The sequence below is a fragment of the Sminthopsis crassicaudata genome, chromosome 2 (genome assembly GCF_048593235.1).
Source record: "Sminthopsis crassicaudata isolate SCR6 chromosome 2, ASM4859323v1, whole genome shotgun sequence".
Taxonomy (NCBI): Eukaryota; Metazoa; Chordata; class Mammalia; order Dasyuromorphia; family Dasyuridae; genus Sminthopsis; species Sminthopsis crassicaudata.
This window is the reverse complement of record NC_133618.1, coordinates 80444430-80691844: the sequence shown is the minus strand read 5'-3', so window position 1 is coordinate 80691844 and position 247415 is coordinate 80444430. Positions and strand designations below refer to the sequence as shown.

Below are 247415 nucleotides of genomic sequence, written 5' to 3'. Positions count from 1 at the left end.
CAAAATCACACTATTAGCTCCCTTGATAACTAAGAGAATAACTAAGCTTCATTAATTTTGCATTTTCATGAGAAAAATCAAGCCAAGAGTTTGAACTCATCAGGTAAGAAACTTTTTTCCTCATATTACTCTTAGTCTGGTCTACAGAGATTTTACTTCTCCTGCCATGAGTTAAGTATGGAGGAGAAAAACAACTGAGTTAACCATGAAATGATCATCTGAAACTTAAGAACATAAAGTCCAGGTATAATGAGAACCAATGGAACTGCTATACATGAAGAAGATTCTTTCTTATACTATATTTTACTTCAAAAAATTTTACTATTATAAGTAGAAGTAAGTTAGATTCTAGGAAATGAGAAAATGTGGGTTAGTCTATTAAAAAGACTATTAAATATTTAACTGTCAAAAGTAGGAGGAAACATGAAATGTTCATATGAGTGTCCTAGGAAAGAAAGGGGAGTTAGAGAGGAGGAAATTGGCTCAAAATGGGGCCTGCAAAGAAAATCTAGGCTAGGGAAGAGTAGCTCAAAGTCCTGTCTGGAGCCAGAACACATATTACCAAGAATGAAGGAAATAGGCTTTCAGAGTCTTAGCTATGTCAGTCCCCTGAGCTCAACTGTTCTGGAGTTTGATTGTATAATGTTTCATTTGCAATTTCATTAAGTAAATGTATTCTAAACTATGTGTGAGTGAATCATCCTTTGAAGTCACACAGTTTGGACATATTAGGATTTCAGTGGACCAAGTGTAGATACAAGCCAAATAACCTAGAGATTATTGCCTAGAGAACATACTGAAGGGAGTAGAAAATTAAGTGCTTACCATGTGCCAAGCATGAAGAATGGAACAGAGGCAGGAATAAGTAAAGTGTGTTTGGTGAATAGTGAGTAGACCCGCTGGGTTATGGTGCATAGTCCATTTATCATACAAAACAAATTGTCTCCTTTTGGTTTCATTTTTCTTCTGGGAATTCAAAAGTCTTTAGAAAATGGTCACTTCACAAAGGACTGAATTTATGCTTAGGTATGTGGTTCAGGGCATCTTGTATAATTAAGTACATGCAACTGGAATTTTTAACTAATTGATTGTTCTCACTGAAGCAAAGCATAATCTTTTCCTCCCCTGTAGTACAGTTCTTCCTAGCTGTTCTTAACAGTTTCCTTTTGAGGAGAGAACAAAATAGGTTCATTCTTGTGAGTGGATCTGATTCTGTTTTCTTCTCTCTTTGTTTCTTTTTTCCTTCCTTTATTTCTCTTTCTCCCTCCGTCTCCTTCCCTTCCTCCTTTCTTCCCTCTCCTTTTCTCTCCCTTTCCCTTCCTCCCTCTTTCTTCCCCCCTCTTTCTGTGTGTATATATATATATATAGATAGATAGATAAAAATATATGTATATCTATTTCTATAGCTAGATATGTTGTTTCTTTTCCTTCTCCCGTATCTACTCTTGATTGAAAATGTCCTTAAAAACAACAAAAAAGAAAAACAAAAGAAAACATGTCAATCAAATTCCTAGAGGAACTATTGGAAAACTTTTCCTTTCCCAATTGTCTTCTTTTTTCCTCCCACCCTCACAGGCACAAATACAGAGCACAGTTTGATTGGGCTTTTCCCAATCAAGTTTAAAATTGACCTCAAGTACATACTCTCCTCCTGAACCTCCATCTTCCTCATGGAAACTTAATTTTTACAGCACAAATATGATAATTACAGAAATATGTATAGAAGAATTGCACGTGTTTTACATGTATTGGATTACTTGCCATCTAGGGAGAAGGAGGGGGAAGGGGGGAATTTGGAATACGTGGTAAATATTGAAAAATTATCCATGCATATGTTTTGAAAATAAAAAGCTTTAATTAATAAAAAGAAGAAAAATTTTGGGATAAAATTTTATAGAACATTTTTCAAACTAAGTTCTGTATTACATAGATTCAGAATGTTAAAGCTGGAAGGATTCTTGGAAATTGAGACCTGGAGAGTCTGAAGTAATTTGCATAAGCAAACACAGATAGTTATGGTAAATTTAAGACTAAAACCCAGGTTTTGTTTTTCAGACATTTTTCCCTCTTTGTGATCCCATTTGGGGTTTTCTTGGCATGGATTTTGCCATTCTATTATCCAGTTTACAGATGAGGTAAGTGAGTCAAACAGAATTAAATGATTTCCACAAAATCACATAGCTAATAAGTGTCTGAAGTTGGATTTGAACTTATAAAGATGAGTCTTTGTGACTCCAGATCCAGCATTATATACAATGTGCCACCTAGATGGACAAGAGTTCAGGCTTGCTTAATGCCAGACATAATATTTTACAATCCATTTCTTAGCTTAAAAGTATTCTTTCCCTTTAATTCCTAGAAGTTTTGAGTAGAAGGAAGATAATAATAGGCTAGAAAAGAGTGATTTCCTTATACTAATGAAATCAAATGTTGAAATAAAACGACAAATATATATATATGCATATATTTGTCGTTTTATTTCAACATTTGATTTTATATATATATATATGTATACATATGTATATATATGCATGCATATACCTTCTTTTTTCAAGAGGGTATGCACTTTCTTTTCTTGACCCTAGTGGACTGAACTGGCAAGAAGATGTAAAGAAGAGTATAAGGAAAATTGCTCCTTAATAATTAGAGTTATTCAACAATTAATTGAATTTAATAGTTCCACAGCTAGGTGGATAGAGTGCTAGACCTGAAGTCAAGAAGACCTGATTCAAATCCAGGTTCAGATATTTGCCCTGGGCAAGACATTTTACCACACTAACCTGTTTCCTCAACTATGGGAATAATAAAAATAAATAAATAATAAAATACCTCCCATGGTTGTTGTGAGGATCAAATGAAATGTTTGTTGAGTTGTTTTTCAGTAATGTCCGACTCTTCATGGCCACATTTTATTGTTTTCTTGGCAAAGATACTAGAGCTATTTGTCATTCCCTTCTTCAACTCATTTTACAAATTAGAAGATTGAGGAAAACAGGTATGAATGACTTGTCCAGAATCAAACAGCTAGTAAATATCTGAGGCTGGATTTGAAGTCTTCCTGACTCCAAGATTCTATCTACTAGCAGCTTAGCCTAGCACATAGTAAGTTCTATATAATTGCTTGCTTGTTTCTTTGCTTCTTTCCTTTCTCCTCTTCCTCTTTCCTTCCTTCAGAGGAAAGGCATTCCCCTTTACTAGAAGTGATTAGCAAAAGTTGGATAACCACCTATGAGAGATATCATAGACATGATTCTTATCCAGGTATTGTAGATGACTTCTAAGGTTCCCTTCAATTCTGAGATATTATGAAATATATTTTGAATAGTTTTTACCCTAAAAAAATTTTTAACCCTAGATGTAAAGTTGATTCTACAAAGGAAAAAATTAATTTTAAATTCTTCTAAAATGACTGTAAACTCTTTGAGAACTAGAATTGTTTCATTTTTGTCCTTGTATGTCTAGTATTTATCATAGAACTTGATTCTTGGTAAATGCTTATTTACTTGCTTGAGGTAGAGCATATGATCTGAAGCTCTCCCAACCCCTAATAACAGTGGCAGGTCAGATCTCCAGAAAACAGCAAAAACAAACCTTTTAGGGTTAGATTTGTTTTCTAAGTTACATCATAAAAGCCTCCACAAATGTATTCCCATAATTACCTATTGATTTTAATTACTAAGCCAGATAATTTTTAGTAAATTATATTTGCTAAAATGGAATAGTCAGATAGTTAGTTGACAGAAAACATTTTCCAAATCTATGACATAATATCTCACCAGTACATATAGCATCCAGAGGAAGGTGAGTTTAAATCCAGAGAGCACATTTGATAATTTACCACTAAAACAAAACAAAACAAAACAAAACAAAGCAAAAAGCAGACATATAAAAACCATTCTTTGAATGTCCTGCCCCAAAAGACCTCAACCATTGGCCAACCTTTAAATCTCAAATGACAATTTATTTTCATTTTCAAGACATTTTTATTTTGTCAGAAATAGACTTTATTCAGTGTCAGGAGCTCTATCACTTATCTTTTTAGTGTAGTCTGAGGAACTGAGAGGTAAAGTTCCTTGCCCAGAGTCAAACATTCATTATGGCTCAGGTACAGAGATTGACCCCAGATCTTTAGGGTTTCAAGGCTGGCTCCCAGTCTACTACAAGATGCTACTTCTCACTTTTGCTAATAAATAAAGCAAGACAAAAAATTAAAATTCAATCATCTTTAGTTTTAAGCAAGAAGTCTTCATATTCATACTGATTATAAAGAATTAGGCAAAAGTGTTGACAAATGGGTAGCAACAGGGATCCAAAAAATCAAAATAGTTGCATTATTGGTTGCTATGTTCTAGTCATTGATTCATATAGCATCACTTGACTCTTCCATCTCCAAATCAAAGTTTTACAATTTGGCTTGGTCATGTAATCAGAAATCCTAAGACCAAAAACATGCTATTTTATATGATATACTGGAAATCTCAAAAAGGAAAGTGTCCAATATGAATTATTTCTCTTTCCAGAGAACATAATAACCTTGAATAACTTAGAAATGGTGAATTGGGTAATCAGATCTAGTCATAGCAGTACTGATCTGGCTATTCCTCTCCAAAGAAAGCAAAAGATGGCTGGCATCTCTGGCTTCCCAATATCAAAAAGTCCAAATTCATTACTTTTCACTGACTATGACTAAGCAATATCTAAACAAATCCACAAGGGCTGACTCCTCCTCACTGAATTTCTCAAATAAAAGTTTGGTCTCTGCTTGGGAGAGCGCTTGCCTGGAATTTGCCCAGCCTGTGTAGATGCAAACTTAATGGAAATATTAGTATGCCAAGGAAAAAAAATTCAGATACTTTCCCCTAATATAGAATCCTATCTTAATTAGAGAGACTTGCTAATTGTTTCTACTCTAGTATTAAAAAGATTTTATTTAGCGGCTCTTGCTATTTAAAAATTAGGCATTGATGCATAAATACAAAATCCTCATGATAAAATCAACTTCATATGAAAGTAATTTTTAAATACATATTCATTACTTTTTTTGTTTCAATAGCACAGAGAGAGGTAAGCTGGTGTGGTAGATAGAGAAAAGGCTTTGAAGCCAAAAAGAATTGGCTATCTCTGACATATACTCAACATTATTAAATGTCTACTATATGCAGGGCATTGTGCTCATATCAACATCTGCTCTACAATTTATATTGAGTCTTGCTTTGAACATTGAGAGATTAAATAACTTGCCTGGAATCACAAATTAGTCAGTAAACAAGCATTTAAGTATTTTTTTAAAATTATGTTGACTGACTTTGTATGTTCTAAGCAGAACTTTAAGATTATAAGCTGTAAAGTACATATGCATACAGTAGACATTGAATAAATGTTGATTGATTGACAGATATACAAAAACATTTAGAGTAGATGTTTTTGTTGTAACAAACAACATGAAACTAAAGGTATGCCCATCAGCTGGGCTGAACAAAATTATGGTAATAAAATGTAAAAGAACAGACATGTAGGTGGTGGATTAGATAAGAACATTGAACTTGGAATTAAATATTTATTAGCTGTGTGACTCTGGGTAAGTCACTTCACCCTGTTTGACTTTTCTCAATTATAAAATGAGCTGTAGAAGGAAAGGCAAATCACTCTAGTATCTTTGCCAAGGAAAGCCCAAATTGGATCACAAAGAGTTAAATATGATTGGAAAATTACCAAACAATAATAAAATGTAAAGGATGTCCATCTTGCAATGGATATTAACAAAAATAATATCCCTCTCTAGGTTCTACTCTGCACTTTCTATATCATGCCTCAATTCTTATTCTTGGTGTCTTTTTGCTTGCTTCCTAGCTTTTCAGTTTCCTTTTTATGCAGTGTCTTTCCCCATCAGAATGCAAGCTCCATGAAGGCAAGAAATGACTGTCTATCTACCTGTATTTGAATTCCTAATGTACAGCAAAGTGCCTAGCATATAGTGAATGTTTAATAAATGAGATAGCATCAGTCTTTTGGAATCATGAATGGTTGTATTGAAAAGTCTTTTTATTTAAAAATATTCATTCTGTCTTTGAAATCTGAATTCTCATAGAAAATGTTTGGTTGATGAAGTTAAAGAGAACTAACTCTCTGTCCCCTATGTGACCCTGTCACTAGGAGGGAATTTAACTGCAAGCCAGAAAGGGCTTAGCCATTCTTCATTAACTGTAATTATCAACACGCTCTTGCATTGTTAACGGCAACCTTGAAGCCAGCAAAGAGAGTAATTAGTCAAGCTAAATCCTGCCAACTAAACCACCAAAGGCAAAGGCAAATATACTTCTCTCTCCCTCTCTCTCCCCCCTCCCCCCCCCCCCTCTCTCTCTCTCTCTCTCTCTCTCTTCTCTCTCTCTCTCTCTCTCTCTCTCTCTCTCTCTCTCTCTCTCCCTATCTCTCTCTCTCTCCTCTCTCCTCCTCTCTCTCTTTCTCTCTCTCCCTCCTTCTCTCCCTCTCTCTCTTCTCTCTCTCTCCCTCCTTCTCTCTCTCTCTCTCTCTCTCTCTCTCTCTCTCTCTCTCTCTCTCTCTCTCTCCCTCTCTCTCTCTCTCCCTCTCTCTCTCTCTCACACTCTCTCTCCCTCCCTCTCTCTCTCACTCTCTCTCTTCCTCTCTCTCTCTCTCTCTCCCTCTCTCTCCCTTTATCTCTCTCCCTCTCTCCCTCTCTCTCCCTGCCCCCCTTCTCTCTCTCTCTCTCCCTCTCTCTCTCCCTCCCTCTCTCTCTCACTCTCTCTCTTCCTCTCTCTCTCTCTCTCCCTCTCTCTCCCTGCCCCCCCCTCTCTCTCTCTCTCTCTCACACACACACACACACACACACACACACACACACACACACACACACACCCTCCCTCCCTTTCCTGGCCCTTCTGGATTGTCAAAGATAAGCCACTTGGAAAGAAAAGGCTTTTCTAGCATCTGAGACCCTTCAACTCCCTTTTTCCTTCCCTCCTCCTGGCTCTTGAATCAATTTGTGTCATGTAGGAGGAAGATTAATATTGCAGCTGATGGTGTTGTCTTGCACTTAACGTGGTCAAGACAGACTGCTGTTCCCCAAGGAGTCAAGTTCATAACAGGAAATATGACAAGCATTTTATATTCCTGACACATTGCTACTATTATGAGTGCCATCTTCTGTATTAGGCAGGATGGGAAGAAATGGATATATTAGTATTGCTCCACAAGATCCCTCATTTAAAGCTCTGAAATGACTTGGCCCATGACTCTAAGGGCCAAGGACACCAGCTGGGCATAGAAAATGAATCCTGTAATAAAACTGAACATACCTCCCTTTCAGATCGGCATATGTCTAGGAACAAGCCAGTTCTTTGGCTCTGGATGAGTGTAATCATCACCTTGCACAGACTGGAGAAAAAGTAAGTTTCTCCCCCTTTCAGATCAGCACATGTCTGTGAACAGGCCAGTTCTTTGGCTCTGGATGAGTCCAATCACCACCTTGTATAGACTGGGGAAAAAGTAAGCTTTTCTCCTTAAAGTGTTTGCTAACTATTTGGTCTTTGGGTCTCTCCATCATCACCATCATTTAGTAGCAGTAGAAGTTGCAGTCTATGAAAAAACAATGGCAACTTGGAGAGGATCTCCTTCCTTCTCTGCCCTTAGCTTGTTATAGAACCTCTATCTACTATGGTGTCCTGAACTGTACAATGGAGGGGGCATGGTGGAAGGGAAATGGAGTTTATCCTCATCTACCTCACAGAAATAGGCAACCAAACATATGCATAAAGCTGTACTCCTTGGAATTTTCCCACTACTTCTAGCCCTAGAACACTGGACTTGTGGAGAAGCAAAGGTAGAAGTAAGTTTGAAGTATTATGGGACATTAGATGCAGGGACAGAACAAAGAGAAGAAAGCATTCTCCTGCATTGATGCAGGAAATTGTCCAGAAAGTTCCCATTTTGGTGAATGATCCATCAGTGATCCAATTTAAGTTTCCACAGCAGCAGTCCACCAAGAAACTGAAAGTAGTGAAGTAATAGAGCTTCCTGACAAGCAGAATCCAACAAATTAGGCATTGGTTGATCTACTACAGAATCTAAAGTCGTTCTGGCTTAGTTCCCTATGAACAAATATGAAACATGAGTCAGTGCTTCCCTTCTCAAGATGGAATCTTCCATGTTTCTAAATTCTGTTTTGACTGTAAGAGACAACTTTTTCCAAATGATATAATTTTCTAAAATCTATTAGTTTGTACTAGCAAGGCCAAGCATGCAAGGAGAAGGGCAATAATGTCTTCCAGGGAATGTTGCTTAATTCTGCAGATCTGAGTATATTTAAAAGTAATGAAAGGGCTAAAAGGTTTCAACATCCACCACATAGTATATAGTTTTGAAAAAATACATATCCCCTCAGATATGGTGGGTGCCTAAGATCATGCAAGTTACCAAACCATGATAACCTATTAATTAGATATGTTTCTGATATGGGAGAGCATCCAGAGAAATAAAGGGCTATTATATCCTTGTTGAATGTTCTTGTTATGTTAGAGCAAAGTAATCCCCTTTGTTAAATGTTCAGTGTCTCAATGAAATCAAAGAAGTAGGCTCCAACAAACTATATGGTAGGGTACTGAAATAATTTGAAATGCAATGGCAAAGTCAAATGCAATTGGAAAAAATGGGAAAAAAAAAAAAACAAAGGCAAAAACATCTAAGTGAAGAAAACTGTAAGACTTGAAATGGAGTAAAATGTTATTCCAATTTTTAAAATGAGAAAGATGTATCTTTAAGCTATCGGTCAATGAGTGTGATTTCAGTTCCTCAGGAAATTAGTGATCACTATGAATAAACAAGTATGTCTAACTAAATTTCTTTTCTTTTCTTAACAAGGTTCCCAGACCACAAATCAGGTGAATTTATTTCAGAAATGAATATTATAAAGTTTTTTCAAAATATCCTTGTTGGCAAAATGGAAAGATAATAGTTAGCTGGTAGTACAGTGGAACAGATTCAAACTTGATTAGACTTGTTTAAATGACCTTTCCTTTTAATAATCATTCATGAGTTAATATCAGCTTGGAGGAAGACCTCTAGTAAGATGCCCCAGGGATCTTTGTTTAAAATATCTATCTATGACTTAGCAGAAGTCACAGAAGGCCTAGTTATAGGATATTCATTGTTTTGTGACATAGTTCTAGAAATGAGAGGCAGTATTATATAGTGGATAGAGTCAAGTTCAAGCTGAGTCACCCTCGATCACAATTGCCCTCTCAATGCTCTTAGGCAACTCTATTTAGACTGTAAATTGCAGAATATGTTCCAGCCTTTTTTGGTTGAGGGCTTTACATACTTTTTTCTTTTTTTTTTTTTTTTAACAACAAAACAAAGGTCCTAAAATGTCAGCTACTGCAATAAAACAAGAAAAGAAAATTGAGGAAATAAAGATAGGCAAAGCAGAAACATAATTATTTCATTTTGTAGATGACATGGAGGTTTTCTTTATTTAGATTCAACTAAAACTTAAAAACATCATTTTAAAGAAGCAGATGTGAAATAAGTCCACAAAACCATCAGACTTTATTTACTAACAAAAAACAACTGAATGAGAATAAAAATTCAATTCAATTCAAAATAATTGCTGAATAAATAAAAAATCTGGGAGTTCAGATACCAAGGGATTATATAAATACAATTACAAAACTCTCTTAATAAAAATATAGATTGTAAACTAGAGAGATTAATTGGTGATGGCTGGGTCATGCCAGTATTATAAAAATTACAATACTATCTAAATTAATTTACTTATTCAGTGCAATAGCAATCAACCTCAAAGGATTATTTTACAGAACTGGAAAAATTAATAACAAAATTCACCTGTAGGAACAAAAGGTCAAGATTGTCAAGGGAAATAATGAAAAAGGCAGGGGAGGAGGTGAGGAAGAAGACCTATCAGTACCAGATCTCAAACTATACTGCAAAGCAATAATTACCCAAACTCTTTGGTTCTGATTAAAAAAGAGAAACTGGAACAGATTAGATTCAGAAGCAATAAAATATAATAGCATAGTATTTGATAAACCCAAGGACTTCAACTACTAGGGTAAAAACTACTTAACAAAAAGATTCTGGGAAAATTCCAAAGCTATGTGACACAATATATTCTATTAATGCAGCCCATAATTTAAATATCTAGAGGATTTCACTAAAAGGAATCAGTCCTTGACTTGGATTCTGTATTGGATAACCTCTATGAAAATAGCAAACATTTTTAGTGAATATTTATCTTCGTGTTTTATGCCTCATCTGATATTAATGATCAGGTGGTTATCAAAGTTATTTTTGTTATTATGCCTTTTCAAGAAATCCTGTATAATTATAATATATGCATGGGAGATGCCTTGTTGAAAGATAACTTTTAAAATAATATTATGCTCTACAAAATAAAATCATATTTATATATGCAAGATAGATATACATATATATATGCATGCATATAAAATTAGTCAACAAGCACAATAGGATGTTGTAATCTCTACAACTTTCAATCAATTGTGTGATGGTAAAGATGGGGATCTACTTCATCTACACTTAAGAAAGTCTGCCTGTTCTGTGATGAGATGATCAGAGATACTCACATGGCATAGGACAGGGAAAGAGAATTGAATTTGGAGACAGGAATATCTGAATTCAAATACAGCCTCAGACATTCAAAAGCTATGTGACACAGGGCCAATCACTAATTTCTATCTGATTCAGTTTTCTAGTTGGTAAAAGGGGATAATAATAGCACTCACTTTCCAAGGTGATTGTGAGGATGAAATAAGATATTTGTAAAGCACTTAGAATAGTGTTTGACACATAGTAGGTATTTAATAAATGCTTGTTTCCTTTCTTTTCTTTTACTTTCCAGGGTTGTTTTAAGATTAAAATGAAATAATATTTATAAAACAGTTTGTAAATGTTAAAGTGCTACATAAGTTCTAGCCATCATTCTCATCCTCTTCCTCCTCCTCTTTGTCATCATCACGTATTCTCTTGATGCAAGTATAGCTTATTTGTATAGAAAATTATATATATATATGGGAAATTAGTTATAGTTATTATCCTTTTTAAGTAATAATAATGTCCAAGATTTTATGTCTTTAGATGCCTTGCCAATCAAAGCTTTTCAACCCTCAATAAATTTCAGTGCAATGTAAGAAAAATCTGCCTAATTTCTATTTCTAAAATGGCTTCTTATTCTGAGATGCTATGATCATGTTGAAACTATGTACCTTGTATTTATGAGCTACCTAAAGAACAATGCAATTAATCGAAGTTGAGGGAAAGAAAGCAACTTATGATTCACATTTATAAAGCATTTTAAGGCATCTACATGGCACAATGGATAGAAGATTGGGACTCAAGTAAGGAAGTCCTGAGTTCAGATTTTTCCTCAGAGACTTACTAGCTCTCTGGCTTTTCATAAGCCACTTAGCCTCGATTTACTTTAATTTACTCAAATATAAAATGAGGATAATATTTATCTATCTACCAGAGATAGTATGAAGATTAAATGAGATATTATTTATAAAGTTCTTAGGGTAGCACCTGCCTGTACTAATGTTAATAGGTACTACATAAATGTTATTATAAATTGAGATAATCAATTTAAGGCTTACAAAATACTACTCTTATATCTCTATTAGTCTAAGTATTTTCTCTCCATTTTATAGATAAAGACACCAAAGCTCAGTAATGTTATTTGGTTTGTCCATGGTCATAGGGCTAAGAAGCATCACAGCAAAAAAGGACTTTGTTGAACCCAGATGTTTTGACCTCTAGGCATCCAGATCTACCCTATGTTAGCTGATTGTTACAAATATTGGGATAAAGTAATAAAAATAATGAATCAGAAATCAGGAGATATGAGTTCTAACCCAAATTCTGTACCTAACTTTCTCAGGTGACTTTGATCAAAGTCACTTAACATCTGCGATCCTCTATTTCTCCAACTGTAGAATAAGAGGGGTTGGACTAAGTTGCTTTCAGCTTTAAAATTTGGTGATGTTATTAAATCTGCAACTGTGACATATGAAAAATGTATTTGGAAAGAAATTTCGCCCTGGCCCAAAATGTTCACATTCTGGAGACCTGCTGTTGATTGGATGTGCCATACTCTTGCCAACTTTTCTGAAATGGCTTAGCCCAAGCTGCTTCGGCTGGTGCTGGCTTTCTAATAAATGTAACATTCCTCATAATGCCAACCCAGCTGTGTTGGATTCAATTTATGTAAAACAATAAATGTAAAACCCATTAAACCAAACCAGGCACAAAGTATTTTAAGACAATGTGCACTGCTTAAACTAGATGCATTTTAGGGGAAGCAAGAACCCTGCCCTCAAAATCAAAAAGGGAAATTATTCCTTCTCTGGCAGAAACATAATTCCCCTTTAGTCTTTCTTTTATTCACTCCCCCCTTCTTAACAAACTGTTCTTCACTCAGCTGTCAAACTGATCTTCTTAAAGCATAAGTCTGTCACCCACACCCTCTTCCCTTTAATCAAATTCAATGGCTCCCTATTGTCTTTGGGAGCATATATTAAATCTTCTGTTGAACTTTTAAAGCTCTCCATAACCCGGCTCCTTCCTCCCTTTCCAGTCTTCTTATATTTTACATCTCACCATTCTCTCTGTGATACAAGGTCATTAACCTCCTTATTGTTCTTCCAACAAGATGCCCCATCTTCCTACTTTAGGCAGCCCTTGTCTGAAATGCCTCCTGTTTCCTAGTTTCCCTGACTTTCTTCAAGTTCTAGTTAAAATTCCATGTTCTGGAAGAAGCCTTTCCTGATCCCTCTTAATTCTAGTACTTTCTCCCTACTGATGATCTTCAATTTATCATATCTATAGTTTGTCATCATTGTTTATATAATTTATCATGTCTATAGTTTGTCATCTCCTCCAATAGACTATGAACTTTTAAACTAATGTCTTTCTTTATATCTTTGGCACTTAGCACAGTGCCTGGGACATAATAGCTACTTTATAAATAATAATTGGCTTACAATCTATAATAACATATATATGATAAGTCTTCATGATGATACTCCAAAAGTCAGGCAAGGAATTGTGTTTATGTTCCATTCTACGTTTATGGGACAGTATTGATCTAAATTAAAGTCGAAATGTTGTCCCTTATGTCCTCTACTGTAGCCTCCATCAAATGGTCATTTGTCTTTTATGGACATCCAGGGCTGCCTCCATAAATAATCCTAAACTGATTGACTCCTTCCCCCTTCACCAAAACTTCCACCCCTTCCATGCCTTAATCACAGCTAAGGAGAAAAGCAATAAGAATCTAACCAACTAAATCATAATCAATCAATCAATCAACAAGCATTGACTAAGAGCTTACTGTAGTAAATGCCTAATACTACTAGGTTCCTGGATACAAAGTAGAAAAGTGAAACAGTCCAAAATCTAAAGGGGCTTACATTTTTATCAAGGAGAAAACATGTATAGGTAGGTATTATTATTAAATTCATTTTACAGTTGAGAAAATTGAGACAGAAGCAAGCAGCTTGCCTAAAAGCACATAACTAGTAAAGTGTCTGAAGCCAAATGAGAACTCAAAACTTTCTAACTCCAAGACCACCTGACTTTATCCACTGTGCTACCTGAGCAGGTTAGTGATAGCAAGCCTCTGTGTTAGGGACAGATAGTCTAACAAAATAGTTTTATTTGTAACTGGAAGATTACTGAGATTTGAATCCTGGCTATGCTACTAGCTACAGTGTAGGACTGGACAAGTTCTTTAATCTCTCTAGGTCTCAGTTTACTCATCTTTATAATAAAGGAGTTTGGACTAAATAATCTCTAGAGTTCCTCTTTATCTGTATTGTAGGAATGCAGATCTCAAAATAAAAGGGACCTCAAAAATCATCTAGTATAGTCCCTCTTTATAACAGATGAGAAACCTGAGGTCCATAGAAGATAAATGTTAGCTCAATGTCAAGCAAGTATTAAGCTTCAAGTATGAATTTGAATCCAAGTTCTTTGACTTCAAGAACCATGTTTTTTCATTGTATCAAATCCTGTCATCCTAAAGCCTGGCTCTGAATTTACTTGTTATTTGATCTTGGACAAATCTTGGATTTGTCTGCCAAATGAGAATGGTTATTACTTGTGGAAGTCACAAGATAATGTATATAAATTCAATTGAATAAAATATTAATTTATGGTTAACTATAGTGTACAGACTGTAGCTAATATCTAGAGAAAATTACAAAGTTGAGATAAAACATAGTACCTATCCTTGTACAACATACAATCCAGAATGGAAGGTGTGGAACATGCACAAATAATAAGAATCTGTCTTTTGCATCACTTTGTAATGACTATGAGGACAGAAACTTTAGAATTCCAATGAAGGCTCCTGTATGCTTAGAGACTGAACAATTAAATATAAGAAGTCTAGCACTGGACAAGTTACTCTGTCTTCCCTGGATTTTTAATAACGGTTTTTTTAAAAATTATATTAGGAACCAACTGAGACATAAGTGAGATTAGAACTGTGATACTTGTGGAGAACAGAAATTCTGTACTTCCTGGTAGTCAGTTGTACACTAAATCTCATTAATTTCTTTTCTAAAATAATCTATTTCTACCTGAGTCTATTTATAACTGAAGATCTGTAGTCACAAGACCAAGACCTGAGCTGTCTGGGGGAGTATGTCCTTTGATGATTAATCATTTCAGGTGAAAACTGGAGACCAAAGGGAATTAAATCAAAGAAAAGTGTAACATTTCTGCAGAAAAATCATCTATGCAATCAAGTGCCTCAAATGGGTAGGGTGAGCCTAGGTTACATAGAGTAGGTGGACTCCTGTGTGTTCTGATTTTAGCAGTGTGTTGATATGTCCTCAAAATCTCAAAATCCCACAGCCAACTTGACACTCAACCTTTTATTCTTTTTTCATATGAACCGTCCACTCCAACCAATTGGTTTATTCACTTTCTCATTTCTAACTCTCTATTGAATTATCCTATTCCATATAACAGTTCTAAAGCTTCACTTCTCTCCTCATACCTCCTGCAGTTCCTTTCACATTTTCTCAGTAGAAGACCTTGACTTTAGTAGAGCTAATTGAGTCAGTTCATGATAAATCCTCTCTTTTTCCCTAATCCATTCCTCCAAATCTTTCAAAATCATCCGTCACTCTCCCCTCATTTGCTCCAGTCTATGAAGAATAAATGGTCCTTCTCTTCATTAAGGAAAATGCTTCTTTTTTATCTTTGATGCCATCCCTTCCTGTTTTCTTCTGTAAACTCTCCTCTCCATCACCCTCTTATCCCCTTTCTAATCATCATTCTCCCTTTATGCTGGTTCCTTCTCTTCTACTAATTAACATGTCCAGGACTCCCCCTCCTTAAAATACAAAACATCAACAACAAACTTTCACTTGGCCTTAAGTTATCATCCTATGTCACTGTCTTATCTCACTATTGCAATACTTACTAAATGGGCTTCTACGTTCCAGTTTTTTCTTTCTTTAATCCATCTTCTTCACATCTGCCAAAATAACCTTCCTAAAACATGTCTGATACGTCATATCCCCCCTGCTCAAGAACTTCCAATGGCTCCCTTTGCTTCTAGGATAAAATACAAATTCCCTTTTATGTACTATACTTTATTCAAATTAGCAACTTGCTATATATACTCCAGGTTTATCATATCCCCACCCCATGCCTTTTCATTGATCATCTGTCATGTCTCTGCCACCATCCCTTAGAAATTCTAGCTTTCTTCAATTCTTAAGTATATTCTCCTAAGGAAAACCATTCCTGGTCCCCTAAATTCACATTTTCTCCTCCTCAAATTATCATGTAGGGGGCAGCTAGGTGGCGCAGTGGATAGAGCACCAGACCTGAATTCAGGAGGACCCAAGTTCAAATCTGGTCTCAGACACTTAACACTTCTTAGCTGTGTGACCCTGGACAAGTCACTTAACCCCAGCCTCGGGGGGGGGGGGGGAATTATCATATATATTTATATACTTATCTGTTTATATGTCATATCGCTTCAGTTAGTCAACATGTATTAAGCACTTACTATAGGTTAACTATTGAGGATACAAATATAAACCAAAAGAAAAATAGTTCCTGGCTTCAGAAAGGTTACATTGTAATGTGGAAAGACAACACAAAGAAGGAAGCTAATATGTGTGAGGAGAGTGTGAGGAAAAGACCTACATGGGGAAGATTCACAAGCAGAGTCTAGAAAGAAATGTACTATGTCCAGTTGGGACCCCATCCCCAAATAGAGGGCTCAGAAGGAACTCACTAATAGGAAAAGGTAGACAAAGAGGTAAGAGGATGTTGCAGGGTGAGAAGGCCACAAATTTTGAGGAAAATTCTAGTGAATTCTGGTAGCTTAGTCTGAAAAAAAAAGTCAGGAGAGGAATGAAAGTCTTTTGCCTGGAAGAATTTAATAATGAGAAAACACTGACACTCCTAGAGGGCAAGAATTGTTTTCCTTTTGGAAACCCAATGCAGTTCTTTGTATCCAGTAGGTACTTAATAAATTCTTGTTGTATTGTATTAAATTCATGTCTGCAGAAACACTTCAATATTGTGACGGAAAAGGAACTGTCAGAACAGAGAGTAGGTGAGTTGTGGAGTGGGTGAGTGAGTGAATATAAAAGTGCTAATTCTATTTAAATGTAATAGCATTGCATTATAACAAAGCTTTTTAAACTCTGAGTCATAACCTATTACAGGGTTGCATAACTGAATGTGGGGGTTGCAAAATATTTGTCAACAGTAAAAGATATTAGATATTCTGCCAAGATTTAATTCTTTATGTAAAAATAAACAAGCAAATCCTCTTTAGCATGCAAATTTTCTTTCATCTTTAATATATATAATAAAGTATAAAGATAAATATATATCCATATCAAAGAATTGCTTTAAAATAAATTTCTCCATAATTTATTATCAGTAAATTTTTGTCTGTATACCTATTTTATATGCCTATATACCTGGGGTCATGTAAAATCTTTTCAGACAAAAAGGGGTCATGAATGGGAAAAGTCTAAGAAGCTGTGGATTATAATACAAGTGTCAAGAGATGTACATGACTTTTTCCTTATAGAGTTTATACATTAGAGTACCAAATTATGTCAGTATATACCTGGATCATATCATTTGACTTACAATATGACTTTTTCTGTGTCTTAGGGTTGAGTTAGAGTACTAGAGTTGGAGGCAGAAAGATTTAAATTCAAATCTTCTCTTATAAACCTCATATCTGTGTGACCCTAGGTAAATTATTTAACCTTGATTACCTCAGTACACTCATCTATAAAATAACATCATAAAACTGTTACACAAAATAATATCTATTCCTCATCATCATTATGATGTTCAAATGAGATAATATATGTAAAAATCATAAAGTTCTATGTAAGTGCTGTTATTATTATTTAACAAAGTACTGAATAATATGGTTTTATTGAATCCTTATTCAACCTTTCTAGTGAATTTAGTAATAACCACCATGAACTTATAACTAGAGATAAAGCTGATGGACTATGAAGAAAGAATGAGACAGTACCAAATCAAACATGACATTTGCTAACCACCTGGAAGGAATTGAAAAGGGGGATTCCATTTGGGATTCATTACTTTTTCCCATGTCTTTGCATGATAAAGACTTGAATAAGTCTTTCCTCAAAGTAGAACAAAATTTAGATAAAATCAATCATGTTCTTTTATTCTGTCTTTCAAGATAAAATAGGATAAATATATGATAAATTTAAATTTTTAATTAAATTATAATTGTTCTAAATTATAAAAATAAAAATATTATATAGAATAGGTTAAAATCTTCATGCGATTCCTTCTGCTTAGAATGTGTGTCTTCCTTTGCCCTGATCCTAATTCCAAATCAAAAATGATCCATTCTTCTTTAAGGAACAGCTCACATGACACTTCCTTCACAAAGACTGACTAGATTTCTTTGATCATATAGTTCAATTCAGCACTCGCCTGAAAATTCTCTCTATATTATCCCCAATAGGTATCTAACTTTTTCTATGAAGACTTTTGATGAGATTTTATGAGAAAATGAGAAAAACTAAGGAAGAAACTTCTATCTCTAAGGTCTGAACTTTTGTAGTAATCAATTACACCATTAATATCACTGAAAGACTAAGGAGAAAGAGCAATATAGGTGTTTATATATATAATTTTGCTTTTATTATTATGTAAATTTTTTGATGTTGGGGATAATGACTAGATGGCATTTTTTACTCCCAAGTACATTAAACATAATAAACACATGATAAGTATATGTTGAATAAGTGAATATTTTCATTGAAAGCTGTCCAAAAACTAAGTACCTGAAATATATTTCCTTGGTAGGAGCTGATTGATTTATGATTTATACATTACTTAAAAATAATTTATTACACATCTACTATAATCAAAGCACTCAGCTTCATCATCCACAGAGGAAGTGAATATGTCACATGAAAATCAATATTTGGGAATATTTAGCTTGGAGAATACTTAGTGGGAAATATCAACTATCATCAACTATATTGAAGGAATTGTCACATGGAATAAGGATTAGATTTATTCAGCTTGGCCAATGGGGAAGAACTAGGAAAAATGGAGAGAAATTTTAGTCCAATGTAGGTTTAAAAAAAAATCAAACCATCAGAACTCTCTGAAAGTGAAATGGGCTACTTTTTTTTTTGGGGGGGGTAGCAGATAATCAATGTTAAATGACTTGCTGAAGGTCACACAGTTACAAAGTATCTGAGACCAGATATGAACTTAGGTCTTCCTGCTTCATGATGGATTCCCTACCCAATGCATGACTTATCTGGCCCTAAATGAGCTACTTCTTAAGATAGAAGTTTCTTTCTCAGTCTTCCTCATCTTTCTTCAAAACTTCTTCATCAGAAGTTGCCAAGTGAAAATTAAATTGTTACTTGTTGGAGAGGAAATTTTTAGGCAAATACTGTATTGGACTATATGATCTCTAAGGTGTTTTTAAATTCTGAAATGGAATAATTCTCTGAATTCAATTTCCAAGTCCACCAGTAGGATTACCTAATCAAGTACCCATCTCCCATAACACCATTTCCCTCCCCCAAGTTTATGTAACAGGAATGTCCCATCAAACCTTTGGTCATTCTAAATGGCATGGTGGAAATACAGAAGAATTAAATCAACCCAAATCTAAACTTGTACCATTTCTTCCACTTTGTAAATTGGAATAAGTCACTGAGGAGAGCCTTGGTTTCCTTATCCATAAAGCAATGATAGTAAAGCTTACAGGATATACTTAATAAGGTTGTTCTAAAGACTCAAGGGAGCTACAGAACAAATGCTGCCAGTTTTCAGCTTTTCCTAACCACCACAGGAAATATAGCACATAGTCATTGCTATTAATACAGAATAGAGAAACATGATGAATGAAAGTTAAAATTTCCTCACTATTATATCACTCAGTTCAGAAGGAATCCTGGAAATATTTGCCTATTTAGGAGTGGGTATTCAAGAAGGACTAATTCCTCTGGTATGAGGACTTGCCAGCCTTTTTGAGGGCTGCTTATCCACCTTTAGTGGCTACCTTTCACCCGACTCTCACCTGTAACATTGCAGCAGCCACCCCCAAGTAAGCTATCTCCACAGACCCAATAAACCAGATTGAGGGTAACTAATGTATCTCAAACCCACTGGTGATTTGGGGGGGTCTTTCCCAAGTGTATGAAGACTTTCCCTGGCAGAATGAGTCGATGAAAATGATTTGTTGGAACAGTGATAAGGCTTAGTCAAATATCAAAGGTGCCAAGATCACCCACTGCATCCTGGGCCATCATGGGTCACCCTGACTTTTACCTTCCCACTGGACTTCAATGACTCTGAATGAGGCTGATGACTTTATACAACTCTGCCTCATTAAAATCTTAATTTGCTCATGAATCAAGACATCACCCTATGTTGTTACTGGTCTTTGAAACAAAGGACAAACAACATAAGACTCAAGAATTAAAATTAACAGCCAATATATGTCAAAGGTTGGATTTGAAAACAAGGTTTTCCTGGCTTCAAACCCAGGTCCCTATTCACTTCTATTCTACACTGGTTCTCATTTAATTTAAGATATATTTAAATTCCTACAGTACCAGATACAGGCAATGGAATTTGTTATAGGTTCCAAATTAACGTATATCTTTGATTGATTACAAATTTGACAGCTGTATTATACTTACTGACGATGTCCTGTTTATTGTATAGTCTGTAAAATATTTACATACTTAAAAAATTCTCTCTATAGCAATTATATTCTATAGTCAGAATACTCATGATGCAAATTACACTATAGTGTAATGAAATGGAAAACTACTGCAGGGAAAATACAGTAGGAAAAAAAATCATTAAAGAGCTTCTTCAGTTTGAGAGCAGGCAAAGCTAGTTACAACTGAAACTCTTAGTTAACTAATAAGATAAGGATGATCTTCAGTGTTCAGGATGGATAGCCTTAGGACCAGGTGAGTGCAGGCCTGATATTGCACTTAATTAAGGTTGGAATCAATGTCTCTAAGCTCCCTTCTTTTTGGTGCTGTTATTTTCTTGACTCTGTGATGAATTTCACAGCAGAGATAAAGCTGTCTCCGTAGCACTGAAGTCATCAATCAGATTGCATCCATGAAGTACAAGGAGACAGACATGACAAATGCTTGCTCCCAAATAACTCTGAGTTGACACAGGGATATATCTAACTCTACCTAAGCTATAGGGCCAAGATTATTGTTCATATATAGACTGTGCACTCAATGCACTGTTTAAATGAAAATATTATTCTGTAATCAAAAGGTATATTTGTCATTCAATACAAATTTCAGGGTATAAATAAATAGCTACTCATTCATAAGAAGCTAAGAAGTAAAAGCAAACCCCCCCCAAAAAAATCCTTATATTCTAGTCTTGGGAGATAATTAAATTCTGCAGATGAGTGTATTTAGCTTCTCCTCTGAGCAAATCCCTTGTTATCTACAAAACTAAAAAACAACATAATTTCCACCTTCTGAATGTTATGTTATGAATGTTATGTTGAGACATAGTTCTCAGCCAGGTAGGGCAATAGATAAGAGTACCTCACCTGAAGGCAAGAGGACCTGAGTTCAAATCTTACCTCAGACATTTACTAGATCAAGTACAACACTGGGCAAATTACTTAAACCTTCATCTGTCTCAATTTCTTCCTCGGTAAAATGGGGACAATAATAGCACCCATCTTCCAGAGATATATTAAGGAGTGAATGAAATATCTGTTAAATTGCTCATCACTGTACCTAGTAGCATTTAATAAATGCTCATTTCCTTCCTTCTTTCTATCCTTCCTTCCTTTCTCATCTACTTTGACCCTTCTGCACCATGTGGTACTGCTGACCTTCCTCTTTCTTGATACTTCTTTCTCCTCCTAAAATTTATGATGCTTCTCTCCAAAGTCTTCACATATGAGACAACTGGACAGAAAAAGAGATGGAAGGCAGAGAAGTGATCAGAATAGAAGGAAAGGGACACAGAGGCTGAGGCAAAAAGAAAGAAAGGTAGACAGCCATGATAGGGATGGATAATGTTAGGATCAGGACAACTTAAATCCGTCCTCATCTTTGATAGATATCATCTGTGTAATTTTGAGCCAATCATTAAATCTCTTTGTCTATCCTCCTCCCATATCTCCAAGCTCCAATATGATAAATTACAGAGGGGTTGCTGATCTGCAATAATTAGAGGTAGTTTTCTCACTGGGAGCTCCCGACACCAGTGAAATCCCAGGACTAAGTAACAACAACAAAAAAGCTAAGTGTGTATGTGTGTGTACACACGTGTCCATGGGCACAGTCATAAAGATTTATGTGAGGGAAACAGGAGATTGAAAACAGGACTAGTCACTCCTTACTCCTCAAGAGACAGGATTATCTTGCTATATTTAAATCTATTTTTTTCCTTGAATATAGTTTGCCTAGGGGAAATAATTTTTAGGTTCAAACTGAACTCCTAAATGCTATCCCTTAATGTGAAAGGAGTTTCCCAAGCTATTTATCCCTTCTCTTTTTGTCCCATTAGTCTTTTATTCCCTATCAGAATTTGCTAGTTTTGCTCAGTGTATTCTTCTCCCTCTCAGGTTAGGACTGCTTAATTTAATTTAAATGTAATAGAAGATTCTAATCACTGACCCCCATTTTCAGCTGACTTTCTTGTACCTTCTCAAATCTCTTTTTCACCTCAAAAGATAGACAATGTAGTTTCTAACACATCAATGTACTCTAGACCCAGGGGAAAGAATTATACTGCTAGAGGCAAGCAGATAAGTGTGTTCTTAATACTATTAAGAAGGACATGACCAAAGGGCAGTTAGATAGAGCAGTGGATAGAGCACCAGCCCTGAAATCAGTAGGACCTAAATTCAAATCTGACTTCACACACTTAATACTTCCTAGCAGTGTGACCCAAGGCAAGTCACTTAACCCCAATTGCTTTAGCACAAAAAAAAAAAAAAAGAAGGAGATGACCAAACAAAATTCTGGACCACTAAAATGCTTAAAATTCAATTTTATTTTTAAGAAAAATGGTGAGCATGGAATTACATTCCCATGCAGTATTCTCTCTTTCCCTTTTCCATCTAAAATTTCTATGTATTCTTTAATAACCTTTTAACATTTAACATTTTTTAACATAAAGCATCAGAATGTGACAATGTAGGAACAAATAAAGACCAAAAGATATAAAACTAAATCCAAAAGATTGTACCTTTCTCCTTATAAATGGAGTTAGAAGAAATACAATACATTCCAACCATGCCTGTCTGTATGACCTATAAATGGGTCTATAAACAACCTTCATTTTTGTAGTTGCACAATCTAGATATTCTTACTATTGCCAGTGCTACCAGTCAGATGTCAAGGGTTGAACTGTGTTACAGGGAATTGAAATAAAATATTAGATGCATGTAATTTTTATAAAATTTTATAGCTAGTGTAAAAATTACGAAAAGCATTTTTCTTCAAATTTACAGTAGTGTTACCTAAATCTTGTCTGTGGTTCCAAGAAACTGCAGCATGTGTAGCAGCCACACATCAGTAAACTGTATTGGTATATGGGCTAAACCAGGCTGAGAATAATCAATAGGTCTCAAATCTGTTAGTAAATTGGGGAGCATATTTTCCATGTCTTACAGTTAATCAGTGACAGTTACATTAGATAAGAAAAATAAATTTCCCTTGTCTTATCATCATAATTTGGATAAATCATATGCTCCAGCTGCCTCTCACATAATAATTGATTGTGGCTGTAAAAATAAATATTTACATATATGTTTTATGTGTATTTAGTAAGAGCATTTAATGCAAAATATCTCCCAACACTCCCAACACTCTACCACATAGAGTAGATTCTAATTTAGAATACAATGATAATGAGAATATACATAAATAACACATATACACATATGTATTCCGGGTTACATGTAGTGTCAGGTCTTCAGAGGTGAGGGTCTCATTTGAAAAGTCTGAATGGAACAGTATAATTATTTCACAGTCCTTTCTGATAGTCCATAAACATGATAACCCCCCCAAAAAATTAGATACTTCAGAGAAGTTCTCACAAGATCTTAAAACATTGACAATGGGATGGAAAACTATTTTGCTAGAACTTTAAAAAAAAATAAGGTGGATGAGATGGGATTTTCTAACAGGAAATAGATTTAATTATCCTATCAAACTTTTATGGAAATAAACTTAATATGAGGTTTCCCCCTTAGACAATGTAAAATCACAATGTAGCCCCTTGAATTGTGAAAGTTTAGTTTCTTTATCAACAGATGATGATGTCTTAAGGAATTCCCTAAAATTTGTGCATTTTATTTGGTTACCATTATTTTCTCCACTTTTAAGGGTGAGGGTGGCATCTTGTGGCACAAAACTATGTTGCTTTAGTAAAGCTGTTTCTTTTTCTTCTATGGACAATCATTTTAGGCAGATGAAAATATTCTTGTTCTGAATGGAAATGTATTAACTTTTCCTTAAAAAAGAAAAGAATGTGTGTGTGTGTGTGTGTGTGTGTGTGTGTGTGTGTGTGTGTGTGTGCATTTCCCTAAAGAACAAATTGACTTCAGGGGATAGAGAAAAATGATTGGACAAAGATTTCTCCAAAAGCTTTTGTTAGCCAAACCATGCTAATAGTATATTTCCAGCACAACAGCCATCATGACTCTTACGGCTTGCTCACTAGTGTGGGCCTTTCTTTTCATATTTCTGGAGATTTTCTCTCCAAACTGGTGCTGTTGTAAGTACAAAATATTAATTTTAAGGCTATTCTGTTTAATTGTTTTTGTAATGGACAATAGCAACTGAAGTCTCTCTTAAATGTTTAGAACAAGGAGCAGAAAGAAGGTAAAAGGAGGAGGAGGAGGGGTGTAGAATAAAATTATTTCCTTGGACATAAAAGAAATGGATTTGAACAGAAGGCATTTACTTGATATGGAATCTAGCCAAGATGCTGGAGTTCTAATGGGTTTTATTGAATCAGAATGTTATTGTTAGGTATGGGGAGGGAAGGGGGGTTCAAACAGAATGTTACATATGTGGGTAGTACTTTCTTTGTGTTTGAAAGTGGCAGATAAGACTACAATGTGACTTCATGTGATACAGAATAATGTCTAGGGTATAACCAAGTCACCTGGTTCTGGGGGTATAATACAAGTACAAAGATAATATACTTGGCTTGATCATGATTGAATTCACTAAGAATTATTAATTTTGTTGATGGACTATTCCCATACCAATAAAGATTGCAATCAATCTGTAACCAAATAGCTAAATCTTAGAAAGTTGCCTAAAGCTGAGATGTAGGTGGTATGATTATGTCCATTTTACAGATGAGGAAACTGAGGCAAATGAAAGTTAAGTATCTTGTCTACAATCATCACTAGTAAGTGTCGGAGACCAGGACTTGATAAGAAAATATAGCCAGGGCCTAAGCAAGGCCAGATCTTACAAATTTTCAGAGTGGCAGAAATCTACCATTTCAACCTTTTTGAATCTCTTCACTTTAAGCACTCCCTCTCCAAACTGCTAGGAAGCCAACACTTTCATGACACCCTCTGGCTCTCCAATATCCCACTTTATCATCATATTTTATCAAGTCTGGCATTCACTAAACTTTCATTCCTTCTGCTCGCTGTGAATCCATCAAAGATGTTACTCTTCTGTCTCAGCAAGGCAAACAGTTAAATTAATTGCCTTTAAGCTGTAAATAACTTATTTTCATCCTCCACCTTCCCAGGAGCAGAAAGGGGCCATTAAAAAGGAAAAAAAAAACTTAAACAGCCCTGATTAGTCTAACTGGGACAAGAATGTTCCTTAATACAAATATTCAGCTTATTCTGTCTACTCTAAGGTCAACCCTGAAGGGAGAGAGGAAAGTGAAGGAAAAGAGAATTTGCGAATTCTAGTCCTCTTTTTTTAAGATGTGGAGAGCAAAGAGAAGAATGAGCTGATATAAGTTCTCCACAAGACTCTTGGATATTCTCTCCCTTTCTTATTTACAATAGGCTGCATAGTCAATCCTGCTTTTCAGGAGAGAATATCTACAGAAGATGTATTCTATATTTAAGAGCTTTACCTAAGTTATTCTATATCTAAAAAATTCTTTTTCCCACAGAGCATCCCTTTAGCTTTTTCCCAAAAAAAGGAGTCATCCTCAACTTCAAATTCCCTGGGCCCTCAAGTTTTCTTAGACTCATGACCATACTTTATATAATATACCTTATCTCCCTTCCCATCTCATGTAAACCCATGACAACACCACAATTCCATATCTTCTCTCTCAGAACCCAGACCTGCTGTAGAAGTCAAGAAGCTCAATTTTCTTTGGTCCCCTTAAATTGCATTTCTAAGAGTATTCAGAAGGGCTTCATAAATTTGAGCCTTATTTCTTGCCTTCTTCCTATTTCTAGATGACTTCAGAAATTCCTAGTGCAACCATATAAATAATAGTAATTATAGTCATTTAATTAATTTACTTATCAATTATGCCTGATTTGAGTAAAAAGCAATAATAATTATATATATGACCTTTCCATCCAGACTGCCTCTTAAGTATGCTTGTAAAATTTCTCCCTTCTTTGGCTCATTATTCCAACTCAGATAGTCACTGGTCCTCCTCAAGAAAGTAGGACAAATAACACTCCAGAAACTTCAGGATCTTATATATCCCCTTATAGTGTATACACCAAGTCCCCTTACCAGTATTCAGGTTCACAAGAATAAGAAGCAGTTTATTTGTATGTTAAGGTAAATAAGAATGCAAATGAAAGTCCATAGGAAATAATATTGTATAACAGTCAGCAACCTCCCTTCTAGTTACCAGTATAGCCATAGTTATGGCTTTTATAAGAGTTCCCAAGAGTAGTTCCATTATATGCCTTGTTCTTCACAACTCCTCTGGCTCCTTCTGCCATTCTTATAGATATTGCCACTCATTGAGTCCATCATCACCAATTTTCACTATTCTGTCTTTCTCTGTCTATGCTTCCTATTGTTTATCTCAGCAATTAATATATGGCTGTTGTTTGTTTTCCCACACTTATCCCTTTGTACTTCTTTTTCTGACCTGCCAATATTTCCTGTAGTTCTTCTCAAGTTCCAGAAGATGGTGGTCATTCCCTTTTCCAGGCAATCAGCTCTCCTCTTTACCTATAATGTAAATTAAAACACAATTCTATTTCTGTACTCTTTCTTTTGTATCTCTGTTCCCTCAGCTCCTGGATTGACTCATAGATGTCTCTAGGATCTAGAAAAACAACATTTCATTGAGCCCTACAAATAGGTCTTACTCCCTTTCTATCTCATGTAGACCCATGACAACATCACAATTCCATCTTCTCTCTCAGAATCCAGAAAGCACACTTTCCACCCACACTGGTCTCTCCCACCAATGTCTAGAGGCTCAAGATAGCATTCCACTCCCTTAATTGTATTTCAATTTACCACAATTTCCTCTGGGGAAATTGGTCAGCAGTATTCATATGATTCAGTACAATTTCCAGAAATGTCAAGAGGAAGTGGGGGGGAGGGGAGAAAACAAGTGTTCTGGGAGGGGAAAATTATATGTCGCTACTACACTTAAATCTCTTTCCCCCCAAGTTTTCACCTTAGTATTATCTTTTATTCCTCATCTTTCCTTAACCCACCATTCATATATCCAATGGGTTGCCAAATCTAATTGGTTCTACTTCCTTATTTCTCACTCTCTGTCTTCATGTCTCTGACATTGCCACCATCATCAGTGGCAGGTCAGTCCCTATCATCCCAATTACAATAGCATACTAATTAGCTTCCCTCCCTCAAATCTCTCCTTCATTCCAATTAGTTCCCCACACATTTGCAAAGTAATTTTCCTAAAGCAAAGCTCTGACCAGGTCAATTCCCTTACTCAATAAACTCCAATGGCTTCGTATTGACTCTAGGACAAAGGATTATGTCCTATTCAAATCATCCTTTTAAAATTTCTAGTGTTGATTATTTTATGATATACAAAATTTTTCATTAGAAATACAGTACATAAATATAAATTTACAAATAAATAAATGGACACATAGAGCAGCTAGGTAATGAAATGGATAGAATATTGGCCCTATAGTCAGGAAGCTCTGAGTTCAAATCCAGCCCCAAATACTTACAAGCCATGTGACCCTGGGCAAGTCACTTATATTTGCCTCAGCTCCTTATCTATAAAATGAACTGAAGTAGGAAATGGTAAACCACACCAGTGTATCTTTGCCAAGACATATGGGGTCATGGAGAGTTTGAGATGACTGAAATGACTCAAAAAACAATAAAATTTATATATAATAAAGTTGTATATTCAAAAGAAATTTTACTATGGAGTGAACAATCAAAAACAGTTTGGAAACCACTGATATAAGCAGTGGGGAACCCCTGAAAGTCTTTTTGAGTAGGGGAGTATTATAAGTCACCTCTTTTTCCACTTCCTGATTTTCCTGACTTCCTTCACATCTCTGCTAAAATACTTCCCTGATTCTACTTGATTCTAATGCCTACTCTTTGTCGTTTATTGCAACTTGATCCTGCATATAATTTGCTGGTGTATAATTATTTGCATATTTCCCCCTCCTCCTATCTGTGAACTTCTTGATAGTAGGTACTAGTTTTAGTTGTGGTAGTAGTGGCTTCTAGGGTAGGGAATGTCCTCCTTTCCTGTAGGAGTGGCACATGAGCCTTAGCACAGTGCTGGGAATTTTATAGGTGCTGATTTGTGGGGCTTAGGAGTTTCACTCACTACTAGGATTATGGAACCCTTTAAATACTTGATCAATCAGCAAGTGCTAAGGAGGAATGAGAAGGATGAAAAGAATTCTTGTAATTTCTTCCTAATGCCTAGTACTATAATAAATGAACATTTGATAAATTTCTGCTAAATGAAATCAGGTGTAAAAAATAATCCACTTGACAACTCTATAATGTTTGCCCTGTCCACCCATGCCCTTCTAACTATTCTAAAGAGAAAAATCCAGTCTACCTATTAATAAGGTATTTTCTATTCAAATTACCACTCAGTTTTAAGATTATTCAAGACTGTTCAGTCACTTTCCACTCTTTGTGACTCCATTGGGATTTTCTTGGCAGACACTAGAATATTTGACATTTCCTTCTTCAACTCATTTTACAGAAAAAGAAACTGAGGCAAATAGGATTAAAGAACTTGCCCAGACTGAATCAGCTAGTAAGTGTCTAAAGCCAGATTTGAACTCAGGAAGAAAGTCTTTCTGGATCCAGTTTCTGAATCCAATCCAATTTCAGAATCCAGAAAGAATGTTCTTTCCTGTCTCTGTAGAATTTGACTTCTTTGAAGGGAAGAATGGTTTTATGAGGATGGCTAGAATATTAGGGATTTTTTTTGGTTTGTTGTTGGGGTTTTTTTGTCTTTGTCTTTATATTTCTGGCATGCTTGTTGAATTTGAATTAGATTGGATTGAATTTCTTGTTAATGAGTATTTATTAAACTCCTACTATGAACTAGTTATTGTTTTAAGTTCTGGAGAAATGAATAAAGGCAAAAACAGTCCCTGATTTCAAGTTGCTCACAATATAATACAGGTAGGAGATAGAGAGTGGGAAGTGGTAAGCAATATGAAAAGATCCCATGTATGAGCAAGTTACATACAGAATAAAGTAAAAATCACTTTAGAGGAAAGGCTGTAGTAGTAATGGTGACAAGGAACATCATGTACAAAGTAGAATTTTTAAAATAGTACTATTGATATGACTGTAAAAGGAGAAAAACCAGTGCCCAGTTGGCCTATAATGGTTATTCTGTTAATATCCGTGTATTTATGGCATTTTTTTCCAAGAGCCTTCTTATGGACTTTCACGTTTTGATCCTCACCTGTCAGAGTAATTAGAACTTCAAGATCTTCTTTAAACTCTCTCTTTGAGACCTCCTCCACTTGTCTTTGTCTCTTTGTCTACATCCCATCACTTTCTATACAGCTTCCTCTTTTTGCTCTATTTCCTGTCATGTTGAACTCATGTTGAACACTGTCGCTGTCCATATCCTGTTGACCTCAAAGCTATCTCTCCTGGAGCAAAACTACCATATTTCCTTTTCTTAGTCTAAGCTAATCTTTACTTTGTAATTTTTGTGCTTTACCTTTTGTTCATCCTTAACCACTTTTATTAATTTTTCTTTGCTTTTTTCCTGAAATCCATATTCTTTATTTTCCTGCATCTTTTCTTTGGCCTCTACCTTACCATTCTATAACCACTCCAATGTCTTCCTTTTATCCCTACAAGCAAATGACACTGGTTCTTTTTTTTTCATGCCTTCTTTTATGCTGGATCCTTGAAGATGACTCAACTATAACTGTCTCCCTTTCATTATAACATGTTTTCAGCACATATAAGTATGTGCTTCTTCACTACAAAATTTACATAGGTATCTTTTTAAAGAATTCACTACTATTCTTTATTATTCACACCCAAAACATTTCTCCTCACTCATAAAATAATTTTAAAAGATTATGTGGAGTTGATTTTCTAGAACAAGAGGGAGTGCAATATCAAAGTCCTAACAAAGGCTTACAAAACTTATGCATACCACAGAACCAGATTAAAATGTAATTGGACAATAAATAAAAATGCAATACAACACTGATAATGTTAATTAATGGTTTTTTCTGTCAATATACCAACTTTCCATAGAGATCCATTTCTATTTCTGTTTGATACAACTAGTGAACTGAATGCCAAATTGCCTTTGGAGTCAAAAAGACCTAAATTCAAAACCTTCCTCCAGCAAATAGTAACTACATGACTATATGCAGCCATATAACCTCTTAAGATCCCAAGAAACTGCCTGACTATAATTTATAATATTGAATCTGCATTAGTGGAGGAAATTCCTCATAATAAAGAAATCACTGTGGAATAATCCTCTCATTCCTTTGACATAATTCTACTACATATCTATTTTCCAATCCCCAAAACCAAATCTATCTACAGCTTTTATTGAAAATGCATTATATCATTGAATTGCGCACCATGTGTCTTCTAACTATTATCTTCAATATAGAAGAAAATTTTTAGTTTCTATCCTTAATTTGAGAATGAAAGTCATCTAGCCTTCTAGGGTACATGTCTTGTTTCCTCCTGCTTTAGTCTTCAAAGCAAAACCAATTTTCCTGCTGCTATAATACTTACATTAAATTGTGTAACTTAGGAATTTTAATGACTGCAAATGTGTCCCTTGGGCTCATCCCAATTGAATTTATAGCAGAGGATGAAAAGAAGTTAGTCACATATTATTTTTGTTTATTTTGTTTTGCCAAAGAGCCAGCTTAGCTCATTTACAGAAACTCATCATTTCAGGGTAATGAAATTTTAGTCACAATGACTCTTGAAAACCATCTACTAAGTTTTAGAGGAATTGCAATCTCCATAGATAGCAGGGGAGCTTATGTTGACTAAGTCACTGATGTATCAAATGTCTGTAAGAACTTAGCTCAAATGGCTGTTTTGAAGATCAAATTAAATTCATCTAAGTGAGATAGCTAGGAAAATGACTAAAATCATATGGAGTGAAGGAATAGAAAAGTTACCTACAAAGGACATGTTATACCAATTCATCCAGACAGACTTTATTAAGTACCTGTTACCCAACTCATTGAGTTAGGTTATAAAGAAAAGAAATAGAACAGTTTCTTGGCCTTAGAAAGTTTAGAGCTTGATGGGGAAGATAACATCTACACAAATGACTGTAATAAAAATAGATAGGGGCATAGAAGAATTATAGATAAGTATTTTAAAAGATCCAAGTAGGAAAAAAAAAGCCATTCATCCTAAAAAGTGTCATTCTCACCTCCTCCAAAGAAATGGTAAATATTATAGGTGAACTGTGAATAAGAACTTTGAGAAGTGGGAAGAGAGAAAAAAAATAGTCACTCTCAAGGGCCTAAAATTGACAGCTTCCACACTGAATACTCAGTTTGATTGACTAGCTCCAGACTAGCTCCAAACTAGCTAGCGCTTTTCTGTGTAACTTCATCTTTAACCCTATATAAGCTTATTCTCTGCGTGGCATCTCCCACCTCCCTATAATCCTTTCTCTTTAATTAAGGACTTATTCATTTCTAGTTTACTTTCAATTGATTGAGTCAATCAAGGTGTTCATGCTTCAGTTATTAATCAGCATATTGTGGACCACACATATACACCCTAAATACAGTACCATGATATTTTTGCTCCATATGGAAATTAAAATTGTAGCTAAATAAAACAGAAAGACAGGAATTAGCAAAGTGAATTTCATTGTACGCTCAAAGGCAGCAAGAATCATTTCCAGGATATTTTTTGAAATGCTCCCTATCAGCACCTATAAATCAAACCATTGCAAATATAGTTTCAGCCTATGCATTCAAGCATATTGTATGAAATAAGTAGTAAAATTCTATGAAGACCTTAGTATGGCTTAGTATGCTAAGCCAAACAACCCTGGATGCTTGCTAATTTCAATGTGAAGGAAGTCATAGGGAAGAATAATTAGAAAAAATATCAGAATGCATGGCTCAGAGCCAAAATTTCTTTTAAAAGATTAAAAGTTTGAATAATCCAATGAAGCAAATTGAAATTTCTTTACTAACTTGTTACTGCAAATACTATAGTTATCATTTGCTGTTGTGGCTATAGCTTCTTTCCCTTAAGGAAAAAGAGGAAGTATCATGGACCTTTTATGACACTGCTCTGACCAGCACCTGAAGGCTAATCAACACATTTTTTAGCTTCTTTGTAAATTAAGAATTTTGCTGTTATTCAAATACTTATTCAAATATTTTTCTAAACTCATTTACAACTTCTATCTATCCACAGAAACATTCAACCTCCCCTTACACTACCATACAACTGTCCTGATTATATTACCATAATAATTGCTTCTAATTGTTGCAAGTAATCAACAACTTATTCTATTTTTAAAATAATCTTTGAACTCTATATTTTAGAATGTAAATTAAAATATTAAAACAAATAGAATTATACAAAATAGCATATTTTCATTTTTTACATAATTATGATTTTTTTAATTTGTCAATATAATACCTAATGAAAGGCATATTTCTGTAAATTTCCTAATGAATGTAAAAAATAATAAAAAATTCCAGGATGGTTCAAAAGCAAAATAAAACTTAAAAAGAGAAGTTGAAAATTAAAATATCAGAAATTTGAGCTACTTCAGAATGGAAATAAACTCTTAAAGAAATTAAAACACAACAGATCAGGAAATATCAAATAAATGAAGAATCTTTATAAACAAAAAAAATCAATGAGAGCAGGATGGACATTCCTGACTCACAAAAATGCTGAAGTGGGAAAAAATCTAGAAGAAAAGAAGCAAATGGCAACAATATTTAAAAATACATAAATTCCAAAAAACAAGACAAAGTCACAAAGAGTGGGGAGGGGGGGAAGAGCTATGTGCATAGACAGACTTAGAATCAGAGGTCTCTCAAAATAATCAACAAATTAAAAAATAAAAACAAAACTTGAATTCCATGATGTAAGAAATAACACGAGGAAAAATGTTTAAGAATTTCTAGATACAGAAAATAAAGCATCAATCAAGGAAAGCCACAACAAAAAAATTCTCCTTTCAAATTCCAACATATGGTTGTTGAATGTATGTTACCATTGTGGAATGTATAAATATGTAGTGGTTGAATCAGTTGGTTGACAAACATTAATTTATTACCTATTATGAAACAAGCTCACTTGCTTTCCAAAAAGAGTAAAAGATAGGCTCATGATAATGCAATTACTTCTTGCAGGAAAACACATCACCATCATCAGTGCCTATGGTCCCACTATGACAAATCCTGATGAGGTCAAAGAAAAATTTTATAAAGACCTGGAGACCCTTATCAATTTGCCAAAATATACAAGATTATAAATCTGGGTAACTTTAACGCCAGAATTGGTTTAGACTATGAGACATGCCAAGGCATTCTCAGGAGGAATGGAGTTGGAAACAGCAACAGCAATGGTCATTTACTTTTGAAGACTTGTGCATCTCATGACCTCCTCATCATTAACACTATTTTCTTTACTTAAATGCAATTAAACTTCATGGATGCACCCTCATAACAAACATTGGCATTTAATAGACTATGTGATTATAAGAAGAAGAGACAGAGGATGTGAGTAGTGCAAAGTGCTGGACTGATCACAGACTTATCCTGTCCAAGCTGAATATTCCCATTCAATAAAAGTGGTAACTACTAGAAGAATTAATGTCAACAGATCAGAGCGCTTCTCTGAGAGTTCTGCCAACTGGGAAAGTAAATTGAGCTAATACACAGTTGGCAACAATAGCGCAGAAAAAGAGTGTGAAGCTTTCAGAGATTTGTCATACAGCATTGCATTTGCTCATCTGAGTCAGAACACTGGCAAATATCAAGACTGGTTTAATGAAAATGATGGAGAAATTGAGAAGCTGATGAAAGAAAAATGAGAACTCCACAGGCTGCCCCAGCAGAATAGTTCATCCATCTCTAAGGTAGTATTCAATTCTATTAAAAGTAAAATAAAATCAAAATTCAGAAAGATGCAGGATTCTTGGCTCAGTAAAAAGGGAGATGAGATTCAGCTTTATGTTGACAATAACAATCCAAAGAGGTTTTATGATGCACTAAAGACTATTTATGGGCCAAAAACTTACAATGTATCTCAACTACTCAGTGCTGATGGTGCCACACTTATTAGTGATAAAAACATGGTCCTGGAGTGACAGGATAAACACTTCCATAGTGTTTTCAACAGACTGTCATCAACGCTGAAGCTATTGATTGCTCATCTGAAGTGATCAATCATTCCTAGCGGAACTTCCACCTTTTTGGAGGTTTTGAATGCCATTAGGATACTTTCATGTAGTAAAGCACCAGGTGTTGATTCTATTCTATTCTATTGAGATATACAAGGTGGAGGGTCCATTGCTCATACAAAAGCTGACTAAATTTTCCAGATTTTATGGCAATAAGAAGTTATGCCCCAAAAGTTCAAGGCTGCCTCCATTGTCTATCTTTATAAAGATAAAAGGAATAGATTGTCCTGTGATAATCACAGAGGGATCTCTCTTAGTCAATGCTGACAAAAGTCTTGCCTGAGTCCTCTTTAATAGGCTGACCCTATACCTAGAAAAAAGTCATTACCTGAGAGCTAATGTGGCTGCAGAAGGGATCAAGGAATTCTGTCAATCATGAGGGCTTATAGAAAATTATGTCAAAATTCAGTTGCCCAGAGAAGTTCATCAGTATAGTACATCTATCTCATGATGGTATACTTGCCTGGGTTCTGGACAATGATGGGCAGTGCTCTTGAGCTTTCCCATCACTAATGGAGTGAAACAAGGCTGTGTGCTTGCTCCCATGCTTTTGAGCATGATGTTTTCAGCCATATTGTCAAACGCCTTCAATGAGGACGAACACAGAATCAGTCAGCTACCGCACTGATGGTAAATGCTTCAACCTGAAAAGGCTACAAGACAAACTCAAGGGGAGGGAGTGCTGCTTCATGCTTTTTAGTTTTCTGCTGATGACGCACTCATTGCATCCTCCAAAGCTGAGATGCAACACAATATTGATTGAATATTTCTGCTTGTGCTACTTTTGGCCTAAGAGTTAACACCAAGAAAACACAGGTGCTTCATCAGTCAGCACCACATCACCCATGTGTGGACCCATCAGTTACAGCAAATGGTGAAGTTTAAAAAGTTCACTTACTTTATCAGTCTGCTTTCCAGGGATGTCCACCTTCATAATGAGATTGACACTCACACACATTACCCGAGCTAACTCAGTATTTGAGAGGCTCTGAAGGAAAGTGTAGAAAAGAGAGGTGGAACCTGTGAAACCTGGACGGTATACCAGCACCATGCCAGGAAATGGAATCGCTTACATTTGAATTGTCTTAGGAAGATTCTGAAGATCATCTGGCAGGATAAGGTAGGAGACACTGAAGTCCTTTCTCAAACTAAACTATTAAGTATTCCAGCTCTAATGCAGAGAACATTCAGTTGGACTGGCCACATTGTTTGAAATGTCAAATGTATGCTTGCCAAAACAATTATTTTATAGAGAACTTACACAGGGCAAGCGTTCACAAAATGGTCAGAAAAAAAAGTGATACAAGGACACTCTCAAGATCTCTCTTAAAAACTTTGTAATCTATTGTATGACATGGGAGGCATTGATACAGGACCATGGAACACAGCATGGTGTGCCCTCATCAGAGAAGGTGCTGGACTCCATGAGCAAAGCAGAACTGAATTAGCCCAAAGGAAAGGAAAAATGCACAAATTTAGAGAAGCCCCCAAATATTCCTATGAACTATTTGTGTCTGAACTATGGCAGAGCATTCTGAGCTCATATTGGTCTGATCAGCCCTAGTCAGACACACTATAACTCGATTCTAGTAAAGTGATATCAATTTGGTCCTGCTTGAAAATTAAGGACAACAGCATATGTACTAGGCTCTGTGCTTAAACTGGAATAGAAAGAAAGGCACAAGATTTATCTACTCTTAAAATATTTACAGGATAACATAGAGAAAAACATGCAAAGGCCTATGTAAAAATACAAAATATATAGGAAAAAAAATGTTAACCAATGTAGGGAAAGCACTAGATTTAAGGGAGATCAGGAAATATTTCCTAAGGGCAAGAAGAAAATTCTGATCTACATGATTATAAGAAAATGTATAAGATAATGCAATCAAATTTTTAAAGAAAAATTAATCCATATACTACACAAATTATTCTGAAAAATTTAAGGGAAAATGTTTTAATATCTTACAATGAAAATATACTCCTAAGAGAGATAAGGATTAAAAAGAGAAAGAATTTTAGACTAATATCAAATGAATATTTATTCTTTATCATTAAATTGGAGTTATACTAGGAATGCAAAGATGGATCAACATGAGAAAAACTAGTAACATAATTAAAAATGAAAATGTGAGACTATGTGATTATATCTTATGCTTCAACCTGAAAAGGCTACAAGACAAACTCAAGGGGAGGGAGTGTTGATGCATGCTTTTATTTTCTGCTTATGACACACTCAGTGCATCCTCCAAAGCTGAGATGCAACACAATATTGATTTAATATCTCTGCTTGTGCTACTTTTGGCCTAAGAGTTAACACTAAGAAAACACAGGTGCTCCATCAGTCAGCACCACATCACCCATGTGTGGACCTGTCAGTTACAGCAAATGGTGAAGTTTAGAAAGTTCATTTACTTTTGCAGTAATTCAGAATGAGATTGACACACACACACACACACATTACCCATTACCCGAGTTAACTCAGTATTTGAGAGACTCTGAAGAAAAATGTGGAGAAGAGAGGTATTAGATATATTCATCCATAGATATAGAAAAAGTCTTTGACAATATACAATACTGAGTTCAGGGATTTGATTGTTCAATTTCTTCTTTGATTCCTGTTTCCCAAGAATTTTTGTGTATTCTCTACTGATCCTCTTCTTACATTGTGACTACTCTCTCTATTACCTAGCATAGAAACAGTTTTCTCTCTGAACATTTCTTTTCAATTTCTATTCTTTCCTATCAGACTTGTAGGATTCTAGACATATTTCTACCAGACCATCAGGTTAAGAAGATGGGTTAAGACATTATGACTATAGTGGCCACTTGCACCATCACTTTCTCTTTGTGTGAATCAGAAAATTATGTGGAATTTTTTTTTATTCCGAACTTAAATAAAATAGATATTTCCATAGTACAGTGCAGTAATAAAAATAATTGCATATGAAACTGCAAATTTATTGTATACACCTTACTATTCCTTTTAAATAAATAATAAAACTATCATGTAACTTTTCTTTTTATTCTTCCCTTCCCCATCCCTGCCCTATAGATGGTTATCATTAAATACAAATATGTGTGTGCATATACACACACATAAACACATATGTAAAATTATTCTATACATATTTTTATTCATCAATTCCTTCTCTGAATGCAGATAGCATCTTCCTCATAGATCCTCTGTAGTGAATTTGGGTATTTATAATAATCAAAATGACTTAATTGTTCAAAATTCTTCTTAAAACAATATTGCTGTTACTATATACAACATTCTCTTCTTTCTGCTCATTTCACTCTTCATTACTTCATGTAAGTATATCTGCTTATCATTTCTTACAGCAAACTAGTACTCCATCACAATTATACCACAATTTGTTCAGTCATTCTCCAGTTGACAGGCATCCTCACAGCTTACAGTTCTTTGCTGCTTCAAAGAACATGGCTCTAAATATTTTAGAACATATATGTTCTTTTCCTTTTTTATCTAATTATCTCTGGGAAAAAATCTAATGATGATATTGCTGGGTCAAAGGGTATAGACAGTTTGTAACTCTTGGGCTGTAATTCTAGACTGCTCTCCAAAATGATTGGATAAGTTCACATTTCTACCAACAGTGATTAATGACCCAATTTTTCTACATCCCTATTAACATTTGTCACTTTTTCCTTCTATCATGTTAGCCAATCTGAGAAATTTAAATCATGTAAATATAAATATAAATAGATATACTCACATACATATACACATATGCATATAAATTCATTTATGTATGTGCATATATATGTGTGTATATAACAAGAGATAGCTTCAGTACTATAATTGTGCAAAAACTGCAATTTTTCCAAAGCAAAAGGAAATGTTTTTATTTGTTTACTTTTAATAACCTGTAAGCAAGTGAGCTAGATTTTAATTCCTGGCAAAAAATCCAACACAGATGTAATGAGAGGAAGAGGAAGTTGCTAATGAGATCTCAGTCCCTGAAATGTGTTCATATATTTTCTACCTGTTTCTAATCCAAACATATGGATTTTGGTTTTGCTAATATAATTTCAGTCATGAATGGCTGGGAGTTTGGTGCTGCATGATGATGAAAAGTTTTCTAGCAGACCATGGAAATTGAAGAACCAGTGATTCAAAAGATGAGGAGGCATAAATGAATTGCAGGCAAAAGGGACAGCTCATCTATCCACTTTCTTTTCTTGGTAGCATCACCTGAAGAGCTCTGCTATAGGGAAGGGTGATTATTCTTTCTTCTACCTGACTCCACTCTGTATCTACGATCATCTGTTTATTCTGTGCTTAGTCTTTTCTGTTTATAGGTGAAAATATTCCTAGGTGGGAGTGTCCAAGTAACCCATTAAGTCTGGGAGAGCCAAAGGTTATATCAGAAGCTTCGCCGTTAATCAGGGTCAGTGGAAAAGCCCATTAAAGCCAGTAAGAATGTGATCAATGTAAGGAACTGGAACCTGAGTGGATGCTTATCACTTAAGGAATGGCTAAATAACTCGTGGCATATTTATGTAATGAAATATTATTGTTCTATAAGAAACGATCAGCAGGATGATTTCAGAAAAGCTTGGAAAAACTTACATGAACTGATGCTAAATGAAATGAGCAGAACCAGGAGATCTTTGTACACAATAACAATAAGATTTATGTGATGATCAACCCTGATGGACCTGACTCTTTTCAACAATGAGATGATTCAAACAAATTCCAAAAGACATGGTGGAGAGAGCCAACTGCATCCAAAGAGACTGTGGGGAATAAATGTGAATCACAACATAGTATTTTCACATTTACCGTTATTGTTTGCTTGTTTTTTTCTTTCTATTTTTTTTTCCTTTTTGATCTATATTTTCTTGTGCAGCATCATAAATATGGAAATATATAGAGAAGAACTGCACATGTTTAACATATATTGGATTACTTGCTGTCTAGGAGAGAGTGGGAGTAAGAAGGAATTTATAACAATTTAGAACACAAGGTTTTGCAAGGGAGAATGTTGAAAATTATCTTTGCATGTATTTTGAAAATAAGAAACTATTATTAAAAAAATAACATGGCCAATGAAAGAAAAGGCTCTGAACTCATAATAGTCATTGCTGTTTGGCAGACAAGGAGACATTCTTTCCCCTACTTCATTCTTAGAACTAAATAAAATTAGTTCTGCCTTGCTCATAGTCACAAAGTAAAGGTGATTGGAAGTAAGTGGATTGTCCCTTTTGTATGTACATTCAATGCTGGTTCTGAGTTATCAGTCTGCCACAATAAATTAGGTTTTTTTTTGTTTTGTTTGTTTTGTTTTTATCTCTAAACACTATCAATCTTTTTGCCATTCATGACCAGAATTAGGCTTACCAAAGCTTCTATATATCTATTTTAAAAGTCTAAATTTGAGGCAGAAAATAAATGTACATGCTATGTGGTCTGGATTCTCGGTTGCTGGTTTCCCCATTATACTTCTAATTGGTTCTAGTGAACATGTCTAACACCATCATGTATTATTTACAAGATAACAAAGAATTTCTTAGCCTGGCATTTAAATCCATCACAATCTAACTCAAAGCTATCTCTCCAACCTTATTTCATATTAAGCTCCTTCATGAAGTCTATATTCCATACAAATTGTACAACTGGCTTTTCCCAGAATTCAATATGCTGTCTCTGACTTCTATCATGTCTAGAATGACCTCTCCCCTCATTTCCACCTTCTAATCTTTCTATTCCTCAAAAATTTTGCTTTTACACTTTATGACAATTTCTTTGATTTTCTCTGAAAGTGATCTCTAGGCCTAGGTATGGCTAGATCTCTTCTTTTCCATCATTTCCTACTTTGTATTTCTGTTATCCAGGTATATGCTATATTCCCCCACTCCACTTGAAAAAGAGTAAATTTTTCATGGCAAAGACTATTTCTTTTGTCTTTTTGTTTCCAATGCAACGCCTTGTACATTCTAGGAACTTAATAAATGATTTGAATTGAAATTTAGGTGTTTCCATTTAGAACACCCTCCCAGCAGGGGATCAGAAACTACGTGACAGTAAAATTCACCTTCATAGCAATTTAAGCAGGAATAGCTTAGTCGAGAGGGTCCCAATTCATGCATTATGAACACCTAAGACAATAGATTTTATTTAATTCAGCTCTAGTGATCAGTATAATGTATTTGTAGTATTGAAAATTGTAGTCTTCAACTGCTCAGAATGTAATTTAGAATATGGAAATGGAAAATGGTGCTGGGAGCATATGGTTCTTCCTTAATACAAAATCCTACTGTGTAGTGATGGGATATTTTGATATGAACATAAGGCCATTTACCAGCAGGATTCAGCAATACTAAAGGCTGTCTTCAAGACTTCCATTCTACTTGAATAGAGTCATGTGTGATTTCAAAAACAGGAAAGTAATTTACAATATAAATATATACTTATTCTTATATGTATGTAGATATGTAGGTAAATGTGCATATGTGCATTGTGTGTATTGTGTATCTGTATATACACATTCTTTACATTCTCTAATATATAAATGCTATATCACTGGGACTTTATTTTTTTGTATAATTAATTACTTAGGTTGGAGTTATGAATGCTAAATTCAGAATCTAAAATGAATCCCTATTCTGTCACTGAGTAATTTATATATCTTATAGAAAAGACACAACCACCCTTAGCTTCATTTTTTTTCATTTAGGAAATGAAATTTTCCCTGCTAATCTCATAAAGTTATTGTGAGAAGAGTTTTTATATATAAAGTATTATAATGCTATATTATTATCTGAAGTGATGCCTTTTCATTTGATTCTTTCAGTGTTGGTTTATTTACTTAGTTTTCAAGTTCTTGAGTACCCAAAGAATAGGCAAAAAATTTAGATCTCTATAATGAATCAAACGAGTTTTTAAGCAAAGCTTGTTCAGTCTTATTGCTTTTGTCATAAATGTATTCTTGCCTAACTCTGTCTCGAAATATGTTTTAAATTTGAGTTTTGAAAGGGCTCCAGTTATAAAAAGGCCTGAATCATTTTATATATATATATATATATATATATATATATATATATATATATATGTATATATATATATATGTATGTGTGTATACATATATATGTTTGTGTTTAAATAAAAAATTATTGATAAACCACATTATAGAAAATTCAACAAGGATTTACCAAAGACCTATTCATTATATGCAAGCCATCATCCTGCTTTTGGGGACTATAAAGAGCTTAAATCTAATATAGTTTTCCGTAGGCCTCAGTCCTACACATGTGACATCTAGTCCAAATTTTACCTGAAAAGGGTTTAATTTTACAAGAATTCTGACAAAGAATCATCCAATCATTACTTGACTTGGGACAATTCAAACTAAAAATTGATTGTCTTCTCTACCCCATACCCATTGCTACCAATAAAAACAAACAAACAAAAAAAAAAAAAAAACACTTCTTTTTTAAACTCCCCATTTCTGCCAAAGGTACCCTCATCCTTAATCACTAAAGTTATCCAGATTCCTGAGTTAACAACTGAAGTCAAATTCAACTCTTTACATTCTTTTACCCATGTAATTAGCTGCCGAGTCTTATCAAATCTACTACTTTTCTAATGGTCATTCTTTTCCCTCGACTCACATAGCTGCAGTTCCAGTCAAGGACTTAACTTTTGTTTGCTTAATTGCAAGACTCCCAAGTTCAAGTCTCTTCCACACAGGTGCAAAGTGACATTCCTAAGGCATAGGTGTTACTCCTCTGCTCAAAAAATTGCTCCTATTGCCTCTATGATGAAATACAACTATCTCTGTCTTTTTAAAAACTCTCTATAACCTAATTCCAACCTATCTTTCCAGCTCTATGTAATATTCCCTTTCACAAAATATTTGGTAGATCTGACAACAGACTTCTCAAATCTCACAGACTATATCCCAATTTCCACATCCATGCCTTTGAAAAACTTTCAAAATTCACAGTTTCTTTACTTCTGTCTCTTAGAATCTTCAGTTTCCTTTATAAAATAGTCCATGATGTACACAGTGGCACAGTATGCAGACTGAACCTGGAGTCAGGAAGATGAATTCAAATACAACCTCAAACACTTATTAGTTGTATAACATGGGCAAGTCATTTAAACTCTCTTTACCTCAGTTTCTTTAACTAAAATGTGGAGCACAATAGCATCTATCTTTCAGGATTGTTGTGAATGTCAAATAAGATAATATTTGTAAAGTGACCAACAAAGTGACTAGAACACTTAATTGAAGGCACTTAATTATTCCCTTCACCCTAAAGAGCCATCTCTTTATGAGGTCTTTTTTTTTTAATGTCTCCTAATCTTCCTAATGTTAGAGCTTCTTTCTCCCCTCACAAAAAAAATGCCTTGTATGCACACACACACACACACACACACACACACACACACAGTATAAATATAGAGGCAAATAAATGTCTCCCTTGATAGAAGGTAAGCTTCTTGAGGTCAAGCATTATTTCATTTTTGTGTTTGTATCTCCAGAAACTACTTAAATACCTGGCTGGCACATGGTAGCATCAATGCTTACTAGTTGGTTGATTGGAATTTTAAGTTAGGTAGGAGAAATCTGTGAAATATAGAAAGTGAAGAGTCTTTCCTATACAAGAAGCCAAGACGTACTCAAATATTTGCCAAAGTCTGAAATTTGGGATATGTCAAATTACAGGAGAAAGACTTTGTTGACTCCAACTCACCTTTTCAGGATAAGTATGCAGTTCATGCATTCTCCTTAACCAACAAACTGCTAATCTTTGGGTCTTTAAAAAAAGGCTACTTCCAATCCCTGAAATGTTCTCTTTGGAGAATATTGCTCTAAAAACAAGAGTAAGATTCTTTGCTTCTTGGAATTCCTCTCTTCCTTCAGAGTTCAGCTCAAACAATACTTTAAACATGAGACCTCCCCTAATCTCTTCAGGTACTTATGCTCCCCAGAAATTACATTAAGTATACTTTGTAACAGAGAGAGGGTAATATGGAATAGCCACTCTATTTAGAAACCCTGCACGTCTCACTTAGACATTGTGGACACATATTTTCCCTTTGGGTTAGCTCCTTCCTTCCCACCTACAGCAGGTTTAAGTTCTCAGAGAAATAAACCCTATCTCCCCATCCCCAATGTGGTTACAGTCAAACTTTCTCATGGATAGACCTTATTAAAGGAAAATACATTTACCTTACTCATTACTCACTGAAACTGTTCACACACAAATCATGCATTATCGTATATCTTTAATAAGGGACTTTCAATATTTATATTTTTGCTTCCTTTTTAGCTGCCCAAATCCTATCTGAAAACCATTTTTCATCCACATATATCAACAATTTTATTAAACCAAATTTATTTTCCTGCTCTGTAACGAGCTGTCGTCTCTAGAAGCTGCCGGATCACTCTCTGGGAAGAGATCTGCTGTGTCTACTCAAATCTCTCCGACAGATTCTTCTTCTGTAAAATGAACATCCATAAAAGCAGCAATAAATTACATCCTTTAATAGTTTATTTAAATCATCTCTTTTTCCCAAAAGTAATTCTTCTGCCCATTTCAAATAAAGTACTCCATATGAAAAAAAATTTTAAAGGGACTGTGACTATATATATTTACACACATACACATATATGTGTATGCTCTAATTGTTCCCCATTGCCTCTAGAATGATACTATATATATATATATATACACATATATATATGCACATATATATATACACATATTTGTGTATGTGTACATATATATATATATATATATAAATATAATATGAATAATATATATATATATGTTATATTTACCCATATATGTACATATTGTTTTACCCAAAAGAATGTAAGTTTCTCTCCAACCATTCTGGAGAGCAATCTGGAATTATGCCCAAAAAGTTATCAAAATGTGCATACCCTTTGACCCAGCAGTGCTACTACTGGGCTTATATCCCAAGGAAATACTAAAGATGGGAAAGGGACCTGTATGTGCCAAAATCTTTGTGGCAGCCCTTTTTGTAGTGGCTAGAAACTGGAAAATAAATAGATGTCCATCAATTGGAGAATGGTTGGGTAAATTATGGTATATGAATGTTATGGAATATTATTGTTCTGTAAGAAATGATCAGCAGGAGGAATACAGAGAGGCTTGGAGGGACTTAAATGAACTGATGCTGAGTGAAATGAGCAGAACTAGGAGATCATTATACACTTCAACAATGATACTGTATGAGGATGTATTCTGATGGAAGTGGATATCTTCAACATAGAGAAGAGCTAATCCAATTCCAATTGATCAATGATGGACAGAATCAGCTACACTCAGAAAAGGAACACTGAGAAATGAGTGTAAACTGTGAGCATTGTTTTTGTTTTGTTTTGTTTTGTTTTGTTTCTCTTCCCAGATTATTTTTACCTTGCGAATACAATCCTTCCTTTGCAACAACAACAACAACAAAATTCGGTTCTGCACATATATGTTGTACCTAGGATATACTATAAGATATTTAATATGTATGGGAATGCCTGTCATCTAGGGGAGGGGGTGGAGGGAAGGAGGGGAAAAACTCGGAACAGAAGGGAGTACAAGGGATAATGTTGTAAAAAAAAATTTACCTATGCATATGTACAGTCAAAGAAAATGTTATAATTATAAAAATTAATAAAAAACAAAATAAAAAAAGAATGTAAGTTTCTCATAAGCAATGACTATTTTATTTTTATCTGTATCTCCTTTGCCAATCATACTTCTTAGAATACAGCAAATCACATAATTAATATATTAATTAATGGACAAATATTCATTGATTATGTAAGAGCAGGTTTCTATTAGACTCTAGCTGAGGGGCAGCTAGGTGGCGCAGTGGATAGAGCACCAGCCTTGAATTCAGGAGAACCAGAGTTCAAATCTGATTTCAGACACTTAACACATTCTAGCTGTGTGACCCTGGGCAAGTCACTTAACCTCAGCCTCAGGGATGGGGGGAATATATGTGTGTGTGTGTGTGTGTGTGTGTGTGTGTGTGTGTATGTGTATGTATGTATGTATATATATATGTATGTATGGGTGTATATATATATATATGTAATAAAAACTCTAGCTGAGCTGAAGGTTGAAAGTGTCAAGGTTAGAGACACTGAGGAAACATTCTGTGTTTCAGAAAAGGCCTGAAGTTTTATAAATTTGACCGCATATGAAAAATAAACTTGCCAAAAGATCAGAGTGCCTTCATATCTTTTTCCCTAGTCACTCATCTGCATAAGACCTCAGCAAGAATCTGGGAAATGTAACTAGCTGTTCACCATAAGTAAGAGTGAGGTCCCTCACAGAGGACGACATGTTCTGAACTACTAAGAATTGTTAAATAAGAAAGGACAAACTTTTCCCTTCTATCTAGAGGTGACAAAAGTCAGACTCTAAGGGAGTTGAAGAGGAGAGGTTTCTGCCAATCCTAGATAAAGGTCAGACAGTGCTAGAAATGGACGCCAGTCAAGACAGAATCTAAAGAGGTTGTGATGATTGTAGCTGCCAATCCATGAGTGAGACCAGAGGGACTAATAGATAAGTCCATTGGAGACACCATACTCTATGGACAGACAAACTAACAAACCCAGTTTGCTGTGTCCAGCAGACAGGTATTCAATTGGCCTAGGCAAGGAAGATGCTGCAGTGTGCAAGGAGCAAGCTCACCAGTAGAAACTATGCTCTCCAGAAAACTGGACCAGTTTAGCAAAAGATCCATTACTACAGCCTGTACCCTGACCCCAGTAACTTTTATGAAGACTTTGCAGACAAAGATAGGACTTTGGTGTCCTGCTCTAATACAGTTATGTTATCTCAGCTATGCATATCCTCTAAAAAATGTCCCAATACTATACTCTTTTCACTGATTGTATTTCTGGGAGAAAGAGGCTCAGTTGTTTGTTTGTTTCGGGGAAGGAGAAACCTGTTTTTTAATTATTGTTTTTTCTATGGCATTTAAATAACTTCTTTTCTAATGAGTAAATTGAATTGACTGGCTAAATGTAATGTGAATAGTTGCCAATATATCCAATATATGTAGTGGGCATTTAATATATACTTGCTGATAGATCATGTGATTCCCACATGAGAGTGCAGTATATGCTCCATTCAGTTATAGATGCCTATAAAGTCAAGATCAAATGCATTGACAAAAAGAAAGCCAGAACTTATTGTTCACCAGAGAGGAGAACAATTGCATAAGATCATTTCATTTTTCTTACCTTTGTCCAAAATCATTATTTCGAGCAAGCAATTTGTAAATGGTCCCTTTGGTTGCTGGAAACTAATATAATTTCATTTCTCAAAAGCAAATTCTTACTCTCTTGTAATTTGAAAATAGACATATTGCTCAGTTTTAATAAAATTCTGAAAGTGACTGATTTGCAACATTTAGAAACTGCTTCTACCACTTTGAAATTGAAATTGAAAGTTGGGATGTCTTTTCATCCTTAAAACTGAATTAAAACATGATGGGTAAATTTTCAAGTGTTAAAACCATAAGATGAGTTTCATAGGGAGTAGCTACACATATTAATTCTTGAACAGTTACCAAAGAGATCCACAAGGATTCACAACCACAAGAAAAACTTAAACAAAGGCACAAATCACTTAATAAAAATCACACCTAGGTTGTTAATTAAGTGCTCTTGGTATCACTGAAAATATCATTAAGAGACAATGAACCATGGGGTCATTTAATGAGTGCATGGTAATATTTTAGCTTGAGAACTAAAAGATAATTCCTAATATACTGTATTAAACTATGTGGATGAATCTTAAAAAGACAGCATTTAAGGATGATAAATAATACATTGAATTTATGTAATTACTTGAAAAGTCTAACAGCAGTGTTGAAAAAAATAGCAAACACTGATATTTTACCTAACTCTTCTACACAGGATACAGCATCTCACTATAGGAGCAAGGTATAATAGAAAGAACATTGTCTTTCATGTTGTCTGGGTTCAAATTCTGACTCCTTGTGCAAGCAAGTCATTTTGTCTCCCTGAATCCCTGAACCTCAGTTTCCCCATCTGTAAAATGAGGGAATTGAATTAAATAGTTTCTGAAGTTCCCAAAGTAGATTCTATGGACGACTCATTCCTCAAAAATAAACATACTCCTACTCCACTATATACTTCCTACCCCAGTGATTATGAATCCTCTCAAGTATTGACATGAAAACCCCCTTACCTAAACCTACCGCCTGCTACTTTACTCCCATCCACATCAATCCTACTTACCCAGGTTTCTGCTCAAGACCTGACCATCCCTTCTTTTATTCCTTCTGCAATGGCTGTAGAGTAAACAAATGAAATAGTCTAAGCATGAGGTGATAAGGGCTTACACCAGGATGGTAACTATGAGAGACATAGGGGAGAAGTAGGGAACTGGTCAGCACAGTGGACAGAGTGCTGAAGTTGGAGTCAAGAAAACCTTAGTTCAAATTTAGCTGTTTGATTCTGAAAAAGTCACTTAACTGTTTGACTCAATTTTCTTATCCATAAAAGGGGAATGGTAATAACATCTTTCTCCTAGAATTGAGATAATATTTGTAAATGCTCTGCAGATATGTAAATACTAGTGATGATCATGATCGTGATGATTGTGGTGAAGATGGTGGTGATGATGATGGTGATGGTGATGACAGAAATAACAAGACTTGGCAACAAAAATAAATATATTGTATGAATAGGAGTGAAGAGTTGGGGATGACAATGAGTTTGTCAACCTGGGTGATTGTGAGGTGGTGACAAAGTTGAAAAGAAGGGAGAGCTTGGAGGGAAAGAAAATACACTGTTTTGGATATATTGTTTGAGACATCTATAGACACACATTGTGAGATGTCCAATAGACCATTGGTTATTTGAGAATGGACTTCAGGAGAGAGGTTAGGGTTAAATATAGAGATCTGGGAATTATCTACATGAAGATAATCATAAAACCCATAAGAGAAAAGAGATCACCAATCAAGGGAGTATAGAGGTAGAAGAAGGTCAAGGACAGAAGTTGGGGAATAACACAGGAAAGAACACAGAGGATCAATCAGACAATTAGGAGGAAAACCAGAACATAACAATGAATTAAAAACATTTTTGGGGTGTGGGTGTTGGTGATATCTTTTGATCTGTGCCTAAATTGGATTTTAAGTGAAGCAGAGTTGCACAAAGTCATCAGCCTCACTCTCTCTCTTCCAGAGCCATCACTGTCCAGAGGCAGGTTGGAGTCAAGACAATTGGTGAATACTCAAGATGCAGCAGATGCCTTGGTATCCTCCATGTCTCCCCAAGTTCTAAGCACTTCACAGCACCTGCCTTCATGGCTGTTGGAACAAACTGTCTTCATCTGCCCATTGGGGTAGACACCCCTCAAAGCACCATAGAATTTGAGGTCCTTTGGTTACCCTTAAAATGGTGTCCACCTGGTCCACCTAACTCTCACCTGTGGCTCCAAGAAGCTCATTTTCAGCAAATGGACTTTAAAAACCTAGAGAAGAGAAAATATCCAGAAGAGAATGATTAATTGTTTCCAAGGTTGCATAGAGTTCAAGAAGAATGAGGACCGAGGAAAAATCCATTCTATTTGGCAATTGAGAGGTCATTAACTATGGGACAGAAGTGACTTCCTCACCCTCCATGTCTGTTTCCCATTGGGAGAATTCCACCTCACCATAGAAATTTATAATTAATGATGGCATGAGAAAGCAACTCTTAGTTGCTGGTGCTACGATTTAATGTTAACTGGAGAAATAATCTGTTAGTGAGAAGTTTTCTTAAATGGTGCAAAGTTGGACCTGTAGGAGAAAGAAATAAGAAGCTGTATGAATTTTCAGTGAGGAAAAAAATCTGTTTATATGCAATATGAACCTCAGATAAATGAAAAAATAAGAAATAAATCTGTAAAGACATAGAAAATAGCAAAACTGAAGCATCTTTTAAAAAAAAAATGCTGAGTGCAAAAAGCAGTTTCTTTAATCAAAATGAACAAAAAAAAGTGAGTATGCTACTTTAGCCAAAGTGATGCAGCACTATCCAAACAGGCATGAAACTTTAAAGAAACTAGATGCTTGGAAGGGAAGAATTACTTCATCTTTCTCATAAAAAAGGAATGTTGAAGATAAGCTGGAATTAAGAAAAAAGCAGTTTCAAAGAATTAGTACTATCCTCAAAAAACTTCAGCAAGCACTAGAAAATGATGAAAAACACTCAGTTTACAGGCTCTGGAAATAGTATAAAGACCAAATAATGGGTACACTGAAGTCTCACAATACCAAAGACATCTAAATATTTGTTTTACTTAGCTAAATTCTTGATACATAAAGTCAGTTATTTCCCTAAAATTGAAAAATTATGGATAATGGATTTTTGTTAAAAAATATTTTTCAAATATGCAACCAGTTTTATTTTAGTGAAGTTTGCTTTTATAAAGTTGTTTTTTATTATTATCATTCTTAGACTTTAAAATGTATGACATGTTTCTAAAATGTTTTTATTTGATTTTTTCAGGCATATTTTGTAATTGTTAAATGATTAAAATTTAAATCGTTCTCATAAGTTGAATTTTACATTAAAGAATTTCTAAACTGTGTGAAATATATATATAAATGAAATATCTGTGTGTGATACAAATGAAAGTGGGATATGATATCCCAAAATCCATAGTTTTAGGCTATAATAATTTCAGAAGTATAAATCGGTACAGACTTACCAAAATTTTTACTTAGTTATTTTGTTAATTTTGAATAATAAATGTTCTACTTTTAAGATGACATTTCCTTAGGTAAGTAGATTAGTAAAGGAGATCTGTTACTTAGCCCTCAGTTATCTGATCTATCTCCATTGGTTTTTTTTTGTTTGTTTGTTTGTTTGTTTTTGTTTTTGTTTTGTTTTTTTTTTCAGTGGGATAACATCAAATCAAATCAAAACATTCTTCTTTAAATGATTTTAAGGCTAGAATTACAAATGGCATCTTTCGAGTAACAGAATAAAAACTGTAAAGGGCTAGAACTGAGCAAATGCACTTGGATAATGGAGCACGTGAGACTAATTGCCAATTGGACAATTCTCTAATAACATGTTTGAAGGATGACCCTCCCCAACTATTCTGTGCTGGCTGGATTGGTGGGACAAAGAAGGGGAAGTGATTTGTGTGGGTGGAGTAGGAGGAGGAAATTGAGGCATTCTCCTGGTGGTGGGGAGAGAGGAAGATGGTGTGGAGATTGCTAGATCTAATCTCCTGACGGGGACCCCAAAAGACCAAGAATAAAGATTTTTGGTGTCCTGACACCAGCTGATTTTTGGGAAGACAGAGTTCCAGCATTTGGTGTCGAATGTGGGCCAGGCATCCTACTTCCACTGAAGTCCTCCAGTGACCAGGAAATTAGGTGAGTGTTCTAAAAGACAAATAAGGAACTTACCTTGTTAAGGGCTAAACCAGCAACCTCTTATACCTGAAATTGGGTAGATGTTAGCTAAAGACATTCCCTCAATCTCAGCCTACTCAGCCCCAGCCCCAGCTCCAGCCCCAGCCTCAGCTCCAACCCCAGCTCCAGCCCCACCCAGGAGTGGTGCTATAGAGAGTATAATTAAGATAATTGAGGAGCAGAGTTTACTTGTAACCTGGGTACAGATTGATAAACTCTTGGGCACATTAAATGCACATCCCCTTGGTTCTTAGAGGAAGAAAAACTAAATGTAGATAACTGGAAGCTAGTGGGACTTCAACTGAAAGAATTTCACACAAAAAAAAATGGGCCTCGTTCAATTTCCACAGAGGTATTTTATATATACAACGTAGTTCAATTAGACTTAAACTATCAAGCAAGTTATAGGAGAAGGAAAAGTTTTAAAAATGAATAGAGGAGGGGGGCGGAGCCAAGATGGTGGAGAAGATACACACGAATCTGTAAACTCCCTTCTTCCCTCATTACCAATTAGTTAAATCAGCTTCAAAAATAACGCTGGACTGATAGAAATCACAAGGACTGGAAGCACGACTTACTAGCTGAAGAGAATCTGGAGTTTCAACAGAAAAGGTCGGTTCCCAGGGGAGGAAGAAAAAAGGCCAGCACAGACAGGGTTAGGTGCTAGCACACTGCGCCAATCGAGCTGGGGAGAACTCTGCGATCAGAGAAGCCACTGAGATAGAAGAATCTGGCACAGGCTGTTAGCTCTTCTCTGCTTATAAAACAGCAGTTCAGAAGAGAAATCAAGGCACTTTAAAATATAAAGCCAGATACTAGAACCACCCCAATCTGGAAATGACCTAACAGATCTCAGCAAGGCTGTACAGCCCCTTTCTGCTGCCCAGGGCTTTACCTTGGGGTAGTTAAGATCTTGAACAGCAAGGACACAGCCCAAGACAACATCTAATTCACATAGTGCCTGGCTTGGCTGGAGGCTGTGGAACTCATCCCTGGAAGTCCCAGAGAAGCAGAACCTTTGAAATAGGGACTGTGGTTTCTAGGCAGACACTTCCAGTTTGAGTGCAGGGGCTTTTCACATCAGCTGCTGATATCCACGCCCCACGGGATGCATTGGCTGGGCTTTGTGTTGCCTTTACTATTCAGTCTTAAACCTCAGGGAAGTCTCTAGGACACACAGCAGGGTCCTTCACTGTGCAACCCTCACAGCGCAGTCGTACTAATCACCTCTGAGGCACTTCCAGGGAGGGGGAGGGGAACTCTCTCCCAGAGCTATATCTTAGATCAGGAACAGGGGCCGCAGCATCCATCCAGTCTGGTAGGAAGCTGGTAAATAAATAAATAAATAAACTTCTTACCCCAAGGACAGAGCCCAAAAGATTTTTTAACCATGAGTAAAAAGCTAAAGAGAACCATTGATTCCTTCTACACAGAGAAAAAGTGGGTATCCAAACTGGAGGAAGTTAATAGCAGAGAGTCAGCAGATAACAGCCTAAAGGGGAATGATACCTGCCCCCCATCATATAACTCTCTCCTAGAAGAGACTATTAAAAAGTTAAGAGAGTTTGAAGAAAAATGGGGAAAAGAAAGAGAAGCTATGATAGAGAATAACAATGTCCTGAAATTTGAGTTGGAAAAAATAAAGAATTCACAGGAGATGCAGGGAACCAAAATTTGTGAATTAGAAAAGGTTAAAAAATCACAGGAAAGTAGGATTTCTGAATTGGAAAAGATAAAAAAGTCTCAACAAAGTAGGATTTCTGAATTGGAAAAGATAAAAAAGTCTCAACAAAGTAGGATTTCTGAATTGGAAAAGATAAAAAAGTCTCAACAAAGTAGGATTTCTGAATTGGAAAAAGAAAATAATTCTCTAGAAAAAAATTAGGGAAATGGAAAAAAATTCAATAGAGCAAAATAATTCATTTAAAAACTCAATTGGGCATATACAAAAAGAACTAAAAAATGTGAATGAAGAAAATAACTCATTAAAAATCAGGACGGAACAAATAGAAATGAATGATTCATTGAGAACCCAAGAATCAGTCAAACAAAAAAAAAGAAAAGAAAAGCTGGAGAATAACGTCAAATACTTACTGGGAAAATCTATAGACCTGGAAAATAGATCTAGGAGAGATAATCTGAGGATCATTAGACTTCCCAAAAACTATGACCAAAAAAAGAGCCTAGATTCATCAAAGAGAACTGTCCAGGAAACAGAAGGGAAAATAGGCGCTGAAAGAATTCATTGAACACCTTCTGAAAAAAGACCCTAAAAAAAGAACTCCATGGAATATTGTCGCTAAGCTGCAGAATTATCACACAAAAAGAAAAAAATTGCAAGCAGCTAGAAAAAAGCAATTCAAATATCAAGAGGCCACAATAAGGGTCACTCAAAATCTGGCTGCCTCCACATTAAAAGATCGAAGGGCCTGAAACCTGATATTCCAAAAGGCAAAATATCAAGGATTGCAACCAAGAATAAACTACCCAGCTAAGTTTAGCATTTTCTTCCATGGAAGAAGATGGTTATTCAATGAAACAGAGGAATTCCATTTGTTTCTAAGAAAAAAACCAGACTTAAATAAAAAAATTGATCTACATCCACAAGACTGAAGAGAAACAGAAAAAGGTAAAAAGAACTCTTGAGAACTGTATCTCTGTTGTGGATATATAAAAAGTCTGCATGGATAATTTGATTTTACTGATATAAAAAAAGGGGGGAGTAGCAAAGGGAAGGGGGTAGTATCACAAAAAGGGGAAGGAGTGATAAAAAGAGGGAAACTACATCCCAGGAAGAGGCATAGAAAACATACCATACCTGAGGGAATTTAGAGAGGGGGAGAAACATTGTGTGAATCTTACTCTCAGCAGAAGAGGTTCAAAGAGTAAATAATTGACATATTTGTTTTTCAGAGAATTCTCTCTCACCTCATTAAAAGGGTGGAGAAGAAAAGGGAAAAGGAAAAGGGGAATAAGGGAAGGGACTTGGAAGGAGGGGGGAGGGATACTAAAAAAGGGAGGGCTGCGTGTCACAAGTGGGGTCTATAAATTAAATATTGGGGAAGGGGTTCAGGGGGGTCAAGGGAAAAAGCATAATCTGGGGATATGATGGCAGGAAATACAGAATTAGTAATTTTAACTGTAAATGTGAATGGGATGACCTCTCCCATCAAACGGAGATGGATAGCAGACTGGATCAAAAGTCAGAACCCTACAATATGTTGTTTACAGGAAACACACTTAAAGCAGGGAGATACATACAAAGTAAAGGTAAAAGGTTGGAGCAGAATCTATTATGCTTCAGGTAAAGCCAAAAAAGCAGGGGTAGCCATCCTTATCTCAGATCAAGCAAAAGCAGAAGTTGATCTAATTAAAAGAGATAAGGAAGGAAACTATATCCTGCTAAAAGGTAGCATAAACAATGAAGCCATATCAATACTAAACATATATGCACCAAGTGGTATAGCATCTAACTTTCTAAAGGAAAAGTTAAGAGAACTGCAAGAAGAAATAGACAGTAAAACTATAATAGTGGGAGATCTCAACCTTGCACTCTCAGATTTAGACAAATCAAACCACAAAACAAATAAGAAAGAAATTTAAAAAGTAAATAGAACATTAGAAAAACTAGGTATGATAGACCTTTGGAGAAAACTGAATGGCGATAGAAAGGAATATACTTTCTTCTCAGCAGTTCATGGATCCTATACAAAAATTGACCATATATTAGGACATAAAGATCTCAAAATTAAATGCAGGAAGGCAGAAATAATAAATGCCTTCTTCTCAGATCACAATGCAATAAAAGCTACATTCAGTAAGAAGTTAGGGGTAAATAGACCAAAAAGTAATTGGAAACTAAATAATCTCATCTTAAAGAATGACTGGATGAAACAGCAAATTATAGAAACAATTAATAATTTCACCCAAGATAATGACAACGATGAGACATCATACCAAAATTTGTGGGATGCAGCTCAAGCGGTAATAAGGGGAAATTTTATATCTTTAGAGGCTTATTTGAAGAAAGTAGAGAAAGAGAAGATTAACAAATTGGGTCTGCAATTTAAAAAGCTAGAAAAAGACCAAATTAAAAACCCCCAACCAAAAATCAAACTTGAAATACAAAAATTAAAAGGAAAAATCAATAATATTGAAGTAAAAAAAAAACTATTGAATTAATAAATAAAACCAAGAATTGGTTTTATGAAAAAGCCAATAAAATAGATAAACCTCTGGTAAATCTAATCAGAAAAAGGAAAGAGGAAAATCAAATTGTTAGTCTTACAAATGAAAAGGGGGAATCTTTCCACCAATGAAGAGGAAATTAGAGAAATAATAAGGAGTTACTTTGCCCAACTTTATGCCAATAAATTTGATAACTTAAATGAAATGGATGACTTCCTCCAAAAATATAGGCTTACCAAATTCCTTTTATGACACAGACATGGTACTGATACCTAAGCCAGGTAGATCAAAAACTGAGAAAGAAAATTATAGACCAATTTCCTTAATGAATATTGATGCTAAAATCTTAAATAAGATATTAGCAAAAAGACTTCAGAAAATAATCCCCAGGATAATACACTATGATCAAGTAGAATTTATATCAGGAATGTAGGGCTGGTTTAATATTAGGAAAACTATTAATATAATTGACCATATTAATAATCAAATTAATAAAAACCATATGATCATCTCAATAGATGCAGAAAAAGCATTTGATAAAATCCAACATCCATTCCTACTAAAAACTCTTGAGAGTATAGGAATAAATGGACTATTCCTTAGAATAATCAGGAGCATATATTTACGACCGTCAGTAAGCATAATATGCAATAGAAATAAACTGCAACCTTTCCCAGTAAGATCAGGAGTGAAACAAGGTTGCCTACTATCACCATTACTATTCAATATAGTACTAGAAATGCTAGCCTCGTCAATAAGAGCCAAGAAAGAGATTTAAGGAATTAGAGTAGGAAATGAGGAAATCAAACTATCACTCTTTGCAGATGACATGATGGTATACTTAGAGAACCCCAAAGACTCTACTAAAAAGCTATTAGAAATAATTCAGAATTTTAGCAAAGTTGCAGGATACAAAATAAATCCACATAAATCCTCAGCATTTTTATATATCGCCAACAAAATGCAACAGCAAGAGATACAAAGAGAAATTCCATTCCAAACAAATGTTGAGAGTATAAAGTATTTGGGAATCCATCTACCAAAGAATAGTCAGGAATTGTATGAGAAAAATTACGAAACACTTGCCACAAAAATAAAGTCAGATTTAAATCATTGGAAAGACATTCAGTGCTCTTGGATAGGCCGAGCGAATATAATAAAGATGACAATACTCCCCAAACTAATCTATTTATTTAGTGCTATACCAATCAGACTCCCAAGAAACTATTTTAATGATCTAGAAAAAATAACAACAAAATTCATATGGAAGAATAAAAGGTCAAGAATTGCAAGGGAACTAATGAAAAAAAAAATCAGAGGAAGGTGGTCTAAGTGTACCAGATTTAAAGCTAAATTATATAGCAGCAGTCACCAAAACCATTTGGTATTGGCTAAGAAATAGACCAGTCGATCAATGGAACAGATTAGGTACAAAGGACCTGCATATACGTCTAAACATTTTGCACACTTTTGTGCACAGTATAAGATTTTACATACCACCGACCCTTTAATCCTCAAGGGCAAGCAATAGTAGAGAGAAGAAACAGAGATATTAAGACACTCCTCCAAAAACAAAAGAAAGGGGGAGCCACGAGTAACCCTAGAGAACTTCTAAATTTAGTTCTCTATACCATTAATTTTTTAATTTTTGACAAAGATGCACTGGCTCCGGCAGACAGGTTTTATAACCCACCAGAAGGGCAGTGTCCAGTGCAAGCAGCTCCACTGTCTTTAGATAATCTCCAGGTGATGTGGAGAGACCCAGAAAGTGGTGAATGGAAGGGACCAGATAAATTAACTGCGTTGGGGAGAGGGCTTGCTTGTATCTCCACAGATGGAGAAGGAATCATATGGGTGCCAATGAGTTGTATTCGCCTTGTCCATTGGAGAGAGACGGAGCAGACCCTTGAAACAAAGGAGAAGACCCAAGAAACATTGGGTGGTTCCGTTGCTGATTGAACCTGGCAGTTATGGCATTTGACTCATGGACATCAAACATTGTTGGACTTGAAAATCCTCAGGAATCATTGGATTCTCTGAGACATGATAAGACTATTGTAGAACTTGAAAGCCCTCAGGAATAATTGGATTCTCTGAGACATCATAAGACTGTTGCAGGTCTTTAAAACCTGTCGGGATCATTGGATTCTCTAACATATAAAAAGACTGATGCGGGCTTCAAAAACTTGTGGGGATTATTGGATTCCCTAACATGTGAAGCAATGGACAATAGATTGGTTTTGGACTATCTCTTGGTTGCTGAAGAAGGTGTATGTGTGACTTATGTTTACATACCCTCCTTCTAGGACTTCTGGAAACCTTTTAAAAAACTGTGTTGATTTATATTGTTTGTTATATCACTACTTGCATGTACAGTTCATGTTTGTTACACCTCATTGAGCCTGCACTGACTGTGGGGAGAGTCATCACTAATAGCTTCTGCATTATTGCCATGTGCTTGTGTAATAACTCCATGGTGATGGTTTGTGCATACTTGTCTCTAATAAGACCCTTCAACCCAGAAACCTGCTAGCAATCCCCACTTCCCTTTGGTGCTTTTCATCTTCCTTCCTGAGATGTCAGGGAGGGCATGATTATCTCCTTTTTAGTGCTTTCATCTCCCTTCCTGAGTAGTCAGGGATGGCGTGTGTTCTAAAACAAAAGAAAGAGGGAGATGTAAAGGGCTAGAACTAAGCAAATGCACTTGGATAATGGAGCACATGAAACTAATTGCCTATTGGACAATTCTCTAATAACATCTTTGAAGGATGACCCTCCCCAACTATTCTGTGCTGGCTTGATTGGTAGGACAAAGAAGGGGAAGTGACTTGTGTGGGTGGAGTAGGAGGAGGAAATTGAGTCATTCTCCTGGCGGTGGGGAGAGAGGAAGGTGGTATGGAGTATGGAGATTGCTAGATCTAATCTCCTGACAGGGACCCCAAAAGACCAAGAATAAAGATTTTTGGTGATCCTGACTCCGGCTGATTTCTGGGAAGACAGAGTTCCAGCAAAAAAATTGATGGAAATCTTATAAATTTCAAAAATAGACTACAATAATGTATAGCACAATAGTTATGTTGAATTTTGACAAAAAACCTCAACATTTTTAAATGGAAATAATTCATCCTTCAAATGTTGCTTTTTGTAAGTTTAGAATCACTTCCAAAGTTTTTTTTTAAATATGTATTTCCATATTTATTATACTACACAAGAAAAATCAGATCAAAAACAAAAGGCAAAAATACTTTGTTGTGATCCATATACAGTTTTCATAATCCTCTTTATGGAAGATGCAAATGGCTCTCTCCATCCTAAGTCTATTGACTTATTAAGTCTATTGACTTCCAAAGTTATTAAAGCTTAAAACTGCACTAAAACTTTTAGGACACCCTGTATATACATATATACTCTTGTTAGATAGAACACCTAGTGAATGAATGGGTTTCCATTCTCTTCTTTGGACACCTTCAACTTAGCAGATGTGTCTTTAGAGTTGTCTGAGACAATAAATTGGTGATTTGCTCAAGCTCATACGGCTCCTGTTAAAGAGGATTTTAACCCACTTTCAGTCTATAAGACCACATCTCTATTCACTACACCATGCTGCTTTTACTAATAGAAAAATATATGAGCAAACAATGATTTATTTTCACCTAGGTAAGTGAATTGCTCACTTTTCAGCAAATGAAGATTTAGCAAAATTTATCAACTTATCAAAAAAAAAGAAAGATGGAGACAGAGAGATGAAGACATAGAGAGGGATGAATTATTGGTAACTTTAGAGAGAGTGTTTTCCAGTAAATTGTGAAGTTAGAAGTCAGATTTCAGAGAGTTTACTACTAAACAAGAATAGAAGAAGTAAAGGTATCTAATGCAGACAGCTTTCACAAGGAGATTAGCAAAAAAGAAGAGACAATAGATAAGACAGTAGACAAGTGGATGGTTGAATCGTGGAATTTTTACAGAGATGGAGGATACATGAGTGTATATATGTGCATCAAGGAAACAAATAGAAGAAAGAAAGTGATTGAAGAGGAAGAGAGGGGGTGATAGAAGAGAAACTCTAATGGGAAGATCAAGCTATTGTGGATTTGAAATCATATGAAAGCATTTCCAATCTTGATGAAAAGGCAGAAGTAAGAAGGGAGATTCAGAGAAAGCTAATCATAAACTATATGTTTGAAAGCAGACCTGTGTCCCTGAGATGTTTGGAGCTTCTGGGAGCCATCTTTCCACATTGCTTTTTGAGAGCCCTTCTTCCTTATCCCCAGAGATGGTAGCCTTGAAGAAGGGAATTATATAGTTTAGTGGAGAGATTCAGAAATTCATGGTGTTCTTTCAGAAAGAATGGTGTTTCAAAAACTGACAATTTTCAACCATTCTTCAGTGTTTCCGGCTGGCTCTTACAAATTACTTTAGAAACTTATTTTGATATCAGAGAAAAATGTTTAGTAAAAGGTATCATGAGGCAGTACATAAGAGCTTCCAATAATTATTTGTCTTATAAAATCAAGTTAATAAATATGTACTGAGAAATTACTATGTAGGGAGGAGATGGAGCCAAGATGGGGTGAAGGCACACACTTCTTTCTGATTTTCCCCTGCGACCTGCAACTAATTAGCAAATTCAGTCTCAGAGTTAGATCTGGACTGGCAGAATCAATGAATATTGGGAGTGCAGCAAACTACCAGCAAAAGGTAATTTCAAAAATCCCCAGAAAAGGTTTGTTTTGGTCAGGCATAGAGGAAAGTGGCCAGTTGCAGGAAGGCAGAGCATAGATTCAGCACGGTGCACTGTGCAGACCCAGGCGGTGTGGTTTCCCAGGGTGATGCAGATTCAGCATAGTGGAGAAGCTGTGGGAAGGAATCTGCATCAGTGTTAGCAACTCTGCCCTAGTTGCAAGCCAGTAGATCAGCAGAGAAGTTATAAAACATCCAATACTAACACAAAAGATCAACAGTGAACCCCCAAACGCCAGAATCTCATGGGACCAGGCCATGCCCACCCAGCTCCAGAGTGACTCAATGTGATCCCAGCACAGCCGAGGCCACTTTGCTGTTGCCTGTAGAAAAAGCTTGAAAAACCTCCCTGACCCTAAAAACAAATCCTAACTTTTAAAATAAATAAATAAATAAAAAGGCAAAGAGAACTCTAACTATAGATGATTTCTGTGGTGAAAGAGAAGAACAGATTTGAAACCCTGAGGAGACTAAAGATAGACTGTCTCCAGATAAAGCTCCAAAAAGTGATAACCTGATGCCCATCACACAAGGTTCTCCTAGAAGAAATTAAAAAGGATCTTAAAAGAGAGCTAGAAGAAAAATGGGGAAAGGAAAGGAAAATTTTGCAAGAAAATTTGGAAAAGGCATATAACTCATTAAAAGATAATTTGACAAAATGGAAAAAGAAAACAACTCCTTGAAAAACAGAATTTGTGAAATGGAAAAGGTAAATAACTCCTTAAAAAACATAATTTGAAAAAAAAAATTAAAAGAAATTAAAATTAAAATTAAAAATAAATAAATAAAAAATAAAAAACAGAATTTGTTAAATGGAAAAAAATTCCAAAGAACAAAACAACTCATTTAAAAACTCAATTATGGACAAATACAAAAAGAATTTTTAAAAAAAGCAAATGAAGAACAGAATGATTTCAGAAAGACCTGGAGAGACTTACATGAACTGATGCTGAGTGAAATGAGCAGGACCAGGAGACCATTGTATACTTCAACAACAATACTATATGATGATCAATTCTAATGGATGAGGCCATCTTCAACAATGAGGTGAACCAAATCAGTTTCAATTCAGCAGTAATGAACTGAACCAGCTACACCCAGCAAAAGAACTCTGGGAGATAACTATGAACCATTACATGGAATTCCCAATCCCTCTAATTTTGTCCACCTGCATTATGGATTTCTTTCACAGGCTAATTGTACTATTTCAAAGTCCAATTCTTTTAGTATAGCAAAACAATTATTTGGTCATGTATACATATATTTTATTTAATTTATACTTTAATATATTTAACATGTATTGGTCAACCTGCCATCTGGGCGGGCAGAAGGAGGGGAAAAATTAGAACAAAAGATTTGTCAATTGTCAATGTTGTAAAATTACCCATGCATATATCTGGTAAATAAAAACTATTAAATAAAAAAAAAGGAAATTAAGAAAATTCACTAAAAATCAGAACTGAACAAATGGAAATGAATGACTCAATGACACATCAAGAATCAGTCAAGCAAAACCAAAATAATGAAAAAAATAGAAAAATGTAAAATACCTACTTGTGAAAATAACTGACCTGGAAAATAGATCTAGGAGAGACAATCTAAGTATTATTGGAATCCCTGAAAAAAAAATGATGAAAAAAAAGATCACAGACACTATTTTTAGGAAAATCATCAAAGAGAATTGCTCTGATGTCATAGAATCAGAAGATAAAATAGCCATTGAAAGAATTCACCAAACACCTCCTAAATGAGACCCCAAAATTAAAACACCAAGGCATATTGTGGCTAAATTTCAGAACTATCAGACCAAGAAAAAATATTACAAGCAGCCAGAAAAACAAACAAACAAACAAACAAACAAACAAAAAAACAAAACAAAAAAAACAAAAAAAACCAATTCAAATACCAAGAAACCACAATAAGGATTATGCAGGATCTAGCAGCTTCCACATTAAAGGATAAAAGGCCCTGGAATCTGATATGCCAAAAGGCAAAGGAACATAGAATATAGGCAAGAATAATAATCTACCCAGCCAAACAGAGCATTTTCTTTAGGGGAAGAAGATGGGCATTCAATGAAACAGGTGAATTCTATTTATTTCTGATGGAAAAGACCAGAGCTAAACAAAAATGTGACCTCCAAATATAGTATTCAAGAGAAGCATAAAAAGGTAAAAAGAACTCGTCAGAACTGTATTGCTGTTATGGGCATATATAAGAAGTGCATGTATAATTTGATTTTATGTTTAGGGGCAATGAAGCACTGCTCTCTTTTTGAGATGTGCCCCGGAGTCTGTACACCACATCAGCTGGTAGGGCAGGCCCAAGAGGTAAAAAAGGGCTTGGCCTTTGAGGCAGAAGGTTATGTCTGGCAGGAGATAAAGGAACTACTATACGTTTCTTGAGATGGCAAAAAGCATGACTTTTGCTAGATCTCCTGGGATGCAGCACTAACTCCAGAAGCCTCCCAGCTGGGACTCTGTCTATGCAATTCTGAGTGGGCTGGGCATGGGCAATACCAGAAGAAAGGCAGCATAAATAGATAGGCCTGAGCAGAATTTGCCCTCTTGCACTCTTAGTTCCTGCTACCCACATTGAGAGGATGACTGAATAAAGACAGAATGTTTGCACCTCCTGGTCAGTCTGTCTCTGTGTGATCTGAGTTGGAACCTGAAGGCAAGTGAGCTGGCCAAGTCATAGCCACTGAAGGGTGACCAGGTAGAGTAGCCTTAAGGGATGCTACAATTTTACTGTTATAATATAAAAAAGAATTAGAGCTGGAGATTGTACCAGGAAAAGGAAAAAGTGGAGGTAAAAAGAGAGAACTACATCTCATGAAGAGGCAAAGGAAACCTATTATATTTGAGGGAAAGAAAGGAGGGGGATGAACATTGTGTGAATCTCACTCTCATCAGATTTGGCTCAAAGAGAAAATATTAGACATATTTGGTTTTACAGAGAAATTTCTCTTGCCTCATTGAAAAGTGAGGGGGAGAAACATGAAAAGGAAAGGGGTAAAGTAAATAGAAGGGAATACAGAAATAGGGGAAAGGTATGAGAAAAGGGGAGATTCTATAAAGGGGAGAAATTCTAAAGGGGGAAGGCTGCTTGAGGTAAGTGGTTCCCATAAGTTAAATACTGGGGAAGGGGATAAGTGGGAAAGGAAAGAGAAAAGTATAATTTGGGATAAATAAGATGATGGGGAATATAGTTTTAGTAGTTTTAATGTTAATATGAATGGGATGAACTCTTCCATAAAACGGAGGCAGATAGCAGATTGGATTAAAAGCCAAAATGCTACAATATGTTGTTTACAGGAAACACACTTGAAGTAGGGTGATACATAGAGAGTGAAGGTAAAAGGCTGGAGCAGAATCTATTGTGCTTCAAATGAAGTAAAAAAACAAAACAAACAAAAAAAAAAGCAGGGGTAGCCATCCTGATCTCAGATCAAGTAAAAGCAACAACACTAAGTATATATGCACTAAGTGATGTAGCATGAAAATTCCTAAAGGAGAAGTTAAAAGAACTGCAAGAAAAAGAGACAACAAACTATAATAGTGAGAAATATCAACCTTGCTCTCTCAAAACTAGATAAATCAAACCACAAAATAAATAAGAAAGAAGTTAAAGACATAAATAGAATACTAGAAAAGGTAGGTATTATAAGTCTTTGGAGAAAATTGAATGGGGACAAAAAGGAGTACACTTTCTTCTCATCAGTTCATTGAACCTATACAAAAATTGACCATATATTATCAAAATCAAATGCAGAAAGGCAGAAACAGCAAATGCAGATTTTCAGATCACAATGCAATAAATATTAAATTTAATAAAAGACCAGGGGTCTTCTTTTTTAAATCTAATATTATATAAACTATTTGAAAAAATAGGGAATGAAGAACTCCTACCAAATTATTTTTATGACATAGACATGGTACTGGTACTTAAAACAGGTAGGATAAAAACAGAGAAAGAAAATTATGACCAATTTCCCTAATGAATATTGATGCAAAAATCTTAAATAAAATATTAGCAAAGAGATTACAGAAAATCATCCCCAGAATAATACACCACAACCAAGTAGAATTTATACCAGGAATGCAGGGCTATAAATAGTTCAATTTCAATATTAGGAAATTTCCTATTTTACTAATTTTTCCAAATTTCCAATATTTCATAATTTCAATATTAGGAAAACTATTAGCATAATTGACTATATCAATAACCAAATTAATAAAAACCATATGATTATCTCAATAGATGCAGAAAAAGCATTTGATAAAATCCAATACCCATTCCTATTAAAAATACTAGAGAGTATAGGAATAAATGGACTTTTCCTTAAAATATTCAATACTATCTATTTAAAACCATCAGTAAGCATCATATGTAATGGGGATAAACTGGAACCATTTCCAATAAGATCAGGGGTGAAACAAGGTTGCCCACTATCATCATTACTATTCAATATTGTATTAGAAATGCTAGCTTTGGCAATAAGAGATAAAAAGAGATTAAAGGAATTGTAGTAGGTAATGAAGAAAGCAAATGGGGATATACTTAAAGAACCTCAGAGAATCAAATAAAAAGCTATTAGAAATAATCCATAGCTTTAGCAAAGTTGTAGGATGTAAAATAAATCCACATAAATCATCAGCATTCTTATACAACACTAACAAAATCCAAGAGTAAGAGATACAAAGAGAAATTCCATTTAAAATAACTGTTGATACAATACTATATGATGATCAATTCTGTTGGACAAGGCCCTTTCCAACAATGAGATGAGTCAAATCAGTTCCAAGAGAGGAGTAAGGAACTGAACCAGCTACACCCAGTGAAAGAACTCTGGGAGTTGACGATGAACCACTACATAGAATTCCCAATCCCTATATTTTTGTCTGCCTACATTTTTGACTTCTTTCACAGGCTAATTGTACACTATTTCAAAGTCTGATTCTTTTTGTACAGCAAAATAACTGTTTGGACATATATGCATATATTGTATTTAACTTATACTTTCACATATTTAACATGTATTCATTAACCTGCCATCTGGGGGAAAGGGTGGGGGGAAGGAGGGGAAAAGTTGAAACAAAAGGTTTTGCAATTGTCAATGCTGAATGCATAAAAATTTTCTAAAAATAAAAATAAATAACTAAAATAAAATAACTGTTGATATAAAATATTTGGGAATTTATCTACTAAGGGAAAGTTAGGAACTATATAAGCAAAATTACAAAATACCTTCCACACAAATAAAGTCAGATCTAAACAATTGGAAAAATATGAAGTGCTCTTGTATAGGTTGAGTGAATATAATAAAGATGATAATAATTCCTAAACTAATCTATTTATTTAGTGCTATACCATCAAACTCCCAAGAAACCATTTTACTGATCTAGAAAAATTAACAAGAAAATTCATCTGGAAGAACAAAAGGTCAAAATTTCAAGGGAACTAATGAAATATAAAAAATCAAATGAAGGTGGCCTAATTGTACCAGATCTAAAACTATATTATAAAGCAGCGGTCATCAAAACCATTTGGTACTGGCTAAGAAATAGACTAGTTGATCAGTGGAATAGGTTAGGTTCACAGGACAAAATAGTCAATAACTATAGCAATCTAGTATTTGACAAACCCAAAGACCCCATCTTTTGGGATAAGAATCCACTATTTGACATGAACTGCTGGGAAAATTGGAAACTAGTATGGCAGAAACTAGGCATGGACCCACACTTAACACACTCTATCAAGATAAGGTCAAAATGGGTTAATGATCTAGACATAAAGAATGATATTATAAACAAAAAGAAGAATATAGAATAGTTTACCTCTCAGACCTGTGGGGGAGAAAGAAATTTGTGACCAAAGGAGAACTAGAAATCATTATTGATCACAAAATAGATAATTTTTATTGTATTAAGTTAAAAAGTTTTTGAACAAACACAACTAATGCAGATAAGATTAGAAGGGAAGCAATAAACTGAGAAAACATTTTTACATTCAAAAGTTCTGATAAAGGCCTCATTTCTAAAATATATAATTGACTCAAATTCAAGCCATTCTCCAATTGATAAATGATCAAAGGATATGAACAGATAATTTTCAGATGAAGAAATTGAAGCTATTTCTAGTCTTATGAAAATATGCTCCAAGTCACTATTGATTGGAAAAAATACAAATTAAGGCATCTCTGAGATTACCACTACACACTTGTCAGATTGGCTAAGATGACAGGAAAAGATAATGACTAATGTTGGAGGGGATATGGCTAGAAACTAGAAACTGAGTGGATGCCCATCAGGTGGAGAATGGCTGAATAAATTATGGTATATGAATATTATAGAATATTATTGTTCAATAAGAAATGACCAGCAGGATGATTTCAGAAAGGCCTGGTGAGACTTACATGAACTGATGCTAAGTGAAATGAGCAGAACCGGCAGATCATTCTACACAGCAACAACAAAACTATACGATGATCAATTCTGATGTACGTGGCTCTCTTCAACAATGAGATGATTCCAAACCAGTTCTAATTGTTCAATGATGAAGAGAGCCATCTATGGGAATTGAGTGTGGACCACAATAAAACATTTTCACTCTTTCTGATATTGTTTCTTTGCATTTTTGTTGCCTTTGGGTTTTGTTTTTCTTTCTAGGTCAGATTTTTCTTGTGCAGCAAGATAACTATAAATATGCATACATATATTGCATCTAAAATATATTTTAACATAATTAACATGTATTGGACTACCTGCCATCTAGGGGATGGGGTGAGGGGAAGGAGGGGAAAATTTGGAACAGAAGATTTTGCAAGGCTCAGTGTTGAAAAATTACCCATGAACGTTTTGCAAATAAAAAGCTATGATTAAAAAAGAAATCCTAAAAAAAGAAGAAATTACTATGTGAAAGGCATGTTACCTGGTACTAAGGGGTTATAGAAAAATATGAGTCATGGTCTCTGATCTCAAGGAACTCACATTTCAGTTAAAGAGCTTAGTAGTTGTATCATACATGTAAAGGGTTTTTTATAACTAATAAATTAAGACAAATAGATCTGGTATATGGGAATCTCTGTAGATAATAAAGAAATTAATACCTATTGATCTAGTCCAATATAGAATGACACATATATTTGCATGTGGTCACATAAGATTCTCTTCATTTTTTTTTATTTAATAAGTATCTGCTAATAAATGCTTACTTAACTGAATTGAATTTTATGTCAGCATCATTTTTAAAAGGAAAAAAGATGAAACTTAGGAAAGCCAAGGAATCTGTATTTGTAGGGACCTCTGAAATTATTTGCAGGAGCAAATATACTCTCTTACTTTATTAATAGGAAAAGCAGGAGATGTCAGTAAAAATAATGGAGAGATAATTATCTGCTAATTACTTGAATGGTACAAATTTTGCTCATCAAATAGAAATTTTTGTAAGTTCAATATGTTCTTTAAGGTTACAGGCAAAGGGATGAATGCAAGTATGAATGCATATGACACATATAAAAGTATCTTATAGGTGAGGAGAGCACTGAACTATAATACATTTTTCAACCTCAATTTGGGAGCAATCTCTTATGCAGAATCATAGGACTGGAACAAAGCTTGTAGAGTCATTCACTCTATCTTTTTGTGTCAATCATGACTACACTTGGACCATCCCAGACAAATAAAAATTCATACTATTTTAAAGGCTTCCAGAGGAAAATTTCTCAATTCCTCTCATTAAGTTTCACATTTCACAATTTAATATTACTTCACTATAGAATAATTCTTCTTAAATCTAATCTAAATCCCTCATAATAGAGTTTCAGTTTATTTTTGCTATACTGGCAGTGATTTCTAATTTACATGGGCTAATGGTAAAAGTTCTGTTATGCTTTTATCCTAATCTTACCACTCAAAGACTTAGTTCCATAAATCAATAATCTTATCTACATGAATACTCCTTCTACCATACAAATCATATCTGATATATGCCTGTTTTGAAAGACTTAACAGGAGGATGAATTTGAATGGTAATGAAGTTGGTGAAAAGGAATCTTTCTCTTGCTCTGTGTGGGCTGACAGGTCTGGGTCATGTGTAGATTCAGGATTTACTGGGCTGGAGTAAACTCCTTGACTCTGAATACAAATCAATGACAATGAAATTCAATTTTAAACTTTGAAATGAAATACATTTTCAGGAGGAACTTGACAGTAACAATAAGTCAATAAGATTGGTCGAGTCAACTGCGTACAGAACTAGAAGATCAAGGACGCAGTATGATATATGGGAAGGCACTGCATTTAAAATTCATCCTAGACTTGAATCCCAGCTCTACCCTTAATACCAGTGTAATTTGGAGGAAACCACTAACATCTATGGGCATGTTTTCTCATTTGTAAAGTGACAGAAGAAGACTAGATAAACTTAAAAGTCTTTTCTACACTATAATCCTAAAAATTATGCCCATGAAACTTGAATTTGTTTTCTCAAACCCTTTAAACCCTTCTGGCCATGTCTAGTAGTTGCAGAATAACTAAATTGCAGTTTTAAGAAACCATTCATTTTAATTTTCATTACTAAAAGTGATTGTAGTGATTAAATTAAGTCTATAGAAACATGGAATTATTAAAGACTACCTGTTGACAGGGTTGAATTGATCTTCTCTCTTACTATTCTTTTCAACCATGTAGGCATAGCCTAGAAAATTTTTTTAAAAAATCAATATTGCCATAAATGATTGATAGTCTACAATTAGGAATTTTTGTTATTGAGTAGTTTCAGTCATGTCCAATTTGCTGTGACCCCATTTGGGGTTTTCTTGAATCATTTTATTCATATCTAACTCTCCAAGACCCCATTCGGGGTTTTCTTAGCATATATATTGGAGTGATTTGCCTTCTTTGCCTCATTTTGACATGAGGAATTACAGAAAAAAAAGGATTAAATGACTTACCCTTTGAACTCAGGAAGATGTCTTCATTATTTTAGACTGCCACTCTATCCAGTGTGTCATCCAGTTGTGTCATATGTATGTTATATAAAACAACAAATATCCATAAAATCTATTTAGCAGAGAAGATAATGAGAAAGAGGAGGCAGTTTTGTTTTTCCTCTGTGTTCTAAGGAGAGAATTAGATTGAAAATCCTAATCCTGATGGTTCCCTTCCATTTAATTTTGACACCTTATTATAATCATTGAAACAAGTATTCTACTGTAATGAATGTAATGATACAATAGTAAGCAAAAGATTTGGTATAAAAAATTACCTAGTCTTTTAAGCATCTATATTAGGTTATTTTTATAATCATATAAGACATATTTTCATATTACTCACAGTTGTGAAAAAAAAAGACCAAAAGGGGAAAAAAAACATGAAGAAAAAAGTGGAAAAAAGTGTGTTTTGATCTGCTGTGAGGGTTCATCAGTTCTTTATCTGGATGTAAATAGAAATTTCCATCATGAATCCTTTGTAATTGTTTTAGATAATTGCATTGCTAAGAAGAGATAAGTCATAGTTGATCGTCATACAATGTTGCTATTAATGTGTACATTGTTTTCTTGGTTCTGCTCATTTCACTGCATCAATTTCTACATCTTTCCAGATTTTTTTTTCTAAATTCTGCCTGCTCAACATGTCTTATTGCACAATAGGATTTCATAACATTATATACTACAACTTATTCAGCCATTTCCCACTTGATAAGAACCCCCTCATTTTTCAATATTTTGCCATTGTAAAAGAGCTGCAATTATTATTTTTGTACATGTATGTCTTTTTACCTTATTTATGATCTCTTTGTGATATAAAACTAGTGGCAGCATTATTGGATTAAAGGGTATCATAGTTTGGTTGCCCTTTTAACATAGTTACAGATTGCTCTCCAGAATTGTAGGATCAGTCCACAACTCCACCAACAATTCACTACTGGGACAATTTTCCCACATTCTCTCCAACATTTATCATCTTCCTTTATTATTTTAGCCAATTTGATAGATTGAGATGGTATCTTAGAATTGTTTTAATTTGTATTTCTCTAATTAAAAGTGATTTAGAGAACTTTCTCATGTGACTATAAATAACTGATTTCTTCCTCTGAAAACTGACTGTTCATATCCTTTGGCCATTTGTCTATTGGAGATCTACATTAAATTCTTAATTAAAAAGTTGTTTCTCTTAGAATTGAAGCTAAAAAGATTTTAAGAATTGGTCATCCTTTTATAGAAAAGAAAATTAGGATAAAAAAAAAAGAAAAACGTTGATTTTTATCATGTTGATGACAAAGTTGCAGTTGGAACAAACCTAAATCCAGAACTCTTTGCCTTGTAGCATAGTCACCTAGGGATAGCCTAGAGCTTCTTATATGTGAGGGGGAAACCATGGACATTTGAGGTAGCAATGAACATCCAGGCTAAGACCAAACTACATCTTTGTTCAGGATTCACCCAAAATTTCACATGGGGCTAATTATGAATCAATAGCGCCAAAATCTAAAGGTAAAAATGAAGACAGATTCATAGATACACTCAAAGACCTAGAGTTAAGAGGAAAAATAGGATCAGGATTACAATTTTAGGGGTCAATGTGCCACTATAATAAAATCAAAGGGAGGGAAAGGATTAAGATTATTTCCAGAGGCCAACATTCTGTATTCTGTTATCCATAATATTGACTCCTAATCTTTGGATCAAATTCCCTGGACTACATTTTCAAAAAAGACTGTACATAAACCACAATGTGGGAACATTGCTGAGCACAGATTTTGATTAAGTGAGAATGTTCTATAATGTGTGAGGCTTAAAAAGTGCTTCAAAATATTTCATAGGCAAACGGGGATGTGGGCAGCAATGAAGATGAGAGTAGAAGAAAGGGCAGTGGATAGAGCACCATCCCTGAAGTCAGGAAGATCCAAGTTCAAATTTGATACTTAATACTTCCTAGCTATATGACCCTAGGGCAATCACTTAACCCCAATTACCTCAGCAAAAAACAAACAAACAAATAAATAAATAAATAAATGTATATATGTAAATATACATACATACATTTTCTATTTAACCCAATTGCAAACTATTAAGTGTTTACTTTGTAATTGGTACAGCAAGTCCTTTTTTTTTTTTTTGAGAAGGCTCTTTTGCATGCATTCTGGGGTCCTCTCTGCAAAATATGAAGATCTTCCACAATTATTATTTTTGCAGAATTCTTTTAATCTTAGTGTGCTTTAGAGAGCAATTTGATCACTTTGCCAACTTAACCTATTCTAATAATTACTATAAGCAGACAAATTTATACAAACAAGCTATATATAGGACAAGTAGGAAATAATAAGAGAGGGAATTGATGAAATTAAGAGGCATAGGGGAAGGTTTTCTGTACAAAGTGAACTTTTTGTTAAATTTTCATGGAAGCAAGGGAGGTCAATATTCATGCCCAGTAAGGAGAGGGTTCCAGATATAGTGGACAGCCAGAGAAAATGTCCAGAGTGAGATCTGGAGTTTCTTCTTTCTGGGACATCCAGGAGACCAATATCACTGGATCAAAGGGTTGGGGAATAAATTATTGGTTAATTGTTGTTCTTCCTGAAGAGGACCAAAATGACATCAGAATGTTGGGGTTAGAGTACAATGTATCCAACTGCGTTGCTCAAACCATAACAAAATAGATAAAATAATAAATATATATATATATATATATATATATATATATATATATATATATATATATATATATATTATCGCAAAGCCTGTACCATGCTATGAAAGTATTCCTTGAAGCAAGATTTCTTTTTTTAATGATGTTTCAAAGCAAAAAAGGCTAAAGTTTCTTTTTTATTAAGCTTCAGAGTAGGAAAAAGCCGAGTTGTTATAGAATCATGCACAGTATCTAAAAGAGATTAAATGATTATACCCATTCATAGCCTCTATGGTTAAAAATATATTTGTCATTGATAGAGAAAGAATTCACAAACCAATTATTATTCTTTCACTAGTAACAGGATGAGAATCAATGCCAAAACTGCAGGTGTCTCCAAAACTACTGGATATTTCTTGGACTTTCCTTTTCATATTTTCACAGATTTAGAACTAGAAGGGAGCTCATAGGTCCTCTATTCCAATACCCTTATTTTATAAATGAAGAAATTGAGTCCAAAAAGGACGACTAGACTAGGGTCACATGGTAAATGGAAGAACTGATATTTTATTGATCAGTCTCAATTGATGTTCATATAATGGCTCTTCTAGGATGGATATATTAAATGTCACCTGACTCAACATTCCCCTGACAAATTTCCAAACAAATTCATAAGCTTCTACAACTTCTCAGGTTAAATTGTAATGCCATCCCCAGATTTAGAACGTTCATTCTAGTAATGAAAAGATTTCATTTTGTGAATTTCCTTGAGTTTTATAGCAATCCTTTTCAACACATTTTCTAAATTGTAATCAGATTCCTACAAGGTCATTGTGTGGTGATCAATGGAGTGGCCAATTATTATTTTAGCACACTGATGAGGAAGAAGGATTTTTTCTTCTTGGAGTAGAGATAGTAGTTTATGAATGAAAACAAAGTATGTGTTATCAGACATGGTAAATTGTTCTTCTTAACTTCACTTTTTTGTTGCAAGAGTGAATTCTAGTGGAGAAGGAGGCACTAAGAAGTTACAGTAATATAAAAAAGAACATAAAATATTTTTAAAGTTTTAGAGATTACAGCAATATATCCCCCCAAATGATTGATGATTAATAAATTGTTTTAATATGAAAGATACAAGCATGTTTTTATATTAAGGAAATTATTATCAAAATTAATCATTTTAATCACACAACAAAAAGTATATTAATGAAGAAAATACCTTCAATAACATATCATTTATGAAGACAAAACTAAAACATAGAAATGGAAGAATGCCATCATTTTGGATTTGAGTTTAGTGGGAATAATGCCATGTAGGAACTGAGCTAAGCTATTAATTAATTAATTAATTAAGCTATTAATAATGCCCTTTTCCTCCCCAGAGACTAAGTAGCATATGGGCTAATACTCCTGAGATATTAAGGGAAATGATTCTATATTTATTCCTTCTATAACTCTGAATTAGTATTCCTCTAAAAAAGCTCATTTGACTATTAAATGGATCCAGTGGGGGATTTATTCAATAGCAGTGACAAGAAACAACACCACCAACCCTCTTAGAGTAGTGGAGGAGCCTGGGTGAAGAGTGAAATATAACATACCTGGACCTCAGATACACAGGACTGGAGAAAAACTGTTATATAAAGAAATAAATTAGAAAAGTAACAGTAAAAGCTCACTCTCTGAAAAATACATATATTATTAGTGAGAAGAGCAGACACATGCTGAGAAAATATGTGAGTACCCATACATCTGAAATATACAATGTTCCAAAAGATCTTAGAGCAATTTTAGGCCTTAATAGCTTACTACCCAGAATACAAAAAAGTGAAAACATGGAGTTATGAAAACTCAGAGGGGCACAAATATAGGTATGTATGCATCAATGTTGTAAAGATAATTAGCTCCTCCTTTTGATATTGCAGGTTCTGTTACTGGTAGGCAGGTTTCTCATTCCTTGTCTGTATTACATGATTAGATATTCCCCCCATTGGTATTATGGTTGTTGCTAGCTGTTGCTCTGCAGCATATTGCTTTTCAGTTAAAGATTTGCAATAGATCAAAATAAACACAAGATGCACAAATTTATTGATATTTCCCTCCGAAATGGTCATACAAGCTATTTGTGCCCAACTGCTGTAGAATATTCTGAGCTCGTATTAATATGACCAGGAATCACAGCTGTATATTGACTCTAATATAGTGAACTCATTTCGGTCCTTTCTGAGAACCCTAGGACAAGTAAGAGTAAAAACAGCAACATGGGAAATTTTGCTAAAAGACAGATTAAACAAAGGTCTCTTGTTTTGACATTCAATGACCTCTGCCTGAAGCCCTCCATTTAAATTACTTATAGTGAAGAGTCATCCCCTTTTCCAAATTAACTTTGGCTAGTGAAAATCAAGAAAATAATATATGTTCAGGGAGGAAAAGTGAGAAAAAGCCTAATTGGAAGGGGTACATTAAGAAATTCTGTTTTTTTATCTAACCAATTAAACCAAAATTCTTCAATTAATGGTTATTTTTTAAGAAATCTGATTTTAAGATATCTCCTTTTAGCAGTGTGTCCAACTGACTATTTGTCTTTAACAAAGCAAAAAAAAGGTAAGAAATATTCATAGGAAAACTTTTCCTGATAATTTAATTTAATAACATTAGTAATCTTCCTCTATGCAAATTTACTAATTTGTTTATGTTTATTCTCTCCTTGAGAGAAAGAATAGACAGACATAAAAACAGATAAAGACATAGACATAGATTCAAATATAGACAAAGATGAAGATATAGAGTGATACAGATTTTTTTCTTCTTGTTAGTCTTCAGTCTCTAGAGGCTAACCCCAGATGAATAAAAAGTCTAACTTAAAATCAGAAAAACATGATTTCAAGATGGATCTCTAAAAACTATTTTCTGTGTGATTATGGGAAAGTCACAACATCTCAGTCAGAAAAGGGGCCAATCTTCACTATAAAAGGAGTTTCTTTACTGAAAGCAATGGGTTCAATGAACCTATACAACAAATCTAAAGAACCAAAAAAAAAAAAAAAAAACCGATCACTTGCTGATGATAGGCACTTAATAAATATTTATTTGAGTTTAAGTTATTTAGAGGGAGCCATGCTAGCCTTCTCTTTTATAGGCTAAACAACTTCAAATTCTTTGATTTTTTTCCTCCTAAAACCTATTTTTCATTAAAAACCAATTTTGTTTGCTTTTTACTATACTGTCAAAAATGTTTCAAAACACTAAATTGCATCTAATATCCTAATAAATTCTGAATATCAAGTATCTTCATTCATTAAAATAAAAAGAAATAAATATTAAATACTCACGATGCATAGCATTAGGCCAAATGAAAAATTTAGATAAGACAAATGAATTAGTCAATAAACACTTATTAAGCACCTGTGAGTTGAGTGAGTGTGAACCAAATTTACAACAGATTTGTTTGATATATTTGCAATAAAGTTATCCCAAAGATAGTTTAAATTAGAAACTAATGTTAGTCTTCCAAAAGTTTAAAACTAAAAGTTCTTGACAATTCTTGCCACTTTTCTTTCCTATAGTTATGGACCTAAAGGTTCAGAGTAATTTAGAAAACTTCATAATGTGACTATCTGGCTCTGTTTTATTTACCATCATGCATGGTTCATTGACAGTAATAGGTGAGCCCAGTGACAAGAAATGTGTCAATATATTGTCTAAACTAAACTCATGTCTATTCCTTTTTGTAGGTGCTTCCCTCAAGTACCAACATCCTTTCATGTCCCATCTCAATACCCCTTGGCCAATGGAATTCTCCTCACTTCGGGTTCCTAGGATCATACTTCTATGCAAAAGCTAATCTTCTATACATTTAGTGTTTATTCTTTATATGATTCTTTAGATGAAGCTTCCCTATAAACAGGCAGTTCTCAGGCAATTACAAGATACTGGTTAAATATTGTTTTATTTGATGTATTTCAGAATTGTGTTAGTACCAGCTTGTACTAACTAATTAAAATTGATTTTAAATTTTCAGGATGAACATTTATACCTTAGAAATCAGCAAATGCTACAAATCAAGAGTTGATTTGTCATTTTGTTGATTACCTAGATTTAAGAAAGTGATGAGAAAAATATTAATAATGCAGTTTAAACTTGAAAGTTTGTTGTGTGCATATGTGATTTTTTTGAGAGTGAATTGTTCAACATTTACCAGCATATTACTGTACATTTCTCCTGAAAATCTTCTATAGGACTCCTATTGCCTGAGTTGCACATAATCCAAACCCAAAAGTGATAAGCAAAAGAAAGAGCTTCATCAATTAGCTTTTAATATAGGACCCCAAGACTGAGAACTCTAGACCTCATGGCAATAAATACTCCTACCTACTATTAGAAATTGGGGCATATCATATTATTTATAAGAGATATATGTGCTTTAATTTTGTAGTTGATAATTCAGAAAATCCACTTTATTATAGTTATCAGAGAAATTAGGTAATTGATGAATATAAAGCTGAGAAATGTAGAATATTCATTTATTTTGAACCAAGAGGATATTGTTTTATAATTCAAGATGGGCAAACTAACCTCCCTGATACAAAGAGAGGAACAAATTTTTGCCAAGGTCCTTAATATGTTTAAAACATTTTTAAAGATCAAATTTCATAGTCTTTTAAAGATAACTGGCTATAAATAAACTTAGTATCATAATAACAGGACCAGAAATAGTGTTGTGCTGGTGTTTAACAATCATATCTCCCCCTGAAAAAAAAGTTATACGTATGATATACTTCTGAGTTCAGTATACATCCTTATTCCATCACTTTTTCAATTCTAGATAATCAATAAAATAATAAATCAAGTTCTGCTTTGTAGCATTTGCCAGTTTTCATGGTGTAAATGCTGATACTGAAAATTTAATAATCCATTCACACCAATACATCCCTGAAGATTATAGAATTAGATAGAAAAAGATTATTCAGTCCAACTTTCTGATCTATCAATAAACCTAAATTCAAATCTCTTCTGCTAGGAGAAGTCATTATAGAAAAGGGGCTACTTTTCTTCATCAACATTAACAATAACTAGTAAACAATTGTCACCAATAGGCAAGTAAGCACAGGAGTCCTGGCAGTTCTACATAGACTACCACTTCTTCCATCCTAGTGGTCACAGCCATCATCCAGAGCAGCAAGTGCTGTAAAAGGTCCTGTCATCCCCACAAAATGTCTACCCACACTACATAGAGGATAGGGAATTCAGCCTAGCTAACTTCCAGGGAAGTCAAACCAGTACCACCATCTTGACCATCATTTTTCCTCACATCATGATGGAAACAGCCAAACTTAAGAATTTTGAGAACGTCCAGCTCAATACTTTTAGTCCTGTCTCTGGGGAACAAAAACCTTAGAGATGCAGCCTGACAACTGTTCCCCAAACTGCTGTAAAGTTATTAAATAATCTGCAAAGAAAATTCTAGCCACCTAAATCCCTGGCACTGTCAAATGATTCGAAATCAGAAACTGATTATGATTATTTCACTAAAGAAGAGGCATTAACATCTGCTTTGCTCTTCCACCCCAAGGACCACAGAACTTTTCCATCTGACTTCAATCAATAGTAAACACCTACTTTGTGTCAGGCACTGTGCTAAGGAAGTTGCAGCCAAAACATTACACATGTGTTATCTCCTATGTTAGAATGAGATCTCTAAGACCAGGAACTGTCTTCTTTTTCTTTATATCTCTGAACGTTAGCCTAGTGCTTTACATATAGTAAATACTTAACAAATGCTTCATTCATTCATTCTTTCATTCACTCATTCATTCTAATTTGGTCTTACATACTTACTAGGTAAGCAACTGGGATAAGTCATATAACTTCTGTCTTTCTCCATTTTGCTCATCTATAAAATCTAATTAATAAAAGTACCTGTTCCCACAGGTGTTAGGAGGATAAATTAGGTAACGTTTGTGAAGTACTTCATAAATCTTAAAACACCATATAAATGCTATTGTTATTACAATCAGTAATTGAAACACGGGGAGGTTAAGGGAATGGACCAAAGTCAATACCTCAGGTAGGATTTAAACTCAGATTCTTTGGATACCAGGACAGAGGCCTTTCCACTCCACTCCATTGATTCCTATCATGTTGGATTGATAAACAGTGCCAAAATCTACTTTATGAGTAAGGGAAACAAGCTGAGGGGGCGGGGCGGTAGGAGAGTTTGCTCAGTAGCATTATTTTGACTAGCAAAAAATTATCACTTTTCAAAGTAATACATTGGGGCAGCTAAATGGAACAGTGGATAGAGCAACAGCCTTGAACTCAGGAGAACCTGAGTTCAAATCTGACCTCATACACTTAACACTTCCTAGTTGTGTGACCCTGGGCAAGTCACTTAACCCCAATTGCCTCAGGGAAAAAAAAAAAGAAAAGAAAGAAATAATATGTTGAAGAAAACACTAAAAAAAACACTAAATAAAAACATTTATTTTATCCAGTGGGCCAATCTTATTTTTCCATTGTTATCAAGTAAAAATAATTACAATAAACTCTCAAGATTGTATTCCACTGAATGTATTCACAGGATATATAAATATACATATATATATATATATATATATATATGTGTGTGTGTGTGTGTGTGTGTGTGTGTGTGTGTATGTGCATATATATGCTTTTGTTAAAATGAAATCTTGATTGATTTTTTATGTGTTAATATCTTTTCATTTGCTCAATATTGAAGCAGCTATAATCTTATCACATTTCAGAATGATTTTGAGTACCTACAAATAATGCATGGCCCATTTGAATTGTTTTATTGAAGAGATAAATATTATAAGTGATGAAAGTCTACTGAAAAAGCAAGAAAAAAGAAAAATTAGAAAATATCAATACGATATCCTAGGCCAATTTCAGGAATTTTAAACACAAGAGCCTCTAAATGAATGCTCATATAATCATAACTGCAAATGCAAAAAACAAAGCAAAACAAAACAAAACAAAACAAAAAAAAAAACCCAGAATATTTTTTTAAAATCTAGTTGTAGAATATACTAAAGATGAATATAATTATAACCTGAAAATTGTCTTATTTAATTTAAAGCAATGTAAAGCATTCAAGAAAGAAAAGAAAATTACAAATTCATTATAGAAAATTACTTCCATGTTCTCTGCTAGTTAAGAAATTTAAAAATTTAACTGCTACAGAGATAGTCAATAAACTAATATTTAAACAAATAAAATACATTGACTAGCCCAGTGTTTTAAGATGAGGCAGCACATTATGGAGAAAAAACAGTACTAATAAGTATACATGGGTTTGGAGTCACATCATTGCCACTTCTCTCCCTCTTTGACTGGAGCTATTTTGTTCACTTTAGCTATGCTCACCCTGTAAGGATGAGATCCCCTCAGAGTGGATATATCACATTGCTACAACTCACTGTCCAAGTCCTAGGATAAGCCTGAAGTTCTAGGATAAGCCTCAGATGAGGGAGCTATATATCCACTACTCACAACTAACTCCTGAGCCGCCACTGGAATGCTTCCTATTCAACTAAATCAGTCAAAATTAAGCCATCAACTCACTTTATATAACTTTTATTGTTTTTAAATAACAAGCATTTATTTTCCCTCTTATGTCCTCTCAATTAAAAAAAAACTTATAACAAATATGTATGGTCAGACAAAATAAATATCCATAGCAGCCATGTCCAAAAATGTATTTCATTTAATATATGTCAGAAATAGGCTTCATCCATCCTTTGGAATCATCATTGGTCATTGCATTAATCAAAATTCTTAAGTCTTTGTTTTTTGGTTATCATTACTCTCTAAACTGTTTTTCTGGTTCTTTACTTTTCATCAGTTCATCTAAGTTTTCCAAGATTTATCTGAAATTATCCATTGTGTCAATTTTGTGCAATTAGTGCAATAATATTAACTCAATCCCAAAAAATTTACTAAAAAAGAAATCAAAAGTAAGATTAATCATAATAGATCACCCATAAACATGGTTTATATCATCCCACCAATGCATATAGTGTCTTTAGAGAAAAGTAGGCAAAAATTAAGGAGGCTTATGATTAGGAAAATCCTACACACTTGTCTAAAGACTTTTATGTCCTTGATATGCTAAAGAAATAGTCTATTCAAATCCTCATCTTTTAGATAGAGCTACTCTTCTGGGACTCTGCTTTTCTACCAGTGAAGTCATTTTTCTGCAGATTAACAGTCTTGGACCAATGAAGCTGTTAAGTTCTTTTAGTGAAAGTAGAGACTCTAAGCCTAGAGTCTGCAGAGCTATTCCAAGATGCTCCTATGAATGGACTTTGAAGGAGCATAAGCTCTTTCATCAAAACAGTGGCCCGAAGTCTTGCATCTGTGGAGCTATACAGCTCTATTCACTGGGCTTTCCTGTCTCAGATCATAGACAGCAATCACACTCATCTACTAGTTTTCCAGGGAATGCCTTCTTTCACATTCCCAAGCCATCTTCATCTACTGAAATCTTATCTACTTTCCAAAAACTATATCAATTATCCATTAAACTTTTTGACACCCACAAGAAGGCATGAGTCATCTTCCTTAGTGTCCAAAGTATTTTTTTCAGAATAGTGGAAACTTTTATTTACTTTGAAACAGGCTCAGTTGCCATTACTGATAACTACTTGGAATCTTGGGTAGATTAGACCCTTTGTGACTTAGAAACTTTAAACCAAAATTATAAAGAATTTCCTAATTGGCTACAGAGATAGAATTCAGTGGATATGTCTCCCCAATTCCCTCTCATATATTTTTTGGATTATTTTGAGCTGGTTCCAAAAGGTACTATCACTATGTCCTACCTAGCCTTCATGAAAGCTGTACAAACACATGACTCAGTTTATTTGTGTTTGTTCTTTTCCGATTTTAACCAAACAAATATCCCATAATGGACATGATTAGGGCATATGGTGGCCTTCTGTGTCACCACAAGTCTAGAAATCTGAGGTGGTAAAAGTAGCAGGAGCTGGGGGCAGGGAAGCATTGAGTGGAGAGACTCACCCAGAATGTACAAGAATGGCAGAAATGCATCTAAGTAAAAATATTCAGGGATCATGACCTTTGATGCATCAGGAAAATAGGCCAGTGGAATAAAAATCAAACTTAACTATCTGATCAGAGAATGCTGAGGTAAATGGCCAAGAAGAAGCCTTTCAAAGTGTTTTGTGTCTCAATGTATATTCTTTTATACTTTTTTATACATACACACATACATACAATACAAGAATAAATGTCCTGTTGTTTACCTGATTCATATTGTACATCATAGTATCTCTTACTTTCTTCTTTGGAGAGACCCAGAGATGATTTTTACTGTAGCTAGCATTATTCTCTGCACAAGAAGATTGGTTATTGAGCTGAGGAATGTGAGAATGGGGAACTTACTCTTTCAAAGCAAAAGTCATACTTCCTCAAGAATGAACACAATCCTCAAACTACAATGGTCAAATACTAATAGGATAGAGTGAGTGCCTAAACCTGCAAGGGTTCTCAAATTAGGGCCTGCCAGCCAGATGCTGCCGCTGTGGCCTGCCAGGTTATGCTAAATGGGCTGAGGGGCGGAGACAGAGTATGAGTTTTTGTTTTTACTGTAGTCCAGCTCTCCCACAATCTGAGGGACAGTGAACTGGTCCCCTATTTAAAAAGTTTGAGGACCACTGCAGGAACCAGTTTTATTTTCTATTAGAACAAGACTCATGAAATTTATTTTATTCTGTTTCATATTACAATTATATATAATTGTATCGTATAATTATACAATTATCTACCCTATAAGACTAAAAAGCCCTTAAGCTCAGAAACTAAGACACATAATAAAAATAACAAAAAGAAGAAGGCTATATGAACCATATGCTATATGAAAGGGACAATGCTAGGTCCTAGAGATAAAAGAGAAAACAAAAAAAATTATCCCTACCCTCAAAGAACTTACATTCCACTGAAAATAGAACACAGATAAGAAAAATGCAAGATAATCTCTAAGCATCTCAACAACTAGGAGAATGGGAAAGATTTAGTGTAGAAAGTGACTGACTCATGAAGTAAGTTAAAGATTTAAAGAAGTAGACTTGGGATTAAAGTAATCTGAAAACATAGGAGATAACCCAAACAAAGGCATAAAGACACATCATAATTGGAACTCTGAGGTTGAGGGAACAAAAAGGAAGTTACTTGCCAGAATGAAGTGTTTATAAAGATGGCAATATGAAATAAGTTTAGGAAAGGAGGCAGAAGCCAGATGGTAAATACCAAACTGATGAGCACATATTTTAAACTAGTGGCAATAGGAAGATATTTTAGAATTATTTTTTTTATGGTGTGCTTTTAAAAAGAATTAATGTTTTGTTTTTCCCAATTACATGTAAACAATTTTCTAAATGTTCACTTCTTAAAATGTTGAGTTTTAGATTCTTCTTCTCCCCCTCAGCCCTCCCCGAGAAGGCAAACAGTTTGATATACATTATACACATGTATACATGTGTAGCCATGAAAAATATATTTACATATTGGTACTAAAAATTGTTGAGCAGAAGTTGAGTGTAAACACATGCCTCAGTGTTCATAACAGTTCATAACAGAAAAGGAATCTCAAGAATGCAATTCACTTTAAAATTAGATCATATTTGCACTTTAGGAAAATAATTTTCATAATTCTGTGGATGATTGAAAGGGGTAGGGAGTAGGAAGACAATTATGAGGTTACTACAATAAATTAAAGAAGATGAGAGCCTGAACTAATGCACATAGAGGGAGAAGGGGCAGATAAAAGAAATGGTGTGGAGTTAAAATTGACAAATCTTGGGAATACCTGAGGAGGAAAAAGGAAGGATAAACCTGATGATACTGAAGGAGCAGACCTGGCTGTTTAGAAGGACAGTAGGGTCCTTCATAAAAATAGTGAAATTTGGAGGATAGTACTTAGGAGTGTTATAAACACAATGAGATGGGTCTAAGAACCCCAAAATAACAATAAATTTCCAGATGAGTGAAAGAGTACTAATTAATTCCTGTAGGAAGCAGGCATATCCTTACGGTGGAGGAGCATGCTCATACAAAAGCAAGAGCATGCTTTTAACCAAACCCCACCTATATCCCACCCAGTCTCCTCTCAATCATTCCTGATTGGTCAATATACTGCTAAAAAATATTTCCCTCTCTCTTCAAGTCCTCCTAAATATGTTCCCCCTCCCTTGTTGTTTACCCCATATTCAAAGATGGCAGAAAAATCCTCCTATGGGGGTGTTGGTTAATATACAATTAAGAATAATCATTTCCCATTTGTCTTTGCTAGTTTGAGCCAGATCAGGTTTTGTAATAAGACTGTGGTTGAAAAAGATACATTGACCCATTTTTGATAGGTTGGGTCCACCTATTAAGAAATTTTGTTAATTATTATCATAATTCTTAGAATTATAGCTCTCTCTAGAAAATAAACTAGTTTTTTTACCCTATTCTGAAATCCATCTATCACAAGAGGGAAGATAAAAAAGATTGTTTGGGACATGCTAAATTTGTGAATGATTTAGAGATATCCAGATAGAGATTACTAATAGGTAGTTAGTAATGTGAAGCTGGAGCTCCAAGATATTTGGGAATATAAGAATATATACATACATATGCACATATATATATACACACATATACATATGCAAGTGTTTAACATGTATTACACCCATATATATGTTTGAAAATCCTTTGCATAGTGATAATTGATTTGCATAGTGATAATTGAATCATGGGAGCTGATGTGATCAGTAGGAAAAAAATGTACAGAGAAAGAAGAGGGCCCAGGAAAGAACTTTGAGGGAATATCCAGAATTCAGAAGTGACAAATGTATGATGATCCAGAGTGACCAAAAGAAGTGGTCAATCATATAGGAGGAAAATCAGAAGTGGGCAAGAAAGGAGATAGCATCCAGGAAGAAAAAGGGGACAAGTAAGTGTCCAAAGCCACAAAGAAGTCAAAAAGGATGTGGACTGAATAAAGGAATCTGTTTTTTTTTTTTAAAAAAAAGATTTTTATTTTTCAAAACATATTAGCCCTTGCAACATTAGCCCTTGCAAAACCTTGTGTTCCAGTTTTCTCCTCCTTCTCCCATCCTTCTCCCCTAGATGGAAAGTAGTCTAATATATGTTTAAAAATGATAGAAATATATGTTAAATCCAATATATGCATACATAATTATAAAATTATCTTGCTGAACAAGAAAAATCAAATTAAACCAGAAAAGAAAATGGTGAAGGAAGCAAAATGCAAGCAAACAACAACAAAAAGAGTGAAAATGTTATATTGTGAACTACACTCAGTTCCCACAGTCCTCTCTCTGGGTGTAGATGGCTCTTTTTATTACCAGACCATTGGAACTGGTCTGAATCATCTCATTGTTGAAGAGAGCCATGTCCATCAGCATTGATCATTGTATAATATTGATGTTTCTATGTACAATGATGTCCTGGTTCTGCTCATTTCACTTAGCATCAGTTCATGTCTCTCCAAGCCTCTCTGAAATCTTTCTGCTTATCATTTCCTATAGAACAGTAATATAAGGAATCTGTTTTAATAATAATTTCTCATCATACTGCTGAGCACACAGGAAACTTGGTAAGCATTCATTGAACTGAATTTGTATTCAAAGTTGGTCTTGTGATTGCTATAGGTACAAATTGGTTGAACAGAGCCACGTGTCTGTCAACGCTGTTGTAGAGAGAGGCAGCCAAGAGCAACGAGCAATTCTGATTCTTAATTTCACAGTCTGTATAATTCCTTTGTTCTGCTGTGTTCGAACGATGGATTTGTTTGTCTGCTTTCCCGGATGCCCAGCAGTCTATAACAATGTCACATCATTTGTTTAGGCTCCCTGCAGTATTCCCTTATTCTGGAAGCAGTGTGGTTTAAGTGAAATGAACAGAGAATTGAGATTCATGTTAGCGAGACTCTGAGGAAATGTTCTTCTTTAACATATATATTCCAAAAGGCTTCTAAGCTTGGAAGATATTGGAATTTGGCATGTATTGTATCCAAAAACTCTCACTTTTAAAGATACTTCTTTGAAAACAGAAGTGTAAATTTACTAACTGTACAGAAAATAGCCAAAAGAGGTAAGGATTTTGGTAGTAAACACATGGGTCTTCTGACCAGGTGTTCACTCCAGGAACCAACAAGTCAGGGCATCAAGTCAGGGCATTATGTGAGTAGGTATAATAAAGGCTTTTAAGATTATACGTGGCTGTTCTTGAGCGTGCTGCTGGTTATTAAACTATAGATTCAAGAGATAGTGGCCAGAGAACTTTGAAGGCCTCAGAGGAGGCGAGCCGGGTAGAGTTGACACTGCAAAGGTCAGTGGTCAAAGGTACTCTGTTGGGCCTAAGACAGACTAGTAATTGTAACTGCCAGGTGTGCATGTTACAATATATTGCTCATATTGCTTTTGAATAAAATGCAAATCATTATTCATCACATTAAGAATGAACTCAGGGGCAGCTAGGTGGTGCAGTGGCTATAGTACCAGCCCTGAAGTCAGCAGGACCTGAGTTCAAATCCAGCCTCATTTAACACTTCCTAGCTGTGTGACCCTGGGCAAGTCACTTAATCCCAGTTGCCTCAGCAAAAAAAAAAAAAAAAAAAAGAACTCAATCAGGTAACTATTGGGATGAAAGGGGATCCTAAAAACATTGGGATCAGTGCCTCAAAAGAATTTGCAAGCTTAGCCTCATCCCCAAGTCAAGGGGCAAAGTTTATTATAATTTTAACACAAATTAAAGTGCACAAATTCCAAAAGAATCAGTCATGGATATTCTAATTTTATGGCTTGCAGGTTGAGTTATGGAGTTCTCTGTTTCTGAAGCAGATGTGATGCTCATAGTTCTCTGAGCAGAATTTACGGGGGGGGGGGGGGGGGGGAAGGGGCTTCCTTCCAAAGGTTTTTTTTAGTCCTGAAACATCACTAGGTCAAGTAGCTGACATCTAATTTTGTTCTGTACTAGCATTAATTTTAAATACCTCTTTATTGCTACTCATTTGTTTCAATAGTCCCATTATCACTGACCAACAGGCTGTTATCTACAGCTAGCAATATTTGTGTGCTTAGCATCTTAGTCAGGATAGCCTAGGGGAAGAAATATAATTTCTAACCATATCACTTTCAAGGCCAAGTAGTCTTGGGATTATTGCTACATCCTTAACTATTTGGCATCAGAAACCTAGCTTTGGCCACTTCTAATATGAAATCACACAGATACTCCCATCAGGCAGAAAATGCAGATACACAAAAGCAAGGTGAATAGTATTAAAGTTCAATGGGGAAAATAATAATTGTCAATAACAAATGATAATAAAAGCACTTTATATGACACACTGAAGGTTTAAAAACATTTTACAAATATTAGCACATTTAATTTTCACTTGGATCAACTTGAGAGGTAGATACCATTAGTATTCCCATTTTTACAGATGAAAGAACTGAGGAAACTCCAAACAAATCACTTAACCTCAATCTACTTCAGTTTCCGCAATTATAAAATGGAGATAATAATAGCATCTACCTCTCAGGTTTGTTGTGAGGATTAACTGAGACAACATTTGTAAAGTGCTTTGCATGCTTTAAAACAATATATAAATGGGGACTTCTGGGGGGAGAGCCAAGATGGCAGAGATGACACATGTCTCTTTCTGACCATCTCTACAACCCTCAAACTAATTAACAAATCTAGCCTCTGAATTTGCTCTGGACTGGCAGAACCCACAAATATTGGGAGTACAATAAATTACCAGCAGAAGATAATTTCAAAGATTACCAGGAAAGGTCTGTTTCAATTGGAACAAGAGGGAGGCAGCCAAGCACAAACACCAGTACAGTTCCCACCTGTCAGAGAATCTATGGAGAGGAAACAGACCAGAAAAGGCCTGTTTAAATTGGAAATGGGAAGAAGGCAGCCAAGCACAAGGCTGAGCACAAACACCAGTACAAAGAGCATAGAGGCTCAGAGTAGTGCAGTCTCCACCTGGCAGAGAAGCTATGGGGAAGAAACAGACCAGAAAAGGTCTGTTTCATTCTGAAACAGGAAGGAGGCAGTGAAGCTTAAGCTTCTGTGTACAAAAGTCAGCACAGACAGTGAAGACTCCACCAGCAGTATGGACTCCACATGGCAGAGAATCTATAGGGAGGAGTCTACAGGAATCTACAGCAGTATTGGCCACTCTGCCCTGGTTGCATGCTAGTAGATCAGCAAAGATGTTATAAAACATCCAACATGTATATATAAAAGAACAATAGTGAACCCCAAAACACCAGAATCTCACAATACCTGGCAATGCCCATCCAGCACTGGGAGTGAATCAGCACCGACCCAGCAGCAGCTGCAACTGCTTGAAAAGCCTCCCCCACCCTAAAAGCAGATCTTAACATTAAAAAATGAGTAAAAAAGTAAAGAGAACTCAAACAATTGACAGCTTTTATGGCGAAAGAGAAGAACAGATTTCAAACCCTAAAGAGACTAAAGGCAGATTGTCTCCAGATAGAGCCCCAAAAGGTGATATAACTTGGTCCCCATCACACAAGGATCTCCTAGAAGAAATTAGAAAGGATCTTAAAACAGAGCTAGAAGAAAAATGGGGAAAGGAAAGGAAAACTTTGCAAAGGCATATAATTCATTAAAAGATAGATTTAATAAATTGGAAAAAGAAAGCAACTCCCAGAAAAACAGAATTTGTGAAACAAAAGAAGAAAATAACTCCTTAATAAACAGAATTTGTGAAATGGAAAAAGAAAATAACTACTTTAAAAACAGAATTTGTGAAATGGAAAAAAAAACTTCCATAGAACAAAACAATTCATTTAAAAATTCAATTAGATAAATATAAAAAGAAGTAAAAAAAAGTAAATGAAGAAAATAATTCACTAAAATTAAGAACTGAACAAATGGAAATGAATGACTCCATGAGACATCAAGAATCAATCAAGCAAAACCAAAAAAACTGAAAAAAAATAGAAAAAAAATGTAAAATACTTGGTAAAACAACTGATCTGGAAAATAGATCTGGGAGAGACAATATAAGTATTATTGGACTCCCTGAAAGACATGATGAAAAAAAGAGCATAGACACTATTTTTCAGAAAATCATCAAAGAGAACTGCCTGGATATCAGAATAGAATCAGAATCAGAAGGTTAAATGACCACCAAAAAATTCACCAAAAACCTCCTGAAAGAAATCCCAAAATTAAAGCTCCAAGTAATATTTCAGAACTATCACACCAAGGAAAAAATATTACAAGTGGCCAGAAAGAAACAATTCAAATACCAAGGAGCCACAATAAGGATTATTTGGGACCTAGCAGCTTCTACATTAAATGATAAAAAGGCCTGGAATCTAATATTCCAAAAGGCAAAGAAACTTAAAATGCAGCCAAGAACAAACTACTCCACTAAACTGAGCGTTTTCTTGCTGAGAAGAAGATGAACATTCAATGAAACTGATGAATTCCATTCATTTTTGACGAAAAGACCAGAGCTAAACAAAAAAATGTGGCCTCCAAATACAGGATTCAAGAGAAGCATAAAAAGGTAAAAAGAAAAAAAAAAAAAAAACTCTTGAGAATTGTATTTCTGTTATGGGTATACATAGAGAGTACATGTATAATCTGATTTTGCTATTATAATGTAAAAAAGAAACTAGAAGTAGAAAGGATATTGTAACAGAAAAAAAGGGGATAGTAAAGATAAAATGAGGGAAATTACATCTCATGAAGAGGCAAAGGAAACACATTATAATTGAGGGGAAGAAGCAAGGATGATGAATATTGTGTGAATCTTACTTCCATGAGATTTGGCCCAAAGAAAGAATATTAGATATATTTGGTTTCAGCAAGAAACATCTCTCATCTTATGGAAAAGAGAGAAGGGAAAGGGGAAAGGGGAAGCAGTAAGCTAAATAGAAGGGAAAAGAGAAATAATAGGGGGAAGTTATAAGAAAGGGGGAGAGTCTCTAAAGGAGGAGGACTACATGCGGCAAGTAGTGCTGATAAGTAAAATACTGGGAAGGAGGGAAAGAGGAAAAGGAAAGATAAAAGTATAATTTGGGGTTAATAACATGGCAGGAAATACAGAATTAGTCATTTTAACAGTAAATGTGAATAGGTGAACTCTCTCATAAAACATAAGCAGATAGTAGACTGGATTAAAAGCCACAATCCTATAATATGTTGTTTACAAGGAACACATTTAAAGCTAAGTGATACATACAGAGTAAAGGTAAAAAGCTGGAGCAGAATCTACTATGCTTCAGATGAAGTAAAAAAAAAAAAAAAAGCAGAGGTAGCCATTCTGATCTCAGATCAAGCAAAAGCAAAAATTGATCTAATTAAAAGAGATAAGGAAGGTCACTATATCTTGCTAAAGGGTCACATAGATAATGAAGCAATATCAATATTAAACATATATACACTAAGTGGTATAGCATCTAAATTCCTAAAGGAGAAGGTAAGAGAGCTGCAAGAAGAGACAGAAAAACTATAATAGTGGGAGATCTCAACCTTGCACTCTCAGATATAGATAAATCAAACCACAAAATAAATAAGAAAGGAGTTAAAGAGGTAAATAGAATACTAGAAAAACTAGATAGGATAGATCTTTGGGAAAAATTGAATGGAAACAGAAAGGAGTACATTTTCTTCTCGGCAGTTCATGGAACCTATACAAAAATTGACCATATATTAGGACATAAAGACCTCAAAATCAAATGCAGAAAAGCAGAAATAATAAATGTATGTTTTTTTAGATCACAATACAAAAAAAAAAAATTACATGTAATAAAGGGCCAGGGGAAAGTAGACCAAAAAAAAAAAAATTGCAAACTAAATAATCTCATCCTAAAGAACGATTGGGTGAAACAGCAAATCATAGACACAATCAATAATTTTATCCAAGAGAATGGCAATAATGAAACAACATAGCAAAATCTGTGGGATACAACCAAAGTGGTAATAAGGGGAAATTTTATTTCTCTAGAGGCTTACTTGAATCTAAAAAAAGAACAAATGTTAAAAACCCCAATCAAATACCAAACTTGAAATTCTAAAAATAAAAGGAGAGATCAATAAAATTGAAAGTAAAAAACTATTGAATTAATAAATAAAACTAAGGGTTGGTTTTATAAAAAAAACAACAACAAAACAGATAAACCATTAGTTAATTTGATTAGAAAAATGAAATAGGATAATTGAATTATTAGTCTCAAAAATGAAAAGGAAAAACTATTCACCAATGAAGAGGAAACTAGAGCAATTATTAGGAGCTGCTTTACCCAACTTTATGCTAACAAATTTGACAATCTAAGTGAAAAGGGGGAATATCTACAAAAATATAGATTGCCCAAATTAACAGAGAAGGAAATAGATTGCTTAAATAGTCCCATTTTAGAAAAAGAAATAGAACAAGCTATTAGTCAACTCCCTAAGAAAAAAATCCCTAGGACCAGATGGATTTACATGTTTATTCTACCAAACATTTAAAGAGCAATTAACTCCAATACTATATAAACTATCTGAAAAAATAATGAATGAAGGAATCCTACCAAATTCCTTTTATGATATAGACATAGTACTGATACCTAAATGAGGTAGGATGAAAACAGAAGAAGAAAATTATAATTTCCCTAATAAATATTGATGCAAAAATCTTGAATAAAATATTAGCAAAGAGATTACAGGAAATCATTCCCAGGATAATACACCACGACCAAGTAGTATTTACACCAGGAATGCAGGGCTTATTCAATATTAGGAAAACTATTAGCATAATTGACTATATCAATAACCAAATTAAGAAAAAAACATATTCTTATACATCACTAACAAAATCCAACAGCAAGAGATACAAAGAGAAATTCCAATTAAAATAACTGTCGATAGTATAAAATATTTGGGAATTTATCTGCCAAGGGAAAGTCAGGGATTATATAAGCGAAACTACAAAACACTTTCCACACAAATAAAGTCAAATCTCAGCAAATGGAAAAAATATCAAGTGCTTGTGAATAAGTTGAGTATGGCAGAAATTAGGCATGGACCCACATTTAACACCAAAATAAAATCAAAATGGGTCCATGATTTAGGCATAAAGAACGATTATAAATAAATTAAACGAACATAGGATAGTTTACCTCTCAGACTTGTGGAGGAGGAAGGAATTTGTGACCAAAAAAAGAACTAGAGATCATTATTGATCACAAAATTTTGATTATGTCAAGTTTAAAAGTTTTTGTACAAACAAAACTAATGCAGACAAGATTAGAAGGGAAGCAATAAATTGGGAAAACTTTTTTTTTTTTGAATCTTAATAGTTTTTATTTACCAGATACATGCATGGGTAATTTTACAACATTGACAATTGCCAAACCTTTTGTTCTAATTTTCCCCTCTCCCCCCAGATGGCAGATTGGCCAATACATGTTAAATATGTTAAAGTATAAATTAAATACAACAGATGTATACATGTCCAAACAGTTGGTTTGCTGTACAAAAAAGAATCGGAGTTTAAAATAGTGTACAATTAGCCTGTGAAGGAAATCCAAAATGCAGGCGGACAAAAATAGAGGGATTGGGAATTCTATGTAGTTGTTCATAGTCATCTCTCAGAGTTCTTTCACTGGGTGTACCTGGTTCAGTTCATTACTTCTCTATTGGAACTGATTTGATTCATCTCATTGTTGAAAATGGCCACATCCATCAGAATTGATCCTCATATAGTATTGTTGTTGAAGTATACAACAATCTCCTAGTCCTGCTCATTTCACTCAGCATCAGTTCATGTAAGTCTCCCCAGGCTTTTCTGAAATCACCCTGTTGGTCATTTCTTACAGAACAATAATATTCCATAACATTCATATACCACAATTTATCCAGCCATTCTCCAATTGATGGGCATCCATTCAATTCCAGTTTCTAGCCACTACAAAAAGGGCTGCCACAAACATTCTTGCACATACAGGTCCCTTTTCCTTCTTTAAGATCTCTTTGGGATATAAGGCCAGGTAACACTGCTGGGTCAAAGGGTATGCACAGTTTGATCACTCTTTGAGCATAATTCCAAATTGCTCTCCAGAATGGCTGGATGTATTCACAATTCCACCAACAATGTATTAGTGTCCCTGTTTTCCCACATCCCCTCCAACATTGAGCATTATCTAGCCAATCTGACAGGTGTGTAGTGGTATCTCAGAGTTGTCTTAATTTGCATTTCTCTGATTAATAATGACTTGGAGCATCTTTTCATATGTCTAGAAATAGTTTCAATTTCTTCATCTAAGAATTCTCTGTTCATATCCATTGACCGTTTATCAATTGGAGAATGGCTTGATTTCTTATAAATTAAAGTCAATTCTCTATATATTTTGGAAATAAGGCCTTTATGAGAATCTTTCCCTTTTATAGTCAAACTATTTGAATTGAACAATTTTCAGATGATGAAATTGAAACTATTTCTATTCATATGAAAGAGTGCTCCAAATCACTATTGATCAGAAAAATGCAAATTAAGGCATCTCTGAGATATCACTACACATCTGTCAGATTAGCTAAAATGACAGGGAAAAATAATGACGAATGTTGGAGGGGATTCGGGGAAACTGGGACACTGATTCATTGTAGGTGGCATGTGAAGGAATCCAACCATTCTGGAGAGCAATCTGGAACTATGCTCAAAGAGTTATCAAACTACATACCCTTTGATCCAGCAGTGTTACTACTGATCTTATATCCCAAAGAAATATTAAAGAATGGAAAGGGACCTACATGTTCAAAAATGTTTGTGGCAGCCCTTTTTATAGTGGCTAGAAACTGGAATTGAATGGATGCCCATCAATTGGAGAATGGCTGGATAAATTGTGGTATATGAATGTTATGGAATATTATTGTTCTGTAAGAAATGACCAGCAGAATAAATACAGAGAAGCTTGGAGAGATTTACATGAACTGATGTTAAGTGAAATGAGCAGAATCAGGAGATTGTTGTATACTTCAACAACAATACTATATGAGGATCAATTCTGATGGAAGTATATGTCTTCAGCAATGAGAAGATCCAATTCCGTTCCAATTGATCAGTGATGAACAGAACCAGCTGCACCCAGATAAAGAACTTTGGGAAATGAATGTGGACTACTTGCATTTTTGTTTTTCTTACCAGGTTATTTTTACTTTCTAAATTTGATTTTTCTTATGCAATAGGAGAACTGTATAAATATGTACACATATATTATATTTAAGATATACTTTAACATGTTTAACATGTATGAGACTGCCATCTAGGGGAGGGGGTGGAGGGAAGGAAGGGAAAAATTGGAACAGAAGTGATTGCAAAGGACAATGTTGAAAAATTACCCATGAATATGTTCTGTCAATAAATAGCTATAATAAAAGAAATAAAATTTTTTAATAAAAAACAACATATAAATGTTCTTATTGACACAGCAGTGTCAATATGGCACTTTGAATCACACAGAGCTTTAGGTTGATTACAGCTGAAAAGGCAACTGTAACCAACTTATACAGGATGCAGTAGGCAAGAGATCTGAAAACATAGAAGAGAATATCTGCCTGCTTAGGGGAACTTATGTTTTTTCCAGTGACAGGACTTGGGGAGCCACATAGCTTATATCTTATGGTGGGAGAAAGTCCTTGGACTATCAAGTTTTTGCCAAAAGGAAAGAAACTTAATTGGATATATTCACCACTTACTCAAATAGGATGGAGAGCTAGAGATCAGAGATTAGCAATTTAGCTGCCTGGGAGCAAAGTTAATGCCAGATGCTGTCTTGCTTGTATAGACCATGATAAATCAGAAGGGAAAAAGAGAACTCTGAATTCCTTCTGATATTACCATGAAGCTGAATCCACAGGTTGGGAATGAAGATAGAATGCAAGGTAAATTTGTAAGTGAAAAAGTTCTGTTTAGTTTGTTTATCTTTGACTCCTCAGGTCTGGAACAAGGAATCTAAACTTCAGGGATTTTGCCTTTCCTAATACTTCAGGATTGGCACAGGAACTGGTTTTGTCATAGGAAAAATGCATCCTTTTCATTGACGTATTACTAATCTTCTGATTAAATTATTACAAAAGGTATTGAGAAGCAATGTAGAAAGTGAATAGAAAGTTGCCCTTCAGTCAGTGAAATTCTTTTTCTGATATATTAGGGCAGTATGAACCTAACTAAGCAAGTAACTAATCTTTCAGGACTCTAGAAAATTCTCTAACACCTTTCAGCCACACAACAGTTGAGTATCTGTATTAATCGTTTTCTCATCATAAGTTCCCTATGTTGATGAAATCACATATCTGGAACAAGAAAAAAAAAGTCTTCTAAGTGACCTTCCATGACATGAATTATGGACCAGATGAAGAGGAGTTTTTCTAAGCAGTTTTGAGGCTCAAGCCATAGTGTTCAATTAGATGATGCAAAACCTAGACTAATGCAAGTGTCGACACTACTCATAAAGGAGGAAAGCAGAGGGCTGAATGGCAGCCAGCTAAATTTCAAGATTCTGAAAGAAGCACAGAGAATTTGGCAGATAGTCCATAGTATCTTTTAGTATTGAGTGGTATGTATAATAAATGATGCTGGGTGACAGCCACATCCCCAGGTCCTGACAGCTGCCTAAGATCAGGCACTAGTATGAGTACCTTCCATCTCTCACATGGATATGAGCTACCATTGTTCTTTCCCTTTCTTCTATGAATAATGGGAAAGGGTTTTTTTGTTTTGGTTTTTTTTTTTTATCTTTCTTGCTTGCTCCCTGAAATCAACAAATAAGTCTTCTTTAGGTTTTAAAAGAAGTTTTACTGCTAACACAACATGGAAACATACAAGTTCAAAACAAGAAGTTACAAAAAGATAACTTTTAAAAGCTAACACTGGTATTCTATGTCAAAATAAGGAAACCTGGCACTAGCCTGGTTCTAAGCCCCAAATAGTATAGCCCCTTCCTTTTCCTTTCAGAAGTTAATCTCACATCCTCCTACTTTACCAAGAAAATCCAGGCCACACATTTTGGGCTCTTTCATCTCCACTATATACCTCAAAACTTCTGCACCTCTTCTTCAATCTTTTCTTTCTTTGCTATAAGTTTCAGAAAATCAATAGTCTTTCTCCTTGCCAAGGCTAATTCTTCTGTCTCCTTTGTCCTATCCCTTCCAGTCTCCTTTGGAACTTTGACCAATCAATCATCCTCTCTCCTTCTTTCATCTTGAATTTCTCCCTAGCTACTGGCGTTTTTCCCTGCTGCCTACAAACTTGCACAGATATGATGCATAGTAACAACTTAGCATTTATACAGCACTATGTGCGAAGAACTGTACTAAGCACTTTACAAATATTATTTATTTTGATCCCCACAATCTTATAAAATAGATAGATTTCTCCCATTCTTAGCAAACATTCCCCTGATTGTTTTCAATTCTACCATCCTATACCTCTTCTTCTTTTCATGGCGAAAATCCTAGTTATGTATGTTACATGTCCTCCTGGCAGTTATAATTACTAGTCTGTCCTAGACCCAACAGAGTATCTTCGACCACTGACCTTTGCAGTGTATGTATGTTTATATAATCACTGGATTTGTGGTCAAGCTGTCACTTATCACCGGGTGTCTTTTAACATTTATGGGACTCAGTTTCTCCAATTGTAAAATTGGAGGTGGAGTTGACTAATTGACCTTTATGACCTCTCCTGAATTCTAGTCAGGGGAACCTTTACGGTTCACATCTCAAATGAAACATATAAAATTTAACTCATACTCTACTTTTCAATAACTTCCTGGGACACACTCTGCCAAATTGCAGTGTTTTTACCCTCAAAACTAACATTCATGGGCTTCGGCACAAAACGTGATTTTTCTTCTGTATCTATGCTCCCAGAATCCTTCTCTTCCTTCCAGGCTCGGCTCGGGCGCCCTCCTACCCTTTTACCCAAGTTCTGCCCAATTAAAAGTGCCCTCAATCTTTCTGTAGCTCGCGGTCTGGTTATTTCTTTTGCCTTTTCAAGCCTTACTTTGCATTAAGCCAACGTTCATTCCTCTTTCTCCCCACCCCATAGTAGAATGTAATCTGTTTGCGAGTAAGGATTTTAGAGCGCAGCACAATGTTTTCTGTATATTTAGTGTTTATTTCATTTTACTATGAATTGAAAATACTTGGGTTCCCTCCTCTCCTCCCAATGTTCCCGGCCTCTCCTCCCTCCCCTTTCTTCCGGCGCGCGCTCAGAGCACCACGTGATCCGGCAGCGACGGGATCGCGCGGCTCTGCCCTTCTCTCTCTTTCTCTCCCCCTCCCTTCCCGAGCGCCCGGACTGTGCTTCTGCGGGGAGTCATGGCGGCCCTGGAGCCCGAGGAGAGGCCTCCAGCCCCGGGAGAACCCCCGTCACCGCTTCAGACTGGGGCTCGTTATTTCTGCACTGTCGGCCGGGGCCTGGAGCCCTTCCTCACGCGAGAAGTTCAAGCCCGCCTGGCAGCGACTGAGGTGAGTTCCCTCCTTCCCCAGCACTCCAGTCGGCTACCTGGTGCAACCCCGCCCCGTTGTAGGAAGTCTGCGCAGGGGGCGGGGCCTCGGTGCATGAGCCGGAACTCCTCCCCTTCTTGGTCTGAACCTCAGGCCGCTTTCTATTGGTTCCCTCTTGACAACCCAAAGCGTACCAGCATCCTAGCAACCTGGGATGGGGAGGGAGGAGCTCCTGCGGAGCACGTGTGTCGAGCTCTGTACCAAGTGCGGATTACACCTAGGCTAAGAGAGCCCCTGCCCTCAAGGAACTTGATGTCGTTTTGGACCTCTTTAAAGACAACAGCCATGTGCCAAGCGTTCTGCCAAATGCTGAGGAGAGGCAAAAGATAATCCGCCTCCGAGAGATTACAATCTCATGGGGGAAAAGATATAAAAACGATATTTACATAAAGCAAGCAGGATGAATAAGTAATTAACAGAGCTCTAGAATGAAGTGTCCAGTTATTGGATAAGAACGATGTCCTTGGATAGAAAGTTACATGTTGAGAGTAGGGAAGATAGAAGGCGGCCGCACTATTATGGACTTTAAAGGCAGAGGTGTAGACAATAAAAAAACTTGTCAGAGCTGGTTACAGAAACAGCTTCCAAAAACACTTTAGCAAATACCAAAAGGTCTACATGGTTAAATGTAACCTTCATATAGGAACTATGTTGCTGTTCCTTTAAAAGCTAGGCATTTATATGTGTAACTACCTAGCCCTTAAGAAACTCCTCTTTTGAGAATCCATAAGAGGGAAGATCTTTCTGGAATCCGTGAGTAACGGCTAAGATCAGAACTCCATGATAAAAAGTGATTTGTGTTTCTGCAATTTAAACTTGTACTAGAAAGATAACCATCATTCAGTGGCATTGATGAAAGCCTCATGAGACTGGTACATAGGTGTTTGGCCACTGAATTATAAGAGGCATTAGGGAAAATTTTAGAGGGTTCAAAGAAATGTAGCAAAAATGATAAAAGAATAAAAATGTTAAAGTACTTGCAATTATTTAACCTGAGAATGTTATGTATTGACTTAGCCTAGGAGTACATAAAGGATTATTAAAAGAAAGAAACATTATTTTCTCTCATTTGTTCATTTAATATTTATTGAGCATTAATGCTATGTAAGGTACCAAGTTTAAACTCTGGAAAAATACTAGAAAACCAACGATCTGTCATTGGGATAGTTCAGTCAGGCTGATTATTCAAATTTTTCTGTGATCAATGTCTGGAAAATCTAAAGGATTAGATGCTTTTTCTTTTCTTTCTAAAGTTGACGAATTTCAGCATAAAGCCACAATGAAGGAAAAAAGTGTTTTTGAATTTTCAGCACCGAGTTGTACTGAAATAAATACATCAGTCCTGTTTCTTAGCACCCAGGTCATCTAACAGTTAGGAAAAGGTTATTTTTAATAGCATTTTATTTTGTCCAATTACATGCAAAGACAATTTTTAATATTTGTTAAAATAAGAAATTTAAGTTCCAAATTTTCTTCTTTCCTCTTTATCTTTCCTCCCTAAGATGATAAGGAGTCGTGTAAAACATATTTCCATATTAAACCTCTTTAGATCAAATTGTGCCTTTTAATTTATGAAATTTTGAAAGCACGACTTCCCTTGTATTTAATTAAAATTAAGTTAAGATGAGACAACTTGGAGAAATAGAGATCTTTGCCTTACAATTTAGATTCTGCTTCTGACTCATACTAAGTTTGTGACCTTGAGCAAGCCATGTAACTCCTTATTCCTTCTGTCTAAAACATTAAGTGAAAAACATGCTTTCACTTCTGTATTTGTGGAGTCAGTTTCCTCACCAGGAGCTCACTTACTTAGGAAGTCACAAGACCTGACCATGGATTTGGTGTCTGGTACTTCAGGTGGTGCTTTTTTGACTTGGATCTCCATTTAATTTTCTGCTTTGGTCTTGAATCTGTGATTTTCAGGATAAAAGCAAACATGCCAGCTGCTTCAAAGTGTTAGCACTTGGATAATAGCATTGTTGTATCATCTTTGAAAGTGCTAGACATAAAAGCAGCTTGGCTTGGGCTTTAGTGGTTATTGGCTGCATTCCCAAATAGAGGAAAAACAAATTCTATCTATATAAATAAGTTTTCAAGCAGCAAATATTAGGATGAAAATACACAAAGCTGGCACCTTTTCCTTAAGTTTTGTGACTAAAAATAAATGATCAGTTAAAGTAAGCTTTAAGCTTAGCAGCTGGTTTCTGTAGCCATCCATGCAATCCTCCTTACTATTTGATTTAAAGCTCTTTCAGCTGCAAAAAAAAAAAAAAAAAAAAAAAAAAAAAAAGGAAGAGGGTGAGACCTTAAACCTGATGATGTACTCATCATTTCTGAGTCTGCCCTCATATTGGAACCTTACACTGTGTCTTCTACACAAATCCTTTGAGAGACTGTAGGGACTTCTGTACTGATGTAGTGAGAAATGCTTTCAGGCAGCTGCTAGGCCTGTTGTCAGGATAAGTTCAAATCCCACCTCAGGCACTTACTAGCTATGTGATCCTGGACAAGTCACTTATTCTTTGTCTGCCTTAGCTTCCTCAGTTGTCAGAAGCCAATAACATCAACCTCCCAAGATGGTTTGAAAATCAAATGAGAAAATATTTGTAAATATTCATGACTTGGATTCAGGAACCCTGAGTTTAAAATTTGTTCCATACAATAGTTGTGTGATCTTGGACAAGTCACTCGTAACCACTGCCAGTCTCAGTTTCCTCATATTTAAATGAAGGTATCATTAGGAGATTCAAGAGAAGTATGTAAAATTCTTTACAAATCTTGAAGTGGTATATAAATGCTAAAATGATGATTTCTTTTAAAATAAATAAAAGTTTCAGAATTTTATGTTATTAAACATATTAACTAGTGAAGTAGCTGTTTTATGGAATCAGTAAATCTTTAATCAGCTTATTTCCAGTAAAATATTTAATATGGCCCTTCTGAATATTTTTAAGTTGGCTGTGTATGACATGGGTTAACTTGCATAGCGCTTCAAAGTTTGCAAAGCATTTAATGTCTCTTTTCTCATGTGATCTTTCTCTCTGACTATAGGTCTGGTATGCTACTGAATAAGATACTGAATCTTTTTGTCATGTCTTCAATAGTGTGTGTGTGTGTGTGTGTGTGTGTGTGTGTGTGTGTGTGTGTGTGTGTGTGTGTTGGGACCCTGGGCAAGTCACTTTATCCATTTGCCTCAGTTCCTCCTCAGTAAAATGAGCTGGAGAAGGAAATGGCAAATCACTCCAGTATCTTTGCCAAAAATACCCCTTATGGGGTAATGATGAAAAATGACTAAATAACAATAACATCACCTTTCAAGGTTGTTGTGAGGATAAGATGAAATATTTGTAAATCACTTTGCAAACTTCAAAGCACTATGTAAATGCTGTCTATTTTACTCTGTCTCAAATTCTGAAAGCCTCAGTTTTTTTAATATTTAAAATGGGGATAATAACATTGGCACTACTTATTTGACAGTCTTATTGCCAAGAAAGTGGTTTATAAAGCTTTAGACACTACATAAAAGTGAATGAATTATTTTTATCTCTTGAAATTTATTATTTATTATTTAAATATCTGTCAGTGATACTTATCATAAATTCTATATGTGTATATATTTAAGAAAAAAAGCAAAATTTCAAGTACTAGAGTAATAGCAACTGTATTTTTCTTTTTCATTAGGTTGAGTATATTTCAGGGAAGGTTTTTTTCACTACCAATTCCAGCTTAACAATGTTGAAGCAACTAAAATCTGCAGAAAGACTATTCTTGCTGCTTAAAAGGCAATCTCCCCTTATCATTTCTTCTGGAAGTAAAGGTATGAAATAATTTAGACTTTTATCAAATAATATCTACTGTACTTGAGGATTTTTGTTTTAAAACAACACCTTATCTCAAATTTGTAACTCATCTGATTTGTGATCCCTAACTTTTGTTATTTATTTTTCATATTGTGGGGATAATATGGCCTGTGAGGCCATTTATTATAGCAGATCTACTCCTGTACATCCATCTTCTCCTTTACTCCATCCAGGCCCCTGGGAATTGGGCCTGGGATTGAGAATCAGGAGCCTCAGGAGCTTATTCCCTTCTCTAAAGGTCTTGTTGGGTGTATTGTTGAGAGGTTCCTTGGGCAAGTATGACTTAATTCAGGGTAACTCTGAAATTCCAACTTTTAGATTCTCTGACTCTGTGACCTTTTCAAACATGATTGGGAGGTGGAGAATAAAGTGAGGAGCTGTCCCTATTATAATCATTAGAGTCATTCCCCATATAACCCAGTCACTTTGGTCACTGAGATTTATAATCAAATTTCTTTTATGGAAGAGGTGGTCAAAAACCTCAGTATCAGGCAAGGGGTTAAGTCTCCATCCCCACTTCAAAGAATATAGGCAATAATGTTTTCCTCACTGTTCTGTTGTAATTACTACATTTTTTTCCCTAAGTTACGGATCAGGAGGGTCCATCTAGTTGCCCCAAGTTTTCTAACTGATATAGGACAGGTGACTAGCAGGAGGAACAAAAGGTCACAAGGGCTATTTAGTCTAGACCTCTGCAATAAGAGCACATATGGTGCTAAGAGAAAGGAAATTTCATTTTGGGCTTTTGACACTAGTGACTTAAGTTTGAGAGTATAGTTTTTTCCCAGATTATGAAATCACTGAATATCTGAATTCATAAGAGCTTTGGAGTCCATCTAGTACAATTTATACTTCAGTAAAGAGTTCCCTCTACAACATTAACTAACAACACATCTCTCTCCTTTCCTTGAAGACTTCTATTCAGAAAGGAAGCCTTTCCACTTCACAGTAGCTTTGATTATTGGTAACTTTTTCTTTCAAAAAAAAAAATTCATTTAAAGACTACATTCTTCTCTTTCAAGTTCTACTCAAAGTTCTTGGCATTTCTCTCTAGAACAAAACTGATACAATTCTGATTCTTCCTTTAGCTTAAAACCTTTTGATCCATCCATAGACATTTACAAAAAACTTCTATGTTTTACACAGTATGCTAGGCCCGAAGAATACAAAAGCCAAGATGAAATTGTCACTACCCTCAAGAATATTATATTCTGTAAGGGAGGCAGCATTAAGCACACTACTTCTCACATAGTAAATTCTTACTAAATATAAATATTACTAAATACATATGTGTATGAAATCTACAAAAAACAACAGCATAATTGGTGGGAGAAGCATTAGCAACTGAGGGAGAAGAGGAAAGGCTTACCACGGGAAGTGGCAGGGGAACTTAAGTTTGAGGGAAACAAATTAGGGTGTTTGAGAGGCAAAGACAAGTGGGGAGAGGATTCCAGGCCCAAGGATCCATTTAGTGTTCTAAGTACTGGGATGGGAAATGGAGTGCAACATGAGAAGAGCAGCAAGAAGGTCAGAGGACAGGATGAAGAATAAAAATCATACCAGACGAATTTAATTGCCTTTGTAGTTCATCAGCATAATATTGAATAGACAAATGAAGGAGCAATCAGCTTGTAATGGACCTTTAAGTGACAAACAGAATTTGCATTTGATTTTGGAAGAAATAGGAAGCTGTTGGAATTCACTGAAAGTCAGTCAATCAACGATTACTAAGAGTCCGCTGTATGCCAGGCATTGGGTGGAATGACACGATAAGACCTATGCTTTGTGAATATTACTTTGGAAATTTTATGGATGACAAATTTTAAGAGAGAAAATTCTTGTGCAAGTAGATGTGGTAAAAAGCTCCTGATGTAGTCTAGGCAAGAGGGTGATAAAGTGCTTGGAAACATCTATCATTCCCAAAGACTACTTTAAAAAAAAAAAAACATATTCTATTCATTACCTACCTCATTTTGGAGAGGGTTATTACTAGTTTAGAAACTGTGGGTGTGGGTGTTTTGGGTATAGCACTGTCTTGAAAGTTATTTGCTAAGATATAGAGCTCTTATACCCTTCATCAGAGAAATAAAAGCCAAAAGAATCACAAATTCTTGAAATAGTAAAACATTCTATTTTTAAATGCTTAATACAAAATATATTTCTAGAGATAGTTTGTTAATAAATAAAATGTCAAATATTTTTTCTGTCTTTAAGATTCATGAATTCACTTATATGGGTATATTAATCATGATTTGAATATCTATAAATTTTAACCTAATTATTGTGACTTTGCATCTTTTCTTTGTACTATGTTGTCTCTCTGCCCTCAAAGATTGACCTGTGAACAGTTCATCCCATATTATGAAATTGTAATCATTCATATTAAAATCTGACATCCTCTAAAACAATGGTTCTCAAAATTTTAGTCATGGAACCCCTTTATACTCTTAAAATTGGAGGGACCCCCCCAAAAATTTTTGTTCATGTAGATTTTATCTATCAGCGTTTATTAAGATGTCTTTGTGTAATTATAATAATCACCTTACTGAGTCCATGACAGGATCTTGGGAACCACCAAGGCTTCCTGTATGCTATTTTCAGAACCACTGTTTTAAAAGTACATATGTATGGTCACTTGAGTCGAATTAGATATATCTTAAAGATAATTGTATTTTACACTTTAAAACTGGTGGTGCCATGGTGAAATAAAAAGAACACTGGATTTGGAGTAAAGTCTTTTTACTTTAGATTCTTGACTCGATCCCCTCTGTGACCTCCTGGAGCTCTCTGAGTCTTAGTTCCTTCAACTGTAAAATGAAGTGAATGGATTAGATGAAGCCCCAAGGGTCCTTCCAGCTCTAAATCCTATTAACATAATGCCTAGAACAGTCCCATTAAACCCAGCTGAGCAAATTTTAATTGATGAATGAAATAACTGAATAAAATGCAAGACAGTAAACTTCAGTTATCTGGTACCCAGAAGTCTGACAGCTGAAGCATGACTGTGGAGCCCTTAGATAGTGAAGTCAGATATTGAAGCATACTGAGCCATCCTCAGGCATCCTGACTTTTGTTTTGTCACTGGCCTTTAATGACTCAGGAAGAAAGAGGCTGACTTTGAGCAACTCTGCCTCACTTAAATCCCCTTTGCCACATCCTGTGATGTCATTGGTTCTCTGTGAAAACAAAGGAGGAACAATACTCAGAAGACTGGTGCTCTCAATGCCATAGTGATCTGAAGGTAAATGGATAGCCACAAGCTAGTACTTGCAAAATACAACTTGACTATTTAAATGCAGGATCCTCAAAATACTTAAAATCATATAATTTCTCCTCTAAACCCCCTCTCTAAAATTGAAACAAGAAAACTAAAAGTGGGGTCAAGCCAAGAGGAAGTTGAAGTGGTTATATTGCTGAATGGAATAAGAAAAAAAAATTGAATGTCACATTTTTAGAATCAAAGGATACTAAAAAATGAGTTTTTTAATTAAAGATATGAGAAAATTACTTCAAAGACTTTTTACTCAGTAATTAATTGTGCATAATTTTATATTATGTCTATTCTCTAATTTCTAATTATATCACACACTTTATCACACTTGATCCTCAAAACAACTGTGTGAGAGAAATAATGCATGATTATCATCCCTATATTGCAATTAAGGTACCTGAGACCCAGAAAGTAAGTAGCTTACTCATGCATAGAATTAGTAAATTTACTTGACTATATTAAGAATGATTCAAATGACGAGAAATAAAGCTATAAAGAAAGATGTACAAGTAAATAAGTTTTGGAGAACTTCAGTGTATTATTTTCAAAACCAAATAATTGGATCCTCTATCCTTCCCCTAGAAGGGACCTTAGAGATCATCTAATGTAATCTCCCTCTTTTTACAGATAAAGAAACTGAAATCTGATCCAACGTCATAAGGTATAAGATGGTAATGCTGAGATGTTAAGTTGGGTCTTTTCCTTCCAATTCTACTTTATTTCCATTATACCATACTCCCTCCACTGGATCACAATGATTACTCTAAATCATAAATAAAAACTGACATTAGGTTTTATATCCAGATAACCAACTGGCAGAGGGTGATACCTGTACATTCTCATCTCGAACCTTGCATCTGAAGATGTCTTCCAGGCCATGGGCTAACTCCACCTGCCAGGAATGTCTTCCTTGCCTCCTCAAATGCTATTATTCCTGCAAAAAAGGGCAGCAGAATCCAGAGCTCTGTGAGGTCTGCACTAGCTGTGTGGTCCCCAGACCCACTTTTCCCTCACTACCACAAATTCCCATGCAAGCACTTTCTTCTGGGAGTGCTGAGGCTTCCGTTTTTCACATGTCATATACCCTTTTTCACTCCTCTGGTTCATTAACTGACTGATCCATGTTCTCTTTTTTCTCTCTTGTCCTTCTCTCCTCCACCCACTCAAATACTTCTCTAAATCTGCTCACATACATATCCAGCCTCCACGTTAGGGCTTGATGATCAGCATTAAAAGAAAGAATTGACTTTAAACAGTTTCAGAAGAGATAATTAACATTTGCTGACCCTGGAAGGAAAATTGTATCCTCTCTGCATAGTTATTTGTCTTCCCTCAGGATTATTAAATTTAACACTAGTTTATGAATAGTTCCAATTGCAAAGTTTGTTTAGAAATTCTTAGCATATTTTCCCAAAGAAACATCATTCTAACTGGTTAGATTTTCTAGCCTATTATTAATCTGTAATAATAGTCTATACTTATATGATACTTTAAAATTTACAAAATCACTTTATACTTGACCTCATTGGCTTTTCACACACGCAACATGTAGAGAGTATGTTATTGGCCATTTTACAGATAAAGTAGATACCTAGAGGTTGTACATCCCCAAAGTCAGTCCAACCTCCTTACTCATTATTCTACCAACATTCTTTATGTTTAATCCTTCAAGGCCTGAGTTTTGAATCTGGCAGGATGACTAGGATTAAGGCCTAGAACTATAAGAACATCACTAATATGGAAATTTGCTTATGCATATTTGATACAAGGTTTTTATTTTGTTTTGTGTTTTGTTTCTTTTTTTGAGGAAGATGTGGAAAAGAAGAGATTGGAGGTAAAAAAAAAAAAAAAAAAATAAGTGCTTCTTAATTGAAAGAAAAAAAATTAAACCCAGAGTTTATGTTAAGAAAAAGTACTAGCTAGCCAGGGTTCTGATATTCTTGTGAATAGTTAGCTCCAATTCAAAGTCAGAGAAATTTGAGCTAACAAAAAGGCCTAAATTAAAAAGTTTAGACCCTTGAAACAGTAACCTTTACTTATCTAGAACTTATCTAAGAAAAAAAGCTTCAATACAAAATTGCTGGTACACAATTTTAACAAGGGAAAATTCTTCTAGCATTTACAAAAGACTGCATATATTGATTTGCCTGTGCAGAACTCATCAGCATCTCTTTTTAAAAACAAATATCTTCTCTGTGAAACTTAGGACCATTCTGGATAAGAGTGGGAATCTTTTGTTAACACTAAATGTAAGTTATCTTGGATAGAGAACTATCCAACATGGTAAAGTGAGCATTTTTGCCCAGCTCTTCTAACACATTCCTCCAACAACTTTTAAAAGCTGATCAAATCAAATTTTGAGTGGGAAAACCAATAAAAGGCACAATGTGTCATTTTTCTAGCCCAGGGGAATTTAAGAAGATAGAAAGAGATCTTAGACAATGGAATGGGACATGGCAGAAGTGGTATGAGTTGTGATCTACCTGGTTAAAGATCAGAATGCAAACCAAAGTATAGACTAAGATTCTCCATGTACTCACAGCACCTTGGAAAAACTTATAAGCCTCATGACCTAAGTGAAAGCAACAGGCCATAAAATTCAAGAGATTGGGCCACACATCTCCCCTAACCCAGAGTTAAGGAGAGCCCAACTCTAATATAAGGTCCAGGGTCTAGAAATAAACTGGAGAAAGCAACAACAACCAAAAAAATAATAATAATAACCTGTCCATAAAAATTTATTGTGGTGAGAAATTCAGGTGAAGACAATGACTCGAAACTATTTACAAGCAAAGCTTCAAACAAAAATGCAAATTGGACACAAGCCTAATAAGAATTCCTAGAAGGTAAAGACAATTATTTTGTGGTTCATTGATTTTACTTTTATCCAACCATTTAGGACATCATTTAGGGTTTTCTTGGCAAAGACACTGGAGTAGCTTGCCATTTCTTTATCCAACTTATTTTACAAATGAGGAAACTGAGGCAAAAATGATTAATTGATTTACTTAAGGTCACACATATCAAAGTTCAGATTTGAATTCCAGGTTGGGCTCTCTATCCAAAATATGACCTACATTCCCCAAAAGAAAAAAAATTTTAAAGAAGAAAAATGAAGCAACTTTTAAAATATCAAATAAGCATGATAGGAAAAAAATTGGGAAAAGAAATGATAGTATTATAAGAAAATTATGAAAATAGAATTAACAGCTTGGCAAAAGTTGTTTAAAATTTTGTAAAATTGGTATTAGTTTTTTGGGGTGTTTTTTTTTTTTTGACTTAAAAAAAGAATTGGCCAAATGATCTTTCTAAAATGCACAAAAGCTCACTGAAGCTCACGCTTTTAAAATTTGAATTGGTGATAAATGTTCAAAGGATATGAACAATTTTCATATAAAAGGATATGAAGAAATTAAAACCATTTCTAATCATATGAAAAAGTGCTCCAAATCACTGTTGATCAGAGAAATACAAATTAAGACAACTCTGAGATACCACTACGCACCTCTCAGATTGGCTAAAATGACAGGAAAAGATGATGAATATTGGAAGGGATGTGGGAAAACTGGGGCACTGATAACATTGTTGGTGGAACTGTAAACAGATCTAGCTATTTTGGAGAGCAGTTTGGAACTATGCAAAAAAAGTTATCAAACTGGGCATACCCTTTGACCCAGCAATGTTTCTACTGGGCATATATTCCCAAAGAGATCTTAAAGGAGGGAAAGGGATCCACATATGCAAAAATGTTTGTGGCAGCCCTCTTTGTAGTGGTTAGAAACTAGAAATTGAGAGGATGCCCATCAGTTGGAGAATGAATAAATTATGGTATATGAATGTTATGGAATACTATTGTTCTATAAAAAAAACGGCCAGGAGGGTGATTTCAGAGAGGCCTGGAGAGACATGAAGTGATGCTAAGGGAAATGAGAACCAGGAGATCATTATACACAGTAACAACAGTATTATAGGATGATCACTTCTGATGAATAGGACTCTTTCCAACAATGAGATGATTGATGCCAGTTGCCATAATCTTGGAATGAAGAGATCTATCTACACCCAGAGAGAGGACTGATTGTGGATTACAACATAACATTCTCACTCTTTGTTATTTACTTGCATTTTGTTTTCTTACTCATTTTTTTCTTTTTTGATCTGATTTTTTTTCGTGTAGCAAGAGAAATGTATAAATATGTTATATGTATTAGATTTAACATATTTTAACATGTATAATATATATTGGATATAGGGGAGAGGGTAGGGAGAAGGAAGGGAAAATCTGAAACACAAGGCTATGCAAGGGTCAATGTTGCAAACTTATCCATGCATGTGTTTTGAAAATAAAAAGCTTTAACAAATAATAAATAAAAATTTGAATTGATCAAATGGAAGCTAATGACTATGAGATATCAATAAAAACAAAAACAAAAATAAAAAATCAAAAGCCTGAAAAAAATAGAAGAAATATGAATATGAAATATCTCATAGGAAAAACAACTGATATGGAAAGTAGATCTTGAGGAGAACATTTAAGACTATTGGACTAGCTGAAAACCAGGATAGAAAAAAAATTAAGACATCATATTTCAAGAAATTATCAAAGAAAATTGCTCTGAAATTTTAGATCCAGATAGTAAAATAGAAACTGAAGGAACCCACCAATCATGTTCTGAAAAATATCCCAGAATGAAAATTCCCAAGAGCATTATAGCCAAATTCCAGAGCACCAAAATTAAGGGAAAAACAATACTTCAAGCAGCCAGAAAGAAACAATTCAAATGTCATGGAGTCACAGTCAGTTTAATAAAGATTTAACAGTTTCCACATTAAAGAAGCAGAAAACTTAGAATATGGTATTTCAGAAGGCAGAAGAACTAGGATTACAATAAGAATAACCTACCCAGAAAAACTGATTATAATCCTGGGGAGTTGGGGAGAGGGAATGGATATTTAATGAAGAAAAGAACTTTTAAGCATTCCTGAGGAAGAGACCAATACTGAATAGAAAAAATGAAATCCATACACAATTCTCAAGAGAAATATAAAAAGGGAAACATTTATGAAAAATCATAAAGGATTTAATAAAGTTATAAACTATTTACATTTCCATAAGAAGAGGAAAATTTATCATCATTAGGGTAGTTATAAAGTGGCTACTTACACAGAGGGCATGGATATAAGTCTATTATATTGAGAAAACCCAGAAAAGTAGAAAGTTGTGAAAGAGAGGTATACTAGGAATAAGACAAAGAGAGGAAGAATAGCGAAAATTTTCTGATGTTAAAAAAAACATAAGAATTTTTACAAAGGAGGAGAAATGTAATCTCACTCTCATCTGAATTAATCTTAACCTCACAGAGAAATAGAAAGGGAAAGAGAAAAGAAAGGGGGGTGATAATAAGAACAAAGTAATAAGAGGGGAATGACTGGAAGTAAAATAGACTTTTGAGGAGGGATCAGAGTAAAAAAAAGAGGTATATAAACAAAAGAAAATAAAATGGAGAGAAACACAGCATTCATCACTGTGTCTATAAGTGAGATGAAGTAACCCATAAAATGGGAAAGAATAGCAAAATGCATTGGAAACCAGAATCCAACCTATTGCTTACCACACTCAAAACAGAAAAAAAAAAAAATCAATTTAAGGCACTGGAGCAGAATATATTATGGTATGAAATAAAAAAGGTAGTATTATCAATCATAGTCTCAGGCAAAGAAAGCAGAAAAACCTAATTAAAGATAATCAGGAAAACATTTTTTCTAAAAGATAGATTGGACAATGAATTAAGTTCAATACTGAACATATATAAAATAGTATCATAGCATCAGAATGCTTGAAGGAAAAGTTAAAATGGAAGATAGGAAATAGAGGAAATAGTAAAACTATGCTAGTGAGTGATCTCTAGACCCTCATTCCCTAGATAAAGCTATAATCATAAAATAATAAGCTGAGATGAATAGAATTTTAGAAAAGTTGACATGATATAACTCTGGGGAATATTTAATGGGAATAGAAAGAATTATAACTTTTTTCTCTGTCATTCATGGCACCTTCACAAAAACTGACCATGTTATTATTAGAGCATAAAAACTGGATAAACTGGAAAGTAGTATAGCAGAAATTACGCATAGAATATCTCAAGATAAGCTTCAAATGGGTACATGATTTAAACATAAAGAGTGATATTATAAGCAAATTAGAGGAGCATGGAAAATATTACCTGTTAGACTATGCATAGGTGTATGACCAAGAGATAGATAATTTCATGATAAATAAAATGGGTAATTTTGATTACATAAAATTAAAAAGGGCTTTTTGCATAAATAGAATCAATACAGCCAGAATTAGGGAATAGGAGAGCAGAAAATAGGAAAATACAACAAATTTCTAATAGAATTTCAAATTCTCAAATATGTAGAAAACCAAGCCAAATTTAATTATTTTTTTAAATAGCCATTTTTAATTGATAACTGATCAAGAGATAAGAATAAGTAGTTTTCAGAAGAAAGATCAAAATCATCAATGATAATATGAAAAATGCTCTAAATCACTAATAATTACAAAAATGAAAATTAAAATAACTTTGAGGTACTATCTCACATTCATCAGATTGGCTACAGTGACAAAAAAAAAAAAACAAAAAAACAGATACTAGAGGGGATGTGGGAAAATAATGTATCAATGTTGCAGCTGTGAACTAGTCCAACAATTCTGGAGAATAATTTTTAACTATAAAAGGGCTATAGGCTATAAAACTATCCTTTGACCCAGAAATATTGCTACCAGGTTTATACCCCAAGGAGATTAAAATTAAAAAAAAAAAAAAAAAAAAGAAAAGAAAGAAAAAAGAGCTGTGTGTATGGATTTATAGCAGCTCTTTTGTGATGGCAAAGAATTAGAAACTAAAGGAATACCCATCAAATGGAGAATGACTGAACAAATTTTGGTAGGTGAATGTGATGGAGAATACTAACTATTGTGCTATTTATAAAAACAGTGAATAGATAGTTCCATAAAAACCTGAGCCTATTGCAAAGTGAAGTGTGTTGAACCAACAGAACAATCTACACAGTAATAGCAAATTGTGACAATAATCAACTATGACTTATTCACACTAATCAATACAATGATCCACCAAAATTACAAAGGACTTCTGATATAGAATGCTATCCACTTCCAAATAGACTCTGAATGCAGATTGAAACATTCTTTTTTTAAAAATTCAGATGATGGCTTTGCAGAAATATGTTTTGCATGACTTTGTGCAAAATGGGTTCCTTCCCAGTGGGTGAGAGAGGAGGTAAAAAGAGGGAGAGAATTTGGAACTGAAAATAATTTTTTTACAAGAATAAGTTATCCTCATATTTAACATGTATTGGTCAACCTGCCATCTGGGGGAAGGGGTAGAGGGAAGGAGGGGAACAATTGGAACTAAAGGTTTGGCAATTGTCAATGCTATAAAATTACCCATGCATATATCTGGTAAATAAAAACTATAATAAAAAAAAAGATTAAGTTATCCTTCTGATGTGTTATGGCACTATCAACATTTTCAGTTTTACAATGTTCTCTGGATTTTTCTCTGTACTTTTATAAAAGCCTTCACTCTCTTTATTAGATTGTTTTAAGTGAACAATTCTTAATGTAACCATAGAGTTCCTAAACTCATTTATTATTCTTAAAATAGTTTGATATAATCTGCTTATAGTGTGGAATCTAAATATTTGAATTTTCAAAAAATGTTATCCTTTTTGTGTCATACAGAATCTAATTCATTATGAGTGATCTAATTTCAAAGAATCAATTAACCTAAGTTGCACATCCTAGAAGACAGTTTAGATTCAGATTCTAGCATCTATTGATCTTGATCCTGTATTGCATCTTAATAGTGTAATTTAAATCCCAGAGAACAATAAAATGGTTAGCCATGTCAGTAGTATTGGCTTCAAGAAATTGATTTATTAATATTTTATGCTGTCTTTAATGTGTGAATATAAGTTAAAATAAGACATTTGTATTTATTTAGGAAAAACACTTAATGAAATTCAAAGACTTATAACTGGGGATCCCATGTGTTGGATACATGCTGTTTCAATTTGGAAAAGTGTTCTTGAACTGGAAGAAAAACTTACATCTGAAGTATCTAAACCCCCCAAAAGAAAGACAGAAGAAAATGAAAATATCATTACTAAGAAATTTAAAATAGAACAAACACTCACGATACCAGGAGATACAGAATGTCAGCTGGAAAAGCAAAAAAATGACTCTTTACAAGAGCAAAAAGATCTAATAACTGAAAAAGAAAATATTCAAGAAGAAAAGTCAAAATATGATGGGGAAAAGAAAGTTGAACATCACCAGGACAAACTTACTTTCAGAGTTTCTTGTCGGTGTAGTGGAACAATTGGAAAAATATTTACTACAGAGGTAGGTATTCCTTTTCTTCCTTATTCCTTCCCCCAAAAGCTTCCTTTTTGAAGAAAAATTAAATTATGAAGTTTGAATGAATGAAAAGTAGCATTTATTAAGCATTTTCTATGAGCCAAGTACTGTACCAAATTCTGAGAGACAAATACAAAAGAGAAGATAGCGCCTGCCCTCAAAGAGCTCATCCTCCAATAGGGGGGAAAAAATCCCTAAAATACTGAGTAGAATGGTAGAAGTATAGATTTTTCCCCCCCTGAGGATGGGGTTGAGTGACTTGCCCAGGGTCATACAGCTAGGAAGTATTAAGTGTCTGAGACCAGATTTGAACTTGGGTCCTCCTGAATTCAGGGCTGGTGCTCTATCCACTGCGCCACCCCCAGAAATATAGATTGATTTACCTATTAAACTAGGATTAATTGTGATTGCAGGCATGTGGATTATGGAATGTAGGGAGGAGAAGGATATAAGAAAGGCAATTTGTCAGGTGATGGAAGCATGGCTGAGCTGTCCTGATCTGATAGAATGAGCCACATGAAGCACTCAGCTGTCAGTCTAGAAGTCTCCCAGTTCTCAAGGATCTTAGTTCACAAATGAAAGGATTGAGTCTTTTGAGGCATTGTGTCCCATCTGTTTGAAAGGCCAGGGAGGAAATAGCTGAATAAAAGTGTTAGACCTTCTGTTTCCTCAGAAACAGGACCAAGATCTCTGGCAGACAGACACCATTTCAGATTGTATTGAACAACTATTAATAGCACAGGCATCTTAAAGTCTAACTGACTTCCACCTGCTGAGTGGATTTTCCCCTAGGAGTATCTTCTGAACTACTTTCCTAGCAATTCTTCTCCTTTAGCTTCCTCCCCAATCCAAACCTCCATTCTAATAATCTTCTTCCTCTTTTCAATAAAATGCCCACTCTTAATTACTATTAACAATTTTCTGCTGAAAAGTTGTATTATTTATACAAGACAAATTATTTCTACAATAATTTAGCTGCTAGATAAAGCACTGAATTTAGAGGCAAAATAATCTGAATTCAAATGCTACCTCAGATACTTCCTTGCCGTTTGGATCTGAGGCAAGTAAGTCACTTAAGTTCTCACAACTTCAGTTTCTTCATCTCTAAAATGGGTTAATAACACAATTGTGATGAGGATATAATGAGGTATAACATGAAAAATATTTTGCAAACTTATAAAATGCTACTTATTGTTGTATTATTACATTGATGACAGGAAAAGCACTTTGCATCATCTTTTAAATGAACTAGTTTCCTCCCATTAATGTGATTCTTTAAAGGCCTTTTGGACATTTTTCTCAGTTGTTGTAATTAGGATGGAATATATACACTGGAGTTTGTGTTGTCAGAACCTGAAGCCACCTGGTCAATAATGCTCTGCTGCCTGGGCCTTAAAACTAAATGATGTGGCCAATGTTAACTATTTGCTATCTAATAAGACTACTGATAAGACACAAAACAGTGTCCTTCTCCATACCTTGGCTCCTTAAAAGTGTCATAGTTTGGAACCTTAGGAGGCAACCAGATAACGTTGTACATTTATAACCATGAAACTGGACACATGGCAGCACCAATCCAGGATTTCAACTCCATTCATAAGAGACACAAATGACTGGAGCTGAACCAGGCATGTGGCTGACTCCCATCAATTTTTTAGACATCCAGAGTTATCAGATTGGCTGTCCTGTGATTTAGTTTTTCATGTATTCAGAATCAAACTCAGTACAGAAAAGACCAGAAATTTAGAATTAGAAGGAGCCTTGGAGATCACCTTGTTTAACCCTCTCGTTTCCAGATGAAAAAAAAAAAAAAATGTGACCCCAAGAGCTTCAAAGATCTTCCCTAGGACCTGAAGGTGGAGAACAGCCAACCTGGGATTGGAACCCAGGTTCTCTGATTCCAGTATAGCTCTCATTGTAGCCCTGCATGCCGCCACCACCATTCTTTCCCCAGGAAAATCACCATTCCTTTTTGTATTCTGTAGTGGAAAGAGGAAGAGATTTGGAAACAGAATTCCATTTCTATGACTTCCTGGGCAATTTTGGCCTTTTAGGATCTATTCATGCCCCAGCCTCTTAACATATCAATTGAGGAAGGTAGATATGACCTCCAGGTCATTTACAACTGAGAATCATAAAATCTCTGATCTATGAAAATTTTTTTCTGTGAATGGTGCTGCCTTGTGTACACAACTTTCTACCAAGTCAAAAGACAAAGCTATTACATCAAAATTAAAGCTTTGTAAGGGTCTGTATTTCGGTGCTGGTTAAAGGAAGTATCCCTTTTAAAATCATTTTTTGAAGGAATTGTAAAAGCTGCAGATGAATTCATCAAATGATCAAGTTGTTAGGTAGACAAAATAATTTTGATTATGGCTTGTTAGATATAGCACTTGCATTGAGTACCTGAGTGTGTGTGTTTCTGTGTTAATGCAACTCTTATAGGAAATGTTTTGGCATTATGTTTTCATCTCATATTCCAACCTTTCTTATACATCCCATTAGTTTTTGACTATATCTTTAAGCTAAAATCTTCATTCTTAATAGTTTAATCTTTTCCTTAACTGTTACTTTTCCAGGAGGTGGGAAGAGTAATTGGAATTGCTCTTATAAAAGAGTTTGGTTGGAAAGCAGATTTAAGAAACCCCAGTTTAGAGGTAATGAACATTTTTAAAAAAATATTAATACATTTAAAACTTTATTTTTAAACTGACACTGTTGAGTAGTGTATAATTTTATTTTCTCTATTTTAGGATTTTTTTTTTTAAGAGCATAGCTATGCAGAAGCAGAAAGTTGTTTTCATTAGTAATAGAGAATGTGGTTAACTTTGGTGGTTTGCATTGTAAAAAGTTTCTCAACAAAATATAGACTTAATCTGTTTGTTCACAGTGACAAAATAGAGTCCATTTGGAGTATTCACCACCCCCAATAGGCATTAAGAAAAGTTACCTATAAGAAAACCCTTTTATTATTGTTCTGACAGCATCAAATAAAATGGCCACAGTTAGGTAACTTTATAATGTTTCATTAATCCAAAGAGTTATTTACTTGACACGCCCAGTTAAAAATGAAGTGATGTCTCACCCAACTGAAAACATGTTCTTTGTATCAAGCCAGGGTGTAGGCTATTGGTTATAGAAAGAAGAATCCTGTTTGGTCACATTTGGAAGGGAGGAGCGAAAGGAGTAGAAAGATGAGTAAATTATCCACATCATATCTGAAATAGAGCATAAACAGAGTATGATAAGAATAGGTTAAGGATAAAAGGAAGCTGATTGATTAAAAAAATAAAAAAAAATAAAAAAAAAAAAAGTTGTACCCATTGAGTTTCAAATAGATTGTTGATTATCCAGCAGGTATGGAGAAACCTCAGAAAGTTCTGAGGACTACATGAGCCTGTGGCAGGCACTGAGGAGCTATTTTAGCCCATAGCCTTGCAGGACCTCTTATTTAAGATTGTACACCTGAGTTTTGCAGAGAACTCCTCCAAGTAGATCATTCCTGAGTCCCCAAGTACCCCAAATTCATTCACTAAACATTTGTTGAGTCTTGGGAATGCATATAACTTCACACTATGTATATAACTTACATATTCTAATCATATCACTCTCTTACTAAATTACCTTCAGTGGTTCTATATTACTTAACAAGAGAAATAGTTGCTGCTGAACCTAGTACTGAAAATGCTCTATATGGAATCTTACTGCCTTCCTAGCTTTATCTAATACAATTCACCTTCACATACTCTATTCCAACAAAACAAAATGAATCTCCATTCCTTTTGTTTTTACTTTATTTTCTTCTGTCTCGATGCTTTTACTTCTGCTATTTCCATCCTTTCAACTTTCTGGAATGGACTTTATACTAGCTATTTCAGCTGTAAAGCTGTCCCTAATCCAGTTTACAGTGATTGAACATTTGCCTATATCTCTATTTTGTACATAACAACTACATTACATTGGAAAATGAAAACTTTCTGTGTGTATCCTCTATTCAATTAAAATGTGAGCTTCTTGAGAACCAGATCCATTTGTCTTTATGTTCCAGGTACCTACCTAGCTTTCAATAGGCACCTATTAAATATTTGTCATATTGAATTGTTCCCATCTACACTAATATATAAATTTCTAACAGCTTTAACTTTTTACCTATAAAATAGATATATAATTTAACAGAAACTTTTGCTTAAAGGAAAAAAAAAAACTGTGAATAAGATGTTTTCATTATACCATATAGCCCTAAATATCTGAGACTTTCCTCTTAAAATATAGGTCTCATGCACACAAAGCTAAACATTCAGGTTGCTATTCAGAAGCCCTAAGAGTGAAGTTCTGTTTTTTAATCTTATTTCTGTGTTTGCTCTTTCAGATATTTGTACATCTAAATGACACTTACTCCGTGGTGGGGATTCCTATTTTCAGGTAGATCCTTATATTTTTATGCTTCAGGATTTTCTAAGTTCAGCATCTTTTTAAAGTTAATAACTCCATGTACTTTGTAGCAAAGGAGACTAATTTGATATTAGATGATATTGAGGTTTGATATTTGTGCTTTGTATGCCTTTAAAATACTCTGGGAATATATAGTTATTATTGTCTGTTATTTTAGAGCATAAAAATTTGGACAGTAGAACTATGAATTACATTGATGACATTGACAAATTATATATAATGTCTAAAGTATTTTATATTATTATTAATTTGGAAAATTGTAAACTCAAGCTGAATTAGAAAAGCATATGTGCATAAGAGTTTACTTATAGAGATAGCAAGTTTTTATTAAAAATTGACTATACAATGTAGTTGTTGGGGCCATTAGCACTTATTGCCAAATCTTATGCATTATAATTTTTTGGAAAGATGTGGAGAAAAATTCCAATTCTTTAGAAAATCTAAATATAATTTTTCTTTGTTATACAGTAGAATACTGCCATGTTCGTATAAATGTAAATAAAGATAATAATAATTCCAACTGCAGTTATGGAAAATTATTCAAATTATTTATATTGTATTGTACATGACACCACTAGAGTAAAAAAGTCAGGAGTGGATATAAGTAGTTGTGTTCCATCTCTGAAAAGTATGAGGAGGCTGATGGCTTCAGCAGCAGCTGCAGAATCAGGCTTTCTTTAAGAGTGAACAACTTTTCTGTTACTGGGCAATTATAGAATGTGTCCAGAGAAACTGGGATCAGTATTGTAGAATATTTTTACCGTGCCTCCAACTGCTACTCCATGATTCAACTTTTGCATTAAAGAGTTATAAAGAATATGAGATATTGTTGCAGAAATATGTAGTGAGAATTTTTATTTCACGGGTACCATATAGAACAGTCTTCTAATATCAAAGATGCATTTTTAAATTTTGCTTCTTCCCACACTTAGCTATATGCTTTGACTGCCAAAAGAATCTCTGCAGTCTTCAGCCACATTAATAAAAGCATAATGTTTGGAACCAGAAAGGTGGTCATCTATGTGTATTTGTCAGATTATTACCTGGAGCACTGGATTCCATTGGAAGCACCACTTTTTAGGATATTAATAGGGTACATTTTTTCCAAAGAACTGAGACCAGAATAATAAAGATATTCCTAAATCAAGTCACATGCAGATTGATAACTGGGGAGAGAACTTGGAAGACTGTTATGGCTGCATTCAGTATATCTAAGGAGTGTCATATAGCAGAAGGGATAAGATGTATATGGCAGCAGTGAGAGAAATAAGACCACGAGGACAGAAGTTCCCAGGAGGCCCAGTGCTTAGAAGAATTTCCAAAATGTAGAACTTTTAAGAAATTAACTGGGTACTAAGTTTCTTTTAACCCAACAAGATCAAGTAGAAGCCAAATGATGTCTTTCTGAATATGTTATAGAAAGGGGACTTCTGAGGTCCCTTCTGTCTTTATGTTTCTTTTCAATACAATAACTACATGAAATCCAATATTCTCAAACTCACATTTCATGTTTGTCTCAATTTATAAGAGCCTGTCCATTTTGACCACTGCTCTCTAAATCTTTGCTTCTCTTCACAAAGCTTTGTTCATTCACATTTGATCAGAAAAACTAGGCCACAGGATAGACCTCAGGTCAGGGTACAGTTTGAGACTGGGGATCTAATTCAGGCTCCTTCCTGGCGGATGAAGTCTGTCTACAGTATCTACAGCAAATAGTCATTCAGCGCTCCCAGATATTTTTAATTCAGTCAAGTCACATGGCTTCACTGGTCTTAATATAGGCCTCATGTTTTTCCCCCAAAGCAAACTTATAGAAAACCAGACAGAAATTTACACTGATGCTCCCTTTGTGTTTTTGTCTCCCTGTCCCTGTCGGAAAGATCTGAATTTGAATTCAGCTTCAAGCATCACTAACTGTGTGACCTTGGGTAAGGTACTTAACCTCTGTTTGCCTGATCTACTAGAGAAGGAAACAGTGTATTGGCCCAAGATTTTTGCCAAGAAATTTCTCCTTCCCTTCCCCTCCTGCAAAAAAAAAAAAAAAAAAAGGGGGGGGGTGTTAAAGAGTCAGACACAACTGAACAATAACAACAACAAATCTTTTCAAAAACATTCCTTACTTCAGTGAGGTCCTCTGCATTTGCCAACAGTAGTACCTGCTTCTTGCCAGCACTCCTTCCCTTGGGCCCACTTTGAGCAGTTTCAAGACTCCTTTGCCCTTCACTAATTTTATATTTTTTCTAGTAAGTATATGATTTTTATTCACTAACCTTATATGTGTTTTATTTGCTGCTGTATATATTTTTCTCTAAAATATTTCATTTTGGGTATTAGTACCCATGTTCAATTATAGCTTATATTTAAATCAATAAAGTATATTATCAGCATCAATGTTGTAACAACTCATTTAAAAGAGAAAAGAGATAGCACACTTTGTTAAAACATGCAACTCCCAGGGATGACCATTTTCTTTTATAAAAGTTCCCAGTTACTAACCATGGGCAGATATCCAACTCACTGGTCTATAGTTTATGTAATCCAATTTCTTCCCTTTTTTGAATCCTAACCTTAAGAAAAGCTTGGAGCAAATTGTATCCTAGTGTCTGTAGTTACAGAATTATCTTTTTCTTCCAATGAAAAATTAATGAACATTATAATAAATCCTTCCCAAAACAATCTTGCACAAATTGTTGAAATAGTGAGGATTATTTTTTCACATCAAGTCAACAAAGTTATTGTAAAGTGAAGTACAAGAATGAATTAAAACTGACAAGCAAGTAGTTTTGGTCATTCATCTTAGTGATACAAAAATATAGCTCAGTTTTTAAATGCTGATAATTCAGCCGACACTGATGACAGTGAGAAGAGAAAATGATGCTTTTTCTAGGCAGTGAGTTTCATTTGGGCAATTACTGCATAGCCCTGGGTTCGTGAATTTGTTTTGCAGAAATCCATGTTATACCTTAAAGCTGTAGGGTTCCATAGCCTTCATTTGTCTTTATGAGAAAAATGTAAACAACTTGTTGCACCCAGCACTTTAAAAGAAAAAAGAAAAAAAATCAAGTTTCAAAGCAACTCCTAGTGTTCAGTGCTCATTCAGCCAGATGTTTCAGTTCTTCTGAGAACAGGAAGTATCATATTGTCATAATTATCGCACTGAGTTATCCAGAAAAGGTCAAATTAGGTGCAGCATATGCTCTATAGGAAGACAGGAAAATGTATAACTCTAGAAGGATTTCCTCCAAAAAATTTAAAATTTTAAGAATAGAGTTTATTGAAAGAAAAAATGTCTTAGATTTGTGCAGGACTTTGTAAAACTTTGTGAGGTAATGTAATATCACATTCAGTATTATATGTAGCAACATTATTACTTTATCACTCTCTTTATAAAGTATTTTATAGCTTGCTAGCACAGTTTATAGGAGACTGGACTCCGAATTAGGAAGGCCTGAGTTTAAATTCTGCCTCAGACTTCATTTTAAAATTATAATTATGATAATAATAATAATAGCTAACTCTGTGGTTAGACATTTTATACCTAGCAGCATTCTAAAATTCATTATTAAAGGAGTATTAGTGAAAATCTAGAAAAGGAGACAGTGACTAAAGAGAGCCAGAATGACTTTGTCAAGAATAAGTCAAGCAAGAAACAAGCATTTTTAAAAACATGCTATATACCAGGCACCATGCTAAGCCCTCAAAACAAAAATGAACCCATCACTGCCCTCCAGAAGCTTACATTCTATCAGTAGAATGACGTGAACATATAGAAATACATCCAAAATAAATAAAGGTGAAGACCAAGTTTCCTGGGGGATCAGGAAAGTCTCCATTGAGAAAGCAACACTTAAAACTAAGCTTTGAAGGAAATTAGGGAGTCTATGAGGTTCAGAGATGAAGAGGGAGAACATCAGCAGCAGGGGGAACATCCAGTAGCAAAGACATGAGGTTGAGGGAGAGAATGATAAGAGTTTAGAACTGTCAAAGAAGGCCAGGGGACTGTGTCTTAGAGGGTAGAACTCTGGGGAAAAGGTAGATGGATGGAAGAGAGATGACAGTGCAACTGGTCAAACCGAACTAGTCAAATGGCTGACCCCAAATAGTGACCCTCAGGTAGTTAGCCTTTAGGAGAGACTTTGTAGGAGACACAATAAATGACTGGCTTCAAGGCTTTGTAGAGCTGCCCCTTGCAAGAGGGGCAAGTCTAAATTGTGTGCTCAGGCCTAAAGGCTAGTGGAGGAATTGTGGGTTGAATTTTCAGAGGCAAAATCAGGTTTGATAGAAGAAAAGACTTTCTTCATGCTCATCAATCTCAGGAGGAGTGGGGGTCTTCCTTGCAGGGGTAAGGTAGGAGAACTCTGTTGGGAGTCAGAAGTCTGATTCAAATTCCAGCTCTTAACCTAAGTCTATGATTTTCTGAGCCTCATTGGAGATCTTGAAAGTCATTGAGATCTTTAGAAGTGGCCTCAATATTATATGAACAGGGGAATGAACTTATCTGCAGAAAAGGCATGTGAACATTCAGGGCTCAGTGGCTAGTAAGTGGCTATTTTGGAACAAAAAACCAGGAATACCAATTCCTAGTTTAATATTCCTTTACTCTTCTATTTTGCCTATCTCATTAATTCCAGTTGGCTAGAAAACTCAGCTATCTAGAATGCTTCAAGACTAATTCTTCCATGTAACAAATGTATGTATATTATAAAACTAGTAACAGCATACTGTCTTAAACAGTATTTTATTATATGTCTGAACATATGAGAACACATTACTTTTCCTTACTTCACATTTTCATTAATGTGTATTCATTTGGCACCTAATCTTGTTAACCCTGTGACCAAATTTTTGGTAGGCTTCCTTTGGCAAGCAGAGCTTACATCAAGGTGGCCGGACTTCGTTCGACTATAGCTTGGACCATGGCATCTCTTGCTGAAATCAATGTAAGGAAAAACGTCATCGTTGTAAATTTGCTTTTGATTTGAAAATTAAAAATTTCAAAAGTGGACACAAAAAATATACTTAATGGGGAAATAAAATTCACCACGTTGGTTCTCATCTCTGTCCCCTAGGTAAGAAGTATTTTAAGTCGTAAATTTTAGCAAACTCACTCAGAATATTCATTCCTGGAATCGGCAAAAGTAAAGATAATTTCAGACTTTCTCATATCATCTAATATTTATCAAAAACATGAATATTTAGTATCTGAAATCCTATATTCTGTTCCTCTAATTTCCTGGCATAAAAAGAAATATTCTCTTTTCACTAACCAGTCCTAGATTATTTCCTTCCCTCTTTCATTTTTTCCTTCATCTCTTTGTGCTGCTGAATACCTTCAGAGAAGGCACTCTATGGTGCTGACTGGGTCCACTACATTTTCTTACCCAGCCCCACTGGGCCTTCTTACTTGATTAATTCATTTAACTACTTACTTGATTAATTCATTTAATTTGCCTTAGTTTCCCCAAACATAACCTCATTTGATCCTCACAACAACCCTGCAAGGGAGATGCTCTGATTATCCCTATTTTACAACTGAGAAAACTGAGGCAGGCAGACTTTAAGCCACTTGCACAGGATCAGACAGCTAGAAAGTATCTGAGACAGGACTTGAATTCAGGTCCTCCTATCTCCAGGCTCAGCACTCTATCCATCGCACTGCCTTGTTGCCTCCTAGAACTCTCTGTAGTCTAGCTTTAGGTGATATATGGACTTATTTCACTTTATTGCCCACATGCGTGCACACACAGAAATGTCCATGTGAGCTCCATTCCACTCAGAATGGTCCACTGGCTATGGTGCACAACAGCCCATCTCCTCTGCACTTTTGCACAGATTATTCCCTGTGGTTGAAATGTCCTCTTTTCTTACTTCTACCACTAGAGTCTGTGGCTCCCTTCAAAGCTTAGGGGAATGCCCCTTACCCATCTGAGGCCTTTCCTGGTTCCTCTCATTGGTAGTGCTTTTCCCCAAAGTTAATTTCTATCTGCACTGTATCTGTCTGTGTACTGCCACAGGAGTTATAAACGTGGGTATTTCTCTGCCATGACTGTCATCCATTAATCAGCTTTTCTTTCTGCAGACTGGTGCAGTCGTTTTGGATCCAATGTGTGGACTTGGAACGATTCTGTTGGAAGCTGCCAAAGAATGGCCTGTAAGTTCTAAAGCTAAGCAGGGTTTTGACTAGAAAAGGCCACAGAAAAGTTAAGTGATTGGCTCAACTTCACATAGCATGTGTGTTAAAGAAAGGACTCAAACATAGGCCTGACTAACTCTCAGACCAGCTCTCTGTCCATTACAGGGACATTTACATGAATACAATTCTATGTAACCAGTCCTCAATTAGGTATAGGTAAATTCTTCATTTTTAAAAAAAATTTAGAATAAGGTCATTTAGTCTAACACCTTCACTGTAAAGAAGAGGAAGCTTATCACCAAAGAGCTTCACTGGACTTCCCGAGGTGACACATAATTCTTCGCAGAAGTGCAAGAATTGAATCCAGCTCTACTCACTCCACACTTGTAGCTCATAGCCATAACATTGTCATTCTTAAGATATTTCGCCTTCCCTACAGAGAAAATACAAACTAAAATGAATATTATCTACAAATAAACTAATAAAAAATTAGATAAATTTGCTGTAGAAAAATGATTACATGCCACATTATTTTAAGCTTATGTTATGTATATGTTACTTTCCAATTCTGCTTTGGTTGTTTTGCATATATATAACTTGTCTCTAATTCAATTATGGGTCTCAGGCAGGTACTGTATTTTACTTCTCTTATACTTTTTATGGAACCTATTACAGTGCAATAACAGGTAATGAGTTCTTATGGAAGCAAGGCATAAATATAATGCATTAAATGATTAAATTATCTGTTTCTTTTACTATTTTAGAAAAATGTACAAATGCTTCAAAAATTCATTTTAGCAAACCTTTGCTAAGCACTTAGTGAAAAGTACTATTATTCTAGATTGTGTGTGTGTGTGTGTGTGTGTGTGTGTGTGTGTGTATACGTGTATGTGTTCCTTACTTCAAGGAGTTTATAATATTATAGGAAAATATGCTTACATCAGTAATAGTAGCATCAGTGCACTTTTTTTTTTCCACATGACAATACTTGAAGATAACGATCATATTTGAAATGGCCATTATGTACAAGAGCTATGCTAGGCAATGGAGGCACAAAAGAAAAAAGAAATGACTCCTGCTATCTGCTAACTTACATTCTAGAAGGGGAAGTAATGTGCCCCAAAATAACTGCAAAATTATTTAAAGAAAAGACAGTAGCACCTGGGGAATGAGGAAAGATCATATGCAGGAAATGATGTCAGAATTGAGTTTTGAAAGAAAGTAAATATTCTAAGAGGTAAAGTGAAGAAGGTGTATGCCCTAGTCACAGGGGACAGTTGGTGAAAAGGTAAATTGGAACCAGGTTATAAAGGGCTTTAATACCCAGTAGTGGAATTCATGTTTGGTTTTAAAAGTAATAAGGAGCCACTAGAGCTTAGTGAGCAGGCAAGTAACATGGTCACACCTGTGCTTTAAGAATATCACTTTGGCAATTGAGTGGAAGATGGATTGAGTTGTCTTATCAAGGTCAAACTTTGGTTGATGTAGCCAGTAGTATTATAGCATTATCTCATAGCTTTTCACCTTCCTGGTCCACCTCCTGTTAACTCTTTGTAGCTTTTCAATGTCCTTCCTAAAATATGGTGCCCAAACTGAACACAGTACCCCAAATGAGGTCTGACTAGATGAGAACACAGAAAGCATCTTGCCACAGTCCTAGTTTTTTAGTTTGTTTGAATATATTATCCATATTGTAGTCTTTTATTGTAACTACTGATAAATCCTATTCAATTCTATTTGTGGCTCCAGCATATTTTAATTGTTTGAGATATACATATGTGTGCGTATGTATGTACTTTTTTAAAATCTACCTCACTGACCCCAAGTGAAGAATGCCTGATTTTGTCTAGCCTTTTTTTTTTTTCTTAATGAAAAAATAAGCCCCAAAGAGGGAAGATCACTGGGCCAAAGTTACCCAGGTAGTAAGTGGCAGAGTGAGAAATGGATCTCAGGCCCCCTGACTTCATAGAAGTTTCCCCAAAACAATTCCCCTTCACCAAAATCTTCCACCCTTTTTTCAGACATGTTACTTTTTGATTCATTTTTACATTTTTAGACTTTGACATTGGTGCACAGTTTGGTATATATACCTATCCTAGCCTTATGTCATGTGCAAATTTGATAAGCATTATCTCATTGGCTTTCCCCAAATGATTGATAAGGATACCTTAAGCCCTCCAGAAACCCCTTTCACTAGAGCCTCTTCTAAGGCTGACTATTTATGACTGGTCTTCAGGTCTGGTCATTCAATCAGTTCTGAATCTCCTTTAATTGTACCAGTCTACTGCCAAGTCTGCTATCATCCTGTCCACAAGAACAGATTGAGAGATTTTGTCTGACAATTTACTAAGTCTAGGTAGATTGTTATCTGTAGCAGTAGTTTCAAATTCAAATAGAATCAGGACCCCTAACCCCTGCATGAAGATCCCTACAGCCCCATATTGACTTATAAAACCACATAATAACATGACCTTTGTTCCACTGTATTATTTTTATTTTGTAATGTTCTTGGTTCCGTTTTCTTGGGGTCTCTGGGAAGCAGCTTTGTTTCAGCAAAAGTGTTAAATTCCAGATTCTTTATTATCTCCTTCCTGAGGCTGGGCAGCTTTCTGGAGAGCCTTTCAGACTAGCCTTGGTCTCAGTGGAGGAATGTAGGAGGAGAGCCTGCCATCAAAGGTGAAAATGAATTTCTCTCTCCTTCCCTCTGAGAGCTTAAGCTTCTGCCTCCAGTTCTCTTGTCTTCTCTGCCTCTGCCTCTGAATGAATGTAGATGAAGCTCCCAGCTTATATGCTTTACAATGAGTATAAACCAATCATTATATCACTAGGAAACCATTATTTGTTGTAAGATTAAATCAATGATACTGAACTTAGAGAACTATTAAGCACTGTGCTAAACTAGACAACCATTGTCTCGTCAATTCCACTTAGCTAATACCTTCTAAGAATCCTTGTTTCAAGTTCAGAGTTCTGGCCATAACATCATTTAGTTAAATATTTCCCAACTACATTTTAATCTGGTTTAGACCTCCCACTACATTTTTGATGTATCATTCTAACAACCCTATTAAAAAAGAAAAGAAAATTATTGTGGCATACTGTGTTCTTGAAGGTGCCATGATACCCTTTGTGACTTGATTTCCCTTTCTGTCAGATATCCTATTTGACCAATGGAGTTTTTATAATATATTGTTAACTGTACCATTAACACATCATAATGAATTTTTTTTTTTTGCATTAACATCAGGGTTTTTTTTTGAAGCATCCTAAATATTGCTAAACATAGATTTTGCTCTTTTGTCATTTAAGAAAATGGAAATAGACTTACTTAGATAAGCAGAATATTTCATAATTTTACTTATTCTTCAAAATCTGTTTTTCTTCATAGAATGCCTATTATTTGGGTGCTGATGTAAGTGACTCACAGTTACTGGGTGCTTCTGACAATCTGAAATCTGCTAGTCTCATGGACAGAATAGAATTGCTTAAGTTCTCTGTAACAGGTAAGCTATTCCAAATGCAAATGTAATGAGAATTATGACATAGCTAAGTGCATTTTTGGTGTCAGGATATTATAAAGCAAAATTGATTTTCTATATGTAATTCAAAAAGCATATTTCTTAGGGATTCAAAAGCATTGTATTAGTGGAATTTATGCTTAGTTCACCTCAGTGATTGTAGTGATTAAGAGAAAAGAGATTATAATATTCTTCAGGTGATTAATTCTTGGGAAGTGTCATTCAAATAATCAGCAATTTTTCCTACATATTCATTCAGAAGAGTAATCTAAGGCCCCTTAAATATGGCCAAGCCTGTTTGAAAATACATTGAATGAATTTTAAAATTTTCTTAAAATCACATATCACTTAGAATAGATTTTAAAAAGAAAACAAAAGAACAATTTAATATCTTCCAATAAATTTATTTTTATAATAGTAGCTTTTTATTTTTCAAAATACGTGCAAAGATAGTTTTTAACATTCATCCTTGCGAAACCTTGTGTTCCAAATTTTTCGCCCTCTCTCCCCATATTCTTCCTCCCTTAAATGGCAAGTAATAAACATGTGTAACTCTTCTAAACATATTTCCACATTTATCATACTGCATGAGAGAAATCAGATCAAAAGGGGGGAAAAATGAGAAAGAAAAACACAAGCAAGCAAACAATAACAAAAAAAGGTGAAAATCCTATGTTATAATCCATATTCAATCTCCACAGTCCTCTCTCTGGATGCAGATGGCTCTCTCCATCACAAGTCTGCATCATCTGCATCATTTCATTGTTGAAAAGAGTCACATCTATCACAGTTGATCATCACATAATCTTCTTGTTGCTGTGTATAATATTCTTTTGGTTTTACCCACTTCACTCAGCATCAGTTCATGTAAGTCTCTCTAGACTTTTCTGAAATTATCCTGCTGATCATTTTTTTACAGAATAATAATATTCCATTACATTCACAAATATAACCTATTCAGCCATTCTCCAGTTGATGGGCCGCTACTCAGTTTCCAGTTCCTTGCCACTTACAAAAAGGGTTGCTACAAACATTTTTGCACATGTGAGCTCTTTCCCCTTTTTTTTAATAATCTCTTTATAATACAGAACCAGTAGAGACATTGCTGGATCAAAGGGTATGCAGTTTGATAGTCCTTTGAGCATAGTTCCAAATTGCTCTCTAGAGTGATTGGTTCAGTTCACAACTTTTTCTGTCATTAGCCAATTTGAGAGGTATGAATTGGTACCTCAGAGTTGTCTTAATTTGCATTTCTCTAATCAGTAGTGATTTAGAGCAATTTTTTTCCTATGACTAAAAATGACTTTAATTTCTTCATCTGAAAATTGACTGTCTTGTATCCTTAAACATTTATCAATTGGAGAATGGCTTGTATTCTTATAAATTTGAGTCAATTCTCTGTATATTTTGGAAATGAAGCCTTTATCAGAAACATTATATGTAAAAGTTTTTTTCCAGTTTTCTGCTTCCCTTGTAATCTTGCCTGCGTTGGATTTTTGGTATAAAAACTTTTTAAATTTAATATAATCAAAATTATCCATTTTGTATTTCATAATGTTTTCTAGTTCTTCTTTGGTCCTTCCAATAACTTTAGCACATTTTGTGTATTTAATCTTTTTTTCCCTCTCTTGATAGTTCTATGGTAAAAATAAATTACCAAAGCAGTTGCATATTCAAGTTTATCAGTAAAAAAGTAACTTAGAGTAACAGAACTAGAGATGAGGTCTTACAGAATCTTTGTGTTGGAAGAGCCCATAGAGTTCATCTAAATCAGCCTCACACCTCAGGTCAAATTCTGTTAAGCAATATCCCTGACTGGTTTTTTTTCAGCCTCAGCTGAAACACTTCCAGTAATGAAGAATTTACTACCTCACCCTTCTCTTTTGATCATTTTAATCAGTGACTTGAATAAAGCCATAGATCATATGCATGCTTATTAATTTTATGGATGACACAAAGCAAAGAGAGATTGCTAATACACTAGCTGATGAAATCATGATCCAAAAACATTGTGAAAGACTGGAAGGTAAAAACAAAATTTAATAGATATGAATGCAAAGTTCTGTGCTTGAATTTCTAAAAATCACCTATAAAAATACAAGATGGGAAGAGAATAGTTTGGAAAATAATTTATGTAAAAAAATAATAGGGCTTTTAGTGGTTCGCAAGCTCAGTATGAATCATTGTGATGTGACAACCAAACAAATGATAATTTTATAGTGGTAGAGTAATTTTCCCTGGTCAAACTACATTGTAGGTATTTTGTCCAGTGCGGGACAAAACATTTTTAAAAAGGAAATTGATGGACTGGACCCCATGGGGAGGCAGATTCTTGGGACTCTGAGGGGACTCAGAAATAGGCAATACAGAGATTTAGTTTAGGTATGTTAATTTGAGAATCATTTAAGAGAGAAGAAAAGATTTTAAAAGGACATGATAACTGTCTTTAAATACTTGAAGGATCTCCATGTAGAAAAATGATTAAGCTTTCTCTATCAAACCCCAGTAAAATGAACTAACACCACTAAATGTAAATTACAGGGAAATGGATTGTGATGCAGTATAAGTAAAAATGTCTTAACAGTTAAAGACAGCCAGATATTATGTTGGGCCTGGAATCAGAGAGAAGTGATTTCATATCCTGCCTCAAATAATTATTAGCTATGTAACTGAGGGCAAGACACTTAAACTCAGCCCCAATTTCTTCATCTGGAAAATGTGAATACTAGTAGCATCACCTACTTCCCATGGTTGTTGTGAGGATAAAATGAATTAATACTATTTAAATGGTTTGAAAACCTTAAAATGCTATATAAATACTTATTGTTATTACTGTTATTATTATTGTTATTACTCTTTTAAGAGCTGTCAAAAATGGAATGGGATTCCTCCAGCATTAGTGAATTTTCCATAATTAGAGGTCTTTCAAACAAAAAAGCCAAACAACTTCTCAGGCACCTTTTAGACAAAATTCCTGCTTTGAATAAGGATCAAATGAAATGACTTGAGGAGGCTTCACATTGTTCTCTGATCCACAAAACAATCTTTTTCATTTATGAACACCTTAGACTGTTGGGTTTTGGTTGTTAGTGTGTTTAAGCTTTTGTCCTCCAGATGGGGCTGTCCAGCACACAGGTAGTGACATGAGACTATGATTTCTGTTCATTGACTTTTGCCCTCCTTTCTCTGAATCTACAAAACAAAGTGGCACAAAATACACAGGAATGAGAATTGCAGTATATTGGCACAGAAATACATTCATGATTGATCTCCTCAACATAAATAGATCTTCTCTGTCTACTAGATCTACATAGTCTACAGCTTTCTTACCTTGCATTTTCTGTGGCTGAATCCCATATCTACAATTCCCTCCCTCACCTCCTCTAAGAAATACAAGAAATACAACTTGTACTAACACTAGTGGGAAAAGTGAAAACTACAAAAGTAATTTTTTTTAAAAGTCAACTACAGCAAAAATGAATGTTTCACCTTTGTTTTTCAATCCTTAGCACAGAGCAAGTACTTGTCACAAGATTGTTTGAGGTCCTTGCCTGCTACTCCCCAAATAAGCCAACATAGACTACAGATAGGACAAGTCAACTACAGGTTATGCATTCACATATGTATCATCAGTAGGTACTACATTTGTGTCTTACAGTTCTGGAGATGACTGTGTGAATGTATTTTCTCCTGAACTACACAACCTAGAGAGAGAGTAGCAAAAGAGTCATGTAGACATGAGAAGGTATATATTAAAACAGAAAGAGGAAACTTGAATTATTACTGAGGAAAAAATGTGTCCCTGTTAGCAGAGCCATTTATAGTAGGCAGAAAGAACTGTACCTTCTTAGTCAATAAGTATTTGTTAAGGGCCTGTTACATTTTGGGCCTTATTAGGTAAAGAAAAGAAATTACTTCTTTGAACTATTGAAATCCTCTGATTTTTTTTTGTTGTTGTTGTTGTTATCTTTTTGGAAGGTATTGAAGGAGACATTTGTGTCAAAGAGGCATCACACAGGAAGAAAAATAACAAATGCAGGACAAAATAGGAGTCACTTATGTTCTCCCAGAATTCTGCTGCTTGATAAGTCCTAATTGAGTGATCAAAGGAGCTAGATCTGCCTTCAACTTTATGTAGTATCTTAGATGATTTGATGTCTACTGTTTTTAGGAAAATATGAAACGAACTGAAGACAGTTTAGTAGATATATATATATATATATATATATATATATATATATAGAGAGAGAGAGAGAGAGAGAGAGAGAGAAAGAAGAGAGAGAGAGAGAGAAAGAAAGAAAGAAAGAAAGAAAGAAAGAAAGAAAGAAAGAAAGAAAGAAAGAAAGAAAGAAAGAAAGAAAGAAAGAAACATAGAAAGATAGAAAGAAAGAAAGAATTTGGCACTTGAAGTTGACACCCCAGTTACTAATGAATTAGTCATAGAAAAATTTGATTTTTTTTTCCTCCAAGATACAATAAGGTTTCAAAATTTACAATTCTTTTCTATCACTGAAATATCTATTCATCATGAAAAGGAGGAGAAGGCTTTTACTGATATATTTCTTGATGTTTAACGGATTAAAGATATAATTTTTTCGTAGTTTCTAAGCTCTAATAGAGTGATTAGGGCTTACCTATATTGGGGGTTAAATAAGTAAACAGGAAAACAGGTGGGGTTTTGGTGGCTTGGATTGGCTTCAAGTTTAACCTCCTCTGTCAAGGAAAGCCTCTTGGGAGAGGATAAAACCCAAACCCCTGAGACTTCCTGGCATGTGGAAAGCCCTTGATGAAGAGCTTTACTAAAGAAATTTATGTACTTGAAATTTTGAGAACTAGAAAGGGCATTGAAGGTAGATTTAACAGATCTGGGACCTCTGGTCCAGAGACCTGAAACTACTTTTTCTGAATCTCTCCCTAATGTCCCTCTTCCAGCTCTAAAAATCCTAAATATGCAAATTCCTTAGTAAATTTCTGCATGTCACCTTGACAATCTTATCTCACAATACTTCCCTTTACATAATCTATATTGCAACCAATCGAGTATACTTACTCAGTTTATTCATTAACTAGAAAGATAGACAACATTAATTTAGGCTTAGGATCTATAAACTATTAAATTTCTTTTTAAAAATCAAATGATCCTTCTTCCTTTCACATCTATAGAATATTTCAGTGATATAAAAAAATAAATTTGCAAACATTGCATATTGGAAGGGGAAAAATCAGGTGTCATCATTTAAACTTAAAGATTAACTCTAGTCTTAGTGTCAATTTCAGATTCTAAATAGCTGTTGTCTCCCAGCCACATTCCAGAAAAAGAGCGAGGTGACACAGTGATAGCACTGGACTTGGAGTTAGAGCTGAGTCCCAATCTTGCCTCAAACACTAACTAAAGAGATTTGTAAAACTTAAAATGCTATGTAAATGCTAGTAATCATTCCAAATATCAGGCCTTGATTTTTTGGTTTTTGGTTTTTGGTTTTTTCTGTTCCTCATACCTTAACTTCCTTGTCTTATTCTCTCCTTTCTCATTTCTACCTTTTGAAATTTTACCTGTCATCCTTTATGGCCCAGATCAGTTGTTACTGACAACTGTTTTCTCTTTTTTCTTTACCAGCTCATTGAGCTGGGTTAATTAATGGGTTTGTTCCCCATGGGTCTGTCCTTAGCTGTCTTATCTCTTCTCTCATTATACTCTCATTTGCTAGTTTATTCCCATCACAATAAATTGCTGCTTCTCTGCAGATGGCTTCCAAAGCTCAATCCTTTACCCTGACTTCTTAGACTTCCAGACCTGCATCTCTGGCAGTTCACTCCATTCATGTGGGTATTCCTTTGGCCCATCAAAAGCAGGGCATCTCAAGTGAAACTCATTATCTTTCCCACTCAATCTGCTCTTCCCACTGATTTTACTATTTCTGTCTATTACACCATTATTCACTCAGCCTTCTATGTTATAAACCTTAGTTTATCTTTGACTATTTCATTTTTCATACCTTTTTTTGGCACTAGAAAGCAGGCTAGGAATAATCAATGATTCAGTCAACAAACAAATCCCCATTAAGTGCCTAATATGTTCCTAGCAATCTGCTTTTTGCTGGTGATAGAAGTATAGAGAATGAAACAATTGTTATTCTGAAGGAGCTTACATTCTATATTGTAGTAGCAAAGAAATGGAAGTACCCATCAAATGGGAAACAGCCAAACAAGTTACGATATATGAAAATAATAGCATACCATTTGTGTTACAAGAAATGATGAAGGAATAGTTTTAGAAGAGTTGTTATAAACTCTTGCAGAGTAAATAGCACCAGGAAAAGAATTTATATAATGATAACAATATTATAAAGACAAGAATCTTTGAAAGACTCATGCACTAATCAACTCTCAGATCAAGCACTATTCCAGAGGCTTTATAATAAAACTTAATAACTTCCCATTTTTCTCTTTAGTAGTTGGCTGAATAGAATGGACTGGATTAGTGAGAGAATTGAGACAGAGAAAACAATTAATTAGAAGACCATTAGCAATAGCAGTGAAAAGAAGTTGCAATAAGGCAAAACTCATTATAAAAGATAAGAAATTTACCAGTACATATCTTAAAAATGTCTTGGGAGGTAATTGCTTCCCTCCTCTTTTGGTAGAGATCTTCCAGAGATGATCTCTAATGTCCCTTCAGTTCTGAGATTCTGTCATTCTGTTAGCACCATAAAACCTCCCCTGAATCTCCCTCCCCCATCCATTTTTTTTCCTTCATTTAAACTCTAGAATCATTTTCTGCCTCTTCATCCCTTATATTCTGTTTGTGTTAAAATATTTCCACTTGTACATATCTTATTTTCTTAATTAGAGTGTAAGCTTTTGAAGATTCTAAGCCTTTTCTGTCTTCATCACATTCTGCACCTGATAGTGCTTCAAATATACTTGTTGAATTTTGAGTATTGAATGAATGAAGGTGAGCCCAGACATTCATCAGAAGCCTTAATCTCCAAAAGTTAGCTAGCCTCCTCATTTGAGAGAGAGACAAAAATGAAGTGCCTTTCCCCACACCCCATGTATCATGGTTCCGAAATGTAAATGTTTTTCCTATCTCTGAATCATCCTGAAGTCATGGGAAGGAGAAGACATTTTTTACTTATTTGTTTGACACTTAACAGTTTATAGATCCTGTTGTTTCCCAGCAGTTTTATGCACTCAGCTTATGCTTCTTACTTATCTACAAGTTTATATATTGGACTGTGTTTCTGTTCAAAGATTGTATCTCCTTAACTACAGGCAAACTTTGTATTATCCAGAACAGGTGATTTATGACCTCACAATCAAAACACTTTCTATTTTGAAAGATTTCTTTATGCTCTGCATTTTATGGGTTCAGGTACTCAGAGATTTAAGCAGTTGTTGAATAAAGTAATAACCTTATTCACTTCTATCTTAAGATAAACATTGATACCTAAGCACCAGTCCTTAAACTCATTATTTTTCCTTTTACTCAAATTTCTGACTTGGGCATCTAGAATCTTAAGTAGGACATAGAAACAGGTTTAAATTCTCCTCTCTTATTCACTTTTGTTGAGTTGAATAGAATGAGATGGAAGAGTCATCAAGATTCTGTTTAGAGACAAGCTATACTCATCTGGGAAGGTGAGCTCAAAGTTGGACTATTGTAGAATGGGAAAGATAATACAATAGAAACCTAGTGTTCATGCTTTAAAAGCTAATACAGCATGTTTTAGAATTCTTTCTCTGTGGAACCTTTTACCTTGTTGAACCAAAATCACAAAGTCTAAGTTGGAAAGAGTTTCAGAGACCATCTAGTTCAACCTGAATTTTACCAAGAATCCCCACAGTGAGGAGGAACTCAGTATCTCATGACATTTCATCCATTTTTTAATCATTCTGATTGTGAGAAAAGTTTTTTTTTTTTTCCCCAAGCTGAAATCTGTCCCTCAGACTTTTTCCATTGACTTCTAGATCTGCCCTCTAAGGCCAAATAGGACCAATGTAATCCATCTTCCACGTGAAAACCCTTCAAATATTTCACTGATCAATCAGTCAGAAAGAAGTTATTAAGTACAGTGGTACCTCAGCACGTATCTGCTTCAAAACTCATGGAATTCACTTATTTGATGCATTTCAAAGAGAAAAAAGTGCTCCAGCACTTGTAGTCACACTTAATTGTTGTCTTGGTGGAACAGTAGTGGCCCATATTCGGAGGAGGCAGTGGCAGTGGTAGTGGGAGGCACAGGATCATAGCTTCTGCCTCCCCATCCAGGGACAACCCCCCCCCAAAGGAATCTTAGACAAAGTGATTGGGGAAGGGTATAAAGGTCTAAGTTCCTCTTAGAAAGTGAATTGATTTAAGAAGGGAAGAGCCAGGAGGGGCAGGGCTAGGCTGCCTTGTTTCTCCAAAGCTGGAAGCCCCATGTGCCCCTTTCGGGAATTAGGTGAGGAGGAATAGTTAGGCTGCAGACTGGAGATGTCTTCTTTATGGAAAAACTTCATTGGATACTGGTTATTTTTGTACTTGTGCCTTCTGGAACTAGTTAATGCTGAGTACCAAGATATCACTCACTGTGCTACAATCATCAAGTATTATATTAGACTTTGGGGATTAAAAGGTAAACAATAATCATCCCTTTAAGTGAAATGCTATAGAATTTTACCAGTAATTAAAATCAGGGTTACTGGCCCATATTTTGTATACACTCTTTCTAAGAAAATTAAAATATTTGCTATTTTCCAATCTTGTGGTATTTGTTTTTTGTAATCTTTCAGAGATCACTGGCAACAGCTCAACAATCATAATTTTACTTATTATTTTTTAATAGGACCCAGTCATTGAATTCATCCTACACAGCAAGGAATTCTCTTAATTATCTCAGTTATAACCTTCCCATTACTCATATTTGTTTGTCCTTTCTAGGCATTCGCCTTGACAGAGAAAACAAAAACAAAATTATAATTGAGTAGCATCTTCTTGCTCATTCATCCATTGTCATCATTTTATCCTTCCCAAACAACAGTCTTAGCCTTTCTTTTATTGTCTTTTCTTCCCTAATATAGCTTAAAAACAAAACAAAAACTATTTAATGCCCTAAGCTTTCCCCCTCAGTCTTAATTCATTCTAAACTTTGGCACTTCTCATATTATATTTTTTCATTTTGTTATCTTATTTTGTTGATCCTTTCTATTTTTATATTATGTTATGTTATGCCTAGTAGTAAATGCAATATTCTAGAGTTAGGAAAGGAGGAAGAAATATGTCTTTACTCTCCCCTATCTCATATATTCCAAAATGACATAATTGCCCTTCCCTCTCTGCCCACAATTCATATAATTTCTATCAGAAACTATATAAATATCATATTCAGTAATCATTTTTCTTTGATGATTCTGGAATCACTTAAGAATCTTTCCCTTCTACAATGTCATAAACACCAATTTTCATTGCATAAGGTTCAGGAGGAAAAAAATCTATTCTTTGAAGTTTTCATTTTATTTTTGCTTGAATTCTAAATAAACAATTGTGTCTAATAATTTAATTCTTTTTATTTTTTCAGAATTGCCATTACTTTCTGAAAGTGTTGATGTTATTATTTCCGATGTTCCATTTGGGAAAAAATTTAAACTAGGAAAAGACATAAAAAGCATTCTTCATGAAATGGAAAGGCAAGTATAATGTAGAGACATTGTTTAGACTTCATGATTATTTTAATATATACCACTTAATGAGATATATAGCAAAGTGATCTCTAGTTCTTTTTATTTAACTATTATTTTATGGGTTGAGTCTGAGTCAGCCATAGCCATTTTCTAGAATTTCAAAGTTAAACATGTTCTAACTAAAACTAGGTGTCCCAGTGGAGAGAGAACTGAGCCTGAACTCAGGAAAATCTGAATTCAAATTTAGCCTCAGTCACAATCAGTAAAGCTGTGTGTCCTTGGATAAGGAAATACAAATCCCTCCAGTATCTTTGCAAAGAAAACCCCCAAATGGTAATGTCTGTGGGTTCACATAGAGTGAGACATAGCTGAACAACAGAGCAACCAATGTGGGGAACTCTGTGCTGGAATACAGATGCAATGAATAAAATAGTTCCTGCTGACAAGGAACTTAAATTCAAATGGGGAAGGGGGCAGCTAGGTGGCGCAGTGGTGGATCGAGCACCAGCCTGAATTCGGGAGAACCCAAGTTCAAATTTGGTCTCAGACACTTAACACCTCCTAGCTGTGTGACCCTGGGCAAGTCACTTAACCCCAGCCTCAGGGGGAAAAAAAAATTCAAATGGGGAAGATGGCAAGTTATGTTATAAAAAATAGAGAATAAGAATAAAGAGTAGAGTAAAGAAAAAAATACAAAATAGTTAAATATGAGGTAGATTGGAGTTATCCTAGCATCCTAGGGGTAGAGAAGAGGGAATTGAGAATGATTTCATGCAGAGGGTGGTTCTTGAGAGATGTCTTTGAAAGGATTCCCTGAAGTGCAGGTGAAGAAGAGGTTGGGGGGTGGGGGTGGGGTTGCCAGCACAAAGACCCAGAGATGGGAGCTGGAGGATCCGTTACCCACGGGGATAAAGAGACAGGGCCAGGAAGCAGAGATAGAAACTAAGCAGCACATAGAGCATGTATGTGATGCTACAGGGAGTCCCGGGTAAGTTCTGCTCCTAAGGAAAATCACTGGCCATGTTAGAGCGGTTAGGCTAGGCTAGTGAGAAAATTGAGCTGGAAAAAAGCAATTAGGAAGCAATTGCAGTAATCTAGGTGAAGTGAAAGGGGCTCTGTGTAAACAGAGAAAAGGGGTCAGAAGCAAAAAGATATTCAAGGTAGAAACACTAAGATTTGCCAACTGATTGGGTATATAGGGTGAGGGAGAATAAGGAGAATATTGCCACATCCTAGTAATAATGGGAGACGGGGGACTGAACAGTGTAACAAAAACCTAGAGAGAAGAGAGTATTGAGGACAGAAAGTGACTACCAACAGTGCCTGAGGATGTAGAGAGGTCAGGGGGAATGAGAACAGAGACAAAAACCATTAGATTTGACAAATTAAGAGATCACTGGTAACTCTGGTGAAAGTGGCTTCAGTTGAATGATGAGGTTGGAAGCCAGATTGGAGAGACTCAAGAATTAAATTAATGCTACTATCCTGTCCCCTTTCATCCATAATAGTGTTTTAGAATCATGTGACTTATTTTGTTCTTTGTACTTGCATTTATTGGGATATGACTGTAAGTTAATTATTTGGCTTGTCTTTTCTATAGAGTGAAAATAAATAATTAGTGTGAATTTCATGATGATGAATTTGGTCATTTTTTTAATGGTACACATTATAGAAGATCTTACTAATTAACTACTAGAATTTAGATTGATAAAATTAAATTTTAACTTGAAAGTACATATATGTAGTCTTCTCAGTTGTATGTATCCAAATAAGAATAAACTGTTCATACCAATTATATTTTCTTGTTGCAGAGTCCTTTGTGTTGGAGGGACTATTGTATTATTGCTTAGTGAAAACCTCCACAGGTACCTACAAGATTATAAGGAAAGTAACATCATGTGCAATTCCAGTAAGGACAACACAAATGAATTCAAATTTGTAAAGAATGTGAATGATGAAGAAAAAAATGGAATTCAAGAAAATGTGTCATCTTTATTTCAAGATCACAGACAAGAATGTTTGGGCAAAAGGCCACTTTTTGGCACCTTGGTGCAGATGGAATGCCACAAAGTTAGCCTTGGAAGAACTGAGGCATTCATATCAAAATATAAGAAAATTCATCCTTCTAGGCTACAATAGCCTTCATAATTTGGTTCAGGTTGTAAATTTAGCAGTTTTTATTTTAGTTATACCTTAGTAGAAGACCAATGATGTTCTTACAACAATCTACATAAGTAAATTCCATTAAAATTGTTCTACTTACATGAGCAGGTGAGAAAGAGATCTGCCACCTCTGGGATGACCCTCCTCCTCCTCTCTTCCCTCCTTACCTCCTCCACAGAGGCCTTGAATTTACCTGGGATGGTCCCTCCAAATCCATTTAGAGTACTTTAATACTCACATGATTTCATTGAGATAGAAATCATACTTCTCTCCCTTCTGGGCTTTACAATCCAGGCTATCAGTACCTCCGAAGGTTATAGTTGTAAAGTGCTTCCCAAGGATGCCTGGCACATAGTAGGTGCTCAGTAATCCATGTTCTCTCCCCTTCCTTCTGATCTTCCCTCTTCTTTGCATCTACACTCTTCTGATGCCCCCACTGTGTCTAACCTGCTACTGTCACTTTCGGACCAGCTGGGCCTTGCCACCTCCCCTGCTCAGTCTCTTAGGTTTTCCCGACTTTCGACCTTCGCATTCCCACTGCAGCTTTCTTTTGATGGATTGTCTCTTCCCCAGTTAGAATGTGAATTCTTTGAAAGCCAAGACAATCTCACTTTTGCATACAAGACATCCATGGTGAGGACAGTTTTAGATAATAAGTGTTTACTAAATGCTATTTCATTCATTCATTCATAGATCCTCACTTTAAAATGTCTGCTTTCATAGTGGTTTTCTTATTAAAGAGCTGGTATTTTGTATTAACTAAGATTCCTTTAAAAATTATATTGTAAATAATGGACTTTAAAGATCTGGCACTAATGTGCTTTCAGAATATGAGGTGCAGTTACTTCAGCACTCTTTATTAAGCAGGTATTTCATCAAAAAAATAAAGATATTTAATATTTTTAGTCATTCAAGTTAGTTGCAAAAAAGTATAACAGCACAGAATGGATATTTTGATTATATTTCATTTTATAAATATGTAAATTCTTATTTTCTTAAATGGAAAACTATATTGTGAAACTGCTTTGATATGAATGTAGACTTTCATATGTCCTGTATTTTCCTTCCTTGTAAGAATGAGACTTATTTTCATTGTATTGTAATTAAAGATATTGTCAGCGAATTGATCATGCAGATGTTAGCACTGCCAGTGTATTTAGAATAATAAAAAAGCTTATTTTTAAAATATTGTGCAATTGTTACTTCTTTTATGTGAAGACCTCCAGGGGCAGCTAGGTGGCGCAGTGGATAGAGCACCAGCCTTGAATTCAGGAGGACCCGAGTTCAAATCTGGTCTCAGACATTTAACACTTCCTAACTGTGTGACCCTGGGCAAGTCACTTAACCCCAGCCTCAAAAAAAAAAAAAAAAAAAAAAAAAAAAAAAAAAAGACCTTCAATTTTTTTCCCTTTACCATCTTTTCAGAGGAGACTTAGAGTTGTGAGAAATGAGGAAATTTTACTTTTAGTGATAATAATCTTCCCTGATTCATGAGTATATTCAGTATGCTAATTACTAAAACACATACAGAATAATAATTCTTCCTTCCCTATTGGGGTGCAAGTAATAACAACAACATTTTAAAGTTTGACACAATCACAGTTACCTATTGTATAGCACTTTAAAGAACAATTCATATGCACATGTGTATATAAGTAAATGACTTTTAATCATTTTCAGTCATTTCTGACTCTTTATGACCCCATTTGGAGGTTTGCTTGGCAAAGATACTGGAGTAGATTGCCATTTCCATTCTCCAATTCATTTTACAAATTGGGAATTAAGGCAAACAGGGTAAAGGGACCTGCCCAGGCTCACACAGCCATTAAATGTCTGAGGCCAGATGTAAGTCAGGGACATGAATCTTCCTGTCTCCAGGCCCGATATTCTAGCTGCCGCACCACCTCGCTGCTGGAAGTGAATGCATGTATATGTATATGATAGATAACATTTTATCTCCATTGCCTCATTACAGTATAGAAAATGGCTTTCTTTTCTAAAATGTTATCCCCATAAAGTATCAGATCGGGCAGATCCTTCCCCTCAAAGTTATAGCAACCCACAAACAGACAACTTAAGTGAGTCTCCAGCTGGGTTGGAAACATATCTTAAGCCATGGTCATCTACTAAGGGAAAAATGGGCTGCGATCAGCAGAGGGCATACCCGCACCAGTGAAATCCTAATTCCACTGAGTCTATATAACAGCTACAAAGCACCCTCCTCAAAACATCCCAGGTAGAAATACCTGCTTCTGATCTGGTATCCTGGGTCATTTATACTTTTTACTCTATCCTATTCTGCAATTGCAAATTTTAGTCACTTAAAAAAAATATCCAGAACCAAAGACTTTGGACAATATGTTCTATCCTTTTCTTTCCAATTTATTTGTTCCTAAGCCTGATTTTTAGGGGGGGAGGAATTTGGTGTGGGTGGACATCTGTGTGGGTGTAACCAAGTTGCAGCAAACAGCAGGTAGAAAAATGTGTTTTTCACTGACTTGGCTGGCATCAGTATAAATTACAAGAGCCAATATATAGCAGTCCTAGGGATCTTAATATAATTCTGTCATCTAATTCCCCATTTTTAGTTTGTACTAACATTTCTTGTACATGCAATGAATGAGAAGTGCTTTTGAAACTTTGCAGAAATGGGACTTCTTATATCTGAAATATTGAATCATATATTTAGAATTTTTTTAGCTTCTTTGTAATAATTCAGTATTATAAACTGGTATCCTATTTTCACCTTTCAGAACTATGCACACAGCATGTACTTCCAAATTAAAAGTGAACATATATTTACCTTTACCTATTGTGATTTTAATGTGTGTGGGTTTTTTTTTCATATATCATACTTAGTTATGTATGGTCCACATAAACCTGACATGAAATAATATTTTGTATTCATTTAAAATAACTGGAAGATTCATATAATTTTTTAAAAATCAGTCTGACATACATCTGTACCTTAAAATGAATACCTTACTCAAAATAATTTTGGGGGTTGGGCAGTTAACAATAGTTCTAACCCATGCTGTGATGAATTTCCTCCTTTTGTGTGGACCCAAACATAATATCTTTGTGATAATTGAGCTGAACTCTTGTGAAGATGCAATATTTGTCAATAGGGTAATTTAATTGTAAAGATTAATAGATAAATTGAAGAAATTTCTTTGGCTCCTCCAGCAGGAAAGAAACAGCTCTGGTTCTGAAAAAAACAAAAACAATAAATCAAAGGCAACCTTAGCAGCAATTTGGGTGAGACCTGCAGAATAGAGAGAACTATATTTTAGTTCAGTAGACCCTGGTCAACAGAAAATGACTTCTCTTCCTGGGAAAATCAGCTGGGAGCCCACCTTGGACCAGGAGAAGAAGCAGAAAAGAAAAAGAAATCTCATTTTAAATCCTTAATTTCTTCATCTGTAAAATGGAGAAAAAATAATGCACTACCTCCTTACCAAGGGCCATATTGAGATCAAGGTAATATAAATTCCTTAAAGGAAAGCCTTGTATTTCCTTCAGCATATGACAATCTACTGAATATAGTAAGCATTTAATCAATGGCTTTTTTAAAGTAATCAATGAGAATGTTTAAAATCATAGAGTCCTTTGAAATCAATCAAACCTTTATGAAGTCCTGCATAAATGTCAGTCCATTAGGAAACATGGAATTTTTTAGGTGTATAAAGAGGGGGAGAGAAGCCTGAAACAAAAGCATAAAAGCTTCTGATGCCCATAAATCAGAGTAAAAACATTTCACTCCACAGGTATGCTCACAGTGATGTATGCATCAGAGTACTTCCCCACCACAAAAATTCAAGGTCAGCCGGCCATCAAAGAACAACATATAAAACTTCTCTGTTGGACAGCATGGCCATGGAAGCATTACACAGGTCAGGAATGACAGAGGGATGGAGTGAGAAAATCTAAGTTTGTGTAACAAGACTGGGAGGTAATAGATGAATCACCTACACAAACAATGCCCTCCAAAGATTGAAGAAGAAAAAAAAAAACATCAGGAACATGAAAAGATGTCAATTTGGACAAAGACAAAAATAATGAGCAAGGTCTCTATCACGTATTCATTCTAGAATGCAGTAGGTCTTTAATGGGAGAAAACACCTTGTATTTTGGATTAGATGGGATGCAAGAGTTAGTGCTTCCAGAGTGGTACTCAAGAGCTTCTCAGGAAGCTTCAAAATAATTTAAAAAGCATCTTTGCCTGGCATTCAAAGTCCTCCCCAATTTGCCATCACTCTGCCCCTCCAGCCTTATACCATCATTTATTCCCTTCTTCTCCCTCCATGTTCCAGTGAAATTTAGCTAGTCTCTGGATAGTTCTTGACTCTCTCCCCCATACCTACAATATTCTCTCTCTCTCTCTGTCTCTCTCTCTCTCTCTCTCTCTGTCTCTGTCTCTGTCTCTCTCTCTGTCTCTCTCTCTGTCTCTGTCTCTCTCTCTGTCTCTCTCTCTCTCTCTCTCTCTCTCTCTCTCTCTCTCTCTCTCTCTCTGTCTCTCTCTGTCTCTCTCTGTCTCTCTCTGTCTCTCTCTGTCTCTCTCTCTCTCTGTCTCTCTCTCTCTCTCTCTCAACTCTCAGCTTCTCTGGTTTGATTCAGCTCAAATCTCACCTTCTGAAGGACCCTTGTCCCAGTCCCTACTATTGGTAATACCATCTCTCTGAAATTACTTCTCATTCTGTATATATTTTATGTATACAATTGTTTCCTAATGCCCTTCAATAGAACTCATTGATATGAATAATTCTACCTTTAAGGGGATAATCTTCCCCTGTATCTTCCTCTGGATTTCTTTTCTTTATTCAGCCAAAGTGCTGGATTCCTTCCTCTGGAAATTTTTTTTCTATTTCATGAGTACTAGTACAAGACTTGAATTATCCTATTTTTTCCTCTTGCTACATAATTGGCTCACCATTTTTATTATAAATTCATTCTCCTTCCCAATAAATTCCAGCAAATTCCTATGCCTCAAGAATAAATTACAAATTCCTCCATTTAGGCTTTAAAGTTCTTTATAAAGTGGCCACAACCTACCATTCTAACTTTGTGATATGTTATTGTAATTTCCATATTCTATTAACCTTCTGATTATTTCATAAGCATGACATTTTTTTCAGTGTTCCTTAATGCCCTCCCTCCTCCTCTCTATCCTATAGAATCCCTTATTTCCTTCAAGACTCAGCTTAAACTTTATCTTCTATATGAAACTTTTCTTCATGCTCCTCCTATCCCTATTTGCTAATGCCTTCTATCCCAAAACTCTCTTGAATTTACTTTCTATTTAATAAGTATATCTTTGTATATGGGTATCTCTCCAGGTGAGATATAAACTTTGCAAGGTCAGGGATTGTATTTTTTATTTTCTAGCCAAATAACTAGCACAGTGCCTAGAACACAGGAACTTAATGTTTGCTAATTAACTCATTGATTGCTTAGAGGTCTGTTCCATTTCTAAATCTATGATTCATCTTTGATTCTCCTTTTTTCTAATAGTTAAAAAAACTTATATTTGCTTACCTGCCCTTCCTACTTTGCCTTACTTTGAGCCAATCCTTTATTAACTGCTTTTAAGATGGTAAGGATGGGACTGATGCTAATATTTTGTTTAGATCAGGTTCAGTTTAGTGCTGAAATGAGATGGTTAGACATTGAACAGTTAACAAAAGGAAATTTACTTTGCCCTAACACAAAGAATTTACAATAAGGATACAGTGGCACTTAACTTATGTAGATGTATCCTCCTTTATTTCCATAAGGTGCTCAGTAGGGGAGAGTATGATGATGATCATAGTCTTCACACATCCATTAAAGTCCCTCTTGGACGTCTTAGGCCCTTTGGAAATCAAAAAGTTGTGTCAAAGGAGTGAGTCCAATTATACTTGCTCTTGCTTCCATATCTGTATACAGCATGTATGTTTGTGTGTGTGTGTGTGTATGTATGTATCTTTTCCACCTGTGATAGGCAGTTTTTAATGCACCTAATAAAACATAGGATTTGGGGGACACAGGCAGGGAAAGATACCTAAAGGAAGTCCAAAAACAAATCCTAAGTCATAAAACTACACATGCTATTATATAAGGCATCTCTGAATTCTGAAAATGAGGAAGAAAAGGCAAGGGGAGAAGGGATAAAAAAAAAAGAAGATAAAAGAAAAAGACTGAGAAGATAAGTCTCTGGAAACCACCAATGAGAATAACAACTGAGGGCAATGTTCCAAAAAAAAAAAAAAGAAAAAGAAAACAGTACTTGAACTTTCAGAATACTTCTTGTTACTTTGATATGTGAAGAATTTTTTAAATTAAGATTCCAGAAATTCATTACCCTTAGAAAATTCAGAAATTCTGGAATCTATTTTTGCCATCTGACTGTTTCAAACAAAGTGGGAAAAATAAGGAAACTCTGGGTTTAAATCTTACATCCTGCTCCTATTAAAGTTATATCTATGAGGAATCACTTTAACCTCTGTCAGACTCAGTTTTCTCATGTATAAAATGGGGATAGTAATATCTATAATGTCTCATTGAATTCTTGTAAAGATCAACAAATCTTAAAACACTATATTATTGTTATTATAGCATGACAATCAGAACACTAACCTGGCAGTTAAGAAAGAGAATTCAAGGACTGCTTGATGGATGCTGGCAATGAATGTGTCTATAGAGAAACCACTTTTCCTCTCCACACAAATAAGATCAGATAATTTGCTGATCTACATCCATAGAAATATTTTCCATTCCAGAGACTCCATCAACACAAATAAAATTGTAGGTCCAAACTCACAACCCCAAATTATTATTGCTTTATAGCGTTGCTTTTTTTTTTTCTTTAAGCTTGGCAAAATTTTCCCAAAGTTTAGGAAATTGGGGCTAATCCTTCCCTGTCCTACTCTTAATATTCAATTCTCCCCTTCTCTACTCTTGCAATGGAAGAGGAAGAGATGATGAAAAAATAGATAAAATATATAAGTAAATTAAATTTACAAAGTAAAAACATGTCTGAATCTCTGACTTTAATAAGAAGTTAATAAACTTCCCTAGTCATAGCAAATGAGGCAAAATGCATGCAATTGACCCACTTTTCTTCCTCTGAGGCCTTCTTCAGAGCACTAGCCAGCATTTATAATAGCACTTTAAAGCTCCCAAAGTATCTTACAAATATTTCACTTGAGCCTCATTAGAACCCATGGGATAAATGCTATTATTATCCCCATTTTATAGATGAGAAGACTGAAGATGAAAGAAATGAGGGCCAAACAAAAATGCCTCCTTCCCTAAATTCAAGAGATATAATGTTTTAGAAAACTTTACTAGGAAATCAAGGAGATAGTAAAATAAAGCCAATTGAGGCATAGAAACTCAAGACTATCAAATATAAAAAAGATGTAATGATCTTCAGTAACCCTATCTCATCTTGTATAAGCAGCTCCCTTCCTGTCCCTGACCTATCTCTATAATGCATTATCCACAAAGTGCAGGGGCTGGATTCAGTAGATCTGAGTTCAGATTTGTTATCAGACACCTATTAGCAGGGTCCTTTGGGCAAGTAACTTGATCTCTTCCTCCACTATAAGTAGCAGATGATAATTACATCTGCCTTGTTGTTGTGAGGATTAAATGAGGTAGTATTTGTAAAAAGTTCCTGGCATATATTAAGTGTTTAATAAATGCTTATTCCTTACTTTCATTTCCCAGTACTGCACTCTGGATACCTAATAATTGTCTGCCTATCTGGCTACAGAAATGGTCTATCTCCTTTTCCAATCAAACCTTAACTTTAGAAAATAAAGAGACTAAACAGCAACAATTTTAATCAAGAGAATAAAGCTTCAGTTTTTTTGTTTTTTGGGTTTTTTTTTTTTTTAACACAATGGAATCATGCTCTCTCCTGAATTTGATATCTGTAGGACTGGGCTTGCTTTCATCCTGTCCTATCATTGATCTCCCAATTATTCTTCATTAGTACCTCTAATAAGAACAGCACACCTTTATGTAGCACCTTTGAGGGTTTTTTTGCAACAATCCTCTGTAATTGGTGGTACAGTTATTATCCTTCCACATCTGCCTTTCCCCATCATGGTTTTGATGTATTGTGGGTTGGAATAAGAAATAAAGTGGGAATGGAATTTGGAAGGAGCTTTGTGGAATGTGAAGGCTGACAAATGATACAGAAAAATATTTAGAAACTCAGAACTTATATATATATATATATGTATGTTTTTATATATATATATATATACATATATATATATGATTATTGTATAATAGCAAACCAAATTTTAAAAATACTTTAAATAACCTCTAAAAAAAAGAAAAGAAAAAAAATCAGACTTCTCTGATGCTTTTTCTTTTGGGAGGGCCTAAAATTTTTTTCAGATTTTTGAAATCATGGGGGTGCTTTGCCATTAACCCCCTTGATATGGAAAAAATAATGGTATAAACACCAGTACCCCCATTTTAGAAACAAGCAAGCTGAGGCTCATAGAGGTTAAATAAATAACCATGGTCATACACTGAGTATCAGGGCGAGGACTTGAATTGAGATCCTCTGACTTGAAGACAAATCTCTTTTTGCTACTCTATACTGCAGACATCATCTAGAATAAGAACTGCCCAGGAAGCTCACATGTCATTCCATGGTTAGCCTGATGAACACACTTCTAAAGATTTCATTTTTCATTCTTTCTTTGTTATGTTGTGTACAAGTCTTCAGGCATGTAATTATCCAGCACAGAACCAGCTGCTCAATCTTACTTGGTACTAGCTTGACATTTTCTTTGACACCTTCTTTGGTTCTGTAGGCGTTCCACAGACCCACACTGGCGATGATTGTTATTAGTTATATTCAGGGTTTTTCAAAAAATAACAAAAAAAAATGAGCTAAATGTAAAATTAAAGTTCAATCCTCCCCCAGCAGGACTTTTGGTTTTCCTTAGCAGAAACTAGAAAAAGACGGATTGACAAAGACAAAATTGTCTACTTCCCACTTTATGGCCCTAATCCTCTGACCTAGCTTCCCAGTTTAACCCTCACTTGTCCTGTGCTTCCCTCTCCCCCAGTCTATTTCCCTTCAGAACCATCTGAGTTTCTCTGAGCTTTGCCCCTCTTTATGTCCTGATTCTCTCTGGAATGTTCCTTATTTAAAATCTACCTAGGCCACTGCATCCATATCACGTTAATCACATTGTTATCTGCCCTCTGTTACCTTTCACAGTTGGATAATTTCAATTCTTTAGTCTTTTTATTGGAGTAACATGTTGGCATGAGAGTAATTTGCTTGAAGCTTATGGGTAGCATATAAAAAGGTGATTGATATTCCATAAATGTGCCTGCAAGAGCATGTGGGGCTCACAGGGACAACCTTGGTCTATCAAGTCCACACATCTTGTCTGAGGAGTTGGACAGCTTGGATTACACTCCCTGATAATGGCTTGTTTTGTAATCTCAAGTAAATGCTAAATGACCTCAATATCTTCATTTTAAAATAAAAATAATAATCAAACTTTAGTAACTATCTAAGAATGTGTAGTGTTATAATAGAAAGAAAAGATCCACTGGACTCAAAGTCATGAAGAGTTAAGTTTAAGTCCCAGTTCTGACAGTGGGTGACTCCTAGGCAAGTCATTTGACATCCCTGAGTTTTTGTTCTTCATCTTCAAAATGGAAATATACACATTGATAACAGGAAAAATATCTAGAACAAGTGTGTTAATTATTTTTATATCCTTGACCTCTTTCTTTGTCAGTCTGGTAAAGACTCTGAACTACTGAGAAAATGTTCTTAAATATATAAAATAAAATTCATAGAATTACAAAGGAAACCTGTTATATAGTAAAAGAAACAACCATTTCTCTATTATACTTAATAACTAATTATTAAATTAAGGCCAAGATTTTTCTCCTTTTCTATTTCCTCATTTAGAAATTGACTTGTGTGGAAAATCTTGCTCAAAGATAACAAAGATAGTAAAGAATTTCTAAGTTTAGGTGAATGAGTGGATTTCTACTCATTGTGTCTTCTCAGACAGGTCTGGGAAAATGTGAATTCTCCCTTTTATGTGACAGGTGATATGGAAATTGATAAATCCCTTTGACCAAGATTTGGGTGCTCAATATAATGTACCTTAAGACACTCACTGAAATAAGTCCATCTTTCACTTTAATATTCATTCTCTCATTAATTGTTAACAAATCGGAGTTGATTGCCATCTTCAAAAATATCCACTCTTCCAAGGGCATATAAGCTGTGAACCCACCACTATGATTTGTCTCTGTATTCTAACCCATTTTGTTGGTAATTGGCTAGCCTCGTTAATAAATGATTAATTACCAAGAAATTATGTCACTTGATCTTTGTAAATGTCACAATAGAACACATTTTTGAAAATATTCATAGTTCCCGGATTAAGAACCTCTGAAAGGCAACCAAGGCAATAAAGAGTTTTAAATTCATGCCATAAGCATGAGTTAGACAAATTGTGGACACAATCTAAAGAAGAGAAGACTTAGGAAGCATATAATAATTGTTTTCAAATTTTTGAAAATATATCACCTGAAAGGGGATTGATTTTTATCTTTTTATCCTGAAGAATCAGAACTTGAAGCAATGGGTAAAATTTGTGTCAGTCCTGAACAAATGACTGAAGAACTACAGCAGCTCTACAACTACCATTAACTCTAAAAAATCCAGAGAACTCATAAGTATTCAAAACTACTCTAAAAATAAAAATAAAAAACAGAGATAAGCAAAAGGCTTTCTTTATTCTACTGGAAAAGGGAAGCTATACTCATGGGCCAGGGCCCCCTCTAGTAGGAGATCCACTTCAGTGTGGGCAAATCTCAATATCTGGAACTATCAGTGGCTATGCAGTCAGCTATAGACCTGACAGTAGAGGGGTAACCGCACCAATGAGACAAATTTGATTCATAGTGGGATTTCATGACTAGAACAAGAGTACAAGGTTGTTCAAGTTCAAGGATCTAACCCTGGTTTGAAGCAATTCTGGAATTTTGCTGTGGCTGAGATCATCTAGAGGGAGAACACAAACAATTATTGTTATGTCAAACCCAGGACACAGCTTGCTCACTGGGCCTTAGCTCTGGATAACACTGTCTCCTAAATACTAAAAAGAAAAGAGTAAAAAGACCAGAGGGATCCTGACACTTGCAAAGATTGGAAGTAGGCAATCTCAAGAAAGGAGCCTCCCTTACCAGCAGCCTTCAAAAAACGATTGGACTCATCAGGTAGAGACAGGGAAGCAGGGAAGGGAATGGTGTAGAATGGGGTACCAGAAGAAAGTGAGAGAGACAGAGAGAAAGAGAGAGAAACAGAAAGAAAGAGATAAGAGAGAGAATATTGTGCAAATCAAGCTATTTAGTTAACTATTTACCAGTATATGACTGGATATTAGACCATATTATCAAAATTTTTATTAGTAGTGAGAGAGTTCTCAATAATTTTTTAAAGCATTCTGAGATCAGAAGTTTTGGTAACTGCTACTCTATAATATACACAGATAGATAAAACTTTCTCAGAGAAAGGGGCTCTATAATTCCCAAGATTATGATTTATCAGAAACTTGGAAAGCATCTTTTTATTGATCCAACATCAGATGGTTTTATTTTATTATTTATACCTTATTTGTTATGCATTTAAAAAAAATGCCTTGCTTTAAATTCACTTTGAATGAAGCAAGTAAAAAGGCTGCACAGGTGTTTAGAATGCTTGAAACACCCTTCTTTTATGGATCTGATGGAGTCTGGACAGTTCCCACCCCACAGCAAAAGGGGCCCTTTAGAATAGAGAAGATCCTTTCAGAGAAACTGCAGGTCCATCAAAACTGAAATTCAAACGTTTCTGAGTTCCTGATTCTGAACTCTAACCATATGATCTTCTTTTACAAATGTTATTGCAAATTAAGAAAAGTTGACAGGGTGAAGCATTCCTCCTGGCTGTGAGCAGAGAGGTGATGGTCTAGAGGTGTAGAATAAGACATACATTTTCAGACAAAATGTTGATTTTCTTTCCCTTGGTTGTCTAAATTTATTTGTTACAATGGAGACCTTCTATTTTGGGAGGATGAGGGGAAGAAGAAGTGAGTTAGTAGAAAGTGAGAGAGATAAAAAAGAAATATAGAAAATACACAGAAACAAAAATTCAAATTCCAACAGCCAATGTTATTATTACCTTTTAAATTTAATACTTAAGTGTGTAGTTTCATGTACAGTTGTCTTTTAAAAAATATATATATATATACATACACATATTGGAGTGTTTATGCTTGTTGATGATTAAGTTCAAAGTAAGAAATCTTTGTTTTAAAAAAAAAAAAAAGGAATAAAGAAAAGTAATCTTACGGATGAGAGTTAGGTAAAGGGTACCTAGATGAAATTAGGGTTAATTGAGGTCTAATGGCAGGTTCGGGGTACAGGGAATCAAATAGAGCTCTCCTGTAACCCCTTTGGATTCAGCGCAAGGATACAGATTTAAATGAGGTCTAGTAGCAGTGCAGAGTCCCCTGTAAAGGAATTTACAGACCTGAAAACCTAGATTAATAAAAGAGGTTTATTTGGGTTTGGAAGTAAGGGTAAAGATAGAAAGACGCCAAGGCCAGAGCTGGCGCCAGGCGGACAGGAACTCTGACATGGCCAGAGTAAGGATGCCATGTTTGGGGCTCCTGCAAAGAGTGGGCTCCAGGGTTTCCCTTTTTATTATGGGGGCTTTTGGTAATCTCCCATTGGTGATGAGGTAACATGATGAGGTAAATACCTAATAATGAGTTATATACCTCAATAGGATTAATTGAGGTCTAATGACAGGATTGGGGTACAGGGAGTCACATGGAGCTCCCCTGCAACCCCTTCAGGATTCGGCGCAAGGATACAGAGTTAAATCAGGTCTAGTGGCGGTGAGAGTCCCCTGTAAATGAATTTACAGGCTGAACACCTAGATGGGTAAAAAGATGTTTATTGCCAGGTTTGGAATCAAGGTTAAGGTCTGGTTAGTAAAAGGCATTAGATAGAAGAAGATATACGCGGAAAGCAGCAGGGGACAGAGAGTTTCTGATGCAAGCATCTTGGCTGGCATCTTTCAACTCTCTGACCAAAGATGATTCTATCTTTGCTGTTTTTATCTGCTTGAAGGAGCATATGGGCGGAGCTCAGGTTGATTCCTTGAAGGCCAGATTTTTGGTAGGCTTTTCAGATAGTTGGGGGTTGAGTTATCCAAGCCAGCTCAGATCCGGTGGGGGGCTGGTATAAGCCCAAACTGGCTTAGATACTGATCTCTCCCCTTGGGGTTTTGACCAGATCTTGTAAATCAAAGGTACAAGGAATCTTAAATGGGGCTATACCTGCATCAATATAGGTCAGTTAACAAATCCTATAAGTTTAACCTCTTTGATATCAATCCCTTTCTCTCCAGTCTTACTTTTACCACTCTAAAATAGATCCTCATCAAAATCCAATACTAATACTGAAACTGCTCTCTTCTAAATGTTCTAATCTCTCCTCCCTCTCCATTCCCCCCCCCCCTGAGGCTGGGGTTAAGTGACTTGCCCAGGGTCACACAGCTAGGAGGTGTTAAGTGTCTGAGAACAGATTTGAACTCGGGTTCTCCTGAATTCAAGGCTGGTGCTCTATCCACTTTCTCTGTTCTTTTAAAATAATCTTCCTCATGTATAGCTCTGGGAATATGACTGCTCAAAAGTCTTCCATGGGTCACACATGATTAAATGTCTGAAACTAAATTTGAACTTAAGAAGATGAATCTTCCTAATTCCAGGTCCACACTCTATTTACTTCTCCATCTAGCTGCTAGAATTTCTGTCCTAGTCCAACTCCCATCGTTTTATACATTAGGAAACTATCTTTTTTTAAGATTACACAAGTATTATCAGAGTCAGGATTGCGGGATTTTTCTAATCAAGTAATCTTTCCATTCCATATTACCTGGAAGCAAAACACAATCACTTGTTGAGATTACTGCAAAGGGCTACTCTGGGATTTTAAAATCCTCTAAAAAGCCTTTCAATGACAAGTTAACAGTGACATATATATATATATATATATATATATATATATATATATATATATATATATATATATATATATATATATATAATTTTTTTTAAGCTGAGGCATTTGGGGTTGTGACTTGCCTAAGGTCACAAAGCTAGGAAGTATTAAATGTCTGAGATCAAATTTGAATTCAGGTCCTCCACATTTTGTAAACCTGCTATTTATATCTTTTCCTATTTAGTATTCCACCATGACAGTTAGGATTAATTTTGACTTTTGTCTGACTCATGGCCTTGGTTTGAAACATGGATTGGCACTAATAACCATAGGACCACAAACTCTAATATTGCTAAAGTTTTGGGTATAATTTTAATATCCTGAACCATATCAACTTACCCAATGAAGTGAGATTTGATATTTAGTAAAGAGTAGGAAGTGAATTTAAATTCTACTAAACTTACTGAAGAATAAAACAATGCCATTAAGGCCATCTTTTTTAAAACAAGTTTCCTGTTGACATCATAGCCCTTCTCTTTTGAGTCCCAAATACTGTCTACCAGGCATTAACTGACTAGGTCTCACACCATCCTAAGGAATATAATATGTTCTCTGCCAGAGATCTGACTGTAGTTTATCAAAAAATACCTTTTCCAAGGATTGTCATTCAGGCCATAAGAGAATTTTTTGTCAGGTTTAATAAGGATATTGAATCTTCTGATACACTGAAGGTAAGTTTTACCATTCATTGGATGTCCATCAATTGGAGAATGGTTGGGTAAAGTATGGTATATGAATGTTATGGAATATTATTGTTCTGTAAGAAATGACCAACAGGAGGAATACAGAGAGGCCTGGAGAGACTTACATCAACTGATGCTGAGTGAAATGAATAGAACTAGGGGATCATTATACACTTCAACATGATACTGTATGAGAATGTATTCTGATGGAAGTGGATATCTTCAACATAGAGAAGAGCTAATCCAATTCCAATTGATCAGTGATGGACAGAATTAGCTACATCCAGAAAAGGAACACTGGGAAATGAGTGTAAACTGTTAGCATTGTTTTTTTGTTTTGTTTTGTTTTGTTTTGTTTTTCTTCCCAGATTATTTTTACCTTGTGAATGCAATCCCTCCTTTGCAACAACAACAACAAAATCCAGTTCTGCACATATATATATTGTACTTAAGATATACTATAAGATATTTAATATGTATGGGAATGCCGGTCATCCAGGGGAGGGAGTGGAAGGAAGGAGGGGAAAAACTCAGAACAGAAGGGAGTACAAGGGATAATGTTGTAAAAAAAAAATTACCTATGCATATGTACTGTCAAAGAAAATGTTATAATTATAAAAATTAATAAAAATATATTAATTAAAAAATAAAATAAAGTAAAAGTTAAAAAAAAAAAGTTTTACCATTCATGCTTAGAGACCCTATCCTGTGATATTTTAGTAACTGAGACCCTTTAAGTTTGGAACTATATGATGATTTTCTAATCCCAGATTGCTATCATACTGTCCCTGAGACTCTGAGTGAGCCATTTCCCTTCCCTAGGCCTTAGCTCTCTCATTTATAAAATGAGAACATTGGATTGGATGATTTGTAAGGGTTTGTTTAGCTCCAGATCCTATGCTGCTGCTGCTGCTTCCATTCTGAGGTTTCAAGTTATTAAATATCAATATATTAAGGAACACCCTCCTAGGTCACAAGCATAGCCTAAAATTATTATCTGGGAAATCAGGATCAAACTGGAAATCAACTCCTGATATAATTCAACATATGACCTTAAAGCATAGACTTGAAGTTGCACTGGCCATTCAGTTCATTTTTCTCTGCCTTGACAATCCTCAGGGGAAATTGGTGAGCATGGGGATCATGGAACCCTAATTCCTATCTGTTGTCCATATCTAGTGTCAAAGTGCTTGATTAGAACAGATCTCCATATGATAGTCTATCATTCCATGACAAGCATTCTTTAGAGGAACATCTTGAAGACTCTACAGCAAAGGACTTCCAGGAGCTGTGAATTACTCTTTGGCCACATATTTATGACCACAAAGCTTCAGCTTATATTCTTCTATGTACCATATGAACTTCAGGGAGAGTATATTTAGAATTCTGGTACCAATTGTTCTTTCTAATATTGCCACCTTAGTAAATAAGTCAATTATTCTAAAAGTCAATTAAGACTGCCTTCTCTGAATCAGTTTCATCCTCATCAAAATGGGGTAATAACAGAATGGGATTATTAGGAAAATCACTTGAGATATTATATGTAAAATTTTGCAGACCTTAAATGACATCTATTATGATAGTGCTAATCTGCAACTAAAAGGTATAGCTTTAAGTGCAATGAAGAATTACCTAAAGGTTTTCACAAAATGGGATTGGATTTCCCATACTAGATCCCTGATCATAATAGATATAAAATGAAAGATAGCATGATGAGGCCCTTCCTCATCCTCTCCCCAGGCCTCTTTCCATTTCTCCCCAAAGTCCCCTCCTCCTAATCTCTTTATTTTTAAAAAAAAATATTTTGTACATATGATACATGTAAGTATTGGTTGCCTTGACAGAATGTAAGTCCTTTGAACTCAGGGACTCTTCCTTTGTTTCTTCCTTCTTTCTCTCTTTCATTATTCCTGCCTTCCTTTCTCTGTCTCTCTGTCTCTGTCTCTATCTATCTCTCTGCCTCTGTCTCTCTTTGTCTCTCTCTCTGTCTCTATGTCTATGTGTCTGTCTGTCTCTCTCTCTCCTTTCCTTCTTTCTTCCTTCTTTTGTCTTCAGCATTCCACCATTTAGTACAGTGTCTGGCACATAGTAGATATTTAATAAATGATTATTGTTTGTTTGAATGATGAAGAAGGCAAAATATAATAAGGAAAAGATATTTTTTCTACTGTCTGTACAATTGACTTTCTTTTACATTTTTTCATTCTGGACATATATTCATAGTAAAATGTATAGTTAATGTACAGGTGTACTTTGAAGTCATGTTTAAGAAGCCTCCGAAATTCAGGTCACACCATTAAAAACACAGGGTCAAGCATCTATATTCACAGCATACAGCGGGGATCAAGTAGTTGCCTAGAGCTCAACCCTTTGTGGACCACTTTCAGCAAGGAAGGAAATAAGACAGCTTCCTTTCAGAGAAGAAAGCCCCTGGAGAAACACATGCAAATGGACCTTGCAGGATTTCAGTTAGCTAAAACAGGTGCCTGACAGGAAGAGATTTCCAAACCATTGTTTTCCTAGTTCTCATCAGAGACCTTAAAAACACATAAAAGGTAGGGCTTCAAATTATGATGCAGAGCCATATGGGGGCTAGCACTGTTTAGGACCTAAAATAAATATTGTATAGTCTTTAGTTCACCAGTTATTTCTGAGTTAATGTGAGTTAATGGTCCTTCTAATTATCCTGATGGGGCCAGCTCACAGAACTAACACCCTCTTTCTATTTAGCCTTATCACATAATGGTACCTTCCTGTGTGTTTCAAGGAAATCAGTACAGAAGGAGTCAATGCTGTCTATTCTGAGCAGTTCCATTGTCCAGTAGAGTTTAGAAGGTCTCCAGATGTTTCCTTTCATTCCCTAGAGGCTTCCTTATGTAGCCTCTATGTACATTGTAGGCAATGTAAACAGTAGGAAAGGATTATAGCATACCAGCATTGGAAGGGACCTCCCAAGTTCTACAGTATGGCTGCTATAGAAGTCTCTCTACAGGAGAAGGTCTTAACTTTTTGTTAGTAGACCCCTTCTCAGAATATATAAAATAAAGCACACTGTGTTTTAAGTAAATAAAATGTTATGTTTTTAACTGCATGAAATAAATCAATTCTACTGAAATACAGCAATCAAAAATTTTTTAAGACAAATTCACAGCTCCCAGATTGATCTCTTGCTCTACAGCATGTCTAATGTGATAATCCAATGGGCTCTGCTTGAAAACTTCTAGTGAAGGGGTCCTATCACTTCCTAAGGTCACCATTTTAGTTCTAATTATTAGAAAGTTCTTCTTGTTATCAAACTTGAATTTATATCCTTGTCTGCTGAAAAATCAGCAAGGAAGACTTGTCTATTCTAACCATTGTTCCTAGTTCTTCTCTGTGAGGTCAAATACAGTAAATCTAATCATTCTTCTATCCCTCCTCCACCTTATAGGAGCAGCAAGGTAACCACTGTGGATAGAGTGAAGTTCTGGAAGTTCTCAGTTCGAATCTAGCCTCAGAGACTTACTAGCTGTGTATTTCCTCATCTTAAAATGATTTGGACAAGGAAATGGCAAACTATTCTAGTATCTCTGCCAAGAAAGTATAGAACATGATTGAAGGATGATTTGAGGGTGAAACAAGAGATCCCATTTAGAAGTCTTTAATTATATTCCATATAGCTCTTACTGTGCCTTGATTAGCCATGGTTTTGGAGCCTCTCATGAGGATCCAGTATCTTAGGTATTCAACATCCCCCAACCTTGTATTTATTTATAAATAGTAAAGGAATATAAAGGAGCAGCACTTCCTATGGAGAATTCTTGGAAGCTGAGTGGAAAATGAGATTGACAGCTGCAGTCAGTTGTCAGTTTTGAAGCTGAAAATGGAAAGAAAAAGAGAAACACGATCCTTCTACAATTAAAGTGGGGAGGGGATACAATGGTAAAGGAGCTAATGAGAGATAATTCTTGCCAAAAAGTTTTCCACAGAAAATGTTTTCCCTAGTACTATGCAATCTTTTTAAATCCGTATTCATAATGGAACCAATAACATAAATCTTCCTAAGAGGGATGCAAGTTCTCTTGTGTCCTCTTGACCAGCTGTCTTGTTTTGGCATTGCATCTGGATCATGTTTCTATGACAGCAAATGGAAAACAGGTGACCTTGAGGGGATGGTTATTCATTTCACAACTTACTTTGGCTGGAAAGGCTATTATGACTTGGGCTTTGCCAAGAGACACTTAAGTCCTGAGTGGATGACCTTGGCTTTTATGTGTGTCTTTAGTGTATGAACCTTTGGTCCTGGTGCTCTTTCACTTGTGGAATACAGTAATCAGAAAGGGCTACCTGACCCTGAGTTGACTGACCCTGTGACTAGACTAGGTTTGAAGCTGTTGGAATCAGTTGGAATCAGTTGGAATCAGTTGGAACTAATCCTGTAATGTCTCTGAAAACTTGTTTCTCACCTGTAGCCCACTCTTCTGACCATGTCTCCTCTCCCAGAGTTTCCCCAGCTTTCTCTATGAAATTTTTAGCTTTTAGGAGGGATAGAAGAATGATTAGATTTTAGGCAATTTATGTAACAGCATAAATGAGGGTGCACCTTCCTGAGACTCCCTCACTCCCTCTTGAAACATATTTAAATCCTACTCCCTTTCCCCTGTCAGTGTTGTGTGGTGTCCCAAATTTTAATTTTCTTGCTTCAATTAAAGACCCTTGTAATTGCATAGACCTCTTTATTTCAGTTGACACACCACTGTTTCTTTTTGTCATTACTATTTTCAAACGCTGTTTGAGTGGCAGGTGTGCGGTAAACAGCATAGATTAAGCAGGATCAAAGGGCTTCCTTTTTAACAGACTCCAGGATACTGGAAACCTCATAAGGTAGACAATTTATCCACACTCTATGCTTCTTTATACAGCTACAAAGTCTTGACAGCAAGGTGGCACAGTGGGGGGCCTGGAGCTAGGAGAACTTGAGTTTAAATCCATCTTCAGACTAGTTGTATGATCCTGGAGAAGTCACTTAGCTTATTTGCCTCAACTGTGAATATGTAAGGAGATAATAATTGGAGAGTACTCAGCCCAATGCATAGCATAGAGTAAAGACTATATAAATGTTAGCTATAATAATAGTAGCAATTCTATAGCACTTTAAGATTTGCAAAATATTTTACAAATTTTTCATTTGATCCTCACAACAATCTTAGGAGATAGGTACTCTTAGTACTCCTATTTTCCAGGTGAGAAAACTAAGGCCAACAGAGCTTAAGCAACTTGCCCAAGATTAGATAGCTAGAAGGTATCTGGGACAAAATTTGAAATCTGGTCTTCCTGACTCTGGATCCATCATTCTACCCACTACATCATCCAATTTATTACCTAACAGCAAAGAAGCAGATTAGAGAACTGGTCTTGGAATGAAGAAGGGCCAAATTTCAAATCTTGCCACTGACAAGTCATATGCTATTTAACTGAGGATAAGACAACTAAATTTTCAGGGCTCTGGGTGACTCTTCTAGAACTATAAGTTGCAGGAAGTGTGTTCTTTATTGATAAGAGGAGTTTATTCACCCCAGAATTCCCTAAAATAATTGAATCACAGATCCAGTCTCTTATCCTAGTTCCCACCCCTAAACAAATTTTATACATAAGCACAGAGTGCTGGATTTAAAGGCTCAGGGAGATTCAAATTTCAATCTAGCCTCAGACGTTTACTAGCTGTGTGATCATGAGACAGTCTCTTAACCTCACTTAACCTCAGTTTCCTTATCAGTCAAATGGGGATAAAAATATCTGTATCACCTACCACATGGAGTTATTATGTATAAATCACATATATACTATGTATAAATCATATTAAAAATTTTAAAGGACTATGTAAATATTAATTTTTGTTATTATGCCCTACAAGTTTCAAGACACTTACCTTGAGAAGTTGTTTGTTGTTTTTTTTTTTTTTTTTGGGGGGGTGTTGTTTTGGTTTTGGTTTGGGGGAGGAGATATCCAGTAAAAGTCAGCTACCATAGTGAAAAGATCATGGGAAGTAGAATGGGGTTAGTGAATCTGGCTGAAAAACCTGAACTGTTGTACCATTTGGATAGCAATTTTGATGATTTTGGTAGTTTATTGTTTATGATTTGTAATAATAATAAAATATGCATATATATGGAGAGAGATATATACGTATATATATATATATATATATATATATATAATTTTAATAGGGCTGATGGGAAATATGATCTATGTCAGTAACTGGCATGAAGTTTTCTGTAAAGTATGTACTTGATTCTATTTTAATTTAAACAATAATGCTCTGTCTATTAATATGAAGTTTGTGAGGGTTTTGCTGAAACATCAACATTGATATCCATTACACAGTTGGGATGTTTTATCACACTGTATATAAAAGGTTATCTATAGAAAAATAGCACAGACTAACAAGAGGGGAGTTATTTAATACTGAAATCCAGTTAACATAAAGAGACTGAAATTGCACGGCAAGACATGACTTCAAACAATACTGCATAGAGTCACTTACTATCTCTTACATAGTTGATTTTGTTTTTCATACATTGTGTTGGGTCCAGTAAAAAGACATAAAAGGGGCTTCAATAAAAGTCAACCGAGCAAGAATTCTCCCTAGACAAAGAATATCCACAAAGAATACATAGATATTTGGTGATGACACAAGACACTATCAGGACAGTCAGCTTTGAGTTTGGGAGATGCTGCATTAAAACTTAGCAAGCATATAGCAAATGATGAGCAAAGTAGGTTTGCTTTGCTAAAAATCATTTTTGCAAATAGAAATCACTCCCTTGGGCAATGGCTATGTACAAACTTTCTGAAATAAATGCAAATTATCCATGTTTTCTTCCCCCAAAAGGTTTTTCCCCCTTTATTGGCCCAAGGAATGTTCCATGGCGCTGCCCCCAAGAGACACATCCAAACGTTACGGAAAACTGCATACGTAATTCATTAAAGCACTTGATTCCACAGTATTCCTGTCCTTAGAATGACTGTAGGCTTTCTCTTTGATCCAGCCACCCAGGCAGGTCAGTAGGATCTCTCTTGCCTCCTTCTTGGCTGGCAGAAGACATGCTGGAATGGAAAGGATCCATTTGTGCTTGGATTCCATGCTTGAGCTTCGACTCTCTTCAGAAGTCCTCCGAGACAAACGCAGGCTGGTGAGCGCCAAATTTGCACGGAAACAATCAGACCGTGGAGTCCCTGGCAGACTTTAGGTGTGCAATCTTGGTCCGGCTAACAAAGGGGTAGGCAGTGCAAAGACCTCCGGCTGCCACAATAAAGCCTAAACTGCACCAAGCGCAAAATATAGACCAGCTGTAACCATGGTCCACGTCATCGGGCAGACTATAAATTAATTTCGGGAGCCGGTTCAAATCATAGGAGATACTGGCAGCGTAAGTGCACAGAGAAATAGTACAAAATATCCCTAAAAAACAAGACAGAGCACAGAGATCAGTTACAGTCTTGTCTGATGGCGGATTAATTTAGTTTTAGCCTGGCTTTAGCTCCGTCCCTGTCAACCGGAACTTTTATGTTTTGTAGCAAGTCACAACTGCTGAGTCTCATCTCTAAACCTAAGGAGCAAATGTACCAGTGAAAAAAAGAGCTAAATTTGAAATCCAGAAAGCTTGGGTCCCAATCCTATCTCTGGCACTTAGTAGTTTATGATATTCTGCAAGTCAATTCAACTCAGCCTTAGTTTTCTCATCTGTAAAATGGAGCTGCAAGTAGAACATGAGGTCTTTACCACCTCACAGAATTGTTGTGACTTATGAGATAAAGTATTTAAAACATTTGGTAAACTCTAAAGTGATACATATCTGCCAGTTATTTTATTTCTTGTTACTAAGTATAGTTTGTAATAATAAAAATATACATATGTATGGAGAGAGATGCACATATAACTTTTAAAAGGACAGATGGGAGTTCTATATTTCTAATCTATTCAGTTTAAATTGAATTATTGATTTACTAATGATTATTACTAATTTAATATTATTACTAATAATAATTAGATGATATCCAGGGTCCTTTCTAGCTCAACAATTTTAGGATTCTGATAACAGAGTAACAATTGTGACTTTAGTGGAAGAAACATGCTATCTTTCTTAGGAGGCTTAGTATGTGCATCAGGAAGATGTAACTCAAATCCTGTCTTATTTACTTCTAAACTGTGTGATCCCGAATAAATCTCTCAGTTTCAATTACCTTGTTAGTAGAACTGATATAATAATAACATTCATCTCCCAGGATTTTTGGAGGATCAAATGGAACAATATATGTAAAGCACTTTGCAAACCTTAAAGTGCCACAAATGCTAATTATTGCAACTACATTATGTCTAATCTTCAAACTCTTAATGGGTACTCTTAATGATTCTGATTTATCTAGGTAGCACTCACATTCACACCTGTGTTTTCATGTTGTTGTGAGGTGAGAGGCAAGGGGAGAGCATAAACACATGTCTGTTAATGAGAGTAATAGTAATATTACTATTAATAATAACTAATTATATAACGTCTAATAATTTTTATTAATATATATTATATCTCTAACATATATATGTTATATAGAACATGTCTAACAATCTTTGATGGTTATATCTTCAAAGAATTGATATATATATATATACATACTTGTTTCTTATCAATACAATTATATATCTTTATATATATATTTTTTTTTCAGCATATTGTTTCCTGTAGCTCATGTTTCAAATGAATCTCCTTAGGTATTTACACCATTAATGCATCCATTCTTCCCAGGAACTTGGAAGAGGTGAAAGATGGCTGCAATAAGAGATTATATATTTGAACCCATTTGGAATGCCAACAAATTAAGGGACATGATCAGAGTGGCCACAGTCCAAATTAAACCCATTCGCTTTTAGCATCCATTTTCCACTAACACATACATTTGTAATTATCTCGAACAGCCTGGCCATTAAAAATCAGGTCTGGGATAAAATGGTGAGCCCCAATGCTCAGAGGCTAAACAACCAGCTGAGAGCTGAAGATTTTTTAGCAACTGTAACTATGCCCCAATGATGTGAATGTTTCCATTACATAGCAATGACCTTCTGAGGATTCTCACATTTGATGGGCAGAGGATGACAATGAGACCCAGGAGCTTAACTCCAAGAAAGTGGAGGGAGGGAGGAAAGGGGTCATGGAAACCCTACATGGCCTATTAGCCTGCATCAGAATTTCCAGATTCCATTCCTTGTTTTTCCACTGATTATAAGACTCCCAGAATGCCAAGCCTCTTCATGATTTCATTTTGTGGGTCTGTTGTTATTATTATTGTTGTTTAGTTTAATGCAGGTGTGTGATAAAAATGCCATCAGTTTGAGAATTGCTTTGGACTCCTTAGGGATATTTCGTTACTAAAAGAGATAGTAAGAAAGACTTGGAAATTGGGAGGAAAAGGTCTCACTTTTAAAAGGAGACTCATTTTTAAGAGCTCCAGGGATCAGAGTATTTTCAGAAGAACCCAGAGAAAATAGCAATTTTAAAGGAATTTTTTGAAGAAAATCATTAAAGGTAATCTGTTAAGTGCTGACTCATCTTCCCCATCAAACTAAATTATCACATATTCCTAAGGCACTCTCCCCACTTCATGCACATGTAGAAAAAATGTAAGATCTAAAATGTTTAAAACAAGTGCTAAGATTCTTTGATACTTTCTATCCTTTTGGGGGGTGGAAGGCTAAGGAAGAGAGTTACCAAAGCATTAGTTTCCTCTTTCTTAACCTAGACTGTAAAAATAAACAAGTTGTTACTTTGAGCAATTCAGAGAAGGGAAAATATCAGGATTAAAATATTTTTCTTAAGGAAATATCTTCAAAATGGAATTTTCCTTTTCTTTCTTTTAAACAGTGTGAAAAGTATTCTTATTCCTATATGACCATTTAAGTTAAATCAAAACAAAACACTGCATGTTTACAAGGACCTTTTAATGAATGCTGGTAATGGAACAATAAAGTAGTTTGAAAAATTGATCTCTAGAGTATTAACAAGTAGGATATAATAAAACTATGACCTGTTCAAGGAAAAGAACTGTTCTTTGTAGTTAATTATATACAGAAGTGAGAATGAACAAAAATATTTCACAAGAACAAAAAATATGATAGTTTAAAAATTTAAGCTTTAAGAATCTTCTGGAGACTGAGGCTTCTGGAGACTAGAAAAGGATGGTTTCCAAAATCTAGCATATTTTTTTTTCAGGCTAATTCTATATTATACTATATAAATGCTATATAATGCTATATAAAATCTCAGAGACAATGGGATACTGCAGTTTCATGTCTTTAAAAAAAATAATAACTAGCATTTAAATAATGCTTTAAGAATTACAAAATATTTATGTGCATTTTCTCACTTGGATTTCATAATATTACTTTGTATAAATTGTTTTGGTGGCTCAGTGGATATAAAACACTGGGCCAACCAGTCAGGAAGTTCTGAGTCCATATTTGGTCTCGGACATTTATTAGCTTTTTGACTTTGGACAAGTCACTTAATCCTATTTGCCTTAATCCACTGGAAAAGGAAATAACAAATTACTCCTGTATTTTTGCCATGAAAAGGTCAGACAGGGTCACAAAGAGTCAGACATAACTGAACAGCCAATAAAAAGCACCACCAACGACAACAATGAATTGTTTTAAGAGTGCAATGTCAGTATTCAATGGTATATATCTCACCTCCCCATTGTCCCCTCCACCAAAAAAAAAAAAAAAGGCATGGGAACTAGATGTTGTCTATTGGATCTTACATTTTAATGTGGGGTCTTTGCATCAATAGAAACTCTTTCTTGATCAGCTCCTGTAGGAAATATTCCCCTGATTCAGTGCAAAACTAACCTGTAGAAGGCCTTTCTCAGTTCTTCTGGATACTAAAAGTCTTTCAAGTTACCTTCCATTTACTCTTTAGTGTACCCAACTGTATCTACTTATCTATTTACATATCTGCTTTCTCCACCATGCCCCCAGAGATGCCTTTTTTCTCCTTTTTATCCCATTCATTAAAATATAAGCTCCTTGAGAGGTGGGACTGCCTTCCCTTCTGTTTGTATTTGTGTTTTTGAAGTTTAGCACTGTGTCTGAAACACAGTATGCACTTAATGCTTATTGATTTGGCTTGTAGTCAAGTAGAGACCAACATTACCCACCACAAAGCCTTTTCTCTGCGTCTCCTTTTTCCTGACAACACAAAGTCAACTCGATCTTTGGGACCAGCTCATATCCCTCATTTTGAAGGGGAAAAAAAAAAGAGAAAGAGAAGGAGAAGGAGAAAGAAGAGGAGGGGAAGAGGAAGAGGAGAAGGAAGAAGAAGAAGAGAGGAGAAGGAGGAGGAAGAGTTTAAGGTTTGGAAAACACATTACAAATGTTATCTAATTTTATCCTCACAACAACCTGGAGGTAGATGCTATTATTAGGAGGGGAAGAGAAAGGGGAGAAGGGGAAGAGGAGGAGGAAAAGGAGAAAAAGGTGGGTGGAAGAGAAAGGGAAAGAAAATGAGGAGGGAGAGGAGGAGGGAGGAAAAAAGAGAAAGAGGAGGAAAGGAAGAGGAAGAGAAAGAGAAAGAGGAGGAGGAGGAAGAGTTTAAGGTTTGAAAAACACAATACAAATGTTATCTATTTTTATCCTCACAACAATAAGAAGGTAGATACTATTATTAGCCCCAGTTTACAGAAGAGGAAACTGAGGTTAACAAAAGTTAAATAGCTGCCCCAGGGTCACATAACAGGGATCTGAGGCCAGATCTGGCCTTCCTGACTCTAGGTCCCCATTCTTCACTATACCGTCTAGGTAGCTTGGTATATTGCAGAGAAAATCCTGTTTCTGGTATGTGTTAAACTAGATGGCCACTAGGGTCTCTTTCAGTTCCTAAATTTGATGGTTCTATGAAATATTCAATATTTAATATAGCTATCATATTAATTTTAGATAGGTTTAATTTATGATATAGTAGCATTTACTTTTATGCACTGTACTTTTATGAACACTTTATGACACTCTCAGGGGCCTTACTATAATCAATGTTTACAGTAAATTTCTGACTATTTTCTAAGATCTAAATTTATTTTATTATTTTAACTACTTTAAAAGCCTGTGCTGTGTCCTTGCTTTTATGATAAACTATTGGTTACAGCTATGATTTCACAGAATCACTGCATCATTTATTTGACACTGAGTCATAGGTCAGAAATACAACCCTCAGAAGTAACATTTTGTCTATGGGAAAACATGAGCCATTCCTAGAAATGCCTTACAGCAAAAAAAGGAAGGATTGCCTGTCTTTATCTGTATCCCCATACAATTTCTCTCCTAATCTTTCCTCCTTTACACCACTCTCTAACAAGCAGATGGTCCTTTTCCTTGGCAAGATGAACTTCTCTTTATTCTGTGTCATTCACTAACTTACCCCCTTAATCACTTCCCCCAATCCCCTTTGTTGCTAAATTTTAATCTTTCCCTATCTACAGGCTGCTTTTCTGCTGTTCATAAACATACCCAGGTCTTTCTTGTCCTGGGGACAAAAAAAAAAAAAACCTTTTAATTTGATCATAGCATCCCTCAAGCTATCAACCTCTTTCTCTCCTCCCTATTACAGCCAAACCCTTGGAAAGAACCATCTGTGCTTATTGTCTCCATTTCCTTTCCTCTCATTGTTCTCAACCTGTTCTAATGTGCCATAGTAACAACTCATCACTCAAATGAAACTCTTCTCTCCAAGGTTACTAATGATCTCTAAATTGCTACATCTGAAGATGTTTCTAAGACTTCATTCTTCTTGACCTTTTTGCAGCTTGAGCCACAATTGACCCCCTCCCTCCTTTGGATACTCTTTCTTCCCTGGTTTTTCTAACACTGCTCCCTCCTCGATCTCCTACTTGTCTGATTGCTCTTTTGCTGGATTATCATCTATATGACAAATTTTCTCTAGCATGGACATTGCTTCCCCTTTTGGTCTCTATTTCTTGCACCTAGAACAGTGCCTGGCATATAGTATGTGCTTAATAAAAACGTGTTGATTGATTTTTGGGTGTATATCCCCAAGGCTCTCCCCAGAACCCTTTTTTCTTATCTCTGAATTCTTTTGGAGTGATCTCTATATCTCTCACAGGTTCAATTATCATCTCTATACATGACTCCCAACTTTCCATACTTGGAGCTTATTTGTTTCTAGAGCCTTTGTCCCATTATCACCAATTGCTATTGGACAGCTTCATCTAGCTCTCTTGGAGATATCCCAAACTCCAATGAGCTCAATAGAGAAATAATGATCCTTCCTTCCATATCCCTCTATTTTCCTAACTTCTCTATTTTCACTAAGGAAACCACTCTCTTGCAGGTTGCAAGTTTGTAACCTGAATCATCATAAGTTTTTCATCCTCATCTCTCATCCATTCAGTTGTTGATTCAAACTGTGTCATATCTCCTATCCTTTTGCACTCCACTCAACCTATCCCAACCTAATTTAGGACCTTGTCACCACTCATCAAAAATATCCTGTGAATATTTGGTAATAACTTACATGTGTTATTTTCCTTGTAAGGTCCTTGAGGTCAGGGATGATTATTTTCTTTGTACCTCTGGTACCTATGAAAGTACTTATACTGAAATGTTTGCATGTTTGCATGCATCCATGAATGAATGAATGAATGAATGACTAAATGAATGGTTAGGGCATGTTTTTTTTAGGCTAATGACTTGCTGCCATAATAATTTCTTAGCAAGATGTTACAGATGGGGGCAGCTAGGAGGTGCAGTAGATAGAGCACCAGCCCTGAAGTCAGGAGGGAACTAAGTTCAAATCTTCCCTCCGACATTTAATATTTCCTAGCTGTGTAACCTTGGGCAAGTCACATAACCCCAGTTGCCTCAGGGGGGAAAAAGATGTTGCAGATGATATTTCTAAATATTGTAGATTCTGCTACCTGCAGATATATGGAAAAAAGAAATTCTATCAGCTACTAATAGTTTTTCCTACAATTGTCCATGGTTATATTAACACAGCTAGTTTCTCTAATGTGATCTTAGCAGCTTGGACATCCTGCTATGAGGGGAAAGGGATTTAAGTGTGGTCAGTGGGAAACCTCACTGGGAGTGAAATGTGCAGTTGGAGAAAGGAAGGAAGAAGAGAACCTAGGGAACAGTTCCCAAGTGTGCATAGATACTGTGCAGACTACCTATTCCACATGTTAGTAATTAGAAGCTGTCTGTAAAGAATAAAACAAAGACTAAAAATCTGACACACATTTAAAAAAAAAAACTTTCCATTTTAACATAGTATGCTGACATAACACTGAAATTCTTCCACTGAAGATTCTGCTAATAAACAGACATAGGATAAAAATCAAGACCCTCTATCTAAAAGTAGCTAAATTTAGCTTTAGTAATTTGTGGGTGTCAGGCTGATTCAGGCAGTTAGTGACATTTCTTAACTTTACTGCTTGAGTCAGATATATCCCTGCCCCCCCCCATTTCACTCATATTTTCCATTACTAAATGTGTACAGTCAACACTGAATATTTACACTGAATGTGTGGAATGTGTGTATTATTTTCTCCCATGAGTGGGATTATCTCGATATATCAGGTTTTGAAAGTGGGCCCTAAGACTAAATTCTGAGAAGGAAAGAATCCAGTCAGGCAGTGAGTGAGAACTCTCCCTTAAGGTAAGGTGGATGGCCAAAGAAGTGAAAAAAGAAAAGGGTTCAACCTTTGGAAAAACATACACACACACACACACACATATATAAAACATATATCTCTGTTAGATTTGCAAAATTGTATTGAAATTAACATAAACATTTTATTGAGTTTTTGTGGTATGTCAGGCACTGTGCTAAGTGATTAGAATACAAATATAAGCAAGATAAACATTTCCTGCCTTCAGGGCATTTACACACTTTGGTCAGGAAAGGGGAACATAATGTATAAAGGGGTATCTGAAAGAGGGGTACAGTTTATTTATTTACTGCATCATGGCCCAAAAATGCCTGGGAAGGAGGTGCAGTGACCTGCCTACTCATAGATCCTGGGTTCAAAATCTTGCCTCTGAAATAGCTTCTGTGATTATTTTTCCAAGTTGCATCTTCCCTGGAAGTCAGTTTTCTCATCTTCAAAGAAGAAAGTGATGAGCTTCAGGTTTTGGGGTTCCCTTTAATAGGAAACCAAATGATAAGGTCTAGATTTAAGGAACGAAAATGAGATTAGGGTTTCTGATAGTCAGGGAATTAAATGATAAGGTCTAATGGCAGGTTTGGGATTCAAAAAACCAAATGGAGAGGTTTGGCTCCCCTGCACCCCCTTGGGATTTGGTGCAAGGATAGGGAGTTTTGGGGAACTCCCTTCTGGCGACACAGAGGTTCTCTGTAAAGGAGTTTACAGACCCGAAAACCTAGATTGATTAAAAGAGGTTTATTATAGGGATTGGGAAGTAAGGTTAGAAATCCTGACAGAGTCATAAAGTCTGGATAGGGAAATAGGTGAGGATAAAGAGCAGAAGGTACTGGAAAAGAATATTACTCCAGTGGGCAGAGGCCTATTTGGCATAGCATGGCATAGCCTAGCATGGCATAGCATGGCATGTTTAGAACCTCTGCAAAGAGAGGATTTTAGTTTGGCTCTTTTATAATAGGAGCTTTGGCTACAAGCTCTAGGGGTCTAGTGGGTGGAGTCCCAAGTTGGCTCTTCTAGCTGGGTTTCAGCTTGAGCTGGAATTTGAATAGAATGAGTTTCTTGAATAGAGTTGGAATTCTTTTCCTAAGGACTAGAATCAGTCCCACCTAGATAACAGAATGAAAAGGTCTTGCTTCCCTTGGGCAGGTCACTCATTGAGGCAGAGTTGAGGAGATTTTCTTCTTAACGGATTTTTAGAGTTTTGGGGTCCCTTCTTCAAGAGGATTTAATTAGATGCGTTAAATGATCCTTTCCAGATCTAAATCTATAATCCTCCATGAGAGAAATATTGGATATAAGAGATAGCATTTATAAAACACTTAAAGGTTTGCAAAGCATTCTCCTAGGATATCTAATTTGTTCCTTAAAACAACCCTGTGTTGTAGGTGCTATTATTATCCCCATTTTATAGTTAGTAAATTTAAATTATTTTGTTTCTGTCACAATTAAAAATCCCAAGGGCACAGAATCCTTTTGCATCTGAGTTACAGAAGTTCCCAACTCCCCTCAAACAAGGGATTTGAAAGGCTTCTTCCTCCTAACCCAAACCCTGGGAGCTAGAATGCTAACTAACTTTCTTCTGCTTCCGCTTCTGTTCAGATCAGCACAGATCTGGGGAAGCAAAAACAAAACAAAGCTGAAACAATCCATCTCCCTATTTTCAGCTCATGATGGAATGATACTATTAGGGAATACTTTCATATTCTTCATCCTACTTCCCTGCTCTGCATTTCAACCCCCTATCAGGTAATTTAGAAAATACCTTCATTTTACTACATTTAATGTAGATAACAGGACATGTCCCATTGGTACCATCCTAGCTCATTACTGTCTCAGATGGCAGATAAGGTTGAAGCCCTGAAGTTCTAGGTGGGTGGATGGGGGTCTTTGATTAGATTGTAGATATCATCCTCTTAGCCCAAGTGCTTCCCATTGTGGGCATGGAGGCTATTCTGTCCCTGCTAACAGCTGTTTTCCTCCTTCCTTTGTGAAATTGGTTCAAGCTCTCTCCATGTAGGATGATGCTTTTAATCTCAACCACTGATGCTACAAAAGTGCCTGCTTCAATTATAGCACAACTGCAGGGGAAGGTAGAGGGAGAAGCAGAGAAGATGGTTATGAAGGGTCACTAAATACTACTTTGGCTATAATGCCAGTCCAATGTTGGAAGAATCACATCTGTGTTAGCCATGGCTACTATCAGTTCTCAAGACCTGGAATAGCTCAGCTGCAGATGAGCTCCTGGCCTGGGGCAACCAAGGGTGACCAAGCAGCTTTTAGTTAAGAAAGACTCTGGGTTTCTCCGGAACAACTAAAGACTTACAGTATTCTATAGCCTACTCAAATCATGTGAGAAATTTCATTTTCTGATTTTGGAAGAAAAGATGTACAAATACACACACACACACATATACACACATTCTACAGTGGAATTAGTTTAAATTATGAAACTCCAGGGAAGTTGAAACAAGCTCATTCTAAATGACTATATGTCTGTGGCAAATGTAATTATTTTCTGATATCAAGTATATTTTAAGGAACTATTAATTGGCCCACTCACTAAAAATGCTTCATTAATGCATCAACTATTACATGAAGAGCTGTAAAAGAAATACACTATTCTTCACTAATGTCAAATTAGACCATTTTGGCCCCCTAGTCATGACAGGAAGACAGTTCAGATGACAATGATTTTTCTTTTCCAGATGGCCTATACACTTGGAGAGGAGTTAGGAGTGGAGAATAGTCAAGCCAGTCAAATCCTTCTTCTTTCATTAACAACTGTCTTCCTTAGATTAGCCATAGAAGATGAATTTGGCTTCCCCGTAATATAAGACCATGAACCAAAAAGATGTTATCTAAAATCTAAAGGGATCCAGAAAGATGTGAGAATTCCCTGAGAGAAATTCTGGACTCTACAGCAATTAATTTCATTCTCTCTGCCTTGATGACAATCTGATCTAATCTTAAAACTCATCTACTATTTTATCCAGTGGAGAGAAAATGCCCAAGAACCAATTTCCTCATTTGATATTATTCATTCTAATATCCCTATACACAAATGAAGATAATAAATCGTATTCTCTGAATTCAAGTCTAAGAATAACTATGTACAGTGATAAAAGATAGTAAAGATGGACAAAACTTAAAATCTGAAGAACTTGGATTTAAATACGGGATTGATGAATTGCCAAGTCATTTAATCTTGTCAAACTTTTGTTTCTTCGTCAAAAGGATGAAACCTTTCTTATCCATGCATAGAACTATGGTAAGAATCAGGTGAGATAAATTATGTGGAAGCATTTAATTACTAAAAAGTGTTAAATAAAAGTAAAGTATTATTAATTATTTAACACAAAATGCATTATTCTAGAAGCCAAATGATGATCATAATAACTCATATTCAGTAGCACCCAGATTTTGAATGGATTTTCCATTAATGAAAGTGACCTTTTGCAGCTCTAGTTACACTATGTTAGTGTCCCTTTATAACCAATGACCACTCCAGTCTTAAGAGAAAAGAATAGGGTTTATTTTCTGGCCTTTTCATTTTCTTTGCTTGATGTGACTTTTACTGAAATGACAGACATCTCTTAATATTTTTTTATCTAACAACTGTCATTGGGAAGCTCCAAAACAAAGATCATTACTTAGACCAGGGTTTCTTAAATTTTTTCCAACTCTGACTCCTTTTGGCCTGAGAAATGTTTAGATATATATCTATATATCTATATATCTATAAATATAAATATAGATATATCAGATATATACATATATATATATCAGGTATATATAAAATAGTAAACAAACCCAACATTTGCTAACAATAAATCATAATTTTGTGACCTCACAAACCAGTTTAAGAATCTGGAGCTTAGACAGTAACTGCTGGAGGAGCCAAGAAAACTATATGGTTCACCTATCATGGGTAGAAGAGAGGGGATATTTTCACCATACCTGTCATAAGGAAAAGCAGTCCTGCAACGTGCTGGGTAAGACTTTCCTCCCAAAAGAAACTGACAGTGGCAACAATGCAGCCGCAGAGGAGTACAGCTGCAGCCATTCCCAGGAAACCTGCTGTGATTCTTCGTAAGTCTGGTACCAGAAGAGAAATAGAACAGAGTATTTAATGCTTCTGGACTATAGATATGAAATAAGGAAGAGCTTAATACAGATATTGAAGGGAATCATGCCATTACCTTCCTAGGGGATGACTTTTAAGATTTGTAAGCCATGGGGCAAGGAAAGGTTAAAAAGCCCCCTTTCTGAAAACTTCAAAAGAGCAAAAGGGAAATAAACATAGAAATGGGAGTAGGTGATGTAGAAATACCCACCACGTCTCTTGACTGCACTCAATATTTTAAATCAAGTCAGAAAAGGATTCCTATAGAAAGCTGGGCTTAAAGGAAGAATGGGTTAACCTGAAACACATTTCAATCCAAGCTTGTGATCTAATTAGTGCAGAAACTCCCAGTGAGTAAATTCTAGTAATGTAGACTGGCAACTATTTTGCACCTTACAACCTTAGAGAATTGTCCATCAGAATAGTGAATATAGAGACAATGAATGTATCTTCAGTGATTTTCTGCACTAAAAGTTTAGCTAACAACTCAAGGTCACAAAGCCAGTGTAAGAAGCAGAGGAGGTTCTTGAAATCAGGTCTTCCTGACCCAGAGGCCGGCTCCTCTATCTATTTAATTGACCTTGCTACTACTCATGTCAGGGTTGCTAATACAAAAGCAGCAATTTATGCTGTAAAATTGGTCAGCACTATTCCAGATGGCAGCAATTTAAGTGCTTCCTTTAAGGAGAGAAACTGATCCTTTAGGGAAAGAGATTTCATAAAATCTTTTTTTCAATGGGAAAAAAAATCCTCAGTCTATAATGGTACAAGAAAGCACTCCAAGAATGTAGGCAGATAGATGGTTCTGATGACAGTCAGGAAGACTCAGTTCAAATTCAACCTTAGACACTTACTAGTTGTTTAACTTTGGGCAAACTATTTAACCCCATTTACCTCAGTTTTATCATTTGTAAAATGAACTGGAGAAAGAAATGGCAAACCATTCCAGTATGTCTGTCAAAATAAAAAATTACTACAGGATCAGACAAGACTAAAGAAATGACCAATAAAAGAAAAACTTGAAGAAATCACACTGGGCTAAAAGGGAATAAACAGAATGAATAGATAATTTCCTCATCAGGATGCTGTTCTTAGTCTAGCTCTTGCTAGTGATGTCTGCATGATTCAATGGTAAAAATTATCAAAGCAACTCATAAATCTGCTCTTAAAGAATTAAGACATGAAAACCATTTAGATAAGTATTCATCTTTGATTTGCTGAGAAAAGATGATTAAAAGTCAGATATCTCAAGGAATTTTCAAGACATCTTAGCATTTAGAAATAGGACATATTTAATTCTTACTGTTATGACTTCAAATTCCTAATGATTACAGATTTTAGATATTATATAAATATATATATATATATATATATATGTAAAACCACTCAATATTCCAATTTAAGTGGCATGGAAAGAAAATACAAAGCTGAATTCCTTAGACTTGTTCTGATTCAGGATTTCCACTTGATTAGTTTTTATACAATAGTTTACCTTTTCTTTAGATCTTCAAGGTTTAGCACATCACCTGGCACATAGTGGAAGTTTAATAAATGTTTACTGACTAACAACAACAAACAAGACTTGTCCCTGTAGTTGTGTTCATTAGTAAACTGTTTAAGTCTTATGTTTGCTTTAAATATTTCCTTAAAAAGCCATCTAATCTGCTACTGCTACCTGATAGCTATCATCATGGAGGATTTTCTACCTCATTCAGCTTCCTAAATGTGATGGGATTATTTCTGGTGTTCTAATGTGTTTTCCTGATGAGGAAAAAGATAATTGCTGCCTTAGAGACATGCAGATACCTACAGCTCCTCCCCAGAAAATTACTGACATACATTCACAGGGACATTTGAGCAGATGTACAGACTTGAGAGAAGAGTAGAGGATAAAAAAAAAAAAAAAAAAAAAAAATTGTATAAGCAAATTAAAAACATGCCTAACTACTGGGTTAGACATGGGTGATTATTTCTTCTCACTCAATGCCTCAAACTTGGTTTATAAAAATAAAACAAAGAAACACAATCCCAGCAACAGAACAAGAATGTTGTGATTTTTCTCTTCTCTATCTCTGTTTCTCTGTCTCTCTATCTCTGTCTTCTCTCTATCTCTCTGTCTCTGTCTCTGTCACTTCTCTTTATCTCTCTCTGTATATCTCTGTCTTTCTCTGTCTATTTCTCTTGCTCTCTGGGTCTGTCTCTCTGTGACTCTCTGTCTCTGTGTCTCTTTGTCTATCTCCAGATCTCTTTCTGTGTAGCTTTGTGTTGTCTCTCTGTCTCTTCTCTATGTGTGTCTCTGTCTGTTTCTCTTTGTCTTTCTTTTTCTGTTTCTATCTCTCAGTCTTTTTATTTCTCTTCTCTCTGTCTTTGTCTCTTCTCTCTCTATCTCAGTGTTGTGTGTATCTCTGTGTGTCTGTCTCTTTTTATCTTTCTTTTTCTGTCTCTGTCTCTCCTCTATCTCTATCTTTCTTCTCTCTGTCTCTCAGTCTGTCTTTTTGTCTCTTATCTCTTTGTGTCTCTTTGTTTCTGTTTCTGTTTCTCAGTCTGTCTTTTTTTTCTCTCTTCTCTCTGTTTGTCTCTTTGTCTCCTCTCTCAGTGTCTCTCTCTCTGTGTCTCTGTCTCTCTCTGTCTCTCTCTGTCTCTCTCTCTCTGTCTCTCTGTCTCTCTCTCTCTCTCTCTCACACACACACACACACACACACACACACACACACACACACACACACACAACACACACACTTTTTCTCTCCCTGTCTCTGTTTCTCACTGTAACTCTACCTCTGTCTTTCTCTCTTTTCTTTCTCTTTCTCCTGTTTCTCACTCTGTCTCCCTGTCTCTGTTTCTCACTGTAACTCTACCTCTGTCTTTCTCTCTTTTCTTTCTCTTTCTCCTGTTTCTCACTCTGTCTCCCTGTCTCTGTTTCTCACTGTAACTCTACCTCTGTCTTTCTCTCTTTTCTTTCTCTTTCTCCTGTTTCTCACTCTGTCTCTCTGTCTCTGTTTCTCACTGTAACTCTACCTCTGTCTTTCTCTCTTTTCTTTCTCTTTCTCCTGTTTCTCACTCTGTCTCTCTGTCTCTGTCTGTCTCTGTGTTAGAAGACAGAGAGAGATGTAAATGTATATGCACTGGCTCAATTGGTAAACAAGTCAAATTCTCTTTACGCAGAATTAGTTTCGTCAGCTTCTACTAGATGTGATTGGGTCCCAAGGGCAAACATCCACTGCACCATTTCTTGCTGCCAACATCTACTGTGGAATTGTTGCTAGGTGTAATCAAGGTTAGGCTCTGGAAAGAACAAAATCTCCTTTAGGAAGTCTCTGCTTCTTGTGGAACACCTTTTTGATAGATACTTACGGAGCAGGTGCCATTCATCTTGTTGGATTGTCTTGGTCAAATTAAAGGGAATGTTTCGCAAACGGATTGGCTGAGAAAAGTGATACTTGATAGCTGTGCATCTTTGGGCGATTCCTTGAAAAAGAGAAAAAAAATTTAAAAAGTTTTGTTTTCAAAGCCAGTTTGCTAAAGGAGTAGTATGAGAAGGAATGATAGATTCATAAAAATTTTTGAATAAGGGAAAAATATTTGTTAGTCATCTATTGATTATCCTCAGTAATGGAGGGATCCCTTTGCTCAAAATAGCAATTTTCTTAAAGTTACCCTTCTGTTAACTTCCTCAGGTCAGTTTGCCTCTTATAAAACAGCCCCATCTTCAATCACTCCCTTCTGTGGGTTTACCATATTAGTGCCAGACTTAGTGTGAATAGCTAATTGGCTTTCGTCTCTTGAAGCTCAGAATTCCTGAGCTTTCAAGCTGTCTGCTCATCTTTGCCTCTCTGTAACTGGAATTACAGATGTACTTCAACATTCCTGGCAACAGATGTCTTCATCACATCATCCTGCCTCTTTCAATCCTTTCATTACTGTTGGTATAGAAAGAAGACAAATATCTTCTCCAAGGGCCTGTGATTTCATCAGTGTGAGAATTCCACAGACCAATGTCCCAAGGCTACTTTAAATGTGCTCAAAGATTTGATTACTGACATTGCTGTACTATGTCTTTGTACAAAGAGATCGTTCATTTGACATAAACAGGTCGTAGCATTTTAGTGCACGTGTTGCATATAACCATTTGTAAGAGGATGGAAGACAAGAGGAAAGGGGAGAGAAGGGGAGATCAGGTCTATGCCTTCACTTAAGGGCATTTTCCTTGCAATATTTATAACAATAAATGCTTCTTACTTTGGATTTGTACACACTGCACAGTTGACTGAACTATGTTCAAAAATTTTCAGTCCTTATTGCCTCAAGGATCAATCAGTCCACAAGAATTTATTAAATACTATGTGCCAGATACTGTGTTAAGCTTCTGGGGTATAAAAAAAAAATGATTGAAACAATCCCTACTGGCAAAAAAGCTTATTTTCTAATGGCAGTGATAATAAGTACACATATCAGTATAAGGGTTGAGATTGATTAAACATATCTAGTTATCCAAAACCATTTAAAATGTTAAGAAGTAAAGCTTAACTGGGTGAGAATAATTCTCTGTGGAATAAATCAATTATAGACATTAGACTAACAGTGAAAAAAGTCCTTTATCAACTCAGTTGATCAACTGAATACATAAGGAGTATATTTCAATTGGCTGAAGAAATTGATCCTATGGGTCTAAATGATATCAAGAAAGTTTGGGCTTCAGAGATTCAAGCAAGAGGTAAGGAAAGAGCATTATAGCTAAATTCCTAAGAAGGAAAGAAGGAAAACTCCAGATTTTCTCCCCCACACTTGCTTTGACAGGAGGAATAATACTTTGAACTCCCACAAAGAATTCATGAGAAAAGTTATGCTATATATCTGTGGAGGACTCCAACAAAAGGATTACCAAGTGCCGCAAGGTACCGTTTTATAGCATATGTTCTATAAACTTGAGCACAATTTAATTTGGACTTTATATTTACATGTAGGAAACTGTCACAAAAAATGAAGGGGGAAGACAGTGGAGACATGTTTTATATTAACTACATTTACCACATTAGTAAATACCTGTTTCTAAAAGCCACTTGAATCTTGATGGTTAAATTGTATTGACTGATAATTATGGCTGGAAGTACAATTCATATAAAGCTCATATAAGCTATACCATTTTAAATCCACTTCCACAACCCCTCAGCAATATTGTTAGAGTCCTAAGGATACTTCTGGACCCTTAGTTGTTATTAATCTCTTTCTACTCATATTTCTTTGTTTATTTATTTGTTTTAAAATCTGTGTGTGTGTGTGTATGTGTATATATGTATGTACATACTGAATCCCCTAGTAGAATGTATGGTCCTTGCCATACAAAGCTAAGCACTTTCTACATATAATGTAGCTTGTTATGGCTACCATATGTGCACATTAAGGGTAAGTATAAGAAAAGGACTTTATCCCCTCATCTAATTTTTGTTTGGTGTATTTCTTCCCCTACTCCCATTCATTTGCATGGATTAATAAGAAATGGATTTTGGAAACTGGTTAACAAAACTCAGAGATTTTTGAAGCTTGTTGCAAGGAAAGCTTCTAAACTGATAGTGATAAGGTATAGTTTAGCAACTAGAAATTAAGCACAAATGTGGAAGGAATGTCTAACCCTAAGTCAAAGCGAGTGGAATTATACTTGACAGAATCCTGGGTGCAAAAGAACAACATTAAGCAGCAGCCACACAAGAACTATAGGGAGTAGCATCCTACACAGACTATATATTACGGCCACATGTCAAGCAAATATTAAGCATTATACAGAAATTGTACACCAGGCAAGAGCAGCAAGGAATAAACTTACTGGGAAGAGTACAATATGCTGAAAATTTTTATTAGGTATTTAGGTATATAGTAATGGTGGCAGTTAGGTAGTACAATGGTTAGAGTGCTAGGTCAGAGGTCAAGAATATTCATCTTCCTGAGTTTAAATCTGGCCTTGGACACTTACTAGCTGTTTGACCCTAAACAAGGCATTTATCCCTATATGCCTCATCTATAAAATGAAATATAGAAGGAAATGGCCAACCACTCCAGAGTTGCTCTTCCAATATACATGCTCCTTGACCATAAGTATTCTCTCCTTTGATCCAGTGGCCACATATTTTCTCTCCATGTTACCCTCTATGTCATGGCCATATATATTCAGTAGGTATATCTACTGTTCCCACTGACAGTGAAGGTATTCATAAGAGAGTGATCCAAATGCATAAGGAAGATATTTAATTATTGCTTTCTTACCATACCATTTCACTGAACATCTTAGCTTTGAACTAAGTTTGTCCTCCAGTTGACTTAGAAAATATATGTGAACTATGGTTTTGAGCAGATATAGTTACATATAATATGATGGACCAGCAATAGCCTTATCTAGGAAAGACACATACAAGTTATATGTGCCTTGGGAGCTCTGTGCAGAGTTGCAGGGTAATAAATGATTGTTGAATTCTAGAGTAGAAATAGTAACATAACTACAATAGCTAAAATGAGGGATGGTTTGAGTCTCTGCCTAGGAAATTATGATCACTTTCATGTAATCTTAACTCTCTTGTGCCTCTTGCCTTCTTCCCCTCTCCCACCCTTCCCTTGTACAGAATGGAATCATCACAACAGGCGAGGAAAAGAGCAGAGAATGCTTAGGCAGGTAGGGAGCCTTCCTCTAAATCCTTCCTGAAGCCACAGGGAAGAATGATGTGTGCCAGTGATGAGGTAGGCAATAGGCAGATCACAAAATTACCTTCCCTTTCCAACCAGGCTGATGATCTATCTGCCAACAGCCAAGAACACTGAAAGTAGGGAAGAAGAATCATATATTTAGGAAAAGACACAGAAAGGTACCATGCATTTCATCCGGCAATATTCATTTCCTTACCCCATAACACTCAAAGATTGCTGGGACCTGAGAACCAATGGAAATCTTGCTGCCCATAGGGAGATTCTTCACTGAAGTGCTTCCTGGCACCAATGTGTTCAGCTCCCACAGAAGATTAGTGTTCAAGACTGAATTAGTTAGTGAATTGTGAGTGGAAGTAAGAGAAATGCTAGTCAGAACATTACTTTTGGCTCTTTTATTTATTTTTTATTTCTGAACAGTTGTTTTAGTACCCTAATATAAATTCAACTGGAGTGAGAGAGGAAAGTTTATTAAGTTTGGGTTTCCTACAGTCTATCAATAGCAAACTAGACAAAAATATAGAAGGGAAAGAGCCAGTTGTTGGTAAAGGCTTACTTAAATTCCTTTACTTGAGGAAAAAAGAAATTTTAAAATAGAGGAAAAAAAAAAAAAAGTTGAGGTCAGTTGAGGAAATGGCATATCATGCTATAGTTATGCTGAATCCATCCACAAGGAGGCATTAGATTCAAATCTTTTCTTGGTCCCAGAAGTTATGAAATTACACAACATTCTTGATTTAGAATGCATCGAATCTGGCTCTTTAAAAAGGGAGCACAGAAACTGAGTTTACAGCACCAGATGGCATCACACAGTGGGGGGGAAGATACATGCAGGGGTTGCAAAGAGCAACTTATGGACTATATTTAGTGATTAATTAGGCTCTTAAAGGGCCAGGTGGAACCAGTTGTGATATGACACATAAAATAATCTAAGACAGTGAGAGGTACAGTAGGACTTAGGATGGATGGTAAAGAAATATTTGATGATTATACCTTGCTTTTTTTCAAGGATTGAGACAGGTACCACAAGTCCTTAAGGGAAAGTATGTAAAGAATTGGTCATGTGCCCACTTGTGTACTGTACTGTATTGTGTCTATTCTAAAATGAACAAGAGGAATTCATACAAAAGAAATGTCAAGTCCTGAAATAAATCAGTTATGAGTTGAGAAATAAAGAGTCTTTAATTGAGATAACAAGGTAGCAAACAGGCCAGCTTGGAGAATGTCCCATAAATATAGAGCACAAGGGATATCTCAACCCAGAGACCCACGAGGAAGGTTTTTTAGGCTTTGTGGAAGAGTGGGGGAAGAGGTAGTAGGCTTGGTCCTGAGATGCCAGCTGCCCTCAGGAATTTGAACAAGAAAGAGCACTTCCTTCTGATATTTTATCCTACATGCCAGAAATTCAAATGGAAGGGTAAGGACATAAAAAAATCCCGTCTGCAAGGAAAAGTTTTAGGGTAGAGACTTAAGGAATGATTCAGCTCAAACTAATCAACACTATCTTAAAGATATGAATTCCAAGACACTACTGGAATTCTAATGTTTCTAGGATGATTAAAAGAGTGTCAGTTAATATTACATTTGATATTAACAACTTTCTGTCACAAATATAGAGGAACAAATGGGCATAGCAATAGTTGTGAATATGCCTTTTCTCTCAAATCCAAACCTTCCTCTGCTGTTGCCAACCAATTTAGTTCAGGCCTTCATCCCCTCACATCTGGATTATTGAAGATAGCATTCTAAGGGGTCACAGGATTATAGATTTTGAACTAAAAGAGACCTTTGAAGTCATCTGATCCAAACAGCTTACTCTACAGCTGAGGAAACTGAGACCCAGAGTGATTAAGTGACTAGATATCCATGTAGATATTATATTCTACCTTTAATCTATCCTTCATACTACTGCTAAAATAATTTTCCTGAAATACCAATTTTCTAGATGATCTTAACTTTTAGAAACTTCACCTAATCTACACAATGCAGGTGACCTATTATCTTACTTAAGACAACATAAATCAGATTATCTCTTCTTATTCTTTCCTACTGTAAATTTTATTATTCTAACCTATTATTCAATATTATACCCACCTATTCATTTAATTACAATGGTTGTCTGTTGCCTACCTATTGATTCCAGACTCTTCAGTCTGATATTTGTCCTTGGATTACTTAAATGAAATTATCCACACTCTTGTCAAGCTCAATTCTACTACCTTGATATTCCCCATGCTGTTTTTTTCTAGTTGGAACATCCTCCCCACTTCTTTCTTACAATACTAAATCTATTCATCCTTCAAAACCAAACCCAAGACCTAATCTTCCAAGAAACTTACCCTAACCATTCAGGCCAAATTGATCATTAATGGAGTTTATATCTTATAATTCGAAGCTTGAATATGTGCTTTTCTTTCTTCCTTCCTTTCTTCTTTTTTTTTTCTTTCTAATATTTATAAAATACAAGAAACCTTCAATATCTTTTTCTATCCCTATATCACCTAATTCCATGATACATGGCATGAGCTGTTAATACCCTTTGAGTTATGGTGAGTGAGCATGTCTACCACATTCAAAAAGTGAGTCTGGAAAAAAAAAATGAGCAGAATGAATATTGGGAAAAGGTCTGATTGAGACAACTATTGTATTTGAGTTCCTGCGGTTTCTGAGCACATACTTAACATGTTTCAGATTAGGAAGAGAAAGTGATAATGAAAGCTGTCATCAGATCCAGGCTAGAGCAGCCAAATTAAACTCAAACTCTAGAGAAGAGGTACCTCTTGTCAAGCAGGTGATAGTTATTCCTACACATCTGGCTTTAAAATCGCACTGGATGGGAAGGCAGAATTCAAAAATAGCTGCTAAAGAACCTTGGGAAACTAAGCTTTCCACTTTTAGTAAAGTATGGTTTGTCTTTCATACAAATACTAGTGAATGAAATGAAATTGTATTTACTTTTTAAAAATTAAATGTGAAAGCCCAAAGGAGTTAGTTGATGAAATTTCACATTCAGTCTTTCATTCAATGAAAGTATCCCTTCTACTCACTACAATGCTTTAACTGCCTTCTCACCCTGAAACTTTCCTTAGCTCCTGGGCTCTTCTCATGCTGGGATATCCCTCCACTCATACCCTTTTTTCCCCCACTGTCAGTCAATACTTATTAAGCTCCTACTTGTCCAAGGACATTGCTAGACAGACAGTGGGAAATACAAAGAAAAGCAAAAAGGCAATCTGTATCCTCAAGAAGTTTACCTTTTACTCAAAAGGAAGCTGAAGGAGGGGGTCCCAGGAAAAGCTGGGACTGATGAGGTATGATTCTATCTTCCAAGATGCAGAGGTTTTTGAGGTGTGATAGAGAAAATCCAAAGAAACCCAGCCTGGTGAGAAATGATATGAGTTCCTCCCAGCAGCCTCCTTTGGAGGAAATTGGAGGAAATACCAGTCATTTTCATTTCCCTCCTTGTGCTTCAGACTCAGTATTTGCCTTCTACTTTCCTTCTTAGTTCCATTTCCTGTGGTATCTTCCCCCATTAGAAAGTAAGCTCCTTGAAAGCAGGAACTATCTTTTGTTGTTGTGTTTGTACTCTTACCACTTAACACCATGGAGGGCACATAATAATTGTTTAATAAGATCTTGTTACATACCTACCAACCTATAATATTCTTAACATACGGTCATCTGTTTTCAAAATATAGGGGAGTGCTTACAACATGCTCCAGGGTTACATAACATGTACAAATATAAATATATATTCATTTATTTATGAATACATGTATAAATGGATTATATAAGTTTCTGACATACTGAAGCTCTTTACATCATGAAACCGGATCTGTGGGTTGGGTCTCTTTAAATTCACATTCATCAGAGCCTGGAAAGTACATGAGTTGGTGCTAAGTGAAGTGAGTAGAACTAGGAGAACATTGTACACAGTAACAAGATTATATGATGATTAACTCTGAGAGACTTAGCTTTTCTCAACAATGTGGTGATTCAATACAATTTTATTACACTTGTGATGGAAAATGCCATCCATATCCAGAAAGAGAACGATGGAGACTGAATGCGGATTGAAGCATAGTATTTTCACCTTTTTTCTTTTTTTTTTTTTTTTTTTGGCTTTTTCTTTCTTATGACTTTTCTCCCTTTTGGTCTGATTTTTCTTGCACAATATGACAAATATTGAAATATATTTTAAAGGATTGCACATGTTTAGCCAATATCAAATTACTTGTTTTCTTAAGGAAGGGGGAGTTAAGGGAGGGAAGGAGAAAAAATTTGGAAAACAAATCTTACAAAAATGAATGTTAAAAAGTACTTTACCTGTATTTGAAAAAATAAAATTCTATTGAGGAAAAAATAAAGATAAGAAAACTGAAATAACCAGAGAAACATTTAGCAGTGAATACAGTGCTGGGGAATATGGAAGATATCTCTGTTTGAATCCTGCCCCAGAAACTTACTTGTCTCGCTGGGCAAGTCATTTAACTCTGCTTCAGTTTCCCCATCTGGAAAAATGGGGATAAAAATAGCACCTACCTGTCAGGGTTGGGAGGATATAATATAAGATATAATTAATGTTTTTTTATTTTGTTTCATGCCCTCCTTTAATAGTATGATGGAGTCCATGAACCCCTTCTCAGAATGTTTTTAAATGCATAAAATAAGACACAGAAAGAAAACCAATTCTATTAAAATAGTTTATTAAAATTAATTAAAAAAAAAAAACACAGATTCCAGTTGAAGAAACCTTGATTCAATGAGATGATATACAAAAGCATTGTGTGCTTACCATTATTAATTATTTTGGACACAAAACAAATGACCAGGTTTCATTACCTTTTGTTTGGAGGGAGGGGAAGCCTTGTCATTTTATTGCATTGAATAATAGTGTCCATTAAATCAAAGCACCTCACCTTGCTTTCTAAAGCTAGACACTAAATCTCAACCAATAACTTGAAGAGAAACTAAACTAGACATCAAAAACTAAGAGAACAATGTTTCACTGAGCATCTCCTGCTGTACAAATGTTCTATAAATATTGTTTTGGTAAAATACTTAATCATTCATGGAAATGTGCCTTACTGGGAAAATAGGCTACATGTTTTTGACTGAATTGGCTGTGTTCCTAGCATTCTTTAAAAATAATTTATTGGTTGTCCCTCCTAGGCCTTTTGATACATTCCTCTTAATTGAAACAACTGCTTCAGAGGTTTATTTTTTTTTATGGAAATGAAGACTAGATCACACTGAATTGGCTAACTCCTGTATATGGAGATTAGAAAAATAAGGTTCAGTACTGTTAATTTACAAAAGTAAAGGCATGGAATTGCATGGAAGCCTGAGCTCAAAAATGTTTGTTTTGTTTTGTTTTGTTTTTTCCTTCTCCTATTTGCCATTGTTGATTTCCTTGCCCCATATCCTTAACTAGAAGCATTTCTCAGACAAATGTAAACCTGTGTTTAGTTCAGAGCAGGCTTTAGGTCTTAAAGGATGTGTCTGACAAATAGTTCACTCACCTGTATAGAATAATTCTATAGAGGATCTTAAATCTAGTTATTTTTTTTAAAGATTCAGTTTTCTCTTAACCTTTTTTTTCTGAATAAGTTTTCATCAGTAGTAAAACTAATTGGTTTGAATCTCATTTCCCTTAACTACTAGTATCCATCCTCAGGTGTTATTGTCCCAGTTTCTCCAGTCAGGTAACTAAAAGGTTATTTAAGAAGAAGAAGGTGGAAAAGTAGTTGGCCAGTAGCAGAAATGATGGTAAATATTTGGTTATATCCCATTCTTTTGGAATTTCCTCCTATTTTATTCCCCTTAATTTATATATATATATACATATATATATATATTTTTTTTTTTCTTAGTATAGCATATGTATATATGTTGTCTCCTTGAACAGAATTCAAGTTCTCTGAAGGCAGGAACTGTTTTCTTTTTGTCTTTGTATCTGGAGACACAAACTTATAAATCACAACCTTTATGATACCCATCTTTATAAGCAAACTAGATCTTTTTCAAGGGAAATTGTTATATCTGTTATTTATCTTCTGGTGCACTAGGAGTTTTGGTGGACCAGGAGGACTGGTCCACAGTCACACACTCCACCAAGACTTTTCCATTTCTGCCATGGACAGAGTCCTCAATCCATTCCCAGGATGGTCTCCTTTTTGTAGCTCTAAAACCTAAGGAAATGAGGTCATAGGCTGAAGAGGTCACCACTATTTATTATAGTATTCATTTACTTATTAAACATTTAACATGTATAAAACTATGCTACCACTTTCAGTGTTAGTTGTTTTATATTCACTGGGAAGTTTTTAAGTATTGCATTCCTAATCCCATTTTCCCCATAACTTTGTGGTTTTTATGTGGATGATTTTTTCATAGCATGATGATTTTTCAGACTGCATATCTTGGATTATAGAGATGCATTACTAAATAAATAAACGAATGAGTGAATGAATAAGGTGTTTGAAAAGACAGCAGAAGGGAAAGCAAGGAATTATATGATGTACCAATTTAGAATATTTTATCTAAAATTGGAAGATATTTAAGAATTCATCTAGTTTAACAGTCTCATTTTATAGATGTGGGAAAAGAAGTTGCTAATGGTCAGTACCATTATATATATATATATATATATAGATAGATATGCAGCTGAGGCAAACTTCAAATCCAAGTTTCCTGACTATAAGTCTAACTGTCTATCTATTGCACCATCAGTATCTGACACTTCTGAATGCAGTTGAAAGTGATCTATTCCTTAGTGGCTAACATCTTCTGCAAAGGGAAGTCTATTTAAAGAAGTCTATGTTTCTTAAACTGTTTAGTGAATCCCCTGGAAGGAATAATGCCACATATCTGACTCTGGTCTGTCAGAGGTCACCTTTGTACTCATGTTCCTGCTCTACACTCCCACTCCAGTCCCACTCAAAATTGCAGGCATTTCTGAGCTACATGTGCAAAAATGTTTGTGGCAGCCCTTTTAGTGGTGGCAAGGAACTGAAAATTGAATGGATGCCCATCAGTTGGGGAATGATTGAATAAGTTATGATATATGAATGGAATGGAATATTATTGTTCTATAAGAAATGATGAGTCCGGAAAGACTTACTTGAACTGACGCTGAGTGAAGTGAACAGAACCAAGAGAACATTGTACACAGTAACAAGATTATGTGAGGATCAACTATGATGGAATTGGCTCTTTGCACAATGAAGTGGTTCAAAGCAATTCAAATAGATTTGGATGGAAAATGCCACTCACATTCAGAGAGAAAACTAAGAACACTGAATGTGAATCAATGAATAGTATTTTCAGCTGTTTATATTGTTGTTTATTTGTTTACTTGCTTGGTTTTTTCTTTGATCTGATTTTTTTCTTATGTCGCATGACAAATATGGAATTATGTTTAAAAGAATTGCACATGTTTAACCTGTACCTGATTGCTTGAATTTTAGGAGAGGGGGCAGGAGGGAAGGGAGGGAGAAAATTTTAAAACACAAGGTATTGCAAAGGGGAATGTGAAAACTATTTTTGCTTATATCTGGAAAAAATAAAAAGCTATTATTAAAAAAAAAAAAAAAGATTGTGGGCATTTCTAAGACAAGAAATATTGGTGTGAGCAGACAAGTAGATTTTAAAGGAAGTCAAGATGGTTGTAAGATAGCAAGAAAGCAGTATTTTTGTATACTACTACTGGAGTTCATATCTATCCACAGACAGACACCATGTTGCCCTGGCAGGTTACTTAACTCTTCTGTACAAATAGAATAATAATACCCCCCAGGATTGTTGTGAGGATCAAATGATATATCTTCAATGAGTGTAGTACAGTACCTGGCACATAGTAAATATTATATACATTTTGTTGTTGTTATTCATTCATTTCAGTCATGTCCAACTCTTTAATGATCCACTTGGGGTTTTCTTGGCAAAAAGACAATAGAATAGTTTTCCAGTTCCGTCTCCAGCTCATTTTGCAGTTGACTCAAATAGGGTTAAGTGACTTGCCCAGAGTCACATGGCTAGATATATCTGAGACCAGATTTGAACTCAGGTCTTCTTGATTCTAGTCCCAGAGCTCTATCCATTGTACTACCTAACTGCTTCAATAAATAAAGTATTATCATTTATATTTATAGAGTGGCTTAGTGAAGAAAAAGTTAGCTTGACAATGATATTAAAAAGTATAAGTCTAAGCATTAAACTGAGTGGGACATGACTGGAAACCTTCCCACAAGTTGAAACAAATCCACTAATCAACACTTCGAGGATAGGGTTATTCAATCAGCTGTATTTCTATACTTGTAGGAAACCTCCCTACAAGTTGAAACAAATCCACTAATCAACACTTTGGGGATAGGGTTATTCAACCAGCTGTATTTCTATTTAATAATATTATATTATAAATAATATATAAATATTATATATTTATTATATATATATTTACAATAAGCATATAAATATTATATATATTATATATAATTTATATAAATACATATATATAAATTATATATTATATATTATATTTATACTACCATATACATATAGTAGTATAAATATATATATTACTATACCCTCTATGTGAAAGAGCAAATGTGGGCTGGATATTAATATTATTTTATATTTTATTATATATTTATATTATTTTACAATATAATATAATATATATGTATAAAATAATATTAATATTCAGCCCACATTTGTCTTTTCACATAGTAGGTACTCAATTAATAAATTGAATTGACTTGATGGAATCTCCACCATAGTATTACTCCAAAGTCTCATTGAGGCAGCATTGGCTATGCCAGTGGAACACAAGTTCTAACAGGTTTTCCCAAGCTGAAAAGGCTTTGAGTATAGATCCCGTTCAAACCATCTCTGCCCATCTAAAACCTAGATAAATTTAGCAAAGCTCATCACCAGCAGAGTGGTAACTAGGTGATAAATTTTCTTTAACTTCAGCAACTCATGAATTTGCCGCTGAAGCTATTTAAGCATCGGTGGACAGGATCCTATTTTTTAACATTATTGACTTCTTTCAGTATCCACAAATTGGGAAGGTCATAAACCTGTCTATGTAGCACCATCTAAGTCATCCCATGGAATGATGCTTCTTAAGGAATAAGAATCTGATACCTAAAGCATAAACCATCAGTTGAATCTAGTTTCAATGAGTGTGAGAGGGAAGGATTGTATAATGATCTAAACTTGGAATCAAGGAACCAGAGATAGAATCCTTAATCTGCTACTTACTATCAGTATTAACTTAGAGAAGTGACTTTAACCTTCTACATTTAGGTTTTGTTATCTAAGAAATGAGAGGCATAGAGTAAGTGTCCTAAATGTCTCTACATTTATGATCCTATGACTGCTTGTCTTCATTTTAACCTTGTCCTTGTTACTCCAGCCTGAACTCAGAAGTTCTGACTTGAGAGCACAACATGTTGGTTAAAGATTAGCACAGTTCCATATCCATCACTCCATGGCTCCTTACCCTAATCATTGCTCTTTACACTGCATTTGTAATGAACCTTTCTCTCCCCCTAACTTCCATAAAGCTGGAAAGAGGCAACTAGGAAGTACAATGGACAGAATACTGACCCTGGAGTCAGGAGAATCTGAATTTAGATCTGGCCTCAGTCACTTACTAGCTGTACAAGACCTGGGCAAGTCGCTTAACCTGATTGCCTCAAAACAAGCAAAAAAAAATACAAAATACAAAATGATTAAAGCATACAAATCCTAGAATGAAATTGCAGAGCTATCTAATCTGACTCCCCACCCTTACATTTTACAGATGAGGAACTTAAATGATTTGCCCAAAGTCAAACAATCCTCAATGGAATGATTTGAAAGCAAGTCCACTGTACCACACAGATAAGTTAAAAATAATTTCTGCAGGTATGTCAGCTGCTGAAAATGGTCAGGAATTTAGTAAGTGGTCAGAACTCATGAAAGATCATGATAATAAGGAGCAAACCTGATAGGGGTTAAAGATTCCTTTCTAATTCCCAGCCCCATGAATCCCAATGGGAAATATCTAGGCTTTCCCAGCCCCCAATGGATCTGAGTTAACTTGGGCTGTCCCAGTCCCCACTCTAATGAAATGCTCAGGTTTTCCCAACCCCCACCCCCAGCAAAAAAAGTTCTTTATCTAAAAACCCATTGAATTCTATTCAATTCTAACCCTGGCTGAAACCAGCCAGGAGCCTGGGACTTCACCTACCTCCAAGATTACCAAAAGCCCCCATTATAAAAAGGGGAACCCTGGAGCCCCAAACATGGCATCCTTACTCTGGCCATGTCAGGGTTCCTGTGCATCCAGAACCAGCTCTAGCCCTGCTGTCTTTCTACCTTTACCCTTACTTCCAAACCCAAATAAACCTCTTTTATTAATCTAGGTTTTCCGGTCTGTAAATTCCTTTTCAGGGGACTCTGCGCAGCTACTAGACCTCATTTAACTCTGTATCCTTGCGCTGAATCCAAAGGGGTTGCAGGAGAGCTCTATTTGCCTCCCTGTACCCTGAACCTGCCACTAGACCTCAATTAATCCTAATTTCATTCAGGTACCCCTTACCTAACTCTCATCAAACCCTTATTACAATATCCTACTCCACAAATCAGTAAGAGGATTCTTATTACAGTATATGCACCCTAACCCTGATACACATGAAATCTTATAAATCATCTTTTATTTTCTATTCTATTATATTATGGAAAAAACTTGTTTTATTTCTTAAATTCAGAATAAAATAAAATAAAAACAAAAAGTTATTTTATCTGAAAATATTCAATTATATTTCTCCAAAGACAAGCCAGTTTTGAATACATTAACATTCTTAATGCTTTCCCCTAGGAATGGGGGCGGAGATGGAGGAGGAAAGGGAGGAGGTGTGAATTTTAGCTGCCTTGAAATTAACTAAAAACTGTAGAACCATGATCCTGGACCTAGCTGAACTAACAAGGGACATGTTGATAAAGAAATGGGATTGCTCCAAACTTCTAAAGGGTAACTAGATAATTAAAAGAAAAACCTAATTTAAGAGAATTCTGAAAAGCCTTCTGGCAATGTCCTTTTTATGGATTATTATCTGTTTACCAGAAGGTTTACATTATGCCTCTGGGTTTGTTTCCAAGGGCAGAAGAACCTAAAACAATGAAAAACCATCCAAATATTGTTCTTAATATTGATTCCTGGGATAAAAAAGAAAATGGCACCACAGATCCTAAAGATGTGCATGAGAAGCTTTCCTCTGTTTTCACAGGCAATGCTCATTTGTGCCTACATGCTGGATATCCAAATTGTCTCTAAAACTAACTACTTGTAGAAGCCATTTGAGATTTTGGTAGCTGGAACTATACAAAAACTGGCAACCAGAGATCCATGAAAGACAGACCACTCACAGAATTTCAGACTTCAAAGGAGCCTTAGAAATCATTGAGGCCAAACAAGGGAGAATCAGAAACAATGGAATTCAATTAGCCAGTGTTCTATAAATCAGAAAATGTAAATTATTTACGAAAGAACTCATTGGAATTAAAAAAAAAAATTGCTGGGAAAAATTCAACACAATCCGGCAGATGTTAGGCTTAGAGCAACACCTTAAGCCATATTTCATAATGCATTCTAAAAGTATACAAGACTTTAATTTAAAGATCATGCTATAAAAGAGAAGCAGAATCTTTATCTCTCACAGGTATGAGTAGGAAATGAATTTTAACTGAATAATGTATAGAGGCAATTATAAAAGACAAAATATAGACCCCCCTCCAAAAAAAAAAAAAAAAAACCTTTCATTATAAGAAACTGAAAATCATCTACACAAACAAAAATTGTTGCACAAATTAAAATAAAATTAAGGGAAATGGTTGAATGGGAAAACATTTGAATCTATCAAACTTCTCTAACAAGGGTTTGGTATCTAAGCAATATTATACATTTGTGCACATATATAATAAATATACACACATGTATGTTTATATACCTGTCATATATGTATCTATATATATACATACATATATGTATATATATGTCAACAAAAGTCATTCTCCAATAGATAAGTAGTCAAAGGATATAAACACAAACTTCTCAAAAGAATTGCTAATTATTAACAACCCATAGGAAAGAGTGCTCCAAATCACTATCTCCCCAAATTTCAACTTGATTATGTACAAATAAATTTGGTTAATTAAGTACAAATATTTAAATATAATTAACATCTGGAGATTGATTTAGCTTACAATATCCATTCTCCTGCAGCTGTCTTTAGTTAACAGATCTATAAGTCAGTATCCAAAGCTCTAAACAAAGTTGATACATGGACCAGAAAATTATTAAAGTAAATTAAAGAAGTAATTTATCAAGATTTGAAATAATTATACAATTGGAATCCAATATGAAGAATGTGTGTATTTAGTATAATCAAAGTGGAAACCATGAACTCATAAGACTGCCAAGAGGTCGGCTATTGGCCAGGAAAGCCAGATAAAACCATCTGGCTTCTAATAAGTGTGAGAGACAGAGACAGAGAGAAAGAGAGGATAGAGAGAGACTGGCTTTTAATAAATGAGAGAAACAGAGACAGAGAGAAAGAAAAAGAGAAGGGGGGGGGAGAGAGAAAGAGAGAGAGAGAGAGAGAGAGAGAGAGAGAGAGAGAGAGAGAGAGAGAGAGAGAGAAATCTCAATATAATCTTGGAAGAAGGACAAAATGTCACATTGACCTCAAACTGAGTCAAACCAAACCAATTCTTTTCATGGAAATTCCATTCTTGGAAAAATTATAAGATGGAGGGATAAAGCTTAAGGCAAGAAAACACTGAAGGTGTGGAAGATTTCAGATAGAAAGTACCAAAAAAAAAAAAAAAAAAAAAAAAAACAGGCAAGAGTTTGATTTATTTCCATTGAATGGGAAATTGTTAAGTGGATAGACATTCCTTCTATTTCCATCCACCCACACACATGAAAAAATAAGAATTAAAATAAAATTTAAAGAATTTGAGACATTGTATTTTGATGGCTGAATACATACATTAGAAGGGAACTTTCCAAAAAATAATTTTAGTTAGATTAGAAATAGTGAGAGCTTCATTAGTAAAGAGGTTTCTCTCATTATCTGAACATGGAGTTGAATCTTACTAGTCAAACACCTATCCTTTTCTTTTCAGTGCTATAAGCCATGCTCCACAAGAGGCTTCACAGCCTCTTGACTGCACTGCTACTCCAAATAGCCCTCTGCTCCTAGCTGGAGGAGGAGGGAGGAAGAGGAGGGGTCTTGTCTGCCTTCTTTCTAAGTCAAAGAAACCATAAACATATCTTAAAAAAAGAAAAAAAAAAAAAAGTCAGTCATTTCTTCCTTTCATCACCTGGGTCCTCCAAGGATCTGGGTCTTCCTCCAAGAAAGTACCAACTATCCTGGCTCCTTTTCCTTACTTCCCTTACTCCCTTTTTCCACTGAATTTGGATGCTATGGTTAATAATTCACTATTCTCAAGTCTTGGGAAATTTTCTTTTAAACTTTTAGAGTCTGAATTTTGATCATCCAAGAAAATTGCTCATATTTATGACATTTTTTTCCCTTTGAGATTAACTCCCCCACCTCCCACCCCCATTCTGTTCTTATTTGCCTAACATAGAATTTTTGTGGAACCAAGTAACAATAAGCAATGTATGCCAGTTACTCTCCTTGAAAAAAGGAGCTGGAATCTCTGGTTCAAGGTATCATCTTGAATTTTCCTAAAGAAATACTCTTCTTGGAGGGGAAAAAAAAAAAAAAAAAAAAGTGGCATCCAAAGTCTACAGACAAAAATAATGGAATATTTTATCTTGAAAGGAAAGGTTAATCTGCTGACCCTAAATTATACTTTATTAGGGAGCTTTGCCCCAGGCTCTATGAGGACGACAATGGACCTAAACTAATCTTAATTAGGGAAACCTCTCTAGAATGTAGAGATCCTCATGAGAAGCTAGAATTTGATAGCAAATAAATTAAACTGGAATTATAAATAAGCCAAATTTAAGGACTTTGGGACTACAGAAAAATACTTTAAGGTAAGACCTGTACTGGTTTTAAACAAAATCTGTGAATTTTCACATATTTAAATTTCACATGTCCTTTATTCTCTAACACAGTGTTATATTCAGAGATTCTGACTTGCTTTCTAGATACTTAAAAAATAAACTAATACTTATAATGAATATATATAAATATGCAATGACATATAAAACATATAACGCATAATAAATACAATAATAAAATAAAAGTGGAAAATTTCACATCAACTAATAAATGATTATCTTTTAGTACAAAAGGATAAAAAGAACCCTGAATCATGGACATGTTCATTGTTCCCTTCTGCACATGCGCAAAAGCTCCTGCTGTAGAGTCCCAAAGCTACTCTGTTAAGCAGAGTCTGGTAACAGATGAAGAGCAAGTACTTGGATGTTAACAAGGCCGAAGGAGCATCTCAACCTGTTACCAGCAGATTTCACCTTCTTTTAATTGTCACCCCTCTACAGCTACTTTACTTAGTATATAAATGCTTCCCTTGAAAGACCAATTTAATTAACACATGTAATTCTTTGTCTAGCCACTTTACAACTGCACTTATGCACTCCAGGGAATGTTCAACATCAGGGAATGGATTCACCAGATAATCTAAACATGATTTGGGCATGTTCAACAGCCTCAGTCTGTGTGGAAGCAAATTGACAAATGACAAATTCTAGCTTCCTTTAAGTAGCAACTAAAATCCTACCTTCCACTGGGAGTTTTCCCCAATCTCTCTTAATTTCACCACCTTCCTTCTTTGTTTCTTTTTTATCCTGATATAGCTTGCCTCATATACATTTGTTTATATGTTGTCTCATCCATTAGATTGTAAGTTCTCTGAGGGCAGAGACTCTTTTACTCTTTTTTTGTATCCCCAGTGCTTAGTACAATTCCTGGAATGTAGGAAATAGTTAATAAATGGGTATCAGTTGATTAATAATGGCACCTCACGGGGTTGTTTTGAGGATGAAACGAGATAACACACACAAACCCTTTGAAAAGCTTAAAGTGTTTATATTAGCCCCTATTGTTGTGCCAGATACAAAGAAAGACAAAGAAAAATAAGCCACAGTCCTTGCCTCCAAGGAGCTTAAAATCTAATTGATTACAACATAGAAGCAAACCTATGTGGTTCTGTTAAATAGATATAGTCATTTATATTTCTCTAGTGAATCTAAATGGCTTTTAAAAATAATCCAAAAAGAAATATGGTCACCTCATTTATTCAAACAGGAAAATGAAATGTATCAAAGCAATGTTTCATTTTGCATGATGTGAATAGCTAGGAGCAAATAAAGAAAGAAACTGGACAGATGAGCTCTGAGATAAATTCAAATCTTTTTTTTTTTTTTTTTTTCAATCAGAAAGACCAACTGCTAAGAAACTCTCAAAGCTAGACTGGCTGCACGTTGTCCAATCATTAAGATAATCAAAATAACCTGAAGCAAGCCAGCTGATTATAGCCCAAATCAATTCAAAAACCACTGATTCAAAATCCCATCTAAACAAAAGCTCTCTGAATCTCCATGACTCAAAAGACATCCTCAGCTAGTGCATAGCCCTTTATTCACTTAGGACAGTCAATGAAGAGTTGAGGAAAAACAAGCATTACTGAATAGCCTCATGGGAAAACAAGCTGCCTTTATATTAGCCCCTTCAAAATCCGCACAGAACCACCTGCTCCATTGAAAGAGGCTATGGGCAGTCTGAAGCAGCAAAACTGTGCCCAACTTCATTGCTGCTGGTGCCAAGGGCTCATATATGCCAGCAACAAGAGTTTCCAAATTTCTCATTTCTAATCCACTTTGGCATAACCCTAACATTCTCCAAAGTTGTGAAATTACACTTTTTTATTCAAAAAGAAATTCTTCTTTATAAGAGAAAAATCTTCATTATAACCAATAGCTATTTCTGGCATGACCCAGGTCACTCTCTAGTACATTTAAAAGGTACGTGCTCTGGCACATCCCATCTTTCAGATGGGTATTCCAAGCCTGATTACATTTTTCAGGTTAGTCTTTTTTTTCTTCCTAGTGTACCAAGAAAATTGAGCAAAGTGAAGCCCACTGTGAGACTTGAGCTATTATTTTAATGAATGATATTTATTTTAAATTGCTTATTCATTAAAATACAATAATTACCACTTTAAAAAAATCTTGCACAAAATCTGAATACAACCTATAATCAAACCTCTAGCTTCCTTCAGGAGAAAACTGGCTCAAATGTGGCATTTGTAGTTGCTTCTCCCCTCCTCCTTTCTCTTCTTTTTTTTTCTCCCTCTCCCTGGGAATTTGCCAAGGGTTCTTTTTTGTTGCTGCTGCCATGCTTTCAAGTCCTAGAATTCCAACTCTAAGACTACATATGGAAACTCTGGAAAATGAGCACAGGTTCCTATTTGTCAACCAGTCCCCCATCCAACCATTGCAATAAAAAGGGTTTATTTGATAATTTTATATAAATGTATTTTTAGCATATGCCTCTTTTTTTTTCCTTTTCAGAGATTTCATTTTTATATGGTGTTTTAATATTTGTAAAATGCTTTACAAACATTATCTAATCCTGAAAATAACCCTGGGAGGTAAAGGCTATTAACCCCATTTTACAGATGAAGAAATTGAAGGAGAGATAAAGTGACTTACCCAGGATCACATATCTAGTGAAAGTCTGATTTAAACTCAGGTCTTCTTGACTAATGTTCTGTCTACCATGTCATATAACTATCAACATTATAAATTTGACCTATATTCAAAAATGAACTATATTAAACCAATAAATATATATATTTTTTATTTTAGAGAAAATACTCATTTAATCAATAAGCATTTACAAGGTACCTAGTACTGGAGTTCACATTCTATTAGGGCAAGTAAACATGTTCACATATAGAAAGAAATATATAAAAGAGGTTCAAGGTAATGGAGGAGCGGCACTGGTGACTGGGGGAAAAGAATACAGATTTTCTGGAGAAGGTGGGTGCTTGAATTGAAGCCTAGGAAAACTAAGAATTCTAAGATGCAAAAGGGAAGAAGGAATATATTATAGATAAGGAAAATATAAGATTTATTTTGTTTTAAACACTGCCTCCATTTCATGAAAGAATATTTTCAATTCTACTGAGAAAGTAGTATGGGACTGTAAGAAAAAAAAAAAAGATTTCTAAAAATTGCCAAGTTTGCTGATTTTCCAAGCATAAATTAGTGGAGATCAATAGTCAAGTGTCCCCATTTGTGCTGAAATAAACAAGATTTATTTTAGTAGCTAATGAAGTGATATTATTTCCTTGTAAATACAGAGAGAATTAACATTCCATTTACTTTTTCTTAATCAATTGAAGGAAGCCAAGAGGATCAATACAATCACAATCAACTGTAAGCTCCACTTCAGTCATTGCACCTTTTTTATCTTATACGAGTGTGGGTATACTTTTGTGAAGAATATCTGATAAATGAAAGACTTTGCATAGAATAACTATATAGGATGCTTTGCAAACTAGATTTTGCTCTTCTGGCCAACTTCTCTATAAACTATATAATATTAATAATATATATGTATACATCTATATAATATACATAATATATACATATATGATACATGTGATTCACACACACATATATACATACACACACATACTACATATATGTATACCTACACAATATATACACACCCCATAGTATAAGGTTTTAATCCTTGTATCTTCTATTGTAGTCTTTTATGAAATCTTCCATTCCATGTTCTTTTGTCCTGTTTTTTTTTTTTTTAAAGGAAGACTAATCACTATCTTCAGCACTCTCTGAAAATAATAAAATCATAATAACTAGCATTTAAAGCTTTAAAGCTTATGGAGTACCTTCCATATTTTATCTCATTTGCTACAACAATCCTGTGAGGTGGATAAGTTTATTTTCATTCCCATTTTACAGATGAAGAAATTAAAACTGAAGGAAATGACACACAGCTAGCATTAAAGGCAGGTTTTGAACTCAAATTCTTCCTGACTCCAAGCTCAATGCTCTATCCATCTAGTTGTTTCAAAAAAAAAAAAAGATATTAATACTTCATCAAAAAATGTCAATACTGTTATATCTTACATAGATGAATCATGGCTTAGTGTAGAGACATCAACCCATGTACTCTAAGTTCCCAACACCTTGTGTAGCCTGAATCATATTAAAACAGAATTGGGAAATTTTTAACAAAATGAATAAAAATATAATAGAGCATAGATGATGCTAATATGTGGTTTTCTAAGTCAATATACGGCCATCAGGGATAGGTATGTATTATTATATAAGTTTGATTAATACTACTGGGTTAGGAAATTAGGGTGATAGATGTGGATTAGGAATGTCTGAGATCAAATTTGATGTTTCACATTAGCTATGTGAACTAAAATCATTTAGCTTCTCTGGATCTCATTTTCCTCATCTGTAAAATGGGATTATCATATCTATCTCACCATTATTAAGTCACAGGAGCTAATGTATATAAAGAGTTTCATAAATTTTAGAGCACTGTCATTGTCAATTACACATAGGAACATATTAAAGGCCATTTTAGAGCACTGTCACTATCAATTACTCATAGGAATATATTAAAAGCCATTTGGCAATCTTATCTATCTAGAAGAGGGGGTTGTTAACCTTAATTTTCCTTTTTTAATAATTTAATAATTCTACTTCTACATATATAATTTTTATTTATTTTTAATGTTTATCTTATTTTTATTTTATATGTAAATATATAAAATACATAATACTATGTATTTTATTTTATGCATTTAAAAATATCATTGAGAAGAACTCCATGGACTTCATTAGATTGCTAAAGGAGCCTGGTACACAAAAAAATTTCAGAACTCCTCATCTGAAACATAATCCAAAAGCTAGAAATGAAAATTTTAAAATAAATTTTTATGTATATATGTCTGTATGTATGTATCTATATATGAATGTATATGTGCATAAAGTCAATATAATTTACTCATCAGAGAGTTTCTCTAGCCCTTGAAGTTTGTTCAGTTGTTCACTGAAATTTTACCCTGTTTAATTATAATTTTCCAACCCATCAGAGATTAGAAAGAAGAGAAGAGCGGGGAAGGCATAGATAGGTCAGCACAATGCACTCAGTAAGAACTGACATCTGACAGCCTAATTCATACTGAAGGAAGTTGGAGGGGATGGACTGAGGAGAATGGGGACTTGGTGGGAGGAGGGGAGAAAGTATTTTTAAAATACTAACAATATAAAAATTCAAAAGGAAGTCTGAAGCCATTTAGTATAGGAGCAAGACCTGCACATATATTAATAGCCTCTGAAGATACTAAGAACCATGATATTCATAATGATGTAACCAAAAAAGATTAAAATTTGTTGTTCTCTGTTAAACAACACCTGGAAATAGAAAATGCATTTCAAAAACATTTCCATAATATATGCTATGGAATTTCCTTATCCTATCAAAATTATTTTTTTAGGAAAAGTTAATAACAACCCATTAAATGCTTTAATGTGCTAAACATTGTGCTAAGCACTGGGGCTACAAATACAAACAAACCAAAAAACACTGTCCTCAAGGAACTTACACTCTAATGGGGGAAACCAAAATATAAAAAGAAAGCTAAACGTGGGGGTGGGGCAGAGAAGGAAAAGCCCCTATTCTTGTCAGTGAATCAGAAGCAGAGCTGAGAGAGAAATGATGGATGGCTGGTCTAAGCCCTTTCCCAAAATGGCAGTTTCAAGAAGAACTCACCAATGAGAGAAGAGAGCTAAAAGTACTAGGGGGTTTTTCCAATTAGAAGATGGCTGACATATGGTGGCACATTTGGAGAGTCAGAAACTTGGGCATTTAAAGAGTTAAACTTCCACTTATGGATAACACCTCATTTCCTGATGATACTAGACAAATGAAATATTGCTATGATTATTATTCTCCTGATGGAAGTACATCATGATCACTAGCAATTCCAACATATTCCTGTTGTACTTGTTTAAAGTCTATTTGCCATTTTCTTCCCCAAATTTCTCTGATCCCCTTGGGAAGAGTTGTAATATAACTTTAAGGTAGGACCAAGAGAGGCTGCATCCCCCTGGTCTGTGTGGGAGCTCACCATATGGAATAAGAACCCAGCCTACTATTTCTATTCCTAGCAAGAGGGAAAAAAAAAAATCCCTTGGATGATTAAAATCTTTTCATTAAGAAATTCTTTTCTAAGAAACATGTTTCTAAATCAAGTGACTTAAGTTGAGAGTTCATGAGCCTCATTGTCTGAAATCTTCATTTCCTCCTTTGCCTTGCCTTCCCTCCTCCCACCCATCCCATTCATCTGTTCCATTCTAATTCAATGAAGTAGCTGACTGATAGAGAGGTTTCCTTTCCTTCTTTTGGGCCCATCCTTTAAGTGAAATCTTATTTTTCAAACAACCAAATGTCTGGTATCAAGGACAAAATTGGACATGGGGTTGAAGAGGTAAGCAGAATTCACTTTGTGAAACCAAGTTATTCTGACATTTCCTTGATGTCAGAATATAAACTCCTTGGAACTTGGACCCTGGATATGGCAACATGAATCCAAATTCTGACAAGAATGGTTCTAATCTTGGTGTCCCTTGGTGTGATCACTTTTTGGTGAATGGATTTGAGTAAAGGCATCTGCTTCCATCCTTCACAGGAAGTTGATCATTAGATTTCCATAATCACTGGAGTATAAGATTTAAAAGGTTACCTCCTGGAGCCCCTTTCATATGCATAAAGGAGTAAATGAGGGGTCAAGAAAATTCATTTCATGTTCAGAGAATTTGAATAAGGCTTTCAGCAAAATAAGCTATTGTGTTGGTTACAATATGTGGCAAGCCAATGAGAAATATCATTGAACAAAAAGAAGAGGCTGAAATGACTAATTCATCGTGTGAGTTAAATGTGAATGAACAAATAAAAGTGCTCACTAGGTATTTAACACAGTTGCTCATTAAATTCAGAAAGCACCTTTTTATTTACCTAGGACAAAAGGTTCCAGTAATGGATGTTGTGGATTTCATTGTGCGTGGCATGGATTATGTACATTGGTGGTTCTCCTGATGCAGAAGGAGAATAAATCTAGCATTTTTTTTTTACAGCAGTCTCCATGTAAAATATAGAAGGTGTTTTTTTTCTCATCAAGGTCTTTTCAAGGTATGGAACAGAAAATGGAAAACAAGCAAGGCAAAACTGGAAACCAGAGGAATAGACAAAGGATATTCCAAAGCACATTGGTTTTGTTATCCTGGGAAGAAGACATGGGTCCAAATCTTAGCTGTGCTACTGACTACCCTTGTGATCTTATGAAAGTCAATTCTCAAAGCCTTAGGCTCCTCATCCATAAAATGAAAGGGTTGAGCTAGTTGACCTCTAAGGCTTCTTTTAGTTCTAAATCTATGATGTAGGCAAAATTTGACCTTTAGAATATGTCATCCCAAGTTATAGCTCTCCCCATTGGAAGGTGGCAAAGAAAACTAAACATTTGAAGGACAAAATCTGAATCTCAACAGGCTAAAATAGAACAAATGGAAAAGGATGAAATTTACTTACTTTAGTAATCTGATGAAACAATGATGTCATTGGACTACCTCCAATTGTTCAAATGATAATTCATCCATTCCATTGCATCCTAGATGATCCCAAAAGTGTCCCAAAAGTATTAGTATAGTTTTAAACTATTAAAATTTTTGTTGTTATTGTTCAGTTGTATCCAAATCTTTGTGACTTCATTTGAGGTTTTCTTGGCAAAGATACTAGACTAGTTTGCCATTGCCTTCTCTGATTCATTTTACAGATGAGGAAACTGAGGAAATAGGGTTAAGTGACTTTCCCAGCATCACACAGCTAATACATATCTGAAGCTGATGAAATCTTGTCTCTCTGACATTAGGTCCAGTACTATCCACTTCATCACCTAGCTGCCCAAAGGTGACATATCTAAGGCCACAATATACATACATAATAAAAATGGTAACTGAGTTAGTATTTATGTACTGCTTCAAGGCTTTACTTCATAAATATTAACTTATCTGAAACAATAATCCTGGGAAGTAAATGCTATCCCTATTTTACAGATGAGGAAACTGAGGTAAGTGGAGGTCAAATTTTTTAAAGTATATTTTTATGTAGATTTTTTTAGAGCCTCATGTTTGGCCTTCTAGTGAATTGCACCTAAACAAGAAAAGTACTAAATGATAAGCAGTTCAGTATTTTTGTTTACTTGTCGATTGATTGTGGGATTGTGAGATTGTATCCTGTTGTAGAAAACCATCTGTAAAATATATACATATATATATATATATATATACTTTTCCCTTCTCAGATTTTGATCCAAAATATCTTTACTCCATGTATAGACCACTGTAAGAAAACTTTTGTAAAGGAGAGAAAGCAAGTGTCAAAAAGTGTCAAAATGCTTTCTCTTTGCTTGAATTACAGAAGAGAAAAAAGTATCTGGCCCAAAGCTTGCATAATGGATAGGCCTAATAGCTGACCTAGACTAAAAGAGGTAGTATTTTCAAGGGCAACTGTGTAGAAAAAAAAAAGGATGGGAATCCTATACTGGAGAACTTTGCCTTCATCTTGTTCAGGGAGATAGAACAAAAAGAATGAGACTTGTTCTTCACTTAAAGACTGGTAGATGAGTTGACAGAGCCATAGAGCTGGCAGCATCATAAGGGGTAGCTATAAGTAAAAGAAAGGGAATAAACTCATCACCCCACTATATCACTATTGCATCATCAAATCAATAATATTTATTGAATATACCTACCATGTGCAAGACCAGGTTCTTAGAGCTAGAGAAACAAAGAAAGAACTAGGTAAAAATGAAATCATCCTGCCTTTCAACCTTCAAAGAGAAACAAACCAAGAAAGGTATTTTGATAGAGAAAAATGCATGCTGACTTGGGAAGCAGAGGAATGGGGTTTGTATCCTGCCTTTACTCTCTGTCATTTTTCTAGACCTCAAGTTCAAGACTGGTCTCAGATAGTAACTAGCTGAGAGTGTTTACTGATGAATCTTGACAGGCAAGTCAAGTAGATCATAAGATCATAGAATTTAGAAATGGAAGGTACCTTAGGTCATTGATTCTAATCCTTTCATTTTACTGATAAGGAGATTTGTTTTCAGATTTTTTATAGACTTTTTTTCTCCTCTTCCTGCTTTTACTATTTTGTGAAGTGATGTTGTTTATAATATTTTGCAAGTGACTATTCAATTGCAATACTCATCTGGCTATTATGTCTCCCTACCCAGTAAGGACATAAAATGTTTGCTGGCTTAGAAAGTTTGTGGACTTTTCTGTCCTCCTTGTAGCAACTGTTTCATATCAGTTAAACTTCTCTGAGAAATAGTGATAATAAGAGTTGATGACTTTACAATTATTCACTTCCCACTTTCCAGAATCAACAACTTATTTAAATATAATTATAAGCAATATCTTATTTAAATCTCAGTCTTTATTTGGACTAATTTGACCAAGTTCCAGAGTAACTCTCCTATCAGCAACAACTCACTTATTCTTAATATTATCAATTTCATTTTCTGAAATATTATTCTGTGCTCATCATGTACAGTACCTTTTGACTTTACCCTTTAATAAGAATCCATTATATGCATACCTGATTCTTCTGGGTAAATTACAAGCCTTTGGCCATTTTAATATCAACCAGGATTTTTCAACATTTGTGCCCACTTTCACATCAAAGTAATGGAAAATATAGCATTAAATTTTCAGGGAGGGAAAATGGAAGAGAGGGAAGGATAAAACTCAGAACTCAAAACTTAAAAAAAAAATAAATGTTAAAAATTGTTTTTACTTGTAATTGAGGAAAGATAAAATTATTTTAAAATGTATGAATCAACTTAGTTTGTAGGATCTTGTACAGTTCTTCATAGAATTTGTTTCATCTTCTGGAATGGATATTGATCCTCAAGCAGCAACTATCTTCATGATGGTCTTTTGGCTTGGAATCATCATAAACACTGTAACTATAGTTGACTGTTTTATGACATATTCTTTGCTGCCTTTGACACGTTAGGAAACTATTTTCACCAGTTCTGTTAATTTACCACACTGAGAAGAACTTATTCACTATCCTTCTATTTAATCTAACTTCTTAATTTTCCATTTTAATTTATCATGAAAATGCTGATATGAATATGGTTCCTATTATTCCAGTAATGTTTATAAATATAAAAGTTGTATAGTTCTTAGCTCCATCTGTTTCCTTTTGTATCATGCCTCCGCCATTAATGCAGGAATGGAGGGACTTCATAGGGCTATGGACCAGTTCATATTTTTATCCACAGGAATCTTACTTCAATATCTTAATATTGTTGCTGCTGCTGTTGTTACTGCTCCTGAGGAAGAGGAGGAGGAGGAGGAGGAAGAGGATAAATAGAGTTCATATGGCACTTTAAAATTTGAAAAGCAATTTATAGATAACTCATTGAACCTCACAATAATCCTGAGAGGAAAGTATAATTATTATCCCCATTTTACAGACAAGGAAACAAAAGCAGACAGAGGTGAAGTGGCTTGCTCAGGGCTACACAACTAGTATATTAGGCTAGCTCCTGCATTCTCAAAGCCTTTAATAGAAAAGCTTAAATATAAGCAGATTTTGCCATCATGAAAAATCTTCCATTAAAGTCTCAGTGACAAATTGCTATCTAAAGATGAACTTAGCTCAACAGATTCATCACCAGTGGTTTAGCCACTAGATAATTATTACTTTGGCACCTTTGAAATATTTTTTTTTCTTAAATGAGTAAATCTAGCATGGAAAAAAAAAAAAAAAAAACAAAGTTCCACCCTTAGGTTAAATATTCAACTTTATAACCAGAGGATAGGAAAGCCAAGGCTAGACAATAATTCAGTGGAAACTTAATATATGGGACAACAGCATGACATGACAGCTAAAATGAAAAAAGCAATTTTATCTTAGACTTCATTAATAGAGGCAAACTGTCGATTGTGAACTATTGTTATTATTGGTTAGTTTTGGGTGCCTTATTTTAGGAAGTATATTAAGAAACTGGATGTTTGCCCAGAGAAGAATGGCTTGAATGGTAAATAACCCTGAGATCACACCAAATGAGGATCAGTTGAAAGAACTTGGTTATTTAGCCTAAAAAAAGAGAAGAGGGACATGAAACCTGAACATTTCTTCTAAACTTGTTAAATTTGCTCTCTAAAGATTTAGGATACAAGTCAGATCATGCCTGTCTTTTCTGTCATCTGTAATAAACCAAGATATAAGGGCCATTTTATTCCAATTTTCCCATCATCTCTCTGTAACTATTCCCTATCTGCAGCAGAGCACCTTAAGGAAGAGACATGCTTATGCCAAGAGAATCAAACCATCATCATCATCATCATCATCATCATCATCTCAACTACCACTTCCCTGAGATCTGGAGTAAGATCATTCTGAACCTCTGAACCCAAGAGACTAAGGAAGGGCAATCCTGTCCGGAGTACTAGTCCTGATTTGCTTTTAGCCCATCTTATGCAGACAATTTGAGGAAATAACTGCTATAGAAAAAGAGTCAGACATCCTCATCAACTACAGACCAGTTGTCATTTATAGGGCAGACAAGACAATCTAGCTGAAGCAGTATAAAGCACTTTGGAGGAGAGATGGGAGGCAGCTTGTGCCAGGCAAATCAAATCCCGTCTTCACCCTGATCACCACATCTCATTAGACTCTGATGAAGACAGCTCAAGACTCTGAACCTAAGACAGTGGGAAACCAGTGCCTTCCAAACCACCAGTTCTGTTCAGCTCAATCCCTGTTATCATTACTAGGGGAAGAATTCACCATGGAAGAGGGACCCACCTTCATCACTAACTGCTGATCAATTGACAGCAACGGACCAGTGATCTGGAGAATCCTGGGAGTGATGGCATATCCCAGACTATTAGTCCTGTTTTCAGAAAAGTCCTCCAACCATCATTCTGAGAAGCAATCCTCATGGTGATGTACTCTGGCAACTACATCTGTGAGTCCTAAAAGCCATAGTTACTGAAGACCCAAACAAAAATGTTCTTCCCACCAAAGCCCATGCTGTGAAGTGTCAAGGAAACAAAAAAGTTCAGCATCAGAAACTGATACAACTTTATTAGTGAAAATGTTTTTGTTAAAAATAATTTAACAGTAGCAACACATATAGTGTCTTAATAATGTAACTGTATTTATTGCTATTGTTAAATTGTTTTTAATTTATATCCAACTTTTCAGGAACCTATTTGGGGTTTTCTTGGCAAAAGTACTAGAATGATTGGGCATTTCCTTCTCCAGTTCATTTTACAGATGAGAAAATGGAGTCAAACAGTGTTAAGTGACTTGCCCAATTAATAAATGGCTGAGGCCACATTTGAAGGCAAGTCTTCCTAACTTCAGGCTTGACCTATTCACTGTACCATGTAGCTACCTATAAAGGTAATTCATTATTGCCACTGATTTTTGACTGCACCCTAAAGACCATGAAACCTTTGCTCTAAAATCTCTGTATGTTGCCTCCTTCTTTACTATGTGGGTTCCTTGGGGAACAGGAACTACTTTACTGTCCTATTTGTATTTCAGCTCTTATTCCAATGCTTTGCATGCAGGAAGTGCTTAATAAATTCTTTTCATTCATTCATTCCCTATCAAGTGAGAAACAGAAAAAAAAATAGTATTTGCTTATGTTGGTTCTTCCACCTTTTCAAATATGAAATTATTGTTAAAGAAAGCCAAGAAATGATTAGCTTTTCTTCTTTGGGTAAAGAGAAAGAAAGCTTTAGCAAATGTCTGGATCACTAAAGTCTTCTATCACAAGCATATCACAGCTTCTTCTCAGACTTAAGATTCTGTGAACTCTAGTACCTATTTCTATAAAGATATATGTGTGTGTGTGTGTGTGTGTGTGTGTGTGTGTGTGTGTGTGTGATTTATTATCAATTATTCTCTAAACTCATTTAAAAAGAAAAGATTGTGGAACCTCAGAATCCATAAAAATAAATAACAAACATTGTCCCCTGCTGAACAGATTGACTCCAACCATATCTACAGTACTTATTTCTTCATTGATAACCTCAGGAAACTTTTGTACTAAAAAAGGGAATAAGTAATAAGAAAACATGCCACAGTCAAAAAAGCAAAGAAAAACAAGTCAATGAATTACTTAAATATAAGAAAATAAATGCCCCCAAACTATAGTTGTTCTGAACTTTCACTACTCCTAGGGAAAATTGACTTTATTGCATATTTACATTTTTCTAAGTTAATTAAGCTGATATTCTCTTGGCATTCTTTATGTTATCCCCAACAACTGTGAATTACTCCCTAAAATAAATCAACATTTCAGAATGTTAGAAAAGCTTTCATCTACCTAGATAGTTGGCTCTGATGAGCCAGGGAAAATCAAATTTCCTCCCCAACTATCAGGTTTTTGCAGTTATAATTATAAAAATAACTGACATTTCCATTGTGCTTAAAGGTTTACAAAGTACTTTATAATGCATTGCTTCATTGATATGAAAGGAGGAAGGCTTAAAGAAGAGAACAAGCATTTATTAAATCCCTACTATGTGCCAGGCCCTGTGCTAAATGCTTCAAAACATTATCTCATTTGATAATAGCCATTAGACTCCTCAGGGACAAGTCTGGAACCAAATACTGATTCTTTATTGCCATGGAAACTATTCTTGGATTTCTCATAATAATTAATTCTTTCTTATCTGTTCTGCTTTCCCTCTAGAAGACAGTATGCAATTTCATTTGCCACATTTATTAAAATATGAATTTTTTTTCAGGGAGAAACTTGAGGTTATTATAATAACTTTGCAATTGACTAAAAGCAATCCAGCCTTTTTGTTTTATGAAATAGAAATTATAAAAAGGAATAGATGGTTGGAATTTGGTCAACCAAAAAATATTCTTTGATCCCTACTTCATACATGGAACTATGCTTGCATCTGAAGTTACAAGGAAGAATAAGATAAGTTTTGCTCTCAAAAAGTTAGTGAACTTGATGGAAAAGCAAGGCATAGAAATTGTTTTTTAAAAAGCATAACAAAGAATACATGAATATGCAAATATGACTAAGTGACAGAACTAAGAATTGAAAAATAAATGTCCCATACATAGATATAGTTGAGAAGCAGTCTAATATAGCTCTGTGATTTAATTATTATAGAACTTTCCCAAATAAAGCAGCTTATCCACCAACATAGGTTGGCACCTTCTCTTCAAATTGTATTATTGTTCAGTCATTTTTCAGTCCTATCCAACTTTTTGTGACCCCATTTGAGGATTCCTTGGCAAAAAAAAATAGTGATGTGTCATTTACTTCTTTGATTCATTTTAGAAATAAGGAACTGAGGAAAACAGGATTAAATGGCTTGCCCAACCTCACAAAGTTAGTATCTGAGGAAGATTTGAACTCAGGTCTTCCTGATTCCAGGGTTGGTTCTATATTTAGTACAACATCTAGCTGTCCCAATAATATATTTATTTGATAATTCATTTCATGCAATTCAGTGTTAGAGAAAAGCAGAAAGGAGAGAACTGGTAAAGTACAATGTATCTCATAGCATCTTAAGGATATAGAAAATCCAATAGAAATTGTGATATCAAATATTTGCTATTTTAAAGATGTTTTAACCTTCCAGTTAAATTGGAAGACAATGTTGTAGGGCAATATATGTTCATATAACCTAGCATAATCTTCTAAGGAATCCATGATAAAATTATGCTGGCCTTGCCTATTTCCAAAGAATTTTTTTTTCCTTGTGAAGTAGAATGGTACTAGGATAGGTGGTGCTATCTCCATTAAAGAGAATTGTTATTCTCAACAAATAGACCCCACCAAAATGTGAAGGAATTAAACCAGACATCCTGTAAAGTACCTGCCAGATCAAAAATACATAAACAATGAGAACAGACATTCTATCCAGAAATAAAGCCAGAACACTAAGGGTTTCTCCATCTTTATCTCTCTCTTGACAGATTTCTTCTCATTGCTTAAGACCAGTTTGTTCATAGGAATTTGGCTTCTTCACAAGAACTCCAAGAATGACCTACTTCCAATATAGGCAACCTCAAACTTGGCAGTTTTTCCCTTGCTATCTTAACAATCATTGTACAGTATCAACACTGACTTATAAACAATCATGAATTTTGAATTTAAAAATATCTAGCATCAAAATTCATATATATAGCTATAGAAAATAAATCTTCCTCAGAAAAGTTGGGAATCACAGTCACAGACTTTCTGAATTAAAAAGAGACCTCCATAGCTGTCTAATACAACTAAAACATGAGCAAAAATTGTCTCTAAAACAACTTTTGACAAATGGCCACCAGTCTTTGAAGATCTCAGCTGGGAAATATCTCTCACTGTATCCTAAGGCACTCAATTAAACTTTTCAATAACTCTTTCTTTCTTAAATCAAACCTATTTTTTTCTTAAATAAAACCTAATTTACCTTGGTACAGTTTCCTTACACTCACAAATCAATAAGAAAAAGTCTAATCTCTCTTCAAAGTTTTTGAAGTCCTTCCTTTTTTATAATCAACTGTGGTAACCAACATAGCTATCAGTCAAGAGAACAGAATTTAATGTGGTTTTCACCCTGAAGAATACCAAGTCATCATTTTTTGTACAGATATATACAGCAATGGCTTTGGGAAAGTATTTCCAAAGTATAATTTATTAAGAATGGAATTAATAGTATCCTAAGGTCAACATTGACCTATCTGTGGTGCATCTTGAACTTGGGGCTCATTGACTTGTGTGAATAGTATAGATATTGAAAGATATTCAAATGAGAATGTTCCAAATATTGATCTTTCTCATCTAGTGTTCATTACACATTTAGCAATAAAACCATTTTGCCTTGGGTTATTACTAATATATTTTGAAATGTATAATTTTAAATATCTTAAAACCTCCATATAAATTAGAATAAATTTCACTTATTCATTGGTTCAACAAACTTAAAATATTTACTATATGCAAAGCAAAATTCTCAGGCCCTGAAAGAGATTAAAAAACTATGATGAAGTCTCTTCCCTCAAGGAGCTTATAGTCTTGTCTTATAAGAGAGATAATATGTCTCTAAAAATCAAATTATTAGGTAGGATGAGAAAAATTCATAAGAAAATTGATAAGAATTTGCTCAAGAGAATAGTAGAAATCTCTCCTGATTAAAGGTATCAGAGAAGAATTCATGGAAGTTATGCCATTTGAATTGGAATTATGGAAGATATAGCATTAAAGCATATATATCATTTTAAAAGATAGAGATGGGAAGGAAGGAATTCCAAACATAATAAACAGCAATAGCAAAGACAGAAAAGCAAGTAAGTATATGGTGTTTTTAGGAAATGCCAAGGAGTCCATTAGAGGAAATGAAATACTGTGTATTTTAGAATCAGAATAGAAAGGAGCCTTAGGCTCATCATGGTATGAAAGGCCTTGAATACCAAGCTAGGATCATAGTTAATCAAAACTAGCTGATTTTTTATATACAGTGATATAGTCTCTGTAAATCAAAACATTGCCAATAATGGAAAGCCCTTTCTTGCTAAACTACTAAACCTGGTTTTTGCTTTTGAGGTATTTTTATATTCTTCAAGCTTCCTACTAACAGTTTTTTACTTCAGCTTAGTTTTCCTAAACATTCCAGATCATAAAAGGAATTGTAGGAGAGAGAAAAAAAGAAGCAGCAGAGCACACATATAAAAAAAACCAAGAGAAGACAGGCTATTAAGGGAGAGTAATATTCACAAATGATGCAGAAATTAAGAAAGATGAGTATTGACAAAAATCCTAAAATTGGACACTAGATTTTTGATGATAGTAGCTCACATAGGACATAATTGCTTAGTCTTGAGAGGGTTGGCAGCAGAGACCATCCAATCATGGATACCATAATTCTGGGAAAAGTAGTAACCCATCCCTTTTGCTCTTGTGTTATAGGGGAGAAAAGCTGATATTGGGGAAAGAGTTCCAAGGTAATGGGGGCTACCAAATCAAGACCTGAAAGAGTGTGGGATCATTTGCCAAAGGACAGAATAGCAAAGATCACAAAGCACAGTCATGAAAATCTGCAGCCACCATGGGGAGGATGTCTGGCCAATGTTGTTGTTGTTCAGTCCTTTTCATCCTATCTGACTTTATAACCCCATTGGAGTTTTCTTAGCAAAGATATGGAATGGTTGGCCATTTCCTTCTCCTGCTCATTTTAATTATTAGCAAACATAGGCAAATGCAATTAAGTGATTTGACCAGGATAACACAGCTAGTAAGTATTTGAGACTAGATTTGAAATAAAGTCTTCCTGATTCTAGACCTAGTATTCTATCCACTTCACCATCTGGCTGCTCTAAGTCTGGTCATCCCAAAACCAATATATATATATATATCTCCATGGATGTCAGGAGCCTGCACCATACTCCATTCATCATGCCCTAGTTGTAGCTCTGATAATTAGTATAGAAGGGGTTACTGATTCCAAATGGGATGTACTTTCAAAATTTAGGAAGGAGATCAGGAAAGTCACTGTCTAAAATTGAATATAATATATGTATATGTTATATGTATATGTATGCATATACATATAATATAAAATATATTATATAAAATGTAATATTTCAAGAAAAATGTTCCAAATGGATTATATTCCAAAAATTTAGGGATGAGGTCAGGAATGTCACTGTTTAAAATTAATGACTATATATGCACAGTATAAAATATCACATTATGTAAGATATAATATAGTAAGAGAAATGGTCTAAAAATATATTGCTGATGAGACTAGTTCACTTCCTGAATCTCAGAAAGAGCCTTGGATACATCTCAAAAAAAGAAATACATCTATTTAAAATGTAACTTACATAAGCTATGTCAGCCTGGGCAAGTCACCTAACCCCTATTTGGGCAACAAGGTGGTAAATCTGAGTTCAAATCTGTCATCACACACTTACTAGCCATGTGACCTTGGACAAGTCACTTTACTCTGTTTGCCTCAGTTTATTGGTCATATTCAGCTCCAATGAGCTAGGGAAGGAAATAGCAAACCACTCCAGTATCTTTGCCAAGAAAACCCCACGGACTTTATCCATAAGATCATGTAAAGTCAGACATGATTGAATGACTGGATAACCAGGACATAAAGATGCTGTAATTTGGGAAGTTTTATTATCTGTCATAGGGATATTAAAATAACAGAACTATCTAGTTACTGATAAGAAATGTTTAGAAGAAGGTGTTGACCAGCAACTTGCACATAATGTTAAGAATTTGCCAGTATTTATCCAACACTGCCAGGGAGAGGGCACTCTTAAGCATTTATCACAAAGTACCCATTTAGCCTGTCAGGCAAATCTTTATGTACAAATGGATATACTGAGCTGTCATGGTTGGGGGAGTAAGATCACATTTCATTTACTCTCATTCTATCCTATGAGGCAACCTGGTATTAATTTGTATTTTGAAGTAGACTGTACCACTGATAAAACCATTCTCACAGTCAGTGTGATTACCAATCTGCCTGAGTCCTAACAATGCTTTGCCATTTTAGTACCTTTTGACTTTGGGTATGGCACTGAATACTGGGCTTCAGTTTCTTTACCTGTAAAACAAGTGGGTTTTGGAGAAGGATGGAGAGAATAGGAATTATTCCTCCCAACTTTAAAGCCCATTAAGAACCTGTGATCTAAGAATAAAATAATGTTCTAGTTCAGGGCTTTTTAAATTTTTTTCCACTTACTATCCCTTTACATCTGAGAAATTTTTACATGACCCCTAAATATACATTTAACTATATAAAATAGATACACAAATCTAATATCTTTTGATAATAAATCTAAATTTAGGGACCTTTGCATTCATCTATAAGGTCATAGGCTATAGTTTAAGAAGCTGGATTCTAATTCATCAGTGTTTCCTTTGCATTTATATAATATGAATCTCCACTGAGTCCTTTCTAAAGTCTATGCTCTACAAATGTAAGAAAAATGACTCATGTAAACTTGGCATCTCCTCCATCTCCTAATGGAATTCTCTGAACATGGTCAGAGGTACTTAATAACCATTTGTTGAATGAATTTCCTATAAACTCATCAGTTCAACTAGATAGAGCTGGATCAAGTGCAGGGCCTGGACTCAACAAGACTCATCATCATAAGTTCAAAAATGGCTTCAGAAACTTACTAGTCATATGAAACTGGGTGAGTCACTTAACCCTATTTTCCTCAGTTTCTTCATCTGTAAAAAAAAAAAACTGGAGAAAGTAATTACATCTCTTTTTAATTAAAGAAGACAAGGAGAAAAAGGTGGGTCATTTAACCTATCCCCATTGTCCCCACCTCAGAATAGCATGCAAAGACAAAATGCAATATATCAGCAAGAATTGGAAACTATATCCTATTCCTGGGGCTGTCACACAAACTATATGACTGCTGCTTAAATGGTTGCTTACTCACTCTTCTGATGAATATTTTACCAACTACCCACAGTACAGTAACTATGAATAGCTGTCAAGTGTTTTATTAATTAAATTTATGAAAATTATACCTACTGACTGAGCCCTAAAGGCACAGATATAAAATGATAAAATTACATAAAAAGTAAAAATCCTATTACCCTTTGGAAAAATAAAGGATTCCAACAGAAAAGCACATCTTTAGAGTTACTGGATCAAGATAAATATGTTTTGCTTTGTATGCCAGACAATAGAAATTTATTTATTAACAAATTAATATATATTAAGCACCTACTATATACAAGGCACTTTATGAGATCTAAAAATGACAAAAAACAACCCAAGCTTTCAAGGAACCTATAGTCTAATTAGAGGGGATGACATACAAACAAACAACTATGTATGTACAAGCTATAGATAGGATAAGTTGGAGGAAATCAACAATGGCAAGGTCTTAGAATTAAAAGGAAATCAAGAAGGCTTCCCATAAAAGGTGGGTTTTTAGCTGGAACTTGAATGATGTCAGTGAAACCAGAAGAGCCAAAAGAGGGAGGAGAAATTTCCAGGTATAAATACAGTCAGTGAAAATGCTCAAGGCTGAGAGGGGGAGTATTTTGTTTGAAGAAAATCTAGAAAGTCAATATCACCGGTACTGTATGGAGTGGTGACATCGGAGGAAATGTAAGGTGTAAGAAAGCTGGAAGGGTGAGAAGAAAGGTGGATTTAAAGGCTTTGAAAATTAAACAGAGGATTATATATTTAATTATGGATGTAATAGTGAATCACTGAAGTTTATTGAATGATGTGTGTGTGTGTGAGTGTATGTGCATGCTATATTTAAGAAAACTATATCTATATTTAAGAAAGCTAAATTTAAAGAATGAACTGTAGTATAGAGAGACTTATGTCAGTAAGACCAAACATCAAGCTATTGCAATAGTTCAGGAGATATTAAGGTGATAAGGGTTTACATCAGACTTGTGATAGTGTTTAAAGAGAAAAAGGAGTATGTATATATATATAAAAGATTGGATATGGAGAATGAGAGATAATGGGAATTGAGGATAATACTTAAATGATCTTGGATGAGTGGGAGAATATTCTCAACAATAATTAAAAATTTTGAAAAAAGGGGAGGGTTTAAGGTGGAAAAAACTAATTTGGAGTTAGATTAAATCTAAGATGTCTATGAAATATCTAGCTCACTAAAGAAATGATAATTGGCTGCAGGGAAGTTGATGAGATCACTAAGTGAAATATTATAAAGGAAGAAGAGAAGACCCAGGACAGACCTCTATAATCAGAGGGCATGATTTGGATAAAGATTCAGCTGAGGAGACTGAAGAAACACCAGAAAGAAGAATCAGGAAAGAACACTGTCATGAAAACTTAGAGAAGAGGTATCAAGGAGAAAAGGGTGATCCACGCAGTCAAGGAAGAATGAGGACTAAGATAGGACCATCAGATTAGTGATTAGATCATTGGTAATTTGAGAGGGAAGAGTTTGGAATGAATGGTGAAGTCAAAATTCAGACTATAAAAAAATTAAAGAGTTAGAAGAAAGGAAGGAGAGATACTTGTTATAGGCAGCCTTCTCAAAAGTTTAATCAGATTCTCAAGGAGTGTAGGTACAAAAGGAAGAAAAGATATGCAAGCATTGCCAATGAAGATGAATGGATAAGAGAGAATTTTTCAAGACTAGGGAAGATATGAATGTGTTTGAAGGCAATACAGAGCTAGTAAACAGATTGAATTTAAGTGATGGTGATAGAGGGAATAATCTGTTGAAGAAAATAGGATAGTAGAAAAAGGATTACTTGTATGCATAGAAGGGAGGAAAATAAGATTACTTGTGCATACAGAGTGACCTTGGAAAGGAAAAGAACTATCTCATGATGTGAGACAGGGGTAAAGGTGGAGATAATGGAAGAAAGCACCGTGGAGAAGTGAGATGAGGAGGAAGGGAAAGGGGGAAGCTCTCAATAAATAGCCTCAATTTTTTTTTCTGTGAAATATAAGAAAATTTAGTATAACAATGTCAAATTGCTTACCATTTTGAGGAGGAGGGAGAGAAGGAAGAGAGGGAGAATATTTGGAACTCAGAATTTTAAAAAATGAATGTTAAAAGTTACTTTTACACATAAGTGGGAAAAATAAAATATTATTCAAAAAATATAAGGAAGTTTCTCAGTTGCAAGTGTGAAGAACAGGAATTATTGGGTGTTTGAGAAGGGAAGAAAAGTTTTAGAAAACCCTCTTGTGATGAGGGGGCTAGTGAACTAATTAGAGAAGTATAAAGGATTACTTTTTGCTTGTAATATGTAATGCCAAATGTGTAGATGTTTTCTCTCTCCTGGAATGTAAATTCCAGGAGAGTAGGATCTATATCATTCTTCTTTGTCTCCTCAAGGGTACCTTATAGATAGTATATTCTCAATGAACATTTATAAAATCGATCAAAATTAAAATCAAAAGAGAGAAAGGACTGCCACTACTGGATTGGACTGGCCAAACACTACAGACAATGAACAGAAGGCAGGCTGTGTACCTCTTCATTTGCTTATGGGTTTTTTTGTTTGTTTGTTTTGCCAAAGACAATCTTTTTAAATGAGTGAATTTTTTAAATAACCAAAAGGGAAACCCTGGAGAGGATACTATGATGGTAAGATAGCATTCCCTTAAGGGGTTAGTCACTAATACTTGATGAATTACAGTCTGAAGTAGTAAACACACACATACAGACACACACACACAAAGTAAGAAGAACAACAAATTCTATTCTGTCATTTATGAGTTGTATGAGCTTAGACAAGTCATAACCTCACTGGATATCTGAACCTTATCTGTATATTGTGGGGAATTTACTAGGTGACCTTCAATGTCCCTTCTAGTGATATATCTATAATTTCATCATCTTTGAATAATTTACAGAGACTGGAGGATGTGCCACAGGACTGGAGACTAACAAAGATTATTTCAGTTTAAAAAAATAACAAGGGAGAGAAAGTATGTTTCAGATGCTAAGCTACTGAGTTTGACTTTGGTACCCATCAAAATTGTAGAATATATTATTAATGGGGTGATTTGTGAACATTTGGAAAGGAAAGTGGTGACTATTGAATGCCAACATGGATTCTTTGAGTTATGCCAGACTAATCTCATTTCCTTTTTTGTCAGGGTAATTAATCTGATATACCAGGGAAATGTCTTAGAAAAAAATATGTCTAGGTTTCAGGGAAGCATTTGACAGTGTCTCATGACATTCTTGTAGAGAATATGGAGAGAGGTGGGCTAGATTACAACACAGTCAGGGGGATGTAAAAATAGGACCGACTCTATAGGTGCCTTGTGCTGATCAGGTATATGACCAAATTCAAGTCCTCATCTCACTTTCCAGCCATCTGTAGACCACACCACCTCCACACTGACCTTAAATCCCACTTTCTCCCCCCTTTAGGAAGTCAGACTCCAACCTAAGACCTGCCCTAGTCACAAAACTAGCAAATGTCTGAGACCAGATTTAAACTCATGAAGATGAGTTTTTCTGATTCCTGCCTTGGCTCAAAGAGGTGGGATGTCATTCACTTGACTTCTAAACCATCTCTGAGCCATGTCCAATTTTGACATACAGTCTTCTCTGATTTCTTTACATGTTGTCTTCCCCTGTCAGAATCATTGTCATTGAGTCAGGAACTGTCTTGCTTGCTTGTATTTGTTTCCCCAAGAGCTTGGTACAAAATAAGTATTATTACATGTTCTTCCTCCCTCCTTCCGTATTCCCCTTCCTTCTTCTCTACTTTTCCCTCCACTTCTTCCTCTCTTTCCTTCCTTCTTTTCTTTTTTTTGTGTCTTTTTTCTAATCTTCCCTTTCTCCCTCCCTTCCTTTCTTCATTCTTTTTTGCTTCCTTTAATCTTCCCTCTCTCCTTTTTCTTCCTTTCCTTCCTTCCTTCCTTCCTTCTTTCTTTTTTCTTTCCTTTCTTCCTTCTTTCCTTCCTCCTTTTTGTTTCCTTTCTTTAATCATCCCTCTCTCCCTCCTTTCCTTCCTTCCTTTTTCCTTCTTTCTTTTCTTCCTTTCATATGATCCCAGAACCTTAACATGTCTACTATCTTGACCAATTACCTGATCCGTCAGTCCCCTATGTTATTTTGACCCAGAGCTAGGAATGAGAATAGGTCAGATTGATTTCTATTACAATATATGGTTATCTCACATAGTAAAGAGGTCCCTTCCAACTCTCTGATTTCATGATACAATGAATTAATAAAGGCATATAGAATGGGGGTCAGGAATGTGTGCAAGCACTATCAGTTTTGCTAACATGGTTTTATATATATGAAAGACACTGGGGATATATTTTCAAAGGACTGAAGCATTCATGGACATGCTACATTGATCTGCTTTGTTGTTGTTCATGCCCCCATGGTAAGAGGCAACGAGGTGACACTGAATAGAGTACCAGACCTGTAGTCAAGAAGATCTGAGTTCAAATCCATCTTCAGACACTGAGGTTTTTGCTGCAGTCTTGTGTGAAGATAAAAGGACTTTATTTATAACTTGTAATATATATGGTAAGGTAATGGTATGGGCCAACTCTTCTTCTCCCCACTTACCCCATCCCTGGCCCTGCCCTTGCCCCTACCTTTGGCCACATAGTTCTAAGAAATGGGTCTAGGTTTGTGACATTTTATTTGTTCTCTTCATTCTAGGGGTAAAGAGTAGAGTCCCTAATCTATTCTGGGAATACATGCCATGGGAGTCTGGGAGTCTAGGAATCCAGGATTGATGTTGCAGCCAGCCTGTCGGTGACACCCTGAGGAGCACAGGCTGAGGATACAAGTCCAGCAGAGATTGTCATTGTCATCTTTAAACGTGAATCTAGCAGGATTAATGTTATATAGGAACTGAGCTAAGCTGTGAGCCTGATTCCTCCCTTCCCCCCACCAGTGACATAGAGGAGGGAGTGATAATCATATCCCTATTGTCTGAGGGTGGGAGGGGAATGTTTTATGATTGTTTTTGCTACATCTTTGAAGAAAATATCCCTTTGTGAATGCTAATCCAATATTAAGTGATTAAATGAAACTGGTATAACAGCCACTGGGTCCCTAAAGTGGCAGATCACATGATGGGTGCTAGAGCTGATGGTAGAGGAGAATCCCCTCATAACAACCTCTTCAGGCTACCAGAGAATGGGGAAGAGTAACTAAAATGTTAATAAGCCTCACTTTGAGAGAGTGGGGCCAGAGCAATCATATAATACGCAGTTAGTATACTGGTCAAATTTTCAGAAGCCACAATGCTTAGTAGCTAACATTTTAAATTGAATCAAGATCTAAAGATATCTTGAGCATCTGGACCACTAGGTCAGATGTGATAAGATGAAATGCAATAGAGATAAATATAAAGCTGTATGCTTTAAAAAAAAGATTTCACAAGTACATAATGAATGAGACAAACAGCAATTTGTCTGAAAAAAAGATCTGAGGGGTTTCATATTTATACTATTATACAGAAGGCAAAAAATTTTAATATCTTAGGTGTCCTTAAGAGAACAGTGTCCAAAATCAAAATTGTTTCCCTTTATATTACCCTCATCAACCAACAATTGGAAGATTATGCTCATTAGTGGATTAGTGGGCAACATGCTTTAAGAAAGATATTAAGAAACTGTTTGAACATATATATATATATATATATATATATATTGTATTTAACTTATACTTAAACATATTTAACATGTATTGGTCAACCTGCCCTCTGGGGGAAGGGGTAGGGGGAAAGAGGGGAAAAGTTGGAACAAAAGGTTTTGCAATTATCTATGCTGAAAAATTACCCATTTATATATATAATAATAATAATAAAAAGAAAGATATTAAGAAACTGGAAAGATCCCAGAGAAAATCAATTGGGATGGTGAAGAACCTCAATCTTATACCACATGAAAATTATGTAGGGATACTAAGTATGTTTAGACAGATGAGGGGAAAGCATGGCAGGAATATGAGGACAGGGAGGAAGATATGATAACTTTTAAACAATCCACTATTCTTTGAATAAATGACTTAAAAACTGCCTTTTCCAAACAATGAATGATCCATGAACAAAACCATCTTTGAAGAATACCAAAGCTATATCACAAATGTCCCAAAACTTAAATAAGGGATCATGAGTAAAAAAGAATCTGTTTCCCTCATTAAACTATTTTAAAATTTATTACCAAATCATAGAAATCATAAATTTGGAAATGGAGGAGATTTAAGAGGTCTTTTGTCATTTTTTAGTCATTTACAGTCACGTCCAATTCTTTCTGACTCCTTTGGGGGCTTTCCTGGCAAAAAATACTGGAATAGTTTGCCATTTTCTTCTCTGGCAGAGAAAACTGGGACAGAGATAAATGACTTGCCCAGGGTCACAAAGCTAGTATGCAACTGAGGTAAGATTTGAATTCAGGTCTTCTTGATTCCAGGTCCAGCACTTTACAAATCACCTAGTTGCCCCCTCATTTTCCAGATGAGGAAACCAACATCTAGAAAATTCAGGGGACCTGCCTAAAGTCATACAGAAAGTTGTAGCATACTCAAGATTTAGATCCAAGTCCTCTGATTCTAACTCCTACCAAATACTGACCATCAATCAACTAGGGCTAGAACATGTATTAGACTTTTTTATTATTACTCTCCATCCTAAAACCAAAAAGCAAATCAAGATCACTTAATTTCAGTCTTTTCCCACATTTTCCTATTTTTTCATACTATTAAGAACATTATATATATTATTATGGTTAATTTCTTCCAATGACTTACTGATGTTGATTTTATTACATTCTGCTCCCCTCTCCTCACTTTGGGAACTATGTATATCCCCTAATCTCATTCCTTTTGCCATTCTCTATAATACAATTTATCATGACCCTTGTTTTTTTCTTCTCTTCCCATTTTCTATTTTTCTTCATAATTTAGAAAGTTTCCCCAGTTGAATATCATAATTCCCTACCTCATTTTTCTGAAAACTCACTTTTTCTGAAAAAAACAAACATTTCTTATCTTTCTCCTTACTATTTGAGTTTTCTTTCAGAAAGGGAATTAGCTCCTAAGAGACCAGAAGAAAGGAAATATATGTAACTTAAATCCTCCTGAAACTGACATCTCTACTGAAATTTTTATATCTATTTTTCCACGATGTCAGGAACAGTATCAAAACTCACAACATCACAATAATAGTTACTGGTAAATAGTGGTATTTTTTCCCTGTTTGTTTGCATTATCATCTCCCCCCCCAAAAAAAAAAAATTTCTCCCCCCAGCAGAGAAAATCCAATGTGTTCCCAGAAGATTCACTTTAATCCTAACCATTTTTATTCCCTTCTCTTTGGTTCAATTTTTCACTTTAGCTTTTCAACATATGTTAGTTTATCTTCTTTAAAATCTTTTCCTTTGTCTGACAGTCTAGTTGAGTGAAGGCGCTTGCATAGGCACCCAATGCCAGTCAGGAGACACTGATGGTAATAAAGAAGGGCTAAAACTATCTGAAATAAGCCATTGCCAGGCACCAAGGGCTCTGGGTACACAAGCCACAGTCCAATTTTACTCACACTCTATTACCACAGGACTCGCAATTATGTTTTTATTGCTGTTTGTCTTCGACAAGACACAACTTCACTGGGAAAGCTTTTTCACACTTTGAAAACTACGTGACATTTGATCGATTCTCTTGTTTTAACAATGAGGAGAACATTCAGTGAGTGTTATAATGGGCATCAAAAGGCCATAGTCATGTCACAGTTTAGAGCAAATGGTTTTTTCTTCAATTATAAAGCCTACAAAAATTGTACTCAATCCACAGATTATGTGTTGATATTATCTATATTTATTCCTAATAGTCTCTTATTCTGCTTGTCATACCTACAAATTTCCTGGCCAACACAAATTTTGAATATATAGTTTTGTATTTTTCAGCTAGTCAGCATTTATTAAGCACCTACTATGTACCCCACACTGTGCTAAATGCCAGGGATATAAAGAAAAGCCACAAAAGGTAATCATCCAAAAATATTTTGGTATTAATCACTTATTGAGGTAAACACTCATGTTCTTCCATAAATATAAAGTCTTAAAAATTAAAGAAAATAAGAAAGGAATAGAAAGAAGAGCAGAAGAAAATATAACTAGGAGAGGGCTGATTTCTTGATACTTTTGTTCCTATATGTGTTCTTATTTTCATGATCAATTTGTAGCTACATTATTACCTTACAGCACAGTCACCTATGGACAGGAGGGTGGCACAGTGGATAAAGTGTTAGACTTGAAATCAGGGATGTTCATCTTTATGTATTCAAATCAGATACTTACAGGCTATATGACCCTGGTCAAGTCACTTAACCCTGTTTGCCTCAGTTTCCTCATCTGTAAAATGATCTAGGGAAGGAAATGATTAAACCACTCCAATATCTTTGTCAATAAAACCCCAAATGGGGTCATGAAAAGATGGATATGACTAGACAACAAAAATAGGAGAGCCACCTGATACTATATATAAAGAGTGGTATAAATTCTATATGCAAAGTTTTCCAATTATGGTACTAGAATTTTTTCCCCTTCCTTTCCTCCACTCCTACCCCTTTATCACTTTAGAAGTGACATAGACCTATAATTTTATTGATGGGGGGAACTTCTGATGTGGAAACTGTATCTGTAACGTATAGACTTTAAAAGGTGCCTGAGAATGATCTGTCCATGATCACAAAGCTAGAACTTGAACCAAATCTTCATAACTCCAAGATTGGCCCTTCTGCTTCCTCTCAAATAGGGCATAGAAGGAAAATAAAAGAGTAGGTAGGACCCACTCATTTTGTACTCAGAAGATATTAATAGCTATTGAAAAATACTCAATATATTGACACACATAAGTCCAATCTATTCTGAGTAAATCTGATCCTAAAATGAAGTTTGTGCTATTCTCTTCTTTTTCATACCACTATTGTTTGATCTTCAATCAACTCATCTGGCTGGGTTACAAGGAAGTTGGAGCTCATTGAGTAGATTTCTGATATTCAGCAGAAAACAAAGCCTGTCAGATTTAGACAGCCTCAGCCTCTCATGCTTTAAGAAGTTCAGTTAAATCTTGCATTAAAACAGATTAATCACCACAATCCTTTTCAAACACAGGATTTCATGAGGTGAAAATAAAGGAGAATTGAATTCATGAGTTGCCAGTTTGGGAACAATTTCTCATTACAAATGCCTTTATTTTGATAAGAATCATGACCAGGAGGGCAAAGCATTACAGAATAGTGAGGATAAGTTTCTTTAGCTAATGGGAGAAAAACAGATAGGAAATTAAACCTAGCTACCCAGCCACAGTTATGTTCCCAATATTACTAGAATAATTGGGAAGGGGGAAAAAGCTTGGGTCAAAATAAGTCAAACTTGACATACAAATTATTTTTCTTGACATAGTTCACTGACTGTCTTCTATTTTATTTTCAATTATGAAGAGCTGTCTTTTTATTTTATCTGTGTGGATGATTTATTTCATCTCTCTCTGATACAGATTAGCAACTCCTGAAACTTAAATAACAATAAAAACAATAATAATGGCATTTATTTAATTTACTGTATGCCAGAACCAGTGCTAAAGTGTTTTAAAATTATTAACTCACTTGATCTTCACAGTCCTAGGTTACTGTTCATTGGGATACTGAGAGAGTAAATGACTCATCCATCACTAGTTCATTATCTTCATCTTCAGCAGCAGCAGCAGCAGCAGCAATAATAATAATAATAACTGCTAGGATTTAAAGAATTGTAAAGTTCACAAAGTGCCTTGTATATATCATCTTTTATGATCCTCACAATCCTGTGAAATAGGTGTGATCTTCATCATTATTTTATGAAAAACTGTGCCTTACAGAGATTAAATAGCACTATCACACAACTAGTAACAGACTGAGGCTGAATTTGAATTCGGGTCTTCCTGACCAAAATCCAGCACTTTAACACTCCTTCACTTACCTTCAATTCCAAGTCTTCCTGACAGAATGTCCTGCTACCCACAACTCTATGCTGCTGCTCTCTGTATTTGTTATTTTAAATAGGAGTCTAAAGTAATTTGAAAAGAGTCTTCCCCTCAAAAATTTATCTCCTACTATAAAAGAGTACCTGAAATTATGGAGTCTGAGTCTGTTTTATGGGATTTAAGATATTTTGAGCTGTGAAATCTTATGGGATTTAAGATATTTTGAGCTGTGAAAAAGCCAAAATCAGTAGCTAAGAAAAACTATGTGAATCTAATCAATCTATGACGTAGGAAACATTTTTTCCCCTCAAAGCTAAATGTTATCCACAAAATAAAAAGAATTAAATGTCAGTGATTCTGATGAATATGATTACACAATCACATAAAGCAATTTCTTTTTTTTTTTTTTTTAGAATTTAAAGCCTAATTTGAAATTTCAATTTCTCTGTGAAAATAAAACCTGAAAGAAATGTTTGGATTGTGCTTATTTAATGCAAAGTTCCCAACACTTAGTGCCTGGCACATAGTAGGTGTTTAATAACTGATTGGTTCATGTTCAAGATAATTTAATATGTAAGGAATTCTTTACTTTATCAATTTCACAAATATATTGAACTGAAACATCTGACTGTATGTATTTTCAGTCTCAAGTAAAAGTAGTTCAAATGAAACAATACACCCAGATATGTTTTAGTCAAAATAATCTGTCATACAAATTGTCAGATGTTCAATAAAAAAACCTGCTTTCAACACTTTATATAACATCAGAAATAGACAAATTAATGTGCCTTTGTCTCACTGAGTCAGAGAATCTTAGAGATGAAATGTACTATGAGAATCCCCACTATAACTAATAAGTAATCATCCATTTTTTGCTTGAAGACCTCCAACATGAAAGAATACATTATTTGCTAAAGCAACCTATTACACTCATACATAAGTCTAATTGTTTGGCAATTTTTCCTTATATACAACCTAAGTATGAAGGGAGAGCAAAATAGATTTATTTCCAATAGCCCTGGCAAAAGGAAATGAGGGCCTGAGTTAAGATAATGGTTTTGTAAATGGAAAGATGACAGAGGTAACAAGAGGAAGGATTGGTGAATTCAACTAAACATGGCAGACTTCTCATTATCTTTCCTAAAGTGTGGCACTCAGAACCAAGCACAATAATGGAGATAGAACCCAATGGAGGCAAAAGATTAACAAGACAATTACTACTTGTCTTAAAAGAGACTAAGATCACACTAGCTTTGGGAAGGGGGATGGGGATCATGTCATACTGAATATATTGTACTAAATTGCATTGAGCTTGCAGTCAATGAAATCACCAAGATCTTTTTCAGATGGCTAGCTATCTAGTCACGCCTCCACTATCTCATCCTGTTGAAGATGATTTTTTGAATCCAAGACTTAGATTTTATATTTATCCCTATTATATTTTAATTTACTGATAACTGAACCTAAAATGTAATTTTGCTATTCTCCTCTTTTTCACTTGATAATATATTCTTTTTTTATCCATAATGTTATTGTTTGGTCTGCAATTAGTTCATCTGACTGGATTACAAGGATTAAGTTTTTACTAGAGAAGATATATAGAAGATTTATCTGTAAAATCAATACTGGGATATCCATTGGATTTGTGGTCTCATTGATATGAATAATCTTACCAGCAATGCACAATATAACCTAGACATGGCCCAATTCTGAGCAACTCTTGTCTATTATCTACTAGAAATCTGACCCTAAAAGATACTTCTACATTATCTTGATATTGTCTAGATATGATAGGAGGTTATCTATTAGTTATCTCTAGGGTCTTGCTATATTCATAGCCTATCTTTGAAAATTATTTCAGAGAAACCTCAAAAGACTTGTATGAATTGGTGCAAAATTAAGTGAGAAGAACCAAAGAACAACTTATATAATAACAGCAACATTGAAAAAATAACGAAGGTCAAAAGACTTAATAATTCTAAACAACACAATGACCAAACACAATTACAAAGGATTCTTGATAAGGATTGATGGACTCAGAGTGAAGATTGAAACTAATTTTTTCCTCTTTCTTTTTCTTCTTTTTTTGGAGAAATGACTAATTCAAAAATTTGTTTTGCATACCTAATGTGTAATGGGCATTAGGTTGGGGCCTTTTTAATAGATGGAAAAAAGGAAGGGAAGATACAGGGAATTCAGAACTGAAAGTTTAAAAATTGAATTTAAAAAACCACATCCTTCATGTACCTCTCCAATGCCCTTGAATGATCATCATCTTCATTTCTTTGGACATAATTGTTTTTCTTAGCCTAAAGCTATACAAAATCATGGAAAGAATTTTTTTTTAAATGAGTCTTTAAGGACGTTCAATGAATCATGTTTCCTTTAAAAGAAAGTTAGTTATAGGTACAGAATGAGGTATATATTGGGAGACATGGACAATGTATTGTTTGTTTTGTTATTATACTAATCTAAAGGAGAATTCAAATGGTGGTGGGGAAACACCATTCAAAGTGAAGACTATCTTTAAGAGGGGAATAGATTGAGTACTTGGGGGTTTAAGTCAATAAATCTACCGGTTTAGACTATAGGTCCATAGAATGAGATTTGCCTGAATCCTCTTCCCCTTTACATCATGTGTTTTCTTAAAAAAAAAATCAGTAAAATATTAATTAAATGATAAACCTTTGCTTCAGGAAAAAGCTCATTAAAAGTCCTATAGCATTTTTCAAAGGCAAATGCTCTCCTTTTCTGTTCATTTTTGGGCACAGCTCATTGTTCACTTGTCCTGTATATCCCAAGATGTACATACTCCCAGGCAAGCTTTCAGGTTTATCCATCAAATTGCTTAGAGTTTGTATAACAAGCATTTTTGTATACTTGATTTTTCCTTTGATGATAATCAAGCCAAATTCATTTGAGTGATTATAGATCTAATTTGGGAGGTTCTACAATGTTCCAGGGATTGATGCCAGCAGTACAATGTCATCAGCAGATAGAAGCATTTGAAAGATTTCAAAGTCTATAGGGAATCCCTCTTTGATTTGGGCTGAATTCTAGGCTTTCATGATAGTAGTGAATACCTTAGGTGAACATCTGTCTCCCTATTTTGTGCCTCATTTCATAGAATAATCAATGTGTCGTCGAACAAAGTTTCCTTTGTTGTTACATCTTTCAAGGACTCTTGCATGTTTTTTGACATTTATTTATGTGTCAGGACTAAGTCTGGCTGTCCTGCACAGACTATTAATTTCATAGAGAATAAACAGCAGGGGAAACAGATAAATCATTAGCAGAATGAAGAGAAAACCTTGAGAAATCTAACCCCCCCCCTCCCACACACACACCCTTCTATAAAAACAACAGAGCTTTTAAAGGTTTATATGTCCTGCTATCTTTTACAGATTTATCTCATGATCTTAAAATAGTTGTAAAACCACCAGTATTGTAAGTATTTGAATAAAACATTCAAACACAAGTAACTTACATAAGTTATAGATTACCTATTCAATATTTCAAGCTTTAATTTCTGATATTATCATAAGGACAAAAACACAATATTGATTTTCCTTTAACTTATCAGCTATGATAAATGATGTCACAATTTGGTTTATATAAATAATATATACATATCACATACATGTATATATATAAACACAGATATATATACATATAAATGTTGATAGACTATATTTTTTATTTTAAATTAAATGTAAGAAATCAAGAATAAGAAAGAAACCATTTTAACATTATTTCAATTATCTGATTTCTTCTCTAGATTTCTCTTTTTAAAATCTTTAACTTTTTGTCATTTGTAATATATTTAGAAGTGTTATTAACATTGATTTGCCAAATACAATGCCTCCAATGACTGAAAGAAGTATTATCTTCATTATATTTTCTTAACTGACTTTCTTTCTAATTGTCCACCTGTTTGTATAATCATTTGATTGAAGTTAAAGCCTGATTACACTATAGTTTTCCCCCAAAAATAATCCTCGCCATTCACCTTTATCCTTAAAAAGCCCTCACTTGAGAGAAAGCCTTAATCAGCAATTGTACTTCTCCAACATCCCCACACTTACTTTCATATAACAATATCCCTGAAAGAATTTGACATGTCATCTCCAAACTCCCTTGCTGTCCCATTTTACAAGGTTTAATTAAGATCTCCATTAAGAGGATTGTAATCTCAACAATAGACCCAAAGCAGGAAAGTGTTTAGAGACTTTGAGCTGTTGGTTTTGCTCTAAGCTCTAAAAATTCAGGTTCAAATCATAAATCACTCTCAAATTCACCACTAACCCATGCAAAGGCACTAGGAATAGATATTGGAGAAACAGTTCCTGACTTTGGTTAATTAAAAACCCCAGTGCTCATAGAGTAGACTGCTGAAAATGAGAGGCTTTTAATGCAGGTGCAACTGAACCAACATGAGTTCTCTTGAAAGGAGAGAAATCAGAACAATTCAAGGATGCCTCTGAAAGCAGGGGAAGGAATGGAGAGGGTGAGCAAAAATATGACCAAGAAGGGTACTGAGTTGGAGATGTGATTTTCAGGACCATGACAGCAAGAGGATCAAGGATAGCACTATAGGAAGCTGTCATCTAACCCTGTCACATCCAGGTCATGAAAACTTCTTGTGACTCTTCCTAGTTCTGGTAAGATGCCTTAGTGCTTCATTCTCTATTCCAGGGTACCTCAGTGATGGTATGTAGGCTAACATGATTCCTTAATATCTCCTGGGACAATTTCACTTACACTAGTTATCCATATATTGGGACAACATACCTACCAGGGTAATTAAATACATTCCCATGACTTTAATAAGGAAGGAAAGGTTTTCACTTAGCCATATCTAATTTGTTTTCTATCATGGCTGTCACAGTCAGAGAAATGCTAAGAATTTGTTGGTGAGATATGCTTGAACACAGCAGAGGACATAGAAATTTCCAGCATTGAGATTTCCAGATTTCCAGCAAAAGGGACAAGGACATTAGACAGTAAAGGAAGCACATATAGGCAGAGATAACCTGTGATAAACCTTATGGATTTTAGGAAAGCCAAAAAAAAAAAAAAAAAAAAAAAAAAAAAAAAAAAAAGAACTTCGTTTAGATCACCATATCAACTTCACATAAAGAACTTTCAGATATCGAGTTTTCCAAAAATCAAAACAGACTGTCTTGTGAAATAGTGATTTCCTCATTAGTAGAGTTAGAAGAAGAAACTGTATGTACCAGCTGCTATAAATATTGGAAAAGGAATTTCTTCATCATTGAGTAGTGAGTTGAACTAGAAGTTCCCAATTCTTTCTTACTCTAAGATTCTATATATCTAGGAAGGAAGGAAACGAGTATATAATAAATGAAAAAAATCAAATTGATATTGTTTGCATTTTTATAATTGATTCTATTTTTAATGAATTTTATCATGTATCACTTTTGACATTTTTATAACTAAGTCACGTTGCAAATTAAGTTTGGAAATTCAGCTTTCTTTTAAGTTACTTGTGTCTGAATTGAATTTAGAAGTTCACTAATCTTTGTTCTATTACTTACTCAAGGAAATTTGTTATCCTTGAAAGATGCAGGTGGACACCAGGGAATCTAACCTGTTATCCAAGGTAGTCTGGTCCACTATTGCTTAACTGTCCAGTGAACATTTCCTAGCAACAGGAGGAATTGTTGCTAGCCCCTCATTCCCAATTTCCAGTCAATCACTGTTTCTTATGCCTATGATGGTATTAGCATTAAAACAAATCATATTGTTTTCCCCAGCTATGCTGCTACTGCTTTATATATATAAGTTCTTTTGTCTGTAAAAATGACTTGCCTGCCCTGATTCTGGACCTCTTGGCTTGTTGGGGAGCTGAAAGACCCATCTTATTGCTAACAGCCTTACCAAAAAATTGAGTGTGCTTGAAACTTTATGCCTCGGTTTACCATAATTTCAATCATGAATTACTATGTGCCAAGCACTTTGTTAAGCACTTTACAAATATTTTCTCATTTGATATTCATAACAACACTGGGAGGAAAAGCCATTATCATCCCCATTTTATAGCTGAAGGCAGTGAGGAAAACAGAATTTAAGTGACTTGTCCAAGGTCACACATAGCTAGTAAGAATTTGAGACTAGATATGAATTCAGATCTTCCTGACTACCAGGCCCAGCGCCCCAACTATGTTACTGGCTAACTTGTTTTTATTTTGACTAATAAAAGTTTTTTTTAAACTTTTAATGATTTATTATTATTATGGATTAAGAATGTTTTAGTTTACATATTATATAAAAACATAATATACATTTTATTGATATATATATACATATGTTATCTGTGTACATATATACACAAACATAAATGTGTTATATTATTTATATAGGTAATACATACACAATATAATAAATTCATATTTGTATATATATGCATATATACACATAGATAATACTTATATACATACATTATATATTATGTATATACACATATTTAAAGAACATTGAAGACAACATACAATAAGCTTATGCAAAGAAACCGGGGATTACTAAATTCTACTTTTTTTTTAATTAAAATAAAAAATATAGACCCTATAGAATTTTGAGAAATTTGTTACTGCTTTTTTTCTGTATACTATAAAGTATACATTTGCAAAAATATTCATGTTCATTGTTTTCTTCTTATTAACTTCCTGAGATATATTTCCTAATACTATGTCCCTTTGACTCATCTTTTCCAGAGAACAATCTGCTGAAGACCTAGCTCATTTTGTGCATACCTGTTTTGGAACAGGTCCAGGAGCTCTTGCCTTGCATAGAACCATCATTAATCTCCACATTCTTTCTGTCATAGATTGAAGATTATCACATGCAAAGTCCTGGCTATATTCTTGATTCTAATCCATTCCAAAAAACAGGACATCTGAGAGATTTGAACTACAATTATCTACAATTAACCTGAAAACCCATAGGTACTCCAATCCCAGTCTAATATGCTCTGTTAATGTTTGTATTTAGAATGAATCCATACACCCAGAAATTACCAGAACATATTCACACTGAGAGTTTCTCATATGAGCAGAATTTCAGTTCCTGAACAGATTTTCCAGGATTATTCTGTGTCAGATTTTTTCAGGTAGGTGAATACTTTGGTATCCTTCTCTATATGTTTTTTTTTTTTTTTTTTATGAAATAGATGCATATTATACCCACATTTAACATAACAAAATGAAATTGGGATCTTAAACCACTTGTCAATTGTCAAAGAAGTTAGGAAAGAATCTCTGTTCAGGTAACAAAACTAGTTCCTCAACCCTTGTACCAATTCTTTTTTTTTTTTTTCTTTTTAATATGACTTATTAAGGCATATAAAATGAAAGGCAATTGGAAATAAAAGGATAGTGTGGAGTTAGGAAATCTTGCTTCAGTTGCATACCATGTGCATATATAGTCAAGGCTTTTAATCTCTTGACCAGGAAACAGTCTAAGGCTGTATCTTATAAATGAATTGCTAACCTAGATGAGATCTGAGTTCCACACACCAATGAGATGATAGGTCCACATTTATCTCCTATCATTGGGAGAGAGAGACAGAGACAGAGAGACAGAGAGATACAAAGAGAGACAGGGGGAGGGAGAGGGAGAGAGAGAAGAAAAGAAGGAGGGAAGGAGGAAAGGAAAGGGGGAGGGAGAGAGGAAGTAAGGAAGGGAGCAAGGAAGGGAAGGAGAAAAGAAGGAAAACTACATAGAATCTATTAATGTGAAACAGCAAAAAATTAAGTGAAAATCCTCACCTCATATTAATGCAAAAAACCTCAGCCTAAAGAAAATACACTCAACCTCCCTTTATTATTCATCAATTTTTAAAGCTAAAAAAATTATTTTAGCCATTATTTAGTTTAACTTCCTTTTCTAGAAAATGTGATTACTCAAATCCAGAAAATTTAGTTGACTTATCCAAGGTCACCCAATTGGTAACCTTGGAATTATGACAGAATTGAGTTGGGAAGATCATAACAAGATTCTTTTCTTAACTACAAAGTTAATTCCTTTTTTTTTTTTTTTTTTTTTTTTTTTTTTTTTTTTTGGAGGGGGGAAGCAATTGGGGTTAAATGATTTGCCCAGGGCACTTATCTAATAAGTGTCTGAGGCTACATTTGAACTCAGATCCTCCTGATTCCAGGGCCTGTGCTCTTTTTCATTCCTTTTTTTTTTTTTTTTAAATGAAGCTCAGGTCTGACAATATTCTTCCACCAAAAACTCCTAGATATACCTCTAGAATGACATACAAATTTCTTGGACATATGTTTATCGCACTTGATAATTAAGCTCCAAACTAACTTTAAAGCCTTAATTCATTCATATTTTGTATGTTCTGTGTTCCAGTCAAACTGGACATTGGTCCAGTTATCCTTTGAATAAAGTTATCCTTTGAATACAAAACTGCATTATCTCTGCACATTTTGCATGCTCTCTGCCTCTGACTTGGACTGTATTCGAGTCTCTGCCTCCCAGGATGATTTTCTGTAAGATTCAGTTCTCTCTCTCTCTCTCTCTCTCTCTCTCTCTCTCTCTCTCTCTCTCTCTCTCTCTCTCTCTCTCTCTTTCTCTCTCTCTTTTTTAAGGCTCTCCTGATCCAACAGTTGTTAATGATCCCTTCCTCCTCAAATTTCCTTTATTTTTTTTAATCTGTTTACATGCTGAATACCCCTACCCATGTAGAACATAACCTTCTTGGAGCCCTGAATTGTCTCACATTTGACTTTGTATCTCCAGTATCCAGCAGAGGGCTTATTACCTAGGGGGCTATCACAAATACCTTGGCTTCCTCCTCTACCATAATGGCTTCCATTGAAACTAGCATCACAAAAATACAATTACACAAGGCATCAAATGTTAGTCCAGCATGGGACTTTAGATTTGATGCAGCACAGTTCTCTCACTTCACAGATTAAGAAGCTGGGGCCCAGAAAGATTAAATGATTCAACCAAACTCATACAATAAATTGGTGGCAGAACCAAGATGACAAGATATCTCCCATCTCTTTAGTCACCACATAGTACACAGAATTATCCTTATTCTACAACATAATACATCCTACATAATTTTTATTTGAAAACAATCTAGGTGTATCCAGTCATATAAAGTGAATTCATATCTGGAAAACTCTAGATGTTTTTGCTAGTATAAATGGACTGCTTTGTAAGACCATTGAGCTATCCTTCACTGGAAGATGAAGGGGCATCTGTCAGTGATGTTGGTAGATGGAATTCCTGCTGTAAATTGGATTAGATGAGTTTTTAGTTCCCTTCTAAAATTCTATAATCCCAGAATGTTACCCCAATTCATTTCTTCAAGTATTCATTCAGTACAAGGCTGGGGACTTTAAGATGAAAACAACTCTCTCCCCCTAAAGGACATTCTTCCAGGTAAATACAACATTCATTCAAATTTCAATAGAAGATAATGTGAGAGGAGAAAATGGCCAACAAGTGCCAAGGGACTTTGTATCTAAATTAATCACAATATTTTTAGAAAGTAAGAGCGGAAGGGTGGAAAAGGATATAATGATCCCAGGGATCATTATATTTACCTTATTTGGATCTGAACTCTGCTCTACTATTATTCAGATATTAGTGAGGATATAACTTCTACACACACACACACACACACACACACACACACACACACACACACACACACACTCAAAGAGAGAGAATCTGGAGTAGAGTGGAGGGGGGGGGGGGTTGGAAGAAATATAAGAAAATCGAACACTGTCATCTCCAGAAAAAGACTTAGATGCTTAGCTTTTGCAACTGCTTTGTCTCAATGATGTTCTATAGCTGAGTGGATAAATATTCCAAACTACTTTTTTTCATGTGCTTTGTATGCGATGATCAGAATTAATTATGCAGCCTCTTCATGAGATGAAATCATATCTGGATGCTAGTAAGTAGGGTAAAAAAGGTACACTTCCCAGAAGAGGTTATTGTCTCAGACTTTCATGGAAAGAGTTGGAGTCTTTCCATGCACCAGCAGATTCTGATGGCAGTATCCAGCTGAGTTTGCTCTGGGAAAGGGGAAGTTGATATGTTTGAAAAATGAGAAATGTGGCAACTTGCATCTCTCTGAAGGCCAACACATTATTAACTTCTCCTTTCTATCCAATTTCATTTCAAGTAATAACTGGATATAAATCTTTTTGGTTGTTTATAAGTTAGAGAAGAGGTCTGGAATATTAAAAGGAACTGATTTCTGAGTGTTTCTACTCTTTTAATATTGTACCAACAAGAAACAGGTTTTTGTGTTTTTTTTTTTAATTTCCAAAAGCTCAGGAAAATTTTTTCAACATTAAATGCAAGGTTCTAAAAATACTGGGAACGTACACCTACGAAAACAAAATGTTTACTGGAATGTGATTGCTGTGAAAACTTTTTAAGTACACCAACAGCTTCAGGCATGGAAGTAGGTGTTTCGAAGATTTTTAAATGAGTTCACTGCTACTATTTAAGTCAGTGGTCCCTTCAGAAATCAAAACACAATGGAATCTATTAGTGGCATATGAACAAAAGAGAAGCATGTTCTGAACAGAGGGAATGTGTTAAAATTTGAAATGCTGAAGTTCTACCTTTAAAGGGTTATGGCTGATTGTCTATCTTTAGCTCACCCTGGTGTGCCTAGACACTGCAGTTGGCGTGATGATTCATCAGAAAGCCTTAGAAAAGTAGGTGTTAGTATCTGCCATATGGATTTCTATATCTTGCCCATAACCAATGAATTACGGGCACTTTGGGTCTGGGCTGCAAATTCCTTGCATCTTGTACACTGGCAGTTCTAACCTCTGTTTCTTTTGTATTTTAGCTCTCCATTAGCTTTTGTTGGCTCAAGGAGAGCATCAGTTCAGTCAGAGTCCAATACAGCATGCAGACCGGGAGAATGCCGGTTTGTCCCCTCCGGGCTTTGCACCACTATTCATCCAAGAGAAAACCTATATTCTAAAAGCATTCGGAAGTTGTGGAAGAAGCCTAGTTGGAAGGGGCTTTTTGACTGTCACAAATAGAGTAGAGAGGTAGACAGACAAGGCGTACACATACATGCATACCAAAACTGACATGCACACAAAGACGGGGAAAAGGAGGATGAAAAAGAAGGGAAAGGAAGCAAAAGCAGGAACAAAAAAGAAGGATTTGGGAGGTAAAAAGCAAAGAGAGGGAAATGAGAAAAGAAAAAGGAGGGAAAACGGAAAGAGAAAAGGAGCCGAAGAGTGAAGAAGATGAGGGAAAGAAGCGAGGAGGAAGGACAGGTGAAAAGAAATCGAAAGAGAAAAGAGTGGGAGAAAGGGATGGTGAGGATGTTCATGACTTAATGGCATGCCAAGGCGAGCTCGGACCATGTCCCGCCAGTCCATGCTCTGCCCCTGTCCAGACCCAGAGGTCCGAGGGAGTGTGCGCGCTGTCTAGGGGAGCTGTCCAGAGGACCACCCGCGAGTGTCGGACTTCCCTCCTGCCCCTGCCTAGAGCAGCCCCTCCCCCTCGGCGCTGCCCCCTCACCTTTGAGGATCAGGTTGTCAATGTCCCTATCGATGCCCAGGAAGTAGCACTTCCTCCAGAGGCCGGAGTAGGTGGCGAAGAGTGGGCGGCCGCACTCCGACTCCAGCACGCCGAGCCCCAGCAGGGACCTCCAATGCTCCAGCAGCAGCAGCTCGTCCTCCGGCCGCCCGGAGCCACGATTGCTGCCCCCGCTGCTGCCGCCGCTCTCACCGCCGCCGGGGCCGCCGGCGCCTCCCGCTCCTCCTCCGGCCGCCGCCGCCTCGGGGGCCGCGGGGCTGCGCCAGCCCGGGAGCAGCTTGCGGCCGTGCGGAGACGAGTCCCGCAGCGGCAGGTGGGACAGGGGCATGAGCCGGTTCTTCTGGTCCGGGGGGTCGACACCTGCGCGGCTCCGCTCGCAGCTCTCCTTGTGCCGCCGGGGGTCTGTCTCGTACCAGTGGTCGGTGAAGATGGCCGTGACGAGCAGCCCCAGAGAGCAGAGGCTCAGGCATAGGCTGAGTGCCGTGATGAGCGCCCGCGGCTCCATCGCTCGCTAGCCTGCCGGACTGCCTGCCTCTCGTGCCTCGCCTCCCTTAGAGTCCGCAGCGGGGCCGAGCCGGGCCGGGGCTGCAGCCGCCGCCGCCGAGCCGACCGACTGGCTGGGCTCCGGCGCCGCCGCCGCTGCAGTTAGACACAATGCACTTTGCTTCCCTCTCGCCTCTCTCTCTCTCTCTCTCTCCCTCCCTCTTTTTCTCTCCCTAGTTCCCCACCCGCCCCCAATCTCGCTCCCACGGTCCTCCCTCCCTTCTCTTCGCTCCTGTCTCCCTCCCTCTCCCCTCTTCCTAATCTCTCTTCCCAACCTCACTAAGCCCCGCTTCTTCGTTTCCCCAAATCCGGTTTCCCCTCCTCTTCTCTCCCATTTTCTCCTCCTTCCTTTTATCCTGTTTCTCCCATTCCTTCTCCACCATCCCCCGCTTCAGCTTGCCCGCCTCTTCGTGCCTTCCTTTTAATTCCTCATCTCTTCACTTTTCTTTCTTTCAAATTTTTTTCCAAGTCCTATCCTTTTCTCTTGGTCTCTTCCCCTTTCCTCTCCTTTCCCTTGTTACCTCCTCGTTTACTGCCTCCTTTCTTCCTTTCTTTAGTTTGTCATTAAGTTCCCATCTCTCCCTCGTGACCTTTAGTCCTCACCTAGAAAACTACCTCAGAACAAATCCCCCAACATCAGACTCAGTCATGTCACTTGTCCAAGTCGATTTTGATCACTGCCCCCAGTGGCTTCCTGGATGCATCCAGTATTAAAGCCCCATCAGACTGGGTCTGCATAATATTTAATGCTTCACTGCACTATGTGCCATGTGGTGAGGTTCTCGTATCCCCGATTTCTGTCTGTTGCCTAGTGAGCATTTTGAGTGCTAGCTCTGTCATGATATCTCTTTCCCTCTTCAGAGAAAGAACACTTGCCCAGCTAAACCCTCCCTCATTCTGATTCAGCTACTCTTCTGGAAGAAAAGTCACTAAGATCATTAAGACTGTCTCTGGAGACTTAAAAAGCCTTTGGTCGGAGAGATTTCTTTGTTCTTCAAACAAGACAATTTGGTGCAGGTTTCCCCATCCACTCACCGCCTTCCCTCTATCCCGGCCCCATACTGGTCAGTCACCTCCTTCTCTTGCTTGAGTGAGTTTTCGTCCGGAATTTATTGATGAGTCCATGGCCTCAGTGAACACAGGCAACCAGCATCTGCTCTGTAAAGTGATTATTACCAATGAATGAAGAAAGCCTCTAGTAAAAAATCAAAGTAATTTTCTTCAGGGCAAGTTTCCATATGTACACTTTACACAAAGAAGTCAGTTCAAAGAAGCACTATATACCACAGTCAATGAATATAGCTAGGCTATGAGGCTGGATTTGAACTTCCTAACTAGTGCTTGCTCCATTGAACTATTTACCTGTTTCCTGTAGGTAGGAATAGTGGGGTTCAAATCCAGTTTTAGATAGTTAACAGCTGTATAAACTCTGGGCATATCACTTAGCTTCTGTTCTCCTCAGTTTCTTCATCTGTAAAATGGAACAATAATAGCCTCTACCTCTCAGAATTGTTTTAAGGCTTAAATGCCACCAAATATTAGCTGTTATTATTATGACTAAAGCATAACTTGAGGTTTTTCAAAGTTAAGGCAAGTGTCAATGACAGTATTTCTAAAGGGCTAGTTGATTAAACTGAATAGTCTTTGAAAGAGTAACTTGGTGCCCTTGGCACTGGTGATAAAGGACAAATATGATATTAGAGATGCCAGTATGGCATTTCTCAGGTCCTTAGTTTATGAAATATTCAATGATCAAAAGGTTGTGAGGCATTCATTAAATGCTAGATGTCATTAGTGCATTGTTTAATGGCACTTATTAATGGATGGTCCATCTAAAAATTAATGTGAATTAAATTTTATTCTGAAGTGACATATATAAAGACAGTATCAGAATCAGACTTTGGAAATGTTTGCAATATGTATCTGTATGCAATATTTTTTTCTAACTGAAGACTATAGACCTCTCATGGGCTGTTCTGTTCATTGAAAGATCACTTAGGCAAATTTCTCAGTCTCCTCAGACTCTATACCCATTTTCTGGGGACCTGATAACATGAATTATCACTCAGATATTCTCACAGCTTTAGCTAGATCTACAGTGAGCTCAAGTCTAATTAAGGAAGATAAAGAATTATAATTTTAGATTGTTCCTCTCACCTGTAAGCTTTCTAGCAAGAAATGCTAAGCTTGTCACAGGAGTCTCGTCTGTCCTTACACAAAGATGATAAGACAGGGAAGCTTTCTTTTATTAATATACTATAGAATAATCTTCCATTTTTACTCATTCCTACCTTTATTTATAAGAAACAATTATAATCTAAAATTCATTTAAGGTGACATATGCCCTTTTATGTCTTTTAAAATGAAATTACTTAAGATCTTGCATGTCCCAAGAGCCTCTAACCTCTCAACCAGTCTTAACCCCTTCTCAAACACTATGCACTGCTCAGAATTAATACTCAGTCACATTACCTGGCCATGTGAGCAGACTTCAGACAAAAACCATTCCCCCCTCACCAGAATGAAGCTAAAACATTCTATTTTTCAGGCACTTCTGTTACATTTAAAAGAACATAATAGTCTCTCTCATTTCCCTAGCCAGAACACTTTGATCATACCCTCCTTAGAAAATAGCATTACCCTTGAATTTCATTTATATCTATGTTTTAAATCAGTCTCAGCATATAATCTGATGGATTACCTTTGACGATACTTCACCAAAATATCACCGATTACAAATAAGAGCCATCACTGTATAATTAAAAGACTAGTCCTACCAACCATCAATAAGGCCGCAATATAGGTTGATTTTGCCACAGGAAAAGCACAATGTTCTATGTTTTTAAATAAATTCATTTGGATATTTTCAAATAGGAAATCGCATCATCCATTAATCAAATATACCAAGTTTCCATTTGCTATTGATTGCTACATTGAGAAAATAGAGGCTGCAGCATTGAGTTATTGTCAGTAAGGTATTTATTTCATAATTTTTGGAGCACAAAGACAATGCATTTCAATGTTCAGCTACAAGCTAAACATTTACTAAATATGGGAGACACATAATGGAATAAATGAGGCAGATTAGGAGGCTAGATCAGTAAACAACAGACTATCGCAGCACCTTGTCAGACAGAAAGCTGAGTCTATCTATGATGCATCAAATTCTAAATTGCATCACTATCCCTTTTCTCAGTCTTGTCAGTGGTATGCCATGACTTCTTAGACATTTTCAGAATTTTTAACCTTTGTTAACCTTCCCCCTACTATGCCAGTTTCAATAGAACATCTTTTAGAGAATATAAGTGGAACTCCCAGTGCCCAGTGATAATGAGATTAGAGGGTGGGAAGTGTTTCTACATTAATGTCTCACTATCCTGTCAAACTTGACTTAATTAAAGCCAAACTCACAATTCTCTGCTGTGAATCAGACCCCAATCCCAATTTCCCTGGCTCTAAGAAAGATTATTATCTAAATCACTGAGGTTTGGATCATCACCTATGCAAAATCAACAACAATAAAAATGCAGAAAACTTTGAGCCTTGGAACTGGAATTCATATTGAACCAACAGATAAAGTCAACTCCTACAAATAATGTAGTCTCTTCCAAACAAGACATTAAATGTAGATATCAAGTATAAAGCTTCAAAGAAAAGGCTATAGATGAATATGTTAAGATATTAATTGGCAGCCTGAAATCAAAGTTTAATGGAAATTTTAAATGGACCATAACATATTAGAACAGTTACAATCTCAAAAATTTTTATAATATTAGTAAAAAAAAAAAAAAAATGGGGCCAAAAGGGAGGGGAAAAATTGGTTGGCATTCCTATAGCACATAAGAAATAAGGTTAAAAAACAGCTTAAATATTTTTTATTTATTATTTATTTATTTTTGCTGAGGCAATGGGGGTCACGCAGCTAGGAAGTGTTAAGTATCTGAGTTCAGATTTGAACTCAGGTCCTCCTGACTTCAGGACTGGTACTCTATTGACTACGCCACCTAGCTGCCCTTTAAATAGTTTTAGAATAAAAAATACATTGTTTAGCTAAGCAATAGTAAAAACTGATATTATGTACAGGTTATTATATTTGTCAAACTAAACATTGAAGCCTCTGAAATAACTAAGATCCAAGGCCAAAATCAAAAGACTTTCCATGGACCAATATGAATTTTGTCAACAACATGTTAACAAAGAAATAGAAAATGAGTGACTCTGTCATGTGGGTTTGCTTTTGAAAATGGAAGTATATAAGATGTCAATTCACAATCTGATCATTATCATTAGAAATTATAGAAGGGTAATTCTTAAGGACCTCAGACTCTATGATCATTATACATTATGCAATAATATGGCAGAAACTGTGCAACACATTACTACAGATATCAAAGTTCAGTGTCTTTCAAATACCTAGTAAATCATAATATGTTGGCCAAAATTATACATCAGAAGCTCACTATTTGTTAGGGCCTAATAGATGACCTCAAAATACCCTGAAGAACCTAACCAATAAAACTGTACTGGAACCTGACTGTCATCATAGAGTAAATTGTTACCTGCAGTCACTCAGATATAACATCAATTCATAGAATCTTAAGAATATTTTTCAAATAGATGGAATAATGCCAGATATTTATGATCTCTAAGGTAAATGGAATGAAAAGTTTTTAAAATATAATGACCTAACTGAGCTCAAAGTTATGTGAGAATAGGCTATGTTACATATGATCCCTTTTGTTCTGAATACCATTGAAGTTATTCCAGGAATGCCTTCAGTGAGCTCACAGTGGGTTAGTTTACATACTCTTATTTTTCCTTCAACTGCACAAAGTAGTTATATTCACCTGTGCAATATCCACAGGAGGAAACAGATGAAGAAGAATAAGCACATGAAGAAGGAGGAAGAGGAAAAGAACAAGATCAAGAACAAGGAGAAGAAGAGGGGAAGAGGAAGAGGAAGATTTTTTCTTCAAAATGTCTCATATATATACATTTTCTTTTATATTCTTATTGTTGTCACCCTTTTAGATTCTTTGTTTATAGCAATGATTTCCTAAGTTACTTTGTGTCTGTTTCTTCTGTCTTCTGCACTGCTATGCCCTCACATTGATGCATCTTATATAATTCTGTCAGATTAATGTTTATAACTTTCATTATGTCACTTAATTACTCAAAAATCTTCACTGACCTTTTTGTAGTGGCAAGAAACTGGAAACTGAATAAATGTGCATGAATTGTAGAATGGCTGAATAAATTATGGTATATAAATGTTATGGAATATCATTGTTCTGGAAGAAACGACCAGCAGGATGATTTCAGAGAGGCCTGGAGAGACTTACATGAACTGATGTTAAGTGAAATGAGCAGAATCAGCAGATCATTATACACAGCAACAACAAGACTATATGACAATCAACTCTGATGGATGTGGCTCTTTCCAACAATGAGATGATTCAAACCAGTTCTAATTGTTCAGTGATGAAAAGAGCCATCTACACTCAGAGAGAGGCAAGTGAGTGTGGTTCACAACATAGCATTTTCACTCTTTTTGTTGTTGTTTGCTTGCATTTTATTTTGCCTCTCTCTCTCTCTCTGTCTCTCTCTCTCTGTGTCTCTCTCTGTGTCTCTGTCTCTGTCTCTGTCTCTCTCTCTCTCTCTCTCTCTCTCTCTCTCTCTTTTTTTTTACTGTTTTGATTTGATTTTCTTGTGCAGCATGATAATTGTATAAATATGTATACATGTATTGCATTTAACGTGTATTTCTACCATGTATAACATATATTAACATCTAAGGAAGGGTGTGCAGGAAGAGGGGGAAATTAGAACACAAGATTTTACAAGGGTTAATGTTGAATAATTGTCCATGCATATGTTTTGAAAAATGAAAAACTTTAACTTGAAAAATCTTCTTTGACTCCTTATATCCTATTGAAAAACTCTGAACTTTTTGACCATTTTTCAAAGTCCATCATATAGTCTCTTCTGACCTGAACAAATCTATTTCCTGCTACTACATACCTGATCCTTTAGATCTAGGTAAAGAGGATTGTGCCAAAGATAAATTATATTCATTTCTACCTTTGTATGTTAGTTAATTCAAACTGTTTCCCTTGGCTGCATGTACCACCTTTCACTACTTTATCTATACAAATCCTATTCAACCTTCAAAAATTAATCTAAATGATAGTCTTCCATAAACTTATCTCAGACTAGCCCTTCCTACATTGATCTCAATGATCTTTCAACTGCTGTAGCTGATAAAACCTGTATTATAAAACCCTATATTATAATTCAGTGCTCAATTATATATTATCATGTATTATTCACTGTTTTATAATGCACTTGCTTTTCTTCTCAACTAGAATAAAAACTCTTAGAAGAATTGAATAGAAATATTGCTGATATCATCTTTCATTCACTCAGATTCACTACCCAGAAATATTCTTTGGCTCTTCCCTTTCCTTCAGTCTTCATACCTAGTCAGTAGTCCAGTTTTCTTAATATATTTTCATAATATGATTTGCATATTCTCTCTACTCACATGCACTCAAACCTAGTTCATGTCTACATGCCTTCTTTCCTACACTATTGCAATAGCCTCCTATTTGGTCTCTCTAAATACAGTCTATACTCTCTTTGATGTATCCTCCATATATCTGCCAAGTTAATATTTTTGAAGCAGTGAAGTGACCGGTTCCTGACTAAAATTTCAATCCTTTTTAATTGATTCTAAAATAAAATAAAAATTACTCAGCTTATCACCTAAATCTTTTACTTAAACCTATCATTCTGGTTTTATTTGATATTTTCCCCTTCACATATCCTTAATAGTCATCAAACTAACCTAATAGCTCTTTTGTTTATATGATATTTCATCTTCCTCTAGGTAGTACAATATATTGCACATTGAACCTAGAGTCAGAAAGATCTGAGTTCAAGTCCTACCTTGGAAATTTGTTATATATGGATCACAAATAAGACACTTAACTTCTTCTTGCCTCAGTTTTTTTTTTTAATCTAAAAAATGGAGTAATAATATTGTCTACCATCAAGGGTTATTGTGAAGGGAAAAAAAATAAAAAAATATTTTCAACTTGTTTTGCAAATCTTAAAGCACTACATAAATGCTATTATATTCCTTTGCACAGGTTGTCATCAACATCTAGAAAGTATCCCCTCTTTACCTTTTAATTTCATTCAAGACTTTTCCTGAGACTCTGCCCTTCCCCACTAGCATTCTTTCCCTTCTGAAATTACTTTGCATTATTTTTCATATACTAACTTATTTATATGTTGAATCCCTCCAGTAGAATATTAGTTCCTGGACATCAGTGGCCTCCAATTTTGTCTGTGCTTCCCTAGATTCCATAATATGCACTGTACTAAAGAAGAAGTTCGAACTAGCCAATGATAGCTCAGTGTTTTGAGCACATGCAGTGTGCTCTGCCTGTTACAAACCCAAGTTGGAGTTTGGTGATCCTACCATCCTTCATATATAGATGGGTAGCAACCACAGCACACTGTTCCTGCCTGAAGGGCTGGGTCCCTATTGACCCAGTTATCCTAGAATAGTCCCTTGAATAGAAAAAATGCTTAATAAATGTTGAATTGAGTTGGATATTTGAAGTATTAATGAATTAGTGATAACATATTTATTAATTTCTTTATGTAGATGAATGCTATTTCAATGTTTTATTAGGGCATGAAGGTGACCTAATATTCTTGAAGGCAGTGCACAAGTTTTGGCTGGCTTTATTAAACTAAAATTACTGTGACCTATCAATAAACCATATGTCGTTTTCAAAAACTAGCCTAGCTACCTGTAGAGAGATTCAACATCTACTAACAGATTAGCTAGTAGGCTGTGAATTCTTTGGTCATGAAAAACAATAACATTGATAAAAAATACAAAATGACTTTGTCTTACATAACCTCTAACTTCTCTCATTTTGGCAGCAGTGATTGTAAGGAGGCAGGAAAATAATGGCTAAGAAGCACATTAAGATCATCTACAAACATTAATTAAATGTTGGAACTCTAAATATGATATCTTTGTCCAGTGACCATGTTGACACTTCCAGAAGAAATTAAATACATTCATACCAATAGTCTTACTATAAATGATATCATAAGACAAAGAAATTGCAGTGAACTGGAAAGATTATTTAGAAGTTGTCCTTGAAGAGCTAAATAAAGTGGCTACAACAAAAGTCAAAATTGATACCAAATTAGAAAAAAGGATAGAAAGCCAATACCATACACAATGACAATAACAATAACTTGATCTATTTAAATGAAATGTTGAGTCTGACAAGTAGGAAATTGATTTTTTCCAAAGTAATTGGGAATTCCCTCCCCCCCACCCCTTACCAATCCCAAATGGATTCACAAAGTACAGACATTGATTCTCTCATCATTTCTCAAAGACATTTAACAGATGTAAAAAATTTCCATAATCAGGAGGCTAAAAGTATCCAGAAACTGTTGCAGACAGCAAATACTTGTCATGCTTTGAAAGCAAATGTACATAGCAGCCAAGGGCAATACTGGTTTTGCATATCTTATCATTTACAAAATATTTTGGAGAAGAACTGAAGATTACAATCAGTATTATCTCTCAGAACAGAAAAGAGCAAAGAGGGGATAATAAGTATGAAGAAAACATTTTGTGAGATTCAACTAAACTATGTAATCATAAGAGTATTTATAGATGAAACTGGAAGTATAAATACATATGACAAATAAATATGAAATAGAACAGAACTTTCAGAGTAGCTCTTGTAATCCATTTTCTTTGTTAACTTCATAACCACCACATTTGGGCTCTTCATACTTTGGTATCTCATGTGCTATATGAGGAAATGGGAAGACACTCAATAAAATAACAGAAGAAAAAGAAGCTGAACAGGATCAAATAGATATGAGAGGAAATCCATGCTGGCAGCCCCACAATTTTAGAAGTATTAAGGTATCAATTTCCACCATACCTTAAAGGAAAAGATTCCACAAAAATGGAAAAGATGACAGTGTTAAAGCAAAAAAATAGGTGATAAAGAAGGCATAAATGATTACCAACCTATATTGTTCTTGCTATTATCTTTAAAAAGAATCATAGAAGAAAATATAAGAAGGGAATAGATCATTTAACAGTAGATGTTAACTGAAGAATAAAACACAAGGTCTTCTACCATAGACCCTTTCTAATGTCTCATTACAGCATTGAGATGACTTTCAGTCATCAAAGTCTGTATCAGATGAAAAATCAGGTTGAAAAATCTTCAAAGACAGATCTGTTGATGAACTCTATTCTTATTGTCCAACAGGGAACATAGCTAAGTCTGGAAGGGCTCGTTACCATATTAATCACAAAGCTACAGTTTTTGAGTCATGTTGACATCTACTTAGTTATAGAACAGTGAGATATACATTGGTATAGGAAATATCCACAATGACAACATTCACAGACCCTTAAAACATTGATGTGAGTAACAAAGAAACACAGAAACAATGAATGTATCTGTCATAATCACAAGGATGTCATAAAGAAGATTGACTACAAATGTTGAGAATCTCCAGCTAATTTTATTTGCAATTAATATTGCACATCAAGCCACAAGATAGGACAAAGTCTTTTCCATAACATCCTTGGTCACTTCAAAATGATTGATTCAGTAATTCATGTAGGGAGAAACAAATACAAGAAAATTACATATTGTTTATAACACATTGTTGAATGGATTGTCCATTGATTAATTCATTGCTATATAAATGTGTGTGTGTTTGTGTGTGTGTGTGTGTGTGTGTGTGTGTGAGAGAGAGAGAGAGAGAGAGAAAGAGAGAGAGAGAGAGAGAGAGAGAGAGAGAGAAAGAGAGAGAGAGAAAGAAAGAGAGAGAAAGAGAGAGAGAGATCAGCAATTCTGGTGGACAATGAGGTAAGACCAGAAGGAACTTAATAGGAGAAGGAAAGCAGGGCAGCTCACATTTGGAAAATTGTGCAGTAATGTTTTCAATGCTTCTAACCTATTCTATACATATTTAGCCCTTAATTGTTCTAAATATATTTTTATCTCATCCACCTCATTGCTATTAAGATACCTGTTTATTATTTTATTATTATTATTTTACTCTATTTCCTAACTTTCAGAAAAATCAATTAGGACTCCAAGTAATTATCCCATTCTGTATTCCTAACTGAAACAAATCTCTTTGGAACTGCATCCTTCCCTTTGAAGGATATTCTTCTGCTCCTCTCTTTCTCCCCCATTCTGATTCACATTTCTTTTTTAAGAGACAGACTACCTTCTCCCTATTGGGTAGAAAGATTGAAGACAACTAATGTTCATGTTTTAAGAGATGTTCTTATGAGATCTAAATTGACAACTTGATTGATTGAGAATGTAATTGCAGTTTTTATCTGCTCTTCGCTTTCAACATTTGCTTTGGGATACCCAGACTCAACTTCTAACTTATGTGCTTTCTGTCCCATCTCCATTCACATCCAAACTTCCACAGTCTTAATGCTCACCTCTTCTACCTAAAGTTCTTAATAAACTCCCTTTTTTCTTTATCCTTAGTCTGGCTCTTGCTTCTGTCTCACCCTGTCTTAAGTTGAACCCTTTAACACAGAATCCCTTTCTCTCTTCCAGACTCTTTTTGCAATTAAATATTTCCCCATATACTCAGTTACTATTAGCATAGCTCTTCAACCAATTGGTGACTAAGAGCCAGTATGTTAACCATAGGTCAGCAAAGCCACCTCATTTGATGATCCAACTTGTCTTAGCCCTGATATCTCCTGAAAATTACCCAGCAGTCTCAGCCATCTCTGACCAAAATGAACAATTAATTAGGTCAAAGAGAATATTCTTTAATTTTGAGACATTTTGACCTTATAGATTGTTGAAGCCCATAAGGTGGATGTTTCTATAACTTTTAAGGAGAGTGTATCATTTATCCTAAAACTACCAGAGAATGTGCTACTTTCTACACAAACATGGTAGTTTAAAAATAATAATAATAATTTTCCATTATCTGACATTTTTGCGAGTAATTGTAGTATCTCTGTTGAAGTCCTCACATTTCCGACACTTGCAAAGTTGATTTAGGACAAGGCCAGAAATAGATCTCCTAAATAGAATTCACTACTGCGACCTACAGTGCCCACTCCTGTTAAGTAATCTTGGTGATACTGACTTGCAACATGACTTTACTCAAATATCACAGACCCAAAAAATAGCTGGTCTCTTTTTGCTTCCAATTTCATCAACATTCCACAAAATGCCTTGTCTTTTTCACATGTTGGATGAAGCTACTTCCTTTTGGGAGCCTTTATGCACATATGGTGAAGAAAACCATTCAAAGTAACCCACAACCATATTGATCTCCTTCGATGTGTGATGTTGTAACAGATGATGGCAAATTAATCTCCACACATTTCCCAGATGATCTGTATTATAGAGGAGTGGGATCTCATTCAGCTTAGCACTAGAACACCAGCTCAGGGACCCAGAGCCGAAAATAAATCATGACTTGAGTCCTATCCATGTATTTTGGTGCAGTTATGATTTCATCAGCATGGCACTTGTTTCATCCCTGCACATCCTTACCCCACCACTCCACATCTTCTCATCCTGTGTTATTCTTGTCTCTATTTTCTCATTAGCTGGCTACAGAGGAGGTACTGAAAGCATGAGATCTTCCTCTTCTTCTTTTAATGTCTTATGGTTACCAGCATAGCATGCAATTGTCCATTAGCTATCCTAAACTTATGCCACATGACTGAGCCACCTCTTCTACAAATCACATGTGTCCTGGATCATGACATTTATACCACTTTTCACACCTAATTTTTTATTGATAATTCCCTGAAACTGACACACTCACTAGACATGTTTCCATTGCCCTTTGGCTCATCTACAATTTTGATTCTTCTAAGATAGTGGTGGTGATCCATTATTCACTACCATATGGCATCCCTGGCAAAATATCAATAGTAAAAAGAGACTTTTGCAGCAATGATGTTTGGGAGCCCTTGGTTGCATATTTTCCCAAATATAATCCAAGACAATTCAAAGGCTCATTTATTCAGAGTTGGACGGAAGCTCCGGGGCTATTCAATGCAACCTCCTCATTTAAGAGAGCAAGAAAATGAGTCTGACAAAGTGACTTACGTGTGGAGCTGCAGGTAATATGTCAGGTAGAATTTGAATTCAGTTTCCCTCACTGAAGAGCCAGTATGCTTTCCAATGAACCACATTACCTCTCTAGGGTTAGCTTATTCCCCATCTGCATCAGCTGTTTTATTTGGAGGGCTAGATGGACTAATTTGATGGATCTTTGGACAATAACTACGTGTCATAATTTGGGTGATAAATGCTTTTAATCCACCTTGTTCTTCTATGCTAGATAGATGGCTAAGCTAGTCTCTTTCCAATGATTATGACTCTCAATGAAAAGGGCTTAGTGTGTTTCAGGGCTTGGTGCAATCAGCAAAATGTTATCCACAAGCACGGCCATATGGAGAAACCCATAATAAATGAGGACTCCCTCTTATATTTGGACACCATACAGGACACCCACTATAACATGAGGAAACAGCTTGAGTGGGCATATTGCTCCCTGTTTTATACTGTTTCATGTTGCTATTCAGTACATAAGAGCTAGTGTTGCATAAAGAATAGAAGGCTAACCTCAACGCCAGGAAGACCTGAGTTCAAGTCTGCTTCCAACATACATCTTCTGTGTGACTCTGGGCAATTCTCATAACTTCCCAGTACTCTGGGCAGAAGGTTGCAGAAAGGATGCGAAGCACCTTGCTTTGTTGTGGTTCAGTCACTTCAGTCCTGTATGAGTCTTCATGACCTCATTTGGAGTTTTCTTGATAAAGAAGAGGAGTTTGCCAATTTCTTCTCTAGCTTATTTTACAGATGAGAAAAGTGAGTCAAAAATATTTAACTGATGATTTAACTGATAGTAAGTATCTGAGGCCAGATTTGAACTCAGAAAGATGTCCTCCTGACTCCAGGCCCAGCCCTCTAACTCTGTACCACCTAGCTTCCTCGCCTTTGGAGTTGCGTTTACCAATGAAACAGTGAGTCCAGTTCCTTTCCCAGTTCAATATCCCAATAAATAAAACTATTTCCATGGTCACTTCAATCATAAATTTTTGATTATTTTAATATGAGGCATGAGAGGCACCTTGTTTGAGGAGATGATTTAAGTAGAATGCTATTCTGTCATGTCAAATATCTTTTTCTTAATAGACAAGATTGAAAGGAATTTTTTTTTATTCTTTGTATTTCTCAGAAAAGGGCAGCAAGGCAGCACGGTGGAGAGCATTAGGCCTGGAGTCAGTCAGACTCATTGTCCCAAGTTCAAAGTCAGCTTCAGAGGCTTACTTGTTGTGTTACCTTAACCCTGTTTCCCTCAGTTTCCTCATCTATAAAATGAACTGGAGAAGGAAATGTCAAATAACTCCAGTATTGTTGCCCACCCCCAAAAAAAGACCCCAAATGGTGTCACAAAAAGTTGGACAGGACCAAAACAAATGAACAACAAAAATATCTCAGCAATAGCTTGTTTGTTCATAATTGTTTGCCAGTAGTCTCTCCCTTTAGACTATGAGCTCCTTGAGAGTAGGAGTAGCCCAGTGCTTGTTATAGTGTCTGGAATGTACTAGGTGCTTAATAAATATTTGTTGACTGACTGTCGATGATTGACTGACTCTAATGGAGAAAATCATCTGTTAAGTCAGCCTATTGCCCTCTCATTTTCCACAATACCCAATTTATACAAAGACCATTCTCCAGAATGTTTTATAGAGACAAAAAGTAAGCATGCAGGTCAGAAGTTACTAATGCTCACATGGTTTCTTTTTGGCAATTCTGTCTGTTATT

At 35.3% G+C, this 247415-nt stretch overlaps 2 protein-coding genes across 6 annotated transcripts; one reads left to right on the top strand and one right to left on the bottom strand.

The window, feature by feature from the left end:
- Nucleotides 1-95744: 95744 nt before the first annotated feature.
- On the top strand, nucleotides 95745-138734 carry THUMPD2 (THUMP domain 2 tRNA and snRNA guanosine methyltransferase). Of its 3 annotated transcripts, none has more exons than XM_074286653.1 (10): nucleotides 95745-96003; nucleotides 99724-99859; nucleotides 111204-111604; nucleotides 114199-114276; nucleotides 115989-116041; nucleotides 120924-121011; nucleotides 122151-122222; nucleotides 125593-125707; nucleotides 135283-135391; nucleotides 137197-138734. In XM_074286653.1, the coding sequence occupies exons 1-10, from the start codon at nucleotides 95854-95856 to the stop codon at nucleotides 137522-137524; spliced, it is 1530 nt and encodes a 509-aa protein (XP_074142754.1). In that variant the 5' UTR covers nucleotides 95745-95853; the 3' UTR covers nucleotides 137525-138734. The 3 variants fall into 3 exon arrangements, with proteins under 3 accessions (XP_074142754.1, XP_074142756.1, XP_074142755.1); XM_074286654.1 differs by lacking the exon at nucleotides 95745-96003 and adding an exon at nucleotides 103801-103834 and having other exon boundaries at nucleotides 99773-99859; XM_074286655.1 differs by lacking the exon at nucleotides 99724-99859 and having other exon boundaries at nucleotides 95871-96003.
- TMEM178A (transmembrane protein 178A) lies at nucleotides 126124-233663 on the bottom strand. 3 transcript variants are annotated; one of them, XM_074286657.1, is made up of 4 exons: nucleotides 232957-233663; nucleotides 174506-174619; nucleotides 170986-171123; nucleotides 126124-128914 (listed from the first exon to the last, which is right to left on the bottom strand). In XM_074286657.1, exons 1-4 carry the CDS (start codon nucleotides 233477-233479, stop codon nucleotides 128787-128789), a joined length of 903 nt encoding a protein of 300 aa, XP_074142758.1. In that variant the 5' UTR covers nucleotides 233480-233663; the 3' UTR covers nucleotides 126124-128786. The 3 variants fall into 3 exon arrangements, with proteins under 3 accessions (XP_074142758.1, XP_074142759.1, XP_074142757.1); XM_074286658.1 differs by lacking the exon at nucleotides 126124-128914 and adding an exon at nucleotides 142121-143399; XM_074286656.1 differs by lacking the exon at nucleotides 126124-128914 and adding an exon at nucleotides 158240-159763.
- Nucleotides 233664-247415: the final 13752 nt, after the last annotated feature.

What these genes read in the sequence shown, in the direction of transcription:
- TMEM178A (XM_074286656.1), bottom strand. Translation starts at nt 233,479, where the DNA reads ATGGAGCCGCGGGCGCTCATCACGGCACTCAGCCTATGCCTGAGCCTC. An exon ending in TGACAACCTGATCCTCAAAG is followed by an intron (nt 174,620 to 232,956) that starts GTGAGGGGGCAG and finishes CTCTTTTTCAAG; the next exon opens with GAATCGCCCAAAGATGCACA. An exon ending in ACTGCTTTTCCTTATGACAG is followed by an intron (nt 159,764 to 170,985) that starts GTATGGTGAAAA and finishes CTTGTTTTTTAG; the next exon opens with GGATATTTTGTACTATTTCT.
- THUMPD2 (XM_074286653.1), top strand. Translation starts at nt 95,854, where the DNA reads ATGGCGGCCCTGGAGCCCGAGGAGAGGCCTCCAGCCCCGGGAGAACCC. An exon ending in GAAAAATATTTACTACAGAG is followed by an intron (nt 111,605 to 114,198) that starts GTAGGTATTCCT and finishes TTACTTTTCCAG; the next exon opens with GAGGTGGGAAGAGTAATTGG. An exon ending in GCTTAAGTTCTCTGTAACAG is followed by an intron (nt 125,708 to 135,282) that starts GTAAGCTATTCC and finishes TTATTTTTTCAG; the next exon opens with AATTGCCATTACTTTCTGAA.